We start from the raw sequence: 261,948 nt of genomic DNA on the forward strand, positions 1-261,948 counted from the left end.
CTGCACCTCCTCAAGTGTTTTTGCCTGACTTGAACTCTGAACATGCTTCCTGCACACCTGGATGCAGGATAGAGAAGTAGGTGTAACAACTAGCCTACTGAACAAAGGTAACATTTATGTTTCTTGCACCAAACATTTTTACACCCTGGATACACCCACAACTTGTGTGCAATCCCCCAGAATTATTATTATTATTATTATTATTATTATTATTATTATTATTATTATTATTTATTGTTATTATTATTATTATTATTTATACCCCACCCCTCTGGCTGAGTTTCCCCAGCCACTCTGGGCGGCTCCCAATCAAGTGTTAAAAACAGTACAGCATTAAATATTTAAAACTTCCCTGTACAGGGCTGCCTTAAGATGTCTTCTGAATGTCAGGTAGTTGTTTATCTCTTTGACATCTGATGGGAGGGTGTTCCACAGGGCGGGCGCCACTACCGAGAAGGCCCTCTGTCTGGTTCCCTGTAGCCTCACTTCTCGCAATGAGGGAACCGCCAGAAGGCCCTCGGCGCTGGATCTCAGTGTCCGGGCTGAACGATGGGAGTGGAGACGCTCCTTCAGGACCAAGGCCATTTAGGGCTTTAAAAGTCAGCACCAACACTTTGAATTGTGCTCAGAAACGTACTGGGAGCCAAGGGTGCTCAGGGATGTGGCTCTCAGCCTGGAAAAGGTTGCCCACTCTTTCAGCAGGTTTTCAACTTCCTGGTGTTATAAGTGCTGGGAGCTGTTTGCCTATTTAGATGGATGGGGTCCTTAAAGATGCAGCTGGCCACCAGCATCCCGAAATGATACAATCTCTAGAAAAAGCTTTACCACTTCACTTTTGCTGAATGGGTAGAAAGCAGCCCTTTTTCTCCCTGGCCCTTCCAACATTCATCTGCCCTTGTTCTTCCTGATCACCATTACCATGCAAGTTGTAATATGCAATTGCATCTCATCTGCCTTCTATTTTTCTCTGTCTTGTCTGATCCGCCGCCGATTTATTTCAGTCTGGAATGGCCCCGTAAACTTTTAGGGGGAGAATCGGTTTCATGAGATCCTCTAAAGTGCCACCCAAGCTACTGATGTAATAAATGAGGCTGGCGCGCGCGCACACACACACACACACACACACACACAGTGAGACAAAAGAAACCAAAAGCCTGCACACAGAGAATCTGAGAGGGACTTTTTCACATGTGCAATTAGGTTGTGTTCTCTAAAAACAACCGGCGGCAGAGGACCTTGAAACGGGAAAGGTGACAGCATCTCGTGTCACTTTTCTTAATCAGCCTTTCCTTCTGTGCTGAGGGGCTGCAGCGGGGAGCGTAATGAAAATAGAACACTGCTTCAGTCAATTCATAAAAAGGCTACAGGATGCAGGTGGCTGAACCATCGAGGGCCAAAATGCTGATCCAGGTTTTATGGGCACAAATATCGTCCGGCGCCATTTAGCTTGGATTTCTGCCACTGGAGCTGGACAGCTCTAGCAAACTGACTGCATGAGTACCATCCACCAGGAATGGCTTCTGGAGAAGGGGCCAAAGCTTAGCTGTAGGAGAGCAGGAAAAAGGTTTAACTGGAGCTGGCTTCCAGGGTTAAAAGGATAGCAGATAGCAGTTGCTGGGAAAGACTCCAAGTCCCCAGTGTTGTCATCGGGGTAGGGGAGGCACAAGAAATAACAGGAGCCCTCCCCCAAAGCACAGACACCCCTCCAAACACCCATTGTTTTGGGAAGCTTTTAATGTTTGATGTTCTGGTGTTTTCTTTTATACTTTGTTCGCAGCTGCCTAGACTAGCTCGGATAACCCAGTCATATGTATGGGCTGCAATAATTAAATTGTTATTGTTATCCTCAGGCCCTAACACCAGCCCTCAGCTCCCTCCACAGGGTGGTTGATTGTGCAGGCTGACTGACATTCTATTTTATTTGTTTATCTATTTAGCTCACTGTGGTTTAACTACTTACAGTTACTGAAATGGCGGACAGCTTGCAGGCCCAATCACTCCAGGGCATTGTGGGAAATTACAATACTTGCTGCTATTTTAATTCATTATTTCCCACAATGCCCTGGAGTGAAGCTACATTGTGAGATTTATGGGTAATTAAAATGGTGGGCAGTTTGTAGAGGCCTGGTGCAGATGTGCACCACTGCTGCTGCCCACAATTAGCAGCTGGTACATAAGCCTGCTATGAGTCCCACAGATATGGGGAGGGAGAGTGGCAGAAAACACTTTAACAGAGACCCACCCTCAAACGTGGAGCTGGAGTGGGATTTGCTTGCACAACTTCAGCTTGCACAATGGGACTCTTTCCTCCTCCTCTTGAATTCATCTCCTGGCCCGGTGCAACCTATATGCTCACGGTATTTGTGTATTCCTCTGCTTGTGTGACCTAGTGGTAGTGACAATACTTTCCCACCACCTTTTCTAGTCATGGTTTTTTATGAATCCAGAAATGCAAAGGCCGAAACTGCGTATTAAAAATAAGAGGGAGGGAAGCACAGCAGAACCACACCCCAGTTGCAAAAACTGAATCCTACCAAACATAGAGCCCAAGTAATCACAGCAGATGTCATTGCAGAGATGATGATTCTCATAAAGAAAGCAGCACCTGGCTGAGACTGATGGGAGTTGAAGTCCAACCATGTCCTGAGAGCCACAGGTTCCTATCCCTGCTCTCAACTTAAGAAACCCCTCTTCCCCCACCCCAAAAAAGTATTAAGAAGATGCAAGAGTCAAGATGCTTGTGAGATCAGCCCATGAGTGGAGTAGGTCAGCAGATATAAGTAAAGAAAAATAAACAGCCTTGCTTGAATTGTGTTTTGTGCCGGTCTTTCAACAGCTCCACAAAACAGCTGTTGCAGGTGTACCTTCCAGGCTGTTCAATTCCCTTTCCAGCCTTTGAAAACCTGCTTACAGGCCTGTGCTGTACAAACTGACACACACAGAGAGGGGGAAAGGAGCCCTCAATGAATCCAGAGAACTACTTGTGGCTAAGATGAGAAAGCAAACAAAATCTGGAGGAGGGAAACCTGTTAGCCTCTCTCCAGGTGTCAGGAAGCAAAGGACAAGCAAGGCACATGAGCCTTAGCAAACAGGCAGCTTTCCCGGAGGCTCTTCCCAGGACGGGCTGCTCAAAGCCCAGGGGCCATCAAAGGACAGCAGCAATTCACTGCGGAAACTCACAGGGATCCTTGCTATCATCAGCCAGGCAGCAAGTGCTGGAGAAGAGCGGTGCTCTCAAACTGTCACTTATACTATGGCGTTGCTCATCACCGGCAAAAGGTTGAGGGAGCCACCATCGTAGGCAGGGAGGAGCTGGGACTGGAAAAGAGCTCCGGGAGCAATGCTGGGTGGAGAAATCCTCTTTTCTGGAGACTTGAAATCTCATTTAACCAGTCCTTTAAATGGAGAGCAACACGTTTCCTTCAGAATTACAGGCACGAGCTTGTCTCATCCAACACACATTTGAAAGTGTATGGCTTCCCCCTCAAGAATCCTGGGAATTGTAGTTCACAGAATTCCATACCCAACAACATTTCTCCAATGAAAATAGGGATGTCCTATTCCATTATTATTATTATTATTATTATTATTATTATTATTATGCTGGAAGAGACTCTTGAGATTCCCATGGACTGCAAGAAGATCAAACCTATCCATTCTTAAGGAAATCAGCCCTGAGTGCTCACTGGAAGGACAGATCCTGAAGCTGAGGCTCCAGTACTTTGGCCACCTCATGAGAAGAGAAGACTCCCTGGAAAATACCCTGATGTTGGGAAAGATGGAGGGCACAAGGAGAAAGGGACGACAGAGGATGAGATGGTTGGACAGTGTTCTCGAAGCTACCAGCATGAGTTTGACCAAACTGCAGGAGGCAGTGGAAGACAGGAGGGCCTGGCGTGCTCTGGTCCATGGGGTCGTGAAGAGTCGGACACGACTAAACGACTAAACAACAACAACAACAACAACATTATTATTATTATTATTATTATTATTATTATTATTATTATTCCCCCGCTCATCTGACTGGGTTGCCCCAGCCATTCTGGACAGCTTCCAACATAACAGTCGTACCTTGGTTGATGAACAGCATCCGTTCTGGAAGTCCGTTTGACTTCCAAAAATGTTCGACAACCAAGGCGCAGCTTCCAATTGGCTGCAGGAGCTTCCTGAACTCAATTGCAAGCTGCGTTGGACATTTGGTTTCCAAAGAACGTTCGCAAACCAAAACACTCACTTCCAGGTTTGTGGCGTTCAGGAGCCAAAACGTTCGAGTCACAAGGTGTTCGAGATCAAAAGTACAACTGTATATAAAAACATAATAAAACATTAAACATTCAAAAACTTCCTTATACAGGGCTGCCTTTAGATGTCTTCTAAAGGTTTTATAGCTACTTGCCTCCTTGGCTGAGGGGTCGCATAACTCCATACCCTCTGACATTTTGCTGATGAAAACAGGGATGTCCTAAGGAAAAGTGGGACATTCTGGGATCAAATCAGAAACTGGGGCGGCTTCTGTAAATCTGGGACTGTCCCTGGAAAATAGGGACACTTACAAACTACAATTCCCAGGATTCCTTGGGGCTGTCAGATGTGTGCTAAATGGTGTTTTATATGGTGTGGAAGTGAAGCGTGGCTACCTCAATCTCCCCCAGGACCCCAAGATTTAATGGAGGGTCTCTCCATGATCTCCTCTCCCTTCGCAGTACAGTGGTACCTCGGGTTAAGTACTTAATTCTTTCCGGAGGTTCGTTCTTAACCTGAAACTGTTCTTAACCTGAAGCACCACTTTAGCTAATGGGGCCTCCTGCTGCTGCCGTGCCACCGTCGTGCGATTTCTGTTCTCATCCTGAAGCAAAGTTTTTAACCAGAGGTAATATTTCTGGGTTAGCGGAGTCGGTAGCGTCTGTAACCTGAAGCACATGTAACCTGAGGTAGCACTGTACTAACAGCAGTCCCTCCTTAGGCCGAGGGGCGGGAGACGCCAGGTGGGGCGCAATGAGTGCCCTTTCCCCACAACTGGCATTTTCAAGAGGCTCAGCAGGGCTTGCGCTCAGGCCAGCATTTCAGCAAAACGGAGCCTTCCGGTGCCAGCAGCCTCCGGTGCCATCTGTTCCTCGAATGAAAGGCCATTAAGGAAAGAATCATGAAGCCGCGCACCCGAACGACGGCTGCCGGGCCCGATGATTCATTGCCACTAATGTCGGGGAACTTTTTAAAAAGCGGGACGCAGCCTCTGCAGACAGGGTGTGTGTGTGTGTGCACGTGTGGTAATTTGGGAAATTCATCTAATTATTTTTTTAACGGTTTCCTTAAACAAATCGCTTTTTGAACAACATCCCTCTCCCGCTCTGCTTCCCTCTTCGCTCGCTTCTGAACCGCCCTCTTCCCCTCCTCACCGCTCTGCCCAAAATGGAGGCAAGGAGGCCTCTCCTCCTCCTTCGTCCCTCGTGAACCTTAAATAACCAGGTAGCCAGGCGGCATGGGTCCCCAGGTAGCATTGCGCACACACTTAGGAAGAGCTATTACAATAACGAGGGCGGTAGTTAAGCAGGCGGGCGCGCCAGTCATTTGTTGCGCCTGCACAGAGGAACATGTTTACAAACACAATGGGAAGGAAATGACAGGCTTTGGCGTCAACTGGCATAATGGGCCTCTGCTGTGGGAAGCTGCCGCGTTGGCATTGCCTGCTTCAGGGATTCTGCAGGGGGCCAAGCTAGTGCATTTTCTGTCGCTTGTTATCCCCACCCCCCTCTCCTCTCTCTATTTTTAAGCCTGTGTCATGGGGCAATAGATGGGGCTACCAGAAAAAGAGGCTAGCAAAATGGATGGCAGGCTTGTTTCGTTTTTTGAGTGTGCAAGGACATAGGTCACATTCACACCATCCATTTGAAGAGCTATTATGACCATTTTCGACCGTCGTGAAGGACGCTGGGAACTGTAGTTGTGAAGGGTCACTCTGTGAGGTCAGCACCCTTACAAAAAACTACAGTTCTCCATGACTGCTAAAAAGTGGCACAACAGGGCTTTAAGTGGCTGGTATGGATGAAGTGAGCAGAATCACCAAAACTGCGTCCACTCCACTCACAGAATTGCCCACCCACAACTTTTCCATTGATGTGGCAGTATGAAAGAAGTGAGGGGGTGTATCAGGAGAACATGCCCTTTATCATACAGCCTTCGGCTCTCTTAAAAGCAATTTTGTCTGTAATATAACAAGGGATGGGGGAGAAATCTGGTTGTGGTCACATTTTGATGCAAAGCGACTTAACCTGCGCTTCCTCAAACAATATATGAACCAATCCTTTGAAATTCACCAAATTTTGTGGTGCAATTTCCCAACCATATACTGTATTTTTCTGTGTTTAGACTAGGGGTTGTTTTTTTTCCCTTCCCCCTAAAAAAGGTTTAAAATTGGGGCTCATCTTATACACAGGTAGTGCTGAGGGGTGCTTTCTTAATTTGGGGTCCCCAAAAATAGGGGGCGTCTTATACATGGGAGCATCTTATACACGGGAAAATACGGTAATGAGTATAAAAATGATTAGGGGAAAGTATGCATAAAAAGGCAGGCACTAATGCAAATCATATGCCACAAAATGCATTATATATATTAAGACGAATTGCCAGCAAAAAATAATTAATGTGATAAGCAGGCCCTTCTGGCTTTGTCTTTTGTGTCCATAGAGCTGAAGCCCAAAGATAGCTTCTGCACTATTAGTAGCTATGAGACAAGGAAACATTGGGGCAGAGGGGTGTGCCACTTATTCCATCACAGTTGTGTTGATGGTGAGTAAGGGAGCAGTGTCTGTAAGTTCCCTCTTCTCTCTTGACACAGGGATGTTAAATACATAGTAAGTGCAACCTCATTTGTCAAGAAAGAATGCTAACATATCAGCTCTCAGACTCTTAATTCGTGGTGCACCCCTTGTATTTGTGAACAGACAAGAATGTGGAGAATTAAGAGACCCCACCAACAGAGTACACTATTCCCTTCATAGCATCTGTTGCCCTGCCAATCGTAGAATAAAACGCTCAAAACAAAACTCTGTGAAGCAGCCTTTTTCAATCCAATGCCCCCCATATGCTTTGGACTAGTGGTGACGGGCTAATGGGCAACAGGTCAGTGAAGGCAGATGTAAAAACTATGCAGAAACATACTAAGAATTTAACCCCCCCCCAAAAAAAATAACATGGAGGAAAAAGGTGAGTATATAAGCTAACTGTTGGAAGCTTGGATGCAACCCAGCTTTTTTCATGGGACCTCCAGCTTTCCAGGCAAATCTCTGTTCTTTTATCTCTTTGCTGATTTCTCTCTAGACTTTGAAGTATAGACTGATACATCTTCGATGGCATCCTGTTTATAACTTCCTCCTCACACTTTTTCTGGACCTCGAAGTGAGAGGTCATCTTGGATTTATCTTCTGAGAACAAAGCGGAAAATGTGGCTCCTTTTTTTCTTCGACTAGTTAGCTAGGACTACAAAACTATTTTCTATCAAGAATGTAATTCCTTTAAACAAGCTTTCTTATTTAATACCAAGTCTCAGATCTGAATACCTTCCAACTAAAGGTGTGCTCCAAGAAGAATGCATTTAACTAAAGCTAACTTCTGCTGCTTATGAACTCTCTATGCTAACACTATTTTCTACCAAGAAGCCTTCTTGATCAGAGGAAACAGGAGATGGGGGAATAACTGAAATGATTTCAGAATTGTGAAAGTGTATGGTACCTTCAAAGTCATTTCTCCAGTTCCACACTGTGGCCCGGCCTTCATATAGCTCCACAACAGTCTGGCCTCTCAGTATTCCACAGAGGAAATTCTCCTTCCTCTTAATAAAAACCATAACAGCGCCCTATAAACAGAATAAATACATTTTTAAAAACCCGTGAACCCAAATAAAGGAATGAAAGGTTGCACAGGTTTTTAGGCAAACCAGTTGCAATATTTAGGTTTTCTATGTACTGAATTCTAATTCCCTAGATTTCGTTTTCCCTCAGTTCCTGTTCCCTAGGTGGCTTCACACTTCGTAGGGCAGTCATGTGTGTACCAAATGTCTAGAAGGGCACATGTCTATAAATACACAGTGGGCACATGCCGAGAACCACGCTTGGTACTGGCATCCTGGCACACAGCTGCTGCATGCTTGCCCATCTCCCCTCCTAAAGTTATGGAGCTCATTGTTTTTATGCACCAGGCAACTAAGAGACACATTGGCTACCTAAAACATAAAGGAGCCTCACTGGAACACTAAAGATTAAACCCAACAGGGGGCTTATTCACCTGTTGATATTATCAACAGATGCCTCAGCAGGAGAAAAATAATGGTTTGTGCCATAATGGGCAAAAGCTGAGGGAATCTTTTCCTGTCACCAGCCTTTAGATCAGCCTTCGTCAACCTCCAACACTTTAGACTGGACTGGGATAAGTGGGGCATGATCGACCCACATGGCAGTGCGAGGAGACAGGCAGTCCAGGGAACATCTTTTAATTGGATGACAAAGTGTAGACAGGGGATTTTATTGCAAACCTGCATTTAGCAGGGAAGATGGTGAGTGGCATATCTGAAACTTGAGCTCACACCCTCTCTATAGGTGATCTTAAGATGTTTCCAGATTATTCCCACCCCTTCCTCCCAGTCCTAAACACAGGTTTAGCCTGCAAATTTTGATGTTCTTGTTCCAACCAGGACAGAATTATCAGGGCATGCTGCAGAGTTTGGAGCTAAAGGAACCATTCCATTCCTTATATCCCTGCCTCATCACTGAGGTCTTGAGGTGAATCGCTGTTTGTGGTCCTCCACAGCTCAGATGCACGGCTCCCTTCTACCAGGAGCCATGCACATTCAAGTACTATGGGCCCAATTTTGGGAAGCTCCCTTCCAGTTGAGATCAGACGGGCTCCTTCCCCACTGGAACCTCTGGCACCTGGTAAAGTCGTATTTAAATTTCTGCAGGCATTTCAAGTCAGGTGGGTGGGATACAAATAATAAAATTATTATTGTTCTTTCCAGGTTTATAATTAGCTATTAACTGGCCTTTTCTCTGGTGTATTTGTTGAGCTTGTTGTACACTGCTTAGAGGCGATGGTAATTGAGCAGGATATAAATGGTCAAAATAAATAACTCCTGTATTGAATGGGTACCTCTCTTTTTTTACCATCTCTCCCCCACCCCTTTCTCATTTAGCACTGCATAGCTCAGTCGTACCTGGACTTAGAAATACCCTTAACACTCCAACTGGGAAGCCATGGGAAAGAGCCTCCTTCTAAACTTAGCGGCAGGCAGCTCCTGTGCAAAGAACGATTCCCTTCCTCTCCCCAACCTGCCTCCCACTGGTTAAACAGGCAGAAGGGATCTTAAACAGAGGAGAAGGCAAGTCAGTATGTGTGGCATGAGCCATGCCATGGCACCCAAGCCAAGCCTTAAGTCCAGCCACTTTTCACTCAAACTTTTGAGGAACAATCAGGTGTCTTGGAAGGGGTGTGTGGGCGCATGCGCAGTAGTTTCTGGCTCCACAGCACCACCTAATGGACAGAGTAGACTCAGGACAAGAAAGTTGCCCCAGGAAGGTCGGCCTCGGATGGGAAGAGAGAGAAGAACGAAGGGTTTTCAGGCCAAATTGGGTCACAGCAAACCAATGTGGTGGGAGGGGCAGTTCAAAGGCACGAAGAACCGGCAGCACATTTACATAATCTTTGCTGAGGGCTCCCTTCCCTCCCCTGCTCCCACAAGGTTAAGCCCAGAGGATTGACTTTTTGTCCTCCGGTGCTACTTTGCATAGGGGCATTAATCCCCCAAGCTCAAATCAGACTTCAGTGCGAATAGCTAAGTGGCTGCCCCAAAAAGTTTCTCTTTCAAGTCTTCGCCCTTTCTCAGTTACTGACGTAGAGGGGAAGCCAAACCAGAATGGCGGCAGGATGGTCATCTACGCGGGGCTGCCATCTTTTTCTTGTTTTACACAGCTGGAATGGTGAAGGTTGTGTGGGTGTCAAATAATGTACCATTTGCTTCCACTGTGGATTTTTTTTTTTACCTGTAGGCCCGATCTCAAGGTAGTTCCTGCAAGGGGCACAGGGAAACGCCTTTGCAATGGGAATTCAGCCATTTTGACAGAAGCACCAGCACTAAGACCTTGCACCCACCGTTGAGTTGGGACGGTGCGCCAGAGGCCCTCCTCCACCTCAACATCCCCACCAGAAGCCCAGCTCTTCCACCTCCACAAACCCCAAACACACGTCAAGGCTAATTCAAGAACGAGAAATACGACAACGAAACAGAGTAGGCACACTTCGACTGGCCTCCTTAATATATTCAAGGCTGCAGCTTTATAGCTCTTACAACACTCGCTTTATTTACAAAAGGAAATGTTGGAGGCAGGATTTATAGACGGTCCCCCAAAGTACCTATTTCTCCCATTTATGAGAGGCCAGGTAGAGATGATACGTGTGCAGCAAAAACTGATCACTTGCCCAGCTCCCCAAGGGCTCCGGAGAGAGCAATAGTCAGGCTCACTCTCTGCAAACTCACACTAGCACAGGCAAGAATTTGAATTCCAAACTCTGTTGCTGGGAGACAGCATGGCTGGCCCCAAACGTTTTGCTTCCCAAGGTAGCATATCCACATGACCCTCCTCTGCCCCACAGAGGAGACAGACAAACCCCACTTAATGGCAAACAGTGCTGTGGTGACATCATCTTCAGGAACACCAGGGGTTTGCTCTGGCTGGTGAATGGAGATGACAAGGCTTTCAAGTTTTACTTTTGTTTGTGAAATGTCAGCATGTGACATGATTACTGTCAGCTTAAAACGCTTGGCTATAATGGTATATTATACAATTGGTATAATGCTGGGCACTATTACTCTTTTGTGTCTACGTGTAAATTCAGGAATAGGGAACCAGGTGCTCTCTGTGTGATGATGTAGGACTTCTATCAGCCCCAACGTATTCTCAGGAATGATGGGAGTTGTAGTCCAACTACCTCCGTTGAAACAAGAGCTGCCTGATAGCATGATTCCTGGTCATTTCAATGTGCTTTTTACAGAGTAACCACCCAAGCAGAGTCTGCTATATGGGACAGATCCTCCCCATCTCTCACCCAAAGTTAGTCTCTGCAGCAGCTAGCTCACCTTGCTTCATGGTGGGGTCGCTGCTGGAGGCGAGATGCTAGCTCACTCCCCAAGCAGCAAGGGTCAGCTACCACCCTTGGGGTCCAGGTAAGCCGCCTCTTTTATCCACAGATGCACCCAGCAAAGGATGGTGGGATGCTTCAGAGTACAAGATTGCCTTCTGCTGAAAGGCTTTAAAAAAACAAAAGCCAGCCTTCCAAGGGAAATCTTTGGATACAGGAGCAGGCCAGATCAGAAAACTAAAGGGCCCCTGCTTTTTGTACCGGGACCCTGAATCCTCACAGAGCAGGGGACGCAGATCAGTTCCAACACTTCTTAGAGCATGCTGCCAAAACCAGCTTTCCTAAATCCAGAGTTGATGTAATCCCCAGATCAGAGAGAGTAACACCATAAATGCATCATCCAAGTGCTGTAACAGGGGCTCTATCACACAAGCAGCTGTTCGACAAGCTTTATTGCTCGTTTGCATACGACTTTCCAGCAGTCACTCCATTTCTCCCGAGTTCCCTAATGAGAGACTGCAAATGAGATTCCGGGGATGCGTGTGCGTGCCTTCTCTCTGGGTTGGAAATGGGTCTCAAATACGGAAACTGGGCAGCTCGAAACCTAGTGTCTCCCAGCAACTGAAAAAGCCGCCTCAGGCCCCCATAGTGCAGTGAAAATGTGTATTTTGTGCTCAAAAAGCAAAAAAAGAAAAGCCGAGGCAATAAAACAAATCTGAATTTTTTAAAAACTAGAAAAATCCACACATTTCAATGGGTCTGCACAATTTATTCTGTCCTGCTAAATCATGGAGAAGGGTAATGAATTCTGCAGGGGCCCTACGCCATAACCCTGCCAATTAGGCTGGCTTTAGAGATCCCACCTGGGAACCTCTTATTTGCAGCTACAACAGTTCTAGAACATGGCTGCGGAACCTTTTCTTCTGTCAAGAGCCACATTCCCTTGGGGAAAGGCCCTTTGGGGGGCTGCATGCTAGCAGTGGGCAGGGTCTGGAGCCGCTGCTGTTGGGGGGGGGGGGTTGGGTCAATGACAAAAGTAGGTGGGGCCTGAAACCATTCCCCCACCTCCTTGCCATCTGTCTGAAATGATTTAACAAAATGCATATACTGCTTGATTGTACGAAAACCTCTAAGCAGTTTACCAAAATATAAAATAAAATTATTGGTTAAAAACCAGCCTAAAACAGGCATTTAAAAATATTCTTCCAAACAACCCAAGGTCTAAAACCAACTTGACGAATCCTGCCTTGTTTTGTGAGCCACTAACCAGTGTTTCCAGTTATGCTCAAACCTGGAAACTAAGGTCAAGTGCTGGATCTTGGCTTGCACAAAGGTAGGAGCAAAAGAGTTCCAGATACCGAAATGTAGCTTAGGCACATGTTGGCTTATTAAGCTTGGAACTGATGGTGCAAAGGAGATCACATTGCCTCTGCAGCCCTACCAAGCGAGGAGGAGGATTACAAACCTCCTCCTTTCAACATAATAGATTGATACCCAGAGACACACTCCATGGCCCAAGCCCTAAAACACGCAACCCGAGAAGCCATCACTAATGCCCACCCAAACTTTGCATTGTGGGAGCAAGCTAATTAATCACGCACGTACGTTCCTTTATCTGCAGCAGTAATCCAGCTTCTGTTTGAGCTTCCAACAAGAAAAGATAATCATCGCCTGTGATTTATTGACAGTAACCGTGTGCTTGAAATTGGCAAGGACCAGTCAAGTTTGTCAAGAGCAGCCCTGCATTTCCCCAGCTCTTAGGACGGCTCCCGTGGCAGGTTTGCAGGCCTGCGTTAAAGCTAAAGCACACAGGCTGGCTAAGGAAGCTGGATTCCACTGTGCTGACCCAGGTTCACCTTCTGTTTGAGAAAGAGCTTTATTTTAAAATGGTTATACAATCCGCAATCTGGCATCAAAGTTGGGCGGCGGGTAGAAAGGAATAATTTGAGTTTCAGGGCGAAGGGGAAAGGTGACTGATGTTTCTCGTCCTATCTCTGGCTCATTCTCATGATTATTCATCCAACTTTTCAGCCCTCTCTCGGAAAGTTCTTTGACTTGGGTTTTTGCTTCTTTTATGCTCACGTCCAGTGTGTGTGTAAATGGAATGCTCTGTACATTTAATTGGGGGGTGCTCTTATGAAGCTTTTCATTATGGCAGAATAAGAGATGGCGAAAACTCATCAGGATTTTCTAATTACACAGGGGGAGGGGGAGCTGTGCCCGGCTTTGTCTTCTCAAGATGGTTTGTGTAAACCTCATTACGTGGAGATGTGAAGTGAGCAAAACAAAGGGACAACCCTGAAATAACAAGTAAGGCACTTGGGAAAGGCCTGAATAATAAAAAAACAAAACAAAAAATTAAATTGTTCGTTTTAACCATTTACAGGCTACCTTTTCTGCAATGATTATGGCAAAGAGACAAGTGAGCCAATTCATTTTCTGGAGCAGGACTGTAAATCAGGAGGTAAAACTATGGCTAAAAGCCAGAGGTCCTTTGCAAAAAAAAAAAGATCGCAAAGGTGGACAGGGCTCTGGAACAAACGCTACTGCTGGCAGTAGCAACAAGCTTTTAGCATATTCACATCGTTTTCAAAGTCCAGAGCCAGCACCACCGTCACACGTTCTCTGTTTTCGGCACATCTGTAGCATCATGAACGATGATTTCCACCATCTTTAGCAAACCAAGCACCTTTGGGAGCTGCAGGGCCATTAACACGGCTAATTCTTGGCCGATTCCTGGCTGCATCTCAGGGACCGATCAATTCTAGCATTTCCTTCGGGTCGACAATCTTCTCCCGAGGCTTCCCGGCCAGCTTGCCTCTCGCCACTTCGGCAGCGTCAATCTTCTCCCAATCCGAAAAGGAAACTGGGCGGATCCCTGTTAATCACCGCAGAAAGGGAAAGCACAGATCAGATCAACCTGCTGCTCCCAGATAAATTCACACATGCAAAAACGGCAGAAGCTCACAAGCCTTCCGCATCAATTAATAGGCAGACTCAGGAGTGCCGGTCAAATGAGATTACTTGTATCTTGGAAGGCTCTTATAATAGCACAGCTCTACCTTAGGGGATGAAGCTCTTTTTTGGTTCGCTTTAAAAGCCTGAATTGGTTTAGAGGGAACACGTTAATTGAAAGCATTTAAATATAATGACAGCAAAGGACCCAGTTGGGCTTTAAAACTACATCCCCAAGCCCACTGGGGAAGGATCGCTGCAAAAACAATTCAACGTTTCTCCACAAAAACAAAGCCGTATTCCTGTGGTCTTTTTCCCCCAGGTTCTGCACATCGCTGAGAAGCAGTCAAACCGTCCGGGTTCCTTTTGCGATGGCATTTCTGCCCTCTCAATCTTGCCACGGCTACTGCTTTCCACATCACCACCACCCCATAGCTTTGCACCCTTGGGAGTGCAGGGATCCTTTTTGCATAGGAATAAATTACCTGCATGGATCTCTCTGCCACACAGCAAAGTGAGCATGCACCTTTGTGGGTGGACAGTTACATGGGCATCCCTTATGCTGCATGTTCAAATAGAGCAGGAAGTTTTAAATGGCCCAGGTCACCAAACGAAATAGACACTAGGCCTGGGTGATATATCACATGATAGCGGTTTCATAATTTGTGATCTGGCAATATATCACAATTCATGATATATGTTTGTGTGTGTGTGTGCCCTATGCAAAAAAATATGTGGGGAAAACCGTGAAGTCAGCCAATGCCTCTTTGTAGCTCCATCCTTATTTCAGGCATTGTGATATAAAAGTAAAAGGCAAAAGACTTCTGGACGGTTAAGTTCAGTCATCTCGCTTTCAGGCCGAGGGAGCCGGCACTGGTCCACAGATAGCTTTCCGGGTCATGGGGCCAGCATGACTAAACAGCTTCTGGCACAACGGAACACCGTGATGGAAACCAGAGCGCACGGAAACGCTGTTTACCTTCCCGCCACAGCGGTACCTATTTATCTACTTGCACTGGCATGCTTTTGAACTGCTAGGTTGGCAGAAGCTGGGACAGAGCAACAGGAGCTCACTTCATCGCAGGGATTCGAACCACTGGCCTTCTGATCACTGAGCCCAAGAGGCTCAGTTGTTTAGACCACAGCGCCACCCGCATCCCTATCAGTATATCACAATGTTTAGCGGGCAATATATCACGATGCTGAAAACCAGATATCGCTCAGCCCTACTGCTCACCTCTACAGAGTTTCATCCTTATTTCAGACATTGTGATATATCGATATATCACAATGTTTAGCTGGCAATATATTGTGATGTTGAAAACCAGATACTGCCCAGTCCTAATAGATACATGTTTCTATCACATAACTGTGTGTCCACAAACAATTGCTTTTACATACTAGGTAACTATTTTCCCATGGGCAAAGTGGCCCCAAGAGCTGCCAATGGCTTCCTGCTTGCTGCCTTGGCTTTTATTTGAGTCAGATATGTAAGCAACAGCACAGTGCTCTTACATAGACAAACCTTGTTCGCCCGCCCCCAAAGCTTGCCTGACATGCTGAACACGACACAGCACAAACCTGACGTAATCCTCTATTACGGCAGGCAAAAAAGAATAACACCACCAGACTCTTTGTATGGAAAGGGATGAAAGTCTCTAATCGTAAGAATGAACACCCGGTTCAAGCTCCAGTTCTTTCAACCTCGGCTCCCCTTCAGTGAAGCACTGAACAACAGCTCACCTTAAAGCACTTGAGGCAAGGTTAGGCAAAGACTGCAAAATACACACTTAAAGAAGAGAACAACCACAGTAACACCAAGTTTCTGTCTTTGGTTCCTGGGAGAGGAAGGCTGAATTTCCTGTTCATGATGTTTGGGTCAAAAAAAAAATCTCATTAAAAGTGAGAACAGCAAAATAAAGTTGACGGTAGGTATCCTCAAGGCTCCAGAAAGAGATTAGAAAGAAACACAACAGCAAAGGGCATTATTATTTCTTAAGATCCTTATAATGTACCAAGTACAGATAAAAAACAAGAACATAAAAATCAAGTCCCCTGGCAAAACCTTAAAAATCTAACATATTTCTTTAAAAATTAGAAGATGTATCTTGTCCCTCAACACTTGAACTGTGTATTTAAAGCCTCACATTTCCAAATCTTGTCTCATTGTTCGGTGGACTGTGCGTCTTTCGGCAATATATTGGGTCATTAAGGTAGCTGCATGGACACCATTGCCAATCTGGTGACAAGCTTCTCTAATGAGAATTAAAATACACACCTTGGCCAAGGTCACCTGTCCTATTATAGGATTCCAGTGTGAATCGCAGTAGGATGGACAGAAAGACAGAGCAACACACTTACGTCGGGATTGAAGGATGCTTCTCACTGAGCCAAAGCCTTCCTTGGCATCAGGAAAGTCCAGAGTGCCAGACTGCAGGTCTTCCAGCACAGACTGGGCTGTGTCAAAGCTATCGTTCATCGTGGTGATGATGACGCCGGTGGGGCCCCTCTTCACCCAGCCGCTGCAGTAGAGCCCTGAAAAGGGAAATGAGCAGATGAAGAAACGTGGCCGCAGGTCTTCACCTTGAACACCTCCAAGCAGAAGCTGCAAACTTTCTCCAGGGTCAACTGGAATACCTGCTGCCGACCCCAGGAAAAATTACTGTATTTTAATATTTTGTTGGAAGCCACCCAGAGTGGCTGGGGAAGCCCAGCCATATGGGCGGGGTATAAATACAGTGGTACCTCGGGTTACAGATGCTTCAGGTTACAGACTCCACTAACCCGGAAGTAGCACCTTGGGTTAAGAAATTTACCTCAGAATGAGAACAGAAATCGCATGTTGGTGGCAGCGGGAGGCCCCATTAGCTAAAGTGGTACCTCAGGTTAAGAACAGTTTCAGGTTAAGAACGGACCTCCAGAATGAATTAAGTTCTTAACCTGAGGTACCACTGTAATAAATTTATTATTATTATTGGGAGGGGGAACAAATGCAGCGGCGACACTGCAAAGCCCACGAATGCAGGTGCCACAAAGCTGGCCCAGAAAGGCTCGGTGTCGAAGCCACGAACCTCTCAGTATAAATTACCCTGGAAATCCCAGCCAGACGCTCTCACAAGCACCCCTGTCGGAAACACAGTCTCACCCTCTGCAGTGCCAGTCACCACATGGCTGCACGTCCACTAACCTGGTGCCCCAAGAACTCTGCCCGACTGGTTCGGGATAATGCCTCGCTTGGGGTCAAAGGGCACGGCGGGGTCAATCGGGAGGCTCCTGTACCCAATGCTGCTGAGAATCAACCCGCTCATGACGTCCTCAGTATCTCCAGTGGGGACTGCCTTGGCAGTGTCTCCTGAGCCCTGCAGAGTCAGGGGCAGAAAAAGAGAAGCAGAGGACAGCATTAGAGAGGGATGTCCTGTCCTGCCAGCACACACACAAAAACCAGGCTTATTAGCCAGGTGCATGAGCCAAGAGCCCCCAGCAGAACTGCTAGGTGTGTCCCTGGATAGGCGACTCCGCCACCCCTGTCCTGAGAGCCTCATGCTCCAAGCTTTTACATAGCTGAAATAGATTTTAGAAGCAGCATCCGTTTGGGTCTCAGCCTCCCCAGGATGCTGGTGATCTCCTCGTGAGCACTGGCTGCGTTATGATGGCATCCTCCTTACCCCAGCTACCAAAGAGATTGTGGGAGGGGGAGACACTTTCTGTACCACTCGGAGGAAAATGGATCCTCGGGGAGACATCGTCCCGGCTTGCCGAGAAGCTGCCATTTCAGCTTGCAGACGGCAGGCAGTTTACACCGGTGGCTCTAATTAAGACTGGGAGAATAAAGCTGTCTTCCACTTAATGCCGAAAGGCTCCTGGGGGAAACTCCAAAGCTAAATGGATGCAGCAAGGCGTTCCAAGCGCCAGACAGGATGAGCGAAAGGGGGCAGGAGCAGGGAAGGAAACGAGGCTTGGTGGGGCCACGGGAGAGGAATTTCGGAGCTCGTACTTCCAACCTGGTGGCAGCCAATCGGATGGCTCTGGCCTGCTTCCCGTCGGCGGTGGGCAAGACTTCCAGCGGGCTGCACAAGAACTTCAGGCTCCACTCCTTGGAGGCCGAAAGCCAGCGGCCAGACACCACCTCCCCGGGCTCTTCCAAGGCTGTTTGGGCCATCAGCTCCGTCAGCCGTTTCCTAGGTCTGGGGAGATCTGAAAATTACAAAAGCACTTCAGAAGCACAGGGCGGCCCTGTTGGGATCAGAGGTCCCTGTTGTGCTACTTCAGATGGTGATGGAAGAAGGCCCAGCAGGAGGAAGAGAGACCATCTCGCCCTGCTACACAGTAATCAGAAAAAGTGGAAGACTATCCGCGAGACTCAGCCAGCCACCAGAACATGAGAAATTGGGGTTAAGGCTCCATTAACTGAGGCAGCTGGCACTGAGCTCTGTAATAGAACATGAGGAACAGGACAACCGCTCTCTCTGCCCACAGAGCCACTTGCAATGAGGGGATTCAACCTGCCGTGTGAAGCACAAAGCAGAAGAGTTTTTTCTCACAAGGAGAGAAAACACAACAGCCATCTACATGGATACAACAATGGAGTGTAAGTGGGGGAGGGCTATTACCCCTTTGACGAGGTAGCCACTTTCCTACAAAAGGAAACGCACAAATAAAGCAGGAATGGAACCCTCATGCGATACACTGGGCTCCATCAGCAGTTCTCAGAAGGCGTCCCAAGCATGGCGGCGTCCGTAAAGGTCAAAATAGACATGAAGTGATAGGATCTCCCCCAACAAGGCCCTTTGCTTTGCTTAAAAGCAGCAATGGCAGGGTAGAGGTGAGATTGGATTGGGGCCCAGGAGGAGGAGTCCACTCTTTTCCCTGCCACTAACACGGTGATTTATACTGCCCCACAGCCCAAGCTATTATTAGCCTCCAGGTGTGGGATTTGGGGGGAGGGGATAAGGAAGACCCATGCAGTATTTCAACATAAAGAAAGCGTACATCTAGGGATCTGATCACAGATCTTCTCCCATGTCTAGTCTGCATCCTGGGCTGCCAATTCATCAAAAGCAGAGGTGGAACTACTGGCTCAAGTCTCCAAACTGGTTTAAGCCCTTTGCAGCTTGCTGCATTTCAAGGGGAGGGAAAACTTGGGTTGTGCTTTTACCAAAATTTTTGTCGTCATTATTATTCACTTGGTGAGGTGGCAACAAGCATTCATTCCCCACCCCCACCCCATCTGAAGGGCTTCAGATTTTACTTGCTGAATTCAAAATTCGATCATACAACACTTTAAAAGACAAACGGTTTAGGCCAGCTCAGCTACGAGACAGAATTCCAAGCACAGCATTTATCTGTTTCCCCCCGCCAACAGAATGCTTAACCTTCTACTCTCTTCTACTCAGCCCCCTTGAAACGCACCCTTCATCAACTCCATCGCAGCATACCCCTCTCAGCTCCTCCTCCTTCTCCCCTGATGTTCCTTTGCTGTTGTTGCGATCGGGATGTGCAGGGAAGCAGCCTTAGGACAGAGCTTGCTGCATGCTCCCGAGAGCCAGCCAGCGAGGAGGAGCTTCTGCCTGCCTCTGGCCCTCAGCCATCTCAAGGTTAAAGACAGCTGTTGTTGCAGCTCATTGCCCTTTGGAGCACTGCAGTTTGTCCCGACAGCGCACACTTCATTATTATAAAAGAGGCTCTCCGCAGGAAACAAAAGGCAAAACAGGGGACATGTTTCGCTTGCTAAACCAAACCACTCCTATTTGAGGTACGGCTGCACTGTAAACATTTGCAATGGTTCAACCCTCATAGCAACCCTCACACCTCCACCATGGAATTTGGGTATGGTGAGGAGGACTAGCTCAAATTACCACCCTGTGTTGACTTGGCCTTGGTCATCAGCACCAATTGGTAATTTATGAACTATAAAAAGGCACCAGCTGCCGAACGAAACATAAACATCATCCACATGTCTCTGCCATCTAAATGGAGGACCCCTCTGTCTCTATATGGGGACTTGGTCCCAGAGCATCTGATGTGCCCCTACCCATGTACAGAGTGCTTTCTGCTCATCACTTCCCATGCTCAGCCACACCACAACCAGCTGGGATTAGCAGGAAAGGTTTTCAGATCACGAGCCATAGCAGCAGCAACATTCATTTAGGAAACGAGCTTTGGCTGATTCCTCACCTTTAACAGCCTCTCCAAGGTCTTTGAAGTCTGCAGGATCTAGGAAAGGCCGGGCGCTAGGTAGGTTGATCATCTCCCGCAGTTCCTGAAGGTTGTCAGACAGAGAGCCATTATGCGCCACAACTCCACACCACCGAGTTGCAGAAACAGGTGTGATGCAGGGAAGCAGAATCAAATTGGCTTTCAAAAGTCCTATTATCAATATATATTTATGCTCCACTGCCATAAAGAGCCTATAGACTTAGAAAACTCATGTTTCAAATACCCACAAATTTTCTACCCAGCAGGCTGACCTCACAACCAGGTGTGTCCTGGCAGGAACAGGCAGAGATTTCAGTCATTTTTGCGATTGTGAACTGCGAGCAATCTTCCCGCCTTCAAAACATTGGTGCGGAGTGCAGAAGCTCTTGCTCTGTTCCTTTTCAGACCGTAATGTGGCGAATCCAAGCCTGTCTTGGATACTCTTCATCTCAAACTTTAATCAGTGACTTCAGCAATTTTACACCCAATGGAACATATCAACCACACCAGATGAAGTGATAATTATACTGAGCTGGAAGACACAGAACCTGAAGAGCTTTCAACTGAAAAACAAAAGGTGTGTGTGTGTGTGTGTGTGTGTGTGTGTGTGTGTCTGTTTGTTCATACCTTTATGGTGAAAGCCACCTGGAGGGGTCCCCTCCTACCGATAAGGCACACCCGCTTGACTTTGCTGTGGGCCAAGGCTGTCAGGGCATCCTCCGTGATGTCAGTTTTCTAGACAAAGGGAAGAACAGCACCATCCAGGGTTAAGGCAGGGCCACGAGGACCAAGAGTGAAAGTCATGTAGCCACCAGTTCACATGAACGACCCAATCTCCTTCAACGCAAAGCTCGTCTACGCAAGCAAATCTGCCATTCAAAATTTGAAGAATTGAGCACAGCATAACCTGGGTGGGAGCATAGGAATTTGCATCATTCCAGCTGGTCCACACTGCTAAGTATTGTCTGCACCAGGGTTTCCCAAACTTGGGTCTGCAGTTGTTGTTTTTTGGACTACAGTTCCCATCATCCCTGACCAAGGGGCCTGCTAGCTAGGGATGATGGGAATTGTAGTCAAAAAACAGCTGGAGAAGTTTGAGAAATCCTGGTCAACACTGATGGAAAGCAGCACTCCAAGGCAGAGGCCTCTCTCAGCTCTTAACTGGAGAAGCCAAGGATGGAAACAGGGACTTTCTGCTTCACCTCTGAGCCACACCCCTTCCACACATTTCTTGAGATTATAGATCATCAGCGTGCTGGAAACTCCGCTTGCTGCCTTCTTTATAGGGCACACCTGGTAACTCAGGAATCAAATTCTGACGGTGTGTCAGTTCTGAGCTTAGAACAGCAAACTAGTTCTTTGTCGTTTTGTCACTTATGAATGGCCAAAGGCTTCTGGTTGCAGAGGGACCCAGTCCTCATCTGATGATTATACACAAGAAAGAGCTGTAATTGACATACAATGTGTCAATAAGACACTATGGGTTGCGTCCCAAGGAAGACATCCCATCAGCACAAATGCTTCCACCTGCACAACAGGATCTCCCCTCCCCTGTCTCTAAGAAGGGACAGATGTTTGCAGGTAGAATCAACCAGCATATCCATGGCGACACATCTGGCAACCCAACCAGATGGGTGGGGTATGAATGAATGAATGAATAAATTATTATTATTATTGTTTGGCAGCTCCTTAGGGCAGGGCAATGACATCTGCATAGCTTACAGGGGAGATCTTTCTAGGCATTTTTGCAATGACTCGCCCAACTAGTTGAGCTTCAACGTGAAATCTTCCGGTGGGGAGGCGGGAGAACAGAGAGCTGCACAGCAGCGTGATGAAAGGTCAGCCGCACAAAGCCAGAAGCACAATTTGACATGAGTGTGGAGGGAGAAGCCTCAGCAGGCAGCATCTCTGGAGCTTCCAATTCATGTTAGCTCAAGACCGGTTTTCTCTCCTTTGCTAGCGCAGCAAAGCTGCAAGTCTAAGCCTAGCAGGGCTCGCCGGATTCTCCACCGTCCGTGTGTTCCAGATATAAAAGGGCCGAGAGATGCTCAGATGCCTCTTGCCCAAGGCTGAATAAACTCCAGTTCAATCAGTGCCTCCAGGTGGATTTAGTCCAGATGGAAGGCAAAGGAAAGGCTGGCTGTAGTCACTGGGGAAGCAGTGGATAAAACTCAAGGCGCCAAGTTGGACGTGGGTAGGAGGAGGAGGCGGGAGAGAGTTTCCTGACCAACGTACATGAAAGACATACCCAGGCTGCCACCTTGTGCTCAGCTGAGGTATGGGAGACGGTTCCAGAAGAACGCACTGTGGCAAGAGCTGCTCCCATTTCGAACATCAGCTCAAGAAAGCTCTACTCTTCTGCATGCAAGCACTGTTCCCTCGATGGGCGATTCTGCTTTTATTTTTTTATGGACACCCTTTCCTCCAGTTCCCACAGGATGGAAGACTCTTAGAAGTACATGCAGGCAACCTCTAGGCCATGGAAGGGGAATCTCTGTCATCCCGAGGGCCATGCTGCTTTGTAGGAAACCTTCCCAGGGCTGCAGGGTATGTGGCAAAAGTGATTGTGGCCAGACATGTCCCATCGCATCCTCCCTCCAAGCAACCAAAATATATTCTTACTATAGTTCAAGGGCACATTCCAGCCCAGTAAAATCTCCAGAGAGGTGGGCATGGAGCAGGGCCAGGGAGGAGCATGGCTTGGGGAAAGGGGAGTGTGGGCTGAGGAGTGCCAAGGGCCAGGCAGAAAGGCTTGGAGGGCCACATCCAGCCCTGCAGTTCCGCACCCCTGCACTAGGCTCCATTTATTGCCACCCAGAGAACTTAGGTTGTGGGGGAAATGAACAAATATTAAAATATGAGGGGCTGTGGGATTTTTGCACCATTAACGCAGTCTGTTCGGCCCTCCCAAAGCAGAAGACAGAAAGAAAACACGGGATGAGGAAAAAGGAAACGAAGAGGGCAGAATTCACCTTCTCTAAATCTTGCAAGGAAAGAAACAAAAGAATTTAATGCATTAAAATAGCAAAGAATGCAAGGGTTTTGTTTTGTTTTTAAAGAGATCCGTTTTGCCCGTGACGGTGTGTCAGTCCTACCGTTGGTGGATTTCAGCAGATACACCTTAAGGAAACGCGAGGGTTGATTTGTCTGTGTCTCATTTCTCACCCATCTCATGCACACACGGCTGTGACCCTATCAGAACCCTCAATCACTCTCCACCCTCCACCCCCGGCCATCTCCCTACCCCAAACTCCTTCAGCGGCAGATGCAGGATTACAACCTCCCCACAGAGCTAAGCAGCAGAAGGACAGCTCTTATCTGCAAGGCGGGAATCCAACAAGCTGGCTGCAGCCATGTAGCTGCTTTTAATTAGATTCTGCCCAGCTCCACCTCGATGGCAAGAGCCCTTCATTAATCTAGATGGGATTTTCTGGTATAGTTTTACGCAAAGCCTTCACTGGCTTACACACACCCCTGTGCCTGACTTTTGTTGCTTGTTCTCGACTTACCTGAAGGATTTCGAGTGGGGATAAGATAATCCGGGCAACATCCAGCGCCACGTTTCCATGTCCCAGGACCACAGCCGTCTCACTGCTCAAGTCTGGTTTCAGCTACAAAAAGGAAAGGGGCTTTTCATCACAAGCACTCCAGCCACCCCCCTCAAGTCTTTTTACACAGCACAGATTATCTGCTCTTCAGGATGTGCAGTTATGCTTTGCCTGCCCTTCGCTGTCTCTTGCAGGACTTCCCATGCCTCCCTGCTCGAAATCTCTGGAAGTTTCCCATGCCTTCCTCTCAGGGTCTCTGGCAGAACTTCCACGCCTGTGGATATAGGCCTGTGGACTCCATTTCTCTGTGCTCCGAAGGTGCCACTGTTCTTCTGACCAACTAAAAGCTGTCGCCAACGTCACAACCGATGTGGTTAACTGAAGAAAATCTACCATAGAAGCCACTTAGTCCCATATAACTCAGAGACCAGCCAGTTCGGGGGACCCACTTCAAATCTCCTCAGGTGGGAGCCTTGGGCAAGCCACCATTCCCAAGCCTCCCCACCACATGCAATATTGGGATAACAAAGCTTTTCGTACAGGTTATAAGACAGCCCAATCCTTTTATTTCCTACATTCAAACAGGGGTGGGAGGTGGGGGAAACGGCCCACTGGACATATCCCCCCTTCCCCAAAGCAGAAAAATGCCCCTTCTAGGTTTCCTCATGGCACCTCCAAGAGAGGGTGCCAGCTAATCCCCTCTTATGGACGTGCAAATTGTTCACATTTGTAAGTCTAAGGAGGATTTAATTTGATGTCTGCTAATCTTTTCCAATTGCAGGCCTTTCAGCCAGCCACTAATCTGAAGCTGGATGGCTTCTCTGGAACATGTGGAAAGCCTGAAGAGGCTGCTGGGGGTGGGGGTGGGGACGTTCTCCTTACGTCTCTGTTCTCAGGCAGGCCATTGTACCACCCCACGAAGGCTCTGGCTGTATAAACTCCGGCCAGGTCCTCCCCTGGTATCCCCAGGGTCCGATTATCCTCGGCTCCATAGCTCTGCAGAGGAAAGAGAGGAAATCCACATACATTTTGCAGCACAACTGGGAGGAGTGGCTGGCAACATTCTGCAACACTGCGATGGGTTACCCCCAACTTAAATTACCCTCATGTTATCTGCAGCAGAGAAGAAGGTGGGAAGACCATGATGACCAGAGGACTGTCAAAATCCTGGCAGAGTGGCAATGTTACTTCTCCATTAGTTCTAGTGTACTACAAGGGACTTTTGCCGAGATCTCACACTCACATTCGCCTGATTGTAATGGACGGCTTGAGCATTTTGAACTTCTAAGCCTCCAGCAATTTGTTTTCCGACTTCTGCATGGGACTTCTTTGTACTCTGGGAGCTTTTCCAGTTCCCAACAGTCAGAACTGAAGCAAAGTGGTCCTGTTTGGGTATTTTAAATGGTTCCTGTCACTAGGGGGCAGTGTAATAACAATGACAACAACTACTACTACAGACGTGGGTGGTGCTGTGGGTTAAACCACTGAGCCTAGGGCTTGCCGATCAGAAGGTTGGTGGTTCGAATCCCCAAGACGGGGTGAACTCCCGTTGTTTGGTCTCAGCTCCTGACAACCTAGCAGTTCGAAAGTACGAAGTGCAAGTAGATAAATAGGTAAACCTCTGGCAGGAAGGTAAACGACGTTTCCGTGCGCTGCTCTGGTTTGCCTGAAGCAGTTTAGTCATGCTGGCCACATGACCCAGAAGCTGTATGCTGGCTCCCTCGGCCAGTAAAGCGAGATGAGCACCACAACCCCAGAGTCGTCCGAGACTGGACCTAATGGTCAGGGGTCCCTTTACCTTTACCACTTTCTTATTTAATCCCCTGCCCATCTGGCTGGGTTGCCCCAGCCACTCTGGGCGGCTTCTAACACATATAAAAATGTGTCTTTGTGGTTTCAGTCCCAGGAAAAAAATAACTAGGGACCTAGCAATGGACACTGTGAGAAGTGGGCACACCTGGACTAAGGTAAAACATAGTCCAACAACTCTGACCTAGCCAATATATCTTTGGAAAAACCCATGTCTGATCAGGCCTGCCACTGATTCTCCCGTTTAAAAACCAGAGCCAAGCAAACTTACCAAAACTACCGCATGGTACGCTTTCTGCAGCTCCTCTACGGTTACGTCCTTCCCCACAGTCACATTCCCGTAAAAGGAGCAGCGGTCGGAATGTGCCGTCTGAGTAAAGGTGTTGATCACGTTCTGTTGCAAGAGGTCAAAAGGGAGAGGTCAGAAGAAGTCGTGTTCCCACATACGCAGAGAGAACTCCCACAGCACCCAGGCAGGAGACCAGAGTCAGGCCAGAGAACAATGAAGGTCCTCAATGACCTTGCAGCATTTAAGCCAGCATCTCGCTCTCTGGTTCATGCTGCCTCTTCCAAGACTCTTATCTGACAACCGACGAGAACATCTCATTTTAAAACAACATTGTTATCCATGACCTGGCACAAGGCCAGACAGTTTCACTAAAACGGTACATTTATTTATTTTTCGTCCCCCAGCGTATAGTCATAGGAGAAAGATCGGGGGAGGGGAGGATTTCAAGTGCTGTATTCACAGGGGGGAAAGGGGGCTTTCTCACTTATCCATTTACAAGCAATTTATCAACAAGATGAGACAATGGCAGGCTAGCAACGACCTTGTCCAGACATCAGGGTTTACCTCTCCAAAAATCTAGTTACCCATACTATTGCTTTCCACTGAAAATCCTGCAAAATCAAAAGGTGAAGTGCAAAGAAGAAATCTAAACCCATGGAAATAATGCAAGTGCTGCACATATTACCACTTTTAAAGCACCTGCCCACAGAAGACGGTCCTTGCCTGCAGGTGCACAATCTAATAGACATGGCACAAAAGGTGAAGGGGGAAAAGTGTGGAGGGAAGAGGACAAATTCAGATAGCAATTATTGAAGTTACATAACCTGAGCAGCATCATTTGATCAGGACAGGTGGGCATCCCTGCCTTTTAAGTACAGTGGTGCCTCGCAAGACGAAAAGAATCTGTTCCGCGAGTCTCTTCGTCTTGCGGTTTTTTCGTCTTGCGAAGCAAGCCCATTAGCGGCTTAGTGGATTAGCGCTATTAGCGGCTTAGCGGATCAGCTGATAAGCGCCTTAGCAGATCAGCTGCTAAGTGGCTTAGCGGCTTAGCAGATCAGCTGATAAGCGGCTTAGCGGATCAGCTGATAAGCGGCTTAGCAGCTTAGAAAAAGGGGGGAGGGGGGAAAAACCCGCAGGAACTTGCAAGACATTTTCGTCTTGCGAAGCAAGCCCATAGGAAATTCGTTTTGCGAAGCACCTCCAAAATGGAAAACCCTTTCGTCTAGCGGGTTTTCCATCTTGCGAGGCATTCATCTTGCGGGGCACCACTGTACAAATATATATGCAACCCAGCAGCCCTTAGTTTCTCAACCAATGACAGAATCTACTCTGATTTTCTCTTCAGCTTAGCAATTGGATCCTAGCTATTACTTACCCATTCTGCCCCAAATTCATACCTCTAGGATATTTCTTCCTTTCACTATAATACCTATGTGACTTGTACAGCTCCCTTTACTAGGCAGGTGGAGAGAGGAGCCATTGGTCTAGCCTGCTTCTTCATGCCATAAGGAGGAATATTGCTCCCTCTGACCTAAGATACACACACCCAAAAAACCTGCAGCCAGGGCAAAACGGCTCAGGTGCTCGCAGCTTTTCCAATTCTCCATTTTGCAAAGGTCAAGTGGCTCCTCCCTGTTCAGCATGAGATCCCTCAGCCCTGGATCTCTCCTACTTCTTGTTAACTACTCTGTAGCATCCACATTTGTCTCGACTCTTTTATGGAGAAGCTCACGGCAGCATTTTGGCTTCACTGCAACCTGTGAGGTAAGGGAGGCTGACAGATGGCGACTTGGCCAAGGCTACAAGTTCAATACTCCACTAAGCAAGGATATGAATCTGTGCTTCCCCACAGCCAAACCCCAAATCCTGTCCAGAGTGCCAGGCTGGCTCACAGGCATCTGTGTCATTTCATGGAGAAGAAAAGAAAGAAAAGAGTGATTAAAGCAGGAGTGGGGAACTTATGCCCCTCTAGATCAGTGGCATGGCAACTTGTGGTCCTCCAGGTGTTGCTTAGCAACAATTCCCATCACCCTCAGCTATGCTGGCTGGGGCAAATGGGGGTTGCAGTTGCACAACAACCAGAGGACTATAGGTTAGCCACCCCTGCTCTAGGTGTTGCTGCTGCCACCATCCCAGATCATTGGCCACGCTGACTGGGACTGACAGGAGCTTGAGGTTAACGATATCTAGAAAAGCACAGGTTGGTTTTAAGGAGAGAGATGTTCCCAAGCTACTATTTACCTTTACTTCAGGGTGGTCCGGAGCTACTCCAAAACGAACAAGGCCAAAGGGAACAGGCAACTTCTCATATATATCCACCTGAGCCAGCTTGTGGTGCTAGGGAGGAAATTAAGTTGGATTAACACAGGTAGCTGATAGCGGTGGGGCGGGAGACACAGGAAAAGTTGAAATTAAATTGACTGAAGCTATTATACAGTTGAAATAGGCCATATGCAACAGCTGCTGTTGCAGCAGTTTAATGCAACTCCTATTTTTACTTTTTGAACAGACAGTTTTGAGGTCCACTTACTCACTAATCGCTGTGGACGCCACCCATGGATTACATTACTTCCTTTAAAAAACCCCACATCTTCTGCTGGATGATGGCAGTATCTAGAAGGCTCCATGAAGTTGGTGGGGATCAAAGCATAACCACTTCAAGTCAGCACTGACACCATCTTGGGAGTTCCCAGGACCGATGCAGCCACCTGGTCTGGAGTTCTCACAGAACCCAACATCCATATGTGTTCACTTTCAATTTACTTCAATTACAATTAGCAACTTCAAACATTCCACTTTTCAGAGATTTATCTCGGAACAGGTCTTCTTGCCTAAACCAGGGAAATGTGGGTTCTCTCCTTTACTGCAACGACAAAAAGCTTAAAAGCTTTCCCTTCTGTTTTCAGTTTACTGTGGTTTACTGTAATGCCAGAACCTGGAACTGTGGCTAAACTTAACTACCACTTACAGCAGGGGTGGGGACCCTGTGGCTCTCCAGATGTTCCTGGACAACAACTCCCATCATTCATGTCCATTAGCCCTGCTGATTTGGGCTGATGGAGTTGAAGTCCAAGAACATCAGGAGGGTCCCACAGGTTCCCCACCCACGGCTTTGGGAAACAGGATCATAAACCACAGTTTGAAGTTGGCTTCTTTCCCTCAAGCATAGATAAGATTGACCACTGTTTGTCCAGGTTTAGCTGTAACACACAACCGCGGCTTGTAGGAAACTGAAGAGAAAGCTTCTGATCTTCACCTTGCAACTGTGCTAGAGGAGGAAAGAGCCTGATGCACAATCACGTAACACTAACACTACAGTTCAGTGTTATGTCCAAAACACAGCCACCGTGCTCCAATAATGTAATGCCTTTTCCTTAAAACTTAGTGCTCTTTATTCATTGCTGCATAATGTGTATTTAACAAGCGGCAGGCCGCAGTCCCAAATACTGGGGAGTGAATCCCATCAGACTTAATGGGATTTGTTCTGAGTAAACATGCTCAGGGTTGCTTTGTTAGGAAAGGAACTACAATAGATCTCAGTTAATTACCAGATACTTGTGAACCAGTTGGAACCAGCTCATTCGTGGATGAGCTCCGGAATGTGCTAAACAGTACAATACAGAACAGCTCATCACAACTGCCACCTTCTAACCCAAAGAGCTGCCTGTTATCAGAATACAGATTGGCAAAGGGACGAGACCTCGATTCAGTTATAAATATGTATGCAAGGTTTTGAACTTTGGGGACATTATTGTTTCTCGGAGAGACTTCCCTCACGACCTGGTAAATTATTTGCTTTTGATCATCCTTTGCCTGGGGATTACGGGGCAAATCTAAACACTGCCATTGTTTCAGCAGAAGTGGGAACTCTGGGAAGGGGGATAGAATCTAAAGTAGGCACACACTTTGAAAATTCAGTTATACTATGCATTTAAAGATGCTTCCCACCAGGTAACAAAATGTCTCCCACCAGACAGCTATTATGGAATCCAACAACAAACCCAAAACCCTGGGAATGATGGGGTTGTATTCAAAAGCTGCTTGTGCCCAACTGGAAGTGACTTTGACTCCCTCAATGGGACATTACCTCTCCCCTACCATGTCCTCAGGGTTGGGGGATCTGCCAGAGCAGATTTTAGGAGCATGTGGTGGGAGGACAGAAAGGTGAAGTCCCACTGCGTGGGCTAAAGTCCATTCACACAACACTGGGTTCCACTCTGTAGCTCTGTGAAATGACTGGTGGCTCCTACTAACTAGCAGTACATTGGAGGCAGTATGCTTCTGAATACCAGCTGTTGGTATTCACAGACAAGGAGAGTGCATTTGTGAGCAGGTCCCCTTTCCAGGTTTCCTACAGGAATCTGGCTGGCCACTGCAAGAATTGGATGGTTCTCTGGTCTGATCCATCCGGGTTCCTCTGAGCAGCACTCACAGATCTACCATCCCTATGGTTCTTCAGGAGGAAGCAGTGAGACTTTGATCAACTGAAAACAAGCTTTAAACATGGAGGACAGATTTAATGTTGGCTTGTAGCAAATTCAGCATGGCCCCCGCATTACAGCATATTAGAAAGCCAGTGTGGCGCCGTGGTTGGGGTGCTGGACTAAGACATGAGAGTCAAGGGTTCTAATCCCGACTCATCCACGAAGCTCACATGGTGACCATGCGCCAATCACAGTCTCCAACCTACCCCACAGGGTCATTGTGAAGATAAAACGTGTCAGCAGTGGAAATCGTGGGTAGGACTCAACTAACAAAGCCCCACAAATCAAATGGAAGGGCCTTTGCTAGCACAACGGGCCTTTGCCTTTGTACCTCCCCCACTGGCCTTGGCTCTGGGTGGGTTGGCAGAACCCCTGGAACAGCACAAAGCAGGGAGAAGAGGGTAAAAACTGTCCCACTAGGCAAGCAGAAATGTTTGCGGTGACGGGAGCAATCTGCTTAGCACCACGCAGAATTTCTCCCCGTGAATGCCTCCTAAGGCGAGATAGGAATGCATGCAATAAATGCATGCAAATTCCTTTTGACAATCTAAAGCCACAGTAGTAACTCCACGAGCAGTACCGTTGTAGGGGATTAAGATGAGGTAGAGATATTCCTCCTCCAGGCTCCAGCGGGGTGGGAGAGCAGGAGCTCTGCCCCTGCCCCAACTGTACCTGGCAAAAGCTAGTAGAGCAGGGCAAAGCAATTCAAAGCTGCTCCTCCACCCCCAGAGAGGAGGCTGATATTTGCCCCTGCTCTGCTGCACCAACGTGAAGCTGGCGCAGCAAAAGAAGCATGCATGCACATGCACACACATGCGCAGACACCCCTTGTGGCCAGCAGGGTCTGGGTGCAGTGGAGGACCTGATGTTAGGTTCCTCCCCAGCCAATCTTAGGACTGCCAGGCCAGAGGACTTTTACAAGCCTTGACACAAACGCAGGATACAAAACAAGGCTGGAGAAGCCAGAGCTACTCTTACAGAGACCCACATTTTCAGCTACACTAGCATCACACATCAAGAGCTCGCCCTGAGCAGGAACAGCGATGCCCTTGAACATGCTGGCACCCATTCCAGGATCAGTTTGTTATGCCTTTCAGGATTATCCTTCACAGTCGAATTTTGCGGCTGAGGGCGAGCAACAGGAGCATTGTTTTCCCAATTTCAACCAAGAGGGAGGGAGAGAGAGCTCTTGAAGTTCAAAAGGATAGCAGTGGAGGCGGGGGAGAGAAGAGTGATCCTAATTTAACAGCATCACATCCAGTACTGCAAGAAGCAGAACACTTTATTCCCAATTACAGCCTCTTCCATATTCTGAACCGGCCTTCCAGCGAGAGATTTCCATCCCTCCAAGAGTCTCTGATGTGCTAATTAACCTACCTGACCTGGCTATACACAAGCACAGATAATCCTTTTTTCTTTTTACTATTTGGATCTAATCACCCTTGCAAAAAAAAAAAAAAAAGTTGTGTGAAGCTTGCTTTCTCTTTTCGGGTCCAAAGCGTTGTCCCAATCAAAGGAATCGCCTCCACCATCAAAACTTGCAAAACTTGCAGGGTTCTCTCTGTTATTGTCTGTGGAGCCTCCACGAAAGGAGGCTCACCAAAAACCTGCTATTAACAGCGTCCAGTTAAGAGATGAAGGTTGCAATTCTACACAGGCATAGTAAGTACCAAGGAACTGAGCCTAAATGCACAAGATTGCATTTTTGCTCACACTAACATATGAGGATGGATATTATTTGGGAAGGGCTATTGTAGTTGTTGCTGTTTTTTATCCTATTACAGAGCCACCAAAATACCCAATAATATAGAAACAAGCTAAAATGCCAACTCTCCAAACGTGTTTCAGCTACTCAGGTCTTCTTCAGCAGTTTAAGCACATTAAAAAGAGTCCTAGAAGAGGTGGAAGGGATCACAAGGGTCATCTAGTCCAACCCCCTGCAAGGGAGGAATCTTTCGCCCAACGTGGGGCTTGAACCCATGACCCTGAAATTAAAGAGTCTTTTGCACTACTGGCTGAGCTAAGAAACCTTGTTCTTGCTCATCTGGGCCCTGCTAGGCCTACATATTCATCATGCCCCAAAGTTCTGGTATGTTTCATGCACACAATAGAGCTATGATGGATCAAAAAGGAAGACACTATGCCATGTCTGGGTCTCCTATGTGTAAGTTGCTTGGACCTTTGTGCACATTTTGTTCCTCCTTTAGCCAACAGAGGCCTTGGCATCATGATAAGCAGCCGTGAAGCCAAAACAAAGATGACAAAATAGCACATTTTGGCAAACCGGCACTGGAAGGTGACAAAATGCCCTGTGTGGAGAACTGCTGACACAGCAGGGTCCCAGCTGCTCATTTCTCCACCCTCTCCCAAATTAATTAATTAGTCTGTGTCTACTCTATATACGTAGTCATGTCGGCTGCATGAACAGTAAAATTAATAGAAAGTTCCGGTTCCATTACTGAACGATATTAAATGACGTAAAGGGATTTTTTAAAGATTGTTCTTCTGCGGAGTTTTCTGCTCCCCCCCTTCTTTCTTGCTTCACGATTGCATTCCATAAGGATTTTCATATCACTTAATAGAGTCATACCTCGGAAGTTGAACAGAATCAGTTCCGGAAGTCCGTTCAACTTCTGAAACATTTGACTTCCAAAGCACGGCTTCTGATTGGCTGCAGGAAACTCCTGCAGCCAATCGGAAGCCGCGGAAACCCCGTCGGACATACAGCTTCCAAAAGAACTTTCGAAAACCGGAACACTCACTTCCAGTTTTTGATCGTTCAGGAGCCGCAACATTCAACTCCCAAGAAGTTCAGGAGCCGAGGTACGACTATAATACCATTAAGCTTTGGATATTAATATAATGAAGTGAGCAACTGCAGTCCTTTGCTGCCTCCTTTCCATATGATAAGCCATCCAAGCCCCAAAGAGAGAATTTGGAACACATGTATTAAGTGAATTCTTCACTCTCCAGGGATAATCATTGCCAGCAAATAAGAGTCATAGAATAGTAGAGTTGGAAGGGACCACAAAGGTCATCTAGCCCAACCCCCCTGCGATGCAGGAATATTTTGCCCAATGTGGGACTCGAAACTGTGACCCTAAGTATAAGAGTCTCGTGCTCTACCGACTGAGCTATCTAAGCTCCTGCTTCCAGAAGCCACAGTGGAGATAAGAAGCCCCACTCTTGCCTTTGTAAGTATGTATGCCAATTACCTTCAGAAGGTGTTGTGCCGTGTAGAATCCAGCAGGTCCACTGCCTACAATACATATCCAAGGTTCGGACTTGGCTGTGGAAAGGAGCCTCTTGTTGCCTGAGAACAAAACTGGGGGGAAGACAACAGAGAAGTCACACAAAAAGCAAAAGAACAAAAACCACAGTGGTCCATAGCTGGTAGGTTCAATCCAGCTGCAGAAATGCGCCCCTGGCCTGGAAAATAATAATATACCACTGGGAAAGTGATATATACACATCCCTTCAGTTCCAGCCTCATTGCTGTCAAAAGTGGCTACCAGCAAACAAAGCAGAACCAAACCTAGTGGAAGGGGCAGAAACAGTGGGGCAGGAAGAAGACCCCCTTACAACAAGGGGGCTTATGGCCCACTTTTTCCACGTTCACCTCTAGCCTTGCCTGCTGATCACCACTATTGGTTTATTCAGCTTGCAGAATGAAGCACAGAAGCACAGAGTTGTAAGTGTGCAATATTTTCAATTCCCCAACCATCCCCTCCTCTGGCCATCCTTGCTCAGAGTTAACATATAGAAAAAATGCTATTCTTGTGTCTGTGAATTTTATTCCCCTCATAGGGGGATACTGGTGCCTCCTTTATTGCTAAGCATCCCCAACTCTACCAGTTAATTAAAAAAATAGCAACAATTGTTCCTATAAGCAGTTATCAGCAGAGTTTGGATAAGCACCAGTCACAGCATTGCATGGGTTTGCACTGTGGTATTTTATATTTCCCCCATGACCCAAGTCCTTGACAGCTTGCTTATCCATGACAAATAACTGGGTTCATAATCTCATCCCCTTTGTGCCCCAGCAGCAATGCTGGTTTGAAATATCTCATTCACGACAGCAATACAATCCAGAGGCCAAAGATCATCAGTTACCACACGTGACTTAATCAAAAAGGCGAAGGTCTAGAGATCGTAGCCTTCCCACCCCCCCAGCCTACAAAGACCTTGGCAGTCACTGATAATTTTTACACTGTGAAGTACAAAGATAGCCCTATCCCCCAGCACGTCACTGAGTCTAACATTTTGACAAACTGTCCCTGATATTTTATGGGTTGTTGTTTTTTACCAGTTTGGGTTGCGCAAGCGTTATTTCCTTCAGAACTGCTAGACTTGCTTGGATCCACAGCCTGCCTAAACTTGTATTCCAGTTCCAACTGGGGCCAATATTAGAAGCTTGAAAACAGAGATTGAGAACCAGTGGGCCCTCCAGAAGTTGCGGCCTACAGAGCAGTCAGTGCACAGATCAAAATGGACTTCAATACACCCCTATGGCCTTTCAGAAGAACAAGCATTTGCCCCCTATACCAAGGCTACACTATTGAAAAATGCTACTAATCTACCTCAGAAGACTCTTGTATGACCTACTGAGATAGTGAACGTGAATATCCAGAAAGACATGAATGCCAAATCAAATCTATATAGTGGCTGAAGGAAGCATTGTGGGTGTGGATATCCCTGGGTCTTTGGGGGCACACTATGTGAACGTGCTGTGGATGGTTCAGCCTCCCTGGCTATCACAATGCATTGTAGAGGTTATTTGGGAACTCTTCTGATTTACAGGACAGACACTAAAGCATACAAGCAATTTAGCAGGATACACCCTATGCCAGCGATGGCCAACAGGTCGATCGCAATCGACAGGTCGATCCCCAGCTCCCTTTTGATTGCCAGCTATAAAAATAATTGTGTAGCCCGCCCCACATGCTCATTCTGTCCATGAGATGGGCGGTCATTTAAGATACTAAACTTGCCTGTATGGCTTTGTCTGCCCTTTAGACCTGTGGTTGTTTTTGACTGCTTTATGACACCCCCCCCCCAAAAAAAGTTCAACAACTTTCATCCTCCCCCCAAAAGGCTCAACAACTTTGGTCCCCCCTCCAATGACAATGGGTAGATCACTGCCAGTTGTTTGATACTGGGAGTAGATCGCAGTCTCTAGGGAGTTGGACATGCCTGCCCTGCGCCAATGCATTGCCACTGAGAAGGGCAATACCTTTCCCACCTGCGCCTGTGTCTGCGGTCTAAAGACTACTGTGTAAACTTTACCTTTGGTTAAATACAGTCTCGCAGCCTTTGGAATACTTTGTGTAGGCCTACAACCATCTGGAAGCACGGCGGTCCAACACACAGCCCAAGGGCCACATGCAGCCCTCAAGGCCTTTTTTGGCAGCAGTGTTAGAAACACTGCCCGGACACTGAGGTCCAGCTCCGAGGGCCTTCTGGCGGTTCCCTCACTGCGAGAGGCCAAGTTACAGGGAACCAGGCAGAGGGCCTTCTCGGTAGTGGCGCCCGCCCTGTAGAACGCCCTCCCATCAGATGTCAAAGCGATAAACAACTACCTGGCATTCAGAAGACATCTGAAGGCAGTCCTGTTCAGGGAAGTTTTTAATATGTGACATTTTAGTGTATTTTTCATCTTTGTTGGAAGCCGCCCAGAGTGGCTGGGGAAACCCAGCCAAATGGGCGGGGTACAAATTATTATTATTATTATTATTATTATAAAATCAGATATACAGTGGAACCTCGGTTTTCGAATGTAATCCGTTCCGGAAAACCGTTTGACTTCCGAAACATTCAAAAACGGAAGCAATTATGTCCGGGTTTTCAGCATTCAAAAACTGAAATGTTCAGCTTCCAAGACGCTCGAAAACCAATGTTCCACTGTTTAAGCTAACCACCTTACCTTAAACCTGGGTTAAGGTAAGGTTGCCACAGCAGAATATCTAGGCGCCATGGGGGGGGGGGACAGTGAGGTTTATTATTAATTATTATTATTATTATCATCACCATCATTTATATACAACTGAAGCTCACGTGGCCTACAGCCTCAGGTGCGCCCAATAAGGGCACCATCTCGCCCCTCCTCCTGCTGTTGCTGGGATAGCAGAGTTGGTAGAGCATGAGACTTCATGCTGACCTTCAAAGCCCTAAACAGCCTCGGTCCTGTATACCTGAAGGATCATCTCCACCCCCATCATTCAACCCGGACACTGAGATCCAGCGCCGAGGGCCTTCTGGCGGTTCCCTCATTGCGAGAAGTGAGGTTACAGGGAACCAGACAGAGGGCCTGTTAAGGGAAGTTTTTAATATTTAATGCTGTATTGTTTTTAACACTTGATTGGTAGCCGCCCAGAGTGGCTGGGGAAACTCAGCCAGATGGGCGGGGTATAAATAATGAATTATTATTATTATTAATCTCAGGGTTGTGGATTCAAGCCCCACATCGGACCAAAAGATACCTACATTGCAGAAGGTTGGACTAGATGACTCTCCAAGATTTCTGACCCCCCCCCCCTCCATTCCCTGCGGGCCCCGACCTCCCTCTCCCTGTTTCTCCACCCTGCCAAACAGCCAAGTTCTGGGACAGCTCCCTTGGTAAAAGCCTGAGACTCTTATTATCTCAGGGTTGTCTGCTCAAGTCCCACGCTGGGCAAAAGATTCCTGCACTGCAGGGGGTTGGACTGGATGACCCTCGGGGTCCCTTCCAACTCGACAATTCTACGATTCCGTTCTTCTCCCTTAGTCTTCCAGTAGATCGGGAGCGAGGTATCGCTTTCGTTTCTTGATATGGCGTGTATCCTTTGCCTTTTTATATTGCAAACCGCCCTGTGACCGTCGGGCGGTATAGAATTTTAACTGATATTAAGAGCAACCCAAGCATGCAATCAAATGACGCCCCCCCCAAAAAAAAAAATTCCACCAGCTGCCCCGCTTACCGGCTCCGGAGGGAGGCCGCTCTCCCGCGAGGGCTCCGCTAGGCAGAGAAGAGCGGAGCGCACTCGCCCTCCTCCAGCGAAGGATCCCCCCGGCGCGGCTCATCTTAGCAAGCGGCGCGGTAGCATGGAACCCAGGCGCCTGTCCCGCCGCTTTAGTCTCCTCTCGCCCGGAGAACGCCGCGACCAATTGCAGGGCGCGAGGGGCACGTTCTTAGCATGGGTCCGCCCACGCGCCGCCGGACGGCTTCGTTCTCGTCCCGCCTCTCGGTCAGCCAGAGGGCCAATCGCGCCGAGCGCCGAGCGCAAGTTATTTAGCATAGGACCGGCCCAACCCGGAAATTCAGAGCGCGGCCGCAGGAGGAAGCACGTGACGGAATGCGCCTCTCCAGCCTTGGCCAGGTGGGCTGCGGAACTCTATGGTGCGTCCTGCGCAAAAAAGGGGTATCGATTCTTCCCCCTATGTGCAGGCGGGGGCTGCATGGGAAGCACTGATAAGTCGAGGTAGCTACGATCATGGGCGCAGCCAAGGGGGCGGGGCAGGTGCCCCCCAATAAATCAAAATCGATACAAATCTGAGGTTCTGCCTCTCCGTAACTAAAATCCTGGCTACGCCTATGGCTACGATGATGGGGAATAACCACACTTGCCTAGCCCTGAGTTGTATTTTGTTCAACAGTGAGTTGACAAGTGACTGTCCATGTGCAGCAGCAGCCCTGCCTCGTAACAGGGCTTTAATCCACCCTGGTCCATACTAATTTTTCCTCATCGCAAACTCAGCCTTCCGATTTGCAGACAGCATGCATGAATTCCCTTGCTAGGAACAAAATAGATTTGTTTTCTCGTACACCACTAGATGTGAAACGTAAATGTGGTGCCCTACAATGCAGAAGTGCAAATTACATGTAAAGGTAAAGGGATCCCTGACCATTAGGTCCAGTCGTGGCCGACTCTAGGGTTGTGGCGCTCATCTCGCTTTACTGGCCAAGGGAGGCGGCATACAGCTTCCGGGTCATGTGGCCAGCATGACTAAGCCACTTCTGGCGAACCAGAGCAGCGCACGGAAACGCCATTTACCTTCCCACCGGAGCGGTACCTATTTATCTATTTGCACTTTGACGTGCTTTCGAACTGCTAGGTTGGCAGGAGCAGGGACCGAGCAACGGGAGCTCACCCCGTCGCGGGGATTCGAACCGCCAACCTTCTCATTGGCAAGCCCTAGACTCTGTGGTTTAACCCACAGCGTAGGCAGTCTATATTATTGTTCTTGTGGTGGTTATTATTACTATTATTATCATTATACCCCACCCATCTGACTGGGTTGCCCCAGACACTCTGAGCGGCTTCCAGCATATACAAAAACGTAATAAAACATCAAACTTTAAAAACTTCCCTATACAGGGCTGCCTTCAGATGTCTTATAAAGGTTGTATTGTTACTTATCTCCTTGACATCTGATGGGAGGGGGTTCGACATGGCGGGCGCCACTACCAAGAAGGCCCTCTGGCTAGTTAATGATTAATACAGCCTCTTTCCTCTTCCATTGCTTTCTACCTTAACATTAGCTAGATAAGTGTGTTGCTAAGGGAAGCCGCCAGGCGTAAGAAATGTTTAGATTGGACCTTGGTGTGACACCTGAGGATGCCAAGCCGTAAGAGTTACTTGTCTGGTAATATAAACTAAATAGTGCCTTCTGAACTGGGTGCAAAATGCTGTACGATCACAATCAGTCTCATAAAATTTTTAACATTATATAACCTTTATAGTGTCAAACAGGAAACATTACATTTTTGTTCCACCATTCCGCCTTCAGGATGTATGCATGTTTCTCTCCCATCCCTCATTTTACCTTGATAAGATCCTTGTGAATTATTTAGACTGAAAGATGGTGGTTGGTTCAAGGTTATTCAATGAGTTTCATGGCCAAGTGAGGGATCTGAAGCTGGCTCTCCCCCATCCTTGTCTGACACACTGATTTTTCCATAGACTCACTAGCTCCGCACGTCAAATGATAATGGTAAAACTGAAGGTCGAGATACAGCTGGAATCTTTTCTGGTCAACAACCCTTTATGGATGCTAATCTGAGGCATTGCTGTTCCACAGTCATCTGGAACAGTACTATAGCTTGGTTCAAAACAGAACTTAATATACTCCAGTCACCATCCGCACAGCAACCCTGCCCCCACCCCCAAAAGCAGAGAAGAACAAATGAAGGGGACACTAGCCTGTTGGTAGTTAATGTTGGTAGTTATGCATGTAATTCTACGGCCATCCACCTACAAAAATTAAAAACAAAAATTAATACAACAACAACAAAGACAGGACAAAAGCAGTGGATCTCCTAAGTCCTAATGCTGAGCTATGTGGAAATGTTTGCAAAGGTGTTTCCTTGCTCTTAAGAAACCAGGGGAGCGTTCCTTTTTCATACTGAGCCTCATAAAGTTTCGGAAAGCAGAATACTATTTATTACTTTGAAAGTTTCTTCACAGCTCAGTTCAACAGGGCCAAGCCCTCGCCCCCCAGTTGAACACAATAGGACTTCGTGTACATAGGGTTACGTTTGCACTGTAAATCATGTTGTTTCCAAAGAGGTATCCAGCCTGATTCCGTGCATGTTTAGTTGGAAAGAAGTCCATTTACTTTCTAGTAAGTAACAGCATTCTCTGTGATTCTGCAGTATTCTCTCAATATTCAAGTTGACAAAATCATATACATACCAACACACTAGACTTCTTGTCTATCCTGTTGTACATTTCTTTTTTTTACAAATGAATGTACTCGTATTATTGTCTATTTCTTTACATTTTATCTAATACATTCCTATATCAATATGTGCTATTAGTCTTATTTCTCAACTCAGTCTCACTCCAACGTCAATCAAATGTTAGCATAGATAACGAACCTTTACTGTATTTTTGAACATATCTTTTATATCTATCCCACTTTTCCATAATTTTTTGTTTTGAATTGCCTCTCAGGGTATTTGTTAACTGCACCATTTGTTTTTGTTTTTTCTCTTTGTTCTTTATTTTTTTGTTTGTTGCTAGGTATATAAAATTTGTATATAATTTTTGTATGCATGTTGGAAATTATATTATAGTAAGTCCTGTAATGTAATATGACAACATTTACCGATGTAATATAAGAATGTTAACAAATAAATCAAATGCAAATACCAAAATAAAAAAAATAATAATTCAAGTTGACATAGCTGTTGTCCTGCCCCCAAATCTGGCTTCCTTAGTCACAGCTACCTCTTTTTTTCTTCTTCTTTTTGGTCATCAGTTACATGTTGAAGGATTTTTTGTTCCCAGGACAAACCATGCCTTTAGAAGTCTATTTTTATTAAAGACCTTGAAGCCATAAATAAATACTTCCTAAAAGGTCTGCTAGATAAGCCACTCACAGAAAGAAAAAACAAGGCTAGAGTTATCTGCCAAAATAGACCATATTTTCCCTTTCATCTTCTCTTGAAGTCATTGATCTGCAGAATTGCCAATTATTCAAGATTTCAGCATGAATGATAGGAAATGTGCCCCAGCACAAATGTTGCTAGTTCTGTCTGTTCTCCCTTAATTAAATAGCATAAAAGAGCATAAAAACATGATCTAGGTTTATTTCAAGACAAGCTGTTGCAATCCACTACTTGTTATGCCACAATATGTGGGTTTAGGTAAAAAGATCATAGGTAAAAAGGGATCTAGGTAAAAAGAGCATAAAAACATGATCTAGGTTTATTTCAAGACAAGCTGTTGCAATCCACTAGTTGTTATGCCACAATATGTGGGTTTTTACAACACTGAGTATAATGCAAAAATTTTATTCTTTATAATTTCTAGTGTTCTGATTTCTCACTAAACTGATACAGTGGTACCTTGGGTTACATGCACTTCAGGTTACAGACGCTTCAGGTTACAGACTCCGCTAACCCAGAAATAGTACCTCAGGTTAAGAACGTTGCTTCAGAATGAGAAGAGAAATCGTGCTCCGGCAGCGCGGCAGCAGCAGGAGGCCCCATTAGCTAAAGTGGTGCTTCAGGTTAAGAACAATTTCGGGTTAAGAACGGACCTCCAGAACAAATTAAGTTCTTAACCCGAGGTATCACTGTACACAGTTGTCTAGTATTGAATCCTTCATGGCACTTCCTCAGTAACGTATTGCAATAAAAAGAGTTTCCAGGAAGTTGGGATAAAGGGCAACACAAAATGGCACCGTGTGGTGGCTTTCTGAGGATGAGCAAGATCTACTGCCTCTGAACTTGGAGGGGATGTAATAATACAGAGCCATCGTGAGTAGTAGCCATTGAGAGCTTTTCCCACTGATGTGTAAAAAAACCCAAACCCTTTTTAAAGCCATCCCTGTTTGTGGCTATTGCCAGATATTGTGACAGCATATTCTGCAGTTCGGCCATGCACTGTGTGAAGATGTATGCAGATATGGAAAATGTCCAACACTTTGTCTGTCCTGATCTCCCATCATTCAGCTTTTGTTGGATGACCTCCAAGTTTTGGCACAGTGGTACCTCAGGATAAGAACTTAATTCGTTCTGTAGGTCCGTTCTTAACCTGAAACTGTTCTTAACCTTAAGCACCACTTTAGCTAATGGGGCCTCCCGCTGCTGCCGCACCACCAGAGCACGATTTCTGTTCTCATCCTGAGGTAAAGTTCTTAACCTGAGGTACCATTTCTGGTTTAGCGGAGTCTGTAACCTGAAGCGTATGTAACCTGAAGCGTATGTAACCCGAGGTACCACTGTATTATAATAGAGGGAGCAAAATGTACCCACTTCCTCCACACCATTGTTCTAGAAACTTCTTGTAATGTCCTCCCTTCCTCAGTAGAATCAGAGATGGAAGGGACCATGTGGGTCATCTAGCCCAACCCCCTACAATGCAGGAATTTTTTTTTTGCCCAAGGTGGGGCTTAAACCCACAACCCTGAGATTAAGAGTCTTATGCTCTACCAACTGAACTATCCTAGATTAGATCCTATTTTTGGTAAACTAAAAAGCTGCAAATGTTTGTAACCTTTTGTCCGGGGTGTTGCTCTTGCTCCCCTGATAATTTTGGCTGCTCTTTCTCTGCAGCTTTTCCAGCTCTTAAATCTAAACCATGTCTGTCTAGACCAGCCTCTTGTTTCGTGAAACAGCCAGCTGGAATATTCTGGGGCCTTACAAGCAAAGCACCAAGAGCATAGTCTTCTCCTGTTTGTTCTCCATGTCTGGTAGTCATTTAAACAGCATATGAAGTTGAAGGTTTATTATCCATTTAGAGTCTTTCTATACCAGTCCCCTCCCCACCCCCCACCCTGACTCCAAATCACTTTAGTCATCAGCATGGTTCATAAACATTACATTTATAGGTGCATGATATTGACCCTCCACAATGGCAGTTCTTCTCACATATATCCAAGCAAGCACTGAATAAGATACTTTCTGAATATCCTGCTGGCCTGAGACAATTCTCCTGAAGTGAGAGGGACTAGCTGTTTTTTTAAGTGATGTGTTTCAAAGGCTGAGTCCTGTGATAGTTAATACCATGGCTTATAGCCATTGGTAGACTTAGCCTTCATAAATGTGCCTAATCCAGTTCAAGAAGGCTTCCAAGCCAGCAGCTATCATCACATTTTGTGGTAGTAAATTCCACAAGTTAATGTATGTGCATTGTGTGAAGCATTTTATCCTGTCATCTGTGAGCTTATTGCCAAACAACTTCATTGAATGGCTGCCCCATTCTCATAGCATGAGAGAATAATTATTTTACCCATTTTATCCACTCTGTACCCAATTTTGTAAACTCCTTAATGATAGCAAATTAATTATGAGCAAGCCCTTTGGATCCCCATTCAACCTGCAGATGTTGGCTAAGTATGCAATCTGATGCATACTTACCTGTGGTTAAACTCCACTGGTTTGAATGGGATTATGAGTAGACATGCATAAGATTGCACTGCTAATCTCTGTGTGGTGAGACTATAGAGAGAGGCATTATTTTCAGTAGCAAGCAAATTTTGCTTAAAAACTTCACCTGCATGTTGTCAATATTTTACTGCAATAGCAACCGCTGTGTATATGAACTGTATAGCTAAGCTTTATTCTGAACAAGATCAGAGCTTGTCAAACATGATTGTTTCTGAACTGAGCTGTAATTATGCCAGCAGCATGTGGCATTGGGATTAACCTCTTCACACAATCTGAAATGGTATCGAAATAAATCTCAGTTTAATCCTCCTCTCCCCCCCCCCTTGCCTCTTAATTTTGCTGCCATTGGATTGGGGGGCACTGTGGTCTTTGTAAACCACGGAGGAAATTCATCATGATGATTAATCAAGCCTTTAATGAACAAATAGAGAGGAATGGATGGGAAATTAGACCAGCAAAATCCACCCTTGTCAGCCAGTTCAGGATTATTTCCTACGCAGTGCTTGCTTCTACTCTGAAATGATAAAGCCTTACTTTCAGTTGTTGGCTATTAAGTAAAAGTTGAAGTAAATGTGTTGTTTTGAAAATATTGTGATGAATACTCAGATTTTTTAAAAATCAGGATAACAAAAGGCCAACAAATGACCTTTCAGACATTTGTTGGAATATGACTCCCACCATCCCTGACCATTGAGCTTTGCTGATTAGGGATAATGGGAGCTGGAGTCCCAGCAAAATCTGAAGGGCCACAGGTTCTGCATCCCTGGCTTCCAAGAACATTCAGGTTTATCTTCTACTTCTAGAACTTCTTGTTCTTGTGGCATACTGCTTAATTTGCCATGATTCATTTGCTGGTCAACATTGAAAACATTGCATCCTTATTTTGCATTTTTTCAACAACCCTTTTTGCCAATTAAATTTTAAATTTAAACTCAATGTCATTCTCAATTTCACCTTAAATCATCAAACAGTTTTGGTTTGTGAGGGTGAGGTATGGGGTGAGGTATGGGGAAGTCCGAGAAACGAGGCGTATGAAAATGAGGTTAAGAAATGATATTTTTTTGGGTGTGTTTGTATTTGTTGATGTTTGTGTGTTGCTGCTGTTTAGTGTTAAAAAATGGAAAATTAATAAAAAATTATATATATAAAAAAAAACACATTGAAAACATTGCACATCGATAGTTGCAAAACAGACATCACTCTGAGCTTGCAGACATAAGACAGGTGAACCATTATCAATGATGTCTTGTATTATCTTATATTCCATCCTTTCAGCACTTACCTTTTTACATTCCACTCTTATCCTCCATGGTGTAGGAACTCTGGAAGTGGTGTGATAGTTATAACTATGGTTTGCCATTTCAGATATCACAGAATAATAGAAATGTTGTAGTTAGGATTCCTTAACCATGACTTGGCATCATGTCTTACTTGTGCCTATGTATCAGTCATTAAGAATTTGTATTACAGGCTTGATATGTTGTTGAGGGGTTTATATTCTTGCTATTTGGATGGGGGGGGGTCATTTGTTCATAAATGACAACAATGACTTTCATAATAAAACTTGCAATATAGAAAGAACTTCAAATTTGGTCTATTTTGGTAAGTTCAAGCGATGCATAGTCTACAATGAATATTCCATTCGATACCCACTAAGACCAAAGAATAACAGTTTCGGGAACTAGCTGAATTGAAATGAATATTCAGAGCAAAATGAATTTGTTATCTTGGTCCGGCACAGCTACTGTGTTGCTGATCTCTTGCCTAAGAGAGTGAGAGCAGGTATCAGGCTCCTATTTGCTTCAAAGTGATCTTCTTCTTCTCTTCCTTTGACTTCCTGCCATTAACTATAATTTCACAGAAATTGTTCACCAATCCAACCCAAGGTTGATGCAAGCCAGCTTCCCCTAATAAAGCATGATTTCAAACCACAGTTTTCAGAAGAACATGGTTTGTGATGATATTCATGTAATATTCAACTATAGTTAAGGCAGGGGAAAATTATTCTGAAGAGGGGAGGCTTTGTCTTTTCTGTGATGGCTTTGTTACAAATTTAAGTGCATAGGAGCCAACTCTAGGGGCTGGGGGTCTTTGCACACCCACCCAATAAAATATTTGAGAGTTGATGGGCAATTGACATCCAAATGATGCACGTGCACTATGTCATTTGATCAATTATGCAGGGCAGGCCTTACCTGCCCCCCCCCAATATTTTATTCAAGTTGGCACCCCTGTTTAAGTGGGAATGTGTGTTGAGTACTACAGAATACAGTGGTACCTCGGGTTCATACACTTCAGGTTACATACGCTTCAGGTTACAGACTCCGCTAACCCAGAAATAGTACCTCAGGTTAAGAACTTTGCTTCAGGATGAGAACAGAAATGGTGCTCCGGTGGCGGGGTGGCTAATGGGAGGCCCCATTAGCTAAAGTGGTCTTCAGGTTAAGAACAGTTTCAGGTTAAGAACAGACCTCCGGAATGAATTAAGTACTTAACCCAAGGTACCACTGTACTCACATTCACATCTCATCCTGATTTTCTGCCCCCAAATATCTCCACACTTTTTCTCCCTATCAAAAATACCTTGCCACGTACTGGATGCTTCATGAACCTAGCTGTACCAAGTGATAACAAATGGCACATTGATTACACAGTGCTCAACACCTGCAGCCAGATTCAAGATGACAGGGTTTTTTTGTAAAATAATAATAATCAATGAAATCCATCAAATCATGGATATGTAACAGAGCCTAGTTGGCTGTCTTATTGAAAAAATGTCACTTTAAAGTTAAGTAATACTAAATTTGGAATGTTGGAGCAGCATCAGCGATTTCAATATCCTGACTACATCTGGGTCTCTGCAATAGCTCATACCATGTTCCACCCACCCAGTCATCTTCCCTTCCTGCCTCTGCTACCTGCGACCTTGCTGGTGATGCTCAGTGGCGGAGGAACTCTCTCCAGCACCCGGGGCAGCACAGTCCATACGGACTGCGCATGTGCGGCATCCCATGTTTGCACAGTCCATATGGGATGCCACTCATGTGTGACAGCATCACGTATGGACGGCATGTGTGAGCAGCAGCCCGGATGGACCCCGCGTGAGCAGCGCCCATACGGACTGCATGCACCCTCGGCCACTCTACAGCTGGGGGGAGGCAGGGGCCATCTTGTCACCCCTCCCAGAGTGGCACCTGGGGTGACCTGCCCCCTCCTTCCTACACCCCTGGTGATGCTCCACATTCTTTCAAAAGAAAATAAATTAGGCAAGGCACAGATGTAAAATTGCATTACCAGTTTTATCTCAAGAACGCAAGTTCTCCATCACAGGAAATTTTAGGGGGAGGGGGAGGTAATATAAGAATTCATTTTCTTCCTACCTCCCCCCCGCATTGCATAATAATTTCCACAGCAGCAGTCTTTAATATAGGCTTCCCCCCCAACATCATTCTTGTTAAGAAGTCTACCACCCAAGGTGGTTGTGTTGGGCTTATTGGGCTGTCATCATTTGGAGGTAACTTCCATTTTGCCAGTTCTGGAAATTTGCCTTCAAGGCCCATCAATCATTCCATGGAGAAGTATCACCTTTTCAATTGTCCTAGATTGGAGGCTTGACTTAAAGTAATTTAGCTAAGTTTAACAAAGTCCCTGAGTTATCCTGTCTGCACTGAGACAGGAGTCAACTTGATCTTCCATGTATTACTTTCCCCCTTGCAGACAGAACCTCCACACATTTCATGTCTTTTGTAATGTATGGAAAGCAGTATGAAATTTCCTCCATTGTGGATTCATAAATCAGCATCAGTCTGATCTGAGCCATACACCAAAGTTGTGCGGGGGAATACCACTCAACCATCTTGCTGTATCTGTTTAAGGGGCAGCGGGGGAAATAACGCATGAATCAGCCCTTACAGCAGGAGTGGCAAACCTGTGGCTTTCCATTTGTTGCTGAAACATAACTCTCATCAGCCCCAGCAAACATGGTCAGGGATGATGGAAACTCTAATATAGCAATGTCTTGACTGGAGGGTCTGCAGGTTCACCATCCCTACTCTATAATTCATGGGAAGGATGCATCAAAGTTGTCGGTGTGCAAAATTAAAAGAGAGCGGGGAGGGGAGTCAAAGTATTAAAAATATCTCTTGTATAGGAGCAACTGATCTCCCCTTTGACTCATCACTGAGCAGATGCAGTTTCTTATCCAAAAGGTCATCTACTTGTCCATATGGAAGATATTAAAGACATGCTGGTGTTCCCCTTGATAGCTTGATCCAGTTCCTAATCTGAATTCTAAATTTCTTGATTCTGGGAAAGAGCAGTCTTGCCTTAGGTTTATAATAGCTGTGTGTCCTAGAAGAGTTGTCACTGAATCCCAACAAGTTCAGAAATAGGTGGCGCGTGGACCATCAGTTCTTCATATTTGGCCAGGAACAACTTCAGGCGGGACCAATAAGAATCCTCATTGTATGTCAACTTCTTCTCTTTAAAGTACCGGGAAACAATTGGCTTGATCTAAAAGGGAAAGGCAGCATTAATTAGCATTACTAGTGATTACTAATATTTCCAGCAGTTAGGATAGCCCCTAGACTAAATCCCTCTTGGGCCCTCATTTGCCAGCTGCAGAAGCAAAAGAGGGGTGTGGTTAAACAGCATGCCCTTCAACATTTCTCCGATGAAAATAGGGACATCTTATTCAATAAATTGAGGGACGCGGGTGGCGCTGTGGGTTAAACCACTGAGCCTAGGACTTGCCGATCAGAAGGTCGGTGGTTCGAATCCCCGTGACTGGGTGAGCTCCCATTGCTCCGTCCCTACTCCTGCCAACCTAGCAGTTCGAAAGCACGTCAAAGTGCAGGTAGATAAATAGGTACCGCTCTGGCGGGAAGGTAAACGGCGTTTCCGTGCGCTGCTCTGGTTTGCCAGAAGCACCTTAGTCATGCTGGCCACATGAAGCTGTACGCCGGCTCCCTCATGACTGGACCTAATGGTCAGGGGTCCCTTTACCTTTATTAATTATTATTATTATTATTACTATTACTATTATTTTGTTTATATCTAGCCCATCTGGCTGGGTTGCCCCAGCCACTCTAGGTAGCTTCCAACATATATAAAAAACATCATAAAACATTAAAAAAACTTCCCTATACAGAGCTGCCTTTGGATGGCTTGGGGGTCGCATAAAAACATACCCTCCAATATTTCTCTGATGAAAATAGGAACACTCTAAGGAAAAGTGGGAAATTTCAGCATCAAATCAGAAACTGGGACAGCTTCTGAAAATCCTGGACTGTCCCTGGAAAACAGGGACACTTGGAGTGTCTGGAACAAGTGGCTGGGGGGGGGGGTGTCCTCCACTTCCATTACAAAGCAGCCCCAGCTCCAGCAAAACTCTTTGCTGTTGACCTGAGTTAAAGGCTCAGGCCCCAAGTATCTGAACAACCACATCCTTCCCTACAACCCCTCTCAACTGTTAAGATTGGTGGGAAGGCGGGTGCTTAGTATTTCTGCTGCCCTCAAAACTAATGTGAGGTGGTGGCCTGGAAGCCAGCATTCCTTGTGACAGCCCCTAAATTGTGGGATTCCCATGGCACCAAGGTTTGTCCAGCATCTTCACTGTACAGCTTCCATTGGATGCAGAAGAGACTCCTCTTTACCCTGGTCTTTGATAGCCAAGAATGTAAAAATATACCTGTCTCTGCCTTCCGATTTAAACTGCATGGGTTTCTTATTTAAATTGTGGCTGCATTGTTGTAACCTCCTTATGGTGAGGAGTGGGTAAGGAAACCTATAATGGATAGAATAAATGCAATTTCTTCTATCCCCAGAGATGTTGTGACCTTGACCTCCCATGAATTCACTTCCTTCTTAAAACCACCAGACATGTCCCCTTCTCCTTACTCATTCCACATTCAATAGACACTCCTGCCTTCTAAAGACCCAGCACGTCCATCCGCCACCCAACTTCGCACCTTCAGGCACATGTTATCAGAAAGTGCTGGGAAGAGATGATGCTCCACGTGGCAGCTGATGATCGAGTGCCCAAAGGACCAGTCCAGCAGGGGATTCCGAGGCAGGTTCAGAACGCCGCAGCTCATCATGTGAATCCGTTTGGGCTTTTTGTCAGCTGCGAACATTGGCAGGCCAATATGCTACGAGACAAAACCAGAAAGAGCTAGCTGCTGCTGATCCTTCCTAAGAGCTCAAGAGGAAGCTTAGCTACAGAAGGAAGCATCTGAATAATAGCAATAAATCATGTTTCCAGATACATCGCAGTGAGTCCCACTCTATGGTGGAGAAACAGTGACTCACTCAGAAATGGAACAGACCCAGAATTCTGCATTAAGTAATTCGCAACCTGCATAAAGGCAGGGATGGGGAATCAATTTGATTTAGTTCACATAAACCTAGAATTTGTATGTTCTGAAACAACGTGCAAACTGAAATGCAAGCAAGATTTCCAAATTCACACTTTTCTAAATTCTGCAATACTGTATAGTTTATAGCATCACAAAAAATATAAATAATTCACTTTTCAGGGGAAATGTGGCATAAAAATGCATACATTAGTGAGATTAATAGCAAAAAATTATTATTAACATATAGAGGGGAAATCTTGCAAAAACACGTACATCAAGCAAGATTTCATTCAACAATCTGTATATTAGGAGAAATCCATGCTAACATTCTATTTTTTGTGAGGACTTCTTTTCAACAAAGTAAATAGTAATGTAGGAATGTAGGGAACTGAACTTAAGATGGGGGAAAAGAGAAACTGCAAGAAACCTAAATGGACAGATTCATCCATTTATATACAAAAGATCACATCAAGTATGGATGCTGTCAAATATCTGATGCAGCCTAATTCCATGTTTACTTGCAATATTGCATCATGTGTACTTGGAAGTGAGTTTATTTATGCAGCCTAATTCCATGTTTACTTGCAATATTGCATCATATACCGTATACTTAGAAGTGAGTTTGTTTATAAACTACATTACACTTATTATATTTGAGTGGGACTTATTCTTAATTGAGTGAACAGGATTGCAGCCAAAATGCATACTTTTAGAGAGGCATCTCTATATGTGTGTTTGTGTAGTTAAATATGCAACCAATGTTTCATTGTTCCATTTCCTTTGCAGGTTTTGCAGAATCCCATCTTTTAATCTACTTACAGCTCAGTCCTGTGCATCCCCATTCAGAAGCTGGTTTTGCGGAGTTCAATGGGAGTTCATGTGTGTGTGTGTGTGTGTGTGTGTGTGTGTGTGTTTGTGTGTGTGTGTGATTGCAGCCTAAACACGTCAACAGTGGGAAACACAAGATCTACCCACCCGGGAAGAATGGCAGATGAAGGTGATGGAATACATGGAACTGGCTGAGATGACTGGCAGAATCCGAGACCAAGGAGAAGAGTCGGTGGAAGAAGAGTGGAAGAAATTTAAAGTTTATCTTCAGAAATATTGTAAAATTAAGGAATGTTAGAAAGATGTTGGGAAAAGAAAATTATGTGGTTTTAGCAGAAAAGATATAAAGGATTAAGTAAAAATGAATTGGTGAAAGAGAGAATGTAAAATTATAGTATATTAAGACAAATTATTAAGATAAAAATAAGGTTGGAAGGATTTGCTGAAATAACAAATTGAATTAGAATACAAAAATGGGAGGTGTGAGGAGGTCAAAGAAACAAGTGAATGTAAGCAAGTGATGTAAAGGTTTCACTTGGTTTTTTTATCCTTTTTTCTTTTTTCTGTTTTTTGATGGTGTATTGTTTTTTCTTTTTTATCTTTATTTTGACTGTTATTTAATCTTTAAAACTTTAATAAAAAATTAATTAAAAAAAACAAAACATGTCAACAGTGGGAAAGAATAAAGCATTTGCCAAATATGTTGGATGTTTCGAGTCACACGGCCTATTGCCGCGAGACCATCAATTAGTTAAACAGCAAGAGAGCCCTTGATACAGAGTTGGAGGCATTTACCTGGAAGATATTAACATGGATGTAAGGGTGAGAAAGGAGAGCTCGTGTGACCAGCATGCAACTGAGAGCGGACCACATGGACTGGAAACCTGAGATGTTGATCAGCAGCCAGTAATGGGAGTACAGGCCAACAAACATGCAACAGAGCGTCCGGATGGCAGTCTTCAATTCAACTTCTTTGAGCAAGCCTGTGGAATCAAGAATCTGTGAATGTAGCAGCTCTCAGGGCTCTTTCCCTAAGCTGTTACACCATAGGTGGGAAGGCACATTTCTGAGAAGCAACCTGAAGCTCTGCCTCATGTGGGGAAATCTGCAGCAAGGCTCCATTCCTCATCCTTCTCCTTGATAATATTACAGCAACAGTTATTCTATTTTTGAAGCATTTCTATAGAGCCAAGCAGTGGTGTTAGGAGAGGGGGTGTTCAGCTCTTTTTCCTCATCACATTTCCCTAATGGCCTCCTTCTTGGGAGCTCGGTGGCAGGGGAAAATATAGGTACAGCATCTGTGTGTGTTGGTGGGGGAAGAGAATTTAGAGTGGGGAAATAGTTCAGGTAAGATCAGTGGCTTGCTTAGGCTCCCCTCCCCACAGAAAAACACATCACCAAAAAGTAGCCAATGGAAGATGCAGTTCTGTGCAGAATTAGCTTCTGCTCACTTATGTAGGTGCAAATTTAGAAATACTTACTATAACCAAAAGAGAAATAAAACATACCTCACTTCACACAAGATTATTGTTAAATATTTGACGGAAAACTAGGAAAAGGTGTGGATTTTGTTTAGTGGCATCGAGGTACTCTCCAGTAAAACTAGTTTTGGTAGAATGTGATGAATGGTTTTATTCTGCACTCAAGGTCCGCCTGCCTGATCATAATATTTAAGGTCAGGAGTATTTGAGGTCAGGTGAGACTGGCTTAGCAACCCTGCGGAGGCAGGTTTCTCCCCTCTAATGTGTGGAATGGCCTGTTTGCTTGCTTTAAATAGCTGGAACTATGTTCTACAGGCCTCTTTCTCAGCCTGTGAGCACACTTGATTCAAATTAAGTAGGTGGGACTGGTTAAACAGATTCCTTCCAGTAGCCTGCAATAAACCCAGATGCCAACTTTGCTGCCACATACACCCGGACAACACCATTACTCGCCCCAACAACATCACACATACCAACTCGGGACTATTTAATTGCTCATCGTCTAACATTGTGTATGCCATCAAATGCCAACAGTGTCCTTCAGCTCTCTATATTGGACAAACAGGCCAAACCTTACGCCAAAGAATAAACGGACATAAATCCGACATCAGGAACCACAAGACAGAGAAACCAGAAGGAGAACACTTCAATCTCCCAGGACATTCTATACAAGATCTCAAAGTAGCTGTTCTATTACAAAGGAATTTCAGAAATAGACTGGAAAGAGAAGCTGCTGAATTGCAACTTATCACCAAACTTAAAACCATGGAGAGACCTGGTCTGAACAAAGACATTGGATTCTTATCTCATTATACATGACAAAGCCATTTTTCACCCTCTCACCCCTTGCTTTTTCCTGTAAGACCTATTGCAGTCGTTAAGAGTCGTCAACAGGCTCATCACAGCTATCTGCCAATCACCCATTCCCACCACCCTTCTGAGTAATACCCCTCCCCACCTTCTCACTATATAGAAGGGTCTGGTGACTTCTGTTTCAGTGTATCTGAAGAAGTGTGCATGCACATGAAAGCTCATACCTAGAACTAACTTAGTTGGTCTTTAAGGTGCTACTGGAAGGAATTTTTTAATTTTGTTTTGACTATGGCAGACCAACACGGCTACCTATCTGTAACTGGTTAAACAGATGTTCTTGTCTAATGGAAGTGGATTAGACTAGCATACTACATCTGAACTCCTGGAACATGAGTTGAGAAACCTGTGGGTCATGGACTTTCTAAAGTAAAGCAAAAGTAATTATTGCTTTTAATCTTTAACTGGTATGATGAATACCTCCTACAACTTTGTTTTCTTGATGTAATGCTAATAAATAAATAAACAAATAAACAAATAAATAAATTATACCCCCACCCATCTGGCTGGGTTTCCCCAGCCACTCTGGGCTGCTGCGTTGATACTTGGACCTGAAATGCTTGAGTCTTACATTTTAACGCTTGGGAACCACTTTTGTCCAGCAGATCCAGTGACAGTTCACCACAAGGTGATGGTTCACCACAAGGTGTGGGCCTGTGCATCACAGGCAAGCTGTAATAGTCACTCAAAATTGTTCCCTATATGAGCACCTTGTGGCAAACTGTCACCGGATCTGCTACCAGGATCAGTGAAGCCAAAGATGCTCTGAAATTCACTTAGTCTAAATAAGAAATAATATTTTTACGATATGTATCAATAATGATCCAAGTCTATGCCATCAATCCCCACATTTACAAACCCCAGGTAGGCAAAATTCAAGCTTAGCCATTCCACTTTGGCACTTGCCAAAACAGACTTCGTATCAAATAATTTCTCTCATGATATTGACCTATGAGTATTTTTAGTACTGCTTGTAAAACTGTACGCTTTTAAAACAATATTGCAATATCCTGTGATCCAATGGTTGGTGTTGTTAGATTCCCATAAACAAAAACTGCGAAATGCTTTGTAAGTACTATAAATATTTCAACAAATAATTCCACATTGATAGAAGCATTAAGTGCTTTTTTTGCTTCGATGCCTCATGTACTGGTTATAAAATAAGCACAAACCTGCAGTTAAAATGCAGGAAACCTATGGCTGCCAAAGACCTAAGGTCCAAAACTCATGCGACAGTAAAAAGATGAGTCACACCACACCAAGTGAATTTCAATTGGTGGGTTGCCATACCAAAAAGCTTTGGAACCGCTAGAGTAGCATATATTTAGTCCTTCCCCATCTTCTTACTTTGAGGCAAAGAATAAATGCTACACTGTGAGATACAATGACCAAAAATATCTTGATTTAAATCACCTTCTACACGAAGATACTTAAAATTGTCTAGGATAAATGTTATATTTGAAAAGTAACAGGATTCAGAGGAGAGAAACGTACCAATGGCTACCAATGGGGTGAGGATGGGCACTGCGATGGGTGCAATGAACATGTAAACATAGCGGTTCAGGAAGGGAAGCTTCCATGTGCTAGAGTCTCCCAGGCCGATGACATTTGTGTAAGCGTGGTGGATTTTCACATGGTTGTAGGACCCCTGTTCTGCCGTGAAAGCAGAGCAAACCTGGGACAGAAAGAAATGGTAAATAAAGGAACGCTGCCTGCTCATGTATGTAGTACATCTGCAATCAGGGCTCTCAGAAGTGACAGTATTACAGAATTTTACATAAGGTTGCAAGCCTGGTAAGCTCACTATTGGTCAACAAGACCTACTAGGCGGTACTGTATTGGCCCGAATATAAGCCACACTTTTTTTTTCCAAATTCTGATCGTGTAAAGTTAAAGTGCGGCTTATATTTGGAACCTTACACTGCCAGCAAAACAGAACAGCTCCCACCCCCTGGAAGTGTGGCCGGCTGCCACTCCAAAGCCTTCCCCGAGCTGTCGGAACGAAGGTGGGGAGTCATACCGCTTTGCTGGCAGCCTTCCCCCTGTACCCCTTATCTCTGGAAGCTCAAGGGAGGCTTTGGAGCGGCGGGTGGGCTGTGCGCCTTTGCCCCAGGCTCCCCTCTGGGGAAGGCGAGCTGCACCACTTTGCTGGCGCCCACACTTTGATCCGTCCACTCGAAGGCGGCTTTGGAGCAGCTGTTCACAGGCCTCCCTTGACCCACCAGAGATAAGGGGGGAAGGTTGCCAACAAAGCGTCATGACTCCCCCCTCCCCCGCCCCGAGAGCAGCCCGGGAGCGTGGGAAAATGGTGCACAGCTCACCCACCACGGCTTATATTCAGGGTTCCCCCCTCCAATTTTATAGGTAAAAGGTAAAGGTACCCTGCCCATACAGGCCAGTCTTGACAGACTCTAGGGTTGTGCGCTCATCTCACTCTAGAGGCCGGGAGCCAGCGCTGTCCGCAGACACTTCCGGGTCACGTGGCCAGCGTGACGACGCTGCATCTGGTGAGCCAGCGCAGCACATGGAAACGCCGTTTACCTTCCCGCTATAAAGCGGTACCTATTTATCTACTTGCACTTAAGGGTGCTTTTGAACTGCTAGGTGGGCAGGAGCTGGGACCGAACAACGGGAGCTCACCCCGCCGCGGGGATTTGAACCGCCGACCATGCGATCGGCAAGTCCTAGGCACTGAGGTTTTACCCACAGCACCACCCGCGGCCCATTTCCAATTTTATAGGTGTGGCTTATATTTGGGTGCGGCTTATATTCGGGTCAATACGATAAGTTTTAGAACACTGCTGTTTGGTGGTGAATGCTCAAATTACTTAATTCAGTGTAGCCTCCCTGACTCAAAGGGGACTATGTTAGAATGCGTAGTTTCACAACAGGGTCCATAACACAAGATTTCATCTGTTTGTACCACCCAAGGGTCAAACTACACATTACACAGAAATACATGGAAACGTAGCTTGTAAGCCTGTTTTGAAGAGTAAGGACTACTTGGAGAGGAGGAATGTCATTTGGGAGCACAGAAGGGGTGCCGGGGAAGGAAATTTCATTCTTTCACTTCTCATTACTTTCCTGTTCCAGATTGCTCCTGAAAAACACAATCCTATGCATGTTGTCTCAGAGGCTTAAAATTGCAGCCTAAGTGACTTTCTTCACCTGCAGAGTTACACACATGTGTGCAAATATGCATTAAAGATCATACCCCAGACCCTCTCCTAGACTCTTTTTTTTTTTTTTAAGTCCAGGTTATCCCAATTTCCATTTCATATAAGACTCTGAAATTGTTGCAGGCAATTTGAATAAATTCATTTTGCAAAATAAAAGGGCAAAGTTCGCTGTGAATTTGTTTTATACTCAATCTGAATCAAGCAGTTCGGAATTTCCTCACTTGTAATCTTATTTTGACATCTTTCAATTAGGGCAACTTTTTCTCTAAAGCTTTGCCAGGTTCAACCACACCTTGAGTGGAGCTGAAGTTTCACAGACTCCACAGACTCACCTTTGAGAGCCACTCCTTGAATCTTGCTACCCAGGATTTGTGAGTAAGCATTTAGCAATCCCTTTGCGAGGTGTGCAGTGTTGATGTGGCCTAAAGGTTATAAAAGACTGATGCCTTGCAAGTTGTCTGTGCTGCCGGCGCCCTGCCACTCTCCATTTCCAACACAAGATAGGAAAACGATGGACATAATGATGGAAAGAACTTCTTTCAAGGGAAAGATTTCTATATTCAATGTACCCCTTTTTCAGGGCAACTTTTCAAGAAAAAGGGAGCTTTTTCAGATTTCTCAATTTTTATCTGACCCTACACAAATATTATTTCCTGCTTTCCTGAGGCTAAGACAGCGTGAGAAACAAATATGGGGTTAGATCCATGGAGTAAAATGTGGCACGTGAACCCCTTGACCACATTCTCCACCAATCTACAAGAGAACTCTCAAGTTCGTTCATTGGTGGTTTTATGTGCCAGTTCAAATGGTCCACATTCAGGGCAATGGTAATGCTTCATGTTGGCAGTAATGCAACAAAAGACGATCTTTTACTGGATCTGTCCAGTATTAAAGCAAGTGGTCGTGCAGATAGAGATAGAGCGGCACTGGACCCCGTTAGGTTTATTATCTATTACACGGAGGGAAATGCTGGTGCTGTTTGTAACCCCCTAATCATTTATTTGATGGTGAAATAAGGTAAAGGTAAAGGGACCCCTGACTATTAGGTCCAGTCGTGACCGACTCTGGGGTTGCAGCGCTCATCTCGCTTTATTGGCCGAGGGAGCCGGCGTACAGCTTCCAAGTCATGTGGCCAGCATGACTAAGCCACTTCTGGCGAACCAGAGCAGCGCACGGAAACGCCGTTTACCTTCCCGCCAGAATGCTACCTATTTATCTACTTGCACTTTGACGTGCTTTCGAACTGCTAGGTTGGCAGGAGCAGGGACCGAGCAACGGGAGCTCACCCCGTCGCGGGGATTCAAACCGCCGACCTTCTGATCGGCAAGTCCTAGGCATCAATTACTTTAGATAACTATTGCAATATGTAGTTTACCCCTCATGAAGCAGCAATTCCCAGCATAAACTGCAGTTCCTAGGATCCTTTTTCTTTGGGGGTGCTTTAAATGTAAAGTTTATGTAAACGTAAAATGTGCTTTTAACATAAAAGGAGGGGGCACCTGCAGATGAAGAAATAGCCTCACACTGACACACACAGATGCGCACGTGCGCGCGCGCGCACACACACACACACACACACACACAGTGCTTTCCACTCTCCTCCTCTAAAATAAAAGGGGGGAATGGGTTGATATGAGTCAAACCTCTTTGCATTCTCTCACAGAACAGGAGCTGCTGAAAGTGAAACGCACCTCAAGGAAGAATACGGCCCATATTTTCCCCCAGGACTTGGACTCCGCCAGAGCATTGTGGGTGGCCAGGTGGCTCCCCTTCACAGTGAGGGTTTGATGTACCACACCCAAGATGGCAACGCCCAACAGGAAAGGGAACAGATTGTCAGAACGCAGAAGCAGGAACCCTAGGGAGAGAGAGGACACATTTAGAACCTTCTGCTAGAGGTAATCAAAGGACCTAGAAGGTCCATGGGTCCTAACCAGCTCTATCATGATAGCAACAAGGACCTTAGAATTATTTGGGCTCAGCTCATAGCTAGAAGGGAGGTTGATCATACTATCTGGTAGTCAGACAGAATCAGGACACTTGTGAAGAACAGGATCATACCTGTACTGTACATTTAAAGCACATGACGCCTCTTAACAAACCCCAAGAGTGCTGGGAATGACAGCTCTGTGAGAAGTAACTAACCCTTCTCAGAATTCTTTAGAATAAGACATTTCCTTTAAATGTATGGTGTGAATATGACCCAAACTGGTCTGCTTTTTGGAGTTTAATGAAGCCTGGACACTTTGAATTGATGGCTGCCGAAAAGTGATTTGTTTTGGGGTGGGTCTTTTTTTACCATAGCCGTGTGGTGTTTTTCTGTGTGTTTTTTTTTCTTTTTTGAAGGCCCAAATAGGCATTAAAATGAGAGGCAGAGCTTTTGCAACTCAGTGTCATGTGGATGATGTCATTGTGCCATATTTTGCCCTGCCCCACATCACTGGCAGGGTCAGGATAAGGCACGGCACCAATGATGCTATGCCACATGTTCTAACTCAACATTACAGGAAATGGGAAGAGACCAAAAAACGAAAACAAACCAGCAGCAACAACTTCCATGTCTTTCAAGATGGTCTAGTTCAGGGTTTCCCAGACTTAGGTCTCCAGCTGTTGTTGGACTACAACTCCCATCATCCCTAAGTAGAAGGACCAGTGGTCAGGGATGGTGGGAACTGTAGTCAAAAAGCAGCTGGGGACCCAAGTTTGGGAAACACTGTTCTTGTTGGACCTTCAAATGCACTCAGCTAAGTCAATGCGAAAGAACCACAGATATATTGTTCTGTTCCATTCTGGAATGGTTTAAGGCATATTTATCTGGTTTTGCTGTAACCCACCATGGGACCTCATGTTGAAGGAGGGATAATAAATAAATTTTCATGCCAGCTGGGACAGATATGAGGGAGAACATCCTCCAGACTCTTCAGCTGGCTGAGGAATAATTTGGTCAAATACATCCCAATAATTAAACTCCCAGAGAGAGTGTCTCTCCCCCCTGTAAATAACCTCATACCACCTGGGCACTCCATTACTGACCTTACTGTTAGATAGCACTGATTTTATTATGCAGGATGACTAACCACCAGGGGGTCAGGCTGCGCGGCAAAATAGTGACTGATCTGAAATTCACCAGTTTAGCTGTATAAAAGCACCTGCCAACATCAATACAGATTTCCAAAACCACTGCAGTAATGTTCACTGTGACTTGCTGTGTTCTTGCTAGATACCATTTGCAACATGCCCACTGAGCTAGGTTGGAGAGCTCCTCCACAAATAAGTTTCTATGGGGAATATCTCAGGATGATTTATGATAACATCAGTACAGTGTTGCACTGACTCACTTTTCAATGTGGGAAAGCTCCACCAACCTTTTCTGTTGCATAGTCCAGGGACTATGTGGCCATAAGTGGCAAAATGAAATAGTGGCCCCACCCCCAACCCCATGCTTAGGAGTACAGCGCAAGGACGTTAACGCACTCCATGCTGTGAGGGTCAGAGACAAGTCCCAGGGCATTCTAACCAACCCATCTCTCAGCAGCCAGGCAGATGCCCCAGAGAGGTCTCTGTGCAGGGTAAGACTGGACAATGCCCATGCCTTGGTAGCTCAGCAGTTGGCAACCTATGCTTCCTCTTCTTTGACCACATCACAGGGCTTAAGATCAGTAAACTTTAAGGTGTAATAGCACCCGTCAAGAATCACAGGACTCCCCGGCCTTCCTCCCACCCCACTCCGCAAGTTCAATGAGCACCTGAGGCATTCTCCTTACCTACTGACAGGGAGAGAAGGTTCAAAGCGATGATTGTGCCATCGATGCCATGCCTCTCCCACCAGCTGCTGCTCTTCACCACGTCCTGCACCATCTCAGAGAGCTCCCGCATCATGGATTCCTCAGACCTCCTCCCTCCGGTTGGCTCCAGTTCCTCCTTGGCTGATCTTCTTAATACGCCCATCTTGTTTCCTTTGCCTAGGCCTGAATCGCCTTGGGGGGCCCTTAGGCTTTGTTCTTCTGAAATCTCCTCTTCCGAAGGCCCTTCTCTTCTGGAGCCATTTGGCAGCTGTCGCTTGGCACCTGCGCCCTCTTGGCTTGGGGCGACCCCTTGTCCTAGCCTCCTCTCACCTTCATCCTGGCAACCGTTCCCCTCTTCCGGTGGTACCCGGGGGCTTAAAGGAGACGCTCCCTGCAGAGGTCCTCCACCATTCACATCTGCTGCCTTGGGCTGCTCCTCTTTCCTTCTCTCTGGGCACCATTCCTGGTTGTCCTTCATCAGCATCTCGCCCTGCCGTGGCTCCATTCTTCCCTGCAGAGCACAGGACACTGCAGAGTGAGAGCCAATGTCCTGGTGCTTCCGCAGGATCAAATAACAAGCAAGGCTGTCCCAGCAGGAAGGGCAGAGAGAGAGAGACAGCAGAGAAATGCAGGTGGCCTTCTTGGCAGAAGTGCCACAGTGTGCAGTCAGAAATGCTCACTGGGCTGTAAGCTCATGTTGCTTCGCTCTAGCTTGGAGAAGTTGGCCCCAGTCCCATCCCTAGGCTCTGCCCATTTTATCAGCCTCTGCTCTGGCAGCTTCTGCCACTCCCGTTCTGTTTGTGTCTCCATTCCAATGGGGCCGTGTCCCTTGCCCTTGGCTCTCTCTGTCATTAAGAAAAGCTTGTTCAGGCAGGAACAGTGCTGCTGCGCTCACCACTGCCGAAGGACATGGGAAGGGCAGCGCAGCGGGTATGTTTGAAAAAAGGAGCGCGGAGCTCTGCTGGAGGCAAATAGGAAAAGCGAGAGAAGAGGCAGACTGCAAGAGAGAGACCCAGGTCCATCACATCCCAGTGTTAAAGGGCCATCGCTCATATTAAAGCAGAACACTCTTCAAACATTCCTGGATCTGAAGTTTAAAAAGAATATTCTAAATACTTACAGCTCTCCATCTGTGTGTAGCACAGATGAATGTACAGTTTTGTGAATGTGAGGAAAGGGGGTCACAGTTGGAAGAGTTTATTATGAATGTGGATTACTATTGTATTATTTTTCGGTATTCAGCAGAACCCTCATTACTCCAACCTGATTTGTGTCTTCCTTCATAATAAAAAACCTGTGTTAGTGTAAACAGCTTTTTCATTTATCTTCTTAGCATAAGCCTTTGCCACAATAGCTCAGGGGATTTATTTAAAGGGCTGCCGTACCAGTTCTGAAGAACTAAAAAAAAAAAGCAAAAAAAAAAAATCAACTCCTCGCAAATCATGAGACTTTATAAATGTCAGTTATAAATATTGGGAAATTATTTGTATTGGCCCACAGATATGGCCAATATTAGAGGATACGAGTAGATTTCTTTCCGTGTGTGTGTGTGTGTGTGTGTGTGTGTGTGTAGGCACATTTAAAATAAGCCAATACCTAAACACAAACATACACACACAGAGAAGAAAGCACTATAAAATTCATATCAGTTCCCTGATCTCTGACCAGGACCACTAATATTTTTGCTGTGCTTTGACCTCTTTCTCACAAAAGTTGTTTTTATTTATTATTTAAAAAAAACAGTCGAGTAGCCTAGGGCTACCATACACCCGGTTTTCCCTGGACATTAATGGGACTTAAAAGGCAGAATTTACATCCGGGGAAGATTTGCAAAAGGTGGTGGTTTGTCCTGGGTCTTAGGCAAGTCAATAGAAAAATTCGGGGGGGGGGGGGGTTTGGTGTCTTTGTAAACAGTTTTGGGTGTTTCCTTAAAAAAAGGCTCAACAACCTTCAGGATGTCCTGGTTTTACTTTTGGAAATATGGCAACCCTAGAGTAGCCTAAACCTATAAGAGAGCCAGTGTTGCATAGTGGATTAGGACCTGGAAGACTAGGGTTCAAATCCCCACTCAGCCATAAAGCTCACTGGGTCACCTTGGGCTGGTCACTGCCTCTCAGTTTAACCTACCTCACGGGGTTGTTGTCAGGACTGAATGGGTATAGGGAGAACCACGTATTCCACCTTGAACACCTTGGAGACAAAAGTGTGATGTGAATGTAATAAAGAAATAAATGAGCTGTTTGGAACAGGGAGGGGAATCATGAAATTTGCCAGAATAGATTATGGGGAAAGGGTTACCTTTTTCTTTTTAATGCCCCTGCTTCTGTGCCTTTTAGCTGCAGCCTGGCACCCACAAATTGAGCAGGTGAAAATATGTATTTTGTGTTTTCATATTGTGATTTTATGTTGTGAACCACCCTGAGACCTGCGGGTATAGGGCAGTATACAAATAATAATAATAATAATAATAATAATAATAATAATAATAATAATAATACAGACCCTCCAAGTGGGATTCCAGGGATGTAGCACTTTTATAGAAGTCATTCCGGTTTTTTATTTAATTCCATAACATCCCACTTTTCTTTAGGATGTCCATATTTTCACCGGAGAATTGTTGGAGGGTATGGAGTTATCTGACCCCTGAGCCATCTGAAGGCAGCCCTATATTAGGGAAGTTTTTTAAAAAATGTATAATGCCTTATTATGTTTCTTATATATGTTGGAAGTCGCCCTGAGTGGCAAACCAGTCAGATGGGTGTGGTATAAAGAGTAAAATTAATTATTAATTGTTGTTGTTGTTGAATAGGATGTCCCTATTTTCATCAGAGAACTGTTGGAGGGTATGGTACTAATAGTAGAAAGTGAGGAGAACAGCTTCACCTGTTAAATGTCTGCCTGACGGACTGCTGTTAAAGGCACAGGAGGAGAGCCAGTTTAACAGCTGGAAACTCAAAATGCAGGCTATACCACATAGGCCACAGGGAGAGGAAAGGAAGACAAGATGAGTTGGACGAGAAAAGATTTGGGTGGGAGTGGGAGAGAAAGGAAGGAAGGGGGTCAGAGTAAAAAAGAAGACAGATGTAGGCAGTGGAAACAGCAAAGGCGGCAAAGCAAAGAGAAACACAAGCTGTGTATTTAGGCTGGCAGATATTGTTTCAGTTTCCCAAGATAAGCTGAGCAGGGTGTATGTAGGACGGGCATGTACTTGAGACTATTAAAACTATTTGAGGGGGTAGTAGGGAAGAATGGGAAGGCTAGTTTGGTGTATTAGAATATTGCATGCTCAGATGCTATGAAGATTGTGTGTGTGTGTTTCAGGTCAAGCGAAAGGACAAAAGCTGCCAAACAGGACCAGCTCAATACATTTTGCTGCCTGAGGCAGAAGACAAGATTGCGCCTCCTCCCCATTCCACCTACGTAAACTGACTGGACTGGCAGTGCAATCTTACCTCTGCCCTGGCAATAGGAGTTCCAGGAAAGGTATGTGACACACACACGTGACTTCCAGAAGTCAGGGAATGGCTTGGGAACTTAGGAGACGAAGCCAGGGGAGCTGCTGCTGCTGCTGCTGTATGAGCCAGTTGCCTCACTTTGCCCAATGGTAGGGCCAGTCTCAGTGTCAAATGCCTGATAATGTGTAATCTGCCAGCTTTCAGGCAGAATTCCCAGAAGTAATGTTATTTGATTGATTGATTGATTGAGGTTTTTATTTTATTTTTCTTTCGCAATCAAAGTGGTTAAGAAAAAGATAAATCAATAAAATCAAGGGGGGGATACAATCCTACTTTTAAACACACAAAAATTAAAATATTAAAGCAGGTTAAAATCACCTCAGCTTTCTAAGCATCTGGGTAGGTTTGTCGAAACAATGTTTTTTAGCAGGTGCCTTCTTGATTTCAATAGGCAGGGAGTTCCGCAGTGTAAGTGCTGCCACACTCAACAATCAAGTTCTTACAGATGTGGCATCTGTAGCAGTGTCAGTTCTGCTGATTGAAGTGGTCGAGTGGGCACATATGGGGCATGGCAATGTCATAGGTAGATATTAAATAGTACTAGAGATAAGATATCCCCCCTGCAGCACCCCATAATGTAGCCACCAGGGAACAAAAAGGCACTCACCCAAAGCTCCTCTCTGGACTTGGTTATGAAAGTAGGATTGGAAACATGGTATAATACAGTGCCCCAAATTTCCATTCCCCAGAGAAGATCCAGGAGGATACCATGATCAATGGTATCAAAAGCTGATGAGAGATCAAGAATCAAAAGAAAAGTGGCAATCCCTGTGTCCCACTCTGCGCATCAGGGAGACCAAGGCTGGCTCAGTTCCGTGGCCAGGCCTGAACTCAGATTGGAGTGGTTCTAAATAATCTGTGTCCTCCAAGAACACTGGCTGCTGCCCCACCACAGCCCCCCACCACTTTCACCACAAAAGGGGTATGCACAACTTGTCGATAGTTATTCCAGTCCAAAGGGCCCACAGCCAGTTTACTTAGAAGTGCCTTCACCACTTTCAATGCAGCAGGGACCAGTCCCTCACGCAGTGAAGCGTTAACACAACCCAGTTATCCACCATCAGTTCGCCCTCCCAAATTCTAATGAAGATGTGGTGTTAAAAAAAAACCACAACTTCATTTCACTTTTAAGGAAAAGAATCTCCCCCCTCTCTCTCTCTCTGTGTGTGTGTTTCATATACAGGGCCAGCACCCAGTATAATCAGCAAAATGCCAGGGCCCTGGGGCACCCTACTGCAGCTGATGCGGTTCAGCTGGGCAGTGGCTGCAAACGGTGGAGCTCCAAGTTTGTTTGGTGGGTAGGGGGTGAATACTGTCACCCTCTTAACCAGGGGTCAGCAAACTTTTTCAGCAGGGGGCCGGTCTGCTGTCCCTCAGACCTTGCGGAGGGCCGGACTATATTTTGAAAAAAAGTAATTGTTCATTATTACTTTTTTTCAAAATATAGTCCGGCCCTCCGCAAGGTCTGAGGGACAGCGGACCGGCCCCCTGCTGAAAAAGTTTGCTGACCTATGCCCCACAGATAACCCAAAGATGCATTTTAAATAAAAGCACACATTCTACTCATGTAAAAACAACAGGCAGGCTCCACAAATAACCCAGAGATGCATTTTAAATAAAAGGACATATTCTACTCATGTAAAAACACGCTGATTCCCGGACCGTCCACGGGCCGGATTTAGAAGGCGATTGGGCTGGATCCAGCCCCCGGGCCTTAGTTTGCCTATCCATGCTCTTAACAATAATGGTGGCAGCACCCCTGAGTTAGGGGTACCGTAGGATAGGGCTGGTTTTAACATAGGGATTCTGGTCAGTTCATGTATCCCAACTGGACCCAGAGTTCCACATGGTACCGCCATAACCAGGCCACCTCCCTGTATTCTGCCAGGAATAACCAGGCCACCTCCCTGTATTCTGCCAGGAATTTCCCTCTCAAAGAAAATTCCTAAGAAGGAATTTTCTTCAGTTAGTACAGAAGGGAAAGGAAGGCTTAACCAACACCCTTTCCAAACCTTCTGGCATGCAAATAATTATCAGAGAAAGACAGACAGACAGACAGACAGACACACACACACACACATACACACACACACAAACACACACACACACCCCTCCAGCTGATGTTATTTTCATTTTTAAAAACCTGTAAATTAAATGCGAAGTTAACATCTTACCTGGTTTGGTCTCAGAAACATGCAACTAGGATGGCTCTCTTTGACCCTTGTTGTAACCCACAGCATAAGTTCTGCATGTCAGGTGACACCCACCCACTGAGGAATTAATCATCTCTGGGAATTTGTTACATAACCATGTGATACCCATCCAAACAACTGCAGGCCATTGCTCAAATGGGATGCAATGCTAGCACGTCGCAGGATTTCTGGGGAAACCTGTCTGAACCGGTTCTTTTCTAATGACGAGGAATTCTAATTATTAACGGCTATATATACAGGTTTCTCCTCTTATATTCCATTGGCTCTTCCGTGGTATAAATTAGGACTGTGCATCATCATTACTCTGATCTGATCTGGGGATCACTTGGGATCAGATCTGAACCAGTTTTGGGACAACCCAGATCTGGGCCCCAACTCAACTCTATCCATGCAACCCTAATGTTTAATGAGGATTTTAAATCTTAATTACACACGCTGTCAGGAGAGGGTGCTGCTTTGCCAACACACTGCCTGCCTCTGTCTAGTCTCAGCTGGTACCTTGTACCCGGGAGTTGTATCACACCTCTTCCTATAGGCCCAGCCAGCCTTGCTTCATTTCCATCCTGACAGAGCCCCACAGAGCCTGGGGATCTTAGCTTCATGGGAGACACACTGGGACTGCCCAAGAAGGAGGAAGCCGCAGGGTGAAGGGGTGGAGTGGGGGAACACTGTCCTTGCCGTGGTAATACTGCCGCTGCTCCTTACTCCTCATCTTTGGCTACTTCTGCACCTGAGAAGGCAGTGAATGGGGTTGGTGAGAAGCAGAGCAGAGACCATATCTACTTCAGCCACAAACGGAACTGACTCTGGAAGGAGTTCAACGTCATCCCTTAGAAACCAGCACTGCCAAGTGTGCACATGGAAGGGCAACCACCGTCTCAGACCACAGCACCAAGTCCAGTACAGTGGTATCTCGGGTTAAGTACTTAATTCGTTCCGGAGGTCTGTTCTTAACCTGAAACTGTTGTTAACCTGAAGCACCAGTTTAGCTAATGGGGCCTTCTGCTGCTGCCGCACCGCCGGAGCCCGATTTTTGTTCTTATCCTGAAGCAAAGTTCTTAACCCAAGGTACTATTTCTGGGTTAGCAGAGTCTGTAACCTGAAGCGTATGTAACCTGAGGTACCACTGTATTGAGTATCTGCTCAGGATTGTCCCAGTTCTTCTCGACCCTTCGCTTGTGCAGCCCAGGCAAGGAAAGCATCTGTTCTGTAACACTCTCACAGACACACAAACACGTCCTGACCTCCCTCTGCTCAGTCAGTGGGCATTGCAGGAGGATGAGTGGGGTGGGAAGTCCCATTGCTCTAGCAGGAGTCCTTGTGTGGGCTTCTGTATAGGCAACAATTTGTCAAATCCTGCCCTATACTTAATTCAACAGTATGAATAGTTTTCATCAGTGGTTTTCCCTAAAAAAGAAGTTTAGGGGTACTCTCATCTTCCTACTCATATTGAAATACTGCCCCTCAATGAGGCCAAACTTAGATTCACAAAATGTTTAGGGGTATGTGTATCCCTGCATCCCCCCCAGAAAAAAAGCACTGGTTTTCATGCTTACTCATCCGATGAGACAACAAATGCAGTTAGCAGGCAAATAGCATTTTGGCACCCCCTAGTGACAGAACACACATATTTCAACATACTAGCTGAGAGGAAGCCAGTCTTCTGCTGCAGCCCAGAGAGACTGCATGTTTATTTTTTATTTTTTTGAATAATATTTATTGAATTTTCCAGTAAAACATACCAATACAAAACAATTACAATAAAGACAAACACAAACAAAAAACAACAAGTATAATTCCAAAAATTATTTTCTCAACCTAATTTCCCCGACTTCCTCATACCTCACCGTTTTGTATTCTAATTTCATTATCCCGTCAGCAACTCCATTCCCTTATTTCCCAATTTTTTTTAACAAATTCCATTCCTTTTCATACTCTAATATCTCTGAAAACCATCATATTTTTAAATCCACGTCAATCTAACATTCCTTAATCTTATAGTATTTATTAAGATAGTCCTTAAATTTCTTCCAATCTTCTTCCACTGTCTCTTTCTCCTGGTCTCGGATTCTGCATGTTTAAACAGTCTAATCCATTGAGAATCTAATTACAGAAGTCCAACCTGATAATTTTCTGTGTAAATTCATCCTCATTCAGAAATGAGGCAACTATAAGAGGCAGCTCCTTTTAAACAGTACCTCTGTATCCAGAGATGTCAGGGACTGACCCTGATAAAGCATGTGTTCTACCACTGAGCTCAAGGTTTCTGTGTGGCAAGGTGAAGATAACACCAGGCCTTGTGATGCCCCTCCCCCCCAGAGAAAGAGAATATGAGCTCACCCACACACTCTCAGAGTGGTGCAGCAGGAAGGATTACTCTATTAGAGACATGCAACCATTTCCTCACTTAAGCTCTCCCTCTGGCAAAAGAAAGAATCCCTAGGAGCAGGCAGCACTTCTGGGTTCTACACACAGCATAGGAGAACTGGGAACAGACAGGGCAAGTGGCATACTAGGTTCCCATTAAGGCCCACAATCAGTCATATTGTGTTAAAGCTGGTTTACCCATGATGGTGATAGGAGTAGAAGCAGTACAAATCAGCAGGTAAGAGGTACTCATTTTGCACCTGACTAAAGACCACCTGCAACCAAGTGAAGGTGCCTGGGAGCCACAGTGGTGCCTGAAATCTCCACCATCTGGAAGTGCATCCCTGGGGAACCTTCGATCTTGACTGTTTTCACACACTATCAACACATTCTGTAGAATTCTATCCGTTATCTTTTATCTGCACAATCAGAATGAATTTCAGACACCAATAAGTCATATTGAAAAATACAACTTTTGAGCTTTCTGAGCTCAAAATGGCAACTAGGCATTCCCTTTTGGCAACTGTAACCCTGGTTTAAGGAGCCATTTGGTGCCTAGATTATATAGCAGTTTCTAATAATGTTCCTGGGTATTTTACAAGGGTACTCCCCTACCTAGACTAAAGTTACACACTGTGCTCCTCTGCGTTTTGCTAAAATGTGCCAATTTCTGAGCCAGCTCTACTTGATTGACACCTGCCTTTCCTCTGGCAGAACAAAACTAGGGCTTCACTAGCGCTTTTCCTCAGAACACAGGCAAGGAGGTTTCAGACATGCAAAGAGGCACATGCCCCAAGCAACTGAAGTAACTATGTGCATCTATTCCCTTTTTAAAAATTACATAGTTATTTGCTGAAAAGTCAGAACAGAATCTTACCAATTCACCCAATATGTCCTCTTGCTGTATACAGACAACATAAATAATTCCTACACCAGCAAACAAAACATAACATAACCATCCTTAAAAATATTACCTCTAAATTAGGTGCGAGTCATAGGTCTATGATGTGGCAATAGGATGTGAGGAAGCATACTACTGACCTCAGGTCCTGCAGCATGTGGGCTTCTTGAAGGCCCCTGGTTGGTCACTGTGGCAAATGGATCCTGGACTTTGATTTGATGAAGTAGGGATCTCTTGTGTTCTTATGATCATCTGAGGGCACAAATTTTTTTAATTGATTCATTTATTATACAGTGCTATACAGTGCTATATTATACAGTGCTAGAAAAAGAGATGCTGGAACTCACCATGAGGACCTCCCTTGTTCTCTTAAAATGGCAATGGCACCCACTTGAGAGGTGCCGGAACTGAGTTACAGTGAGTTCTGGGTGAAAAAAGCCCTGATATTATATACACCACACAAATCTACCACACAAACATACCTTCAGGCAATCCAACTCTGGTTTCAGTCCTTCTTTAAGTTTTCCTTCTCAACAAGCTGATAATGGTTGTCATTGGGCACCACCCGATTATACTGATGATAACTCTTTGCAGCCGCTTTGGTCCAGGTCACATTATACAGGGGTCAGCGAACTTTTTCAGCAGGGGGCCGGTCCACTGTCCCTCAGACCTTGTGGGGGGCGGACTATATTTTGGAAGGGGGGGGGGGGAATGAATGAAATCCTATGCTCCACAAATAACCCAGAGATGCATTTTAAATAAAAGGACACATTCTACTCATGTAAAAACACCAGGCAGGCCCCACAAATAACCCAGAGATGCATTTTAAATAAAAGAGAACATTCTACTCGTGTAAAAACACACTGATTCCCGGGCCGTCCGCGGGCCAGATTTAGAAGGCTTTGGGGCCGGATCTGGCCCCCGGCCCTTAGTTTGCCTACCCATGCATTATGAGGTAAATAATGAACACTAAGCAACAGCTCGTCCCGGGCATTTCCTCTGAGTGTTTTCCTCAGAACAACGGTTTGTATAAATTGCAACCACCCCCCCATCAAGAGAGGAATTAACCGCCGTGACATTTTCCCATGTATGAGAGATGGTAATAATAACTACATGCAGCAGTTAATGATCTGTGGTGAACAGCCGCTGTAGAATATTAGGTGCTCTAGGAGTGACAGTGCAAACCACAAGCAAGTAATAGACCGAAAACAGCCCTAAGAAAAACAGGAATTCAACCTGATAGTGTGTCTCATCACTTGAAGGTCAAATTTAGCCAAAGAGGGAGTGGTTGCTCTTGCATATTCAATTAGCCCTGGCCATGTGACTAACCAGCATAAGATCAGAGGATAATTGGATGACATCTATACTAATTCATACCCAGTCCATCTAAGTCAATATTGTCTACACTGACCAGCAGCAGCTCTCCAAGGTTTCAGCCTTATCTGGAGATGCTGAGGATCGGGACCTTTTGCATTCAGATCACATGCTCTGTACTGAGCTACAGACTTTCCTTAATATTAGATGTAGCCAAACATTTGATAAAAGTTAATAGAAAACAACTCAATGGGTGCCACTGAGTTGTCAGGAGAAAGAGACTACATTCAGCAATCAGGGAAAAAGGAAATGTGAATAGATTATATTAACTGCAAAAACTTTACCTAAACATACTTCCTCCCTCTATTCCTACTTCAAATACATGTGGTTGGGCAGAATTGACCATTATATTGGGAAGGAAAGTAATGGTGGAAGAAAAGGACACTTAGTGTGAAGTTTGGGGCTGGGAGGTCTGCCTCTGCTGAGTTCGCCACTGTTCAGAATTGTGAAACCTAAAGGGGAGCCAAAGTCCCATGGGTGAGTTTGATTGGCATTGCTCCCTCCCTGTCCTGGTGTTTACTAAGTCAGCACCAAAATCTGGTTTCCCTCCTGCTCGGCACAGGATTTTCGGAGGGAAAAATGAGATGATCTCAGTGAAAAGTCGTTGCTATCCCTCCCTCCACTGGCTGAACTTTGAATGCAGATCTGTGGATTGTCATATATATATGGTTTTTTTTTAAGTGGCATATTTCAAAAAGTGAAAATCCAGACAGAAAAGTTGTTGGCAAAGTTGTTGAGCTTTTAGTTTTGGCCAAAGTTGTTGAGATATTTTTAAGGAAAACCAGCAAAGAGGACATTTAGCAGATTTCCGCCCGGGCACTGCTTGCAGCTGCAATATTCCAGATAGGTCCTGGAAATTTGAGGTGTATGGCAACCCTAGGTACTGCATACTGTTGCGTACCACCAGAGAAAAATTTTTTTTTGCATCTTATCACCATTTACCTCTATGAATACCTGAACCACCCACATTCCACCACATTGGATGGCGGCTAACAGATTGAGATTGAATCTGACAGAAGTACTGTTTCTGGGGGACAGGAGGCGGGCAGGTGTGGAGGACTCCCTGGTCCTGAATGGGGTACCTGTGCCCCTGAAGGACCAGGTGCGCAGCCTGGGAGTCATTTTGGACTCACAGCTGTCCATGGAGGCACAGGTTAAATCTGTGTCCAGGGCAGCTGTGTACCAGCTCCATCTGGTACGCAGGCTGAGACCCTATCTGCCTGTGGACTGCCTCGCCAGAGTGGTGCATGCTCTGGTTATCTCCCGCTTGGACTACTGCAATGCACTCTACGTGGGGCTACCTTTGAAGGTGACCCGGAAACTACAACTAATCCAGCAGCCAGACTGGTGACAGGGAGCGGCCGCCGAGACCATATAACACCGGTCTTGAAAGACCTACATTGGCTCCCAGTACGTTTCCGAGCACAATTCAAAGTGTTGGTGCTGACCTTTAAAGCCCTAAACGGCCTCGGTCCAGTATACCTGAAGGAGCGTCTCCACCCCCATTGTTCTACCCGGACACTGAGGTCCAGCACCGAGGGCCTTCTGGCGGTTCCCTCACTGCGAGAAGCCAAGTTACAGGGAACCAGGCAGAGGGCCTTCTCGGTAGTGGCGCCCTCCCTGTGGAACGCCCTCCCACCAGATGTCAAAGAGAACAACAACTACCAGACTTTTAGAAGACATCTGAAGGCAGCCCTGTTTAGGGAAGCTTTTAATGTTTGATGTATCATAGTATTTTAATATTCTTTTGGAAGCCGCCCAGAGTGGCTGGGGAGGCCCAGCCAGATGGGCGGGGTATAAATAATAAATTATTATTATTATTTATTATTATTCCCACTCTTTTAAAGATATTAAATACAATTGCAGCACTTTTTGGAACCGACAGCAGAATTTTCTGTTAAAGCTTCAGAAATGATGGATCAGCAATATTCTCCAGGTCCTTGTCTCATGAACATCTGTGTATTTTCTTATACACTCATTTTTACACATGCAACACTGCAAATAGAAGCACACAAGCAGGAAACTGGCACACACAAAAGATATGAACCCTTATTTTTAGAGGCGCATAGAATTTTTAATGCTCCTGTGGCACTTTGGTCCTTGGTTTGATATTTCAGTAAACAGTAAAGACCTACCCAAGTCAGATCTGACTGTGTGTTGTCTCCAGGTGAAGAGCACCATCTACTGATAAGCTGTAGCATCGTCCTTTCTCCAGCTTAACTAGTTACTAGTCTGGTCCCTGCAGTTTAATACTTGGGACAGCAGAGGATTGGTTTGCAAAGGATCCATGCACTTTTGCTCAACAATATTTGGTCCTGTTGTAGCCCTGTCTGAGTCCCATTGCTGAGCAAGCAGGGGCTAGGAGTCTGGAAGGAGCTCTCACCTGAGAGCAGAATCCACATACAAAGTCAAACAGTCCAGAGGTCAGGGAATCCTGATGGAGAGCAGGTAGCAGCAAGCTAGGGCCAGAAACTACAGACATTGTTTCCAGCATCTGACTGCTGCTGAGAGCTCTGTTTAAGAAGGCCACAGCCAGCTGGTTCTCATCAGTGCTTTCTCTCGTAGAGTCACTCCACCTTCTCCTCCTTCAGGATGCTGTTCAACAGCTGAAGCTGACTCCTGGGCCCATGACCAGGTCCAGGCAGAGCACCATACCAAGTGGGGCTAGGATTGCAGCTTTGGTTTACAGCAAACCTTCAAAATATCAAAACGCAAAAGGGGTGGGAGAGAGAAGTCGCTTTGCAAAACATATCAATAAATCAATAAATTCAAAAATCAACAATTTTGCAAATGCAGAACAGAATTTCAATAGAAACACAATAGAAATAATCTAGACTTAAATATATAGGCGGAGAGCAAAAAAAGGCCCAGGCCCTGGTCTTCTTGCTGTATGACCTTCGCAGCCTGGCTTAAATAAAGTTCAGAGGGGGAGCAAGGTCATCAGAAAACATCTGAAGGCAGCCCCAAGTAGGGAAATTTTTAATGTTCCATGTTTTATTGTATTTTTATATTTTGCTGGAAGTTGCCCAGATGGGCTGGGGCAACCCAGTCAGATAGGTGGGGTACAATTATTTAGAGGTTTGGGGTTAAACCCATCTCCCCCACCCAAGAGCTCTGCCAAAATTCAGAGCCACCATAACTGGGTTTCAGGAAATCAAAATAATAAGCGATTCATAGATCTTCCACTTCTCTGGCTTGGCCTAAGTTGAATTTCACCCAAGGAACTTAGTTCAGTCTTATCTATAAAAAGAAATGCATATTAGTTGCTGGCAAAGCTGGATAAACAAACCAGTCAAATGTATCGCCTGCCTATTGTACTGTTTTCGCAAGAATCAGAAAACCAAAGGAAGAGATTAATGAAAGCACAGTTTGCATTGTTCATGACTTTTTCCCATTGAATTCCAACAGTTCTTAAGAAGACAACAATGCAACCAATCATAGATATCATCCAACACGTTCCAAAGATTGCAGTGATAATGACAGCAGGCCCCTGGCACCTTGAAGTCTAACTATGCCACAATAAATCTGTTAAGTCCTTTAAGATACTTCAAAACTCTTTGTTGTTTCATCTGATACATGTTGCCCTAGGAAATCTTTCGACAGCAAAATATGAAAACATGTGTTCTAGTCTGATGAAGCGATGCAACAATTCATTATATAAAGCACTGGTTTTGGCAAGATAAAGCTTGTTGCTCATTATCTGGAGAATCCATGCCTAAAAGATCAATGGTTCAAATTCTGACCCAATATGGCCATTATTCTTACTTGGTGCTGAGAGGATATTTTATCCATGGAGGTAATGGTTGCGTTCTGCTTGGCAGGATGATTCTCCGGGGTGTTTTTTATCATTTTATCTGCTGGGCTGTGCAAAGTTGCAAGTGCTACAGCATATGTCAAACTGACATTTGGGGAGAGATAGGTCGGTCTGCCATTGCTTTGCTGATTCACATCATACTAGGCAGAAGTTCTCAAACTTTCCCATAATAATGGGGAAGCCTGCATTTTAAGGGAGAGACGTGCACCATGAAGCACCACTCCCTCCGAGGCCACTGGGGCTGTGGAAGCTGAAACCAAGGGCATCAGAAGGACAGTAGGAGTAGACTGTGCAACATCTATTTTAGTGAGCCAGTATGGTGTAGTGGTTAGAGTGTTGGACTATGACCTGGGAGAGTAGGGTTCTAATCCCCACTTAACCATGAAGCTCACTGGGTGACCTTGGGCCAGCCACTATGGGACTGAGCATAAGGGATAGCTCAGCTGGTAGAGCATGAGGCTCTTAATCTCAGGGTCGTGGGTTCGAACCTCATGTTGGGCGAAAGATCCCGACATTGCAGGGGGTAGACCAGATAATCCTCGCCATCCCTTCCAACTTTACAGTTCTATGACAGGCAGCAGAGCTGAGAGAGGCCTGCACAGAGTGAGCCATCTCTCAGCCTATATAAATGTAATAAACACGCCAAATCCTTCAGATGGTTAGGACTACAACCAGCCATGGCTAGTCCTTTCGGGCAAATGGGGCACTGATCCACCAACCTCAGCCAACCGCCACTTGTCTGCCTCCTTTCTTGCAACCAGCCCAGTGGGTGTCCCTGGCTGCCAGCTTTCTCCTCCTCAGTTTCACTGTCACCCCTTGGGAAGAAGAAGAAGAAGAGTTTGGATTTGATATCCCGCTTTATCACTACCCGAAGGAGTCTCAAAGCAGCTAACATTCTCCTTTCCCTTCCTCCCCCACAACAAACACTCTGTGAGGTGAGTGAGGCTGAGAGACTTCAAAGTATGACTAGCCCAAGGTCACCCAGCAGTTGCATGTGGAGGAGCGGGGAAGCGAACCCGGTTCACCAGATTATGAGTCCACTGCTCTTAACCACTACACCACCCTGGGAGCAGGATGGAAGCAGAACTAGAATCTATTGGCTATGCCAGCTATTGGCTCTGGCTCCACTTGCTTTACTGTGCATGACTCTGTTCCCTTGTACTTGATCTAGAAACTGCAATTAGAACAGGATGCTGCAGCATGGTTGCTGACAAAAGTGGAAACTGTGCTAACTGGCCATCTGGCACTGTTATCGGTGCCTGAAAGGGTTGCCATATTTTGGAGAGCAAAAACGAGGACGCTATGACAACTCTCATTTTAAATACCCCTACTATGTGTAGTAGGGACGTGGGTGGCGCTGAGCCTCTTGGGCTTGCCGATCAGAAGATTGGCAGGTCGAATCCCCGCAATGTGGTGAACTCCCGTTGCTCGGTCCCAACTCCTGCCAATCCAGCAGTTTGAAAGCATGTCAAAATGCAAGTAGATAAATAGGTACCACTCTGGCAGGAAGGTAAACGGCATTTCCGTGCGCTGCTCTGGTTCGCCAGAAGCGGCTTAGTCATGCTGGCCACATGACCCAGAAAAACTGTCTGTGGACAAACGTTGGCTCCCTCAGCTAGTAAAGCGAGATGAATGCTGCAACCCCAGAGTCGTTCGCAACTGAACTTAACTGTCAGAGGTCCTTTGCCTTTTTTACTATATGTAGACTATAGAAGCTGTGATATATTGCTGGGGGGGGGGGTGAGGAGAAGAGAAGAGAAAAGCAAGTCTTCAACTACCAGTTACGTCTATGTCTCATCCAGAAAGTATAGCCAGAGACATTTTGGCAAATTTAAAAAATCTACCCCGACAGAAATTTTACCCCTGAAATAGAGGACATTTCCTGGGACAAGAGGACACATGGCACATGGCACGAACACATGTTCAGTACTTGTAAGATGTCAGCCATTTGGTGTGGCAGCACCTACACACATTGGAACTCCCTGCCTAGTGACATCAGGCAGGCTCTTCTTGGCACCTGCTTAAACCATTTTTGTTTAGGCAAGCATAGTTGAAATTAAAATGCATTTTAATTATCTGTCAAATACTTTTAAATCCCTGTTGTTAGCAGATTGCCATAGATAACTTCAATGTTTTATTTTAATTTTATTTTATTGTAAAACGCTTAGAAGTTTGGCGCAGAATATAAATTTTGCTAAAACAACCAAATTAATAAACATTGTTTTAGCCTGTGTTATTTTATGGGCTGCTAAACTGACTGTTTTGTGAACAGTCTTACCACCTTGCACTGTTTCAGTTCTGCTTTGCCACTGGTTATTGTACCATTATAATTTAATAGTTTTACCATCTTTGAAAGTTATTTACTTGAAAGGTGGGGTATAAATTCTGAAAATAAAAAAGTCCTTATGTTGAAACTAGCACTACTTTCTTAGATCTCTTCTGAAAACATAAGACAAGAAGCTTTGGCTGTTATATAAGATTACGGAATTATGTATTACGTTTTGATTTTCTTCCAGTTTTTTCCATGTATGCTGATGCTACACTGATAAAGCGAGATGAGCGCCACAACCCCAGAGTCGTCCACGACTGGACTTAACGGTCAGGGGTCCCTTTACCTTTACACTGATATATGATGTAGCATAGATAGATGATGATGATAGATAGATAGATAGATAGATAGATAGATAGATAGATAGATAGATGATAGGTAAATAGATGATAGATAGATGATATAGATAGATGATAGATAGATGATAGGTAAATAGATGATAGATAGATGATATAGATAGATGATAGATAGATGATAGATTGATGATAGATAGATAGATAGATAGATAGATAGATAGATAGATAGATAGAGAGAGAGAGATAGAGATATAGATAATAGATAGATGATAGATGATAGATAGATAGATAGATAGATAGATAGATAGATAGATAGATAGATATAGATGATAGATAGATAGCTAGTTGGATAGATAGAGATAGATGATAGATAGATAGATAGATAGATAGATAGATAGATAGATAGATAGACAGATGATAGCTAGCTAGCTTGCTAGATAGATGATATAGATAGATAGATAGATAGATAGATAGATAGATAGATAGATATAGATAGATGATAGATAGATATAGATAGATAGATAGATAGATAGATAGATGATAGATAGATAGATAGATAGATAGATAGATAGATAGATATAGATAGATGATAGATAGATAGATAGATAGATAGATAGATAGATAGATAGATAGATAGATGATAGATAGATAGATTCAAAATGAGTTTTTTCAACAAAATATTGACGATGGGAGGGCTGGAAAATGTGTCTTACACCAGATCAGACTATCTGCCCACCTCACACAGTACTGTCTATTCTGGCTGGCAGCAGCTGTTCAGTGTGTCCAGTAGAGGAGCTTCCTATTACCTATCTCACCATGTAATTGGAGATGCCACCAGGGGTGGAATGTGGTGCCTTCTGCATGCCAGGCATGTGGAGCTTGAGAACTGAGCTACAGCCCAGGGACATCCTGGGTGGTTGCTCAGCCTTGTGGCCACCACACTAAATGTACAAGGGCATGAGCCACTTCCCTTCCCATCTGTGATGCCTGCAGAACTCTGTGGAACAATAATTTACAAGAGGCATGCATCCTGCATCTTCATGTGATGCATGTTACTGTAAAACAACAGAATGAGCCACAACCAATTTACTGGCTAGCTTATTCACTGCGGGCTGCAGCGTGTGAACCACTGCCTCTGGGTATGCATGCGTTATGTGTCATTTTGTGATTTTAATTCATCACTGCCGCACACGTATGGATCTACTACGGATATCAGAGGCACAAACATTCTTCCCAAAGCTACATGCAAACTGAAGTGGTGGAAAGATTTGCTTTCAGATGACTTGTTTACTGAGCATTCATCCTGATTTATTTGTATGCACTTTCTGTCAATTGATGATGATGATTTATTATTTTTTTATACTGCCCGTCATCCTCACCCATTTTTTAAAAAAACTTGATTTGTTGAGCAAGGGCACCAGAGCGCTTCAATCCACATTAATTGTGCAAACCTACATTTCCCAGTATGCATTTTAATCCCTCCAGCAAAATAGTAACAACCTTGAGATAGCTAGTAAACATGGGAAGTCTATTTACAAGAGACTAGCACAAGGAGAAGGGGATGACAGAGGACGAGATGGTTGGACAGTGTTCTCGAAGCTACCAGCATGAGTTTGACCAAAGTGCGGGAGGCAGTGGAAGACAGAAGTGCCTGGCGTGCTCTGGTCCATGGGGTCACGAAGAGTTGGACACAACTAAATGATTAAACAACAGCAAAAAGCCTCTAGAGGGAGACATAGGCATAGATATAAGCAACAGTTAATGATCTGAAAAAGAGATGCGGTACCTTACCAGGGCTCATTTAGCAAAAAACAAAGCAATATCTTGTGTCTGTTGGTATCCAGCTCTTTCCGCCATCTGGTTCTCGGTAAAATAGATATCAGCATTCTTGTGCTAATCTTGGGGGCGATGCATTCATGATCACTGCATAAGGAGATAGCACAGCCTACACATCACATCGTAGAATATGTGACATCGTATTCAATACATCGCTTGAGTAGATAGACCCCCCCCCCAAATGTACCTAACTAAAATTGCACAATCACCTTGCCAACGAAGGTCTGTACAGTTAAAGCTATGGTTTTCCCAGTAGTGATGTATGGAAGTGAGAGCTGGACCATAAAGAAGGCTGATGGCCGAAGAATGGATGCTTTTGAATTAAGGTGCTGGAGGAGACTCTTGAGAGTCCCATGGACTGCAAGAAGATCCAAACCTATCCATTCTTAAGGAAATCAGCTCTGAGTGCTCACTGGAAGGAGAGATCGTGAAGCTGAGGCTCCAATACTTTGGCCACCTCATGAGAAGAGAAGACTCCCTGGAAAAGACCCTGATGCTGGGAAAGATGGAGGGCACAAGGAGAAGGGGACGACAGAGAACGAGATGGTTGGACAGTGTTCTCGAAGCTACCAGCATGAGTTTGACCAAAGTGTGGGAGGCAGTGGAAGACAGGAGTGCCTGGCATGCTCTGGTCCATGGGGTCACAAGGAGTCGGACACGACTAAACGACTAAACAACAACAACAACAAATTGCACAAGCCTTTATTGATCTAGTATCACACTGCCCAAGCACCACTGTGGGGTAGGGACATTTGGGAGGGTGAATTAGAGAGGTGACTGTTGATAGTTGCGAAACAGAAACTAATAAACTATTACAATGAGAGAGATGAAAGAACAAAGGCTCGGATTAAAAAGGAAGTCAGCAAAGATGCTACTTAGCTAATGCCAAGAAACAATGTTACAGAACATTTCCACAGTTCAAACAGATTAATATTATAAGAAACAGAAAAGACATGGAAACAAAGCAAATATTGGACTTAAGTCATAACCTGAAACTCAAACAGTCCATTGTTAATATATGATTTTGAAGTTAGCCATAAACTACAAACATACCAAAGAAAGCCTCTAGGTGGGAATTCAGACAGAAAGCAGGTTCTTCAAGCTCTTTGGTCGGGAAAACACTTCCTTACCCAATCTCAGCTCCTCCTCATTTTTTTGGAGCAGCTAAGAAAGCTAAGTAAGATTTTTCTAAAGACAGGCCAGCTCCTACAGCAGTGATGGGGAACAGGTGTCCATCAGGGTGTTTTGTACCACAACTTCCATCAGCCCAGTCAGCATAGCCTGTGTTCAGAGATGAGGGGCTCTGTAGCCCACCAACACCTTGGAGAGCCACAGGTTGGTCACCCCTGCATTAAAGAATCCTTAGGAAGCTCGTGGAAATGCATCCCCCCCCCTTACAACTATCACCATATAATTTCACAATCTTTCGTATGCTCTCGTGCCGTCTGTTGCTACTGAGCAAATATTATTTGACATTTGGAGAAAACAATCTGTTTCCATAAAGGCTTTTCTCTCTCAAGCAATTTTATTCATATCTAATGTCTGTACGCTATCTGTCAGGGCCCACAGGAAATGCAGGTGTGGATAATTTCATGCAAAGCAACTCACGGCTTGCTTAGATACCAGAGGACCTTATTTGTCCAGAAGCATACCCATGACAACATTCAGGGTGTGTTCCCATGCCCTGGCAAGACTTCTAGTCAGGGCTCTTGAAGAAATCTCATAGCTTTGGCACACTCAGTGACATGGCATGCCATAATTCAGGTTCTGTGGCCGGCTTTGCTCCTTGCACCCATCCATCTTCAGCGGACAACTCTCCTGCCATGATATCCCTCAGTAACATGTTATCTTTAATGTGGTTTTCATACACAGTGGTCTAACCACAGTAGACGTTTTGCTTGGCCAGTCTTATCTTAATAGAGTGGATGAAGTATTGTGGTCACAAGTATAAGAAATGAAGCATGGATTTTCCAAAGGCATATGATTGGCTAGGATGCTGGACTAGATAAGCCATTGGCCTGATCCAGCAGGGCTCCTCTCATGTGCTTACGTACTACTGGAGAAGAGGTAGGTGTTGCTCAGCCTCCTTCCCTTGATTTCCCTTGGTGTGCCGCTTTATTGCTCAGCGCTCTCTTCCCGTGTTGCCAAGACTTGCCAAGCTACAGCTTTAGGGAACAAATTAATGGCTCTGAGATGAATGAATGTGATAGCATATTTGCACTGGTCCTCTATTAGCTTTCAGGCACGGCCCATGAAACTTGTTCCCGACCCAAGAATGCAGCCCTAACTAGTAGATGCGTGCACTAAGTCCAAGCAGATTCCCCAGGCATTTTCTGTGGCTGCCCCACAGCTGCGCACTCCCTTCCATTGCAGACCCGCAGAGCTGCTAACATCACAGACATGCCAAAATACCAGGGCTGGTTTTAAACAGCTGGCGTTAAAACAGAAAAGGATCCTCAGTAAAATGTTACTGAGCACAATTCCCAGAGTTGAAGGTGAAGAGGGATGGGTGGTTAAACCACTCTTGGAACTGTATCCCTGGGAGGGGAAGAGAAGTCTTCTAACAACTCTCTGCACCCTTCACAATCTACAGATTCCAGATTTCTTTGGGGAAGCCATGACAGTTTAAAGTGGTATCACAGTGCCTTAAATGTATAGTGTGACTGTAGATGAGAAGCTTGGATTCCAAACTCACGTCAACCGAAGAAGCACACCACCGTTGGAAGAAGCAAGATTTCTTGCAACCCTATAATGATCCCTAGCAAAACAAGACCAAAGCAGGTTCAAAAAGGCCTATATGGTATACAACCCAAAATTTCTCATAACATGTTTTTTCCCCTGAAGGGGTATTTTGTGGTAGCGGCCGCCACTGCTCCTGCAAATGCCCTGGAACAATGCAAAGTCTGGAGAATTGTGGAAGAAGCAAAATGGTGGCCAGGCTACCAATGAAGAGGAATGTCTCGGGGAAAAAAGAGGCTGTGCTAATGCCACTGTTCATAAGGAGTCTTGTCCCTGAGACACTATTGGAGAATTTCTCCTCCCCCTAAAGAAATTCCAGAAAATGTCCCTGTCTCCCCCCCCCCCCCAGCAAATGTAGGGGGGAATTTTGAGAGGCCATTTGTATATAGCATTAGATATGAATGTGGAGGTTTGAATGCTGTGAGCTAAAGACATCATGTGCTGAGCAGCATATAAACACAGCTCCTTCCTAGCAAAAATCAAAGTGCCTGACAGGTAAAGGTAATGGTAAAGGCGGTAATGGCAACCGACTCTGGGGTTGCGGCGCTCATCTCGCTTTATTGGCTGAGGGAGCCGACATACAGCTTCCGGGTCATGTGGCCAGCATGACTAAGCCGCTTCTGGTGAACCAGAGCAGCGCACAGAAACACCATTTACCTTCCCGCTGGAGTGGTACCTATTTATCTACTTGCACTTTGATGTGCTTTCAAACTGCTAGGTTGGCAGGAGATGGGGCCGAGCAATGGGAGCTCACCCCGTCGCGGGGATTCGAACCACCAACCTTCTGATCGGCAAGTCCTAGGCTCTGTGGTTTAACCCACAGCTCCACACCAGCTTTAATACAATATACTGATGCCGAACAATATAGCAGTGCCCTTAAGGCTAAAGGAAATAACCCAGCAGAGGAACAATTTGACAATTGCCAGAGGGCATGCATTGGGGGCTTGAGGAACCCTGCATAAAGTTACTGAGCTTCCAAAAACAATTCCTGTTTGCGTTCATCAAGTTGCACAGAATAGCCAAGGGGACGCAATTGGCACAAATCATGCCCTGCTCTTCAGCGGCAGATTTTGTTATGCACAGCCTAGAACTGTGGGTGTCAGCCTAGAACTGTGGGTGTCATCTCCCTCCAAAGCTTCACCGTGACGTTTCCCACAGAAGTTGTTGGCAATTGCATGCACTGTCTGAATCCTTTCTGGCTCCTGGCAAGTTTTATTTGAGGAACCAGTTTGAATCAACACAGCATGCCTTTATGTACTCAGCTGACTTGAATTAAAGCAGGGCTTGACCTGACCTAGTGATATGTGCAAATCCCTCCAGTTCTCCCACGACTTCACTGGAGGGACATGTTTTGCCCCAGTTATTCTCTCACTTAACCCCATTCCTACAGGGTTACGTCAGAAACTCAGGGCCTTGTCTGGCCCAGTTGTGCCTCAGAGGCCTTTGACACCTCCCACTTTCAGGAGCCTCAGCTGTTTGTTTGCAGATATGTACTTCTTCATTTCAATTTTTATTTCTTGTAAGAAAAAGACAAAGGGATAAATTAAAACTACCACTGATATAATCCATCTGGTCAACTAATAGGCACTCTTTTCTTAGCTTCAAGCCTCTCCAGGAGCCATTGTTCTCTGCTCCGACACCAAGCCATATTTTGGGAAGCAAAAGTATGCATGTAACTGGAAAGAGTGTGGAGGTGTGAGGGAGGTTTCAGGAAGCTGGCAGGTGAAGAACCAAGAGAAGATAATTGGGTATCACAGCTAGGTTGCTTCCTTTTCATGCCGCACCCCCTTTCCTAGTCTCAGGGCCTATGCAAAATGTGCTGTAGCATGTACATGAGAGAAAGAACAGCCATACATTGATACTACGCCGGGTGAAAACATGTAGTTAGGAAGTTTTCTCTTGCATAATTCATGCTATCTATTTCACATGTTACCTCTTATAGCACCAAGAGGAACCATTAAAGAAGAATGTGATTGCTTTGTTGGCACCAGCTCAGCCAACATTCTGAACAAAGGGAGTCACCACTGAGGAAACCTGCTGTAACATATTGTTATGCATTTGGAGGGGTCGGTTTGGATGACACCCTGCTTCTCTTCCAAACCCTCAATCCTGTATCTGTGAGGATACTGTTAAACCAGGAACTTCACCAGGAACTTCGATCCTGTATCTGTGAGGATACTGTTAAACCAGGAACTTCACCAAGGCTATGGTCTTTGCTGGCTGGTTAAGCTGGCCTCATCATCTCTTAAAGAATGAACGGCTAGACATTTTCCTCACTCCCCTCACCTGGATGGAAGCCACGTAAGCCTAGGTAGAAAAACAGTAGTCAGAGTTGCATGTGTGAGTTTGACTGTTATTAGAAGCTGGAGACAGAGAGACACTCTGTGCTGGATCTAAATTTGGGACTCCCTCTGAAAATCTACTTATGCCCCTTCACCTTATGCTTCAGTGTGAATGAATCCTAAAGACACCAGTCTCTACTGACCATTGTTCCAGGGAAACCAAACCGTGGGAAAGTACAAGAACCCCTGGAGTCACTCAGAGATTAGAGATGTATCAATATAAAGGGGGCAGCTGGTGAAGGGCCTCAGCAGAGGTTCTTGATGTGCAGGCTGGTTGTTATGTGAACAGGCCCTTGCCATGTTGAACCCAACTGACACTGTTAGGCATGATATAAATCCACTTGACCAGGGGTAGCCAACATACTGCCCTGCATTTTTTAAAAAATACAACTCCTATCATCCCTTAACATTGGCCACACTGGAAGAGGCTGATGAGAACCAAAGTCCAACAACATCATTTGGAGAACCAACAATTCCAAAGTGTGTTTCCAGTTCCCACTGCATATAAAGCAGAGGAGAGGACAGAACTGAGCCGATCTGTGACTGGGATTTTACTCTTAAAATCAAAAGAAAGCCCTCTGTGAAAAACAGTTGCATGCTAGTTTTGTTGTTGTTGTTGTCTAGTCGTTTAGTCGTGTCCGACTCTTCGTGACCCCATGGACCAGAGCACGCCAGGCATTCCTGTCTTTCACTGCCTCCCGCAGTTTGGTCAAACTCATGCTGGTAGCTTTGAGAACACCGTCCAACCATCTTGTCCTCCGTCGTCCCCTTCTCCTTCTGCCCTCCATCTTTCCCAACATCAGGGTCTTTTCCAGGGAGTCTTCTCTTCTCATGAGGTGGCCAAAATATTGGAGCCTCAGCTTCAGGACCTGTCCTTCCAGTGAGCACTCAGGGCTGATTTCCTTAAGAATGGATAGGTTTGATCTTCTTGCAGTCCATGGGACTCTCAAGAGTCTCCTCCAGCACCATAAATCAAAAGCATCAATTCTTCGGCAATCAGCCTTCTTTATAGTCCAGCTCTCATGCAACTTTACCGCAATGTTATTTAAAAACAAGAAGGAGTCATTGCAATTTTAAGTGGAAGAAGAACAGGTGGAGAGGTTAGCATGCCAACCCCTTTACCTTGGCCCTCAAGGTGATTTTTCTGCTCCAACTCTCACACCTATGCTCAGCTGCACCAGTGATTCTTTCCAGTACTTGGTTAGCCAATGTCACAGGAACTATCATATCTGTAATGAACCGGTCACCAGAGAAGAGATGGCACTGCTAGTTCCACATGTCACCTTCCTTCTCTATGGCAAGTTCAGAGATAGGAGGCATGTTGTCACCTCAGGATTGTCAGCAACCCAAAACCCAGAATGGAAACCATGATCCATCTGTGAGAACGAAATGCCATATGGAGCAAGTCCTGGCTGGAGACATTTGAAAGATTAACTCTGACATCATTAGTGGGCAATTAATACAGAAAACATTTTGGACTTTGTGGAATCCTATTTGGCTTGTGAAGCAAAATCAGTTTCATTTTTTCACTTGTTCCTCATCCCGTATCCATGAATAACCCACATACGCCAGTATCATCCTCCCAGAGTTTCTTCGGTCACACACATCCTCTCTTTACTTATGTGAGGCCCACAGTATAATTTGTGTATCTATTCTTGTCTTAATTATATCAAGTCCTTTCTCCCATCTTCGTCCCAAATGTCACCACCTTTGTGGAATAAAATCCTTTTGAGTGTTAATTAAGCTCCCATTGCTCTGATGCAATACATTATTATCTTCTTGGTTTATGGAACAGCCTCAAATATTTTTACCTTAGCCATGCATGCTATTCTGCCAGTAATTATTTCTCTAAAATGCTACTGTAAGTGTATACACAGTATCCAGTTGCTCTCAGCTAATCATTTGTGAATACATTGCATCTTCTACTTGCTTGAAATTCTAAAAGTTTCATAACAGCATAGATTTTATTTCAGTCCACTAGTATGGGGGGAGCAGAAATTATTATCGATTGACACTTCAGGTTAATACCTCGAAGTTCTAGTTCTTCATGATTTACTTGAGCATCACCTTTGCCATGTAGTCTCTTCTACATCACGCTGGCATGAAAATGTTCTCCATCATCATGTGGTACTTCCCATGCCATTTTATCCGTGACCCCTTTTTCCCAGTGTGCCAGGTGTTTTTGGACTCCAACACCCACCGGCCCCAGACAGTATCTCCAGTAACCAGGAATTATGATAACAGCTACCTCTGGAGGGTCACAGATTAGCAACCCTTGTTAAGTATATTAGTTTTGACCTAGGAAACCTCCAGTTCAAATCTCATCCACAAAAGACTAGTAGTTTTCGGCAAATTTGGCCTTCTCTCTGACATGCTATCTTACCCACATATAGCCGGTATCACCTGCCCTGCCCCCAAACAGAGAAGCATTCATAGAATCATAGAATCTTAAGAGTTGGAAGGGACTCCAAGAGTCATCTAGTCCAACCCCCTGCAAAGCAGAAATCTTAGCTAAAGCATCCACGACAGATGGCCATCCAACCTCTGCTTAAAAACCTCCAAGGAAGGAGAGTCCACCACCTCTCGTGGGAGTCTGTTCCACTGCCAAACAGCTCTTACTGTCAGAAAGTCCCCCCCCCCCCGGCTATTTAGTTGGAATCTTCTTTCTTGTAATTGAAGCCATTGCCTCGAGTCCTACCATCCAGAGCAGGAGAAAATAAGCATGCTCCTTCTTCCTTAAGATATTTGAAGATGGCCATCATATCATATCATAAGAATTGCCCTGCTGGGTGGGCAAAAGTCCATTTAGTCCATTTAGTCCACCATCCTGTTTTCACAGTGGCCGACCAGATGCCCAGAGGAAGTCCATGGGCAGGACTTGTGGTATTCAAAGGCATAGTTCCTTCAACAATAGAATTAAAATATAGCCATTTATAGCAATTATCCTCCATGGATTTGTTTCATCCTCCTTTAAAGGCAACCAGGTTGGTGGCCATCATTGCCCCTTGTAGGAATGCATCCCATAGTTTAACTATGTGCTGTGCTTAAGAAGTCCTTTCTTTTGCCTGTCCTGAATCCTCCAACATTCAGCTTCATTGGATGCTGCATACACACCAATCATTTAAAGCACGTAACTCCACCCCAAGAATCTTGGGAACCGTAGTTTGTTAAGGGGCACTGGGAACTGTATCTCTGATGAGGGTAAACTACAGTTCCCAGGATTCTTTGGGTTGAAATAGTGTGCTTTAAATGTTTTTAGCCTGTGGTATCTATGCAGCCATAATGTTATTGGGGGGGTGGGACCTTAACCACTTACTCCATGTACATTATTTAGCAATACTATTGCTTCCAGGGGCAAAGATGGTTCCAAGAATCACATAGTTGGAAGGGACCTGGAGGATCATCTAGTCCAACCCCCTGCAGTGCAGGAATATGCAAGTGGGGATCTCATATGGGGATCGAACCTGCAACCTTGGTGTTATCAGCACCAGGCTGTAAACCAACTGAGCTATCCAGTGCTCATGCCATGCATCATTTTATATACTTCTAACATGCCACTTCTTATTCACCTTTTCACTTAAAAGCCTCACATGCTGCAATCTTTCCTCATAGGAGAGTTACTCCACCCCCTTGATCATTTTGCCTGCCCTTTTCTGAACTTTCCCCAGCTCTACAATATCCTTTTGGAGTTGAGGGAACCAGAAACGTGAATTTAAGATTATTTTTTGCTCCAGTGTGCATCATCTGCAGCTCCCAACAGCACTGCTACAATCCAGAAAATGTTTTGTGACTGACTTCTGCTGATGGTGCAAACTAGTATAGAATACCTTGCCTAAGAGCACTTTGTGAATCCCTGACTAAGAGGAAATCTGAGCTGAAAACTTTTACCTCACCTGTATTTCACCAGCTCTTTTATCTATTAGTGTACGGATATGACTTGCAAATTGATCTAGACGTAACCTGGTATTTCCATGATTTGCATCATCCACAGGTAATCTGCTTGCTTTAAATTCGTAGACTTTGTTGTTTTGCCCATCCAACATAGAAATTCTGGGTTTGGGCCTACTATTATCACAAATACAAATCCAGTGGACCTGTCATAATCCTTACAGTTTGGAGCTAAATTAAGACCTCGAAGATAGACATTAATAGTCTGTTTGCCAACCAAATCAAACTTTACTAGTTTATCCAACTTTTGCAGTTTATCCAACTCAGGTGGCAAATCAATATGTCAGTTCTCCCCAAAGTCCTGCTCCAAAGTTCAGTTCAACCTTGGCCACAAATGTATGCATCAAGTAGCCATCATTGATGTTATCCGAATTTACGTCTTCCAATTCGGCCACATTTTTGTTGAAACAAGGAGTCTTACTGTGTGGTCCAAGGTTGACCATTAGCAGGGTCAGCCCAGAGCATTTTGCTGCCTGATGCGGAGGACAAGATAGGGCACCCTCACTCAATCTCCATTCCACTTACAGTACTATTTTTCTAGAAGAAGAGGTGTTGGAACTCACTATGAATGCCTCCCTTGTTCTCTGTGCCTACCCGAGAGGTGCCAGAACTGAGTTCTGCTGAGTTCCTGCTGAAAAAAGTCTTTTTACAGGGTTATATCCAATGTGGTGCTAAACAACTTGTTGCATCAACACAAGGATTTACATTTGCACACAGGAACTCCCCTTCTCCACTTTCGTCTTCCCACGCGCACCCTGCACTCTCTCCAGAGAATTAGGGGGAGACCCCAGAACAAATTTAGAGGGTATGCAAGAGTGGATGAGAGGGGGGAAAGTTCTGTTGTTCAAGCCTAAAACCTTTGCATTGATGGAGCCAGTAAGTTGGCTAACACCCACAGAATTCAGCTACAGGGTGGTTAGCTGAATCTCACCTTAACCCTGCTGATGGGACAATATCCTCCCACCATCCCTGAGGGCAGGAGACTAGCTTAAGGGGTACAGAGGAGGCTGGCTTAGGGAACTCAGAGAGAATGTGAACAGGGGACTGCTGCCACCTGAAACAGCCGCCTCACTTCGCCTAACAGTTGGGCCGGACCTGAACCTGAGCCACACCCATTGGGTCCAAGCTATCTGAAAGATCGTATTCCCTCATACAAACCTGCCCAGGTTTTGAGATCTTTGGGGGAGGCCCTTCTCTCGGTCCTGCCATCCTCACAGGCACACTTGGTGGGGATGTGGGAGAGGGCTTTCTCAGTGGCTGCTCCCAGGCTCTGGAACTCCATCCCTGGAGAAGCTAGCCTGGCTCCCTCCTTGTCCTTCTGCCAGCAAGTGAAGACGTTTTCATTCCATCAAGCTTTTGGGAACTGACTGCTTTTAATGAAAGCTCTGGTGCTGTTCTTATTTGAAATTATTTGCATGGTTTTAACAGATTGTATATATGTATATAGTCTTCCTTCTAACAATGCTTGATTGTTTTTTAATGATTTTTTTCTATGTTTTTAGCGGTTCTCGTGTTTATAGGTAAGCTGCCTTGAGTCTCGTCAGGGGGAAAGGGTATAAATATATGACGATGGTGATGATGATAATGATGATGATGATGATAAAAATTTCCCCATCTGAGATAATTGATCTGACTACACCTGACGGCATCTTCAGAATCAAGTTCTGGAGAAGCGGAAAAAGGTACTTTTGGACTGCTCCACAGGATTTCAGTTCCCTGAGAACATACCATGAGATGTTTGCAGTGCTTCCGTGGGAAATGTAAGAAATCACATCCTGTGTCATGTACAGGGAACCTGCTCTGCAAAACCATTTGTCCTATTTTCAGGGTTTAGATTCCTCTTGCAATGATGACCAAGTGGTGGTTTTATTTCCTCAGCCTAACCACTCACTTTCCAATCTTGCCCTTGGAGGAACTTCCTGTTTTTGCTCTACCACCTGTCGAGCCAGAAGAGTTGCCATCTTCCAGGTTATTCCCCATGCTAGAGTTGGCACCTTGCTGCTAGTTCCTCTATGGGCTCTTAGGCTCCACATTTTAAATTCGATCACACAACATCCTTCCTGCCAGTGCAATGATTCACGTGTTTTAAGATGCCATTTTAAAGCAATATTCCGACTGACAGTGTCAGAACCAAGTTAATGGCTACAACTGGAATTTTTTCTTTTAACGAACGGTTCCATGTGATGAGGACATACACACTTTGATACAATTTACCAGTTTACCTGTGGGATCACCTTACCCCAACTGCTATGATCTCCAGAATAGGCACTGATCCTGCATTGCAGGGACATGGGTGGTGCTGTGGTCTAAACCACTGAGCCTCTTGGTCTTGCCAATCAGAAGGTTGGTGGTTCAAATCCCCACTATGGGCTGAACTCCCGTTGCTCTGTCTCAGTTCCTGCCAACCCAGCACTCTGAAAGCATGCCGGTGCAAGTAGATAAATAGGTACCGCTGTGGCAATAAGGTAAATGGCATTTCCGTGCACTCTGGTTTCCCTCATGGTGTTCTCTTGCGCCAGAAGCAGTTTAGTCATGCTGGTCACATGACCTGGGAAGCTGTCTGTGGACAAACGTCGGATCCCTTGGCCTAAAAGCGAGATGATCACCACAACCCCATAGTCGCCTTTGACTGGACTTAACCATCCGGGGGCTCCTACTTTTTTTCCTACTGCAGGGGGTTGGACTAGATGACCCTCATGGTCCCTTCCAACCCTACAATTCTATCATTCCCTCAATCTTTTACTTTAGCAGTACATATATACACTTTGAAACACCCTTATTATTGATAACAGGCAGGCACTTTTACTACAATCTTTTAAACGGCTGCTAAAAACATTTCTTTTTTTAGACAAGCCAATCCCTATCCCTATCCCTATCCCTATCCCTATCCCTATCCCTATCCCTATCCCTATCCCTATCCCTATCCCTATCCCTATCCCTATCCCTATCCCTATCCCTATCGTGGTTCGAATCCCTGCAACGGCGTGAGCTCCCGTTGTTCAGTCTGATCCTGCCAACCTAGCAGTTCAAAAGCATGTCAAAGTGCAAGTAGATAAATAGGTACCGCTCTGGCGGGAAGGTAAACGGCGTTTCTGTGCGCTGCTCTGGTTCACTAGAAGCGGCTTAGTCATGCTGGCCACATGACCCAGAAGCTGTATGCCGGCTCCCTCGGCTAATAAAGCGAGATGAGCACCGCAACCCCAGAGTCATCCGCGACTGGACCTAACAGTCAGGGGTCCCTTTACCTTTTTATCCAGATATCTAGAATGAGAATGTTTTAATCTGTTGTGTGTTGCACCTGTCCCCACTAGCAACCCACCAAGGAATGCCTCACCAATGGAAGTAGTGCTTGTGGTGATAGGTGGCACCCAGCAAACAATTGTCACACACTTTTTTTTAAAAAAAAAACACTGCTACCACACTCCCACACAATGCACTTCAGCATGTCCTGCGTAATATGTGATTTTTATGTTGGATTCCCCCCAACTTACTACATTATCTCTGGATCAGGAAAATCCAAATTAAATTGGGGTGGGGGGTAGTAGTACAAACTGAACTTGGAACAGGATGTTGTGCGGATAATGCACAACACACACACACACATGGGACACATCAAACCCACTTTACAGTGCCCTGTGTTCACACCTTGAGTCAATATTGGTGATGAGGAACTGAGGCTGAGAAATAGTGATGTACCTAAAGGTTCCAAATGACTTGAAAAGTAAGGTGGGATTTGAAGTGTCGACAATCTGGTTCAAAGCCTCAGTCACACGTCCCCAGCTCTTGAAGTCACTTAAGCTTCTCTGTCATCTACGAACTTGTAAGGAAACACACACACAAAAAAAACCCCAACGATATCTTTTTATGGTTGTTTATGCTTTGAGGCCTTCTTCATGGGATCTGAGCAGCCGGTTTTCATCTCACCGTATCTGTGGCAGATAGTTGTGTTACTTAGTTGGTGTTCCTTGTCTTTGACTGACTAGGATAAGGAAACCACGCAATCCAATAAATCTGGTTTTGAAGGCACTGGCAGAGGTGGGCATTTCTTACTTTCTTGGCAAGGTGTTTTCTCTTTGAGAATCTCCCTTCCTATCTTTTTCTATCTAGTACCCTAGTACTCTGATCCCTCAGAGCTTGCCAAGAAGATGGAGGCATACACCTTACACCAAAATGAGAGCATTCCTAGGGGTAATTGAAACCAGCTCCTGCTGAGGCCGCAAGCCCAGCGGGGGTGCAAAAATCACCTATCAGGTGTTGAAGTCCTCCCAACAGCGGGAGCACCCCCCTCACCCAGTGCTCAGCACTCCAGCATCTGTTTTGCTGGCAGAAGGAATCCGCTGGGATCTCTAGCAGGAAGAACTGCTGTTCCTGCTGCAGGAGGAGGAGGAGATGGAATGGCCTCCAGGCATAGAGTGGCACAAATGTCCCATTCAGCCCCAAGGAGCCATGGTCCTCCTGTTCAGGCAACCTTGCCTGCTTCTCAGGTTGTTGTTTTTTTCAGGGGAGGGGGGTGCCAATATAGCAACTTGCCAAGGGTGCAAGGGACACTAGGTATGCCTCTGAGAGCATCCACCTTATACCCTCAAGTGCATGTCTCATCTTCAGGCTCCTCCAAGGAAATGTGAAAATTTGTAGGTCACCTGCCACCTCCTATGGTGTTTTGTTCCTTAATTGATTTATTTAAAGCCAGCAGGGTGAAACCAAATGCAGGAAGAACGAACGATGGACTCTCCTGCTTCCATTGCCACTTATATAACCAAATTACAACCTGGTTTAGACAATTCCTGCCTCAACTCTTATGGGTAATTTAGAGCGCCGTCCCACTGCTTGTGATGGAATTCCTAACACAATTATGCAAGTACATTTCCAAGCGATGATTGATGTAAATAACTTTTGGGCTAGCCATTATGGAGTCGTGAGAAGTCCCAAGGAAGGGTGTATACAATTTCCTGGTCTGGTGTGTGGAGAGAAATGAAGGCTGTAGGTCTCAGAGACCCCAGAGCTATGGCCAACAGCAGAGTAATATGTAACTCAAGGGGAACTGGGCCCTGTTAGATGACCATAGGGCCAAACTAGCCGATACATTAGCTTTGTACCTGGGCCCTTAAATGCATCTTTAAGTCAGCTGGCTACACATCATTTAGTTTGGTCCTGCATGGCACATAACCCTGAAGAAAGTATACCAGTGTAAGTCAATGGCTCGCTCACACATCTTGAGTTGAGATTATGTAAAGGATAAACAGTAGGTGCTTAACTTGGTCATCAGGACACATTAATTAGGCTTGGCAAGCAGTAGCTGCTAAATATTTGGCAAAGCTGGAGGATTATTGGCTAAAACCCAGGTTTCTTCCTCCCTGGGCACCATATTTCCCCCTTTATGTTTAAGACTTAAATTTCCAGGTGCCATTTGAAACTGGCAGGAGAAGAAAAGAGACTGGTTCATTTGCAGGCGTGTAGGAGGTTATGGATCCATTAGTGCAATTATGCGTGCTTGAGGCCTGCCGGGTTATGAACTCAGGGTCAAACTAGATCCAACTTGAAGTACCTGATTCAAAACTCTGCTTGTGTTTATTTACAACATTCCTACACCGCCCATTAATAAAAAGTTCTCTGGGTGGTTCAAGAAGAAAAGTTAAAACCTCCATGAAGTGAAAAAGCAGAATGCAAGCATAAAATCTGATCAGAATAAAACCAGCATAAAGGCAGCAACAGAAAATAGTGCAAAGAGCATTAAAAGAAACCCTGAGAAAATAAAAAGGCCTTTTGCCACAGCATGGGTCTCAGGAGGACAATCTCTCTAATGAGAGAATTCTGCAGCCAGAAGTGTTGAAAAGGCCTTCCCCTAGTGAGAGCCAGTGTGGTGTAGTGGCAGTGGCGTAGCGTGGGTTGTCAGCACCCGGGGCAAGGCAAGTAATTTGCGCCCCCTAATCCTGGATTTGCGCCCCCTAACCCTACCCCTACCCCTAACCCCCAGATGTTGCGCTCGGTGCGGCCGGGCCCCCCTGCACCCCCCACGCTACGCCACTGTGTAGTGGTTAAGAGCGGTAGTCTCATAATCTGGCAAACAGGGCTCGCTTCCCCGCTCCTCCACATGCAGCTGCTGGGTGACCTTGGGCCAGTCACACTTCTCTGAAGTCTCTCAGCCTCACTCACCTCACAGAGTGTTTGTTGGGAGGGAGGGAGGGAAAGGAGATTGATAGCCGCTTTGAGACTCCTTAAGGGGAGTGAAAGGTGGGATATCAAGTCCAAACTCTTCCTCCTATTCTTCTTCTTCTGGCCACCAGGTTCAGTTCAAATGATGTCTCCTTGCCCTACTTTGTAGAGGGCAGACCTCTGTTTGAAAGTGTCCTCTAGAGCAGATCTCTTCAACCTTTAGAAACTCAGGACCCACTTTTAACCCAAACACGCATTTACGGACCCATTTCTTATGCTTTTACAATGTTGTACCATATTCCAATTTAAATGTTACAAATTTCTTTCAAAATTGGTATCTATACACTTAAGCTACCATATGCAAATTGGAGTCCTCTTTTGCCCCCTACTTTTTTGGGTGTCACAAATAATAATCTCCTATATCGCACTGATTAAAATGGGGATGCTCATTTGGCCCCGAGTTTTTGCAGGAGCCAGCTGATTCATGCAAGAGCGCGAAACCAAAGAACAGGCATCTTTTGGGCCAGAGATCTAGCACGAGCTGCTAGCATGTGCCAGAGTGCCCAACCAAAAAATGGGACATTACGGGATCCAATCAGAAGCTGGGTTGGCTTCTGTAATTCCAGGATGTCCCTCTCAAATCAGGATGGTTGAGGAGTATGGCAGATCCTCAACTTTGGCAATGCGTGGCTGACCACTCTATGGGACAAATTTATTGAGGACACCCAGAGAAGGGCTTCTTAAATGAGTCTGTTGAAACTGGAAAGTAATTCAGAATTCCCCGTTCTGTGTCTGGGGAAACCAACTGGTCTGAGCTGGTGAGAAAAGGGAGATTAAGCCTTTCCTCCTTGCTTCCTATTAAAAAAAAACCAAATCCTGATATGCTATTTACAACTAGGGCAAACAGCTTCTTTGGGTGGTGCTTTATATTTATAAAATATTCTTTTAGGCAATAATCCTAGGTGCAATTTCCTGAACATTAGTACTACTGAAAACATTATCTATAATTATAATATTAAGATTGCTGTGGTAGTTACATATTCAGCCTCCCAGACATTTGTCAGCTGGGAACTAGGTGCAAGGCTTTCAGTAAGGGAGAAATTAGAAAATTACCTTTTACCAGCTTTGTCTGATTCACAAGCTGGGGCTGTTTGTGGACAGGGATAGACTAATCGCTGTAGTCAATGCCTTGGTAACTTAAAGGCTGGGTTGCTGCAATACACTTTATGTGGGGCTGCCTTTGGACCTGACTCCAACTAGAGCAGAATGCAGTGGCCTGGTTATCCCTCAACTTTCCCAGGAAAACAGGGAATTCCCATTTTTTAACACGAGAGCGTGGCAGTCATTTTGGGATACTCTGCCAATAGAGATTCAGCAGGCACCTTCCGTTTCAACTTTTAAATTCCTGCTGAAGACTTTATATTCCATCAGGCTTATGCAGGGAACTACGGTAATAATGCATATTTCCACAGTATAGGTAACTCACAAATTATGCACATTCAACTTGTGCACATTCAGCTTTACACACTTCGCAAATAAAAAATAAAAAGGGGTGGGGTTCTAAGAAAAATGACTTTGGCAACCCCAATCACCATCGAACCCAATGTATTTTTGACTATATACAATTTTGGCTTTACAGGTGATCCCAGAATGGAACCCTGCATAAGTTGAGATTCATTTGTGATTGGCTGCTTTCTGATTTAAACATTTTCGAATGGTATGCATTGTCCTTTACGTATGGTTCTTGTAAACCATTCTGATTCTTAAAAAAAAAAAATGAATAGCAGTATATAAATATTTTTTATAAATAAATAAATATTGTTGTTATGCACAATGGCAAATGTCATGATACAGACATTTTCATCAGTTCCAATGGCTGGGTGGGGGGAAACCCAGTGGATATAAAGAGGATAGTAAGAGTTGCTGCACTATCAAATGCAATATACAGTACATATAAACAAATCCTGATTATCCTTCTTACTTTTGTGGTTTAGAGTCTGCCCTAAAGAATTCACCCTCATCCCGTTATGTTAAAATGAAACAACTAGTTGTCACCGTTCCTTTGTATTGTGAGTTGTTTTTCCCCGCACTCCACCCACAAGTCGTCACATATGGTCCTGGAACTGCTTATAGAGCAACAACAGAAAGCACTGTTTACTTGCAACGCAAAGCAATGCGCCATCTCTTACTGGGAACAACAGGTCCAGCAAGCCCCAAAGGCCTCTGTGACGCTGTGCCAACAGCCAGAGGGAACCTTGCCCTAATTCAACAGTGTTAACTAGGCGCAGGTGATAGGGGAACCTGCCTCAAGTGCAGCCTGGACAGGAGAGAAAATTGGTCGCTTTAAATCATCTAACATTCCACTGACAGCTGCTAAAGCAATACTTCATTTGGAGTAATCTGACATGTTTTCCAAGCCGGTAGCTGAAAAGTCAAGAAGCACAGGTATCAGCTTGCTCAGGGTGCTGGCAGGAACAGCAAGCCAGACTTAATGAGATCCATCTAATTTGCCAGTAGACTAAGCTTAGCCAAAGAACCCTCATACTGCAGGTGAGGGAAAAGGAAATCAGAGCTATGCAACTTTCCCCAGATTTTACCATTCATTTCCCAAAGGAAGTTAAGGTTGTGGATGAATCCATCAATTTGGGGTTCTCATTTTTCCAGTCTTCAGTTCTCCGCATATCTGCATTAGTTTGTTATACACACGCTCCAGAAAATGCATCAGCCTTTAAGTACAAATTTATCCTAATATGCAATTTTTGGTGTGCAACTCTGCCCAAGTGGTGAAGTGCCCACGTTTGACACTTTGCAGGCTGTGACTGGAAATTGCATTTCCAACATTTCACAAAAACATAGGGATATGATTGTATCACGCCATTTCCCATGCCAAGGATCGGTGCCTGAGCTCCCCACAACTAGCACATATAATAAAAGGCTACCATTCACTTGATACATGGACCCCAGACCCCAATTATTTTTAATGATCACCAAGTTCCCTCAACATTTAAAAAATATATACAGTGGACGCTCAGGTTGCGAACGTGATCCATGCGGGATGCAACCCACAGCGGCACATTGAAGGTGACTCGGAAACTACAACTAATCCAGAATGCGGCAGCTAGACTGGTGACTGGGGGTGGCCGCCAAGACCACATAACACCGGTCTTGAAAGACCTACATTGGCTCTCAGTACGTTTCCGAGCACAATTCAAAGTGCTGGTGTTGAGCTTTAAAGCCCTAAACGCCCTCGGCCCAGTATACCTGAAGGAGCGTCTCCACCCCCATCGTTCTGCCCGGACGCTGAGGTCCAGCGCCGAGGGCCTTCTGGTGGTTCCCTCATTGCGAGAAGCAAAGCTACAGGGAACCAGGCAGAGGGCCTTCTTGGTAGTGGCGCCTGCCCTGTGGAATGCCCTCCCGTCAGATGTCAAAGCAATAAATGACATTCAGAAGACATCTTAAGGCAGCCCTGTTCAGGGAAGTTTTTAATCTGTGATATTTTAGTGTATTTTTGGTTTCTATGGAAGCCGCCCAGAATGGCTGCGGAAACCCAGCCAGATGGGCGGGGTACAAATAATAAATTATTATTATTATTGTGATTAGGCGCTTCTGCGCACGCGCAACCTCCAAAACCCGGAAGTAACCCATTCCAGTATTTCCGGGTTTCGGAGCGTCCGTAACCTGAAAAAACGCAACCTGAAGCGTCTGTAACCCGAGGTATGACTGTACTGCAGTGTGATGTTCTCCGCTGGGTTTTTTTTATCTCGGGTGGTGGTGTCATGCTCCCTCTCCAGCCATTCTCAACAGCAGCAGAACCGTACCCAGTAGGCTACCTGCCACTTCCTCATTCATGACTGCTTTTGCAATGCTCAGTCACCTTTGAGCACTTCTGGGAAGCCTTGCCTGCCCAGTGAATGATCAGCAGCGGCTGGCTAGCCCCAGCAGAGATTGCACATTAAAGCAGCCACTGTTCTGCCATGCCAGAAGTTTCACAAAGCCACTTTTCTGTGCTAAGTGCTTGCTGAGCACCCTACATATGTCAAGTACTTGTTTGATCAAGACTGGAATCAGGAAATTAATTATCCATTGTTTTGCGATTTGAGGACATTGACGCTGCTTATATAATAAAAACAAGAGTTCCCAAATTATTTAAGTGTTAATGAATTTAATTTAATGAAATGATGCTGAATTATTAAATATATGTCTGGCAACACCCTCTTTGTGCACTTCTGCCACACCCACTTTGGCATGCAGTCCCCAGGGAGATGGCCAGGGGACAATGTCGGCCTCAGACCAAAAACGGTTAGCTAGCCCTAATTTGGATGCAACCTTTCATTGAACATTCCTCCTGGTTTGTTGGCACAAAGTTTACAGGGAGATTACATGACATGACCTATTTATCTAGCATTCAGTTGGATTTGTTTATGGGAAGTTTATGTGCAGACCCTTCAAGTGTCCCTATTTTTCAGGGACAGTCCCGGATTTAGAGAAGCCGTCCTGGTTTCTGATTTGATCCCCAAATGTCCCGCTTATCCTTTGGACATCCCTATTTTCATCGGAGAAACGTTGGAAGGTATGGAATTGTGTAACCCCAGAGCCCAGGAGGTAAGTAACTTGCAACCTTTAGAAGGCACCTGAAGGCAGCCCTTATGTTGGAAGCCACCCGGAGTGACTCTGGCAGCTGAGTCAGATGGGTGGGGTACAAATAATAACATTATTGTTGTTGTTGTTGTTGTTGTTGTTGTTGTTGAATAGGATGTCCCTATTTTCATCGGATAAATGTTGGAGTGTGTGCATGTGATGTTGGATCCAGCAATCATTACCCTACATCCACTGTCTACAAGTTGGGTCAGGGCAGCCCACCATGCCACTTCAGTTGAGCTGGCTGTCTAGCAATGACTGACCAGGGGGCAATGACTGACCAGGGGATGTAGCTGTGCTGAGGAGAGCTGTGGATCCACTTGGTGCACCTGAACTAGCCAACGCCACCCTGGGGCTGGCCTTGTGCGGAGATGTGCAGGTCGGGCAGTGCCAGCATCATTAGCAAGGCAGCACCAGCCACTGCACATATGCAAAGCAGACCCAGAACTCCACTCAGCACAGCCACCAAACCGGAGCATCCACTGTGGGGTTAGCCGTGTCATTAAGCCCTCCCAGGGAATCCATTGTTTGCTTTGCCATGCATGCCAGGAGTGGATGCCAGGCCTATTAAATCCCATTAGGAGTAAACATGCATAGGATTGCACTTCATGCTAAAGTCTATGGCGCTGCATTGATTGATTGATTGATTGATTGATTGACTGACTGACTGACTGACTGACAGGCAGACATGGAAGAGGAGCCACAGAAGAAACCTTTCGAATTTAGGAGAGATTGGATTATAGTTTCTCTGTGCCTATAAAATCAACGTGCATGGATTGTTAGTGTGCAGGACAGCAGGCCTTGGACAGCAGGTGACACGTGTGCTTGCACAAAACAGGTTATAAACATACTTAGTGTGGCTGACACTGACACTGGCATCTCTCTTGCACATCCTCAGATGAGAAAGAAGCCAGCCAGCCCAGTTTTATGGCTACAAATAATAACCCCTCACAATGTCCACAGTGCACCGTCACTACCATCCAAAGGGCTGGGCAAGCATTCTGTTGCATTGCTCCTCCTAGGAATTATAATTTGGTTTCACATGCCCTGCACTTACCCAGCAGCAGCACCTATGCTAAAGAGCTGCTTGAAAATTCCCTGCTGCCACCAAACTAAGGATGGAATTATTTGAAAATCTCAATGTCAAGTTTATCCGCAATATTTCCCCCCCTAATTCCTGCCTCACTCGTTCTCAAGGAGAAGTTTACTGGTTCTATTAAAAACACAAACAATTATTGCATAATCTACACACACACACAAATAATATTACTAGGGGCTGCCAACCCGGCTTGCTCTATTCACCAACCCACCAATTCCTTTGCCAACCCTCTTCCCCCACACCCAGCCAGCCCCTTCTCGTTTCCCAACTGGGTAGGCAAATGAGCAGGGTGGGGCTAGATGTGTTTGATTCGCCAAGATGCTATAGACTATATTAACATACCCGCCTACATTTATCTGATGATCCTATTCAACAATAACAGTAATAGTAATAATAATGTGTTTCCAACATATATATAAATATAATAAAACATTAAACATGAAAAAAATTCCCTGTAAAGGACTGCCTTCAGATGGCTTCTAAAGATGCCTGGTCACTGGTTCTGCTAGCTATGGATGATGGGAGTTATAGTCTAGCAGCTGGTGGCCAAGCTTTGAGAAACACTGAATTCGTATATTTTTGCTGCACCACTATATAGCTCTGCCATGGATTTTGTAGACTTCAAGCTTCTTAAAAAAAAAAAAAAATCTCAACAGCAGCAGTAAATGCTCACTTACTTGGACCTAACAAGGCAAGAGGTCTGATGACTTTCCATTCTGGGTATGGGTGGGATACTTATTTGTATTACACTTTCATCATGTTCTGGTCTTTTTCTAAATAGCTCAACTGTAATAAACGGTATTTGCATACACACACACACATACAGTGTCTTACAAACTGGACAGATAAATAAACTGCGTTGTTGTTATTACTTGTATACTCCACTTTCCAATTAATATTTCTCAAGGTAGTTTAGGACGACGATCATCCAATTTTTAAAAAACCTACAGGGTTGGACCAATATACAGTATACAGTTGAATCAATTAAATTCATCACAACAGATTATATGGGTATACATAACTGACACAAGACAAAGGGACAGTTAAATTTCAGGCTGGCAGCTTAAAATAATAGTGCGGCAGTCGGAAACAGAACAGACCAATTTAACATCAACTTAAAACATGGTCACTTCAAATATTTTTTTAAAAAAAGGTAAACAAAGCTCCCCCCCCCCCCCAGTTAGCAACAAGAAGTAAAAAAGCACTAAGAAATAAAGGTCTGGCTTCGGGCCTAGCATATGAACTAGGCACTAAGCAAGAGTACCAGTTTCAAGTACTGAATGGCAGTGGTGCGATTTAGTACTTTGCAGCAGAAGTCCAAGGCCTCACCAAGTGCAGGCAGGGCTTCCCAATGCAGTCAGGCTGGCCGGCTGACACAGTTTGTGTGACTGTGACACATTCGGCTTCTGAAACTTCCATTATAATGAAAACCAGATGCTGAGCCAGTGAAAGGGTAAATCTGTGCATTATTTGGAATTTGCATCTATTTAGCTTAGAGATTGCCTCCATCCATACTTTACACACCACAGGAGGAACAGCAGTGTGGTGTTAACAAGACAGGTATGGTATGTCATCCTATAAGCAGCCTGCAGAAGGGCATTCTCTTCAGAGGACTCCAAGCCTGACTCAGGTCATGAAACATTTAGCTTATGCAGGCATTCAAGTGATGCATCCCTAGGGAATTTTATGGTTTTGAGCATGCAGTTTTAAGCATGTCTGTGTGTATGTATGCGATATTAAATGTGTTTATTTTGTACGTGGAGAACTTTGGGCAATGGGTGCTCTCATTTAAAAAAAAATCACAATGGGCATAATCCATACATAAAACCCTCCCACTGAAACTGATGGGACTGAAAACACCTATTTGAGGCAAATTTTGTACTTCTTTTATAAGACTAATAATCAAATTTATTCCAGTCATTTATAATGTTGATTTAAAAAAAAATACAATCAAATTTCAACATCAAATAAACAGAAAAATACAAAATGTTTTACTTTTCTGGCTTATACACATGCACACAAAGAGAGAAAGAGAAAGAGTGTGAATGAGAGAGATCAATCAGTTGAAACTGAATTTTATGCATCCCATGTTTGCATATTTTTGTATCATCTACACAACATTGCCCTCATCCAAATGTCAGTTGGTATTTTCTTCCCATTCCTCAGACAGGAAAAATATGTCATTTGTTATCCACAATCGCTGCTGCTGTGGATGTTCCTTGGCACTTTTTTGCAGTGGGTGGTTTGTCGTGTGTGGCGACCAGTTATACTGCTTTCAGTGCTCTCTACTGCCACACCCCCGACTTCCTCACCTGAGCACAATGAAACCGTTTTGTTTCTGTGGCCTACACAATAAGAGTGTGCCTATTTCCTCTGGCTACTGAAGGCATGCTCCTGGTGCACATATATATATATTTGTTTTTAATGCACCAGCCTTGCCCAAAACTACACCTGCACAAAACATCAGCATTAAAAATAATATAGAAGCATAGAATTGTAGAGTTGGAAGTGATCCCAATGGCCATGTAGTCCAACCCGCTGCAATGCAGGAATATCAACACGTGGTTCCTCATCCAATTTGAAATCATATTGGACCCTGCTTAGCTTTGCAAATGTGCTAGCCGTTTTGTTGCTGCACCACTAGGAGATAATTTGGACTGTCATCCTCTCTTGGCTGTCACCCAACAAACACAGTTAGAGGCTCTTACTTGTAACAATACAGGCTCAGCAGAAGACACCGTTCTCAGGAGTCACGATTCAGGAGCAGGACAAGAAGTTCAGAACTGGATGGAAGTGATGAAGATGTCCCAGCAAGTTTTCCCACACCTCCTGCCAAAATTTCAAAGATGAGGCATGGTACACTAACTCACAAGGCTCCAACAATTTTGCCTGCCCCACCACCGCTGCTTCCTCCTCTTCCATCAGAGCCTGTCAGCCCAAACCTAAGAGCACTGTGGGGCTCAAGACTTAACCTGAATAACAACTATGGCAAGTGGAAAGGGGGAGAGTCCAGGTGACATGAGCTCATGCCACGGACCCCCCTCCCCTCCGGTTCTACAATATGCATGAGGGAGATTCACTGTGCAGATATGATACACTGATATATGATGTAGCACAGATAGATAGATAGAGAAAAGAGACAGATACTCAATATACCAGTTTAGTGCAAATTGCTTCTCTGCCCCCCAAAAAAGGTCTGTATTAAAATTTTGAGCAAATGTTGATCCATTAGCATATGGTCAGGATTTGGTAGCCTTCCACTCACTCAGATCACATCACATTAAATTCAGACTCCTGTCTCTCATCACAAAAAACCTCCCTCCCTTACCTCCTTGACTTACAGCTGTTCAGAACACTGGCGATTTCACTTTTTGTGTTGGCGAAAGCAGAAACAAAGCAGAAGGAAAAAGACCCCAAAACAACCACTTGGTTTTTGTGTGCTTGGGGAGTGAAATGGCCTGGGAATGAGCTTGATAGCACCTTAAGAGAGACTTTGCAGGGGTGAAATATGGCAGGCGGGGGGGCGGGGAGAGAACAATATTGGGTCAGTTTTAAACTGCTGTGTAGACAGACCAAGCCTGGATAGATCCCACTGGTGTGGACTGCAAGCAACGCATATAGTGTCTAAAAACCCTGGAGTGTGTGTGTGGACACTTGCAAGCCAATAGTTCACACACATGAAACAATTCTGAACCACCTGTTTGCAAGATTACAAGCATCCCTGAAGCTGAAAGAAAGATTGATTCCAACCTGTTTATAAAGCATCCGTCCTGATTTCTTTGTACAAAGGTTGTATAACTTACCATCAATTGATGGCTATGCCACGCTTTCTTGTGCCATTGCAAGCAATCATTATCCCACACATTCCAGCACATTTTCCCACCACTTTCCTTACCGCAAAAAGTCTATTAAAAGAAAAGCTGGATTTGTTGTGCAAGAGAGCCAAATCCACTTTAATTGTGCAATGTGAATTTTCTCGTTTGCTATTGGATCCCATCTACAAACTAGCAACGGTCTGAAAACAGCCAAATCAGTTCATGTGTCCAGTGTCATGTATACACATCTCCATCTTGCATTGTAAATTAAGATGCTAATTATATGAATGCTTATCTTTACTTATTCATAGGACACTTAAACTTATAATTGACATGTTACAAAAATAAAAACAGGCCCTGCCTGTAGGCGTTCAACTGGAAATCAACCTGTGCAGTCAAAGTGCTTTTTTAAACTTCAATTGATTTCAGTGGGAGAGAATTAAGCATGGGCTTAACTTCTGTGGATCATGCACTTAGTAAATATCTCAGAAAAGGCCCTCCTGCAGTGCAGTGAGGCTTAAATTCTGAGTAAACATACATACAGGATGCATATGATGTAACGTTTAGTGTCTCCCAGCTCAATATGTTTTAATAAATGCTGTGTGGTGCCATAGGGATTGATCATCAGCTCTTATTGCCTCGCTTATATTACGGGAGAATCCTGTAAGGAATGAACACTGTCCAGAAGAGGAGATCTATTGCGGATTAAATTACACCAGGGTTTAGCCAGTCATCACCTCCTCTGCCCCTATTTGTCAACTCCTTTCAATGATGCTGGAGAGAAAATCCCTTGTCCCTCTCACCTTTCCTCATTCCTCTGGGCCCTTTTCCCACGCCCAGCAAAACATTCCAAAACATTTCCAGCAACATTCCACCACATCCTTTTTCTTATTAGTGCATATTTAAATTTAATTGTTCACAAGAGTGATTTCCCATGAAAACATGTTTTAGCACACACACACCCCAGTAGCTTTTCTTTTTCGCTTTCTAAAATCACCATTGGTAAAGGTAAAGGGACCTTTGACCATTAGGTCCAGTCGTGATTGACTCTGGGTCTGCGGCACTCATCTCGCTTTATTGGCCGAGGGAGCTGGTGTACAGCTTCCGGGTCATGTGGCCAGCATGACTAAGCCGCTTCTGGTGAACCAGAGCAGCGCACGGAAACGCCGTTTACCTTCCCGCCGGAGCAGTACCTCTTTATCTACTTGCACTTTGACATGCTTTTGAACTGCTAGGTTGGCAGGAGAAGGGACCGAGCAACGGGAGCTTACCCTGTCGCGGGGATTCAAACCACCGACCTTCTGATTGGCAAGTCCTAGGCATCAATTAATGGCATCCGTGGGCATCAGATTCTCCATCTCCTTGGTGCCTAACAAGGCATCCCTCTCTTTTTTTTAACTTGGAGGTTGAGGGAGACGACCATTTGGGCCAAAACGAATTTCAACAGATGTACTGCTAAGTTAATAATGCAAAGGGCTGCCCTGTACGCCTGCTATTGAGCAATAATTTTGCTAGTTCAGTAGGCAAACAGGGTAAAAGGGAAATTAAGAAAGTAATGAAATGTTTTTCTTCTGGCTTTTGTGAATGAGGCACACAATTTCGAAATGATTCTCTAGAAGGAGCCAAATTTAAATATGTCCTTACCTGCTCAAAATGTCCCCAAGTAACTACTCAGAATTGCTTTTCTTAAAAAAAAAATAGAAATGTGTAACTTGCGGTTTCTCTGCATTCTTTCCTTACTTTTCTGTGTTTTGAAGAGGTTGTTTGAGCAATTCCCACTGGCGCAGAACCCACATCGTGAATGCTGTACTTTCTACCACGTCAGAGTAATGGTTCAGGCCTGGTCTACACCTTGTAAAAACTGAGGTGCTGACAGTTGTATACTGATAAAAGTTATTTGGGTGCCAGCAGAAAATGGCTGCCATGGACAGTAAGAGAGACAGAGACAGAGAGACTGACTGACTGACAGACTGACTGACTGACTGACTGGCTGGTACTCCGTGTTGGTGAGTACTGTAACAGAAAAATAGCCCTGACATTATTTTTAAAAACAGCCTGTTCTTGAATCCTGATTCTATCTTCTGAGGTATTAGCCACCCCTCCCAGTTTGGTGTCATCTGCAGTTTTAATGAGTATTCCCTCAATTTCTTCATCCAAATCATTTATAAAAATGTTGGACAGCACCAAGCCCCAAACAGGAACCAGTAGCACCCCACATATAGGGCCTTGGTACGGTTTACCAGGATAATAGAACCATAGAATTGCAGAATTGGAAGGGACCCTGAGGGTCATCCAGTCCAACCCCCTGCAATGCAGGAATCCTACTCACAGTCATGTCTTGGTGGGCTCAAACTACCAGCCTTCTAGTTAACAGCCAGACACACTGACCCATTGCACCACAGGCTCCCTTAATGTGTGTGAAGAACTTTGAACACTCAAAAAATTTAGCTGTTTCTGTTTTAACTATTTGCGTTTTTATCTTGTATTTTAATCTTTTGATGAAGGGTGGTATATAAATCTAAAGAAAGAAAGAAAAGTGTGATATAAATTTCAGTGGTTTGTACTGGTACCAGAGAACACATGAACCCTCCAAGAGCTTATGTCATCAAAGGACCATACAAAGAGAATAAATAAACAAATTATTACTACCACTATCCTTTTGGGTCTTTGGACTGCAATAAAGAATTGACTGATACTACTGCTATGATCATGTACGCTTAGCACTTCAGCACTTTTCATTTTAGAAACGGAATACTATTTTGCAGTGCTTTTTTCGGGGGGGGGAGTTTATGGGTACTCTCATTTTGACTCAAGAAAATCACCATTTTATAGTTCAAATCGGGGAAAATAAATACAGTAAATGGACAAAAGTACAGTACAAAGATTCACAAAATGTTTAGGGGTATGCATACCCCTGTGTACCCCCCAAAACCCTTGAAAGGTAACATGGAAAGCAGTCTGTCTTTTGTCCTCCTCGCCCCCTCCAGTTAAATTCTTTAAAGTGAGATACTGGAGCTGAAGCCATCTATACCTGAGTAACATGTAGTTGTGCACACACATGCACATTCAGAGGGCGTTCACACACCCAAGAATCCTGGGATCTGTAGTTTGCTAAGGGTGCTGGGAAACATAGTTTTGTGTGTGGGTGTGAACTGCAGTTCTCAGAATTCTTTGAGGGCAGTGATTTAAATGTATGGGATCTATGCAGCCTCAAATGTGTGTGGGCTGGTCAGGTATGATATTGTAGTTGGTCATGCTGTTATTTTCTTCGTTGTGGCCAAACCCGGGAATGCAGGTAAGCCCTGGCCCAGCTCAAGCTTCCTACTGACCTCTAGCGGTATAAAGAAGCAAGAACAAATGGAACTGAAGCAAGCCACAACCTTGCTTTTTAAGTGCAGAGATAGGGGACCTGGGGCCTCCCCCTACAGGTCCCATTATTTTGACTATTGGCCATGCTGGTGGAAGCTGATGGGCATTGGACTGCAACAACATCTGGAGAGCCACAGGTCCCCCGCCCTGGTTGAAAGTGTACTTTCCAGTTCTCACTGCATATGGGGGCAGGATAGGATAGGACTGGGCAAGATCTGTGGCTGGGAAGATTTTGCAGAGAACATTTGCGGTGGCACGCACTTTCCCAGCTGGTGCTCAGAGGAAATGCATGCCCAAGTAGCAAAACAAAAAGGGCTGTTTTTGCTGTGTGTGGTTCCTTGTTGCCTGAAATGCACTCTCCAGAAACTTTTTGCTTTAATCAATGGGAGATTATCATATCGACAGAAAAATTCCCTTTTGTTGCAAAGCCAGCTCCTTGCCGTTTGGGCTTCAGCTCAACTTTAAACAATAAAGAGTAAATATTGGCTCTAGTTTCACATAGTTGTTAAAAGGTGGCTGTTTTCAGCAGCCCTCCAGAGGTTGTTTAATTGAGTCCAACAATACCCAGAGAGCTGCAAGTCATCCACCCCGATGTAGAGTTTCTCTACTGCCGCCGCTGCCCCCCCATGAAAAACTGAATTTAGTAATAGGTTTTTATTATTTATTCATTAATAGATTTGTACCCCACTTATCCATGGAGGCCATATATTCAAAATGGCTAACAAGAAAATCCAAAAACCTATCATAAAAACATCCAATATAATTTCAAATAAAGCTTGCTCTTATTTTGATTCCACCTGGCTGAAATTTCAGTTCAGGTCAATCAAATTTTATAACCAGTTCAGCACAAAATAGAAGAAAATAAAATGATGCTTAATTTCTTATAGGTGAGTAATACCCATTTCAGAGTCAGAGCAGAACAAGATGACCTAGTGACAGAAGCCAGTGTGTTTTAACTTTACTTTCTACAATAAATCTGATCTGCTCCAGGGTGAAGTTCCCTTTGCATCAATGGGCAGAGTTCTTATCTAGACACCACACAGAAAAGCAGTAAGTACTTTATTTCACAATTCCTTCCACCCCCCTCCCCTCTCCATTTCAGTGTAGAAGGAAGATGGGAGAGAATTCTCAACTGGTTTGCCCAATCACAGCCAACCTGCATCAAGTGGCAGAGACTATGAGTTCTGCAGGACATGGAAAGGGGTGGGGCTGTGGTTGAGGAGGCAGGGAATCTCATCAGAATTAAAAGTGCTATATAGAAGCACCTGCCAGAGTCATTCTGCTCTCAGTTGCCCAGTGCTGCATCATCAAACAGCTTCCTGGATCGTCTACTCAGCCTGGATTGAAGACAACACCTGTGCTTTCTTCTTATCCCACTTACTATCTGATACGCCTACTGCAAGCAACAGACCTCAGTACATCACTTCTGTGGGATAACCAGCACGCATCAGGGGAATATAAAGAAGAGTGATGATGGAGCAAGGTAAGTGAAGCAGGATAACTTCTTTATCTCCTTTTTTAAAAAAAGTGGAGCTTGGAATATGCAAGATCAAGAGCAGCAAAAAAGAGTTCTGGCATGCTGAAGTTTACCATTAAATAATGTACTGCTTGCGTTTTAAAGGGTTTCCCCTTGTTCTGCCTTCTCTTGCTGATGAGACTGGAAAATATGGGATGTTAAATAGGTTCTGAGCTACTAGTATTTGTTTTAGCTTGTTGATGATATTCCTGTGCCTTCCTCTGCCTCCTCCTGAAAGTTGTTGTTGTTCTCGTTTGAAGTCTCTCTGTGCTTTTTTGTGCCTTACCCATCTCTGAACTCTAGGAGTGAATGAGTAACATAACCAGAATTCTGCCTTGGTCCTCATCACACAGGAAGATCACTGGGCATTAGTGGTGGCTGTGCAGCAAAACAGTCATCCAGTTAATTTGTCACATGTACAAGTTGGGTTTCACCCTGAAATAATGTGCCACAGAAGTCAATAGTTCATCTCTTTAACTGGTTGAAACTTGATCTAAGTGCATGTTGGAGCCATCAAACATTTCCAGGACACAGGCATGGGGTGGTCAGTTAGTTTCTGCTCAAAAAAACATGAACTGAAAATATCAGACAGATATCTGTCTGGGATTGTAGACCAGGTGGAGGTGATGTGATTTGATGTGATTGATAGGTTGTCAGTGGCACATGCACTTATTTCCCACCCTACTCCTCCTCCTTCTATTGCCTCTGGTCAAAGATGTTCAGCAGAGCCAGCTCCAGGTTTGGCCAAGATGCCTTCAGCCAACTTTTCTTCTCTGAGTTGACCCACCTTTAAACATCTCTGCCCTTTTGCTTGTCCTCACCCTCTGGACTCAAGAGAAATGGTTGCTGCTTCATTCCTGCTGCTTAAATATCCAAAGAGGACCAATGATTAGGTAGAGCCAGAGATGAAAGAGTAGCAAGGCCAGGAGGCTCTTAGTGTTGTTGATGGGCTCTCTGCAAGGGTGTAGACCTTGGCAAGTACCTGATGAGGTTGATGATATCCTGAGCCTAAATGCCAGGGAAGAAAACCAGCGAGTGCAACTGTGAGCATCAATGGTTTTACTCTGCTATCTTCAACTCTCTTTGAGGAGGACAGGAGAAGAATCTCTTGACTATCTCCATCCTGAAATATCTATAATTCTTAGTGTGCCTCCTAGGGTGGCAACACGAGAAGAAGCCTTCTCTGCAGCGCCTCCCAGTCTCTGGAATGCTCTTTCCAGGGAAGTTTGTCTGGTAACTTCCTTATACACCTTTAAGCAACAGGCAAAAATGTTCCTTTTTAACCAGGCCTTTGCATCTTTTGATTGACATCCTATGCCCTTTTTAAATGGGGGGGGGGTGTTTTTATATATTTTGTGGTTTTATATTTTGATTTTGTTCTGTGAACCACCCTGAGACGTCTGGGTATAGGGTGGTATACAAATTCAGTAAATAAAATAAAATAAACAACAATATAAGGCCATAATAATCCATAATGTAACTGAGAAAATGGAGTCACTCTTTAAAATAGATAGCAACTTGATTCCATGGCTACAACTTCTGTCTACTCAAAATGCAGAACATAGATTGGAATTTAGATCTTTATTGGATCTTACTGTTGTGCAAGGATATTTGTCCAAAATTTCAGGCAGAGAGGTTTATTGGTACTTTCTCCTTCCTTGTAGTTTATAGAGCTGTCGTATATAATTCCTTCACCATTAATGTTATGTCTGCAATCCAGCAAGTGGATTTTCAGGCTTCATTCCTCTTTGTTTCACCATACATAGGTCTTATTTTATTTTCTGCAAAGCTCTCATTTATTTCAATAGAATGTACAGTATGGGTGCTTCCAAACTACCACTATTTTGGGATGGAATTCAGTCACAGACCAGCAAATTCTGGTTGTGCAATGGTAGTTGAGGTTAGGAATTGTGCATCAAAACGTCTTCCCAAAAAGTTCAGGCTTTTTGCTGTAAGGCAAGTGATGGGGAAATGAACCAGAAAGTGTGGGATAACACCTGTGTCTTCCAACCTCTTTGGAAACAAATCAGGATGACTGCTGAATAAATGGTTTTTGCTTGAAGAGGCCTCAGTGTCATGCAGGCTTGCTTGTAGTCCACACATTTCCCACTGGCTTTTATCCTTCCTTTCTTATTTGTCTTGCAAAACACACAGCTTTGAAGCCATTTAGGTAGATAACTAAGAGTGCAATAAATACCACAGGGAGAGAGAGGGAGACTAAAACTTTTATTAGTTGGTAATACATGGAAGCATAAAAGCAGAATGGTGACCACAACTATTTTTCCCAAGAAAAGAAGAAATGGGGCAGGGGTGTGTGTGTGAAGCATTGTTGCTTGGGAGTGAAAAGTTCAAATGTCACCTTAGACTCTAAGCAGCTTCAGAGCCTCGCAGCAAGATTCATAAAACTTTTAGGGCAACACCTTTCCCATAAGTTGTCTTAAATGCCAGATGTCCTGTTTAATTTCCTTGTGGGTCCCAATTTTGCAGAAAGGAAGTGGGTTATAAGTCTCCTTGATGGCTATGTCTTCCAGTTAATTATTTGGGATCCGAAATAACTAGCTTCAGTAGAAGTAAATGTTTTGAGGACAACAGCCTTGCAGATAAATCTTACGCTGCCTACAGGCAGCACTTTATTCCATTTACTCAGTGTTTATTACCTGTTAATTTCTGCAGTGAGGCTGATACTGACCCAAGCAAGCATGCATAAAATTGCAGCCTTGGCTTCCTCACTGATAAACGCTATCTCCCCATTTCAGGCAGCCAGTCTCAGGGCCCCTCCTGCCTTGTATGTGTTTGCCTTTTTTGCTGGTGTCTTCTGTGACACGCCACTGATGCAATAATTATGCATTAGTGGTGGGTTTACTCTGGACCATCCGCACATCATTCTGCTTTATTAGTTGCTCTGCTATGCTTCCTCTGTGTTACTGAATTATAGCCATCCGGACAGGCACTATTGCACTACGGTGGTATCTTGGTTCTCAAACTTAATCCGTTCCGGAAGTCTGTTCCAAAACCAAAGCATTCCAAAACCAAGGCATGCTTTCCCATAGAAAGTAATGCAAAACAGATTAATCCATTACAGACTTTTAAAAACAACCTCTAAAACAGCAATTTAACATTAATTTTACTCTCTAACGAGTCCATTGATCCACAAAATGAAAGCAATAAACAACGCACTGCAGTCACACAATCAATCAATCAATCAATCAGTAGCTGAACTGAGTTCCACACAGTCACAAAAACAAAACAAAACAATACAAAAAGGTCACAAAAACATAAAATAAATAGCAAAAACAGACAGTCGTCAGCGTAACGCTAAAAACGGAAGTGTGGCACTCAAACCAGAAGCGTTACACTCAAAACGGAGTATGTTCAGCTTCCGGAAAAAGTTCGCAAACCGGAACACTTACCTCTGGGTTTGCACTGTTTGGGTTTGAATACCAAGGCATTTGAGAACAAAGGTACCACTATATAGCACAATAAAAATGGGACAAAATAAATAAATAAGCCAGAATTCTTGTGGTATGAAAAGTTACAGGATTTCAGCAGACACGAAATGAGGCAGTATGTCTGCCCCGAAACATTTGCAGGCACAAATAGTACTGAAAGCAAGATTGCATATACCTACGCCATCTGTCACGGATGCTATAGCTGAAATTCCTGCATTGCAGGGGGTTGGACTAGATGACCCTTGGGATCACTTCCAACAACTGTTGTTGTTGTTGTTGTTGTTGTTATACCCCGCCCACCTTGCTGGGTTTCCCCAGCCACTCTGGGCAGCTTCCAGCACATATAAAAACATAACAAAACATCTGCAATGCTATTATTCTACCCCAATACTATTGCAAACACAAGCACAATGAAAAGGATGTATGGAGAAGCCCTATGATCTTTTTAAAAGATTAGAAAGGACAGGATGGCACAAGATTGCACCTTAAGCTGCATGTCCAGCGACCACACTATGGGCTTGGGAAAGATGTGGGGCCATAACTTCTATCCAACTTTGCATATGGTTTAGCAGTTAAACTTTAACTCATCTGCTAGCGTGGACTAAAGTATATTGTCCATTGATGAGCTATGTTTGGTCTGTGTGTCTGTGTGTTGCCCAAACCCCTATGGCCACGTGAAGGTAGACCTGGGAACAAATGAGGAGAGGAGTGGCTTGATTTACCACAGGCACTTCTGCATGACCGAAAGAACTCTTGCAGAGTCTCCAGCTTGGTGCAAATACTTCCAGTTGCAATGTGTGTAATTAACTTAGAAGCACTCTCTGTTGCTAGATATCAGCAAGGGCTGAGTCACAGGGAGGAGACACCAAAATGACTAGGGTGAGCACATGCAGTGACTCTAGCTGGGATGCCAAGAGTCTATTAGTGGTTCAGGCATTTGTGTTTCCTTGAAAGGCTCTTAGGCACAAATCTGGCATCTCTCCATCCCCATCAGCTCCACATTGTTTGTTCTGTGGCTGGTTCTCCCTTGCATTCCTGTGTGGCCTACAGGGATAGGTAAGGCAGCGTTTATGGATCTGCACTCCCCATAGCAGGCAATCTTAGGTGCTTGAGGCTGCAATCCATGTATACTTATAGTTGGGAATAACTCCCATTCAGCTTAATAAGGATTAATAGGGTGCTGAGCTTCTCTGCTGTCGCGTCTCAATGGCCAAAGCAGGTAGCTTTCCAGAACCCACCCCTGACCTTGAAAGAAGAAGCAGGAGGGATCTATAAGATTGTACCAGTTTCTCTTCCCTTCCTTCACATGTTTTGCTAATTCTCTCGTAAACTGGTCTCCAGCACCCAGTTGACTTCTGTTGGCTTTGGCCCATAATTTTCCGGCTGTAAGTATCTGTGAGAAGGGAGGAGACTGCCAGTATCCATGTTTCAGCCTTGTGACATTTGGCAAGTCAACTCCCAAGTCATCATACCAAGCATACCTGTCATAGGTATCATAGGTGCCAGATTGCCTCTTAATTTCCAAATCTGATCTCCCGGCTGCAGAGACATGCTGGAGACTCAATGAAAATATGGAGCAGGGGGACGCAGTTTTAAATCCTTGCAATTCTATCAGATTATGGGCTCCCCTTACCCACCCAAGACAACTATTACATAGGAACTCTGTGCCCGGGATATGAAATGATGACCAGGTTAAAGGACCAGCTATCAGAGTGCTCTTTTCCAGATTACATGAAGGAGCAGTGGGTGTTTTGAGATGCCAAACGCTGATCCCATTATCTTCATTATTGTGTATTTATATACCGCCTTTCCTTTTAAGAAGAAACACCAAAGCAGTTCACAATCCGCAATCAACTGCAAAATAACAAGAATAAAACCAAATGGTAAAAATGCAGCCATACAGGTCTAGCACAGGTCTTCCAAAGCTATGGAGCGATAAAATCATTTCCTGGGCAATGAAGTACCGTAGATCCCATGTTTATGAAGAAATAAAATGAGGTCTTTTTTATTCTAATGCAATGGTTCGGCTCTCAACACTTCTTCTAAAAGAGACGCATGTTAGAGGTAGTTGCAAAATGTGATCAAAGTGATGAGGTGACAAATATACACATGGCAATAATCTGCAATTGATTTTATCACTTCATTTGAAAATTGGGAACGCTCATATTTATGTAAAAACTCCAAACTGGTACCACCACTTTTTAAACCATTCCCCCACCCGTCTCTACTGCCACAACTTTTATTTAGCATAGCCCACAAAGAAAAGAAAATATTATTTGATGCATAGTTGCAGTTGTAACTGGTGATTCAAGCATGCATTTTTTTCTTTCATGATTCCACAGCTGCCCCCTCGCCCAAATGAAATATTTGTGCAGATCAGGATTCCTCAGTTTCATCACAGAAAAAGGATACATAATCCCAGGTTTCTAGCTCTTAAGACTGCCATGGAAAGCTTAAAAGAGGGTAAATCTCAGAAAACCACAATATGAGTTAGGGATGGGTATTAGTGCCCAGCCTTTTGCCCCTCCCTAGGTCTAGCAGAATAAGCATCAGAAGCAAGGATGTTGCAACACTTTAAGTGGCATACTATGTCCTGTCATAAACCTTTGGGGCAAGGGATATAGTACACAACACCGTCACCTATTACAGTTTTGAAGTGGCACATATAAGATAACCCACAGAATTAAATCTTACATATGCTAAAATTTCACACTCTGAAAAAGATCAACTGTCCTCACCAAAAGCCAGACCAGATTTCCTTTTTTGTTTAAATGCTTAGGGCCAGATTCAATGAAGCTTTTGCGCTAGAAGAAGCCAGTGCAATGAATCCTACTAGGGCAATGCTAGTACATTGTCACATTCCAGCCAAGCAAAGGACAGGGTGTGGGAAGAGTCAACGGGCTGCCTCAAGAAGCCTGGAGGGCTTCACTCAGTCTCCTAGGCCCGAGATTTCCTTTCCTTGCTGCAAAATATGCAAGGCCCCTAGCTGATTTGTGCCATGCAACAAGCATTCACTTTTGCTTAATCACCAGTTTCCTCAGCCCCGCCCCTCAAAACTCCCCCACTCTATACTGAAACCCATCCCAGGTTGAAAACAATGTAGGGTGGAGTGATTTGGTCCAAACCCCAACTTTTCCTTGACTCACATTATTCTGCTTCCTTCCTCTAAAATTTCTCTTGATTTCAAGCCAGGAAGGATAATTGGAGAGCTTCTTTTCACGCCTTCCTACTGAACTGCTAAATGAAGGTGGGATTGGGAGCAAGATCACTACAGACGTGTCCTCCCCCCTGACAAAACAGTCTGGGAGGAATGGCTAAATTGTGGCCCTCCAGTTGTTGGATTCCAGCTCCCAGCAGCCCCAGCCAATATGGCCAGTGGTCAAGTATGAGGGAGGTGTCGCCCGACAGCAACCAGGGCACCACAGAGTTCCTCATCCCTGCATTAAGAGCAACACCTAGAATGTGGGTCTTTTATTGTGAGCATATCGGGTTTGGTGCATATCCCTCACACCCTTAGAGTGAATGGAGATCTCATAAGCCAGTAGTAGCTCATGCCATGGTGACAACACTAGTCCCATGACTGTGGAACCTACTGTTGCTAGATGCAGCAATTAATCGTCAACATACCTCGATTTTCTTGTTTTTGTGAATAAGGAAACCAAATAACACAGGAAATGTAGCGAGGCGTCCAGAAACGTGGGCTGAGTTCCTGAGTTCTACCTCAGTGCTCCCTTGATCCAGTCAGATGGAAACAGGTGGAATGCCAAGGAGGTGACTCCATTTTGTTTGTGGCTTCCATCACACCAGATTAATGAAGGCATAATAACTGTGAGAAAAACGCTCTGCTCCCCGAAGGTCTAGCAGGTGGTGAAGTTGTTTTCTTCTTCTTCTGAGTAGCATGGAATGAAATTTAAAAATACATAGAATCAAATACATCCCCACTCCTGATTTAGTGCTTTTGAAGGTCCACAGCAGGAGCCTGAAGCAAAGTGGAAACCGGTGAAGTTGGAATGATATTGGGAGTTATATGCTCTGTGAAGTGAACCCATGTTAAGGGTCCTCCAGACTGCAAATCCACAACCCCTTCATGCTCAAGTGAAAAGGCTGAAGCTCATCTCAGCTTTATTAGTCGTTTGGAATAAACTGGTTTTCATCCAAGTGCTTCAGCTCCAATGGGCTGTGAAAATACTAGTTTGGATGAGACGCCAGTGTAATGAAGAGCAATGAGGCCTATTTAGCTGAAGAACATAACCATGCTGGATTAGGTGTTTCTTTTTCGCCTGCCCTGTTTTAAACTGCACAGAGCCCCTTGTTTTGACAGAGGGGGGGGGGGCGGTCCTAACAAATCTCATAAGCCTCAACAAACTACAGTTCCCAGGATTCTTTGGGGTCCGATAAATCTTTGATATAAGCTTGGATTTATAAACCATTGGTGCCATAAATAAAAGCTGGGTGCTAAAAGAAATGTGAACCAGCAACTACTCTCCTTGTGAACTGTTATCAGACTGCAAGAGAATTCAGTGTATAGCAGATTTTAAATACATTTTAAAATAAAGTTGAACCAGTAGATGCTAAACCTAGAATAGTGATAAGGGTGTGCTGCCTATGTGGACTGATTTTATGCTTGCCCTGTAGTGGTTAGAACAATTGATGTGCCTCCAGAATCCATTGGGGGGGGGGTTTGTAAATTTATTGTTACTTATGGTTATGTTTGTAGCAGCACATTCCTCTTATAAATATTTGACGTTTTGGTTCTGAATGTCTGGTTTCATTACTGTCCTCTGTACACCATGGTTTTTGCCGCCTCCCTTTATTTGTAGAGCCACTTTGGTGTTGGTGGGAGTGGCGATGGCAAGATGTCTTTCCAAGATCCAGCAGCTTTTCTTCCTCTCTTGAGTATCCCACAAGGTGAGGCAGTCTGAATAGCTGCCAACTTCTGACATCCCTACGATTCTCTCCAAACAGGTTTGCCTAGTTTGGGCATGAGAGGGAAAAAACCTTGAGCTGAGCTGTTCATTTTGTGGCTTCTGTAGTACTATTGACATCGCTTCCTGGCTTCTCTCGATGGCTTCCTCCTGGGCTCTTCTTGCCATGCTGACCTGTCCTTACACCCCAATGGGAACGAATTGCCAAGCTTAATAAATGGAGCTCTTTAATGCAGCGGTAACATATATCCACAAAACCCTACGTTAGGCTTGTAGGTCAGCCATGCATCGTCTCAAAATGGGTGGAACAGAGAGCTATGAATCTCCAGAGTTTGTGGATTTAAAATCTGGCCTGCTGAGTCTCACATTGATTGACTTTGGTTTGTTGACTTGAAAAGTTTTTGAAATCTTGCTGCAGAATCGTTTGATGATCTCAGCCTGGCTTTTCTTTTCTCGTCATAGGAACCTTTTCCACAACCCTCTTCTCCCTCCTATATTACATCATAGAGCCTCTCTTCCATTGGGATTGGTTGCATCATTTTTCTGACTTTCCAGCTGATAATACCCAAAGTCTGCTTTGGATGGATATACACACGGGGGGCAGGGGGGGGATGCTATAAATAAGTCAGAAATTGAATCGTTATAACAAACGAGAAAAAAAGCTATGTAAATTCGCTTCGTTGTTTGTTTGTTTTTGCTCTCTGGTGCCATCTTGCATGTTTATAACGAATTCAAAATCTTGGTTTTTTACTAATGTAGCTGAGTCCTTTGTCTGTGATACTGTTTCTCTTGAGAAGTTTGAGTCAGTTGGATATTGTTCTGAAACCAGGATGCCAACTAAATCACAATCCTGGTGATATCCTTAGTCTTTATCTTCAGGAGTGTCAGAGTGGGCTGGCAGCAAGTTTGCACTTAGAAAACCAGCAGTTCGGGCTGCTTCTATGGCTTAGCATAAGAACCCCAGAATCAGGGAATTGTTGAGAATGAGATAAACCAAGCAGTCCTCTGATCCACACTCCAAGGCAAAAGATGCACCAGACATTTAAGCATCCCTAGGAGATGAGCACAAGATATTCAGATGGCAGTATTCTGCGATCAGTTTACCCACCACACAGAATTGCAGCATCTCCTGGGGGGTGGAATAACCTACAATCATGATTAACACACCGCAAGGTTGCACAACATTTCTGTGGAAGGAAGCAAACCTTTCTGCTGAAACTTCAGGGGATACTCAAGTAGGCAGATTGTAATTGCTCAATTTGGGAAGAACCCAAAAACACCTGCAGTGTTTCAGGACACCAGCGAGCAAGGTTCTGATCTTCCATTTTCCCTAGGTCACTGCACATGCATAAAGAAGTGATCCGTAGTAGGGCATTCATTCAGACGTCTCACTGGGAAAACCTGTAAGTCCAAAGCTTGCATGTTATAGAAAGTATGTGGAAGTTAACTTAACGTGCTAAAAAAAAATCAAAATGGAACTAAATTTCTGATACTCAAACTTTCATAGCTAGTTTCCTTTGCTTCAGTGTGCATGTGCCAAACATATATCTTGAACAATTAGAATACAACCCAAAAACACATTTGGGTACAATACTTGTAAAAGGTTGGTGTGGTGTGATAACACACACAGTTGACTTCTATAGACAGGGAAAGCAAAACTTCAGTTACTGTACTAGCACATAGGAATGTGCTCTCTTAAATATAGGGGAGCAGAAAATATTTACACTACTTTTTGTTACCTCACTCTATATGGATAGAGTTCTTTCTGATATATGGGAGGCCACAAAGAGAAATGACTGGACCTGCTTTTGCAGTAAGAAAGACAAAATTGGTGGGTGCAAGAGAAAATTATTTGATAAGCAGAGTTCTACATTTCCCACCATGTTTTGAATATACTTCTCCTGGGGAAACTAGTCAGCTTTTAAATTTGAAACTAAAATTCTGATTCAGTTCAATTTCTTCCATCTTACTCCAGAGCAAATCACATCTATGCAGTGCAATTTAAAGCATGTGGTGTGTCCCGTCCCCCCAAAGAATCCTGGGAACTGTAGTTTGTTAAGAAAGATGGGAATTGCAGCTCTGTGGGGAGTACAGAACTTCTACCAAGATTCTTTGGAGGAAACCATGTGCTTTAAATGTATGGTTTGCATACGAGACAATTGTACAGGCTAACCTGCTGTATACATTGAGAGAGAGAATATCTTGCCTTTACAATCAGGAAATAGAATTAAACTTTCTTGCCATTGTGCAGCTATGAAAGGAGACTTATCTGGAAAGAGCTTGAAATCAAGAGTACTGTTTTCTCAAACAAGATACCAGGTAGTTTCCCAGAAAAATACTGTGTTTAGAAACCAGCCTGGTATCTTATTTCCTGGTGTCGTCATTTTTAACAGTTTTAACCTCCATAGCCAGCATGCCATACAGTTGCATATTCTGGTGGGAGGGATTTGGATCTGAGTAGACCCATGGGGTAGTCTTGGGTAACCCTCACCCATAATATAAGAACACACAGAGAGGGTGGGGATTGTAAAGTAGATTGGCTGGTGTCATAAGTGTCATAAGAAGCAGTCATAGTTTTAAATCCATGAGACTACTTTACCAAGGCGACAAAAGGCCTATATGGAAATGCTGAAGAAGGAATAGGACGTTTTGCCTGTAGGAAAGGACAGTTGTTTTCTTGTTGTTATGAAAAGAACCAATTAAAGGGCACTCACAGTCTGAAGCAGTTTCTGCCTTGGAGGCAAAATACTTAAGCGTGTTGGAAGGGGTGAAACCTCCACTGGCCTGTGTGCTGGTTTCACAAGATGCCTCTCCAGAATGCATTTGCTACAGCCATAAATAATGGGCATGCAAATCAGCACGTGTGGCGGTGGCCCTGCCTGGCTGACCTAACAGCTGTGCTTCCTTTCAGCAGCAGCAGCCAAGGAGCCTGTTTCGGCATGTGAGTGTCACCAAGCAAAAGCAGAACACCAGCCCAAGATTCCTCTGTTCTTGCATATATTGTCTCCAGCTAGGATCAGGACGATAGCTCTCTGACCTTCTGCCTGTTTTCTTTCAAAAGCTAACCCTGCAAAGCCTTCATCACAAAAGACTTGAGTCACCTATGTCCCGATTCCCCAAAGGCTCTCTCCTTCCAGAAGAGCCCTGCTTTCTGGAATAATCTCTTTAACAAAATGAAAGCTACTTGGCCAACTATTTTATCTAACAAAGCCAGATCTCTGTGGCAGGTTTGACCAGTTGTGCAGGCCCCCCGCCCTATTTTCCAGACCCCAGCCTTAAAAAACAAACAAAAAACATGAGCGTGGGAAGTATCCAAAGGGGCCATCCAGACCAATCCCTCCCCTAAAAAAAATTCCAATTCTCATTAGCCCAGCCAGCATAGCTGGAGGTCAGGAATAATGAGAATTGTAGTTCAGCAACTTCATCAATGGCTGAACAAGTTTAAAGTGAAGGCACTCTGCAGCACCTTGCAGGTGCTGGCCCCTATTGCCCTGGTTTCGCCTTTCCCAACCAGACACCTTCCAGATGCTTTGGACTACAGGACTCATCATTCCTAACCATGGGCCATACAGGCTTCTGGTTAATGGGAGTTGTAGTCTAATAACACTGGGAAGGTACCAGGTGGGGGAAGGCTGTCTAATCTTTTTCTTTTGAGGAAGGAGAACAGGGGCGTTTGCATTGACCAGATAGCAAAGGGGCTACAGCCTTATCTTTTAACCAAAAGAAAAAGGATATACTGTGCTTGAGGACAGCTGGAGACCCTAGGAAAGTAGCATAAAACAATCTTAAAATCAAGTTGTAAAATGGGTGTTTCTCAGCACCAGTGGACTGCACCTGCATATCTTTAAACTTGGAATACATGGTCAATGTGTCCTCTTCACCTCTCCCCGTATCATGTGAAATGGACAATTACCAATGGGCCACCAGTGTTCAAGCAGCTCAATAGCAGAACTGCCGTTCTTGCAGAGCTGCTCAAAATTCTGCAGCAAGGTCTGTCGCCCCCTTAGATGGCAGGCTTTGACTCACAGCAGCAAACACAAACCTACCTCCACAAGTTTCCAAATGCCGCCTGCAATGGGCGCAGCTTCTTTTTGCCTCACACCCCCTCATTATGCTAGCCTGTCAGTTAAGATCTCAGATGCTTCCACAGCTGAAGACACTCCTGCTAAGTAACTGCTTAGTATTGGTTTCACTCCATTTTGCGTGGTATGGGCTGAGAGAGGGAGGGAGGAACAAATGTCAATCATCGTGTCATGAAACAAATCCTGGAATGGAGTAAAGAGGTTGTCAGGGACACAAGGCTTCGGTCTGAGTTTTGCAAAAGGTTAAGGGCTGTCCGCACAGTCTGGGAAATCTAAGAACTGTATACACACACATATATATATGAGTGTGTGTGTGTGTGTAAATTATATTCATCATTGCACCTTCATTTAATATGTTACACTTCCAAACATTAAGGCACTGCCATTTTAAGAGACCTAACAGGATTTGTGTCATTTATATAGTAGAAATTAAATTGATAAAGCTTCGTTTAACTCAGAATGCCCTCTTTTCTTTTGCTGCAGGCAGCAAAATGTCTTAAGACTGTGCTTTTATACGTCCACCATGCAGTGGCGTAGCGTGGGTTGTCAGCACCCGGGGCAAGGCAAGTAATTTGCGCCCCCTAACCCGTGGATTTGCGCCCCCTAACCCTACCCCTAACCCTAACCCCCAGATGTTGCGCCCGGTGCGGCCGGCCCCCCCTGCACCCCCCACGCTACGCCACTGCCACCATGCTCTCCTTTTACTGTATATCTCTTGAGGAATGGCTATTTAGCCCGGTGTCGGACAATATCTGAAGGGCACTGCATCAACTGCCCATGCTGTGCACACTTCCCTGGTAGTCAGTCCTATAGGAGTAGGAATGCATGCAATTGCACTTTATATCTTTGAGATCAGCAGCAAGAAAAAAGCCACACCTGTCAGAAAGGAAGGTAGATTCCAGTACAGTAATTCCTTTATCAGCATTCTCCAAGCAGAGCCAGTAGATCTATTGCACATACAGAGAGTGGGGGGCGGGGGGGGGGAGAGATGCCCTGGAGCATACAAAACGCCTTCATGTTTAATTTGCAAGTTCTGAAAACATCCCAAATGGCTGGCACTCCTATTGCACCTCTTTCGCCACCCCCCCCCCAGTCACACCGAAAGAGCACGCCTAGGCTGCTGGCCGGCCTAGATAAAGAAAGCATGACAGGGCGTGCTTTTGCAGAATTGTTGTCAGATGCTTCTGGTGCTTCTTTTCCAGCAGAGGGTGCAATCGCACTACCAATTCTATAGTCCATTAACGGGGAGTGGTTTAGGAGCAAACAAGGTGAAAGCCAGGACTCTACTACAGAGAGCTATTTCAAGACCGGCTGGCTATACTACTGGTCTGGTGGTGTGAAAAAACAGAGAGACACGCAAGACGACTGCAGTTGTGAGTGTTCACTCACTGTGTTTGTTATATGTTTACATAGAATAGCCACAGACTGTGCAGACTGTATTTCTTTGTCCCATAGCCTACATTTTATTTCCTGGAAAGCCTAGTTCCTATTATCATCTGTTGAAGAGTTCTACTGATGTGGCTTCACAAGTTGTCATGTGGAGTACACTGATCTGTCATGCAGTGCCTTGTACCAATAAGCGTCCCGATTCACCAGCTGTTATGTTCTGGGAACGTGCTCAGCTGCAGTGTCACACCTTCCTTAAGCCAGGTGTGCTTGGCCACCTCACCCCAGATGCTCACCAGTCTGCAAAGGCACAAGGCAAGAACAGCTGGACTGCAACCCAAACATTAGAGAAACAAGTTTAGCATTAGCTGTGAACTGGGCCAATGTCAAAGCTGTCACAAGGCTGTTTGCTGGGCCCCCAGTATTGAGCATACACTTCTGGAAAATGCACCTTAACCTTAATGAAATGACCCACAGTGAGATTATATGGTGAACAAGGATTCAACTTCCTCACCTTCATTGCATAGCAATGAAACTCAATATCAGCTGAACACTGGGACCTACACAACCCTATGGAAGTTCTGGTGATCACTACATTTTTGCTGTCTGCAACAAATCAAATCCACTATCTAGGTGCACCTTAAAAATGATTGTGAGAATCAGCATTTCAGGAAGCTGCAGCTGCTGCAATCTCTTGCTTTCTTCAGCAGTGTTGTGCTCCATCTGTGAATGCATCCCAGAGCACCTATTGCTCCATCTCAGTAGAGCTACTACCTATGAGAAATGGGGCTTCTGGAATGAGTGATGCAATGGTCTCTCTGGCTTGGAAACAGAGCAGGAACTGAGTCAGTGGGCTTCATTTTGGCCAAAAACTGGAATTACTGGGATCTGGCTATACTAAAATACTGCCCTTGTTCTAGTCCCAAATGATGCAATTTGCATTTAAAATATACCTGCAGGAAACGTACCTGGAAGCAACCTCCTCTTCTAAATTACAATCATGAAAGACAAACTACGCCAGGTTCTTTTTATTAAAAATATTGTAATCAGGCAGTGGCAGGGAATAGTATGCACATGGTATAATAAATAAGCGGTAAACAACAGGGTCCTTTTACAGGTTGGATATACATACATACATACATACATACAAGGAATACAAAACATACCAAACATCCACAGAAGATAGGAGATGTACTGTAAATGCACAAACATTTCCAAACTGCAGCCCAATTTTATGCATATTTACTCAGAAATGAGTCCCTGTTGGATTGTAAAATTAACTTCTGCTCATGCAATAGGACTTCACCTTCTCCCTCTCCCAGCCCTCTTCACACCTCAGAATATGTGTTCTGGATGGTGGGGATTCCCTATCCAGAGCAAAATTTGGGTGTTCACAGGAGAGAGAGACGGAAGCAGTGAAGGCCCATTGTGCAAGAGAAAGTTTGCACAACATTGGATTCCACCCACTGATGTTCAGTCAGGCTTACTGCCAAGTACACATAAGATTGCAGCCTGAAAGATATACACTGTAGATATGGTCGGGCACAAGAGAGTCATGTAAAGTGGAGAAAGGGAAACAGTTTCTCTCCATGATCTCAAACCACACAACACTTGCTCCAGAGAAATCCTACTGAATAAAAGTAGGCTTGAGAATTGCAACCAAGTTTAGGTTGTTCGTTTAATGGCTAATATAAACAAAGAGCTTGGCTAAAATTCAGTTTAACACAGTTTAAATTTGCCCAGTATTGGTCCTTTGGATTCAAACCACATGCAAATGTGATCAGATGCTCTTAACTGCTGTCAAATGACAGTGGCACGGGGGGGGGGGGGGGCTGTGGGCAGGATCCTGCATTCCTAGGGGGTTGGAGTAGCTGACCCTCTACAATTCTATGAGTGGAGGGACCCTATGTTTACACATGGCAATAAGCTGTCCAGTGCTGAAAGGTCTGCCCCTATATTTTGTCAGTGGAGTTTTCTTCACCAATCCCACTGGTATGGCTTAGCTTGCTTTACCTTTATTTAAAATGTTGCAACAAAGCCTTTGCAAAACTGATGAAGAAGCATCACCAGGAGAAGTTCTATAACACAGACCAGCCCATCCATTAGCAAAAATATAAACCTTGTGGGAAAAAGAGGCTTGAGACAATGTGTGTATGTGTGTTCGTTCCAGTCACAGTAAGTGAAAGCAGCAGACATAAAGACAAGGCAGGCATAAAAAATAAACTAATTCCACCCATGCCTATTTCCATACATTTGCCTCCCACTCCAAGTCATGCAGTCAGAACTGTGCAAAGTTACTTGGAATAAGAGCAATTTCCCTAGAGTTCTCAGAGCAGGAAATGCAGGTGAGCTCCTGCTCAACTCGCCCCTGAGATTTGCTTTGAAGCATGGTGGCTTCACCATGTGATAGCCAAAGTTACAATACTGGTGGGACTCCACTGACATTGCAAATCTTGGTGGTGGTAATCACAGAGTCGTGAAGGTTTGGTTCAAATGAAGCTCCTTCATCCGTCGCTGTACATATAGGATAGGCCTGGAAAACCTGTGGTGGGGGAAAGTGTTTGACAACAGCTGGAGCGCCACAGGCCCTGTAAGTCCTGTTGGACTTGATGGGGCTTACTTCTGAGTAGACATGTATAAGACTGCATGGTTAGATTAGTGTAGTGCAACTCATGTCTCCAAAATGCTCTTAAGCAAGAGGCTATTGTCTGGCAAAAGTCTGCAGGCAGGAAAGCAGAGAAAGGAAGCTGAGAGGTGGTTAGAATTGGGCCTTTTATTATGGTGTTCATTATTTCCCACTGTTAGGATCACTGGGAGATGTTTTCTGGCAACTTAGAACTGGGGTTTTGTTTTTCTGTTCATTTCTTGTTCCTTAAAAACAGCTATCTGCAACGGAGAAAAGAAATTTTGTTAACGTAAAAGGACATTAAGGTACAATTACTGAGCTTCACAGGGCTACGGAGTCATCACTGATACAAAAGCATGAAGCAACAAAAATATTACTGGTCTCTATGAGAAGCCCACTGTAAATCCAGCATTCCACAAAATGTTCCTCAAAGCTGCCTAGGAGATTGCAGTTCCTGTCCTCTATTCTTTGCAACAAGTAAAGAAGCGTACTTAAGTCTTCAGACCTGCTTTACAAATAACCACTTAAGGCTAGGAACAAGAATGGGATAACAGGCTTGCGGTTTACCAAGAAGTGGCACAGGTTTTTAATGCCAACACTATGATTAATTGAAGGCTCCCATGCTGTCACATAAGAAATATATTATCAGACGGCAGCCACTGATTAAGTAAATGAGAGTCTGTTTACAAAGCCAGATCTATCTTTTCTTCAGACCAACCACCTGAATACTATTTTTGCCTTTTAAGGGATGGTGGGGAAACTCTGGCCTTCCAGATGCTGAGTCCCATGAGCCTCAGCCAACACAATCTAATGTACAAGAATTATGGGAGCTGTAGTCTAGCATCTGAAGGGCTGTGAGTTTCTCATGCCTGCTTTAAAGCTGCCAACAGGCCCGAACTAGCTGTTGGACAGGTACAAATAGTATGGGGCTATGGACCAGTAAGCAACAGCCAGAGGGAAGTCTCTCCACCACCACACAACACGCTCCTTTAGCAGAGGGTCATGCAATGCAACATCTGAAGCAGCAGGAGGTGGCTTTGCCAGTACTGTGCTTGTGAGTTTGCTGATCAGATGGCATGAGCCCAAAAGTCCATAAGAAGACCTGTCCTGTAAGGGTATGGAGTAGCCCAAGGTCTGTCCCTAGAAGCTCAACTTTTGTCTGGTTGTTTGGCCAAGACTGCTTAAAAATGGCTTCCAGTGGCTTTAATGGCAGCACTTTAGTGTTCATTTCACTGGGTAAAAATTATATTGATACCAACACTACCTTAATCTAGGTAGCAAAAAGAATCTGATTTAAGACATTACCTCAAGGCATCTTGTGTACCCAGCTTGCAAATATTGAAACATTTGTATAAATTCATTTTTGTCAGTTAAGTCAAGTTCTTTCCGCTGGCAATTTTCTGCCGTACGCTAAGCAGACATTCTCCTAGCACCCTGATCTATCGGAGAATTCCTGTTATTCAAATACATAATATGAATGTACGTAAGAAGTACCATTCTATGCTATGCGCATCGCATGCTGAAGACCTGTGTGCATTCCATGAGTGTGAAAGGAGGGGCTCAATTGCTTACAGCTCAGTGTCTTCTATGACTACAGGGTTCTCCATAGTCTGTCTCCTCCTCTTGCAAGCATCCAGCATCTTTTTCCGGGGCCCCAGTGGAATGTTGATGCTTTTCAGATCATTGTCCGAACACAGCATAAGAGCTTCTAGGTCAATCTTCTCCTTCTTGAGGATTGAAATAAACTCAGACATATGCAAGGAAGCCAGAAAGGTCTCCAGAGGGCTCGTCTCGGGTTCGATATCATCATCCAGGCCCAGCTCCACCTCATCCCACGGCAGCTCCTCCACATTCCTCTCCTGCAGGCTGTTGGCACTGCCGATGCTGTCATTGAGACTTGGCGAGCGCTGCAGGCGGTTGTGAAGTTTAACACCCATCCTGTCCTCTCCCAGCATGCTGGGGTCATCCTGGCCAATTCCAAACAGTCCGCTACTGACATAGTTCCTCCGGAAAACCATCGTGCCAAGTCCAGGTCGATTGAATAAAGAGTCGTGACCAGAATCAGTGCTGACCTCAGAATGGGCCGAGTCCATGTGCAAACCTGGGTCACTTATGGCACGGGAGACGGTATCTTCGTCCGTCATAAACATGTCCCTAACGTTGCGCCGGGTCCAGTCCTTTGGGCTAACATAGGTGCCTTGTTTCACAAACATGACGTCGTTGCCCAGCTGCAAACCAGACAAGGACCTCACACTTTTCCTCCCATCCTCGTAGATTTTGAAGGTGCCATCCACTTGCTTCTTCTTCTCCAGCTTCTTCTGGATTTTGGTCTTGCCCTTGGCTGTGCCGTGTATGGTGGCCTGAGAATATGGCAAGGAAGTCATCATAGACATGTGCTGGAACCTCCTGCTCAGAGTGCTGCTGGAGTAGCTGGAAAAACTCATAGTGTCCGAGTGGTCAGACATTTCCTTCTTGTACCGCTTCTCCATCCTCTCGTGGTGCTTCTTCTGCATCTTTACACAGTCCTTAATCCGCTTCTCTGCGTCCTTGAAGGCCTTGTCCTTCAGCTTGCTCACCAGCTTGGGGTTGAGGCCACTCTGCTTGGCAGCAATGGAGTCCAAATAACGCACACACTCCATGTGGCCCTTCATGGCTGCCATGTCCAGTGGAGTGTGGTAGTCATTGTCCAAACACCAGATGTTGGCCCCAAAAGACACCAGGAAGGAGAGGCAATTGAGATGACCATTGGCTGCTGACAGATGAAGAGGCGTGTTCCCCCAGATATCACATTTGTCTGGGTCACCCCTATAATTACAGGAAACAAATAAGTTAGTGATCAAGGAAGCCTGTATACCTAATGAGTAGATGTTGCTTAGGACTTGTGAAATGTATCAAATCAGTTTACACATTCTTATTCTGGCGTTTACCTTACCTGTGGCCCTCGTGTTAATCAATCACAGTAATTCTGGAGCATTTTTTGGAGGAGGAAATCCACACAAGCAGAATTATACCCAATAAACTTCCCTTCATCTCCTGTCAACAGATCTCTTTCCACCCTTCTCCACAATGCATTATTGACCTTTTTTAAAGCTTAACTTCAGACCTGCTGTGCTTGTTCAGTCTTCTTCTTTTCCTCAGAGTGAGAGAGGGTATATTTGAAGTTTGGGGATTGGCAAAGGTGGCAAGCAGCACTGACACTGAAGTATGACATTGTGCACTCTCTCGACCTTTTTTGTGTGGGCATGAGGTGAAACGAATCCCTGCTTTTCAAATACGCTAGAGGTATTGCACAAATTAAAGCAGCTCCTCCCTACCCACTCACGCCTGCTCAAATGCCCTTGGTTATCTTCTCCAGAAATCCAGGACAAGTTAGCCAGGAGCACATTTCACAAGGGAGCAAAGGTGAGTCCACCTCCAGAACCACAGTCTTCACTAGCACCGAGCTTATAATCAGGTCAAACCTTTCCCCAGCAAAGTCGGCACAATGGGAGGCTAGTATAACCAGGCATGCTAAAAGCTGCCCTAGTATGCACACCAAGACTCAGTCCTGCAAACAACATTTTATTTTATTTTATGTCCTGCCCTTTCCCTCAAGGAAATCCAGCTGTCATGCATGTCCCCTGCACCGCCAACTTTATCATCAGTAAGACCAAGGAGACCTAGGTTCAAATTCCCACTCACCTTTAACCTACCTAGGTGACTTTGAACCAATCATACTACTTCTTAGGGCTTATGCACACTTTTGCCCCACTCTTTCCAGGCATAGGCCAGCACTTGAAATCTCTGTATCCAAAAAACTGCTCTTTAGTGCTCAATCAGCACAACTGTCAATACTGGGTCTTCATATGGAAAACTCTGGGGCAAAGAAAAACAATGCTTGGATACAGAGCTTTAATGGATAAGCCTTGGTTATGTTGAGTTTAAAAAAATAAAATTAAATTGTTATCAGTTATGATGTTTTATTTATTGTTTATGACTATTTTTGTTACATTGCAGTTAAGTTTCTTTTGTGTTGTAAGCTGCCTTGAACGTGGCTTGAACTGTGGAAAGGTGGCATACAAATTAAATTATATACGCATGCATCCCACCTCACAAGGTTGTTGTGACGCTTAAAATGGAGGGGAAGGTAGTACCCTGCACACTGCCTTTTCCCATTAATATTTTACATTTTTATGGCTGCCCATCAGTACAGTTCTCTAGTCTACTTGCAAAACATGTGTTCTGCCTCGCTCTCTGGGGTAAAGGCAGCATACATATATAATATATAAAGCTGAGTGTTGTTGTTGTTTTGAGTGGTGCTTGTTAACTACATAGGCAAAAGCAAAAGACACGTTTTTAAAAGAGCAGTGTTGCTTAGTGGAGTGCCTTCTCCCTATTTTAATGATATGCTGGAGTGACCGATACAAGATTTCTAAGCCACCCAACTCCAGATAAGCTCTCTGTTGCGTTTCCCACATAGAGCGAAACCTATCTAACCAGCCAGGCCCAGCAAGCAGCGACAGGAGGTGGGAGGATGAAGTTGTCTGGCAGCAGAACGCTGGAACAGGTTTCCTTTTGCTTTGTGGCCCTGGGTAAATGAGTACCATCCAGGAGCTGGCAACAGGTTCGCTGCGACTCCTTCGCCAGCCTGCCCTCATCCCTTCACCTTGATACTGGCCTATCGGTAGTGGGGAACTCAGGGAAAAGATGAATATTTGATGAATTGCAAGAGGGGTGAATTATTGATGGAGATTGCTTAAAGAGACACAGAAACTGTAAATGCTGGAGCCGGCTGGGAGCTCAGGGCGTGTGCGGCATTGTTTATGTTTGTTCTGAATGAAGACATGTGCGTTGGAATTGGGCGTGGAGGCTTGCAAGCAGCCGGAAAAGCGGAATCAGACCCTATTGTTTTCTCCCTGCAAGCGAGAAATGCTGCTTGTTTCCCAATAAAGCAATCTATTTCACACCGATACAAAGCAGTATCGAGTGCAGGTCCAGGGCAGGAAAATGCAGCTATATCAAAGATTCTTGTTGTCAATGCAGGAAATTTCAACATGTCTCATCGGAATGTCCCAGCTTGGCGGGGCTGAGGGAAAAGTGGGTGACGGTTGCTTCCCTCGTAACCTTTGGTTGGAATGCGAATTCACTAAAGCTTAGCGACAGAAACGTTAAGCAAAACTATTTAGATCCACTTCACACCAAGCATTTTTTCACTGCCCTGAGCTGGAACTTGACATAAGAATCCTGCTAGAGTAAGCCAATGGGCCACCCAGCTGCCAATGGCATTCTGTCCCCACAGTGGCCAACCAGACACCAATGGGAAACAAGCAAGGAGGATCGGGGCATGAGGGTACTCTGTCCTCCCATTGCTTCCTGTGACCATGGAGGCAGAGCATAGCCATCATGGCTAGTAGACGTTAATAGCTTTACCTTCCATTAATTTATCCAGTCCTTTCAAGATGGGAGCTGCGAAGTACAATACAACCGTTCCTTGCACCGCATTGTACTGCAGCCCCTCATTATTGAAAATTGCAATACAAATTTAACCGCTAAACCATAGAGTATCCGGGCTGGAAAGAAGCAGCATGCCTCATATTGTCCTCTCTTACATTCACCCACTTGCTTACCCAGCCCAAGGCATGTTAGTGCCTGAAGCAGGAAAAATCCCATTGGAACCTACCTCCCAAATAGTGGCTAGTCTCATGACACAATTGACAGCTTGTTGCTCTTTAAATGGTACTTTAAAATCTAGTGCCCAGTGTGACCTGCCGCCACCTGATAAAAGGTAGGCCTCAGTCTGGATAGCAGCTTCTGCTGCTGCTGGATGATTTCTTGAGGCAGGTTGTAAGGGGTTGGTTGGTTGGTTTGTTCCTTCTTCAATTTGGGCCTTGAAAATCAGTGAAGAGTCTTGTGGAACCTTGAAAGATTAACCATATTTTTATAGCATAAGCTTAAAACTACTGCTGCTGCTGCTGCTACTACTACTACTAAATAGGATGTTTAGTATTTAATTTGCCACAATACTCTCCTTTTTTGGTTGCAACAGACTCACTCTGGAAATTTGTTTCAATGAAAATGACTTCTTGAAGAGCCAATGTTTGAGAAGGGTCTTTACATTAAAATGGTGAGGTGTGGATTAGAACTCGAGGCAGATGGGGGATGCTGGCAGCTCCAGGCAGGGCATTAGGCAGAGTGGGGTGACCGCCTCAGGGAGCAGCCCTCAAATGTTCCTCTTGAACACACATCCCTTCTGCCATTCCCTTCTGTTGCCACACTGCTTGTCCTGCACGCTACTGTGGCCTGGTGCCTCAGATACAGTGGAGAAAGCTGTTGCATCCCCAGTGTTGATATCAGATTCCACTGCCATTCCAACTGATTTCTGCGCTTGGAATGTGGAGGGACGCCATCTTGTCTGCCTCAGGCAGCAAGACGACTTGAAGAAGAAGAAGAGTTTGGATTTGATATCCCACTTTATCACTACCCAAAGGAGTCTCAAAGTGGCTAACATTCTCCTTTCCCTTCCTCCCCCACAACAAACACTCTGTGAGGTGAGTGGGGCTGAGAGACTTCAAAGAAGTGTGACTAGCCCAAGGTCACCCAGCAGCTGCATGTGGAGGAGCGGGGAAGCGAACCCAGTTCACCAGATTACGAGTCTACCGCTCTTAACCACTACACCACACTTGGGCCAGCCCTGGCTCCGGGACTGCTTGATTCCCACACTGGAAGGGCTCTCATACTGCAAACATACTCCATGAGTAGGTCAAGTTTCAGTGCCAAGTGCCAGATTGGTGTGCTTTCCATTCCGCTCCAGCATAGGATTTCTGTAACCTCGCTGCACGGCCGCCTCCTTTGTCTGGTATGATGTGAAGTGCTTCCGCAACACAGCTGAACACCATCTTTATGTGGGACAGGGTGCGTGAGCGGGGCTACAAGGAACGCGAGAGACCAAGTAGCCATGTGATGCAGGGAGAGGAAGAGGCCTGTCCAAAAGCCTCCTTCCCACTTGACTGATACCAGATCATCCATTATGGGAAATTCAGTAATCCCTGCTAACAACACCCAGGCAGGAAAAACATAATTAAGTGCAATGACTGGTGGCAGTTACAAAACCACCAGAAGCAGGAATCAGCAAGAACCAGTAACCAGGGGGAAGTCCCTTTGCTAAGTGGAACATTTCCCATCTGGCATTGGGGGAAGTGCATGGGAAGGGGTAAGGTTGCATCAAGCTCCAATTAATGTGAGCCCAAGCTTAATCACAGTTAATAATAATCTAATTGGCTGTGATGTTTGCTTAATTGTGACATATTGCCGCTTCCAAGCACTTACAGCGCTTCCCTTAAAAAAAAAAAAAAATGCCACCAAAATACCCTATAGATAACTGTTTCTCAAAGAGTGGGCCGGGACCCACCAGTGGGCCTTGGGATGCTTTCAGATGGGCCTCAATGCCACAGTCTGCCCACTGCTCCCTCCTCACTTGCCTTCCCTGCTTCTTGGCCACGCCATACCCTTTTGGTTGGACCAATGGCAGTATCAGCCAACTGCTTAAAAGTTAAAGGGACCACTGATCATTATGTCCAGTTGTGGCCGACTCTGGGGTTACGGTGCTCATCTCGCTTTACTGGCCGAGGGAGCCGGCGTACAGCTTCTGGGTCATGTGGCCAGCGTGACTAAACCGCTTCTGGTGAACCAAAGCAGCGCATGGAAACGCCGTTTACCTTCCCGCCAGAGCGGTACCTATTTATCTACTTGCAGTTTGAGGTGCTTTCGAACTGCTAAGTTGGCAGGAGCAGGGACCGAGCAACGGAAGCTCACCCTGTCACGGGGATTCGAACCGCCGACCTTCTGATCAGCAAGTCCTAGGCTCTGTGGTTTAACCCACAGCGCCACCCACGTCCCTCAGGCAACTGCTTACATGGTGAGAAAACATGGCTGGAGACAGGGTGGGGGGTGGGAAGGAGCGGAGGAAAGAAATGTCCCCCTTTCTCTGAGGAGACAGGACCAGGGAAGGTGATGGAGGAAATTAAAAAGTCAGACAAAAGGTGGTGGTTGTTGCTGCTGCTGCTGTTGCTGCTGCTGCTGTTAGCAGTAGTAATGAACAAACTGGGACTAGTATATCTGGAGGGGACTCGGACTGGGATGTTTTGTTAAGGGGGGTTGTTGTTGTTGGTTTTTTGCAGCTTTATTTACGTTTTTTGTGATTCATGTGGGAATTGTTTGGTTTGGGTTTTGTAATTTTTAATGCTTTATTTATTATTTATAACTACTTTTGATATGTTGTAGGTATGTATTCTTTTCTGTTTTAAGCTGCCTTGAGCATAGTTTGAACTGTGGAAGGGTAGCATACAAATCAAATTATGTATGTATGTATGCACGGCTTTTTTAAAAAAATAGAAGACGTTGTCGGTACTGACCGTGAAGTTGTTACAGCAAGTGCCACACTTTTAACATTTGGGGGGAAAGGAGGTACCCAGAAAAAAGCGCTGTGTGTATTTATGAATAGAAATGAAGAAAGCTGTTTTTAAAGGACCAAGTGAAATGGCAGTTGAGTCCAAGTTCAGTGTGAAAGAAAGGGAAAATAAATCACAGGAGAGGAGCAAAAATACTTTGAGAGGCATGCAGAGTTGGGATGATAAAAATATAAAAGAAAAAAATGAAGTTCTCTAATTAGGAGCCTCTGGATTAGCAAATTCCGCCTAAAATGGGAAGGCTGAGGTACACCATACCTCCAGAGCAAATGTCTGTAGTAAGCAGAGCTATGGAACTCATTGACGCAAGGAAATTGCTGTGGCAAAGAAGTAGGCCATTTCAAAAGATGGATTAGGTGTAACTAGAAGGTGATGTCAGCAACGGCTAGCTGCTTATGCCGAAGTCTGCATCCATCTGCCACCATTTTGTGATGGGTGTGCTTCAGTAATTTTCGCCTGTTCCAAATGGGTCCTAGGGAGCAGATAGTTTGAGAACGCCTGCTTTTGTTAACCCAACAAGTGGCCTACATTGAGCAGCCTCTTTTTATCTTCTGTAAACCTCAGCCCCATCCATTTGTTGCCACATATAGTGATGCAACAGCTATAAATCAGGCCCTCACTATTTGCATACATAATATTTATGAGTAATCACAGGTATTTAGGATTGCCATTTTTTGTCGCCATGGATTCTATGCCTTAAACAGACACGTGATAGGCAGGAATACTAAGGTTGTAGCTTTTCCCAGCCTTGTGATGCTATCATGACAGGGTAAAAAGGCCTTTGTTGAATTTCTGCTCCTTGACACTTGTAAATGTACAGGATCACAGCATCTAAATGTAAAATAAATACAGAGAAGGATGCTACAACTACATTAAAGGGAACCACTAAGTTCTCTTGAAGCGTCTGCAAGATGTACAGATCACTGGGCCACTGTGGATTTTATTTTTAACTGCTCTAGCCAGCACATTCACTCACTTCCAACACATTTTTGGAACTTTATAAACAAAAAAACAAATCTCTGACATTCTGTGCTCATCTGTCTCCTTGCATGTCAGCCTTCTCATGAACTGCCTTCCTGGAACAGGCAGAAATCTGAGAGGGAAGGGGACATAACAGGCTAGTACAGTGGTACCTCAATTTACGAACTTAATCCGTTCCGAAAGTCCATTCTTAAACCAAAGCTGTTCTTAAACTGAGGTGCGCTTTCCCTAATGAGGCCTCCCGCCACCGGCCCTTCCACCATTTGGCCTTCGTTCGTAGACAGAGGTAAAGTTCACTAACCGGAACACTAATTCCGGTTTTGTGGAGTTCATATACTGAATAGTTCGTAAACAGAGCTGTTCTTAAACTAAGGTACCCCTGCATTTGGAAACATGTAATCTTTAAGTGGGGAGTAAGTGTCCATCTCTATCCTCCACTGCAGGGATTTTTTTCAGTGGGCAGAAGTTAGCAAGACTGAGTATAGAGGCTCAAGTGTCTTTACAACATTTGGTAAACTAAATCTCACTCCTTTCTTTAAGTCAACAATCCTCATGATCACTACTCAGTAATTAAAAATATTGCCTTGCAAATTACTGATGTCCTGACTTCAAATAGAATTAACTCAGATTCTGGGCAAGGATCAATTATTGCCATGAGTAACCAGACAGGGAAATGATCTTGGCAGTGGCGTCTGTCTAAATTTTTAAAAGACTTCTGCCTCTTTTGCCCTAGAGGGCTACATAAAAATGTCAAATTAATTTTATAATTGGTGTAGAGGCTCAAGGCGGCTTATATTATTTTCCCTGCAGCCTGTCTAAGGCAGGAAGAGGCACCAACATGTGTGCCTAACTGGAGAAGGGAAGGATGGGAGAGGGTAGCATGCATGCATGGCAAGCATGCAAGATAAAAATGAAGAACCAGGGGAGAGAAGCTATGAGATTGTGCAAAATTTGGGGTGGAGGAAGGGTACAATAGAAGGAAGACAGCAGATTGCAAAACAGCCTTGCTGTGTGTTAAGCCACTAATGTGAAAACATCCTACATCAGGGATGGGGAACCTTTGTACAAGGCTGGCAGGCTGCCCACCTGTCACTCAACTGGTGTCACTATGGCAACAGGCGATGCTGCGCTTTAGAGTCCCAGGTCGTCAAAACTTCCAGAACTGTTTGAAAGCCTTTTGCTGTTTCCCTCCCCTCTTACTTTGGATTTGCACCGGCTGAAGCTTAAGCCCTGCCTAGATCAGGTGGAGTTCAATGCATTTGCACTCCAGAGCCTGCCTCACGGTGTTTGCTTCCTGTGAGGAAGTGTGGGATCAAGCTGAAGCCATGAATTCAAATCCAGAGCAGGAAGTATAGCTAAGATCAGGGTCTCCGCATCCTGCAAATCTGAACTGCACACTGCATTTGGTCTACAACTGAATTATGAAAAGAGAGCATCTCTGGCATTCACCCAGGAATAAAACAAACAGGGGGGAACGACACATTCTTTAATGAGTGTGTTGTTGCCAAAATAACACACTGCCACTTGGACAGAAGGCAACTTCACTGCCACCTCATCTCCTGAAACCCTTCATTGTGAAGCCCAGATAATCATAAGCTGGCCCATCTCCCATCTTGGGCACTGCTGCTGATGAGCTTGTCAAAAACTCTCACTAAAGAGCAATTGTCTCTCTCGGAGGCTGTGGCACCAAATGCCAGCTTGCCTCCCTTTTCCCAGCCATCACATTAATTGTGTTCCTATCCCTCATTAGTGCACAGCCAGGAGGATGAAAGGGGCCTTTTGTCTGACTAATGAACAGGGCAGATCTACCACCAAATCCTCCTGTCTTCCCCACAATCCTGCATTCATCATCTGCTGTACAAAATACAAACATGGTGTTTCTGCAGAGCTGTGCACCCAGACAAATCCTTCGTGTGCAACAGTGGTATTGCCTCATTGTTCCCTACGTTGTGCATTGAGAAGATAAAGTGGTGCACACAGCTGATATAAGATTTGGGAGTGAGGCCTGTGATCATAGCCTCCATATTCACCAGATATCCGTTTTGGAAAAGCTAAGGGAGGCAGTCCAGACAGCAATTTATCCTCCAGTCTAGCACACCAAAGCACATTCAGCCACTGATTACTGGTGCATAAACGTCTGCAGAAATTAGTTGCAATTGTGCAAAAGTATTTGTCCAACAGAAGACCTAAACAACTGGAGCTCATAATCTTCTGCAACAGAGTTAAGTTCCCTGCCGATTTCTGCTTGGCAGCTAGGCAGCTGTGCCAATACAGGCTATGTTACTGTCGTTAATTGGGGGACTGGGGGAGAATACTGTAGTGACATTACAGATGCAGCCAATACTGAGCATCAATAATTTTGCTTCTCTGCGCGCAGCAAGGCCTCCTCCCTCCCTCTTGCAAATTCCGTGCTGTTTTAATTAAGCGCCAGGGTATATTTCTTCCATCTCTGACAAACTGTGGCCAATGATGAAAGCACCTTTTAAAGAGCCAGCCTCATCTGTCTTTTCCTAATAACATTCATCACCAAAAGGGCATGAGCATTCCTCTCTACTATATCCCCTCCACTGACAGCAAGCACATAGTATTTTCAGTTCATTAAACACTAGCTGAGCTGCAGGGAAGATGCTCATCCAGGACCATCTATTCCAGTCCAAATGTACCATCAGGTACCTTTCTGCAGAAATCCACATTTAAGCCCATTTGAGGGGTGGCAAAATTGTATGGAACTGCAGCCAACACTGAAAAATTAGGGGAATGCCGCTTACCCATCAGATAATAATGAGAGCACTCGTATTTAGTGCTCAGAGGAGAAACATATAAAAATGTGTGCATTAGCAATCATGGAAATCAAAAAGCCTCAATGTAAGGCAAGTTAGTGTAATGACTTGTTCTTTGCTTTCTATGCGAAAGCTGAGATTTCAAAAGACCTTTTGAAAGGGACCTGCTTTGGCCCAAAAGGTTATAGGCTCTGGTGCTTCTCCTGCACACTGGAGCTATCTGAGAGCTGCTTGGACACTTCAGCAATTAAGCAGCATATGAATACCTTAAATAAATAAATACTTTGAATTTCTAATAGTCCAGCAGCACCTGCCCAAGCAATTTCGGCAAACCTCATACAGTACTAGCTATGGTCCCTGGTCAACTGATCTATGCTGGAGCTCTGCACTGACTGGCCTCAGGTGAACTTCCATTCCTATCCCTAAATTCATTTGGGGAATGGGAACAACAGCACTCCAATCTTGCAGATTTGTGAACAGCAGTGGCTGAACTGAGGACACCTTAAATTATTTGGTCACCACAGAACTCATAGCCTTCATCCAACAGTTAGAGCTGATTTTGCATAGTGCCCATCTTCAATAGATAACCAAAACACGTATTTTCATCTTGTAAAAGTTCAGCTTTTCTGGGACACAGAGGCTGGCCTGCCTTCAGGCAGCATAATCTAGGAAGAGGATCCAATTATCCTAATACCTCTCTGCCTCTCAGATTCTTCCTCTTGCAGCTTCTATGATTAACACCATCAGTGATTGTGATGGAGAAGATAAGAGCATAGGTCTGATCTGTGTTTTAGCACACTTATTTTGCAGGCCTCCTCCATCCTTCTCAGCACACTGTCTTCAATGGATTTTGGAGGGGGTGCATAGATAATTAATTCCCTCTTCAAACTATAACAAAAGAACCGATACAGCCCCATCAATGCCTCATGAGCCAAAGTTGGCTTGAAAAACAAATCGCTTTGGGGAGAGAGGGGTGTTGAGAGATCTCCTCCATCCAGCTCCCACATCTAATAGGTTTGGTAGGTTTTTGTAGTGCTTCAAAATGCACACAAAACCCAGAGGTAATAGAAATGTGAGTGCATGGAGGAAGCAATGCTAAAAAACCACTTTCATGTCTCTTTAAAACTATTGACACACATAACAGGAGAGAGTGACCAACCCCTGCCTTTGCCAGATAAAACAAGAGAACGGGGCTAGAGTTGCCAGCCAAGCACCAAACATCTTAACCAACATTGAGAGAACACAGTGCTGCGGTCTGTCCATTCATGATAGTTTTAAGGGTGAAATCTGCAAGGGAGGGAGACCAATCCAAGACATTCACAGGCAGTGAAATATACAATTGTTAAAAGATGGGATAAGGTGATGGGGGAGGAGGTTTTCTTGCCCACTGACCCAACACAGCAGCTACACCGAGTCAAAAGCTTCTCTGCTTTCCCAACATGTCCATATGGGAAATTTAGGCTAGCACAGATTTACACATCCCCCCCCAAAGGTGGAAAAACAAGCAGGCTCAACCCACCTGCCTTGCTTTCATTCCCTGCGAGGCTGTGTGGCCTGTCAAGGGAAAGAGCCGTGGACTTTTCGCTGAGCCCTGCATCACAGCAAAGTCAAATCAGGGCAAAAGGCAGGACTTACCCTCTGCTAACTATCAACCTTAATGCATCCAAGTTGCCATGGTAGGCGGCCCATAGGGTTGGGGTCATGCCATCCTCGTCCAGCGAGTTGAGGTCCTTCTTGGTGGCTTCCTTCAGCAGGTCGAGGTAGCCATCCCTGGCTGCCCTGTGGTAGTGGTCATTCATGGTGCAGCTTTACTCCCTGGCCGCTTCATTGGGAAGGGCGAGAGGGGATAGTAAGAGGACGGGCATGGAGTCTGAGGAGAGAGTTCCAGGAAAGCAGCTGGCTGAGAAAAGAGAGGAGGAGGAGGAGGGAGCTTTGTTACTTGGACACCTGAGAATCCCTGACCAGTGAGGGGAGGAACTCCTCATATTGAATGCATGAGATTAGTTTCTGTGGATTCCCCTGGGTCCTAAGGATTATTTGCCTCTCTCTGGTGTGCACTTCACCTTAGCAAACCCCTTGCAGAAGACACTCGTTCTGTCCTCTTCCCTAGCAGCAAAATGGGCTGGTAACACTGTGGAATTCTCTGCTCAGCTGTTGCCTCAATAGCTGAAGTTCTCGCTTTCAAGGGACTTAAAACTTTCTGCCTGCTACCTGCTATTCTGAGACATTTTCTCCCTCCCCTTCAAATCTGAGATAACAGTACTGTTGTGTTTTTTGAAAGGACGTTTCTGGGAGGGATAGTTTCCGCATACAAATATCCACTTTTGAAAAGGCTTCCCTCCACAATTTCCATTCAGCAGAGAACTCTACAACTGTGTGAAGCAGCAAAGCAGCTGACTTTTAACCAGTTAGACCCTTGCGCCATCCATCTCAGTATTGTGGGCACTGACTGGCAGCTCTCCAGGCCTTCAGGCCAGGGGTCTCTCCCAGTCCTACCTGGGAGGGGTGGGCAATAGCCCTGGGACCTTCTGCGTGAAAAACACCACCCGCTGTGCTATGACACTTCCTCCAGTGTTTACCCAAGTGAGAAGGTTCAATTTCAGAATAGCAGTAGTCGTCTTCCAGAAATGTTCTTCAGAATTGCTTTGTGCCTGTTTACTACGCAGTGTATGCCCACATCTAATGCAGGCTGCGCATGTGGTGCCTGTACGATGCATGTGCTTCCAGGCACCTGTTTGTTGCATCAACCATCTCAGTATGCGTGACCTGAATTTCAAAGGGTTGTGAGTGACCACTAGTTCCCTCTTCCCGGCTCTCTTTGGGAATACCTGGTCTTCTGGCGCCATCTGTTGCTCAGAGAATGAAATTCACTTAGAAGCTCTACCAGAAATAAGTGGCACTTTAGTGGCATAAGCTGTCATGCGTCCAGAAATGTTTGTTTCCTTCCAGCCTTATTGAGCATGGAACTGGATGATTCACTCCTGCAGTTTTCTTAGGATAAATGGCTGCAAATGGCATTCTATTGCAATAGCATAAGTGGATGTCATGGATTATTATTTTTTAATGTAAACTGCTTAGAGGTTTTGATGATGAAGTGGTGTATAAATCTGGTTAAGTCAGTGAACAACTCATTGCCAGGGTTCCTTCCCTACAGTGAAATAACAGCAATCTTCTAACTAATCTGAATTGTGCACTGTTGGCTAAAGGACACTGATATTTAAGCACAAACAAAAACACAGACCCACAGGAAACAACAGTGGCATTTCATGCCTAGGATAGTCAGGTGAAAAAGGGCTAAAGGTAAAGGTAAAGGGACCCCGATCATTAGGTCCAGTCATGATCGACTCTGGGGTTGCGGCGCTCATCTCGCTTTATTGGCTGAAGGAGCCGGCGTACAGCTTCCAGGTCATGTGGCCAGCATGACTAAGCCGCTTCTGGCGAACCAGAGCAGCACACGGAAACGCCGTTTGCCTTCCCGCTGGAGCAGTACCTATTTATCTACTTGCACTTTGATGTGCTTTTGAACTGCTAGGTTGGCAGGAACAGGGACCGAGCAACGGGAGCTCACCCCGTCACGGGGATTCGAACCGCTGACCTTCTGATCAGCAAGTCCTAGCCTCTGTGGTTTAACCCACAGCGGGGCTCCTTTGTCTTTAATAGTTGTGTAGAAAAGGGTTTGGTTGTGATTTTGTTTTGTTGTCATTTATACTGAAATCCCCTCCCCTGCATAACTATTACAGGCACAAGAGCTCTGTACTCTTTTTCATCTGGCCCCCAACTCCAAAAATATGCAGGAGATAAGACACCGACAATGCAGTCCTTATATATCACATCTACTCAGAAGACCCAGTAAGTTCAATGGAGCTCGTATAGGATCAATGGAGTGTGTATAGGATTTCAGCCTAAAGAGGTTTTACTTCCAGCTCAAGACTGGCAGGTTGATACTAAGCCAAGGCCAATTGTTGCTGTCATGCTTTTTTAAAAATAATAATAATAATGAAATGAATTGTGACCTGTGCAGTATGGTTTGTGATAAGATCCCACCTTCCCACCATTTTTACTGTCAAGTGACCTTGACCCTCTCTTCCTCATCCTTTCTTCCCTAAAACTAGCTACTGCACAAAATGGATCATGTGAGCCTTACTGAGTTTATGAAGATCACTGGTGGTGTAAATCACAGAGGTGTCCGGACAGATATAAATTCCAGGGCATCTGTGAGCTGGGGGAAGAGGAAGCTTGTGTGAAAGCAGCAGTGAGGAAAGAGAGTCGACTTGCGGGTGGAAAACAGGTAGGTGCATTTGTTCTTTGTTGTGATTACTGTTCTTGTCTCTTTGTGCCTAGTTATAAAATACCAACTTAGCGATATTAGTAGCAAATCTTAACTCCAGCACTGCATGCAATCCCATGCATCTAAAGTAAGTTCAGTTTGTTTTCAACGGGACTTATTCCCAGGCTAATGCTCATACGATTGCAACCTAGGGCTGTAGGTTTCAATACACACCTGGGAATACACTCTCGAGTATATTTTCAATGGAGTTTGTAGGAGCCAATGCCAATGGCTGAGGCCCCTTCGCCCCCCCCCAATAAAATATTTGAAGGGGTCAGCCTCCCCGCCAAAAAGTTGATGGGCATTGCCATTCAAATGGTGTACGTGCACTATGTCTTGTGATTGATATTTTATTCAAATTGGCACCCCCAGTGTGCTCCCCTAGCTGATCTGTTTCTTCACAATGCAGTAGTACAACTAGATAGTTCTTGCTGCTTGCAAATCCCTCAAAATAAGGACCTTAGAAAGTAACAGAATTGGCTTTCACAACATGGGAGCTTGCTATGGAAAGAGCAGTTGAAAGATTGCACCTTGAAGCCCACCTTTGCAGGTCTTACTGTTCTCTTTTTATGTGCATCTTCCCCCTTTTTCTAACAATACCATAATTTACAATGACACTAACGTAGGTGTGTACGTTTTCTCTCTTCCTGCCCCCACCTTCAGGCCAGCAGCAGCATCTCCTCGGTACCCATTAAATCATGACCGAAGTATCAATGTGGCAAGACTGTGAGATCAGACGTGAGGATTCCATTATGGGCTCCGGCCACAAGGACGATAAGGGCAGCTTTGGACCTGACCCGCTATCTCCCACCTCTCCCATTGGCTCCCACAAGTGCCCGTCTCCCTCGCCGCACAGCTCCAAAGAAGTCTGGAAGAAAGGAGGGCGTGTCTTCTCCATTCTACTAGCCATCAATTTGGTGCTTCTGTCCTGCACACTGGTCAGCGGTGGGGCTTTCCAAGAAGTAAAGCTGCATGACTATGATGTCTTTTTCATGCTCATCATTGTGATGCTGATCAACATTGCCTGGATGCTCTTCTACATCTTCAGAACCTCCAGGCTGCAGGGTGCCATTCCTTGCAAGGACAACCATGCAGGGCCCATCTGGCTGAGAGGTGAGCAGGAAGCTATATGTTGTTGGGTGGGAAGGACAAAGCGTAAACATGATGAGCAAGTGGGTCTTATTCCCATAGGAATAGGGCAAATCCATGAAAGGGGTGCTGCTGCATTCATAAGAATATAAAAAGAGACAGCTGGATCAGGCCAGCAGCCCATTGTAGCACATCAGCCAATTCTCACAGTCGCCAAGCACAGTCCTGCCTATATTTAATCAAAAATCTCAACTGTTCTCTAAGTTCTGCGAGACTTGCTGTTCTGTTGAGAGCCGTAAGCGGGAAATACCTTCAGTGTCCAAGAAGAAAGCTAGGTAAAAAGCTATGTCACATTTGGTGTGGCAGCCAGAGGTGATGCCAGGATCTGGAGCATCTAACTCAGGTTCATGAGTTTTCAAAGCAAAGCCGTTGATCCAGTACAATCCCTGACATACACCTCCCCCCCCAACCACTTATCCTCCAGTGCTTTGGAGACCATTAAGGAGGGTGGATTTACAGAAGCAAGCAAGTGACATAATATTACTGGGGAGGCTCAGATGTCTTGTCTGCCTGTCAAACAGAAAATGGCGCAGTGCAGATCTTTTGCCAAAGGGGCCCAGCAGAAATCTGGAGCCAGCTCTGAGTACCCCTGTGTAATCAAGGACTTGGAAGAGTTGGAGCTCCATTTACTGAGACGGATTCTGCACCCTGACATTGAGTTTGGACTTGATTTGCTTGAGGCAACACACACACACACACACACACACACACACACACACACGTATTCCATTTTATAAAAGCAAAAATAACCCAATAAGACTCCTGTTTCAGCAGACTGGTACCTTGTGCATGAAATTCCATTGTTGTTACTTTATGTGGGCTGCTGGCATAAAGGATCCATGGCTGTGGGTAAAAAGACAAAATAGAGGAACTACAGGAGTCTAGGAATCTGATGTGCACAGAATGTGATTGCATTTTTTTTCCAAAACAGGCGGCTTGGTCTTGTTTGCAGTCCTCTCGCTGGTAATGGATGCTTTTAAGACTGGATATTATTCCAGCTACTATAAGTGCCTGTCACCCATCAGAATAATGTTTCCAGTGGTACAGGGTGTGTTTGTGATCACTCAGGTGAGTTGGACTCTTCTTTTGGGTACATAGGAGATGGTCTATGGTGGGGGAAGCCAGCCTGGGACTCTCCAGATGTTGTTGGACCCCAAATCCCATCAGCTCCAGCCAGCATGGCTAAGGCTTAGGGAAGATGGGAGTTCAGATTTTGCTGTGACTGATTCACTGAACCCAGCACATGCAGCAACCTTAGCTGAGATGAGGAAGCAAAAGGAATGGGTGGTGGCAAGTTCTTTAGCCTCGTTAGCTGTGCTTGTGTTTACTGGAGACTGTTTTTAGTTAGGTCCTTGTCTGCTAGAAGGAGAGTGGATAAAATTATGCCACTGTTTCCTTTTTGTGTGGCCTCACAGCTGCCTGGTTAATATACTTGGAGAGCCTCTTGTCTATCTTTTGGATTACTTTTAGACCTGGAAAGGTTAACATTCCTGTAGAAAACATTATAATGGGCGCAGGAGAATCTGTCACTAATTAGATCCAGGACACTTCCAAACTATGGGGTTTTTTTTTGGGGGGGGGGAGATCTGAGTATATTCTGCAACATGTCACAGATTCAGCAATTGTGCATTAGTGGTGGATTTATACTTGGCTGTCCACGCAGCATCTTGCTTCATTAGTTTAACACTCTTCTACAGGAATGATGTATAGAAACAGCTGGGTGGGAAATGAATCCTACAGCCATTTTATATTGGAAGGGCAAGGATATTAGTAAGACTAGCCATGCCTTTAAGGCCCAAAGTGATCCTTGGGAGTTGACGAGTTTGCATCGCTTAGAAGTGGAAGGAATATTTCCTCTATAAGCTGGGTGAAGGGACAGAAGTTACTAAATAGGATAAGAAGAGTAAATGTGACATCAAATTACTTTGCTCTCTTTTTTTGCCTCTTCCATTCATTCCCTGCACTTCATTCCCTACCTACTTTGGAATGTCATTTTAAATATATATACTTCTTCCCTGTTCTAGACTGTCTTTCTCTGGATGTCTGCCCAAGACTGCATCCACAAGCATCTGAATCTTACCAGGTAAATATCCAGGCCACCTAACTGAGTCTGTCCATGCTGCTTTGTCATTTTATTAAGCCTCAGCCTAGGCTGGCTGAACAGAGGGCCGAATCCCAACATGCTAGCCATAACATCATCATCAGTCATGAAAGACAAGGAGGGGATCTGCAACAAAATGCAGGGTCCTGTTCCGTCTTAAAGGGCTCTTTGAAAATGCCAGCCCAAGACATGTTGCTGCTTGAGGTAGAACAGCAAATGATATCATCCTCTCGAGACCAGCCAAGTTATTCTGGGAACTGCGTCAGAAAACCCGACAAGTATCTCTCCCCCTCCCTGGCAGTAAATATACAATCATAATGTTATGTAGTGAAGTTTCACCCTGGGCCAGCAGGGGGATACTGTATATAGTTTTCACTCAGGTCTGTAGATAGTTTTCACTCAGGTCCACGTCAGTTATTTTAGGCAGGAACTCTGGGCTGTTGTTGCTACAATGTTGACAGCCGGCTGCCTATAAAAGCAGGCCGGCTGAGCTGTTTGCAGTCAGTTCTATTCCAGCTTACGAAATAAAGAGCTACTTGGAGAAATCGCTGTGTCGTCTGCTATGTCAACCCACAACATAACACATAATAAGTAAATAACAACTTGCTGCCTTCTCATGAATCCCAGAATTGTTGGCTGAAGTGGCTGTCTTGCTCTACCTAATGGTGGGTGTCCTCTGCAAGTTCCTGCTCCAGAGGATAAGTTACAAGTAGGTAGCCATGCTGGTCTGCTGTAGTCGAAACAAAATAAAATAAAATAAAATAAAATAATTCCTTCCAGTAGCACCTTAGAGACCAACTAAGAAGTGTGCATACACACAAAAGCTCATACCAATAACAAACTCAGTTGGTCTCTAAGGTGCTGCTGGAAGGAATTTTTTTATTTTGTTCCAGAGGATAACTACATGATGGAAGACCTCTTCTCTCTGCCTGTTGCTGTTGTTGGTCTTAGCCCTCCTGGTGGAAATAGCTAACAGCAACAACAGCAGCTTAGAATTTTTATATTGAGCTTTTTCTCAGTGCTCCAAAATCCCACCTCTTGCATTTATTGTCATGGTGTATAATCCTGTAATGAACAGAGTTTAACTCCATGGTTCCACGCTTTCTCTTCCTACAGATGTGGCTTGATGCTCACGTTGACCACCAACCTAGCAGTGTGGATGGCAGCTGTAACAGATGAGTCAGTTCATAAGGCTGAATCAAAGAACCCAATTGCAAATGTTACACACAGAATGGGTAAGTGGCTCAAGCAAGGCGATCCATTTAGAATAACTGAGATTAAAACTCACAAGGCTTGCTCACTCACACATTACACTGAACTCAGGTACAAGCTGTCTCTGCACATGTACAAGTGGTTGCATGAAGCAATGTATACTTGTAGATTTGCACAACTCGTTGTACATGGACTGCATACCTGGTTGAATGTTAATATGTGAATAATTCTACAGATGTACAGCTCAGCTCCTTATGTACACAGATTATACACTTGTCGAATGTTCATGTGTGGACATGCCTACAGTGCAGTGAACAGCCCTACAGAGCAGCAGTTTCATAGTGGATCGTTTTACAATTTTCTTTTACTTTTGCTTATATTAAAGAGCAGTTTACCCAAAAGCAGACTTCAGTGGAAACTTCCATGGAGTAAGGTTGAAATTAGGGTCCCCACTTCTTAACCAGCCCATATCTGCCCTCTCTCCTGAACATTCCAAGGCCAGGAAAAATTAGTTGGGTAGTGGTGGTGTTTCTTTGTTTTGTGAAGTGCTACATAGATTATTCGAATCCCTGCGAGGGGGTGAGCTCCCGTTGCTCGGTCCCTGCTCCTGCCAACCTAGCAGTTCGAAAGCACGTCAAAGTGCAAGTAGATAAATAGGTACCACTCTGGTGGCAAGGTAAACGGCGTTTCCGTGCGCTGTTCTGGTTTGCCAGAAGCAGCTTAGTCATGCTGGCCACATGACCCAGAAGCTGTATGCCGGCTCCCTCGGCCAATAAAGCGAGATGAGTGCCGCAACCCCAGAGTCGGTCACAACGATCTAATGGTCAGGGGTCCCTTTACCTTTACCTTTACATAGATTATTGTCCCCCTTCTGCACCACAACTCACAAACTAAAAGATTCTTCCTGGGAAGACATCAGGAACAGGCCTCGGCCTCACATGCTCCCATCCCTTCCCTGGTCTTCCTACTCCATTCTGGAAAGTATAAGAAGTGAATCACCAACAAAGGAGGCCTGCTGTTATTTGAACAAGAAATCTCCCCAGCCACCAAGAAAATAAACTGTTTCTAAAAGGGTAGTCGGCCATTCAGTCTCTCATTTAGCTCCTGTAAGAAGGGGTTGGGAGGGAGAGCATGGGCTTGTGTGAGTGAACCTAAGGGCCCCTCTCAGTCTCCCTCTCTGAGGATGATAACATCCAAAGAAACCCAAAATAATCACACACACACACACACACACACACACACACACACACACACACCTGCCCCTTCCCCTACCTCTTAGCCTAACTAGTTTCAGAGTTGTTGGGAGAGGGGACATCTGTGTGTATCATTTTGACCACCACAGAGGAAAAGCAAGATATTTTGACCACCACAGAGGAAAAGCAAGAGGTGCACAAAGCACCTGTAGAGTTTTGAGAGGGCTTGAAGAATCATGGAGATGGCTCTGAAGTGGCAGCTCTCATTTCAATCCCATTCCAACAAAATTCATAGATATTGCAATCTTTGGCTCGTTTCTTCTCAGAGTCCTATTTTGTTTAAAGAACAAAAACCTTTCACAGAGCAGTAAGTGGCCCCTAACAAGCTTGTTTTCTCTTTGTTGCAGCTCTGTTAATGATGAGGGCGGCCTCGCAAACAGAAAACTGTGCCTGCAAAAGCCAACTCTGCAAGATCTTCCAGAATGGCTATTACTGGTTGTACCCTTTCAATATTGAGTACAGCCTCTTCGCTTCCGCCATGGTCTACGTCATGTGGAAGAACGTTGGCCGCCTCATTGACCCCCATGACAACCATATCCACCAACTGAAGTTCAAGCTTTTCAGAAGGACTTATTTTTTGGGCACCATCGTGGGGTTCTTGGTCCTTGTGACGGGCATAGCGGTCCTGATTGTGTATGAGATTCAGGTAAATTCAAAGGAAGACTCTAAGAGGACCGACCAGGTGCTCACTATGTATTACGGCTTCAACATCGTTTGCCTGAGCCTGATGTCCGCCATCTGCATCGCAGGCTCCATCGTTTATAGATTTGACAAGAGGGACATGGACCATCACAAGAACCCAACCAGAACTTTAGATGTAGCGTTATTGATGGGTGCAGCCTTGGGGCAATATGCCATTTCCTATTACTCTATTGTGGCCACAGTGGCCAGTTCACCAAGGGACACTATAAATGCCCTCAACTTGAGCTATTCCCTGCTGATGCTTGCTCAACCCACTTTCCAAAACATTTTCATCATTGAAGGCCTGCACCGGCAACCCCCAGAAGAGGAAGACAAAGTTGACCCTCAGCAGAAGGATATCTATGGGCTCACTTTTGTCAATATGAATGCAGTATCGCTCCGAGTCCCTGAGAGTTTGAGTGCTCTGCCGCCCAGCGCACTGCCAGGGTTAGCCATTCAGACTTCTGAAGCGAGGCGGTCCCTTAAGGCCTCCAAGAAAATGAACTGGAGAAGAAGATTCTTAAAGGAGATTTCAGTGTTCCTGCTCTTGGGGAATGCCATTGTAAGTAAATCAGCTAATTAATTTGGAAAATTTCTTATTCCTTAGGGGGGAAATACATAGCAGCAAAGCATGCAAGGAACTCCTGCTCTGAGGCAAGGGGGGAATGTAGATGTACATCTTGAGTATTTCCTTTTATAACCAGTTGCGGTCATGTTAATTACACCAACACATTTTCACGTGTGACAAAAGATGTAGCTGTAGAGTGTGTAGTGGAGTCTCTGATAGAACTAGGTGTTAAAAAGAGACATGGAACTCTAGTAACAGTGTGCTTTCTCTCTCTCTCTCTCTCTCTCTCTCTCTCTCTCTCTCTCTCTCTCTGCTAACAAAACGTACCATATTTTTCCGTGTATAAGACTAGGGTTTTCCCCTAAAAAATAATGTCAAAAATTAGGGGGCGTCTTCTATACGGGGCCATCTTCCCCATTTTCTTAAATCTGAGCCCCCCCAAAATAGGGGTGTCCTATACATGGAGGCATCTTATAGAAGGAAAAATATGGTATATTACACTGTATTTTTTTTTCTATACAGGGCTCACCCACACTTCCTTCTTTGCCATGCTTTCTAGGCTAAAGTCCAGACTTTCCAGATCCAGAATTTCCAAGCTGTTTTACCTCCTTCCACTGCTTTCCCCCGGAAAACCGGCATTTTTCTGCTGAATCCAAGCAAATCTTTGCTCCGATTCAGTGGTAAAACCCGGGTCTCCCCGGGCAAACAGTAGGACCAAAACAAGTGCTCAGATGTGGGCCTGGAAATCCTGGATCTGTGCCTACAGTAGAAAACACAGCACAAAAGGAAGTGTGGACGAACCCACAGAGTGGGAGAAACGCATGGCATGACGGCATCATCTCCTGTGCTGTTATTTTTAAAAACTATTGAGAAGTGAGCTCCAGGTCTCTTGAAAAGCCTAGTTTCCGCCCTTTATAGCTTGCTGATATAAAACTATGTAATACAGAGGGTGGGATGTGGGTGGTGCTGTGGGTTAAACCACAGAGCCTAGGACTTGCCGATCAGAAGGTCGGTGGTTCGAATCCCTGCGACGGGGTGAGCTCCCGATGCTTGGTCCCTGCTCCTGCCAACCTAGTAGTTCAAAAGCACATCAAAGTGCAAGTAGATAAATAGGTACCGCTCCGGTGGGAAGGTAAACGGCGTTTCCGTGTGCTGCTCTGGCAAGATGAGTGCCACAACCCCAGAGTCGGTCACCACTGGACCTAATGGTCAGGGGTCCCTTTACCTTTAATACAGAGGGTGCTTACAGATTTCTAATGTTCTTGTGTGGTTTTTTTTCTTTCTTTCCCCAAACAGCTCTGGGTCATGCCAGCATTTGGAGCCCGGCCACAGTTTGACAACAAAACAGAGCTTGCGTTCTACGGTTATCCCATGTGGGCTGCCATTGTGGACATCTGCCTGCCATTTGGCATCTTCTATAGAATGCATGCAGTGGCCAGCCTACTGGAAGTCTACATCATGTCTTAATCGGAACAATGAAGAGTTTCTTATAAGGACCTACGTTATCATGCCCCTCCCAGGACTGGATGATGCACTTAACTTGGGGGGGGGGGGGAGGTTGAGTTTCACTTTGATGTCAGACCCTGGTGATTAGTGGGCTGGCAATAGCCCACATGTACCCTAGGGATTTTGTTTGTTTCTTTGTTTTCCCATGTGTGTTTTGTCGTTCTATTTAAGTGCCTCCTTTTCTTCATCCTACTAAGGGTTGTTCATCTTTGATTACTTTTCTCCCCCCCCACCACCACAAAATGCTGACACGGACTGTTTGTAGCCTGAGGCTAATTCCTAGTCACTTTAAGGCCTGTTCAGTCAACCAGTCTAGGGAAGGTCAGTTTGAAAGAAGAATCAAGTGAATGTTAAAGCCAGTTAAACACTCCGCAGTCGTTTGGATGCCTTTGTAGGTTCCTGTTGTCCCCCCCTCCACGGAGACTAAATCCAGCGGTTATTAACGGCCTTGGGGAGTATGACCCTGTTGGAACTCACACGATAAGTATAAGGCTGAAGTCCCAGAGGTTTCAGTGAAACTTACTTGCTGTCCTGAATCAGGGCCTGCAGCGTGCCAGAGTGTAGGGTTGTGCTTTCAAAAGGGTATTGAGATATGTTAGTTTTTAAAGGTAGCTTAATAATTTTTTTTAACGAGTCTATTTTTATATGAAAAAATATTTATTGATTTTCATTCTGATAGCACACACACAAACATATATGAGTGAATAAGGGCACTGAGGCAATCACCATTGAACTCAATACAATGGCAGCGCCTAAAGTGCAGGCATGCCTAAAAAGGTCAGAGCCTCTTCCTCAGCTCAGATGTTGTAGGAAGCGGGGTGTACGTTGTTACCCTTGCTTGGCCTCCAAAGTCGACTGAAAATTATTGGGTGAGGTGTCTGCAAATGTGTCCTACATACGGTGGGATTTGATGGCTTTTCCACCATCATCAGCTTCTAGTCCAGCCTTCCAAACCTAGAGGCCTCTGGATTTATTTTATTTTTTACTACTATTCCCATCACCCCTTGCCATTGTCTAGTCTGGATGGGGCTGGTGGGAATTGTAGTCCAAGACATCTGGAGTGCATCGGGTTTTGGAAGGCTGTTTAAATCCAATGCAAAGCTTTGGAAAGCCTAACCTGCTCAAGATGCTCTTCCATATTGGCTAGGGCCATCATATATGTTACAAATCCTTCATAGACACTATACAGGGAATATTCTTTCAATGGAAAGTCTTGAGGCTCATTCAGTTAGAATATCCCTGCTCTTTTTCGGTTGTTATTCAAGCATCCCCGCCCCCATGAATTTTGAATGACTGTCAACATGTAAGCAGCCCAGATAGACACTCGTACACTTGTCGTTAAAATTTAGCCCATCTAAATCTATGCCATGGTTTAGTGACGTTCTTCCACTGGAAGCCACAGCTGCAACATTAAGATGGAGAGTAGAGGTGATGGTTCCGTCAGCTGATTCCATTCCCCCCAAATGTTTGTAGATCCAGATTTACTAGGTACACACCTACATGCACTGCCAGGATTTTAAAAAACCATGAAACTGTATTCACAATGGAAAGAAATGTCTTTTGCTGCTTAAAACATGGAGGGCGGGTGTTGAAAAATCTAAAATGTACAAATAAATGAAAATCATGTTTGATTTGGGTGAGTTTATTCTCTTCTTTTGATATGCCTTAAGGATCAATGCAGAGGGAGAAAGTTAGGTTGGGGTTTGAGCTGATTTACTGTGTCAGAAACCAAAAGTAATTTAGAAGTTTGGAGTCTACATTTCCATGGATACAGTTGGGGGAAAGAAACATTTTTGTGCAGTAGTAAAAATATTTTAGCCAGAATCCTAAGAGTCAGCATAAGTTAATAGAAGGAAGGTTCCCACTGTAGGGATTTACATGCCCTCCAAAACCTCTCTTAGGTTTCAGATATGGGGCTATGTGGGGCTGTGTTCACATTCCCGTTTAATGTGCACTCACTTTGTTTGGAGTGCTGGGATTTTAATCCATGTTCACACTACATTACCCATCATGCATATGGATCCTGTACTTCATTATGAGAGCCCGTTGTTTAATGCATTGTTTCTCAAACCAGTTTCACACTGATTGGAACCATTAAGCCACTCCTAATTTGCCTTTAATCAAGGTGTGAACAGTCTTGCACAGGTTAAAGGCATCCCGTCCTATCAAGGGGAAAGCACACCTAGGGTGTGAACACACCCTAGGATAGGGCATTGAGGCTGCTGAGAAGAAATCACCAAAACAGCTTCGCAGCCCCTCAAAAATCCATGCCCAGGGCCATGGTCCCTTTGCCCTGTCCCATGCTAGGCCCCTGGCCCCTGCAGACATACATAGCCATGGGCAGTGTGAACCATAGTTCATTATCTAAATCTTGGTTATATTGTCAAATATACAATGAAACCCGATTTTGTTTTCTGAAGTTAACCCCTGCTTCCCTCAAGCATCTGTAAAGAGACAACCGAGTTGCATTTGGCTGGCATGCAGGAGAGAGCATCACCTAGATTTTGGAATTTCCTTCTGAGGGAGGCCTGCTTAGCCTCATGCCTAGCGACCCTCCCTCAGCTTGCGAAGATTGGTCTCTTTCACCTCCTGAATTCTACCTGCCCAGTTACTGTTTAATTTTTATTGGCTGTCTTCTTTTGATCTCTGAAGTCTTTTTTTAAATCAAGCATTTTTACAAATATCTATTGTTTACCTCATAGAGTTTCAATGGAAAGATGGGGAGTAAGAGTTTAGAAAAAGAACTAAGCAGGTGGTTTTTAAAGGACAAAGTTAAACACACTGTTTGCTGATGGTCCTTACATGCCATTTTGTTTGCAGGCGGCGCTAGCGCAGTGTTTGCCAACCTGGTGCCTTCCAGATGTTTTTGACCAAAAAAAACCCACTAGTGCCAGCGAGAGCAGTCAATTCTCGTCCAAAACCTCTGGAGAGGGGCATGAGGTTTGCAGAGGCTGCCCTAGTGTGTAGCTGCTGGTAGTGTTCTGTGTACATTTCAGGGCTGTTCTCGGCCTATAAATTTTTCAAGATCCAACATGATTAACAGACAGGCCATTTCCCTTTGCCCTGCCATATATTTTACCTAAGAAGAGCATCTCAAATAGTTCCTTTGTGGCACACTGCTATCCACAGACACACTTGGGTGGTATTATTTCAGAAGCATTCACAACATCTTTTCATTTGGGCTAACGTCGCATTTGGGCTTTGCAAGTTGTGAGATATTTAGTGGTGCCAGCAGCAGTTAATTTAATGCCCACCCATTGGTATGAAGCTGTAACCAAGGTGTATTCATTCCTGCCTCAGTTTATGGGCAAATGAGTGGGGGCCTAGGAGCTGGCAGGGGAGCAGCTCATGTCTACACAAACACAAATACAGTGGTACCTCGGGTTACATACACTTCAGGTTACAGACGCTTCAGGTTACAGACTCTGCTAACCCAGAAATAGTACCTTGGGTTAAGAACTTTACCTCAGGATGAGAACAGAAATCGTGCGGTGGCAGTGGGAGGCCCCATTAGCTAAAGTGGTACCCGAGGTTAAGAACAGTTTCAGGTTAAGAACAGACCTCCAGAACAAATTAAGTTCTTAACACGAGGTACCACTCTACATTTATGCTTACAGAAAGGCCCCACACGACCAGCTCTACCATTAGACAACATGAGGTGGCCCTCAGGTCCCTAATTTTGGATTGCCACAAAAAGCCAACAAATTGTAAGAAGTTTAACTGCATTGTTATATGAATATTGCCAGAGAGAGGTATGTCTGAACTTTTTTTGCCTCAGATGCCAAAATAACTTAGCCAGTCTTGGGTACCTAACTTTTGGGGTCGGTGTGAGGAGTGACATTTGTTGTTCTGCTTCAGGCCAGCTCTGCAGAAAAGTTGCCATGTTGTAAATGCAGCAGGTGTGTTAAGCGGCCTCTTTAGTCGTTGGTGACTGAACCAAGGCCAACACAAAAGCCAAGACTTTTCACTGTCTAATTATTTAACAATGGCTCTAATCTTGCTAATGAGCAATGATAAGAAAGCTCTCATACTTTAGCTGCTCATGATGTGTCAGCGTTGTTAGACAACACAAGAACTGCACAAGCTGTCTTCCCCAAGTTCTTCACTCTGAGAGGGTGCAGCATGTGTGCATTTGCTTTACGTTTCAGTCTCAGAAGAAGATGCAGCAGCCTCAGGGGTCTTGCAGTTACAATTGCCCAGCAAACAGGTGCAAGAAGGCCAGCGTGCTTGGGAAAATGAGAGGCAAATGCTCACCACTGTGCTGTGTGCCACCCTTAGCAATATGACTATGTTTGAGGGGGAGGGTGTCTCAAAGATGTCGCCGATTTCTGCTACCTAACAGTGTCTGCCAGGACTTACCTTTGAACGAGGCTTGAACCAGGCAGCTCCTAGGCTGGAGTCTCTTTGGTCCCCAACGTGGCTTTTGAAACCATTTTTTAAAACAATATTGCTATCAAATAAAGGCAATATTAACAGAATTACAAAGGAGAGCAAAAGCGGTAGTGTCGTAATATAGCAAAATCCAGTCAAACTAAAACTGCTAAAACATGGGTGAGGAATCTCAGACCCAAGGACCATATGTAGCCCTCAAACCCTCCCATTCCCAAGTCACACCCCTCTCTGGTGCTGTCCTGTGTCCTCCTCAAATGCAATAATAATAATACTAATAACAACAAACAACAACAACAACAATAGTATTTGTATCCCGCCCATCTGACCAGGTTGCCCCAGTCACTCTGGGAGGCTTCCAACACATATAAAAACAAAATAAAACATTAAACCCTAAAAAGTTTCCCTATATGGGGCAGTCTTCAGATGTCTTCTAAAGTTTATATAGTTACTCATCTCCTTGTCATCTGATGGAAGGGCATTCCACAGGGAGGGTGCCACTACCCAGAAGGCCCTCTGCCTGCTTCTCTGTAGCTTCCCCCTGCTCATGCTAAAACTTGGTTAAACAAAACGACTTTCACTTGTGCTTAAAGAGAATAAACACAAACATAAATGTATTTAGGGACCTAACTGGATAACCATCACTGACAAAGCTCCACCCCTGGTCACCACTCAAATCACCTCCAAAGCTGGAGACTATTGATTCTAAGAACTGGGGGGAAAGTTTTCTGCAAACAGACAAAAACCCACCGCAGAAAAGGTGATTTCATTGACAAAACATCATTGGGGCATTTATCTGTGGGTGAGAGCAGCTTGAAGCGATGCATACTGGAGTGTCCTATGCGTATTATATTCTGTAATATGATAGCATCTATGCCACCCGCTTGAACAAATCTTGATGCTTTACATAAACTTCCTATGACCTGGTTTTTTATTAACACATTGCTGTGTGCAAGCAGGCAAAGACTCCACCCGCATGTAACCTTCAGCTTCTCCCTTTTCAATCCTGCTCTGGTCCTGGGAGACAGTGGAGCAGCAGACATTGGGGGCAGGAGGTGTGGAAGGCCTTGACTCTACAGCAGCCTGACCTCCCTCTCCCACCTCCTGCACCTGATCTTTACTCCCCTATCCTGCTGCTTCTCCTGCCTCTGACTCCCATCTCCTGGCTGTTACAGATTCCCCCCAGGTCATGGATCCCTTTTTCCAAACCAGCCTCCAATTCCCCTGCTCCCAATGCCCACTTATCAGTATCCAGCCACCCCTCTGCGGTGCCCAGCCATTCCCTGGCCTACAATACTGCTTAAAATGCATACTGCAGATGGAGCTTCAGCCTTCATAACAAGGACGCTCTGCTAGGACATTGGGAGAGCACCTGCCACTGCCTCCTTCCCCTCCTGTCCCAATGCATGTCAAGAAATCAAAACCTGATTGATCCTTGCTCCATCTTTACCAATAGCCATGTCTTATGGTGATGCCTTCCTTAATCTAATTGCAAATCTTCCATTGTTCTGGTCAAGCAACCTTTCCTCAAAGGGATTACAGTGGTACCTCGGGTTAAGTACTTAATTTGTTCCAGAGGTCCATTCTTAACCTGAAACTGTTCTTAACCTGAAGCACCACTTTAGCTAATGGGGCCTCCTGCTGCCGCCGCGCTGCCAGAGCACGAGTTCTGTTCTCATCCTGAAGCAAAGTTCTTAATCCGAGGTACTATTTCTAGGTTAGCAGAGTCTGTAACCTGAAGCGTATGTAACCTGAAGCGTATGTAACCCAAGGTACCACTGTACAGAAAATAAACAAGAGTCCAAGATGACAAAGGGAGAGCTTCTGAACCTCTGAAGAACATGGGCCAGAAATTCAGATCATGTAGCAGTCCGCAGCGATTAAACTTCAGGCGATCCAGTTAGCCTAGAACGGGCCCATTTCTCGCACCCTGGATTCCTCTCAAATTGCAGCCTCAGCGGCATTAGTCATGGAGCTCTGTGGTTTTGCACTCGGCACATCCTGTGCTGCAGACTTAAACTGTTGACGTGAGCTGACCAAGCAGGTGTACATGAGGGTGGCTGGATCCCATTGGTTGGACTCTCCAGCTCTAATGAACCTCTCAGCCTGGTAATTAATATAATGACACGACTATCCCCAAAGTAAACAAGGGGAAAAAATCAATGCAAACTACACTTTTTATTGGCAGCTAGGCTTGCCTGTGACTATTTCTCAGTCCTTCTGAGAGGAAAGGGCTTCGCAGCCCCGGAGAAGGAATGCCTTCTGCTACTACTACTACTACCTGTTTCTAGTTATGTTTCCCTGGAAGATGTAGGATAAGACAGTTTCCCACTATTCCAGTTTTCCTGCTGAAGCTGCCAGTGATCAAGTGCGAGGTAAGAAGTGTGAAGTCACACTCCTTAAACTGCATTTTCTAGATCTTCCCTTCTTTGCTGGGGATTTGATTTAGGGTTGATCAGGGATCCCAGAAACATTGTGGCTCTGGGGGCTTGGTGACAAGAAGATGGATGCATTTTAAACATTCCTTTTGAAATGGAATTGGACGGTTTCCAATGAGGACACATTAAACCGATAAAACCCATCATGGTGTGTTTAAGTCAGAAAATAATGGCAGCATGTTAAATGACCAATTCTGATTTGTTTTTAAGGATTTGGGGTTTAAGAAAAACAGGAAACCGGGGGGGGGGGAGAGAGAGATTTCACAGAGGATAGAATTCATTTACCTTTAATAGTCACAAAGAATAAGAAAAGCTGTGCCTGCAAATCATAATCTAGAAGATTGCCTCTGAGGAAGTATGGTAGTTCTCAGGATCAAAGAGGTTTCCCACATCTGGTATAGACAATGCCGAGGGAGGTGGACAGCTGATCTTAGTGTTAGACAGCTTCATACGAAGCACCCCGAACCTATCCCACTAGCATCTGCAGCTTCCTTTGGAGTAAAGACTTGGTCAAGTCTAGTCCAACAACCACCTCTTGGTCCTGCACTTATGGTGTCAATGACCCAACCTTTGTTAAATCTCTAGGGGGGTTAAAAGCAAACTCTTCCTACCCAGCAGCCAAAGCATCTCCCAGCCATGGATATCAAAGCAACAGTGCATCAGAGACACCACCCCCAGGAAGCTGGAGAAGATGTGACTGCTTCCCCCAACCCAGAGGGCTGGAAGATCAACTATGAGAAGTCGTGGCTACACCGCCATTGCTCTTCCTTGCTCCTCCGCGACAAGCAGGCCCAGAAGGCCGGGCGGCTTTTCTCAGGACTGATGGCCATGAATGTGGTGTTCCTGGGCAGTGCCTTCATCTGCAGCATGATTTTCAACAAGGTGGTCATTACGCTGGAAGATGTCTGGATCTTCCTCTCCATCCTCAAGGTCCTGGCCTTAGGCTGGATGGCAAGCTATTTATTGTTCACCAGGAGGAAGCCACATGCTATCTTGTACCGGGATGCCCATGCAGGGCCCATGTGGGTTAAAGGTAAGCAGTGCTGCCACCATCTACAACGTCCTGACAATGTGTCTAGAGTACTTCACATACCAGGATCCAAGCATAGCCCCTAGGGCACCTACCTGGTTAATAGGCCCAAGTACCTGTTTTCTCAGGTGGGCGGTGTCACATCTTGGGGGAAACCTTAATGGTGGGCTATGGAAGCTCTAGAAGAGATGGTTCACTAATTGTTTTTAGGCAGCCTAAGAAGTACAGATTAAAAAAAAGACACACACTACATACTCTGGGGACATTCGCACACCTTGTTGGTGCATTCCCTTTTGCACTGTGCTTGGTTTTTTTAAAGGTGCTTTTATTTAATACCAGGGGTGGGAGATCTCAGGTTCAAAGCCAAATGTGGCCCTCCCTGTCCTTCTGTCTGGCCCTTGGAACTCTCCCCAGGTCACACACTGCAAGTGTTTTTTTCCTGGCTGCAATGCATCCTCATGTCTACCTCCTAACTAGACAAGCAAGGGAGAGGAATGTGTGTGTAGAAAGCAGCTACCTGTACAAAGGTAAAATCTGCATTCAATGCTCCACCCACTTTTGCCTTGGTCCCCCACCCACCACTGGTTGCCTAGAAGGGAGTGCGCTGCTCAGGCTGAAACAGGACCCCCACCTTGCAGGTTGACTGCTCTTATTAGCTAGCTCTTGACAAAATATGGTTGGTTTGTGTGTTCATACAGGTTCTCTAATCCTGTTTGGCGCTTGCAGTGTCCTCCTGCACATGTTCCGGATTGGGTACAACATTATCCATATTCAGTGTAAATCCCAGGTGGCCCTTTTGTTCCCATCCATAGGAATCCTCTTCATCTGCATTCAGGTATTAGCTCCTGCTTTTGCTACAGCCCAGTCTCTTTGCTAACAAAAGAGCTCACTTTTATCATTGGTATCAAAAGTATATATACACATTATTGTATAAACACAATGATATTATATGCTGCCATTCTAAGAGTTGTGTGTGTGCACACGCGTACACACGCGTGCACACGCACGCACAAACAAACCCACAGAGGGTTGCTTGCCTTCAACTCCTGAGTTTTTCCCCAGACCTTCAGATTTGCAGGAGCGGGGTGGGGGTGGGGGACGAGCTGCCGTTTCTCCCATTTCCAATCTGGTCCTTTCACATTTTATCCACTGCAGCAAACAGGAGACTCCCAAAGTGGGAAGAGGGCAGACAGGCAAAACACAAAGTTGCAAAGTTACAACACACAGGGAGGGAGGGGAAAACCACAAAAGTGCCCTTCAAAACTGCAGTTTTATATTATGTACTAGCAGCCTTGTACCTGGCATTGCTTGGTAATTCTAAGTAACAGACAAAAATTGGAGCAGTTCGAAAATTATCCACATATAGACAAAAACTTGCTCCTAGATCTCAGGACCCATAGTGTAGAATTTGGTTACATCTCAGGAGATGTTCAAATGCTAACAAGGTTACATTCAAGTATCTGTAGCCGAACACAGAACAAATGGCCCACTCCCTTCCAGTGGCATAGCTTGAATTGCCAGTGCCCAGGGCAAGGAAAGTATTGTGCCCCAATTACCTGTACAAAAATACAAGCAACATGCTTAATTTATCTGACAAGATTTACTGTATTTTTCTGTTAAAAATTGGGGCTCATCTTATACATGGGTAGTGCTAAGGGGTGTTTTCTTAATTTGGAGTCCCCCAAAATACATGGGGATGGAAAAATACGGTATATACTGCTTGATTGTAAGAAAGCCTTTAAGTGGTTTTTACATGTTGGCTATCTGTACAAAACTGTTTTCATTCTTGCTGCCACACTAATTTTCCTCTCTGCATTGATTTCAGACTTACTTTATATGGTGCCATGCAAAGGACTGCACCCAGGTTCACCACAACTTCACCAGGTAGGAAAACAGAAGCAGCATGAAACCTTTACAAATCGTAATGGTGAAACGGGAGCAGTGGGGGCTCACTTCAAAACAGAGGCAAAGAACCTGTGGCCTATCAGGTGTTATGGCCCCAACTCTCATCAGCACCAACAGCCAACAAGGCCAATGGTCAGGGATGATGTGAGATGAGAGAACAGCATCTCATAGGGCCACCAATTCCCCACCCTTAACAAAATTAAGTACTTTGTCACACAACACATAGCTAAACTATGGGATTTGCTCCTGTTGGTAGCAATGGCCACCAACTGAGATGGTTTCAAAAGAGGATTAGACCAATTCGTGGACAATAAGTGGCCACTAGCCACAATGGCTGTATTCTACCTCTACCATTAGAGTAGGCCTCTGAATACCAGTTGCTTTGGGGCAACTGGTATTCAATAAGCTTCTGGCTGGCCCTTGTGAGAATAGAGTGCTGAACCAAATAGGTCACTGGCCTGATCCAATAGGCTTTTGCTATGCAGAATCTAGCACTAGTTATATAAGATTGCATCCAGTTGTTGCCCTACTAAGGGTAGACCCACAGCAGTTAACAGGCATAACTAAGGGTTGATCATTTCAATGGGTCTACGTTGAGTAGGGGGACGTGGGTGGCGCTGTGGGTTAAACCACAGAGCCTAGGACTTGCTGATCAGAAGCTTGGCGGTTCGAATCCCCGCAACGGGGTAAGCTCCCGTTGCTCGGTCCCTGCTCCTGCCAACCTAGCAGTTTGAAAGCAAGTCAAAGTGCAAATAGATAAATAGGTACCGCTCCGGTGGGAAGGTAAACGGCGTTTCCGTGCGCTGCTCTGGTTCTCCAGAAGCAGCTTAGTTATGCTGGCCACATAACCCAGAAGCTGTACGCCAGCTCCCTCGGCCAATAAAGCGAGATGAGCGCCGCAACCCCAGAGTCGGTCACGACTGGACCTAATGGTCAGGGGTCCCTTTACCTTTATGTTGAGTAGAACTTAGTTGTCTGCAGCCCAAACTGTATTTACTGAAGTTTTATGATCAGAAGTTGATTCAAGGAAATGGCATTAAGGTGTTTAGGTTGTTTCTCTTGGGATAGCCCTCCTCTCCCTCGCCTACTCATTCTCTCACTCACAAACACCTTTTACATTCAAAGTTTATTCTGCAGCTTTGCAGGCTAGGTAGGAAGCTTTTTCATTAATGAAAGAGGAAGCCCTCAGGGTGCTGATCTCTGCTTCCGATGTCAGACTCCACAACTGGAACAGGATCATGGAGCTGGATTGCGTTAGCCACACAACTAAGGACTTTCACACAGCCATTTGTCCTGCCAATTTTCCCCAGGTAAACTCTGCTCTTTACCACTGAATCAGAGAAAACATCAACTGGTCTTTCCACAGACTGAAGTTTGCTCCGATTCAGCCATAGAGAGCGGGTTTTCCTGGGAAAAGCCAAAATCCATTGGACCTGTGCTATCTGGGCATGGGACAAGCGAGAGTGTGGATGAGCCCTTAACTTTGCTATGTTAACTCAAACACGGCAAGGTCAGTCAAGTTCCCCATTCAGTTACCAACAAGAGAACTGAATACCAGTACTGTGAGAACAGGTAGAATACAGCTTCATTAATAAAAGACCGATGTCAAAAGACTATAAATATGTGTTTCTTTTTTGACAGATGTGGGCTAATGCTGACCTTAGCCATTAACCTCTTGCTGTGGCTCTTAGCAGTGACCGATGACTCAGTTCACAAGGAAATTGAATCAGAACAAAACAATACCATGCAGAGATATGAAGGCAAGGTTCATTATCTATTTTATTTTATTTTAAAGTGGGCAAGAGATCAAAAAACAAGATACATTCTTCATCTTCTTAAAAAGGGTAGAGTAGGAAAATGGGGAACATGCCAGGTGAGCAGAAAGCTTTGCACATTTCCACACAGACAAACTGTGATTGTGAAGACATCACATGCAATAAGATGCAAACCTAGGTTATGAACTCTATTGATAGCTTAGGTGATCGGAAAGCAGGGTGGGTTTTTTGCTCACTGAAATTAAGTGAGCCCTGATGGATCATTTATAGTCCAGCATCCTGTTTTCAACATAGCCAAGCCCAAAAGCAGAACATGAATACAACAATACAAATGGTTTTCTATATGCAAAGCCATTTTGGGGGTGGAGAGGTCCTGCTTCTTGTAGACCAGTGATGGCCAAACTTGGCCCTCCAGCTGTTTTGGGACTACAATTCCCATCATCCCTGACCACTGGTCCTGTTAGCTAGGGATGATGGGAGTTGTAGTTCCAAAACAGCTGGAGGGCCAAGTTTGGCCATGCCTGTTGTAGACCTATATGAGGAATAGAATGTAGGGATGATCGCGGAGTGGGGAGTGGGGTCTGGAAGGAGCACACTCCCCACCCACAGGCAGCCTCAGCCTGCCTGCACACGTGACCTCGGGGTGCAGAGCACATACACCCCTCACAAAGCCACGGCTCTCTGAACATGGTTGCCTCTGTCTAACCTTTTGCGGTCTCAGTAGTCTGCAGTGCCCTGTCTGTAACCTTTGTTTCTGAGACCTTTTGTCTCCTTTGTCATACACTGTGCAAGGGGAAAATGACGGGGTGGAAACAGGTGCCAAAATACCTTTGTACCACCCCACGATCGCAGGACCGGAAGATGTGTAAAGGTCACAGCCCAAAATGTATCTGCCTGGTTTGCATATTTGTCTCAATAAAAGGAGGCTCCACAGGGCTGGCCAGCAGCTTGCATGCAGCTCACCTGTGCGCAGCTCACCTGCATTATCAACTCCTGCCTCATGCCCATCACTTCAGTAGAAACCCAGTCAATCTGATCCCAACTGTATTGCAGAATTTAGAGTTCCAGTCCTGTACCTTGATGAGTAGGAGAGAGGGGAGAATGGTCCAACAATAGTACCGTCATTGGTGGCTCCAGATATGTCCAGTTTACTTGTAATGTGCCAAACTGTAGTCTAATCACTGGATTACTTGGTCTGTGCCTGTCCTGATAACTTAAAATGCCAGTATTAAACAGACAAGAGCAGAAAACACACAGAGCTGCAATCAGGCGTAATTTACAAGGAGCCAAGAACAGAAATAGAGTCATGTGCCTTTCAAAAAGAAATGTGTGCCAATACTGATGGGTTAAGACAGAATTGCCCCATGCAGGTTGAGTATCAGCATTTGATTCCAGCACCTTTTCATGTGCAAACTTCATAGAAGTCTTCTAATAACATCCTGCCATTCTCCCCATCTTATTCCAGGCAATGGGACCAGCTCCTGCAGGTGCTCCAACAAAACAGGCTGCAAGGTCTTCCAGAATGGCTATATTTTGCTGTACCCCTTCAACACGGAATACTGCCTGATCTGCTGCTCCATGCTTTATGTCATGTGGAAGAACGTGGGCCGGCGCATAGCTCAGCACCATAGTACTTGTGCCAGGCCCAGATTCAAACCACATGGGGTCATTTTCGGGCCACTGCTGGGCATCTTCGCAGTGATCGCTGGCATCTGCATTTTCATGATGTATCAGGTCCAAGCCACCAGCTCCTCCCCGAGCCATCAAGCATTCATTCTCTATTATTCCTACTACATTGTTTTGTTGCCTGTGATGACACTAGGAGCCTTAATTGGAACCATCACCCATGGCTTAGAAGAGAGGGAGCTGGACACGCTAAAAAACCCAACACGAAGCCTCGATGTGATATTGCTCATGGGAGCAGCCTTAGGCCAGATTGGCATCTCTTACTTTTCCATTGTGGCCATTGTGGCCACAGACCCAACGGACTTGTTGAACAGCATCATCCTAGCCTATTCGGTGAGCCTCATCATTCAGCACATCACCCAAAACATCTTCATTATTGAGGGGCTCCATAGACAGCCACTGCCGGCAAATGAAGGTCGCAGCCAGGCTGAACATTCCAGGAATGGCTCAACCCAGAGCCCACCCAGTGAACACATGATTGCATCTCCTGGCTGTCGAGAACCTGTCTCATCCGCAGCCAACAAGGAGGCAGATCCAAATGAAGGGGAGAAATGCAAAAATGCTAGCATCCCAAAGGTTTGCAACCAAGAGAGAAGGCAGGACATCCGGAAAGCTTCACAGACCTACATCCAGACCTACAGCCATTTGAACTGGAAGAGGAAAGCTCTGAAAGAGATCTCTAGCTTCTTGATCATGTGCAACATCATAGTAAGTGCTTGACTTCAGTGCATATTGAAAACTGAGGTGCAGATTGTACTGAAGAGCCCCAAAGCCTGCCCAGGAACACGAGCAGCTCCCATCTCTAAACTTGAGGTATGCTGCCACCAGCCCTCACTTTTCCCTCTTACTTTGAGACAAAGACAATTCTCAAAGCTACAAGCAGTTAATATTAGTTAGGGCAGAGTTTGCCAACACACCATCTGTGGGCACCACTGTGCTTGTTAGTAACTCCTAGGGCACCCATGAAATATGTCTTCTAAAATCCACAATGCAGGAGAACATGGCTTGCTCTTCCTTAATATAAGGGTCAGGGCAGGGCTTTTTTTTCAGCTGGAGCTCAGCTCTGGCACCTCTCAGGTGGGCGTCATTGCCATTCGAAGAGAACGAGGGAGACGTTCATTGTGAGCTCTGGCATCTCTTTCTAGGAAAAACATTACTGGGAGGGAGGGGTAAGAAAACAAGAGGATAGATAGACCTTTTTATATGGGATCACACTAGCAGCAGGGGACAACCCTGGCACATGGAACCAAGGTCGCTTTGATTTTCAGGTCACTGGAAAAGGAGGAACAGGAAGTGGGGGCCTAAATCAAAGGCAAAAAATACATTGAGCTATCTCCATATTAACTGTCCCCCTTCCCTGAGCTGCGATTGACAAACATTCTCTGATTTTTGCTCTTTTCACACCCTTTTTCAGTTGTGGATCATGCCATCATTTGGAGCGCATCCGGTGTTTGAGAATGGAATAGAGAAATCATTTTATGGCTACTCTACCTGGTTTGTTATTGTCAATTTCGGGCTTCCCTTGGGTGTGTTCTACAGGATGCATTCCGTTGGCGATCTTCTGGAGGTGTACCGATCTGCTTGAACTCAACTCAAGCCTTCATACATGGACAGCAGAGTGAAAACTTCACTGAAATATTTATGGAAACCAGTAACTGTTTTGAGAATATGACATTAAAAAGTGGAAATTGTGGCTACAGTTTGAACAGTTTACGACACTGGGGTGGGGGAATCAAAGTAAATTTAACCTTCTTGGTACATAGCCTACTATGTCATGGGAGAATGCACATCCCATAACAGATTATTATAGAACTGACACATTCTGTGTACATTATAACCTCTAATTACAATTATGCTAGTAAGGTAAAGGGACCCCTGACCACAAGGTCAAGTCGTGACCGGTGCTCATCTCGGTTTATTGGCCCAGGGAGCCGGCGTACAGCTTCTGGGTCATGTGGCCAGCATGACTAAGCCGCTTCTGGCAAACCAGAGCAGTGCACGTAAACACCATTTACCTTCCCGCCAGAGCGGTACCTATATATCTACTTGCACTTTGACGTGCTTTCGAACTGCTAGGTTGGCAGGAGCAGGGACCGAGCAACAGGAGCTCACTCCGTCGTGGGGATTCGAACCACCAAACTTCTGATTGGCAAGTCCTAGGCTCTGTGGTTTAACCCACAGTGCCACCCGCGTCCCTACAATTATGCTAAACAACCATTAATGAGAAACACAAGACTTGGAAGATGTGGGAACTGAGCTGGGCCCAACAATCCCTTGGGCAAAACCGTCACCTTCCATGAATATGTCAATCCTTTGGGGTGCAAGAACCAGCCTTCAGAGACTGAGAAGCGGGTCGCCAGAGGCATTTTGAAAAAGACACGGTAAGCGAATACTCGTGTTAACACCCATGCACATCTAAAGAGTTAACAAACCGCAATGTCTGAATTTGATGCATGTCTGGCAGTTCCAGAGATGCTTCTGGAGTTTTGTCCTTCGTGTTGCCTCAATAGGCATATAGCGCAAGTAGTAATGCTCAGGAAGACTGAAACATAACTTGGTATCAAGCAGAAAAGGAGCAAGAAAATCTGTAACACCAGTTTTCCAATATTGTCTTCAAAGTAACTACTGTATTTGAGCGAATGATTTGAGTTTTGATCTCTGCTGACACTGGGCTGTTAAACTTTTATTGTCAGGGGTTTACAACAATTTATAGGACTTTAGGGGGTGTGGAAAGGGACAAAGGACCCTCAGGATACTCACATAGCCTCAATAGTTGTCCCATTCCCACTAGAAAGCCTTGTTTAGAGGACGTCCCCAGGACATGATGGAATAAGACAAGGAGTATAAAGTGTTCAGAATGCAATCACACGTTTTTTAAGTTAGCATGGGCCAATAGTCTAATTCTGTTTCCATGATTTGTCTAGTAACACTGAACTGGGAACAGATAGATTTTAAGAGATGTGATGTATAGTTTTGAAGACATTGCATTCGATCTGTTCTGTAGCAATTGTGATGGCACTGTGGCGAACCTTGAAAAGCCACATCATTAAGCAGTTAATATGGCTAGCTAAATGTTCAAAGTTTATTGCATGTGCAATCTGCATTTCACCCGTGTTCAGGACACAGCAAAGCCAGTAGAACACAATGAAAAGCTGCCACTAAATTATAATAGGTCTTGGCTCAGCCTGGTGATCCATTATATAAGGGATTAAAAGCTGCTCCTGGCGTTGCAATCAATTCATCTTTTAGCACTATCTAAATCCTTCTTGTTGCTGAAGGCTAATAGATGGAACTGTAAACATCTCATTTTATTACTCTCTTGCAAAATAAACCACTCTCAAGCAATTTCTTGGTCAAGGTATGGGCTTGATGTCCTTTTTAAAAATAATAATAAAGAGTTATGAGAGGCAAAAACAGTATGCACAGGTCTTAGGTTCCCACGCCTGTCCAACAGTGTGGAGACTATTTCACTTGGACTTATAGGGCAAAAGGTCTTACGCTTTTGGACTTTGCATCTCTGTTAATTTTACCCAGCCTTATGTCAACAGGAACTGTCAGAAGAAATAAAAGCTGGATAAATTAGCACTCTTAAAAGTTAATTATTACCCTAATCCTCATGGGCAAAAGCACAGGATCCCATCAAAGGAGCTTACTGAAGGTTAGTCCTCTTTTTAAATGAAGAATTAGGGAAAGGGTTATAGATCTTGCAACAAAGAACTCTGTATGTGCAAGGGAGGCTGCCTGGACTGGAGTATACACACGGGGAGCTGGGCCTGTCCTACGACAGTTAAGTTCAAACAGATCCATTGCATAAGCTGGTCAGGATTTTAAACATCCCATTCAAATTCCCACATTCCTATCAGAACATGTTCATGTTCAATGCTTTTGGTTTCCCATATTGCTCTGCAGATGGACTTCTTCTGCACACCCTAATTTGACAAACCCATAAGCTCGTTGCAGGCGTGGAGGAATGGATGGGTGAGGACCTCTAAGCTACATTTAAACCCTGTCGAGATGGAGGCCTTGTGGGTGAGTGGCTCCTGCATCCAAGAAAGAGGAGAATTACCTGCTCTAGATGGGGCTTCACTCCCTTCTGAATGAACAAGAATGGAGTCCTGCCATGCTCCTGGATCCCTCTTTGTCACTGAAGGCACAGGTAGCCTCGGTTGCTAGGAGTGCCTTTTACCAGCTTCATCTGGTAAGACCATAGTGGCCACTGGAGTTAGGGACCTCAAGACTGGATGCCTGCAACGTACTGCACGTGGGGGATTCCCAGAAAGCTGCAGCTAGTGCAGAATGCAGCAACCAGGCTGTGAACTGCAACATCTTCCCAACAGCATATAGCACCTCCGCTAAGAGAACTGCACTGACTGCCAAAATGCTATAGGGCTCAGTTCAAGAGTTTGCTTTCAATGTTTAAAGCCCTATGCAACCTGGGGCCAGGTTACCTGAAGGACATCTTGCCACGTATATCCTTGCTCAGCAATTGCATTCCTCTGACGGGGTGTTGTTAAGAGTTCTGAATATCCCAGAAGTACATCTGATCTCAACTTGGGAAGCAGGTCTTTAGTGTTGTGGCTGTAGCTCTAAGTAATCAGCTTCCCACTGAACAGACGTGTGCTTAGCATCTTTACTTTTAGCAGCTACTGAACACTTATCTTTTTAAGACATTTCTTATCTTTTTAAGAAAGTCAAAATGACCCAGCCATTTCATACTGGATTACATTACACAGAATTTTGCAGTCTGACATTTTAAAGATATGCTTTAAAAAACAGTTGTGTATATTTCGTTGCTTATGAATTTTTAAAATATATTTCTGTTGAACGCTGCTTCAGAAACATTTGTTGAGAAGCAGTTTAAAAATCCTTGAATAAATATGGCACCCAGTTGGAGCCTACATTCACCCTATGGCTTTCTGTTAATCGATGCAAGGAACTGTGCAAATGCTCTGAACTTATCTGTGACATCTCTCTCCAGGTGCTGCTTCCAGTTTAGCAGTTGTGTTGAATCGGGAACTCCTGTGCAGCCATGCCTTTAATGGAAAGTTACATGTTGCAAAGGACGCCAGATCATCATAAATCAAACAGTACCGAACAAGCTCATAAACCTTCTGGAGATACAGAAACAGAGGAAAGCCCATTGCGGTGTTTTAAGATAATTTTATCTCTATATGTAAAGCAAATAGTTTACAGTGCAATTCTGATTTTTCATGGAACAAAGAGCAGACCTGCAACACCAACGAATGCAAAAGTCAAGATAAATTCACAAGGAACAAACCACATTGACACAAAATAAAAAGATGGGGTGCTCACAAAAGCGTCTCTGTGTGAAAGGGAATGGGACAGATCAGTGTCTGGTACAGTGTGATACACTCAGCCAGACCCTTGCCAGAGCACTACCAAATCACATTTGAGAAATCAAAGACATTCCAGGGAAAGTATGAACTTCAGTCTGCCAGTGGAGGTGGAAGGTGAGATGAATAGATTAGTTTTGCCAATGAGAAAGGAGTGAGATAAAGGATATTTGTCCTTTAAATTCTTCATCTATTTTCATCTTCTAAATATTTAGAATAAGCTCCAGATAAAACCTAGAATTTGCCAATTCTGTCCAAGATAGCCTCCCCTAACCTATCCTGTTTAGGATAACCTAAAATATACGTTCTGTTCTTGAACAAAATAATCAAACCATATTGGTACTATATTCTGCAGATGTAGCCATACATTTCTATGACATCAGTTTCAAATCTTTAACAACCTGGAAGTTTGAGAAAAGCAATCCATAAGTAAAAAAAACAAACAACCCAGCAAAATGGCCTCCTAATTGCAGAACTTCCAGTTAAGGGTCAGGTGAAAGCTGGCAGAGAGGTGATGACACATCTCTCATTTCCTATAAGTGAGCAAGAACCCATAGTGAACAAAAACTGTGATTCCAAACTGGTGGTGGCCCCTGGACCCTTGGAGAGACTTCTGGGGAGTCTGAAGAACCACTTGAGTCTAAGTGGTGATCAGCCAGAAAAGGACCTGTCATTCCATGACCATATTTGCAAGGGGATGTTGGCTTGCATCGTAAGATACAAAACTAATTAAACTCATGTTAGCTAACCCAGGTCTAAGCATAAATCTCCAATTCGAAAATAGAAAACTCACATTCCTCTGTAAGAACACTTTTCAAATTCATGTTGATTCCTCAGAGACACATTCCAAAGGCATGTGGTCTATCAACCAGCCTTTGCCAGTCCCTCATGAATTCTGCTAGGGAGAAATTCCCATTTCCCCCCGCTAACTTTGAATCTATAAATCTAGCTTAAGCAACCCAGAACAGAAGCCACATGGCGCAGCTTCTTAAATAATTAAACTTCATTCTAGCAGTCTTACTGCCTACAGTTATCATTAAATACAACAAAACGATTCTCTAAATCCCTGAAAAAGAGCATGGGCCCACCCCCTCCCACCCTCTCGCCACATGTCCCACGTCAGAACAGCTTTCCAAGAAAAAATTCCTGCAACAAACACAGTGTGATGCATCTTAGACATACACCCACCATTCAAAGGGAGGAAGGACGAGGGAAGAGGAATGTGGATGCTACATTACAGCACCAGTACAAAGTAGTTAAGCACATTTTCAGTGACAGGAAAGAAACAACCAGACCCAGAAGATTAACACCTGAAGTGACTTAAATAAATAGAACCCCACAGCCACCTAGTAAAAGCTACTACTCCACCCTGGGTAGCTACAATAAAGCAAAACACCAGCAAGGAGGGCAACATAAAACTGGTGGTAGGATACATTCTTTTTGGGGGGGGACCACAGAACTACCTTCTGCGGTAGCACTTCCTTCATTGGTCCAGTTTTATATAACTCTTTACATTCAGCATATTTTAAATTGAAAGGCTGAATCTGACCAGGGAATGAAAAGATCGCTTCTCTAGCTAGTCAGGTTCAGAACCCTATCCAGAAGCAGAAGAACAGCATGGTGATATACGGGTTGGTTTTCAGTGCAACCACCCAAAGCTTTCCTTGCACATTCTTCCATCAAAGTTCCCTGGGAGCTGGGGGTTAGGGAAGATTTTTTAGAGGGGGGTGGGTCTTCAGCTTGAAAGTGGCAGGTCAGTAAATGGAGGTGATTGTCCTTTGGATCACTCAGCAGGCAGTGAAATGAAGGAAGAGCTGTGATGAAGAAGCGCACAGCAAGATCCTTGTTTCCAGTGTTCCCCTCTCAACAGAGGCAAGTTCCTCCCTCTCTTCCCCGTTCCTTAGACTCGCTGAATTTCAAACAGCTTTACATCTGTGTCATACCAGATAGGGGGATCCACATTCCTGAAGAGAAACAGAAGTTTGTTTTATTAGGCAAATCCCGGTGTTTTCCCATCTAGGATAGTTACAACGTTCACAAAACTTTAACAGATTTGCAAACACATGAGGTCAACAGACACAAGTTGCTAAGGGCCGCACTGTTTGTGATGCTCAGTCAACTATTTCTTCCACAGGGCAGGTGCCACTACCGAGAAGGCCCTTTGCCTGGTTCCCTGTAACTTGGCTTCTCGCAGCGAGGGAACCGCCATAAGGCCCTCGGCGCTGGACCTCAGTGGGTGAGGTGGGGGGTGGAGACACTCCTTCAGGTATACTGGACCGAGGCCGTTTGGGGCTTTAAAAGTCAGCACCAACACTTTGAATTGTGCTTGGAAACATACTGGGATCCAAAAAATGAAATGGCAGCATTTCTTAAAGGTTCAGAACCAAAATTTGAATAGATGCCTAGGGCTGAATAGATGCTTATTGTGAAGAGGATTTTTTCCCATCTCCCCAAGGTAACATGACCCATTATGGATTTTCTCTTAAATTTACTTTCCTGTATCTTAACCCCATGCTCTCCATACTATATTTAATGCATTTGATGAATAATTGTTTTCCCTTTTTATTTCCAATATCTAATCATCATTTTGAATTGCTGTTTTGTTTTCAAATTCTAAGCCCAGCTCAATACTAAATATACGTTATTCTCAGATGCCGATAAAACCCTGATTACACTTCAAATCAGTGATCTTACTGAAAATGAAATGTCATTCTCTGTACAGAACCTAACAACATGGCTCATGACAGGCTTGGTATCCATTACATTGTGCAAAATTTAAAATTCACAGCATAACTCCACCTCATGGGTATGAAGGCAGCCTTTAGTACCAACCACGTAACTGAAAACAAGGCAGGCCACTCGTCAGCAACATGCTATCGGTGAAGAAAAATGAATTTGGGTTGTTTTGGGCCGACTTACCTCAAATAAATAACTCCCCACATGTAAGTGCGGAACCACATAGCAGTGCCACAGTTAGCCTGGTATTTGCGGATCAGGATGGGATGAGGAACAGGAAGCAGCCCCACCAATGTGCCATGCTGCAAGAACTTCAGAATCTCAGACTCATCTGTGAGGCCCCTGGAAAAAAGAGAGAACACTTAAATGGATGCTGCAGAAGAATAAACGTGACCCACAGAGTTTCCTTTTATTGCTGTGCACTCAAATTCCACAGACAAGGGCAAGATGAAAGAGCATTAGAAATTCTCTAAAACTGCCAGGAATTCCCTGCAGAACATATTGAAGTGTCCAGTTATTTCCTTCAAAATGACACTAGTGTATTGGTCCAAGCTTGATTTTACAATGCACTAAGGGGCTAAATTACATACAACTTTGGAGCTCTGCATCTGGAGGTCCAAGGAAATGTATTTTTTTGTAAAAGCAGCCACACATTTCCAGTTGAGGTCAGGCACAGGAGGTGAAGGTACAATCCTTCCTACAGCTGTGATCTAGACTGCTCCTTTGGAAGAGATGTTGCCAACAGGAAGCTCTACTTGTGGGCTAAAAAAAATTAAGTGAACAAGTTCCCTCTCCACAAATAACAGCCATTCAGGTATGAGGGTGATATGAATGGGGGCCCACTCCACCCACACCCATTGCAGTTCCAGTCTAAAACTGGACCCCGTGGCTCATTTTACAAATTGGGAGCTGCAAAACAAAGAGCTCTAACGTGACATGCAGTTTTGGTCCAGTGAAGAATGTCAACTTTGCTAATAAATATCTTCAGTCAGGACAAAGAACACCGAAGAATTTTACCCACACATTTACAGCTATCTTTTTTCTGATTGTTAATGAGGTGAAGGAGACTTGCTTATTACAAAAATTGATTAGGACCATAATGCTTATGTTTACTAACTCAACGTTTGTTGATAGGATATTATCTCTTTGAATAAGAAAAATTGCACAGTAACATTACAGATTATACAGCCTGATTCAGGCTGGATCTAGACACACCAAAGAAGCGTTTCAGTTTAAAGTGTTATAAATTTAAACAGGGAAAACTGGTAGAGAAAAACGGGACTGCCATGTTGCCACCTGGTGGCACAATGTTATATTGCATATACAACGCATATAAGTCACTTTTTCTTTACCAATCTAGCTGAGTCCATAGTTTCAACAATGTATGTTATCAGTACGATAATAAGAGTTCAAAACTGCTCCTGTGTAAAGTGTTATCTGAAATCGTTATCATGCTGCAATTTATTGCCTTTCTTAGAGAAACCAGTTAACCATCAGGTCCTGCAGCTGTAGGGAGCCATCCCCATAATGCTCTGCACTTCTTAAACCACCCCCTCAAGCAATTCATTGGGGTATAGAATCAAAAGGCCCTAAGAAAATGCAAGTGTGGGGTCCGTACTCTTTCTCAAACTTTGCACTAAAGAAGATATACAGAGGTGGGGAAATCATGCTCTCTATTCAAGGAGAAGATCAGTTTCAGAGATCTTCAGAGAACATCCTTGAGTTGCTGCTGGCTAATTTTAATGGTGACCATGCTTATGTTATTGTGGGTATAGGATTTCTGATTATCATCTGAACCATAGTGTATGATTACTTTTAGAGTTTGTTGTTGTGCAAGTATTTTTTTAATGGAAAGTTTGTATTTGAACTGTACCTCTCACTGCAATTCGTGTTAAGACCTGCATAAGGTGATGAACAAATGAAATTTATTGTATTACCACAGTTAAAAGAATTTAGCAAGAAGATGTTCCCGCCATGCATCAGGTAAACAACAACAAAAAACTCTTGAGGGGAAGGTTTGCATGTGCAAGCTTGAAATATATCTCTTGGATTGCCTCAAAGCTGGGCTTTGCACAAGTACAGAGCCCCATACATTGAGTCAATAAAGATAGACTTCTTTCTGATGTTTGGGACTGTGTGTACTTTGGGTAATTGTTGCCAAATTTGATATTACCCAAACTCCTATAGAAAAGTGAGCAGAGGACATGTCCTGATCATCACAGTAATGACTTCTTTATAATTCACATCACTTTACAACTCCCTTCTGCCCCTGACCCCAAATATTCAAGGGACCATAGACACTTACTTGTCAATGCAAATCTTCTCTACCTGGGGGACCAAGACCTGTAAAAGCCGCATGATTGTCTGTAGGGGCAGCTTTGACTTCCAAGATACTACCTACAAAGAAAAGGAGAAGAAGATAAAATCAGTGATTTTGAAGAGCATACAGATGAACATATTCATGTAGAATATGTCAAGTACATCAAACTAGGTTGTCCTTAACAGGAACAGTAGGAACATTAGAGTATGAACCTACAAAAGGAACTTCCAAGTCCCCCCCTCTAAGCCACAAGAACATAGGCAGGGGTCCTGTGAATGCTTGTATTAATTATTTTCTATAAGAGAATTAAGTCTTCAAACATAACCACACAAACTCTGAACACTGTAGGTTTCTGAAAAAAGAGTACAGTGGTACCTTGGTTCCCGAACAGCTTAGTTGACAAACAAATTGGCTCCTGAATGCCTCAAACCCAGAAGTAATTTTTCCGGTTTGCGAACATTTTTCGGAAGCTGAACATCCGTTTCTGCTGTCTGCATTGTTTCCGAAGCCGTGCCTTGGTTTTTGAACATTATGGAAGTCGAATGGACTTCCAGAACGGATTGAGTTCAAGAACCAAGGTACCACTGTACTCTGTCCCTACAGAGACAGAGAAAGCCACAGGCCACCCCAGCGATAAATCCTCTTGTCATTTAGAATGAACACACAGCAACCCACCCTTCCACAGACAGAAAGAATCACGTAGACTTAAAAGCTAAGAAAGACTGCTTTAACTATTAATAATTTTGATATTAAAAGCTTTTTATCGCATGTAGTGTGCAAAGTTCATTATAATTCCTGCTTCATTAAGCAATGAGGGGAGCAATGGAGCAGGATCAGAAACTATAGTGATCCCTAATGAGGGATGAAAAGTGTGGCACCTGCTTGCTGTTCTTTGCAGTGCCTCTCTGCTCAGGTCCAGGTGGCAGGAGAATGCTGCTTCATCACTTTGGAACAAGCACACAACCCCCCCCCCCCGATTGCATCACGCTTGCTGTAAAAAGGGCTCAGGGTGGGCATCTGCTCCAATGCACATAGCATTTTACTTAATCACTGCCTGTTTACTTTAACTGACTAGGAGCAGCCCCAGTTCAGCTCCTGCTGAATCAATAGGGAGTGCGAGAAAAAGGAATCATGGAGCACAGGCTGCTCTCACCCATTCAGGAGTTGGATTCCACTGCCCAACTGAGGATGCACTGGACTGACGCCGTCGATCTCGCCGGGGCTGCAATGATTCCTGAGAAAAAGGGACACAACCATATGGCTCACCAACTTATCTGCACCACACTGCTGCCTGACTAATGCAAATATTACTTAGACGCCGGTCAAGTGGGAGGATAAAGCATAAAAAGTAAGTGCAGTACAGTGGTACCTCGGGTTACATACGCTTCAGGTTACATACGCTTCAGGTTACAGACTCCACTAACTCAGAAATAGTACCTCGGGTTAAGAACTTTGCTTCAGGATGAGAACAGAAATCATGCAGCGGCAGCGCAGTGACAGCAGGAGGCCCCATTAGCTAAAGTGGTGTTTCAGGTTAAGAACACTTTCAGGTTAAGAACGGACCTCCAGAACGAATTAAGTTTTTACCCCGAGGTACCACTGTACATGAGAAAGACTGGGGGGCGGGGAGCAAATGCAAATTTCCCCAACATATTCCTTTTCATTAATTCTGGGGTTTTTTTACTGCAGTTTTTCACGTTTGGATGTTAACCATTCCAGATGGGCATAGCAATCTATGTCCCTGATTTGCTGTGCTGAAGAGGGTTTGGAAGAGGTAGAGAGGGCCCTCCACCCAGGCCTGCAAACATCTGCTGGACTCTGCCAGAGGAGGAGCTCAACCAGCAAGACGTGCCCCAGTGTACTCCCCCAAACTGAGTGCAGAATCTATTGCTGGTGGTATTGTTACAAGTGGAAGCCAGCAGAAATTCTAGAAACAGGGCATGGGGCAGGTGGGTAGGGGGAGAGAGCTGAGCTGGCACAGGATCCAGCAGATCCCGAGCCAGCCCTGCTATTGTTATAGAAACGGGCCCAATCCAGGCCTCTTCTCAGCGCCAATCTGTGAGCTGGCACAGAATCCCCACTTTCTGCCTTAGATGGTGTGGGCAGTGGGACTGTGGATGCATTCAGCCCCTACCTCTCTTGACCAGGGGCTTCTATTCTTCACCTCTAAGGTCAAGAAATCTAGCAGCTGTGTCTTAACATACATCATGGATATTCACTGACTATAGGTAAAGGTAAAGGGACGCCTGACCATTAGGTCCAGTTGTGACCGACTCTGGGGTTGCGGTGCTCATATCGCTTTATTGGCCGAGGGAGCCGGCATACAGCTTCCGGGTCATGTGGCCAGCATGACTAAGCTGCTTCTGGCGAACCAGAGCAGCGCACAGAAACGTTGTTTACCTTCCTGCCGGAGCGGTACCTATTTCTCTACTTGCACTTTGGCATGCTTTCAAACTGCTAGGTTGGCAGGAGCAGGGACCGAGCAACGGGAGCTCACCCCGTCGCGGGGATTCAAACCGCCGACCTTTCGATTGGCAAGTCCTAGGCTCTGTGGTTTAACCCACAGTGCCACCTGCATCCCATTCACTGACTATACTGAACCAAATTTGTTACTGGGAGACTATCAGCTCATATCATTTCCTGTGTGGTCGTAGGGCCTTTGTGCTGGAGCACTCTACACTTAAGCCCCAATAAAAGCACCTCTGCAGGACAAAGCTGTAGTGTAGCATCCACTTCCAGGTACGTCTAAGTGGGCAGTAGCAAAAACTCCTCACTGATACCATTCATCTCTGGAAACACTATACAGTACTGAGCTCTAAACCAACAGAAGTGTAATGCTGCTTATCTGGAAGCAAACAAGGTACAAGATGATCTGGGTCTCTATCTTTTTTGCCTCCAGGATTTATTTATTGTCGCCATAAAGTGATAACACAATCCAGCATTATTTACAGGCACATTAACTTTATGGTATGTGGACTCCTGGACACCCCCAATACAGTTTCCACAATTCAATCCATGAAAATACCTGTTTGGGGCCCCTGTTCATGCCCTCCCCCATCCCCAGAGCATGAGAACCGTAACCCTGTCATCAGCAAATGTCCACAAAACTGACATTTTAAGAGATTATTGCAGCATAATTCTATTCAATCTACACAGCAATGTGTCAAACGGAGATACTTGCTAGATTTGTCCTGCTGATAAAAGAATTACTCATTTTCTACACACACACACACGCGCGCGCACTTTACCAAATGTGCTTTAGTGGATTTAATGCCAAGGGCAACAGTGTCCTTGAACTGCATCAAGGATAGCACTAGATCAGTGGATCCCAAACTCCCCATCCCACCCCCCAGACCACTTGAAAATGGCTGAGAGACTTAATGGACCACTTAATGATTTTTCTGCCTGCTGTAGAAATTGTAATGTGTTATGCTGGATCTGTATGGTTTCCTTAATGGTGTTTTCATTGTTTCTTTTATTTCTTATAAGCGGTATTAAAATTTTAATTCTATGGAATTCAAATTATAATGCAATCATAGAATGGTAGAGTTGGAAGCTACCCCCAAGGGTCATCTATTAAAATCCTCTGCAATGCAGGCATCTCAACTAGATCATCCATGTCCAATGGCTATCCAACCTCTGCTTTAAAAACTCCACAAATGAGTGTCCACCGCTTTTTCTTGTACAATAAAATACAATCTTAGAAATAATAGGTGCAACAACAATACCATTAAATATCATTAAGAATGTTTAAGAAGATGGATGTGTAGTCTCTCCTCTTCAACCACAAATCTGTAGACACACCATCTGAATGAAGCTAATGGTTGTAGGACCATACAGTGGTACCTCAGTTTACAGACGCTTCATTTTACAGATGCTTCAGGTTACAGACTCCGTTAACCCAGAAATAGTACCTCGGGTTAAGAACTTTGCTTCAGTATGAGAACAGAAATTGTGCTCTGGTGGCGTGGTGGCAGCAGGAGACCCCATTGGCTAAAGTGGTGCTTCAGGTTAAGAACAGTTTCAGGTTAAGAATGGACCTCCAGAACGAATTAAGTTGTTAACCCGAGGTACCAGTGTAGTTTGAGAACTCCTACCCTAGATACTGTTATTCAGTACCTATATTACAAATACTAGCTATGCAAGTTTAGACAATAATAATCAGAATGTGTCCAAGCACAAGAGCAACATGTAGCCGTACCCCACTCCAAGATTCTGTATCACTGATAACGCCAGGAGGGCTGCCTTGTGCTGCAGACTGCGCAGACTCTGGCTCCAGGGAGCGCATCGTCCCATCTTCAGACACCTGGGCTTTCTCGGTGAGCTTGTCAATACCTGAATTTGGAAGACAGCATTAAGAGGAAACCAAGCAAGGCTCGGAGGAGGTCAACAATATAACTTAGACCAAATGGTGCAACTCTCAGTACTTGCCTCTCTGTTAAGTACATTCTTCTTGTTTATGTTTAAACCGACATATCAAGACGTGTAAATTTGACATTTGTTTTAACACGCAATCATATTTTATAATGTATATTTTTTAAACTGACGGTTTTATTTTGAAAATTTTAAGGCTAACTTCTGATTTTATCAGTTACAGATAGGTAGCCGTGTTGGTCTGCCATGGTCAAAAAAAAATAAAAAATAAAAAAATAAAAAAATTAAAAAAAATTAAAAAAAATTCCTTCCAGTAGCACCTTAAAGACCAACTGAGTTAGTTCTAGGTATGAGCTTTCGTGTGCATGCACACTTCTTTCGTGTGCATGCATGAGCTTTCGGTATGAGCTTTCGTGTGCATGCACACTTGACACTGGCACCAGAGCCTGCAATAAACCCAGATGCCAACTTTGCTGCCACATACACCCGGACAACACCATTACTGGCCCCAACAACATCACACATACCATCTCGGGACTATTTAATTGCTCATCATCTAACATTGTGTATGCCATAAAATGCCAACAGTGTCCTTCAGCTCTCTATATTGGACAAACAGGCCAGACCTTACGCCAAAGAATAAACGGACATAAATCAGACATCAGGAACCACAAGACAGAAAAACCAGTAGGAGAACACTTCAATCTCCCAGGACATTCTATACAAGATCTCAAAGTAGCTATTCTATTACAAAGGAATTTCAGAAATAGACTGGAAAGAGAAGCTGCTGAATTGCAACTTATCACCAAACTTAAAACTATGGAGAGACCTGGTTTGAACAAAGACATTGGATTCTTATCTCATTATACATGACAAAGCCATTTTTCACCTTCTCACCCCTTGCTTTTTCCTGTTAGACCTATTGCAGTCGTTAAGAGTCGTCAACAGGCTCATCGCAGCTATCTGCCAATCACCCATTCCCACCACCCTTCTGAGTAATACCCCTCCCCACCTTCTCACTATATAGAAAGGTCCGGTGACTTCTGTTTCAGTGTATCTGAAGAAGTGTGCATGCACACGAAAGCTCATACCTAGAACTAACTCAGTTGGTCTTTAAGGTGCTACTGGAAGGAATTTTTTTATTTTGTTCTGATTTTATCGGCAACTTTAATGTTATATAAATCTTGTTAGATAATTTCCCACCACTTTTTCAAGAGCAGAAAGCACCTCATTCTAGAAAAAGGAGAACTATCATGGGGGAGGTAGGCAAGTTCCCCGGTAATTGAATTAAGCTTAGGGACTAGGAAACCAAGACATGAACATTTGGTCGTTTGTGGGTAGCTACAAAACAGCCCGGTTCAAATGAGGGTTCTATGGCAATATCCTGGCTGACAAAGCCATTTCATAACATGGAGCTTAAGTTCTTTCCCTAAATAATCTTCACCATCAGGAAAGATATCAAAGATTGATCCAATTCATCATCTTGAACTGAACTTGCACTTTATTTAAGCAACTATACAACAATAAAGGTTAGACTGACCTGGAGTTGCTACCAAGCTGGCCTTTAGCGTCCCGGGCTCAGCAGGTGCAGCCGGTCGAGATCCTTCCATGGACATTCCGTCCTGAGAGTTGGTGCGAGATATAGGTTCGGGAGCTTTCTTTTTGCGCTGCAAAGCTCTCTGGATCGACTGCAAGTCAGTAGGCAGATTGGCCAGCTGATGGAACACATTTCGCTTGCGGATGATGGCATAGACCAAGTTGGAATTGCCTAGGAAATCACAGCAGCAGAAGGGAGAAAAAACATGATTAAGTAATTTTATTTGCAGGGAGTGAGGAGTGAAAAAGACCTACAAATAAGCCTGGGAGGCTGTACGCTACTTACAGTCCTGTATCAAGAAAACCTTTCCTTACCTTCTCCTATCTTACCACTAGGGGAAAAAATTAGTCAACAAAGGAAAAGCACAGTTCTTGAGTTGTTTACAGAGTACCCAATTGGCAATGCTAAGAAATTACTTAAGATCAATAACAGAGCAGAAGGAAGTGAGAGCCTAGTGAGCACAATGCAGGATCTGGACTTGAATTTGCTTTCTTGCTTGGCTACCAACTTACTGAGACTTTGGCCTAGTCACTGCTCATAGCCTTAGTGACCAGTGCATAAAATGGAAGCTATAGTGACATGGATCAAAAGCAGTGTTAGAAACTGGGATAGAAAAGATGGAAGCCAAATGACTTCTGGGACCTGGGTTGTGGATGCCAAAACAGAATGTCTACTTGCCATTGGGGGGGGGAGCGACAACACTTTTTATTATGACTATACTTAGAGTAATACATTATCTTCATTCTTGGCATGTCATTAGACAGGGGTATTGGGCCGGCTTATTGTTTAGCAGCTACTCACCATCAAACTGATATTGAATGATATTATTGAAAACTTCCAGCAAAAAGAAGACAAGGTGGTGGTTCTGGACTGAGGAGAAGAGGAACCAGGTGGTTGAAAAAGCTTCCAACAAGTGCAGCAGTTTGTTAGCAGCTACCATGGAAAGAGACTTCAAGTACGGAGATACTGGAAGAAGGGGAAAAGAAAATTAGGGTGACAGTAATTCCCTTTATGATTGCTTATCTTCAGCATACATGGCACTTTAACACACAGAGAGAGAGAGAGAGAAAGAGAGAAAGGGAAGGAAGGAAGGAAGGAAGGAAGGAAGGAAGGAAGGAGGCAAAGAAAGAAAGAAAGAAAGAAAGAAAGAAAGAAAGAAAGAAAGAAAGAAAGAATCTAAATTTTAACAGTGGGGAAGGTACATGGGGCAGGTAAAGACAGCAAAGGATGGATGTGAACAAATGCTATTATACATCCTAAATTACTGCAGGGGATGAGGATTAAACCAAAGACTTCATAGTAGGGGTGAATTTTGGGAAGGCACCTATTTACTAGTTCACTCAGTCTTTTGTGAACTAGTAATGTAAAACCTTAAATAAAAATAAAGAAGTTTACATCTAATTCTAGGAAAAGGTGAAGCAGGAAACTTTGTTGAAGTTTGCCTCATATCTTGAAAACTAGTTTATGAGGAGATTTCACCCCTCCCATATCCAAGAATCTCCTGATGAGTCTGGTGATTTTCCAGAGAGGAGGGGCGGTGTTCTGCTCTCTACTTATTCTGCTCCAGCACCACATCAAAGAGTCAGTCAGCCAGTATGTCGGAGAGAGAGAGACTGAGTGTTAGAGATCATGTGTATAGATAAGGTTGCTGCTAAGAGCAGCTGCAGGCACTCAGTGCGATTCAGCATTCATTTATGCTTAGACCTCATTTAGCTCTGTATATAGTTGTATAATAGTTGTAGATAGAATAAAGAAGATATTCTACAGAGCTGCTCTCCGAGTCGTTTATACTCTGCTATACTCTGCTATTCTCTGCTGTGCGGCGACTGTCTTCTTGTGGAAGTGAATCCGGTGCTCACAACTCTAAGCTGTGAGTCCACAGCACTTTGACCTGTTCCTGTGCAGAAGGTGGTCTCTCAAAGTGCTACCCAGCTCGCCTAGCCCAGTCCGGGCTGAAGAGGATGAGTCCAGTTGGGAGAACTGGCTCAGGGGCGATGCTGACAGTTTAGGGGTTTTATGTATGTTCCATAAAGGGAAAGGCAAACTGTAGTGCCTCGTTACACAGGGTTCCATAGCTGTTACCTTCAGAATTAGGAGATACATGCACCATATGGGGCCTTGTAAAATAAAGGAAATCTGATCAGACACTACTTTAGCCTTTAAGACACTCTTATTGTGTTTTTAAAATTTGTTAAAATGGTTAATATATTTGGAACAAAATCCTGTAACAGGATACAAGAACTAGTAAAGAAAAATTAAGTCAATTATGAAAAGGCAGCTCCAAAAAATGCTACAGGTTTCCTTTAATATGAAATAAATCTTGATTCTAAGCCACTGCATATTGTTAGTGAAGGAAGCCAATGCCATCTACTGCAGTGGAGACGGTATTACGCCATTTCCTCAGCTCCACATAAAATTCCTTAAATGCTTATTGTACAGATTGACACAAACTAGGATGTGTCTCGAACGAGAGTAAGGAAAATGCACAAAATAACTCAATGAACATTTCCCAACTGTTGCACTCACAATGGTCTTCTCCGACTGAGTTTAAGGAACTAGAATGAAGATTTCCAGAAATAACATCTGCATATATTGGGTGGCATCCAACTAAACAGTTCCACTAGCGCAAGCTCTTTTGGCTGCACAACATAACTTCCCCTCCCTCTTCTCTCACCATGAAGCTGATTTAAGGGGACACAGAAGAGGTAAGGGAAGGTTAGCTCTACCACATGCCAAAACCCAACAATCTGTTTTGCAGGATACCAGCAGCTGTCTGTTCCTTCAGATGTCAAGAGAAACGCTGCTGGACTATTATACTACCAAAGGTTTCTTTTGTGGGGAGGTTGTTGATTTAAACATAAATCTCCATACCTAAGTGTTTCAATACAGTTCACTCTGGCAGCTTACCATTCACAATGATAGTAAGGAGGCAGTCAAAGAGGGGCTGCAGCCTCTGGTGCCCACTGGTGATGATCTTATGAAACACCTGGAACACAGAATGAAAGTGGCAATAAACAGGTACAGAAAGAATTATCATGTTACTCCTGTGCTGGCTGTTGCCACCACTGAAAAGCAAATGTAGCATGTGAAATTCTGTAAGTCAACCATGAAGCAGTTCACAAAATTCCTGCCCATTCATCCTAAAATACAGTATTTCTGATTAGCAAGACACAGGGCTCATATACACTTCCATTCGTCCTGTGTTTTCTAGGCATGATTCTGAGTGGTGGTCTGTTTTCCCTGCCGCTTTCCCCCAGAAAAACAGGCTCTTTAGTGCTAAATTGGAATAGACGACAATCCATGGAAAACCCAATTGCTGTTTGTTCTAATTCAGCATTAAACTGTGGGTTTCCTTGGGAAAACGGAAGTGTGGATGAGCAACGGGCACGGCTGGTAACTGCGACACTCACAATGATCAGGAGATCCGCATGTGTCCCTGTAAATACAGGGATATCCATTGGTACTCGAACGGAGTACGGCTTGTTCAGCCGAACCCCAAAATTTCTCTCTCCACTCAGCAGCAGTAGGATGAAGACACCGATATGCATAAGCCCAACTCGTGCTGTAAAAAGAAGAAGAGTGTTGATGTTCAATCAACTAATGGAGATAGCGCAAATAATTTTGTAGAAGAATCTTCCGCACAGCAATTCCGCTACTGTTCAGCGCAATGGTCCTAAAGAAACTCATGATCAAAACAGACCCATTTCACTGTTAGGATATAGTTCCATTCCACCTTAAAAGGGTCAGGCATGACTGTTGTGTATCACATGCCTGTTTACGTCCAGCACAGTCTGCTGGGAACTTCCGTTGTATGTTGCTTTTGCTATACTGCTGTTTTGCCAGAGACGAAGGGATGCAGACATGTTTTCCTTTGTTCCTGAACTATGCTGAATAAATGCTGTAAATATGCTGGTGCATTTGTCTGTCCGCCTCATCTGCTGTGTGATGTTTTACAAACTCTGCTGACAGAGTGTGCCCAGGTCTCTAAACGTATCTGAGGCTCATGTCACTGTTTGATGCTGTTCCAAGGAACACCGGCTGCCGGCCGGTAGCTGGAGCCAGCTGGGGGCCTGCTTGATGCCTGCCTGATGCCCCTGTCTTCCCAGCAGTATCCCAACACCCAAGCAGTTTAACGGGGAAAGGGCCACAGCTCAGTGGTAGAGCATCTGCGGTGCATGCAGTTTTAATCCCCAGCATCTCCAGGTAGGGCAGGGGGAAACCCTTATCTGAAATCCTGGAAAGCTGCTCCCAGTCACTGCAGGCAGTGCTGAGCTAGATGGACTGCTGATGATTTTACTCAGTATAAGGCATGGGGCAATGTGTGACTGCTGATTTTGTGAATGTACTCCAATGTACATTGACCTGTGAATGTACTCCAAGAAGGGCACTGGAAAAAAAGGAGAGGGAGGCCCAAACCAGATATGACAGGGATGCCACACATATAATAGATAATAGATAATAGATAATAGATAATAGACTATAGAGTTGGAAGGAACCATGAGGATCATCTAGTCCAACTCCCTGCAATGCAGGAATCTTTCACCTAACACGGGACTCAAACCCACAACCCTGAGATTAAGAGTCTGATGCTCTACCAACTGAGCCATTATTCAAATCCAAATCTACATGTTTAAAGCAGGGAGTGGGTGGACACCCTGTTTGCACATAAAAAAACACCAAATGCCTGTGAAGAGCTAAACCCTATCCTGCCTTACCTCACAGTCCTCCACTGCCTGCAGTGGTTCTTTCCCAGCCCAGCTCCAATATGGCACTGAGCAGAGCTGAAGAGAAACATACTTGAAAACAATGTAGTGAGGTTGGATGAGAGATGGCTAAGCTCCATTCATCTGTGAATGCCTTGTCATGTTAAGGAAAACAAAAAGAAGCCCTGAACCCTCCCCCTCCCATGCTTTACACATGAAAATAACAGACATGTCTGCCCATGTCTAAACTGGCGTGGCCCTAGCACAGCTCTCTTGCCTCTGCATCTGGAATCTGCATCTAGGCTGATGACCTAAGAGCCAAGGAAAATTAACGTGGGTATCATTTGATTGAATTATGTTTGGCTTCTGGATGCTGTGAACAGTAGACACCAAACCAGCTTCTCGCATATTCTAATGGTAACACACTGACCTGTGCTTTTCCAGCCATTCTTTTGAATCTTCCAAATTTGAGCTACCAGCTGAGCAGTACAGGAACACTAAGATTAGTGGGGAAGGCTGCTCATGATGGCCTATGGCTATATGACTGTAAACTGATAATTCTGGTTTCTCATGCTGCGTACACACTAGTGGGCAGACAGTGGGTATGGATGTCTTCCTGTAGCTTATATTTTCAAATTGGGTCAAAGCTGACGGGGTGGTGGGGGGCTGTATTGAAATACAGCATTTTCCAGCCTCACATACTCTCTAGGCACAACCACTTCAGTTGAATTGGACCCGACTACAGCTACACCCATGAAGTTATTTCCAGTATCTGTGACTGCACAAGCAATCACAATGAATGCAGAAGCAAGCCTTATCAACCTGAGTTTTGAGAAAAAGACAAGACCAAACTTACACTGATCTGCTCTGGCATCATTCAGGAAGAAGAGAATTGGCACCAGGATATCTAGGACATCGCTACTCTTCAGCACAAAGAAGAGAAATTTCTGAAAGGGAAAGATAAAGACTTGAACTCCTTCACACAGTTTATCTACTCTACAGGTCCAGCCACGGCCCAGTGGCCCAACAGAAAGAAGCTGATGCTTCCTATGAAGATGCGTCAGAGAGGAGGGACAGTATACGAAACAACAAGTTCAGAAGTGCTGGCTAGTTTATCAGTGGTTTTGTGTTTTAGAACTCTGCTTTCTGCTGACTGCATTGCAGCACAAAAAGGTTAAGGAGAGAGTCCTACTAACTCAATGAGTCTCTCTTCTAAAAAGACATGGCAAGATTTGCACTGATAATCCCACATTTATTTTCATGTTAAATGTCTTGATTGAATAATGAAAAGCATGCTCTGCAAATAGTTTATTATGTGAGGAAATCAGCAAACAGCTGGCACTATAATTTCCTATTTTCCCCCTTATATAGGCTGCTTTCTGTTGGAGGCTTCTCAAGTATCAGGTGTGCTGATTCAGCATGCCTGGAACCTGAAGCTCACATAAGGTTTGGGTTGACGCCTATGCTGATCTCTGCAAGTCCAACCACATGCAAGCAGACTAGCAGTATCAGCAAGGGTTATAATGTCCCACACAGTCACCAGTTAATGAAAGAACGATACTAATCAGTATATTTTCCCTTCAATGATTCCCCATTCCAGCATCTTTCAGTGCTAAACCAGCCAAGGGGGAAGGAGGTCAGGAGAAAGAGGAGAACTGCCAACTAGGTAACACACACATCCCTAGTCGCTATCACTAAGATTCCCTTATTGCCTTGCTTGCTTTCAGCAGGCACAGATCTCTCCCCCTCTTGATTCTTTGGCAGACCCAACAGCTGTGCACCTTGTTGAAATCACAGAGTTTCCAGAAGAGAACCAGGAGCTCCTGATGGAACTGAATCTTCTTGGTAGAGTTTGGCAGGTAGGTTTGGACCAGTGGGTTGGAGAGTAGACGGGCCACTCCTTTCAGAATGAATTGAAAATCCTGCCAAAAAAAGATAATGTAAATGGAATAAACAAGTCCTGTCAACAAAGATAATGTAAATGGGCTCAAGGCTAGCCCAGTAAGTAGTCAAAAGAAGAATATGGCACAATACCTCTTCTCTGTGTATCCTGGACAGGTAATTGACAAACAGATTGTCTGGTCCCGGAGGCTGCATTAAAAGGAAGTTGAGATAGCACTTCTCAGCATTTGCATTGGCAATTAAGGGCATATAAAAAGTTATTTACATTCTCTGGCAACTGACATTTTCACCAAATTGTCAGAAAATTCTAATATTTGACAAATTCACTCAGTTAGGGATCAGTAATACACAGAACAGGATTTGGTATAATAAAAGTGCTTCTATTCATAGAATTTAGCAGCAAGCCAAGTGATACACCTTCCATTTTGAGGATGCAACGTACAGCAGTGCTGCTGACCAAAGTCAATACTTAGCATCCAGACTAGCATCTTAACATCTAGACTAGACTAGGCTACTTACTTTGCTTATTATATAAGGAATGCTATTAACTCTAAAAATTGACTTGCACACAAAAATAGGAAGTGGTTCCCAATAGTACTATTGATAGCATGCAAGGTTTTAATTGTCACACAAAGATTTCTGCTTGGAGTGGAAAGCTCTGCAAAGTTAGAAGGCTTGCGGTAATTATCCTATAAAATGAATTACCTCTGCTAGCACCCAACAATTTCAGGGCCGCACAGGGGAGGAACAATGGAGGGTGTGTGATTTGGTTTGAAAAAAAATGGCTGTAAAGGGGAAAATGGAAAGGCATAAGCCCTCTCCCCACCTCCAAAGCTCTTTTTCTTCAACACTAACGACATTGGGGCTTCAGTATTTACATCTCTGGGTAACATGCAGTTTGCCTCACAGAACAGTATGAACTGTAATACTTTTCAGAGCATTCTTAGTACAAAGTATGTAGGGACAGACAGCTGAAAGCATTCTAAGATTTGAAGACTGAGCATCAGTTTGGCTCAAAAGGAGTGTTTCAGTACACAGATGACCTTCCCCTCCAATAAAGACCAGTTAGCTCCTTCACCTGAGCAAGAAAAGGAAGGGCTAGAGTGCTCCTTTCATCTCTGCTCATTTTGAGAGCAAGCATGGGATACCTTCCCAGCATGCGGACAGGAAGAAAAGCAGAGTGAAACCAAAACAATCACGTGAGCTACAACCACAGTGTGTGGAATGCCCTGAAATGAGCTAGTTAGTATGCACATTAATACAGGTCAGGGATTCAGAAGAAGTTATTTCAGTATTAAGGAGAAACAAACGCACCACTAAACGCTTAGGATGATGGGGAGTTCATGTCTCAGATTTACCATGATTACTACAATTGTCTCTTAGCAAAAGACAGCTTGAAAAGAGGTTTTCAAAAACCAGCTGGACTCTAGAAAACAGCACTATACTGAAGTATGCACTATTGAGAGAGGGCAGAGTACTCAAACTTCAGTAGAAGTCAGTCATCCCACTACATTTCACATTGTGGTGAATTTATGATACATACATACTGTATTAGTTTTTGATCTTCCCTTTTTGAATTTATTGGGCTTTTTGATAGGAACAAATCCATTTACCTGTTTGGTCAAAGACACCATCTGATCTTCTCCCAAAACCCAAACTACATGTTGCATGCAAATCCTCTCCCCCATGCTCCTTATCTGCAACAAAACTGTCTCTCCCCACCCAAAAATGACTTTTCCTTCACAGAGGTTCCTGAAGGGGTGTGTGTATGCAACATCTGGCAGTTTCAGGACCTTCAGCCTGACCAAAAGGACTCTTGTGTGAGTCTGGGCAATTTTTGAGACTGGTCTCATGACAGACACATACAGAAAATGCAGAACACAGGAACACCAAAATTCCAGCAGGAGAGTTACTCTTTGAGGTGTATTAATTTTATAAATAAAATAAATGACTGTGTACCCACAAACCTGTGTACCCATCCTCCCCTCAGTACAAGAAACACAGCTAAACTTGGGAGCAACTCACATCAGCATCATCCATGACTGTTCCAGTGGTAGTTCCATCTACTGTGGGGCTGGAGCTGGTGGAAGTGTCATAGTCCAGGGTGACTATCAAGACTTGGGCAGCCTGCTCCACCAGGGGTTCACGATAGTCCGAGAAGAGCAAGTGGTTATATGGGATCCCATAGCCCACTGGATCATAAGCACAGACGATATTCAAGAGGGAAGTGAACAGTGGAAGCGCATGCCTAAAAGAGGATCCAACATGTTCAAGAAGTTGCACTGGGGATGAAAAACTCTTCAAAGCTTTCCAAAAGGCAGCCGTACTTTCTATAAGGTGTGCATTCTGTTAGCATTGATTCACTTCTATGTGAAAGGGTAGAAACCTGTATGCCTCAGGGACAGCATGGATTAGTGAAAAGGGGGGGGGGGAGAGACACTTATTCTGAGGCATCTGATATTTTTAGATTATTCTTCCTAGCCATCTAGATAAATGAAGCATTATTCCATAATTGTTTCAACATAAACTTGAATTGAACCATTATAACCCATACAGCTGTAATAAAAAAAAAATATTTCATCGCTACTTAAGTGCTGCTGTTATACAAATCTTCTACTGTATAAAATAGTTGGTCAAAGTGCTTGTGGCATCACTAGCAATATGCAATTAAAACATACCCTATCCCTTTAACAAAACATTTTCCCAAAGCAATTTACAACAGACAATAAAAAAATAGCACCCACTCATATACCATGCAATTTTATGAGCATAAAGGAGTTTATTTGTTTTCCTGCTTTACAGAGACGTTCCTCCTGCCATGGTAACAGGCAGTGAAATGCTCTTATTGCTCTCTCTTTTTTTAAGGGCAGTGGGGAAAGAAGTGGACATCATCAAAACTACCTCTTTCATAGACAACGAAGGGCTGCCTTTTGTTTTAATTCTCTGAGGCTAAGCACTCTTCCTCTCCAACACTGCTTTGTGTGTATGATTAAGTCTTTTTTTAAGTGGCACAAGGCTTACTTACACACTTGGCACTTGCTCCCTTCCATTACATGGGGACAGAAATAGCACTGTCACTGGAGCTTGCTCCACCACAGTGCTAAGAATAAAAAACCATTTTGAATCATCTGCAAAGGCAAGCATGAAAAAAGCTGCCAGCAACTGATTTTATCACATCAACTGATGTAGCAAAAGGAAAGCAATACCACTCAGCTCAGGAGTGCTGGTTGGATAAATCCAGTCATATTCTAGACCAATGAAGGCGCTTAAGCCTTTTGAAAGGCAGAAGACTGCAAGATATGAACACCAGAGGGCAGGCATTCACCAGGAATCAAGGATTGCAAGCCAGGTATAACCAACAACATACAGTGGTCAGAATATTTGAAGCCACAATTGGAAACCAATATAGAAAGTCCACCCTGTCTACCTTTCTTGTACTTCAGAAATTGGAGTACAGTACAGTGAACTTCAACTTCCAGTATGAGGCGTAGAATATATCACCTATTTGGGCAACACGTGTGAGTTGTAAATAAAGCTAGGCAAGTGTGGACATCCGTAAGGCAGATATAGTGAAACACCCACAAAAGGGGGTGGGGGTGGGGACACATGCAGAAGAGAGATACCATGTCTATAGAACAGGCATCCCCAAACTCAGCCCTCCATATGTTTTTGGGACTACAGCTCCCATCATCCCTAGCTAACAGGACCAATGGTCAAGGATGATGGGAATTGTAGTCCCAAAACATCTGGAGGCCCGAGTTTGGGGATGCCTGCTATAGAACTTCTTAGGCTAACAGATTTGGATTAAACCATATTGCTCCAAAGTATCCACCACATACAGTCAGCTACCTCTTACCTATTCTCCGTGGAGCAGAAAAACTGGACCCAGGGATTTGAGTTGCTATCTGAGGAGGGGGGCAGGTACATGACCTCTGAGAAACAAGTCAGCAGGAGCTTCAGGAGCTCTGTCCTGAAAAACACAACAGCAAGAAATCCCAGTTGCATGAGGCTGTAAGGAATGGAGAGCTAATGGAGGGGTAGTTTCGGATTCTCTGTTACGATGTAAACTGAGCAACCTTTCATCAACCACCAGCTTAATATACATTACTAACTGCATTTTTCTTCATGTTGGCATTTGTAAGTGGTCACTGAGAAGTTTTCTTCAAAGACATGCTTTTTCTAGGAGCGCTTATTCCTTTAGCCATCAGGAGCCACTTATGCACTCTCCCATTCACAGTAAGTAGCTATTAGCAGACAGATCCTGAAGCTGAGACTCCAACACTTTGGCCACCTCATGAGAAGAGAAGACTCCCTGGAAAAGACCCTGATGTTGGGAAAGATGGAGGGCACAAGGAGAAGGGGATGACAGAGGACGAGATGGTTGGACAGTGTTCTTGAAGCTACCAACATGAGTCTGGCCAAACTGCGGGAGGCAGTGGAAGACAGGAGTGCCTGGCGTGCTCTGGTCCATGGGGTCACGAAGAGTCGGACACGATTAAACAGCAACAAACATTGTGGCTTTTGTTTGGCCCTATTCCATGGAGCCCATCTAAGCAAAACAGTGACAGCGGGGGGGGGGGGGGGGGAATGCAATGCAATGCCCGATGTAGCCTTTGCATTAGCACTGTTAGCTTGTGCAGCTTCATATATCGATGATGCCTTGGTTTTCATATTCTATCAGAGACCATCTAGAATGTGGACTTGAGTAGAAAAAAAAACACCTCTCCATATATGAAATTAATTTAGTCCTAGTCTTCAATACCATAAGGTTATTAGCACCTAGTTTTCGCCCATACAAAGAAAGGTCTATTGAGATGCTCACATTTCTGTATAGTGCCAATCATCCTGCCAGCTCTCCTTTTGTCTCTTCTGGAGTATTTTTTGATGTTCTTACCTGTTCAAGTCGTAGTTGTAGCTGGGCTGTGGGGAGTGAGCAAACCCAACACCAGCCTCCCAGATGTATTCACAGCTGTCAATTGCATGGATATCCTCAGCTGTGTCCTGGAAAAGAAGTCAGGAGATGAAAGATAAATACTCATGCAAACCGGAAGTGGGATTTACTTTGTCTTTTTACTAGCAGAGGCTCCTGCTGAATCTTCCAGCTGAATGAATGGCCAGGATAACCAAGATCTGGGTAAATACCTCCTTATGCCAATGATCTCTTGTATATAGATTAAGAGGATCTGAGAGTTTCAAGCAGCAGAGAAGCGATATAGGGCTACTAGGGATAGACCAATCAGTCTATTTCCAGTCCTTGCTGATTTACTATGTGTTGGTTCAGAAGTCTGTTGTCTGCCCTTTTCCAAAGTTGTTTAAAATCCACACAAAAACATTATGAATTCAGATACATAATTAAATACATATTTCTCACAAAATAGGTGTTTAAATACACAGAGCAGGATTCAACTAATGAGTCCCATCAGGAGATGCCTGCACAAGGATTTCCACTTGTGCAATAGGGCTTCTCCTCTTTCTTCCCTCCCATGCCCTTCAAAATTGGCTCGGGGAGGTGGGAGTTGGGAGAACCCCAAAAACAACACATGGAAGGAGAGTGGGGTGTCGTTCTATTTGGAAAGCTGAAATGTTTGCATTGACAGAACAACTGTAATAGCCCAAGGTTGAATTCCTCCCACAGTTTATGCCAATGAGTGAATTTCTAATCGTCTTTAATCCTAAAACACATGTTAACAAATTTTGGTACGTTTTTGAGCCAAGAACCGTATTGCAAAACTTGGAGAAGCACGAAATCCAAAACATAGTCATGTTCCAATCTGCATATTAGCCCAGCAGACGTAAGTGAAGCCACTTAAAAATGCAGAACAAACAAAATTCACTTCCGGCCTTGAATGCCACACATCGCAACACACAGCCATGTTATGTTTTGTTTTTGTAGGAACTGAGGATGTATACATTTATATTAGTTTACAATTTAGAGAGGCAAAGTTATGACAAGATTGTTCCATTAGTGCCATAGGGCTTCCTTTCCCCATGTGCCCCTGGTACCCACAATCACACCCACAAAGGAGATGAGGGGGGCACAGGGGTGTGTGGTGAGAAAAGAGGAAGCCCTGTTGTGCAGGTGGAAGTCCTCGTGCTAATGGAATGACTCCGTTGAATATAACTGAAAATGTGTGGCTATTTTCAATCTTCTGTTTAGATGATCACGTCATGCATCTGGGAAGCTGGCATCTGGTCCAAAAAAGCTTATGGTACAAGAAATGATGCCACAAGACTCTGTTATTTCTAATCTTGCATTCTGGACTATCATCTAGGACAAATCAGGTAGTCTCAGACATGTTTAGTAGCAAACAGATCCCACAATAGTGTAGTTAGCCACAAATAGCTCTTCTTCTATACAGAAAAGGGCACATTCCAATACTAGTTCATCCATATTCTTGCTGCCGCTTTTCAAGGCCAATAAATCATTACTCACATGAAGACCCCCTTCCCACCAGCACACACTGAAAACAGTTATAAATTTAAGAAGCTTTTCCTTTGTATTCAGCTTTATTAAGGTTGACCACTTTGCCCTTCTCTTATTTTTTTTTGGCAGCAACACGCTCTATTCTGTGCCACAAACAAATCACTGGGACCACTTTTATGGAAACAAGCAGCTATTGAATACAGTGGCGTTTTATTTTGCTTTTCAGGAGCAGCTGAGGCAAAAGGGGCCTCAGATTAACGTGCTCAAATTAAGGGCATCTGGCATCATTAAAACAAATCATTCCGGTGCTTTAATTAAGAAAGTTCTGTGTTATCCTTTCCCTGGCACACACGGAGTGGCATTTACAATTCTTGCCCAATGCCTCAGAATTTCCATTATATAATGGTCAACCTCACACATCCCAACACAGAGACAGGACAACAGTTTGAATGGCTGGAGCGGCAACCAACTCTGCCTGCCTAAGGCACAATCATGCAGAGCATCGCCTTCTGTAGAGGAGTACAACTTTTAAGCTCAATCCAACAGCTGCAATCTCCCCATGGAGCCAACATTTCACTGAAGGCAAATAATCAAATAAGTTTTTTGGGGTATTTGCAAGTCACTCAAGGCTTTTAAAAATCTCTCTCAGACGTAAGTTCAATCAGCAGAATTAAAAAAGAAGCATGGCATAAAATGTGTCCAGCGAGCTAAAGGATACTTCTGCCGAGCTAACCTTGCCTCAATTAGAACGCCAATGAAAGAAGCAAGATGGTGCAATGATCACAATGGCTGAGACACAGTAATGGGGACAGTATCAGCAACCCAGTTAAAGGTTCACTCAACAATACCACAACACTCTGCCAGCAATACTCCTTGGACAGTTTGTACCAGGCAACTCCAATTTAGTTTTTCCAAGAACAGCACAAAACTCATGGAAGAGAAAAGCTTCCTAATTTGACAGAACAGGCCAAATAGTCCGACTCTATTTACATCACTTACTCCTCTGCAGCTTGAAAGCATCATGCAGTGGGGAAGAGAGGCAGAAGGATCATGTGGTGCTCCCGAACCCCTACAACCAACTTGGTTTTGAAACCAGTGTAGATTCCTTAACACAATAACTGGTGCTAGCCTTTGCAGGGTGGTGCGTTGCTATAGCTGAGGATGGAGGGCAATTTCATCCCATATGCATTTTAAGCAAATGGCACAAATGTGCGCTGGCAAGAAAATAATTGTATATTTAAATTTGCACTTCTATGAATTTCATGACCTAGTTCTTAGATCGAAAGCATATGAAATGTGTAAAAAGCATATTTTGGGGTAAAAAAAATCCGTTTAGAAATGTACTTATTGTATTTTGGTAGTCTATTTTAAAAAATAAATAATTCACAGATTAATGAGTAAATATAATGGATTTATGAATGTATGAGAGACTGACATATTAAACTGATTCACCCATATCTAGTTACATCAGGTGTTCAGAGGCTAGCCATGTAGAAAATTATTTTCAAGCACACCCCACCAAATAGGAAGGCAGAGGGGGTAGATTCAGCATTAGTCACACTAATTTTCCCATACATGAGTCACTATTCTGCAGTCAACAGCTGTTCAATATTGCTGGAGGCCCTTAGAATGATGCACTATGACAAGAGTAATTTCTACCCAACACGCAGAGGTCTGTGCAAGAACCCTTGCCATCAAAAGAAGCCACAGGCTACACATATTGTACCAAGGCTCTTCCACAGAGTCAAAGTGCACCCGTCCATTTTCATTTTTAAAAAGTCCTTGCTAATAGTATTTAATTATTGTGTATTATGCATGCCTGTTACCAAATAGCCTCAAGATGAATTACTACTTAAACATGTTAAAATATGACAAAGGAAAAGGAAAGAAATGTAAAAACAAGCTTTTGGAGATTATTGCAGTGTGCCATGCCAAGGGATCGGAAACCAAAAGGTAATTTTTAAAAAAAACAGATATCTGAAAGATTCACAATTATGATTTTTATGGGTTCATCAAATTTTGGGTCATCAGTCTAATGTTAAATGCACTATGTTTACCATGCTACTTGCAAATGGAATACGAACTCATGGAGAAGCATACTATGCCCTACACCCAACACTGAGTTAGGCAAACCTGTTGCGTAAGCATGCCTAGGTATGCGGAATTGGGACCTATAGGAGTGGATATTTTCTGTTACCTTCTAAGCAGGGCTTTATTCAAAACTCACAGTGCAATCCTAATCATGACTACTAAGTATTATTGAGCTGCAACCGTAACCTGTCAGGATAGAACAAAATCAAATTATTGAACTCACCACATTGTTTTTTCGGTGGCTCTGGACAGTGAATTCTGGACAAAAGAGCAAATCCGCAATGGCCAGAAGCAGTGACTCAGCGAGAGGCCTAGCATTTTCATCATCTTCGTCTCCCTGCAATCAAAGGATAAATCGCAGCATACTCAATCTGATCTTTACACTGACTGCAAAGCAACATTACTTAATTCACTTAGCTTTCTTTGGAAGCACACAAAACACGTGTGTTGGAATAGGTTCTACCAAGAGGCACTGGTGCAGGATTCAGAAAAAGCCAAAACTATGGAGGAGGAGAAAATGCAACAGAGGCAAACCCTAAAAGAGGCAGTGCTACTAAGGGAGAGGGTGCCAATGTGGTCTAAACCACAGAGCCCCTTGGGCTTGCCGATTAGAAGATCGGTGGTTCGATTCCCGAGATGGGTTGAGCTCCTGTTGCTCTGTTCCAGCTCCTGCCAATCTAGCAGTTTGAAAGCATACCTGTGCAAGTAAATAAATAGATACCGCTGTGGTGGAAAGGTAAACGGCGTTTCCGTGCGCTCTGGATTCTGTCACTGTGTTCTGTTGTGCCAGAAGCGGTTTAATCATACTGGCCACATGACCTAGAAAGCTGTCTGTAGACAAACACTGGCTCCCTCAACCGGAAAGCGAGATAAAGTGCTGCACCCCACAGTCACCTTTGACTGGACTTATCCGTTCAGGGTCCTTTACCTTTACCTACCTTTACTGAGTTATGTGAAGCAACATGCTTATTTTTATTTAGAACCAGGCCTATTTCTATGGGTAAGGGCTGTGAACACAGTCTATTTATAGGATAAATATAAGGAGTTGTTGTTGTTGTTTAGTCGTTTAGTCGTGTCCGACTCTTCGTGACCCCATGGACCAGAGCACGCCAGGCACTTCTGTCTTCCACTGCCTCCCGCAGTTTGGTCAGACTCATGTAGGACACAGCTTTTTCCACGTTCTAGCTGAGGAAGCAAGTCTAAGCACTAACATTTTTTCTTGGGACCACCCAATGGCAGCCTGACCAAGGTAGGAATTGAAACAAAGGGTTTATTTACATATCGTCCACAGCTTTCTCTCAAATTACATTTTACCTATCTGCAGTTTCTGAGCACCTTTGCTCTGCAGACCACATGAAGCGTGTTACTGTGTCCAGAAGTTTTCTTTGGCAAGTGAATAGCTTTGTGCTGCTGCGCTTCCCCTTGTGTTTTTAGTTTTCTAAATAAATTCACATGTACAAGTTTCCATGTAACTAAAACTCAGGATGAAATATAAAGCTGTCTTAGAGGAGTAGAACTGGAAAGTGCACCTTATCAGTTTGTTTTTTTAAAATGATGGGATTACACAAGCACAGCCAAATACTCCTGGATAGGTAAGCAAATGATTGAGTTATTTAACTGGAAATAAAAGTCTGGAGGGGGGGAATGTAACAGGCAAATTAAATTTTTAACAAGAATTATTGTTATTAAAACCACACAATGGTCAGGTGTGGTTAAGAGCAAATGGTAGAATATGGTTGTGGCTACCAGCCATAATAGCTGAAAATGGCGACTCCATGTTTAGAAGCAAGTCACCCCAATGAGGGGATGGCTATCTTCATCATGCCGTACTTGTAAGCTTCCCAGGAGCATCCGGCTAGCCACTTTTGGAAACAAAATGCTGAGCTACAGGGACCTTTAGCTGCATAACAAGCCAATGCTTATGTTTTAGCACAAGCCATGCATATGAAGAAAAAGGAGCATTCATGCAGCCCATGATCTACATCATAATTGCAAAACCTACTGATGCATTATCTATAATTATTATAAATATCTTACCCACATAGAAAATATAGGGCTTTCGCTCAGTGGAACACAATATATCCCAAAGTATCACACAAAAGTACAAAGTTAATGTAGACTATGCATTGCCAAAAAAATGGCTGCAAATGAGCCCAAATGTCCTTGGTCAAATAATTTAACATCAGGGCTACTTTGGCTTCAAATACATTACTGTATTCTAGAATCTAGTCATTGCACGATCAGACCTTAAACAGAAGCATATAGTTCTTATGTTGCTGAATGATCTGTGAGAAATGTGTTATAGAGGCAGGGAGTTATTCAGCAAGAAGATGCTCTGAGTTTTGCTGGGGCAAAGCAAGTCTCTTCCTTCAGCGGCCCAAGTGCTTCCAGGCATCCAAATCAAGCCCTATTCTTCTATCTCAGCGCTGGTGCTTCAGTCACAAGTCTGCAGCTGTTTCCAAGGGAACCATACATCCCCTCTGCAGGCCTGTAGCACTGCCACTCAAAGCTCATCCTGGATCTCATACTCTCCTCCAGCGGAGGGGGAGGGACAGGGGCTTATCTGTGACAGCCAGGCCTGTATCAGCCTGTGCATGACACAGAGCCCTTCACTCATGGCAAGCAGGCTAGACTACAATAATGACCTGCATTGATCCGACGTCGTCTAGTACCATAACGGGGCAACCAATAAAAGCATACCAAGTGCAGAAATAGAAAACAAAAGAGATGGAAACCGGCTGGCTGCCCTTCCATTCAGCTTTGAAATCAGAGAAGGAAAAATAGTCTCTAAGAATCTTAAGGGCAAAAGCATCAAATCGATTAATCACAGACATCTGTTATTGTTAACATGGGATGGATTTAACACAGAGCCGTGGCCTTCAGTGGAACATACAATGCACAGCTCTTGAGGTAAGCACCAATTACAATCTCCAGCTTAAGCTCCACTGAAATGAATAGGCAGAATTATACTATCACAGTTGTGCTCTTATAACTCCTGCTCCTTTTAACGGGTCTAGCCTAGAAGAAACTCCTGAAAAAGAACAGAGTCCATAAATTGACCCCCATAAATTATTTGATGTTATTTAGTCAACAAAAACATTTTCATACATGTTCCCAATATTTCAACTACAGTCAAACCTCAGGTTACAGACGCTTCGGGTTATGTGTTTTCGAGTTGTGCACCGTGCCGAACCCAGAAGTACTGGAACAGGTTACTTCTGGGTTTCGGCAATCATGCTTTGCACATGCACATAAGCACCGAATCGTAACCCGAGCGTGCACAGATGCGACACTGCGGGTTGCGAACACTGCGGGTTGCGAACATGCCTCCTGCATGGATCACATTCGCAACCCAAGCATCCACTGTATTGCATTTGACCAATTTAATAATTTAAAATGTTATTGGAAAGTCAACACATTTAAACAGGTTGGCAGTCTGTAGGAGGATGAACTATAGTAAAGCAAAATGAGGCAAGAAAGCACCACCATGCTGTACATAGGCTGTAATTGGCAGTGGGGATTATTTTTAAGCAAGTCCTTCTGCAGATATGGTGTGGAAACAGATTTCCGTGGCATTCTCAGTTTAACAATTTGCAAAAACAAAAATCCCACCAACAACTCAAAAACACATAAAATGGTTTCATCCTGTGTTGCTTATGGCTACAAAACTGCAGTTAGTAAAACAAAACGAAAATGTTCCAAATTCTACGAGCAAAGCCCAAATGAGAAACCAAATCAATAAAACATGCAAAGTGGCTGAATGCTCAATATTTGGTTGCAGAAATTTCTGTGCTTTGTCAGATTTAAATTCCTTGACAGAAGTGGGAGGTTTAGAGACTAGAATGGCATTATAGAAGTCAAAAGCAAATAATTTTTATTACGCATTCGGGGAAAGTGGGCATAAACAACTCACAAACTGATTGCTTCCAGACAATGTGAAGAAGTCCGCCCCACTTAGTGTTGCACTGGGGTTAGCCCTCTTCAGTACTTCCTGCACATTTTCCAAGTCCCATTTTCTAAGGCCAATGCAGAGAACACATTTCAAGTGTTCAACACAATTTACACCCACCACATCCCTATTCCCACAAACACTTGGTCTGCACACATAGTCTTTGAGGAAGATAAATTAAGAATGCCACCAGCCATCTCTTCAGGAGAAGGAAATGGATTTGGATTCAGTCCTTTCACCTCTCCACCCAAGCCAAACAACTGATTTGTAGGATTTTAATATTATTTTTTTGAAGGTTCAAAGCAAGGTTTTGGCATTGGTATACACAGCCGTATACAGCTTGGGACCAGGATAACTTGAAGTTTCTACATCCCAGCTGATCATATATGTATATATGATCATATGTGTTGTTATTGTAAATAACAACAACAACACCTGAAACTACTGAGAGTATGTCTGAACCCTGAAAACTATTGTGATTGTGATTGTTGGCTCTGAATAAGCATGACTTGGAACAAGAGATCAATAGTACAGTCAGTCCTTGCCATTTTTCACTGGCACTGCAGACCAAAATTACTCCTTAGCAGGCTATTGCAGATGCTGAGTAAGATGCAACATTCAGCAACGAAAAGCACCTTAGGTTGTCCTTCCGAGGACATCAGCAGTCTAGGTTCATTTAATTTTCTTCCCTCCCATCCCATTTATAGATAGAATGAATTTCAAGACAATTCTTCAACACCAGGTATTGTTTTGAGAATGACCAGCTTTCCCTTGAGATGCCCATGGATGAAAGTTAGTTTAAAAGATACAGGCTTGGACAAAACAAGGTGCCTGCTTTACAAGTCTTTCCATTATGAGCCTCCAGTCCTCCATTAAATATGTTTCAGCGCTTCATTTAAGAAGGTAGAAATGGTGCCAGGATCAGAGCAAACCAAGCAACACAGTGCAGGCATGCCTAGGCCTGGGTGAAGTTTTCCTACCTCTAGATAAATATAATTTAGTGGTTAAAATAAATTAATCATTACATTTTGATTAAGAAGTAGCCCTGCCTCCTTCATCTGTTTGAAAGCAGTAGTACAATTCAATAGATACATACCCCTCCTCGACCTGCTCCAGGAACGGTTGACCAGAAAAAGCCTCTCCAGTCGGGATCCTCAAAGATATAGGGTAGGATGCGGGTCAACAGGCGGCTACAGTTCAGGACAATCTGCTTTTCCTTATCAGAGTGACAGCCACTCTCAGCTCCCTGCACCAGCTTTTCCACTGCCTGGAACAAATAAGGTAAAGCAAATGACAAGAACCACTGGCATGCAGACACGAATTATTGCCACAGATAATGCATGTTTTCAAATGGCTTACTGCAGCAGCAGCAGCATTTAATAAATGCATAATTATTTATTATTAGTGCTGGCCTCTGTTTGAACGTAATAGGTAACATCCAATGTTTCCATCCCATTAGCACAACAGATTTCCATTCGTTTAACAGAACTTGCCCTTCCTTCCCCCACCCAAATTTGCTTTTGGAACAGATTTTGAAGAGGGGGGAGCAGGGGAAAGGGAAATACTTTTGTGAGCATTTAAATCTGATCATGCAATGCTGTATGTTTCCCAATACTGAAATCCATCTGAAAAAGACGTTTTTTCTGAGAATGTGACAATTTAGTAAAGGGTGGGGGAGAGAAAGACTTTCAAGACTTAGAAGTGTGTAATCAAAATCTTACTTTCTTCCTTGGTGTTGAAAAATGACTGAAGATGAATATGCTGCTCTATGAGAAGTGCTCTTAACAAGTGCCAAGCATAATGGAAGAGGTGGGAAATATAGATCCAGCTGGTCAATAGATTTGTAAAGTGTGGGGAGAGAGCATGCCAGACTTCCAAGATAAATACCTGAGATCAAGTTAATATCACTGTTTTTCAGGAACAAGGTCACTGACTCCAGTATAACCCTACCAGCAGCAGTCCATGCTAGCTTCTATTTTTGTAGTTATCATCTGATATTCCCAGATACATTTTTAGTGGAGGGAGAAAAGCTTTGGTCTGCAGTATGGTATGCATTAATCTTGAAAGTGAACTCATATTTGAATTGGAAATGCAAAGTACATTTTGAGGATCAATATGCCACTTCCAGCTCTTGGAGAACTATCAGAAATGGTTTAACATGACTGCTTACACAGTTTGAATAGCATGCATCCAGCCCGGTGATTTGCAAGGTATGTAAAGTCATATTAAATAAAGTGCTCTGCAGGTAAATACTGCATAGTGGACTAGCAATAGTCCAATCTACAAGTATTGGTAGATACAAATAGGTTCCTCTTTCCTCCGTTTACCAAAGAGTAAAAGAAGAGGGAAAACCTCATATATTAAAAGTATTTTCAATGTCTGAACGACATTCCAGACTAGAGAAGTTGAAGTTCCTATTGCTGAATATGGGACAACTCTCCTAGGATACATCTTAGTGGTATGCAATTATCATAATATTCTACTGTGCCACATACATGTACAGAAAAAAGACAGACCCGCTTGCTTATTTTCTACACCTGAAAGCAAGAAACTACAAATTTGATGCATATCCCCTGTCCAAGACACCCTTGTGCTGTTAAAGTCTTATCTGTTAGACAGAGAATTACAAATATTCTGCTATAATGAATAAGAAAACCTAAACAAGAAGAGATAAAACCAAAGTCTTTAACAACCGCTTCAACTTATAATGCAAGGGTTTAAACCTGGTATACAATATGGAATAATACAAAGGGTATTTTTATAAATACTGAACTTGCTCTGGGGCTCAATTTTCTGAGGTAGGAAGTGATGTTTGTTTATTTAAGGAATGCATTCCCTGCTTTGCAATATATGTTGTGATGTGGCTTGCAATATAGATGATAGATAGATAGATGATAGATAGATAACCACATCAGAAAATGGAAATATTACAGCAACATTCATAGTGCCTGGGCCTCCTGAAATAAAACTGCTTTAACCTGCAAGATTGTCCTCCTTCAGGAGGCACAAGTAATTTACTAGAAAAGCAAGTTCTAACTTGTTTTCCTTTTCACCAGTTTCTAACTTGTTTTCCTTTTCACCAATATCATTCCCTCATCACTACATCATGTTCAGAACTAGAAAAGCATTTCCAGCAGCATTTTTTTAAGCCTCTGAGCGATCAGGTACAAGGAGTTTTTCATTCATGGTAATGATGATGACCTTTTCTTTTCCAAAGCATTTTAGGGGGAGGCTGGAAGCACAGCCACTGGTCTTCAGCCAGCCTTTCCATTTCTCTGGAGAAAACCTCTGGGACCACCCAATGGCACTCTAAGGAAAGTGAGGGAATAAGGCTAGGTAGCTGAATGCCAAGCACCAAACGTTTAAAAATAGTTCTTAAACCTAATTTTAAAATAAAATAAAAATTGGGAGGGCCAGGGGGTCTTGATCCAAGGACACCATGCTGCCTGCAGACAGCACATAGGGGACTCCAGGCTTAAAAGAACATGAGAGTCCCTATAATGGGATTCAGAGGCATAACTGAGGTCACATCTAGTTTGACCCTTAGGTCTGCTTTCCTGGGGAGGGTTAGAAAGATGGTATTCTGGGCCAGCTTAGCCTAGCAGTTACTTCGGAGCAATCTTTGCAGATTCACCAATTGCTTAATGGCAGTTTGATACCCCGCGGGCGCTGTCTGGCTTTTTTAAAAAAGAAAAGAAAAGAAAGAGAGAAAGATGGTATTCTAAAATTCACCTGGTAAATGTAACTCCTGAGCACACTTAAACTAGCAAAAGTCTGTCTGATCCTTTGATCATATGTACCAAGTATCTACAGTTGAAACACATGTGAGCTTTATAACTGGAATTCAGATCCTTGCACTCTTATTCTTGCCTTGCAGGCTACTGCTGTCCAAGACTGATTGCCATAGTTAATCCTGTTGAAGTTTAACTACAGCTTTCATGTTTGCCTACCCTGCAGGGTATTGGTGGTTTGATACTATTTCCTCTTCCAGATTACTATAAACCTCAACTAACAATGAATCTACTGAAGTATCTTTCTATGCCTTGGTGCTAATTTAAGATTATTTGGAATTATGGAGTCATTTCAAAAACTGTGCATTCCATGTGATCAGTGGTCTCTACTTAAGAGTGATGGACATCTCATTCCGGATTGGTTTACCTTTGGCCAAATGCCCCCCTTTGATTGAGCTATGTTTGTCTAACTGAATTTCACAGTGGGGGCAATACAGGAAGAAGAATGCCTTTTACCTTATAACACAAAGTAGCCAAATTTGAAGGAGATTCTTCCCTCACAGCTCTGATTTCTGCAGCAGGAACAAGAGCAAAAACATCTTGGACTGAAGTAGCTGTATCTGCCCAGAACTGGTCCCAGAACGCATCATCTGTTGCTTCTACAGGCTGAAGAGACACAAATATCAAAGGATTAAATTGATTCAGTATTTTTATGCTGCTTTTTCCAACAGCAAAGTTGAGGTCAAAGCAGCCCACAACAATAAAGATAAACACTTCCATCAGTATAATCATAGCACATCAGTATGCAAAAGCGGACCAATAAAAGACATTCAATACAAACCATGCTTCTTCAAAAATAATTTATCAGAAATGACTGCTAAGCACTAGCCCAGTGCCAGCTGACATAACTCCTATAGAAAGGGGTTTTCTCGCCCAATGCAGCAGTACAACCTGAGAAGGCAGATGGGAGTAGTCAGGTGGTCTTTAATGAAAACATACAAAACCTGGAAATGGGAATGACACTTGGGAAAGCTAAGAGCCACAGAAGACTGTTTGGAATGCAGGGAATAGGTTAAAAACACCACCACACAATTATAACCTACATTGGTTTTTGAGTTACTGGTTGAATACTTGGTGTGATCACTTTGTTTATCAAGCAGACATTTGAATGAAGTCCATGACCAAGGAACATCCAAAGCCATCCAACCAAATCAACCCAATAATACTGACCAGTTGGACAAATGTAAATGCATTATTAATAAAATAATAGAGGATCTTGGAGAGACACAAGTAGGGTGGAAAAACTGAAGAGAAATGATGTAGAGAAGCTGGGAGCAAAAAGGCAAGGACTTATGGCCAATAGGAAGGGGCAAGAAGCTGTGGTGAGATTCGGCAGGTCCCTATGAAGCTACACCAACATCTCTTGTTCGTTTGTTGCAGCTTTCAAGAAAGACACTTTGACAGACACTTACTTTAATAGAAACCAATGCATGTATGGGAACAGAGCTATATACACAGGCAGAGTAACACACAGTGTTCTGGACATGGGTGCACATCTACATGCATATAATTTATGATATAGGCAACCACAAAAGTCATACTGAGCAGACTTGATTATATTGTGCCAACATAAACAGTCACTCTAAGAATACTAAGTGTACCAAGTGAAGAAGGTTTTCTCTCTTAATAAAGGAAATAAATTTCAGTCATTACAGACTCACTGAATACTACTCAGCAGGACAAGTCAAGACATCAGGTAGAATGAATATTCTATCGTGATCTTGTGTGATCTAGTAAAAGCTCCAAAAGCAAACAGCAGTTCTTGCCTAATAGCAAGTTATTCGGGGCATTCGGCAATTTCAAATTGTGTTTGGAAAGGGTGAGGAAAGGAAAGATGACTGCTTGTTTAAACAAAGACAATTTCCTGGCTTCCAATTTCCTGGCTTTACAGCAGATAAAGGCATCCAATGCCTACATTGTTAGAGAACAGTTTAAAAAGCAAGTGAGAGTGAGAAACTTTGTCATGCCTGATTAATAACTGGCTGTGATGAAGGGGCACTACCTGAGCTATTGATGGTAATGTGTCACTAAAACATAAAGACCAGAAAGCTGAAGCAGGTAAGCAAAGCATAAACTGGTAGAGCAGGTTTGTTCTGTAGTGGTTATATATTCCCATGAGATACTAATGTCAACTACCTCCCTGTCACCATCCTTAACATTCATAAAATGAGCCCCTTTGCATTCTCTAAAGTAGGCACTTAATGCAGAAAGTGTTTGCATGTTAACCAATGGGCAACACAGCAAGTCTGCATTCAGCTCCTTCTCAGTGAGGAAAGAGGAAAAGAGTGAACAATCAGAAATAAATTCGGCAGAAAAGCATATTCATGGCACTGAACTACTGAGAATCAGGAATTTTAGTGGATTGTGTGCACAGGTGTAAAATGCATTTACACTGAAATTCAGAATGATATAACCGAGTATTTAGGTAAAGAAGTGGCCCCTGACTTGATCAGAGTAACAATTACCCAGAATAAATAGGATTGGTATAACTGGGGTGCAGTGTATTATGCAACTCAAATACATCCATTACCTTGAAAAATATTCAAGTTACCAAACTCTTTTCAACATGGTCCTGGGACAAACTAATGAGCAAATCACCCACAATGCAGATGGATTAAAAATGTGACATTAAAAAAATGTGATATAAAAATGTGCATTATGCTGGATATGAAAAGGCAAGAAGAATGCAAAACCAACTGGAAGGAATATCAAATATAGTGTATTAGAATAGTAGACACAGCACTCATCAAAGAAGTGTCAGCCTTGCCTCTTCCCTAAGCTCCACCCCCCTCATAGTATCCTCTCCCACACCCTTAGGATGATATCTGTCCCACACCCTACAAAATCCCCTTCCCAACTCCCAGAACAGCCACTTTATACGAAAGGGTAGCCATTTTGTGTATGCACCCCAAGCAGTATTTTCAAGGTAGGTTGTGATCTATCCATGTTGGATGAGGGTGGATATATGAGCACTGGCCCCATGCTATTAGCTGATATACTTTCCAGCCATTGAATTGTGTTAAGATGAACCCCCACCCCTCAAAAAAAAATTGCTCTGCAAGCTTATCTAGCCAGATGGCCATGAGGAAGCCAGAGAAGGAAGTACAGTACTATATGGTCTCAAGGCAATGATTCACCAGGGACTCTGCTGAGAAGGTTGTGCGCTGGAAGAGTGTTTATTTACATGAGGAAGGTGGAGGGTGGGGAGAATTCAGTGCTGTGCACCCATTTATCCCACCACATAATATTAATTTCCTTTTATTTCCCCCACTAAGAACCATGAAAATGTAAGGATCCCTGTAGTATATTAAAAAACCATATTGAATGTTACATTTGTAAATAATGTAAAACAAAAGTATAGAACATAAAATTTTAAAAAACCAGTTTGATTCCAGATCTACCCTCTGTTTCACTGGAATGCAGTGTTTCCGGAAATACTGGATATCGTTCAGTGAATTAGGCAAAATGTCCTGGTCAGATGACTGCCAAGGGAAGGGGCCACTTCAGCGGAAAAGGCAGGTGTTCTACCTTACACTGAACAGTTTCCTGGCTGAAAAAACAGCAAGATTTTGCATTACAGAATCCTTCCCCAGGCATAAATATTTGGACTATTTATTATAGTAAACTGTTTCAATGATACTTCTTCAAATATCATGAGTATGTTTGATCCAATACTCTTTGTACAAAGCATGGGACAAGTTGGGGGCAGGGGAGAACATACTTGAGAACTATGCTTTTAGGTCACCTCCAAAGTAAGCAGAGCCCAACAAAACTACCTTAAGCTGCTACCAGACTGATGTTCAGCTGTGCCATCCTTGATATGCCAAAAAGTTTCTACCACTTCCATTAGAATTAAAATACAAAGGCATTGCAGACGAAGATATCTGAACATAACATAACCACTTGCTGCAGACATGTTGTGATATGTCTGCAAGCCTAAGAGAACCAAGGGTATTATAAGTGAGCTAATGATCAAAAGTAACTATTACCAGTGATGCATTTATGGCAAGGGGGTGGGTGTGAAACGTACCACCATCACCCCCACTACAAATGTAGCCAAGGAGCACAGCTCTTATCATATGCCAGAAAATCAATGGCTACAACCATTTGATCTCAAATCTCCATAAGTGAAATTCTAATAGGAGATATAGGAAACACAATTCTCTTATTACAGTGTAATGCTTTAAATATCTGTTTGTAAGTAAGATCCACTGAGTAAGGCAGGCCCACTGAGTTCAAAGGAACTTACTTCCAAGTAAACAGGTACATGATTGCTGCCTTAGTTGAGTATTTGAGGAAAGGGGTTAGAGCCAGGAAACATAGCTGAGGTTTAAAGTAATTACTATAAAATAAAGCAAGAGATTTAATCCAGCCCCTCCAGGAATAATCCACCCCAAACCTAGAGAAAGTGAATGTGTGTATCAAGTGGTGTGTTGCGCATTTTAGTTCTGTCTTAACAGCTTTGCTTTAACTTGAGAGAAATGAAAGGATCTACTTAAATTCCAGCTGATAATTTCCAGAGAATCAAGAGCTCTGCATAAGATTCCTGAGGAAACAGGATACATCTGCAGAAATAAGAGAATAGTGCTACCCTTTGAAACAGGAAAAGGCAACAACACACTCTTCCAAATCAGCATTAGCTAGATTTTCAAATAATGGTAACTTCATAAAGATAGCGCAATGCAGAATTTTGGACTTATATGGGAAATCTGGGTTCAAATCCTTGCTGAAGTTGGTGGTCTTGATAAAATCACCGTCTCCTAGCCTACTTATAAGTTTGGTGCAATAATAAGATGCTTTGTAACTGCCCAGAGCCCTTTATGAGGGGAAACAACCTAGAGCTGTATAAAAAGGAAAGGAGATCCTATGCTTACACCTGCAAGGTAAGACAGGTATACAAATTAGCCCGCTGAATTGTACTTAATGTTGTCAAGCAAGAAAGCCTAGTTTGACGGTAACTGCCCAAATAACTTTTGCTTCTCGTGTCTAAGGCCAGTTGCCTTGCTGAGTTCAATTGCCTAAAATTAATGCCTCTCTATTTGCTAATCCTACCCATCAGTAAAGGAGACGATAGGAGGAAGAAAGGCATGCGATAAAAAAACAACAACTATCATTTCCTCTGGAGAAAGTATTCCAGTTGCAATATAAAAAGCAATCCATCAACACTGACAGAATGCAATGGCAGGCAGCATATTTTCACCAAAGAGACTATGGAAAAGATAGCACTGCTTATTTGCAATTTGTACAAATTACATTAACATAGTAAAGACACCAGTCCCCAGGTTACAGACACACATATCCTTTCATACTGGTCACTTTTCAGGCTTTTTGAAAATTATCTCATTAGAAAACACAGACTACAGAAACTATCCATGTGCACCAAGTCCAGTTGGTTCAGATCTGCAGCCTGACATTCATAAAAAGAAATTTGAAATAGTAGGATTTATTAGGTTACACAAGGATGTGTTGTGTGTATAAATAGTCTTTATGATCATTTTTTTGTCAGTCTGTACAACAGTATGACATTATGGTATAGTTTTCATTTTGACAAAACAGTCAAAAGCAACAGCATCAAACTTCAATTCACCTATCCCTGACTGATATGAAGGATCTATGTTTTTATTATAATGGTGTAATAAACAGCAGCACCAAAATGTTACATACAGAATGCGGCTGATAAGGCAGTGCTGTATCTTACACAGATATTTTGGTGACTAGCCACAAGAAGGCCTAGTCTTACATACTGCACCTGCAGGTACTGTAGTGCCCTTCTCAAGTATGTAAATATGGGTGTTCCATCTCCTCCACCCACCTTTCCTCATGGCACAGTCTCCCTAGTACTGCTATGGAGGTTTTTAACAAACCAAGCTAGGAACACCAAACGTTCACTTTTATAAAAGGAATGAACTTGTAAAGCCAGCAAACCAAAAAAACTCCTATTTCCTTGCTGTGTACTAGCACTATGCTCAGACTGTGAAACCCAAGGAGACATTATATTTATAGGAGTAAGAATCACTGAATTTAACCGAACTTATTTCTAAGCGGAGATCTCAAAAATTGCAAAGATACTCTCTTTGTACACACACAGCAGTTTCTAATTTTTCCTTTACTCAACTGAAGGACACCGCATTAGCACTAAAAGAAAAAAATACATAATATTATATTAAACCTAAAGTATTGATTTATATTTTCCCATTATTTTTCTTTCAATATATTTGTCTTAACCTCAAGCTGGCTTACAGATTTTACAAATCTAATTATTATTTAGTGATGGGACAAGGAATGTGGGACCAGGCACAAGAAAGCCTAGTCATGCATACTGTACCTGCAGGTACAAATCAAATTATTTGGTGATGGGGCAAGGAATGTGGGACTCTCAGGATCCCTAACGGGTGCCCTTACTAGCATTCTTTTCTCCTTTGTTGGAACCTGTAGAAAAGGAACCAACAGAAAAGAAAACTTTTTCTTCATATCATGAGATCTGAACATATAATGCCTGACTCTGAAGGTCTATTTGTCCCTCCTTTCATCATAAACTCCATACAGCTAAAATGTCACCATGACTCTGCTGCAAGCAGGCCTTCCACTGCCACATTGCAGCAAATCAAAATAAGTCTGGAAAATCCATGTCACTAGAACTTCAAAATATCTCTTACTTTTACATATCTGCAGGTCCAAGTACTAGGATACTTACACTGACAATCCTAAGCAGCATTGTTATATGCCAACTAAGGGAGGTGGGTTTTTTTACAGCCTCCCTGCATTCTCACACTGTACCTGTCTCTAACCATGGTTACTAGTCCTATGCTTTTTTTGCTGGAGATGGCAAAAATCCACCAGCTGTTGCATTTTGGCCACCGTGCAACAAGCAGGGTAAAGAGAAGAATTTTGCTGAATATATTTGTTGAGAATCTTCCTCTAGCTGTAACTTTCACCTTTCAAGTACAAATAAAAGGTCTCAAGGCCCTTCCTGTCCCTTGTCAATAAGCACCACCTCACGTAGCCCAACCTGTCTGATGTTTCTAAAGTTGCGACAGCTGCTGCACTTTCCAGGACTCACTCAACTATTTGCCTGCAGGCTACTAGTTCATTACCTCTTCTCTGCGTAACAACATTTTTTGTACCCATGCACCTGACTTAAAATTTAAGGGCAAGCAAACAAAAGGCATAACCCGATTAGCTGAACACCATATGCTGTGTAACCACTAATTCCCCAAGCTTCGCTGAAAGGGTAAAAGAAAGTTACGCATCAAGGATGTGTGTACCCAAATGATTTGATTCAGTTACCCAATGCTATGAAATAGATGCATATAGGTCAACAAAACAATTCAGCATTTTGCAAACAGGCACAGCCTTGAGCCTTGGTCCTAATCGTGCTCATTTTTGACTCCAATTGTGATTACCACATTCTGTGATTGGGGAAGAGCGTCTACCATCTGGCCTGACCACATCATATTACTAGACTGCACCCTTCCAACTTTCTCCTATGCATCCTACTCTTCTCCTCAGGCCTTCTGCTCCAGTGAGGCCTTCTCCGACTGTTAGGCCCAAATCCTTGAGGCAGCCCACCTCTGTCAGCCTCTATTCCAGAACATATGGAGCTGTGGACACTGCAGGTTTTACTTGGCTGTGAGAGGCCAAGTTTAATCCTGTGGGTTGTGGAGATAACACACGGATAAGAAAGGGGGGCAATACAAATAAAGGCATGGCAGCAAGCAAATGGTTTGCAGCACAGCAATGTCTGTGAAGATAAATTGACTTAAGACCCACTTTGCAGAGGGCTCTCAAACCCAGCACTTTTCAGGTGCCTGTATGCATCTCACAAGGTCCATTCCCACCTAGATCCCCAGGATGGTGGGCTTACCCCATGTCAACACCCCCCAGAGGGAGAAAAGGGGGGTGGATCTTCCAGCGTCAGAAGCTTCCCTGTTGGATTCTGTCAAACCCCAGCCCCACGGCTTCTCCTTGGATCAATGTCCCTGCCCAGGAAGAGGACCCTTTGCCCATCAAAACCCCATTCCCCCCCCCCCAACCAACCACCTCGAAAGGCCTTTCCTTCAAGCCCCCTGCACGCCTCTCCTCCTCGCCTGCCCGAGGAGTGAGCCAGCCTCGCCGCCGATGCCTTTGATTTAAGGGGTGCTTCTCTTCCTCGCAGGCCGGCCCTGCTCAGGTGCGCTCCCACCCCCCACCCCACCCCCCCGCGCCTCACCTGCGTCTTGGTGGTGAGCTGGATCACCGCCTTCCTGAAGTTGAGCTTGGAGTCGGCGTTGCCCATCCTCCTCCCGCGCCCGGATCCGGGTCCGCTACCTGCTCGCTGCCTGTGGCGGGCCAGAGCGAGCCGCCTCCTCCTCCTCCCTCGTCGCTCGTCACCGCTAACAGCCCTCCTCTCCTTCTCCACCTCTTCCTCTCCTCGGCGCTGCGGGCTCCATCCCGGCGGCTTCGCTCACCTGCTTCCCTGGCGGCAGCGGAGGCTGCTACTCTCCCCCTCCCTCCCTCCCTCCCTGTCAAAGGGAACCGCGCAGCAGCTGATGCTGTTGCCGGTCCTGATCCCGCCTCCCCTCGTCAGAGAGAGGCGGCTCCTCCTCGCGCCTCCCTCCGTCCCCGGCAGCAGCCGCCCCTTTCCCTGATCGGGAAAAGCCACGCTTGAGCCCGCCTCCCTCTCTTCCATCAGCATCGCCTCTCTGGTCCTTAGGCACGCACGCATCATGCATCCCTCCATCTTCTCCATAGGCAAAAAGGCCTTTCTGCTCAGTTGTGGTGACGCCGCCTTCGCACGGCTCCACACCAAAAACATAAACCTCTCGGTTTTCCTCCAATTCTGCCTGAAGCGCAGACCTCTCCCGAGCTCCCTCGCCCCGCCTGCTTCTCATTGCTGCCTCCACCATTTCCCGCGCTCCTGCCTCATGCACACCCCAGGGTTATTTCCTCCCCTTATACCGCCTTGCGGCTCAGTTCTATATTTGTTTTCACACTGTGCTGAGGAGGGCTTCCTCCCCTTAAATGTGTATAAGATTGGAGCCCTACAGTACATCTTCTTAATTATTATCCCAAAGTATCTCATAACTGGCTTTTTTATTATCCCAAAGTATCTCATAACTGGCCTCACACAGAAGAGTCCTATATATATGCATTCGCCCTTTCCCCACTTGTTCAACCTATTTATCTTCCACATATTTATGTTCCACTATTAATTTATCTGGTCCATCCTCCACTCCCTTCTAAACTTTAAATGGCAAGATTGGCCTGAGAGATTTTGGTATGCATAAAATTGTACCCACCCATCCTATGTTCTGGCAACATAGACAAAAAGTACACATCCATATTTTTAACAGTGTGCACACAAAGCATACTATGCATGCAAAAAGTCTGAGGTTCAAATTCTGGCATATCCAAATATGGCTGGGAATTTAGGGAAGGCATTTGTCTGAAACTGGAGAGGTGTCCAAACCCTTTGCACACATCAGATACATTTGAGGGCCTTGGGTTATTTTGTGGAACATAAAGGTATGGTCATACATATAAAAATACCTTTTAAACATAGCTGTACAAATATAAGGAACTGTTTAAGAGATGATTAGCACACTGTCCCAAATTTGCTACCCAAGTCAACTGCCACAGTTTCCTTCAGAATACGGCCAGACCTTTAAAATAGTTCCTTCTGCTCTTTTCCTATCTTAAAGTATATATGTGGCTGGTGAGGGAATTTGAATTGTCCTCATTAATGACTTTGTGTATAAACCAAGTGTGGTAGCTACTCTTCTTTTGCCATAGTAAAAATTGACAAGATATATATTTTCACACACATCCTTCTTAATTTCTACTTTATTCAGTTGCCAGCATTCATCTTTCCTTCTCCCTTCTGTATCACCCACCACTTATATGTTATCTATATTGTAGGCTCATAAATGAAGAGTCTTACTAAATCAAACCAGAGGCCCATCTAGCCCAGCATCTTGTTCTCACAGTGGTCAACCAGATACCAATGAGGGCAACAGTACTCTTACCACTTGTAATGCCCGACAACGTATATTCAGAATCACACTGCCTCTGATACTGAAGGCAGTACAGTATGTAGCTATCATGGCTGGTAGCCACTGATCACCTTGTCACCCATGAATCAGTCTAAAATTTGTAAGTCATCTTGTGGTAGATAATTCCATAGTTTAACTAGGCATCTTATGAAGAAGTATTTCATTTTGTCTTTCTGAATCTTCCAAAATTCAGGTTAATTGGATGGGCCCTGGTTCTTGTTTTATGAGCAAGGGAGAAAATTTTATCCACTTTCTACACATAAAATATAATTTTGTAAATATTGATCATTGCATCTACTTATGTGCCTTTTTTCTAAACTAAAAAGCTTAACATATTGATTCCCCCCCATTGGGGAATGACTCCAACCACTCAATCTTTTTGGTTGCCCTTTTTGGAACTTCTTTTGCAGTATATAAAAAAATATCCTTATTGGGGTGTGGCATGGCAATTACAGTATTCAAATTGCAGCCAGATTTGTATAACGGCATATTAGCAATTTCAATTTTAATTCCTTTTCCTAATAATCCCTCACATGAGGTGTTTTTTTTTTGTTTTTTTACAGTTGCCACATGTTAGGTCAACATCTTCATAAAGCTATTTGCAGAATTGGGCCTATAGCTATTGCTTGATGTCTACAGAGGAACCAAGTGACCTTTCTCCTAACGCAGGTGTGTGAGGGCTGATGGAGAAAAGACACTCAGCGCATGCTCAAGGACACTATTTTTTCATTAAAGAAAACTAGATTCTGAACTAAACCCTGGGTAAGGGTGGCGCATCAAATTAAGTTATTTTGCCAGTAGTTGATATGGAATCACCAGCACACCTCTGCCAAATACAGATGCCTACCCCTGTTCCAAGCTTTCCTACCCTGTCCTCCACCAGGAAGACTATTTGCCACCTCCAGTTGCAGGGAACAATCTTGCCTCCCATCTATTTTAATTAATAAGAGATATGGAATCAGATCCCCCCCCCCACCAAGTCGGATTGTTCGTTTATTGCAGCGAGAGCAAGGATTTTCCAAAGGAACAATGGCAAGGAATAATGCCAGCATAAGCTGTCGCGAAAACATTCATCGCTGGCTCTTACCCAACACACACATCCCCAGCGCGCAAAGTAAAAGCTGTGCAGGCTGCCGTAGTAAAAAGGACCTCCCACTTATGTGCAGATTCACAGATTTGGGTTTTGTTTTGCTTTTTGACTGGCACCTTCCACGACTCCGCCCCTAGCTCTCTACATCCTGGAGGAATGCAAGCCTCAAATCCGCCTAGCAGCTAAAATGCATCTGGAATTCCTCTGATGAGAAGGATCGGGCGGGTAAAAAAAAAAAAAAAAGGAAAAGGAGCGAGGTCTGCTCTCCCTCTCCCTCCTCCCCTCCTCCCGCGCCCATGTATTTTGCATGGAATTTTTTTTGCAGCAGTTCCATGCTAGAGGTCTCCACCGAGCTGCACAAATAGGAACTGGCTGCATCGGAAGGTTGCTCTTTCTTTTGTGCATCATCACCCAGCGAAGTCGGCGCAAGTAAGAGAGCCTTTGCAGTCTTCAGGTTCTGGTTCCCGTCCGTAACAAAGACTTAATAATTCCCCCGCCCCCAGCCTGAAAGCAAGATTTTGGCGTGGAGGACAAGAAAAAGGCCGGGGAAATCCGTACGCCACGTCTTCTCTGCTCTCGCTCCCTCGCCAAAGGGCTGATGGAGAGAGAAGGAAGGAAGGTGATGCAGAGATAGAGGGGGAGAGAGAGCGAGCTCGATGCCTGCTACTACTGCAGCAGCAGCAGCAGCACTGATCACAATAGCACATCTGCAAAGCCATTGTCCCAACCTTACGTCTGCGCAGGATCAGACCTACTGGCCGATTCCCAGCCTTAAAGCCTGGCGACTGGATCCTGCCTTCATCAGCTTGGGTCTTTGGGAGAAGATCCCCTCTGCTCCCCCTCCCCCAGCGCCGGTCTTTTCTCACCCTTGATTGTATATCTCTTTCTGCAGTATCCTCTTTGAGAGCTCAGCCTCTCTCTGCTTTACTACTCTGTTTTGGATGTTTCTGGAGTAGGAGAGCTAATGCTGAGCGCCGACAGGATGGAAGAGTTTCAAAGCGAGGAAGAGGAACCCTGGTACGACCAACAGGACTTGGAGCAAGGTAAGGAAACGTATAAAAAAACCAAACACTATAGCACCAAAGCCGATTTTCACACAGGGATAGCAGAACGGGATAGGGACACAGAAACAAATAGGCTGGAAAAAGCTAGTCCAACTTCTGAAACGCCATTCTCTCTCCGCCTTCAATACCTGAAAGACTGCAACATCTCTCAGGGGAGCTAAACCATCGGATTGTAAATTTTATATTTCACCGTACATCAGTGGGGAACTCTAATTAAAAGGCCTCTGTAGACCCAGGGAAAGATGCATACATTTTGCCCCAAGTTATCCTAATCGGGAAAATACGTCATCATGTCATTAGTGTTCGTGGTGTTAGACCTCTGCAAAAATAGTCACGGCACTTGATTTGAGTCCAACTATTTAGCTGTTAGTGCTAGTTTAGATTAGATTAAGTCATGTTGGTTACAGACATTTGTAAATCAGTAAGAACTGACTTGTACAGAAGTGGGAGAGAGATATAGTGAGAATGGAGAAAGTTTCCAGTTGCATACAACCAAAAGTAAATGAACCATTTTTTTTTTTTGAAAGATAGAAATTTGTTTTGTACGTTTCTTTTTAAATGAGCAGCCACAAATTTATGCTGTATGCTTTCAGCATAAGCAATATTTGCTGTACAAGCTGCAATGAGCTGCATTTAAAAAATCAAAATATTATTTGTGTCAAAATCTTACTGACCACTAGGAAATCTCTCCTTTTCTTATATGAGAGCCCCAAAAATGAACCTTCCTATGCTCAGTAAAATAAAGGAATTGAAGATAAACCTACAACTGTAATATTGAATTAAATGCAGACATAACAGTTGGTGAGATAATCTCTTCAACTAATAGCTTCACATCGATGCTCATAGCCTTAGGAGATTTTGTTGGAACGTAAGTTTTCATAACTTCAGTTGCGGAGGAGGAAATGAGAAAAGACTAAACATTCCATTTACAACATTGTACACTTAAACTAATAAAAAATACGCAGCCTAGATATTAGAGGTGCAAAACATTCATGAAACTAGAGATCAGATCAATACCCTTGTATTGTGGAGAGAGAGAGCCATAGCTAAGCATTTTATATCCCAATGAATTAAGCATGTCCTTAACTCTTAGATGTACTTTGGCCAGGTTGTGGCCTTACATTTGGGGGATGTTTCAGCTTGCTCCATTCCATTAAAAGGAAGGCAGGATCCTAAGATGGAATGCAAAAGTGAGGATGCTGTGTAGGGAATCTAGGTTAAAACACAATTGACTTGATCCTGAACAGCATGCAACTTGGCCTCAATTTCTTGAGGCAGCATCAAGAAAGTAAATACGATATATTCCCACCCATCCCCAAAAAGTGAGGTCACTATGAGGGCTTGCTTGGTGACACTGAACCAAAGTGTGACAGTGTTCAAGAACTTATGCTTGCTTATGTGAATGGGAAGGGAGTTTGAATAATATGAAAAGAACTGATGCATCCAGAGGATGAAAACAATTTGGAGAGCTACCACATCCTTGCATACCATTTTAAAAACTTGGAGCCAACCCCTAAGTGCCTAGGATGGGAGCAAGCCAACAGTAACATTAGCATAACATCAGTAAACATAATTTTCCACTGGCCTTGCAGGTGGTGTTCCATGCTGATAAACTGTCACAGTTATTGAGGAACAGGGTCCAGGAAAATAGTAGTTGTAATAAAGAAGCTTAAATCAACTAGGAATATGAACATGGAGAAGATGTTGAGGTCTGCTGTTGCTTAATAACTACAACCACAGTTAATATGTACACTACACAAAGCTGACAAGTACTTACAGTATTGTATTCTGTGCAACTGCATTGAGGCGGAATAGCAGTCTCTGGTTTATTACTGTCTCTTAAGTTTAACACATTATTGCAGGCTTGTCTTTTTTTTAGTTGGGAAATGCGGAAGCTTTTAAAAGGTGCAGAGTGTGTTATGCATTGCTAAGAGGATCAGGATGTGAGCCTTCTGGGGGTCACGGAGGCAAGGTAATATTTGGCAGCAGATTCAGACCGGGTGAGTGACCTTTCCTGCAGGTTAAATGCTGAAACTGCTGAAGGCAAAGTAATGTGGGAATGACATCGGTCTTGATGACTCCGGTTTATAATGTGATTTTGCTCGGTTATCAGTGTTCTTTATGTAGGAAGAATAAAAGCTGCCTCCCAAGAAGTCAGTGCTTTAAGTAGGAATTCAGCAAAAGGTTATTATGATCACTAACCCCTTAGCTACTGGTTCATTATACCCACATTCTAAGCATAATATCTCCATACAGTACTAGGTTCTTTTCTTTTCTCTGAATTTCCAGCTATTTGGATATTCACGTCTCTTCCTCAGTAAGTTTGCTTTCATGAACTATCAGTTTAGTTATGTCTTTCACTGCCTAGAGACTTCACATGAGGCAGTTGTGAAGTACTGTATTAACAAATAATAAGTTCTAGGGTTTTTTCCCTTTTCATTAATTATGTCTCTTATCTAAAAGCCATGTTTGAATGATGCACATTGATCCCTCTTGCTCTCTGCTTGTAATACAGGGCATTTAGTATTCTACATGGCTAAAGTCAACTGGTAGCCTATGTGGAATGATGAAATAGCAGCTTCTATTTGTAATATAGGCTTCTGTTTGTAAGGGAAAACAGCTTTCTTTCCCTTGTGGTGTTGAAAATTAAATGAAGAATATCTTCTGAATTCTGAAGTACACTGCACATGACATTGCTTTTCCCCTGACCATCCTCCTCCTCCTTTCCTTGCCCTTAAACATATACCAGTCAAGAACATTTCTTTCCAAGGCAAGGCTTCATTTAAAACTAAACTGGAATCAGTTTAGAGAGTACATGCAAATTTGAGATCTACACACTCTTTGCAGAGTTCCTGTTCCTGAATATAACAGAAGCCTACACCCTTGACTCTAATAATTTAAGTGGCGTGTTTACTAACTGTTTATGTTATTGTCTGAGAAATACTAGTTCCTTAAGAAAGGGGGATTAGACTAGTTGACTTTCAGGTTTATTTCAGCTCTTTGCTTTTAGAATGCTTTTCATAGAAAAAAAAACTACTGGGTATATGAAGTGATTTTAGATTTAGTAGTATGACTGAGCCTTTTTCAGGTGATATCAGCTTCTGTGTATAGTTTCAGATTTAATTCAGCCATTGAACTTGGAGAATATTGACACTGGGTTTATTTTGTTTCCAGCAGTAAGGTTTTGTAGCTTTTTTATATTTAGACATGCTTTTATTATTGACAAACAGCTGGTGATGGCACTGTAATACTACACTTAAAACAATGCCACTAAATTGTGGCTTATGTTGCTTTAATGGCTGCAAAGAACAGTCTATAGAAAAAAACCGGTTTGGCAGAGCAAGAGTGTAAACATGGATTTTGTTTAATCAGAAACCCTTTCCCATTTGCTGAAGAAATGCGTTGTGTGGCCTTGTTCCTTTAAGGAAGTCCTGCAATTGGAATGCATGAATGAAGGTAGAGCTGTGGAGAGAAGTGGAGACAATGAGCCTTGTTTCTGGCAGCTGGAACATGATGATGTGGCTGTACTGACATAATGCAGTAACTTCCCAAGGAATGTTTGCTATGAGAGCTCAAGGGAGTGAACTAGGAAACCTAAACTATAAAGAATCAGGGGAATATTTCTACTTCTTGACTTATTATTTAGTTCAGAATAAATATACCAGAAGAGAATTGCGGGCAGATGCCAAATAGCCTGCCTAGCTGCTATGGCCCAGCAGGTATGATCTTCATATGTAATATACACAATTATTTCATTTTTCCCCCTTGATGTTTTACATTTCTACTCTCTCTCTTTTTCTCTCTCTCCAAGATGCTCAGGGTGACGTGATTGGTCCCCCATTTTCCCTTATAACAACTCTGAGTTGGATTAGGCTAAGAGATGGTGATTGTCCCAGGCTTATCAACTGAGAGTCATGGTTTAACATGGATTTTAATTACTTGCATGCGTGCGCACATACACACACACGCATATCTGCCATTGTTTGTTTCCATTGTGATCCTTGGTGGTAAACAAGGAGGAGGAATATAGTCAACAGCCATTAAACGGGGGTGGGGGGGTGGGATCTGTACTTACTTTCAGAAATAACAATAGTTTGCTCCAGTAGTGAAATACTTCACATCCGTTCTGCTGTTCTTCTCACCTGTTCCCCACCCCCTTCCTAAGCTGAGAATAAGCCACGTAGTAGCTGGTACATAGAGCATGTAAGAAAGGATTCTTCTTTGCATTATGTGATGTGTAAGTTAGGATGATAGAGGCTGCATTGCAAACCAGCCATCTTCCTAAGTGTTTCTCCTGCCTGGGAAGACAGAACTCGTTACAGGCTTATCCCAGGCCTTTTTATGTGTTGCATTTGGGGACAAATCAACATATGAAGGGATAGGTTGGAGATAGGAGTAGAGCCAGCAAGCATGATCCCGACTTCTGTCTGTTTAAGGGCCCTGTGTGTCCTGTTTGAACATGGATAGGATCTTGTATGCATGACTGGGAAACCTTCATTTTTCCAGGATACTAGATTACATATATAGGAGGTTAAGCACTTTCAGGTATATTTGCATAGATTCCATTCATTTGGGACCCATTAGTTCATGGAAGTCCAGGAAAACACCAGCAGGTGTTTGCTGACCACCTGTACAGCACTGCTGACTTTCAGCTATGCAAAGAGAAGCAGCAACAAATTACTGCTAACCAAACATAAACAGTAGGAACATACCTAATAGCTCCAGCAGGAAACCAGACATGAACTGCTAATGCAAACATACCATATGTGTACACTTAAACCATATAATGTTAATGCCCACTCCAGAGCACAGATCTAAGCATTCTTCTCTCTCAGGATCCGTAGTCTGTTTAGGCAACTTGTCACTTGTTTTGCTCACATGTAACAACACAAAATGATATTACTGTCTTTTCACTGTGGGCTCCGGCATTCATTATGCTTCATCCTTGTACCAAGATGTAACTGCTGCACCTTCCACTAGGTGTCTATAAATCTTTTAATACAGAAGAGTAGCTGTTAACTGCAAAAGTTTTTCAAAGTACTGTATTCATTTAAAGTGCTTCAAAGGGATAATTGTAATGTAATATGTTACTTGTAACTACCCTGGACTATGTTGCAGTGATGAAGAATGTGCAGTTACATCCTGTGTGTTCAGCATTGCTAATACTCCAGTTGTTGTTTTTTAAGAATCTGGACGTTTTCATAGGGTTTCTGGGCAAATGTATTCAACATGTAAAGCAGCAGGTTTGCCACTCATATGAAATGTGAATATATATATATTTTAAAGTGTATTGCTAGATGAGGAGGTTGATAAAAACGACCCGGTTGGCAAGAAAAGATTGTTGGATTATGTAAAAGCATCCTAATCACAACTTTAGGTAATAATAAAATCACTTTAGTGCACTAGCCAAAGGCCATGGCATCATTCTCAAAGGGAACAAAAAGAAAAGGAATAATAACCATAAAAACCATAAAAACATCAGGCACTGCAGATACAATAAACCACGATCACGTCTCCTAAAAATTATTTGTTGCATACGATAGAATAGCAGGGGGTTCTCAGGTAAAATGTGCCAGCTTAAATGTCTGAATCACCTTTGCAATTGACCGCTATTTTATCTAGTTCTTTTCTCCTGATCTTCTTAGCTGCCAACGCATATAGTGCTACTTTATAAGTTATGAAGTCATCAGTATCACTCAGCAGCCATTTCACCCTTTCCACCCTGTTTGAGTGTGTTCCATTCATAAGCAGGAGTTTTATAAATCAGTCTCTTGGTTCTATATATAGTGGGCATTGCAATAAATAGCGGTACAGGTCCTCTACGCAAGGTTGCCCACACAGACAAAGTCTCTCCTTGTACTGTACTTCGCCGTACCGACCATCCACCACCGCCGAGGGCATCGACTGGAATTGTAATTCTGTAAAAGCGATCCTTAGTATGGCAAGTGGGAGCTTTGTCAAATAACTAGCTTGGATGTGCTCCGTTTTGATAAGTGGGAACCATGGTGAACTTTTGGTAGAGGCAATCGTGGTTAAATCCCTTTCTGCATCAGACCTGAAGAGACAATCTCTTAAGTGCCTCTTATCCATTTTCATGATCTCCTGAAGATCTTGTAGTTGATATTGGGTCAAGAGGCATTGGATGCCATCCTTCTAACATTTGGTCTGTTCCCGTTCTGTGTGGGACATAGCGGGGAATCTCTCCTCCAAGAGAGATTGAAGTCTTTTCACATAGTTTAGACACAGATAGTCAATTCTAGCCCATATTGCACAACTTTAGGTACAGTAATTCACAAGAGCATTGCTACCTCATGGCTTGCCCAGAAATTTCTCAGCCAGATTGGACAGTTAGAAATACCGTATTTTTTGCTCTATAAGACTCACTTTTTCCCTCCTAAAAAGTAAGGGGAAATGTGTGTGCGTCTTATGGAGCGAATGCAGGCTGCGCAGCTATCCCAGAAGCCAGAACAGCAAGAGGGATTGCTGCTTTCGCTGCGCAGCAATCCCTCTTCCTATTCTGGGTTCTGGGATTCAGAATATTTTTTTTCTTGTTTTCCTCCTCCAAAAACTAGGTGCGTCTTATGGTCTGGTGCGTCTTATAGAGCAAAAAATATGGTACGTAGTTTAATTAAATTTGCACAAGGCCCTTCTTTTTTTCCCTTTCATAATGCATTTTAGGCAATGAACTTGGCCAGCCTTATTGCTAAAGCTGGGGTGTATGTTTTGTTTGATTAGTGGGGAGGCTTTTGGGGTGGAGTTGATAGGGGCCTAAAACTTTCTGCAGTGTCTCTCTCTGCACCCAGTTAACCACTCTGAAATTCAAGTCTGTACATTGCTGGGAATTCAGAAATACATGGGTTATTTTATTGGCTAGGTTTTGTAAACAAATGTACAATAACTCTCATTTCTGACATGGCCAGAAATACTTATCAGATACACCAGACTGAAGCATTGTGGATAAAGAAGGGAATGAAAAAGGTCACTCCATGGAGTGGCAGAAAGCTTCCCAACTTGTCTCATAAGTCTGGCTGTGCTGCCCTGAAGAAGCGTGATGCAGACTGCCTGGCACTGTGGGCTGTACCGCTGTGATTGGCTGGATGTTGTTTGACCCAAAATCTGCACAGTCAGAAGGATGCTGCTGGCTATCTCTGCAGTATCTGAAGCTCTCATTTATTTATGAGTCTAAACAAACAGGTGTGTTCAGCTAGTGGAAACTTTTTCTCTTAACTGCTGAGCTGCCATACTGCTAGACAAGTGGCCTGTGTAAGATGCAGAGGCAAAGATTATATTTAGTTATTTAATTTAGAGCAGGGAAACCTTTTTCAACCCAAGGGCCAGAGGCCAAAGTAGGTGGTGGAGCAATTAATGTGATTTTTTTCCCCTTTGTACAGTAGGCTACTTTCTTCGCACATGCACATCCCTCTCTATCTTTCATCCAAGCAAGCAACTCGAGTTCAAGGGCATACTCCAGCCAGGAAAAACCACTCGAAGAAGGTGTGGAGGAGAACTGGTGAGGGGTGTGGCCTGAGGAGAGTTCAGAGGGCCAGCTATGGAGGCATAAAATGCCACATTTGGCCGTCGCTTGGTTTTAGAGCCTCTTCCAGCATTAAAAAAAGAAGAAGAAAGAATTGTGGGCACAGGAGTGCTTCATGAATAATTTCCACAGTTAAATTGTATTATAGGAAATACTAATGCAATCAGCCTTAAGTAGGGCTGGACGATATCAGCTTTTTGACAATATACCGAGATGTTGAAAAAACTGCATTGGCCTCTGCCCACGAGGCACCTGGTGAAACTGCCCCAGCTTTCACCTCTCGCCTCGCAACTCATTGTGTCCTCTCATTTTGTAGCAGTATTCACATGGATTAAAAGTTTAATGTGGAAAGGTAGCCCCTTCCATGGACTAGATTCTGGTCACTGGAACATGTCAAGGAGATTCTGAAATTGATTTTCTTAAAGGAAAGACACACACACACACCCCAAATCTCCTGGAGAAAGGGAATTATTTATGCACAGATTGATCTGTAACTTTCCATGAGAACCTCCTATGGAAAATCTTTTTAGCACTTGGTTCCACATGTAGGACAGAGTAGAATTAGAAGGAAATTGCAGTTATAAAGTCAAGCCAATGGGTGATTTGAGGGCAGGGGAGAAGCAAAATGGATCCTCTGAACCTTGGAATGGCCACCTGGCTGCAGATGTTTTTCCCTGTCTAATCTAAAAATAGAAAAATTTGCCTCATGAATCCTAAATGTCATTCCAACCCTAGCGACATAGACTTGTATTAGTCATTTGTGGCACGTCAGCAGCCTGGGAGGAGGGGGGAAAGCAATTTGTTTTGCAACTTAGAAAAACCTTCCTGAATACCTGCCTGAAATTATTTTTTAAATGGGCACAATCCAGCACTCCTGTTGGAATCAATGAGACTGGAAATGAAAGGGTCTTACATTCTGCCAGATCACAACCTCTGCTAAATTGCCAATATCATCTTTCAGTAATGGAGTCTTTTGCTGTTGCTTCTTTTTCATTTAAGCTATCATTTTTTGATAGCTGATAGTTTTAGCCTTTTATCATATGACTGGTCTTCTATACCTATTAATATTTCAATATTTCTCTGTTTTACTCCCTTTAATAGTGAACTCAGGTGCTGAGGGTCAACAGAATTGGAGCCCAAAGGTGGGGCATCTGCATCCTCAGGGAAACCCCAAGATTTGCAAAACTAAGTCTTCCCCCCCCCTTTTTTTTTTAAAGTGGCAGCCTCTCTCTCCCCAAAAACAGTCCAAGGACTTTGTAGCCACAGAACACTGAGAGTCCAGTTGCAAAAGAAAACCTGGGAAGGGCAATTGAGGTATAGAAGTTGGAGGAAAGGCATGGCTAGCTGGCTGTTCCTGTTAGGAGATAATGATATACTGCAACATTTTGGTTGCAGGTCCCACTTGTTCCTTACTTTGTCACCATGCTTGTGTCTTTACTGTGCCACTTACCATACTACATGAAGCATGAAGGGGATTCTTATGTGCGTTTGAAGTAAATGGGTACATGGCTCTGAAGGAAGAAGGTCTGGTTTGGAACGGTGCTCTTGAGAATGAATAGTAATAGCTCTGCACCATTGGCTCCTTCCCAGAGCATTATTACTATTTCTGCTCAGTCACCTACACAGAGTGCAGCAGTGAGTGCAAAGGATTAAGGGGACTAGGTAGCCTGTTTCTGAAGACTCGAACAACACAGATAATGAGCTGGTTATGTTGAGGGCTGAAGAATAGAGCAACCATGAGGTCGATCGGGACCCCCAGCTTCGTATGACGCACAGATGCAGAAAGGAGTTTGGGAGTTTCTGCAGTGCAGCTCCTTCCCACATGACTACGGTGATGTAAGAAGCTCCAGGCCACATGGGAGGTGGGTGTGCTGCATCTCCTCCCCACACCAGCAGGATTCCTCCTGGAATCTAGGACAGAAGCTGGCGTAGGAACAGGCTGCAGCAGGGGCTCCTCTTATGTGGCCAAGTCTTCGGATGCTCTCTTCATGGTGCAGGAAGGAGCAGGCTGAACCACAAGAAGCGGCTCTGTGTTAACAATAACCCAGATTCCCAGTGTTCACAGTAGATGTTTATGCCTCTTGATTGCTCTACCTTAGTGTATCTCTGAAAGGTAGCTGCAAGCACAGACTCTTCCTGATTTAGTAAGAGTATGCAAGGATCACCCAGGTTGTAGACAAGTATGGGGACAGGGAAAAGGTTATTTATTGTTGGCAAAATGCTGGGAAATACAGTGTAATAAAGAAATGTCAACTGAGACATCTTAAATGCCACGTAACACCTAAACGTCGGTAAGCATTTATGGTTACTGTTTTCATACTGATTACAGTGGTACCTCGGGTTACATACGCTTCAGGTTACATACGCTTCAGGTTACAGACTCCTCTAACCCAGAAATAGTACATCGGGTTAAGAACTTTGCTTCAGGATGAGAACAGAAATCGTGTTCTGGCGGCACGGCGGCAGCAGGAGGCCCCATTAGCTAAAGTGGTGCTTCAGGTTAAGAACAGTTTCAGGTTAAGGACGGACCTCCAGAACGAATTAAGTACTTAACCTGAGGTACCACTGTAAATGCTTTATGTTAGGCTACTCCGAAGAAGATCGGGCATCTTAGAATATCCTGGGGCAGTAAAAATGCTCAAGGAACGTGGTCTGGATGGTGCCCTTTGCACCTCTTGCAGAAGAACCCAGGGAACACAGGCCCATAAACTTAAGGAGATTTAAACTGGATTAAAGTATCATGGTGTTGACCTGTGGGAAGCAGAAGTTACAAATCAGATTGAGCCACTCTCCATTTTGATTCTGATGTAGTTGGTCAGAAACCTATTTGAGAGTAGGTTCACATGATTTACATACTGTTGCACTAAGAACATAGGAAGAGTCTGTGAAAATGATTCCTAGGCTTTATGCTTGCCTGCAGCTACAGAGGGCTGAAAAGTGGTGTGGCCCATGATAGAGACAAGCAGGTTCTCCAGACACTAATGAGTGGCTGCCGATTGAACAGCAGGTTCTTTTCCTTCATGCAACTACTTTGCTATCCACATACTTTTAAGTGGCTGCATTGGCGAGAGGAGATTTTTTAAATGATACTTTTCTTTATGGGGAGGCTGATGAGAGGAGAGGAGTGCTTTGTGGTTTAACTAAAGAGAAACTGATATTTGGGGGTAGGGATCTAGTTACGGGCTTAAATACATTAAGGGAGGGTTTATCTATAGATTATCTGAGAAATCAACTGGTTAGCTTTTTGAGAAATAGGTATTGTTGTTGCAGCCCCCCCCCAAAAAAGGGACCTCAGACAAGTGGCCTGGTGTTTGGAGGACCAGGCTCTTGCTTGTCTCTTCGCCTCATTGGCTTGCCTTCTATGAAATGGGTATTGTGTTGCAGTAGGCAAATGGGGTGCTTCAATGAATTGCTTAGTGTTTTCAGCTCTGAGAGAGAGAGAGAAAAAAATAGCCTGTGCATTGTAACTTCTTAGCTTCCACATCCGTAAAATGGGTAATTTTTTAAATAGAAAGACTTCTGCCTCCTTAATTCCTCGATCATACCACGTGTGACTTCATTCAACTCAGTAGCATGGCTCATTTTCTTGAGGCATCTATCTGCTCTTCGTGTATGTTCTTTTCTGCTTACTGTTCATAGCACAGTTGTCATCTGGATTGCCTTTCATTTCTGGGGTCTTGATATCATGTGTGGATAAGCATTGCCCTTGCAATCACATGCAGTAGTATACACCTTAGATTAGTGTAGTGTTTTTATGGGGGGGGGGGCCTGCCAACTGGCCAAGCTCTGCCTCTTATCTTCAACATGCCAGACTCAGTGGTTGTACAGTGGTACCTGGGGTTACATACACTTCAGGTTACACACTCCGCTAACCCAGAAATAGTGCTTCAGGTTAAGAACTTTGATTCAGGATAAGAACAGAAATTGGGCTCCGGCGGCGTGGCAGCAGCAGGAGGCCCCATTAGCTAAAGTGGTGCTTCTGGTTAAGAACAGTTTCAGGTTAAGTACGGACCTCCGGAACGAATTAAGTACTTACCCTGAGGTACCACTGTATTTGTAACGACTTCACTTTGGGAGCCGCCGGCTGCCACTGCATTCTTGATTTCTGAACTGATGCTCTGTTTTCCAAAATGAATCCTAGGGACAATTTAAATGTTCAGCAAAATCAAGCAGTAAAATGTTCCCTTGTTGTACCACACTTGACTCAGGTGTGCAAAGCAAAATGTTTTTTTTTGAATATGTGGAGACTTTTTGTCATGGGATATCATTCGGACTGGCAAAGCCCCTCCTTAGCCAGTTGAAATGACCAACAAGGACAAATTCCACTTCTTAATTCTACTTAAGCTGGCCTTTTTAATGTGTTTTTCTTTTTAAAAAACCAACCAACCACAATACTAACATAGTTTCTTTATTTGCCATTGAGTTGTTCAAAGCTCTTGTCAAATGCTTGAAAAATTGTATTTTAGTATGTATAATATATCTAGTGTTTGTGTATGTTTATATGTAATATAATATTATATCTACACAGAGGTGGATTAAATGGACAGCTGGCGATTAAAGTGTGTTGTGTAGACCTTCATCATTTTACACTGATGGTTATGAATTCCACAATTTGTTCAGTTGTAAAGAAAGGCTAGCAATCTCAACTCTGGTTAAGCTTAGTCTGGAGTTATGAGTGTTACATTTCCATTAAAACTTGCAGCAAAAGCTACAGAGAGGCTTGTGGCACCTTAAAGGCTAGTTGCCTAACCTAGAGTCCTCGTCAAGTTGCCATGCAGCAGAGGAATGATGAATGAAGGTCATGAGGTTCCTAAAAAGCATGCCATAAAAAGCTTCCTGACGCTGTATAAATTTTAAAAAGCTTTAAAATCTCTGGAGGTTGAAACACAAGAAGTTAAAGGCAGGGATAAACCTTGAAAGACCTGCAAACAAAATGTGGCTTTGGAGACCAGCATTACCTGAGACATCAAAAATGCCCAAAGTAAGCCCTCTCAGGACATAGGAGATGGTATCAGATAATGTGTTGTAGCCTCCTTAAGCACACTTAAGAAAGCAATTGAGATCCGAACAGCAAGAGTCTTAGAAACATCTACTGATCCCATAAGTTGTCTAAGACCAAGGAGAGAAGACAGACTCAAAAGGCTAAACAAAGCAACAAATATTAGTCGATAAGGTGAGCAATATTTTCATGGAAGATGCAGACACTGTACTGTCTTCACTTTGGAGGCTTCAAAAATGGAGCTGAAAATAATGATTTTCTTTCTTACCACCTGCATTAAAGAAGCTTTAGCAATGGAACACGCGACTGGGAGAAGAGCAGTCTCTACGGGCCTCTTTTGACATTGTTATGTTTCTGCATTTTCATGACAAAAAAACTATTAAGAAAGAGCAGTGACTGTTAAAGCATGAAGTTGAAAGCATGAAGGGTATTGTATTTCAGTGTTTCAAGGTCTCTCTGTGGAAATGATGCATAAGTCCAAAATTATGAACTCATCAGAGTCCTAATAGTTGAAAGATTACAACAATGAGGGGGACTTGCTCTGTTGTGCTGAAGTGTGTCGTGCTCGGAAGTGTGTGGTGGCAATAAGTCCCAGATTAACAATTTTTACAGGTTTAAAGGACAAAAGGAAGAAGAACTGAGGCAGCCCCCAGATTGTATCATAAAGGTAAAGGGACCCCTGACCATTAGGTCCAGTTGTGACCGACTCTGGGGTTGCGGCACTCATCTCGCTTTATTGGCCGAGGGAGCCGGCGTACAGCTTCCGGGTCATGTGGCCAGCATGACTAAACCACTTCTGGCGAACCAGAGCAGCACACGGAAACGCTGTTTACCTTCCCACTGGAGCAGTACCTACTTGCACTTTGACGTGCTTTTGAACTGCTAGGTTGGCAGGAGCAAGGACCAAGCAATGGGATCTCTCCCCCCCCCCCACATCGCGGGGATTCAAAACGCTGACCTTCTGCTCGGCAAGTCCTAGATTCTGTGGTTTAACCCACAGCGCCACCCACGTCCCAGATTGTATCATACAGGAATCCAAAGGAGCTTGCTTTCTGAAACAGACCCACAGCCCAAACTGAGTTATGAATTGCTGAGACCAAATTGAATCCAAGTTATGTGGATTCCTCCCTCATCCCTAAAGGCAACTGAAAACCTCTGAATATAACCAATTGTGTTTTGAACAAACCACAGTCAGGTGAAAAAAAAATGAGAATTTGAAACAGGTTACTCGAAAAAATAGTGAAACGGAACGACTTCTGAAAGATGGCATTAGAATCAATTATAACATATCAGTAAGATTTGAGCGCTAATAACATGGTATGTTTGAAAAGCTGAATTTCTTCTGGAACAAGAGATATGGACAAGCTTACATCCTTGATGTTAGTTCAAAGGAGAACTGTTTCAAAGTTGTGGCATTTTGGTACATTACCTGAGAGGCTTAAACACTTTATAAAGATGGAGATGCTTGGAATGTCCTGGTGTTCTTGGTTACTCACTTGCATTTCTGGTGGCCTTGGCTAGCAATTCAGTGAGCTTTTCCAGCTGGATGAAAAGGTCTCTGCCTAAGGCGATCATTTTGAATTGATTTTAAACCACTGTTCAGTTGTTTTTTGTACTGTTTTTAAAACGATGTTTAGCTTGTCTTATGGTAAGCATGGAAATCGCCTGGTGACACATGTAAAGGTGATTCATAAATTAATAAATAATAATAATTCTGGATATGTGTCCTTCGCAGAAAGTACAGTGGATGGAATTACAGTCACTAGCTATACTGGTTGGGATATGTAAATCAAAAGATAACTACCTGGCTTTATAAAATAAGCTAGATGCTCACAGTTTAAGGATGAAAATCATCTAAACCATTAAAAGAGACAGATTAGATTTATAAATTATAGGGGATATTCTAAAGATGGACAAACTAAATCTGGGGTCAAAATAGATTATTTTATAGAAAAATTTTGGCCTATGATTGGAGAATGCTTGAGCCAATATTCATATATCTATCTATCTATCTATCTATCTATCTATCTATCTATCTCTCTCTCTCTCTCTCTCTCTCTCTCTCTCTATCTATCAATCTATTCCTGAGATTAGTCCTGAGAGATATAGAAAGATTTATTTGAATTAAACCTTAATTCAATATAGAGTTTGATTAATGGATGAATTAAACAAGGATCTAGTCAGCCCTTTCCTTGGTGGGATAAGGAACAGAAGGGACAACAATAGGATTGGTTAATTCTTTCCTTGTGTTGCACTTTTTGTGAAGGAACAATTAATATATATTTTTTAAGTTGCCCTGGAGCTGATCTGATTGTGACAAATGTGTTGGGTCACCCAGAGCAATCTCTGTCACCATGGCAACATGGTTCCTGAGCTGCTGTTATTTCATTCTACAGTGACTTTCTGGCTTGCTTCCGGCTTTGTGTTTTCTTAACTGCAAGGCTAACTGCCCTTCTTGTTGCTCTCGACATAATTTGTCTTAACTGCTCTGACAAAAGACAGCTGCTAGAACTCCTCTTTCAAGACATCTTGAATAATATTTAACATATTCATTCCAAATCTGTCTGTATGTTTGCATAGAAGTGCTAATACTTCTGATTTTACAGAAAAATTGCAGTGATTTTCCCAAGGTGACCCTGTAGTAAGGTGACCCTCTTTGTAAGTGGACTTAAGATTGCAGCCTCCTAAATCCCACTGGATTTAGTGGGACATACTTCTGGGTAAATATGAGTAGGATTGCACTATTAATTAAGCACCTTCCCTGCTTGGTAGCTGAATTAATGGTCCCCCATAACTTGCATGTGTGGTTCGGATCTACCACATGCATTCAGTATTATGAACCTGGCTGAGATCGGACAAATCACCCTCCTCCTTGTTGAACTTTTGGCTCCTAGTGAAGTTATTTTGTTTCAGCAGGCCTTTTAAGTAACTTTTCCGATTTTGTAGTTAGTTGTTGTTTAGTCGTTTAGTCATGTCCGACTCTTCATGACCCCATGGACCAGAGCATGCCAGGCACTTCTGTCTTCCACTGCCTCCCGCAGTTTGGTCAAACTCATGCTGGTAGCTTCGAAAACACTATCCAACCAACTCGTCCTCTGTCGTCCCCTTCTCCTTGTGCCCTCCATCTTTCCCAGCATCAGGGTCTTTTCCAAGGAGTCTTCTCTTCTCATGAGATGGCCAAAGTATTGGAGTCTCAGCTTCAGGATCTGTCCTTCCAGTGAGCACTCAGGGCTGATTTCCTTAAGAATGGATAGGTTTGATCTTCTTGCAGTCCATGGGACTCTCAAGAGTCTCCTCCAGCACCATAATGTAGTTAGTTAGTTTAATCTTTATTGTAGCATTTTAACATTATGGTACACCAGTTAGAGATTAACGCGTTAAAGCTGTGTATAAATGCTTGAAGTAAAATAGCTGAAAATAAAATACACCATATCAGTTCTGATGGTGCTGTGTGACAGGCCCAGTTTGGACAATTGTATCTAGGCTTAAGCAGAAATAAGCATAAGCCTTGGGGCTGCAAGCTCTGTCCCCTTCTTTCCCTCTGTTTTTCTTGGTGTACAGTGAGTGATGAGCCAGGAAGTCTTTAGTTAACTATAATTTTCCATTTTATCTGAACCAGAAAACTGTTTACTATGTCATGACTTAAAGCCATAGTTTGACGCTGGTTTAAGAATATGGCATTTCCCAAAGCTGGTAGTTTTCCCACTTGGATGAATAGTAAATTATGCTTAATTGAAGGCTCAGCACAGTGCACTGAGAAGGGATAGAACTGTATGCACATGCGTTTTGAAACACAAGAGGAAAACATTGAGAGGAAAAGCAAATATATGCTTTGCTAACTTACCTATGAAGCCTCGGCTCTCTTTTACTACCTTAAAAATAAGAAATGCATTACATTTAACTTAGGCAGCAGTTCACACATAAAACGGCACTGTTTAGAGTACAGATGAATTAAAAATATATAAAATCTTTCCTTTTATTCACTATTACAAGTATACCTTGTGTTAGAAATGAAACGGTTAGCTAATTAAGTAACTGCTTTTTGAAAGTTGGCAAAAATGAAGCAAAAGTTTATTGTGGACATGCTCCAGACATGTGGTTTATATATTTATGTACAGTGGTACCTTGGGTTACATACGCTTCAGATTACAGACGCTTCAGGTTACAGATTCCGCTAACCCAGAAATAGCACCTCAGGTTAAGAACTTTGCTTCAGGATGAGAACAGAAATTGTGTGGTGGCAGCACGGCGGCAGCAGGAGGCCCCTTTAGCTAAAGTGGTGCTTCAGGTTAAGAACAGTTTCAGGTTAAGAATGGACCTCCGGAATGAATTAAGTATATAACAAGAGGTACCACTGTACGTGTTTGCCTGGTACATTTATGAACATTTATTATATATTTAAGACCTTAAAATTCTTATAACAAAAGGTACCCCGACCGTTAAGTCCAGTCGTGGACGACTCTGGGGTTGCGCGCTCATCTCGCTTTGCTGGCCGAGGGAGCCGGCGTACAGCTCATGTGGCCAGCATGACTGAGCTGCTTCTGGCGAACCAGAGCAGCGCACAGAAACGCCATTTACCTTCCTGCCGGAGCGGTACCTATTTATCTACTTGCACTTGACGTGCTTTCAAACTGCTAGGTGGGCAGGAGTTGGGACCGAACAACGGGAGCTCACCCCGTCACGGGGATCCGAACTTCCGACCTTCCAATCGGCAAGCCCTAGGCTCTGTGGTTTAGACCACAGCGCCACCTGCATCTCCTGATGTTACTGGGCTACAACTCCTATCAGCCCTGATCACTGGCCATGCTGGCTGGGGCTGATGGGAGTAAGAGGATTCATACCTTCAAGTAGGACTGCCTGGCACAATAGGGCAGTGGCGTGGAGCCACCCTCCTAACTACTGGCATTGCTGCTGAATGGGGCAGGGCAGCTGCTGGTGGTGTACCCACATTGCCATAACCTCACTACCCTTTGGTCTCCACCCTGTCCAGGACACAGCTCATACACTTTTAATTCCTCACATGCTATTGCTGGTGTCCGCGGGTGCAGAGTTCCTGGTTGTGTAGAAGCAAATGTGATTGTTGAAAGCAGCAGTTCTTTAAGATGTTACTTTAAACTGAAAAACTTCATTGCCTCCCGATGAAGACGTCCTCCATCACAGAAAAGAATAATAATTTTCCTACGCTTTTTTCTCTTCTTATACCTTTTACAGCTCCTGCAAAAAAAGTATTAGTTTTTAAAACCATGATGCTGGATCCCGGGCTTTCCTAACCCACTTAACTCAACCCCAGCAAATTAAATTGGAAGCCATATGGTGGGACAAGGCTGACGTAATCCTTGGATATGCAGGGAGAACTCTGCTCTTAATTACCTGGAGTGAGGCAGCACAAATGTTTCTGAGTCTATCAGCTTCTAAATAATAATTAAAAAAAGATGACGTAGAAGAAGAAGAGTACATCAGTCACAGCCCAAGGAGCTAATGAATATGACATTTCCCTTTTGACACAAGCTGGAACGTATTATTTTCCTCTTCCAGTACTAACCCCTCTTTGTCACGCTTCCAATCTCTTGGGGGCATTTTGAAACCTGGAGGTGGCTCCTATAAAAATCTCTCTACCCGTAAATGCAATCCGCTCTTAATCAGACCCATTCAGGGAGTGCAGCTGCCAGACCAGGTCATTCCGCATCGTTATGATTATTAAAATTAAGAGCTTGTCACTTCTCAGAGTTCACCCTGGGGTATAGTGTTCAGAGCCGGAAATCGGGTTCCCGAGGAATAATCAACATATATAACAAGGAGCTTAGGAATACATCTAAAGCCCTTGGCCAGCCTCTGGGTGTAATTTGGTGCTTCTCTCGTAATTCTTGTCAGGTTTTAAGCAGGGAAGGACAATTAGGAAAAGCTGAATCTGATTACTAATTAACAATTCTGTATTTGCATACTGTTGCAAATGCAACACAGGTCATATGCACCCAGATTTAGTTATTTCCCTCCATTCTAGCATATTCAAATCCCACAATCAATAGGCTCAGTGGGCTTAATTATACAAATAGTATTGCCTTGTGTGCCTTTACAGAGGGTAGCCCTCCATTTGAAGGGCTGTCCAGTCTAAGATTGGTTGAAAGATCAAGGCTCCTGCTGTTCTTTCTTTTCACAACAGACTGTGAAACCACATAGGTCAAACCTATTCCTACTATGATATGATAGTGCATCTTTCTTGTTTTTAAGTTGTATTTTAATCAACTTGTTTTTATTATTGGTTGTTAGCCGCCCTGAGCCCGGTCTTGGCTGGGGAGGGTGAGGTATAAATAAAATTTATTATTATTATTTCTAAATGTGCATCTGTGTCATCAATCAGCATATGCAATATTTGAGCAAATCAGTGTCATCTTCCAACTTTTCCTTAGACTTATGCATTTCCTCTCCTTTTTTGGGGGGGGGGGACGGTATGTAACTGGCCCACCCTCTGTACAACCTTTGCCCAAAGTGAGCTGAGGTGCAGGGTGCAATTCCAAAAAGTGCTAATTTACCAGATAGCCATTTGGATTCCAGACCTGTTAATTCCTATCTGAAGCCTGACATCTGCACGTGCGGGGAATAGGGAGGACAGCAGAGGAAGGTGTGTATTTGTGTGGGTGGGTGTCTGGGCCTCCTGCTTCTGCTATAGCAACCAGTTCAGAACAATAGCTCCCCAGAAGCATTACTCATTAAAGTCCAGGGGAACCAGGAGGAAAGGCAGTGATTCAATTAGCACCTGTGTGGCAGCACTGCCCCCTTTGGCTTCCCAGCAGTGTGGGATAATTAGGACAATTTATCCTACAGCTGCGCTGCCCCAGAGAGACAGCCTCTCCTTAAACGGCCATGTGCAGCTGACTCTTCCTGACACACGAAGGAGTCTATGGCAGCTTGTCCCCCAGGCGGCAGCCACCAACACTCCCAAGTCTTCTCACACGTTCACCGACAAATAGAGGATCAGATCAGACAGACAGTGGCAGAGGCAGCTGTGAAGAGTCTGGTGGGAAAAGATGGCTTTGTGCCTTCAGGCTGAGTGGAACTCTTGTCAGGAGCTGGAGATGGGTGAAATGCAGAGGGTTACTCAGTCCTTGAAAAGGTCTATAAACCCATTCTCCGCTGGTAGTGCATTGTAAGCGACAAGGCTGACCCTACAAGGCACTGGACACTGTGGACTAGACCTGAATGAACTTATTCAACATTGGCTTGGAAAAGCTGAGAGAGAGTAGAATCTTATCAGTCTGCGGAAACATAAGAAAGAGTCCTCCTGGATGAGACCAAAGGCAATTGCTTTAGTTGCTAGTGTGTTTCAAGGCTGAATCAAAGGTGCCTAGGGCACCTAAGGAGAGCCAGTGTGGTGTAGTGGTTAAGAGTGGTAGACTCGTAATCTGGTGAACCAGGTTCGCGTCTCCGCTCCTCCACATGCAGCTGCTGGGTGACCTTGGGCTAGTCACACTTCTCTGAAGTCTCTCAGCCCCACTCACCTCACAGAGTGTTTGTTGTGGGGGAGGAAGGGAAAGGAGAATGTTAGCCGCTTTGAGACTCCTTTGGGTAGTGATAAAGTGGAATATCAAATCCAAACTCCTCCTCCTCCTCTTCTTCTTCTTCTTCTTCTTCTTCTTCTTCTTCTTCTTCTTCTTCGGCAGCCATGCCTTCAAAGGCCACCTCTTCATATGCAGCAGTGTCACTCTGTGCATCAGGCCCTTCTCCAAAGTGCCTTAAATTTAGAGGGGAAACGGCATCCGCTGCAAGAAGCAAGGCTGTATTTCACTTGCCCAAAGGCACTGGAACGCCCTCATTGATCAGCCTCATAGCCTTCTGTGGAGTCTTTGCAACCAGACTAACTTTGGCAAGCATATGTCTGCTGCTTCTGCTGCCGTTGTCATTGATGATGGTGGTAATGATAACAATGATAAATATAGCCATTATTATAGGGTTTTATATGCTGCTCTTCAAGCAGAGGCTCTTGGAGAAACCAACAAATCATAAAATAAAACACTAAAAAGATAATTAGCACCTCAGCAGCAGCAAGGCCCCCCTCCTGTGCCACACTAGGGTGAGATAATCAGGACAATTTGCCCGACAGCTGAGCTGCTGAAAACGATAATTAAGAATCATAAATAAATAAAAGCAGCAGTGCAATAAAGTATCTCCTCCTTAGGAGGGGGGGTGGGGGAGTCCACATAGGAGGGGGACGGTATCCAGTTCTGCAGTGATGCTCAAAAAGTTAGAGTCCCCCATATGTCTAATTTGGGTCAGTGAAAAGTGGACGCCACTCCGCTTCTTGGAAGAGAGAGATTCCAGCTTGACTTTTGCATGAAAAATAGCAGTATCTGCACTACCTTCATGGAACTTAAGAGCAGCCCTGCTGGATCAGATTGAAAGCCCATCTAGATCAGCGTCGTCTTCTCATTTCAGCCCACCAGATGCCTGTGGAAAGCCCAAAATCACAACCTGAGCACCACCATCCTTCCCCTCCTAGTGATCCCCAGCAGTTGATATTCAGAAGCATACTGTCTCAGACAGTTGAGGTAGAACGTAGCAAGGGTCCATTGGGTGGCCATCACTGTCCCTTGGGGGAGCAGATTCCATGGTTGTAACAATGCAATGTATGAAGAAGTGCTTGCTTTTGTCTGTACTGAATCTCCCAGAGATCAGCTTCATTAGATCACCCTGGCTTCTAGTACAGTGGCACCTCGGGTTAAGAACTTAATTTATTCTGGAGGTCTGTTCTTAACCTGAAACTGTTCTTAATCTGAGGTACCACTTTAGCTAATGGGGCCTCCCGCCACCGCCGTGCCACCACCGCACGATTTCTGTTCTCATCCTGAAGCAAAGTTCTTAGCCCGAGGTACAATTTCTGGGTTAGTGGAATCTGTAACCTTGAAGCATCTGTAACCCGAGGTACCACTGTATATTGAGAGGGGGAGAAAAACGTTTTTCTAACCATTTACTTCACACCACACATAGTTTTGTACGCTGCCCTGCTTGGACCAGGTTAGATAATGGTCTGTGAGTTAGACAGGGCAGGTTTCTCAAAACCATCTGCTGCAGGCTTAGGGCCATACACAATAACAAGGTTGGACCCAAGTCAAAAAACAAACCAGGGTGGTGTCCAAAAACAGGAATCAGCAACTGAGGAAATCTTGTACATAGCAGGGCAAAGACATCAGGCTCAGACATAGGCAGTTGAATGACATATATCATTCAAGAAACAGATTCCAACGAAGGTTGATACAACCCAGACCATACCCAGCCTAAGATGCAGTTGTTTGCACTAAGAGCCTACTCACTTGAGAAGGACCATTACTCTCAGGGAGCTCTTCGGTTATGCAGTAAAATTGGGTTCTCAGGCATTCACTCCGCTGTTGACCAGCTACCTCGGATTGGGCCTTCTGATACCAGCACAGTTGAGTGCTGGGGGTTATGTGACAACCCCCTCTGACTTGGCTGGGGGCTCTTCTTCCAGAGGAGGGCCAGAAACTCATCTTGGGGGTCTTTAAGTTAGCCAGACTATAACCTCCTGGACACTGACACTCTGACTCCGTATTATCTCCTTCGTCTCCAAACCATAAGGAATTAGCAAAACATGGCTTTTATGATCCAAAACTACAGAAGGAATCTGTGCAGTTAAAATGCATTATTCATGGCACCTGAACTGCTGTACTTGCTTCTGTTGTTTTATTAATACATTAATTTGAGGTGTTTGAAAGCTCCTTTTTTGTAGATTTATGTGTAGTTGTTGATGTTTTTTTCCCGTTAGCTGCCTTGAGATTTGGGAAGATGGGTTAAAAATATTTTTAAGAGATTGAATCAGCCCTATCACTTGCTCACACATGCCTTGTTCCAAAGAACTTGGTGGAGAGACCCTCACAGCGCATTCTGTTTCGTTTTACTTTTCAGACTTGCACTTAGCAGCTGAACTGGGGAAAACATTGCTGGAGCGCAACAAAGAACTGGAGGATTCTCTGCAACAGATGTACACAACCAATGAGGAGCAAGTGCAAGAGATAGAGGTACCGGTGAAGCACAGGCACACACATAAGCCAAATAACCCGTTTTCCTGCTTCAGGCGGAGCATGGCTGTGAAAAAGTAGACAGCTGCTTGTTTGGTATTTTCACTGCCACAGTGCAAGCCAGGATGAGCTGCAGCCTCAGAGATGTGCTATTAGGGGGAGGGATGAAAAACACATATGGAAGAGGGTAGAACAGAGGTGGATTAAGGCCTACAGCTCAAAAAGACATTGCTGTACATTCCTGGGAAGCCCTCCCACCCCTAACCCATATGTTTACATTCTGGGCAGCAGCTTTAGTCAGGGTCACTTTGAGCTTTGTTGAGTCCCTGGATTAGTTTCCAACAAAGTCCCTGAAATGGGGTTAACGGTGCAGACCTAACCCTGCCTGCTCAGAAGTAAGTCCTATTGAAAAGAATTTAGTGTGGCTTACTCCCAGGTAAGGGGGGTTAGGATTGCAGCCTAAATGGCTTTGTCCCCTTTAGACAAAATGTATCTGTTTTCCATTGACTTTTTCTGTTTTCATTTTTCAAAGTATTAAGATATGCTTAGCAGTAGCTTACCTTGTTGGTTTTTTTAATAGTAAATTTGGGCCCGCCCATGTTGCCCAATTGGGGGCAGCCTTTTAGTCAATAAAGACATTTTAAGTGATTCATCCAGTCTTTTGACTAAATGCTTTAGACCTACTGAATTGTTTCTTCATGGTATGATGTTCCTAATGTTTTTTTTTTTTATGGGCTTTTAAACCTTTTTTCTTTCCAGTATTTGACCAAACAGCTGGAAATGTTACGGCATATGAATGAACAGCATGCCAAGGTTTACGAGCAGCTGGATGTGACAGCGCGTGACTTGGAACTGGCCAATCAGAAGCTTGTGCTGGAGAGTAAGACATCCCAGCAGAAGATACAATGGTAATGCTTCATCTGGTGGGTCCTTTCCTGTCTAAAGGTAGAGGTTGCCTGGCAATTGGGGGGTGGGGGGAAACATTCAAAACTGAGGTGGCATTGTTAATTCAAAAGTGAGGATTATAAGATAGATAGATAGATTCTTTATTGTCATTACACAAGTGCAACATTGCACAAGTGCAACGAAATTGGATGCCATCCCTTAAAAACAACAAAAGCAAAACAACAACAACAACCAAACAAACCACATTCCAGCCACACCCACACCCACACCCATCAAACTCCCAGGTCACACTATCGAGTTACAGCATTTAAGAAGGCCACAGCTCTTGGGTAGAAACTATTTTTCAGTCTGTTTGTCCTTGACTTGATGTTTCTGTATCTCCTGCCAGAAGGCAGTAGTACAAACAGACTGTATCCCGGGTGAGATACATCCTGCAGGATATTGTTTGCTTTCCTAAGACAACGGGAACCATACAGTTCTTCCAAAGATGGGAGGGGATGACCAATAATCCTTTGGGCTGTGGTTATGACCTTCTGGAGCACCTTCCTCTTCCTAGCTGTACAACTGGAGAACCAGGCACAAATACAGTATGTAAGAACGCTCTCTATGGAACCTCGGTAGAAGGACACCAGCAGTCTCTCACTCAGATTGTTCTTCTTTAAAAGTCTGAGGAAATAAATTCTCTGCTGGGCCTTCTTCACCAGAGCAGTGGTATTTGCGCTCCAAGTCATGCCCTGATCGATAGTCACTCCCAAAAACCTGAATTCCGCCACCCTCTCCACCCGTTCCCCGTTGATATACAAGGGCTGAATGTCCGCCTTTTTTTTCCTGTAATCCACCACCAATTCCTTGGTCTTAGCCGTATTAAGAGCCAGATTGTTCTCTCCACACCAAGCACAAAGCCGCTCCACCTCGTCCCGATAGGCGGACTCATCCCCTCCTGAAATGAGCCCCACCACCGTAGTGTCATCAGCAAACTTGATGATTTTGTTGCTGGAATAAATGGCTGTACAATCATACGTATAGAGAGTATAGAGCAGGGGACTCAACACACAACCCTGTGGTGAGCCGGTGTTAAGGCTAAGGGCTGTGGACATATGTGACCCTACTCTGACCCTCTGAGAACGTTCTGACAAAAAGTCCAAAACCCAGAGACAGGTGGAGTTGGAGAATCCAATCGCCTCTAGCTTGGACACCAGTCTATGGGGGAGGATAGTGTTAAAAGCAGAGCTAAAATCCACAAACAACAGCCTCACATAACTCCCCGGCTGCTCCAGATGGGACAGAGCAGCATGGAGAGTGGTAGTGATAGCGTCTTCCGTGGATCTATTTGCCCTGTATGCAAACTGGTAGTTGTCAAAAGTTGATGGAAGACAGGAAATAATGTGACGGCGCACCAGTTTCTCAAAACACTTCATGATGATTGGAGTCAGTGCAACTGGTCTGTAGTCGTTCAGACTACTGATTGTGGATTTTTTAGGCAGAGGAACAATAGTTGACGACTTCAGGCAGGGTGGGACAATAGACTGGTGTAAGGACTTGTTGAAGATCTTAGTAAAGACCCTCGCCAGCTGATCCGCACAGCCCTTCAACACCTTTCCCGTGATGCCATCAGGTCCAGCAGCCTTCCTTGGATTCACCATCCTCAATACCTGTCTCACCTCATGCTCCTCTACAGTGAATGAGGGGCCCCTATGGGGTGGTGGCTGTAATACCGGCGTCTCAGGTGGCTCCTTCTCGAAGCGAGCAAAGAAGAAGTTAAGCTCCTCTGCCAGCAAAGGGTCACCGTCGACAGCACCAAGGTTAGGTTTGTAGTTAGTAATATGCTGAATCCCCTGCCACATCTGTCTTGTGTTGTTACTCCTTAAGTTATCCTCAATCCTCTGCCTATAGACCAGTTTTGCCCGTCGAATACCCCTCTTCAAGTTTGCTCTTGCCACACTGTAAAGCTGCACCTCGCCCGACCTAAAAGCCCTGTTCCTTTCCCGCAACAGGCACTGGACCTCTCTATTCATCCAGGGTTTCTGATTGGGGTAAAACCGGATGGATTTATTTACTGTGACAGTGTCTGTGCAATGATTGATATAGCACAGAACTGCCGCCGTGTGCTCCTCCAGGTCTGAGCGATCGAAAATGTCCCAATTGGTTCTCTCAAAACAGTCCTGCAGCTGATGGATAGCACCTTCAGGCCAGATTTTAACAGTCCTTGATATTGTGGGAGCCCGTTTCCTGAGTGGGATATATGCTGGTACCAGGAACAGAGACATATGGTCGGACTGGCCCAAATGTGGCAGCTGTAAAGCCCTATAGCCGTGATTTACATTCGAATAAACTTTGTCCAGTATCTTGTCCCCTCTTGTGGGACATTTCACATGCTGATAGAGCGTTGGGAGCACTGTTTTAAGTTCAACATGATTGAAGTCTCCCGCAATGATGTGCACAGCTTCAGGATGCTTGTCTTGCTGGCTGCTGATAAGGCTCTGCAGGCATCCCAGAGCCAAGTTGGCATTGGCATCTGGTGGCACGTACACACCAGTTAGCATAACAGCTGTAAACTCCCTAGGGAGATAGGCTGGTCTACATTTAACAGCCACATATTCCAAATCCGGTGAACAGTAACTGCCCACGGTCTTAGAATTATTGGACCAGCATTTGTTCACATATACACACAGCCCCCCTCCTTTGGTTTTTCCGAAGTCCATGCCTCGGTCATGGCGATGTACCACACAGCCTTCCAACTGAATAACCGTGTCTGGTATGGACGGTTGAAGCCATGTCTCAATGACAAATAAAACGCAGCAATCTTTTACAAGACTGTTCTTTGCTGCCAGCAGCCTCAATTCATCCATCTTGTTGGCAAGAGATCTCACATTAGCAAGAAATATGCTAGGGAGTGGTGGTTTAGATGGACTCCTCTTCAATCTTACCAGGACGCCGGCCTGACAACCCCGCCTTTGCCTCCTGTCTCTACGCCGCCTTCGCCTCCTCCCTGGCGGCATAGTAATCCATGGAGAGCCCGGTGGCCTAGCTACTCCCACAGGAGCGTTATCTGGGCGAAAATAATCAGCTCTCACAGCTTGTTCACACTGTAACCCGACCTTCAGAAGTTCCTGCCCTTGAACACAGCCCTTGTGACATTTTGCAGTTTCATGGCCCTGTTCATGCCAGGGAACAACTGAGATGGTGAATCTATTTCCATAATGTCCTCTGGGACATGAATGGAATGCAAGATCTTCTTCCTCTTCATTGGGAGAAGAGTTTTTAATAAGAATTGGGTTTGTCAGCTACCCAGTGATGGCCAGTGGACAGGTAAGTTGATTGATCCTACATGTAAGCAAATATGAGAATTTGCCCTTTGCACTGGGCTCCTCTAAGTTCTCCATATCTTAGAATACGGTGGTTTTTCTGTCTGTTTAATGCTTCCAAGTGGAGGTAGAGAACCCTTTTTCAGCCTGAGGACCACATGCCAGTGGTGGGTGGGGTTATAAAGGTAAAGGTAAATGGAGCAGCAGATGCAAATTTTACCTTTGCACAGTAGCCTAGTACAATATTGACACACCCCTTTATCCTCTATTCAGAAAAGCGAGAGACATTAGAGTTTGAGATACAGCCCAGCCAGGCAAAACCATTTGTAGAGCAAAGAGGTGTGGCTTGGTGACGGTGCTGAAGGCCGCTACTTTGAATAATGCAGAATAGCTTAGCTCAGAAAACATGGTGGCTATAGTCTCACTATAACAGACTTCCAGGGAAGGATTTGCAGGACAGAGAGATCTAGCTTTCGAATGTGTCTCCATGATCTTTCATTGCAGATGTGTGGCTCTGCCAATCATCGGCCAGAGGTGATGGGGCAGGTAAGCACGTAGCTTGGCTAGTTTCCTGCTTACCTACCATTATAGTTAGGATGCCATCCAACTAACCAGTTATTCTTGTGCAATGGTTTTTAGTTGTGCGTTTAACTTTCCTGCCCTCTCCTCTCCCTTTAGGAGACATGTTGGGAGTGCTGAGGGCACAGAAGTTAACATTGCGCAGCTAAAAGTCATTGCACTAGTATAACTCTGTAATTGGATACTGCCCTGTGTCTGTATCTCAGTCTAAAAACAAGCTAGCGTTCTCTTCTCTTTTTCTTTCCCATCAACTCTGGCTTCATGTAACAGCCTAACAGAAACCATTGAGGGGCTACAGAACCAAGTCGATGACCTACAAAAGCAGGTGGAAGAGTTGCAGAGTTTAGATCAGCTGCGCATCCGCCGGGAGAAGAGAGAGAGGCGCCGAACCATCCATACATTCCCTTGCCTCAAGGAGCTATGCTCTAGTCCCAGGTAATCTGCAGCTGGAGGGGCGGTGCTTTGCGGACAGACAAGGGAGAACAGAGTTAGGACAGCCATTCCTTTGCAGGGGAAAGCTGTCTCGGGCAGTATGGAACGTTCCAAGGCTGCAGCAACATTTTTCATTCAGGGACCCATGCGCATTGCTAATGGCAGAAAACAGATGGAGGAAAGTTTAATTTTATAGAATAGACTCGGCTGGCGGGTGGTGGGAGAACAAACATTTACAAAGTGTGTTAAAATAATAATAATAAAATTTGCTTTTTTTTTGCCAGTTAAGCAGTTTCAGATACTCTAAAAAAAATCCTAAAACCAAAGGGCACGCATACCAGTCTCATTTCCATCTCCCTCTATTGCTGTCTGGTACACAGTTTGAGCAAATTCATATGTAGAATAGCATTATGAATTCCAGAGTGGAGAGAGAACAGGTTTTAGAAAAAGAGGGGAATATTCAGTAATGTCAGAATCCCCATTCTTGGAAAAGGAAGGAAGGAAGAAAAAGAAGCAGCGTATTATCAGAACATCTTCTGTGATTATTTTTGTTCTCAGAATGATAACTTTAATAGTGTTATCACAATAGGACAGTTCTTTCTCACCCCTTTTTTGAAGCGAAGGACTGTGTGCCCTTGCTATGCGTATCTAGTATATAGGTAATTTAATTGTATACCAATAGTACCTCACTGTGTAGAACCAGTGAGCTTGCCAGAGACAGAAGTCGTTCTAGGTACGCATGTCACTTAAAAAACAGTGTGCAAGAGACTGTGCACTTGTATCCCCCCCTAAATGGCACACCTGTCAATGAAGATTCATAAATATTTGCCTGAAAACAAGGGGCTCTGCACTTTAGAAGCAGACTGACCTCATTTTCAGATGTTCCTTGCCAGTGCTAAGCTCAGCGAAAACCAGTTCTGCAGTCTACTCATCCCTTTGGCCTGCCAGGAATTTCACTGGCATAGTCTCCATGTGGGTTGCAGGGGCACCGTCTCAGCTTCTCCCATACCTGGCAGCTCTTCCACCTGCAATTCCACCCCTGTACTAGAATAACAAAAGTTCCCAGTGTAGGCTCCTCCCCAAGAGGAGCCTGATAGTCAGAGAGCTCATTTATCACCCACTCCAACTGCAATTCTTCCCTCACCTTCTGAAGACGTTCCTTTGGTGCAGGGATCGGCAACCTAAGGCCCATGGGCTACAAGCAGCCCACGGGGGTTGTTTAACTGGCCCATAAGCTGCCCCCAAACTGAGCTACCTGCTCAGCGAGTCCCCGTGCGCTGCACTAAACCGGCACGGTGCGGGGACTTGCTTTCATGGCACCAGAAATTGTGGGTGGGCCTGATCCAGCCCACAGAGGGATCTCCGCTGGAGTGAACTGGTCCAGGCAAGGTAAACCTTGCCGACCCCTGCTTTGGTGTGTTTGCTTGTTCCAGCAGGAGCCGTCTAAACCAGCAACATGCTTTATTGCAAACACAATCTGCTGAAAACCAGCAAGTGGAATTTCTGCTGCTGTGATGAAAGGAATATGCTATTAGGCCATAAGCTAACCCTAGGCAAAATCTGTTCAGTGCCTTTATGGATGCTTCCCCCACAATACCCCTGTGGTACTTTACCCAGAGTGCTGTAGGACTGTGTGTGTTGCCTTAATAAAACCTGCATTTGGGTTTTTGTAGGTCACATTCACTCTGGGCCACTAAGAAGAATTTTCAGTACCTCTCCCAGCCATTGGTTCCAACCTAGAATGGAATGGGTCATGGGGTGGGGGGAGGAGATGGTATGGCTCCTCCCACCCCACCCCACTTCCATCTGTTTCAGCTAATGAATCTGCTTCAGGCATCTTAATGGGGGGAGAGAATTATATATGCTGACAGAGATAAGCCAGTGTTTTCCATATTATAAAATGATTCAGGGAGATGTTATCCCACTGGGATCATATTTATAACCATCCTCCCTCTCACTCTGGACAGCTAGCTTCAGAACTAGCTAGCTGTTTAGAGACTTGGAGGCAAACTTTCAGAGGTGAGCTGCCTTAACCCATGGTAATCCATGAATTTTTATTTTTTTCTTTCTACAATCTCTGGTCAAATAAGTTTGTTTAGTGCTTTGGGCAGTAACCTGGAAAATCAAAACAGGATCCCAAAACTGTGTCTGGCATAGAATAGAACCATAAGACGGCAGACACCGCATCCAACCCCCTTCGGTGCAAGAATTAGCTAACCCTTTCCTGTAAACGTTGCAATGCTTATAATAAGCAACATAGAGCACAACACGTTTGGTTTTTTTTATTCATCATCAAAATTCGCCTTAAAATCCATTATTCCCTTGAAGCCTATAGACTGTCTGTCTTCTTCCTTAGGAAACTAATCTTAAGTACATGTAGCTTTCATTTGCTCACACTCATCCCTTCTTCCCTTTTCCTCCCTCCCTTCATTGTCTTGCCTGCAGATCTACAGCTGGGGGCCCTTTTTTGCTTATATTACTCTTAAGAACACCATTCATAGAGGTGTCACTATAAGAACAATCATGAGCGTATAGTATGCTTATGAAGTCCTTTGAAAAGAACAGTGCAAAAGAACTTTAGGTCAGTTAAGCAGAACCGTACTTGGTTGGTGACTAGGGTTCAGTATGAAACTCAGGAAAGATAAGCAGAGTCCAGACACCAAGTAGGGGAAGCATATGTTTGCCCGTTCCCCCGTGGAAGAATTACTCCTGGCACATATTAAAATAGCACATCTCAATAAGAGTTCACATATATGTTGCCATTTGGGGTGTGAGACATAGGATCCTGTTGTTGCACTGAGGTAACTTCTCTGTTAACCTTTGCTAGACTTATGGTACCCACCCTAGGAATCTATGATGATTAGTTTGCTAATGGCTGTTGTTTTTTTGAATATCAGATATGAAGATGCATTCCAGATTCATAGCTCTTCAATGGAGTTCAGTCAGATGCCCTTGGAACGAGAGAATGAGCGGCTGCAAGCAATGGTGAATTCCCTCAGGTCCCAAGTCAACCAGGAGAAACAGCGGAAGGAGAGGGTGGAGAGAGAGTACACGTCCGTCATCCAGGAGTACTCAGATCTTGAGCAGAGGGTGTGTGAGATGGAGAACTGCAAGCTGCGCATTAAAGAGCTGGAAGGAGAGTTACTGGAACTCCAGCAGATGAAGCAAGTTAAGAAGTATCTCCTCAGTAGAGAGGACAACCTGTCAGAAGCACTTCTGGAGCCATTGAACAATGCCCCAGAAGCTGACTACATCGACCTAACTGAGGAAGATGGAGGTAGAAACCATGAATCGTCCATGACAGCCTCCCCAAACCACCCTGTACGGAAAAGCTGTAGCGACACGGCCCTGAATGCCATTGTGACCAAGGATGCTGTGAGCCGCCATGAAGGCAACTACACGCTGCATGCCAATAATGTACGCAAGAGGGGGATGTCAATCCTGAGGGAGGTGGATGAGCAGTACCATGCCCTGCTGGAAAAGTATGAGGAGCTCCTCAGCAAGTGCCGGCAGCACAAAGACAGCGTGCGCCATGCCGGTGTCCAAACCTCCCGCCCTATCTCTCGCGACAGCTCCTTTAGAGACTTCCGGGGAGAGGGTTATGAGCTGGACGAGCTCAAGACAATGGAGAAGAGCCTTAGCAAACACGTGGAGGCTGTAGACAAGCGGCTAGAGCAGAGCCAGCCAGAGTACAAAGCCCTGTTCAAAGAGATCTTCTCCCGAATCCAGAAGACAAAAGCAGACATCAACGCCACCAAGGTGAAAAAGAAGACCACAAAGTGAATCCCGCTGCTTTGGCGTCACTGCATTTGCCACAAGCAAATTCAGCATCGAGCTCTTCACTTCGGCACCAGGGAGCATTGTACGGCCTCCTGCCTCCCAAGTCCTAGGAGCTTCTCACGTTGATGTCTTCTTGCACAAAAAGGGAACCTCTTGGAGTGTTTCAGGAGTGGGAAGAGCCCACCTCACATTCTTCGAAGTCAGTGCTCCAAGCTGCCTGGGTCCCTGGATGTGCTGCAAAAAGCTCTATGTCATAGTTGTAGTTGGTACCCAAGATTTTCCAAGGAAACCCTTCGCATCGCTGCAGCAGCCAGAAACCACAAACAGGAAATTAAACGAACTAGCCACAGTCTCACCTTCTCCCGCGACCAGTTGGATTTGCTTTCCTTCAAGCAACACAGCAACAAGCTTGGATTTCTTATAATGCCCTGGAATACCCAGAACGTAATAATTTAAAACATCAGTTTCCAGAGACAGCTTCCATACACACACTTTTTCTTCAGTTTCCTTTCCCCCTTCTTCTTCCCATGAAGAACCCACAGATGCATCGGCAAGACTTTTTACTGGACTTCTCTCTTTCCGGAAGGGGAGCATGTTCTTCCTGTTTAAGCCATCCTCTTATTGGTCAGGTTTTTCAATTTTTACAATGCAAGCTCATTGCAACTGGAAAAACTTGAAAAAAGATTGCTGTTATGTCTTCATCAAGCATACCTAATTGTTCCACTCATATAAGATAGGACAGAGTGAGCTTAGGTTTACACCTCCTCCAGTATTTTTATTTTAGGAAGTTAGTTGTCATCACTTCGCTCATTTAACCTGGGCTTTCCAAGAAGCCGAACAAGAAGTGCTATTACTGGCTTGGAGAGACACCCTCGTCTTCATTTGGGTGTTGCGTTTCCCATGCCTTGCCGTTCAAGTGGTTTTTCCTAATTGTCTTTTGTGGCTGGCTCCTAAGACATGATTTGCATGGGCTTGCAAAAACTGAATAGTGATGACTCATGTTAAGTAGGAGTAAATTCAGCAAAACACCCAAGTTCAGTTGTCATCACTAATAATGTTGTTTATCACACTATTCCACACAGTCACTTGTTAGTTAACGCTTCCGTTGCCAAGCTGCCTTTTCCAAAGGCTCTCTCTACTCCATTTATACATTCAGCCTCGCCTACATATACCACACATTTACACACAAAAGGCCTCTTCAGTCTCAGGAATAGTCAGTATCCATTTCACAGAAATACAGAATTGGGATTCTTTAGTCACATGCTAATAAGTGATGGTTAGGGTCACATGCATATATGAAAATAAGCAGTATTATATTTCACTAAGTTTAGGGTACACATGCCAGAGTTCTCACTTGTGAGGGGACAATAGTAGCAATGATTATTAACTTACCAAGCAGTATTATACTTGAAGAAATTTTGGACCAGTTTCTTGTTTAGTTGTACCTGAATAAGACCCAAAGTCTGTGATGTTTCTTTGAAATCATGCTAGTGTTAAATGAGTCTGCCTTTTCATTATTTCCAGCTTATTCCTTCATGTCCTCTCACTTTTCAGCACTGTTTCTTCTTTGACTGCGATTCTCAAATCGCACACTTTGCAGTATTAACAGGCCCGAGCCAAGTGACTTGAGGACCATGGCTCCTTACAGTTGGCTGCCAACATTTCTGCTTCTTGCCATGCTTTTACATTTCATGTTGGTAGACCTGGTTTTGACCTGAAGCCGATTTTGTGAACTAAGTAAATACAGGGTAAGAAGGCAGATGTGTGGAAAGTCAATGGTTAAGTCAAACAGAGTGAGATTTCTACTCCTCTGCCATCAGATTGTCATCTTGTTATGTGTTTGCTAGATTCTTGCCATGGGGGTCCTTGTGTTCAGCCAATTGAAGTCACTTTTGTAATGTGTGAAAGTATTTTTGAGCAAGCCTGCCCAGGGGCTCTTCTTTCTGGAAAGATTCTTCCTCTACTACTTAATGCCAAAACTTCTTTTGTACCCTTGATGTGGCCCAGCTTTTGAAGTATTAGGAGCCATAGACATGATTGTGGCTGCCACTCTGGTAACCATAATGACAAACCTTCATGCCTTACAGTTGAAAAATCAAGTTGTATGGGGGGTAAAATAACAAAGGAAGTTGGTTTTTTCAAGAGCATTTACCTTGCTCTGTGTGGCTGCCATCATGGCTGCTGATGTTTTGATTAACTTTCCTTTACTATCTTTCTACTAAGGGACTTTTGAACGGATGTTTGTTCTCAAGTCATCTGTTTGTTGCATCAGTATTTGGGGTGGGAGGGGGCCATTGCAATCATTCTTGGTTTTGAACACCGTTAATGTGCAAACCAGCATCCCAGTTTAAGTGTAGTATACTTAAAATTAATATATTTAAAAATGCTTTATTCTCTTCTTAAATAAAAAAAGAAACACCAGTATTCTGAACACGGAAATTTCTTGTGTTTATTTCTTTGCATTCCAGAAATAGGCTTGCTGCTTTGAATTCTCAGCATCATTTAGGTCAAGAAAATGCTTTAGGCATGATAAAAAGTGGAGGGTAACCACCAGAATGGATGTGCTGCTTCTCTTTATTTATTACATAACAGATAGTTCCTGTTTTTGTGGGATGAGGACTCACTCTGTTATTAAAAAGCACCCCTTTACACACGTCAACATTCTGAACGCTCCAGTAGCTTGAAACATTTTCTTCCATGCTTGCAAATGTCAGCTTTGATTTCTTGAACACACTTCAGAGTAATTACTCATGCAAGCAATGAGATATTAACACTTGCCTCAACAAAGGGACAGCTGCATCGCATTGTCAGTCAGTTCAGCAAAATGCTGAGAGCATAATTTCTTTGACCAAAAATAATACTGGCTGTATTGTGTACAAAAAAAATCTAGTGAACTTGTCTTTCCACTAAAAAACAGAATCTGCTTCCTACTTCTATAGCGTATATGCATCTTAAAGCTCCCTGGCATGCTGTTCATCAGCTGGATCCTCGTTGTTGTGGAAACCTTTTATACAGCCTGGGGTGTAAATAGCAGACGGGGCCAGAGGCACAATGGATGGGACTCTTAACTTTGTACAGTAAGCTACATTCCAGACACACAAATCAGAGGATTCTACACACACAAACACCACTTAGGCAGCTGAGGTGTTATCACAGGACAGTTTCCAGCCAGCCAGAAGCACTTGCATGGAGCAAGCAGGTGAGCGGCATCGCTTGGGAGAGAGGATGTGGCTTTGGGAGAGTCAGAGAGCTAGAAAGCTGCATTTCGTCCCCAGGCCTGAGGTTCCTTACAGCTGCTCAACATGAGATGAAAACTTGACACCGGTTGAACTAAAGTGATGGGCAATCCTGCTCTAGGTTAGATTTAATTTGGACTCACTGAGTTAATAAACTGCTTGTTTGTTTCATATTTAGCTTGTTATTAAAGAGCTTGGTTTCTTCCAGATGGCCTCTGCTATGTGTCATCAGTTATATAACCTGCAAGCTCTGGAGACCCCCTTGCCAAGCACCACAGATGTGGCTCTTGCACAAGCCAAAGAGATGGCTACCAAACTGGGGAAGCAACACCAACAGGAAAAGAGAGGCACTCTGGGTACATGGGGAAAGGTTTATTTCTGGCCAAATGCACTTCAGAGCTTGTTTATGCACTTGCTGTGAACAGCTCTATTCAAAGCTTGCCCTCGGAAAGATTATTCCAAAACGTATACTGCCTCGAATAAATCACCAGGAGTTCCTTCCTGTCTTTTTTCTTCCTCCAAGTGGTATGGATTACCAAATCTATGCCAAACAGGCTACGAGAAGGCTAGAAGCCTGTTTTTGGCCCTGATGTATGCTGACCATATCTAGGGTCTACAGCAGTTCAGGGGGCCTAGCCCCCAGTTCAGGGGCCTGCTGTGTCCCCCAAAGACTTAACTAATTTTGAGAGCAGTTGTGGAAAAATAAAATACACAGCGCTCTGGTGGCCAGAGTGAATGCAGTCCTCCTCAGGCCCAAAATATTAGCCAATTTAGAGATTTTGAAATTTCAGTTTCATAATCTGGCAATGCCATACTGCCACCAAATTCCAGGTTGTTCAGGGGGAAATTGTCAGGAACCCTAAGTGGGATTAAACCAGCACCATCATACATTAGTATGAATGCAAATGGTTCAGCCTTCAGCAGATAATCAAGAGCCATGATCACAGTTTTTCAGCCTAAAGGCCTTCAGATTGGGGAAAGGGGCAAGCTTCTAAAAAACACAAGCAAACCTCAATGGGCCACATTTTTGCATCTTTGCTGCCAAGCTCCTTCCACCCCAATTACCATGCTCTCCAGGTTGTGTCCCTAAGCAACTCACCACTATCCTCTGTCTCATTTGCTAGATCAACATTTCAAAGCCACGAGGGAATTTTGAAAAACTTGCGGTCTTTTCTCCAAACTGCAACAGAGATTAAATACTGTCAAATACAAGATACCGTACTTCATTATGTCTGTTGGTTCTGGCAAATGCTGTGAATAAGAGCAGGAGGTTGGACTAGACAACCCTTGTGGTCCCTTCCAACTCTACAAAGAGAACTAATGAATTTATATCTAGTAACTTGGCTCCATTATATGAGATCCTGTCCACTGACCTCCTGGAGCCTAACCATTTACCACAAGGCAAAAGCACCAAATTTCAAAAAATCAAATTTGATTATTTTGTCCCCCTCCAAATTTTCCTTTGACGAAGCATTTCCTCTGACCTATAGCTGAACATGAACATTTGCTCTGTTGTGAACCAGCAGCATTACTTCCGGTGTATAATGAGACTTGTTCCTTGGGTTATCCAAGACTGAAAACTTGACCCCTCAGGCAACTGAAACCATGCATGTAGTTTCCATCGGTTAATGTATTTTACAGCCCAATCTTATGTTTACTCAGAAGTCAATCCCTCCGAGTTCAATTAAGCTTGCTCCTAAATAGGGAGATCTGCTATTCTTTAATTGGAATCTGTTATGTACTGAGTTGAATAGGATCCAAAATGCAGCAGTCTGATTGGTCCTAGAACAATGCAGCAGTATGATAGGTCCACAGGAGCCACCCAATCCAGCTCCAGGTGGAAGTGAATCCACAGCCTGATTGGCCTACAGGAGAATCCCGGAATTAGCCAATCACATGCAGCCCATTGTGTAAATAATGTATATAAAGCAGATATCATGGGGGAACTTCCATTCCTCCTCACCACTATGAGCTGAATAAAGAGCATGAAATCCACTCTCAACTCTGAGTATATTTCACTGGCAACGAAGGTGGGATCCCGCTGAGCTGACCACCACACATAGCACTGCCACCTGCCGCACCGCTGCCTTGCACCGTGTATCCAGGCTTCAGCTCCGGGACCCAATGGCAAAAGACAGCAGCTTCTTGCCGATCAAACCAGCATCAGGAGACTGGGAAGCATACGCCTCCCATTTCACCTTCCTCCTAGAAGCCAAAGGGGCCACCAACGACGCCAAGAATAGGGTGATATTCTTCTGGATTTCAGAATCAAACTCCATTGAACACAGTGGGACTTGACTTTCAAGCAAATACTTGGGCACAATGGCTTGCATGCCTCCAACTTTGAAATTTCACAGGAATGCTTGGAAACATTATAGGGATTCCCTGCAAATAGCTGATGCACTCAAAACGAAAACAGAAGCACATTTTGGCCCAGTACTTTTAATTATGAGGACAATGCTACAATTCTGAGCAGAATCCAGTGATTTACTTAGTTATTTTTAAAATAAAAAGTGCTATTTGCTCCATTTATACCTAATAATAGGAGTTCCTCCAGGCTGCTAACAAAGCAAATATAAAATAGATTAAAATGTAACATTCATATAAAACCAGTGTTTTTTTTCAGGGGGGATGCAGGGATACCCTGCATACCCCTAAACATTTTGTGAATCTTTGTACTTTTGTCCATTTTTGTCCCCAATTTGAAATATAAAATGGTGATTTTCTTGAGTCAAAATGAGAGTACCTCTAAACATTTTTTAAGGGAAAAAGCACTGTATAAAACAATTAAAACTAAAACAGATTCGTTTTAGAAACTGAAATGCAATTTAAATCTAAGAAGCTCAGACTGTGGAAGATAAAAGTGTTCAGAAGTGGACAGCCTATATCAACAGCAGCGCAGGCACAGCGTATCTCCTCCTCCCCAGATTTCGGAATCGCATATGCGCGCTTATGCAAGAGGCAGAGGGGAAAGGTGAGGAGGAGAACCGCGTTTCTCCGGAACGGCAAGTGACCGAGTGCCTTTTGTAGCCGGACTTTTTAGAGCAGCACTCAGCCCAGCACAAGATGGCGGCGTGCGCGCTGCGCTGCCTCTGGCGATGGCCGGCGCTGAAGCTCCTCTCCGCAGAAGCGGCTCGGGACTTCCCGCGCCGAGCCATCGCCTCCGCTCGCCCAGACTCCGGTTCTGAATTCCGGAGCGAATACAGCTTGGACAAACTCTACCCCTCGCAGCAAAAAGGAGCCGACGCAAAAAAGGTTAGGAATCCGGATTAGAGGCGATTGCTGGTCGGAGCACCTAGATCTATTTAAAAAGCAGAGTAGCGCCTTCCGTGGATTTCCGTTTGCATAGTTCTACGCCTCTCCCTCACCGCCGGTCTGCGGGCGGAAGTTGCGTTGCCCCATGTAAATGGATAGGCCTAAGAATAGGAACTGGGGAAACGCAGGTTCGAATCCCAGCTGCGCTTATTAACTTCACTGGGTGGCCTTGGGCTTGTCGTTGTCTCTTACCCCGGCCTACCTCACGGAGATGTTGGGAGGATAAAATAGAGCTGCCTCTTGATATAGACAGATGTAATAAATAAAATAACATATTTTCTCTGAGGGGATAGCCATAGCTGTCAACTTTTCCCTTTTCTTGCGAGGAATCCTATTCGGAATAAGGGAATTTCCCTTAAAAAAAAGGGAAACGTTGACAGCTATGGGGATATGTGAACAAATGCGAGCAGCAAAGATAAACAATTCTTGCTTTTTGTTTATATATTCATATATTCTCTATATCTCAGTTTCCCTCCCTTATGACACCCAAAGCAGTGTATGTTCTGTTCCCAAGCAGCCTCCTATCCAGCCACTGACCAGAACCCAGTCCTGCTTAGTTTGAGTAAGGTGATGGTTCTGCAAGCTGTTATATTGTACTACCCTTTTGCCTCTAACTCTGCCTTTACTTAATCTTAAAGATTATCTAATTCAACTTCCTGCCAATGTAGGAAATTCACTCCTACCATTTGCCTAATAATAACAATAATTATTTATTTATACCCCTCCCATCTGGCTGGGTTTCCCCAGCCACTCTGGGCGCCTCCCAACAGAATAATCATAATCAAGCGATAAAACATCAAACATTAAAAACTTCCCTAAACAGGGCTGCCTTCAGATGTTTTCTAAAAGTCAGATAGTTGTTTATTTCCTTGACATTTGATGGGAGGGTGTTCCACAGGGCAGGTGCTACTACCAAGAAGGCTCTCTGCCTCGTTCCCTGTAGCTTCACTTCTCACAGTGAGGGAACCAGCGATAGGTAGCTATCCAGTATGTTTTATCTGGAGAATGGCAATGAGATGTTGAGACAATTCAAGGGTGGTGATTTCTTTTTCAGACTCAGTTGTACAATGATTCTGCATGTTGAAGTCCTCATGAGTTGCCCCTCCCCTTTTTTCTTGAAGGTTCAGATGTGATAAACTAGTATTGTGAATGACTTGACAATAGTGGATACAACTTACTGCTCCTGGTTGAATAAAGGGTTTTCAGAATCTGATGAACCACACTTAGTTCAAGAAGTCCTCTGATTGTGAGCTTTGCTGAACTGAAAAATGGTCACAAGAGTCTGGTCTAAGACGTTAAAGCTGAGGAAACAAAATAATTTGAGTGCCTAAAAATCTATATTGTACAAAGAAAAGCTAAAAATTGATAGACCCTGCCCATGGCCTTTAATATATATATATATTGCTGTAGTTGCATATTTTTTCATTTTCTGCTTATACACTAATTGTACTATGGAAATTTTTACAGTAGTATTAGTTGCAGTTGCTTAACAATATGTATCTCTGTGTTAACAGGATTTGGCAAACCAGACTGTTCCCGACATACCTGTAGGTGAGTCCAGAACCTTAGACAAGTGACGTCTCTTTCTCTCAAATGATTTCCCCAGGCATTCATTTTATTTGCCTGTAACAGTGTAATCCTATGGAGGCTTGCTTGGAAGTAAGTACTATGGCTATATTTCTGATTTAAACAGGCCTATAGGCTTGTGCTGTAAATCAGTTAAACTTTTATTTAGTGGAGGATTGGGTACTGGCACAGAACTGCAAAGAACAGGTGGGCCAATCATTAACAAAACAATGCCTTATAGTGCTTGTGTTGCTAGTGGAGGCCACATGCCAGTGGTGGGTGAGGCCAGAGGCAAAAGTGAACAGAGCAAGCCATGTGCCTTCTTTGTACAGTAAGTTTCTTTCTACACACAGTCACACATCACCCCCTGTTTTCCATCCAGGCAGGCAAGAGGCATTATCAGAGTTCCAGGACATATTATAGCAAGGCAAAGACACTCAAGGAGAGTGTGAAACATGGTCTGCAGAGGGGATGTAGCTTGGGGAGAGTCCCAAGGACCACATAAAGAGACACATTTGGCCCCTGGGGCTCAGGATCTAGCCCCATGCTAAGCCAAACCTCAGGAGTAATGTGTCTGCAGTATTTTCACGTGCACCAGTACACTTGCTTGTTCATTCTAAGTTCTAGTTCAGCTTAATGTCATACGTAACTCAGGATGCTATCTTAATTTTACATTTGATAAAGCAGTAATTAATTCTATGTGGCTTGTATGCTACCTTAAATATATATATACTTCAAGCATTGTTTTTATTATATATCCTAAAAACAATGCCCATAGTCCCATGTAGTCTTATTGGGAAGTAAATCCCGTTGGTGGAAAATGCTTTCGCTGAGGCTGCCACAGCAATTCATTACCTGCTTATTTCACCAGATGGAGAATAACTACTTAAGGACAATCAGAATGCTCCTACAGGAGCGTTACAGGAGTGTTTATTGGAGTTACCTTCATACTTCACCTCTATTCCAAGTGTGACCTTCCAGATCAGTATATCCTTTCCTATGCAATTTCACCCTTTCTTCTTCTTCTTCCATATACATCAACAAAACCATGACTGTATCTTTTCAATATTTCTCTTTGCAATCTTTTCCAGATCGTTTGTCCATATCGTATTGCCGAAGTAGTGGCCCAGGAGGCCAGAATGTTAATAAAGGTACGAAAAACAACGGAGCAGATTTAAATAGATACTTGCCCTGGGCATGTATACTTGGGAGTGAGCTCCCTTTGGAGGAAACATGAGTAGAATCAAGCTGTGGATTTTTCTGTTAACCAGTGGTGCTATTATATGTGTAAAGTTAACGTTTGTACATCTAAATCTGAGGACTCATTAGCCTTATGAATTTGACAAGTACTGAAAGATCAGTGCTTCTTTTTAACTGTCAGGTGGTAGCTCACGAGTAACCAGGCAGGAGTAACCGACCTGTCTTTGGCAGGTTTTTATTTGTGAAAACTATTTACAGTGCAGGACCAGAAAGTTCATGTCCGTCTCAATCACTTGCAGATTCCGGGAGTGGCCCCTTCCGGTTTCCCCTCCAGCATAAGAACTTAAGACACCCCAAATCTCCGCCTTCCCTCCTTGCGTTTCACACCTCTACGTAAACTGGGCGATGGAAACGGTGTGCCTGTTTCCTGGCTGGCCGGGCTAGGTGAGGCGCTTGGGCTCTCAGTAGCATCTTTGAGCCCTTCCCTCTCTCGGCTTTCCCATTCCGCCTCTGCTCCACTGGAGGTGTGGCTTTCCCCCTCGTTGGACGAGGAGCTGCTTCTCAGGAGCGCGGGCAGCTCCCTGTATTCCCATGCCTCCCTCCCCTGTCCCGATGGCAGCTCCCTGACATTAACATTAACTAGTTTCTCTTTTCTTCATTTTTTTTTTTTTTTAAAGATCAGAGTTAATATTCAGTGCTGTAATAGGAACGCCCTCTCCTGTCCTCTGCAAGTCCCTGTGTCCCCCCCCCCATCTGCTCCAGAGGATCCTCCAACCCTTTGGAGGAGATTTTGGGACATGTGTTTGATAGATAAAACTCCTATGACTTTAAAATGGTTCTTTTGAGTTGTTTACAAGGAAACATTGTTTAAAAGGGGGAAAATGCTCCTGAGGGAGGACTTTGCCGGCCAAAATGCATTAGGCATTAATAAAAAGTATTACTTTTTGGCTTTTTTGAGATTGAGTCTGCTTTTTTGCCGTGTCTCTTGGAATGCCAAGAATTCTTCTGAAAATGCAGGACCCTTCAAAGTTAGATGGTGGGGGTGACATTTTGCATGGCAGCAAAATCACCCGGTGGGGTATGTGTGACATCATTGAATTGAAATCTGAACCTGCACCCTTTGGGTAGGATGTGTAGTTCTCCATGTGCCCCTAGGAATAGTCATGTATTTCTTTGTTTCACTCGCAGTAAATACGAAGGCAGAAGTCCGGTTCCATTTGGCAACAGCAGATTGGATCTCGGAAGATGTGCGACAGAAAATGGCCACAATGGTAATTCTTAGCATTTATCTTTCTTTTCCTAGGTACTTCCCAAGCTATTTAGCCCAGCAGGATAGTTTGATCTTGGTGTATTAGTTTATTGAAGCAGCACACAAGGAAATTAGGGTGTTCTAAGAAGCCATTTAGGCAATATAACTCAATATTGATTACATATAAACCTATGCTAACTGTGGTTAGCATCTCATTCAAGGCACAATGCAATGCTGAAAATTCGTATGGGCTTCTTTTCCATTCCTGGGCTGAGCACACATTGGATACAGCAGCCATTTGGTCTAGGCATAACGCAAGTCTAGGACTGCTTGCCACCTTCAGCTAGTGTCTGGTGACCTGTGCAAATCTAACTTCTGCATTGAGGAAAGTAATTGCTAAGCATAAGCTAAGTTAATGGCTGGAATTTTTTTTCCTAAAGCATTTTAACACTGAAAGTGATCTATTATCCTTACCTCATTTTTCACTCTGCAGTGTGATTGCTCTATACCCAAGAACAGTGCCTGGAGGGTTTGGTTAATTGTCGCAACTCTTTATTTGTTGAAGATGTGTTACCCTATTATGGAAATCAGATCCTTTTTTTCATCAGCACTCTGGTGCTGAGTAATGTAATAGAGGAGCCTTGAAGCAGTGGAGATATTGAGGTCCACGCAACAGAACACCTCACCTAGTGGCATCAGCCAGATCCTAGTGCTTGAAAGTTTGCTTTTCTTGACATTCTGCTGGAAACTTGTTTATATTCTGCAAAAGCTCCCACAGTTACAGTAGTACTGGAGTGCCTGCTCTCAGGTTCTCCTGAGGTATCCACTTTTTACTGGGCAGCCCATATCCAAGGTGGGAATAAGCAGGATTCTAATCCACAGCTTCCTATAAGCAGTTTACTGAGACAAAGATAATTTCCCCAGCACCATTACACAGTAAATCTAAAACTTTCATTGAGGCTGCAGACCCATGTATTCCTGGGAATAAGCCCCCAGTGAACCCGGTGAGATTTAACTTCAAAGTGAACATGCATAGGATTGGGCTGTAAGGGTAACTTTCAGAAGAGATGGTCAAAAGTTGCCTCCTGTGGCAATCATGTCTGCTTCCCTCTTTTTTAAAAAACAAAACCTTATTTTTAGGCTGGTAAACTAATGAAAATGGAACGCTCCATAGTAAAAAATGTTTTCTTTCCCAGCACAAGAATAGGATCAGTAAATCTGGAGAACTGATAGTTACCTCTGAAGTAAGTCGCTACCAGATGAGGAATTTAGCAGCTTGCTTGCAAAAAATCAGAGAGATGATTATAGAAGCCACTGAGATGCCTCGAACTGAATCGAAAGAGACGGTGGAAATGATCAGAAGCAGGTATGAGTCCACTAGTCAGATAACACTTCAATCAGCATGTATCTGTAGCTGACAGCTGTTGCATTAAAAATGGCACCCTACAGTGCTCACTTAGAGCAAGGTGAAATCATCTGTAGCTATCATTAGCCAAGCAGAGCAGCTACTTGCTTCCAACTGTCAAGGGTGCGTCACAAAATCATATTAGGTAGCTTAGGCAAGGATCCAGGAGGCCCTCAGCTGACCCCTGGTTTTAACTTATCATAATAAAGAAGATAGCCTTCATTATCTTTTAGTTCTAGCTGGACAAGCTGAGATAGTTTTTGTTTCTTGACTTAGGGCAGAGCACCATGGGTCATCTCTTGTGTGTATTAGAGTGTAAGTGGACCTCTGGAATCGTAATATATACATCCGAGGTAGCATTGCTGTATTTCACTTATATAGAAAGGGCATCACTTTCAGAATGTTGCACTTGGATAAAACATAGCGGGTACCTCTTCTCTGGGAAAATATCAACTACTTCAGGCTTTTTAGAAGAAATATCCCTTGACTACTTAGGATTTTGCTTTTCTTTGAAATGTTGATTCTGCGTGACAAGAACCTGATCCAAATCATTTATGATAACAAACCGGAATCATTTCACAGACACACTTAAGTATATCATCCTCAACCTCTCTCTTTGATTTTAGGGTGGAGAAAATGAACCGTGAACGCCTCCGACAAAAAAAGATTCGCTCTTCTGTAAAACAAAGCCGGCATGTGGACTTTGACTGAACGCACCAGAGAAAAAGAGCATTCTGGAACACATCCATTGGACTCTTTCTAATATTTGGAAAAGAATAAAAAAAAAACTTGCACCATAAAATCTGTTCCTTGCAGTTTATGAAATGGGGGTGGACGTTTTCACTAAAACTAATGGAGCTTGAAGCTGAAGTCCTATGTCAACTGCCATAACATACATTTACCAAAGTAATTAATCCAACTTTTCTTGACTGTAGCACAGAACTTTCCAAACTGTGTATTTCCAAACTGTGACACGTTAGTGTGTCGGCTGCAGTGTGTAGATGCATCATGCAGTGCTGGAAAGGGGCTAGTTTAACCTCCTGATTCAGTAGTAAAACTGAAATACTGTTGTCACAAAATGATGCATGTCTAAAAAGTGTGTCACCAACATGTCAAGTTCGGAAAGCTCTGCTGTAGCGGTTAGCTTTTAAATGAACAGCTCTTCTAAGCATGAATCTTGTACATTTTTAGACTCATTTTCTGGGCAGCTGTACTGTACCATGTTTGTTTGCTATCCCTGCTTTCTCATGCAATCTGTTCTCACCCATCCTAAACCTGTTCATATTTATGTGCACATAAATATTTGAAATATTTATATCCCATTTTTCTACCTGACAACAGGCATACAAAGCAGCTGAAAATTAGTGATACTTTAAAAAGGGGAGGGGGACAGTAGTGCTTTTATGAACCCTTTGTCGCCAATGATTATGGAGTATATCCAGTTCTCTTGCCTTAGATGCTGCTACCGCTGAGGCTGGATAGCCCAAACATTGGGAGCTACCTCGTTTCCCAGGCAGCTGTATGAATTACAATGCAGCCATTTTGACATTAAATTGGATGTACGTTGTTGGAAGACTTGAGGCAGCAATGGGGCCTCACACAAGTTATGAACTAGCTGCGCCTCTCTGAAGACCCTGTTGTTTCCCTGTTCATGCTGTAGCTTTGTATGCTTCCTGCTACATATGCGAGAGAAGAGAATGCAGGGAAGTTACCGAGCAACAATTGGGTCCTCTTCTACTGTTTCTAGAACAGGGATGGGGAATCTGCAGCCTTCCTGATGTTAGTGAACTCCCATCACTTCCAACCAACAGTTCCAATGGTCAGGGATGATAGGAGTTATGGAAGAAGTGGAAATAAAGGGTAGAGAAAACATGGAATGACATAAAATCAGGAGTGGAAAGAACCTTGTCTCTTCTTGCTCGTACCCCTGATCTGGTATCTTGGGTACCAGAGTTGTTTCTTAGCCACCAAGCTGCAGCTTGCCAACTTAAATGATAGCATTTTTAGAGGTGGTTTATTTTATAATCAAGTTAGGCATTTCCTTGATGTTTTCTCTTGAATTACTTTCTGCAACTGCTTTTTTCTGAGGCAAAATTTATTTCCGTGAAAGACATCTGTTCCATACTTCTTGAAAACCATTGTTATAAATAATAGAGAATCCAGTTCCTTCTTCGTGCATTTTCTGGAAGAATCTCGACAGTACAGTACTGTACTTTGAAAAGGCCACGTGTTCCTCTTTTCTAAAGCCAATTTTTAGTTACTTCTGATTGCCACAAGAGGGCACTATGGATTTAAGGAAAAGGTTGCTTGTCACTTTGTTGCTATAAAATCACAATGCAGCATTTTTACTGTAATTCTATTTTTTTAATTAACAGTTGTCACGAGGAAGAAGCAGGCTACTTATTTAGAACATGAGAGGTAGAGGAACATTATTTTGAACACTGGGTTCACATCACTGGCTGGTTAAAAATAGGCTTTTAAAATTCTGATATGATAAAAATTCTTCTGGAATACACAATCAATATATTAATTGGGAGATGTACTGTATATAATACCTAAGACTCCAGCTGCAGTATACATTTAGAGCAATATCATACCACAGCAAACAGTCATGCCTTTCCCCCAATAATTCTGGGAACTGTAGTTAAGGATGGGACAAAATAAAAAAAAATTCTTCCAGTAGCACCTTAGAGACCAACTAAGCTTGTTATTCGTTGCTAAGCGTTGTAAGGACACCCCAGTTCCCCTTAACACAGCTACAATTCCCAGAGTTCCCCTGGGAAGAAGGACTGATTGTTAAAGCATTCCGAGAATTGTAGATGTTCTGAGAGGGGAACGGGGTCCTCATAACACTCAGCACCCTTAACAAACTACAGCAGGGGTGGTCAACCTAAGGCCCGGGGGCCGGATGCGGCCCAATCGCCTTCTCAATCTGGCCTGTGGTCTGGGAATCGGTGTGTTTTTACATGAGTAGAATGTGTCCTTTTATTTAAAATGCATATCTGGGTTATTTGTGGGGCATAAGAATTTGTTCATTTTTTCCCCTTCAAAATATAGTCTAGCCCACCACATGGTCTGAGGGATGGTGGACCAGCCCCCTGCTGAAAAAGGTTGCTGACCTCTGAACTACAGTCCCCAGGATTCCTTGGGGGAAGCCATGATTGTTTAAAGTGGCATCATAGTGTAACCTAAGGCTACAATCCTGACCCCAGTTTACCTGGGGCTAATCCCTATTGAATTCAGCAGGATTTACTTCTGAGTAAACATGCATAGGATTGCTCTGTTAGAGACCTATAGGTTGGCATCCAACTGAGTCGCACCGAAGACCCACTGAAATCAAACAAATTAGTTGTGAGCAGCCTAAGTCCATTGAGTTGCTTGGGTCTACTCTGTAGTACGTATATTGCCTCACGTAGAAATTTTGGTTCACAAGGATGAACTGCTTTAGAAATTTTGCAGCACCTTGAACTTCTTAGCCAGCATCTATGGGATCAAAGCTTCCAAAACATCTAAGCACCTGACTGAATTTTACCTGTTTCAGATGTCCACACAATCTGTTGGGAACGAGACTGCTTCCAGGCACTCCCTGATCTGCCCTCTCTGCATATAATTTTAGGCAGGCCCAAGGCCTTCTTCCGGTTGTCTTTGGTTATGTTTCTAACACAGACATGTAGCAGTGATAGACTAAACAGGGTTCAACCCAGGGCTGGCCCAAGACATTTTGACACCTGAGGTAGACCCCAAAATGGTGTACCTCTCCCTGCCATGGAAGAAGGGGTGAGGGAAGATCTAATCAGGAACAAGGGGGAAGAAAGATCAACATTGGGATCTGCTGGCCCAGTGGATTCTGCTGCCTGATGCAGTCTCCCCACCTTGCCTTGCAGGTGGGCCAAGCCAACCCTGGTTAAACCACAGTAATGGCTGATCTGTTTATTCCTGTGGCATTAATAATAATAATAATAATAATAATAATAATAATAATAATAATAATTTATTTATACCCCGCCCTCCCCAGGGCGGCTAGCAAGCAATAATAAAAACAAGTTGAATGAATACAACTTAAAAACAAGATTAAAATACAACATTGAAACATTGAAACATTAAAATGCAGCCTCATCACAGGAGGAGAAGGAAAAGAAAAAAGAAAGAGAGGGAGGGAATCAAATTGGCTCCAAGCCAAAGGCCAGGCGGAACAACTCTGTCTTACAGGCCCTGCGGAAAGAAATCAGATCCTGCAGGGCCCTGGTCTCA

At 44.2% G+C, this 261,948-nt stretch overlaps 8 protein-coding genes and 1 long non-coding RNA gene across 21 annotated transcripts; 4 read left to right on the plus strand and 5 right to left on the minus strand.

Moving 5' to 3' along the window:
* Nucleotides 1-12,984: 12,984 nt before the first annotated feature.
* FDXR (ferredoxin reductase) lies at nucleotides 12,985-37,537 on the minus strand. The gene is made up of 12 exons (XM_081850805.1): nucleotides 37,364-37,537; nucleotides 33,623-33,732; nucleotides 28,165-28,260; nucleotides 25,906-26,028; nucleotides 24,708-24,821; nucleotides 23,787-23,888; nucleotides 20,905-21,012; nucleotides 20,257-20,341; nucleotides 18,077-18,276; nucleotides 17,270-17,441; nucleotides 16,444-16,617; nucleotides 12,985-14,005 (listed from the first exon to the last, which is right to left on the minus strand). The coding sequence occupies exons 1-12, from the start codon at nucleotides 37,464-37,466 to the stop codon at nucleotides 13,875-13,877; spliced, it is 1,518 nt and encodes a 505-aa protein (XP_081706931.1). The 5' UTR covers nucleotides 37,467-37,537; the 3' UTR covers nucleotides 12,985-13,874.
* Nucleotides 37,538-47,402: 9,865 nt separating this feature from the next.
* FADS6 (fatty acid desaturase 6) lies at nucleotides 47,403-74,757 on the minus strand. The gene is given in 10 exon segments (XM_081850795.1): nucleotides 47,403-47,793; nucleotides 49,251-49,430; nucleotides 51,261-51,448; nucleotides 54,311-54,491; nucleotides 57,687-57,853; nucleotides 59,760-60,291; nucleotides 68,917-68,967; nucleotides 68,969-69,028; nucleotides 72,286-72,844; nucleotides 74,684-74,757. Coding segments are annotated over 9 exon segments (1,575 nt in total). The 5' UTR covers nucleotides 72,352-72,844; nucleotides 74,684-74,757; the 3' UTR covers nucleotides 47,403-47,643.
* A 12,798-nt stretch (nucleotides 74,758-87,555) lies between these two features.
* LOC309335730 lies at nucleotides 87,556-117,035 on the minus strand. Of its 2 annotated transcripts, none has more exons than XR_014153679.1 (3): nucleotides 114,232-117,035; nucleotides 91,151-91,264; nucleotides 87,556-88,082 (listed from the first exon to the last, which is right to left on the minus strand). It is a non-coding gene; the product is annotated as an uncharacterized lncRNA (long non-coding RNA). The 2 variants fall into 2 exon arrangements; XR_014153680.1 differs by having other exon boundaries at nucleotides 87,556-88,085.
* OTOP2 (otopetrin 2) lies at nucleotides 107,791-151,145 on the plus strand. The gene is made up of 8 exons (XM_081850786.1): nucleotides 107,791-108,011; nucleotides 140,830-141,005; nucleotides 141,708-142,157; nucleotides 143,125-143,261; nucleotides 144,218-144,276; nucleotides 145,411-145,529; nucleotides 147,107-148,002; nucleotides 149,305-151,145. The coding sequence occupies exons 3-8, from the start codon at nucleotides 141,743-141,745 to the stop codon at nucleotides 149,473-149,475; spliced, it is 1,797 nt and encodes a 598-aa protein (XP_081706912.1). The 5' UTR covers nucleotides 107,791-108,011; nucleotides 140,830-141,005; nucleotides 141,708-141,742; the 3' UTR covers nucleotides 149,476-151,145.
* USH1G (USH1 protein network component sans) lies at nucleotides 122,910-155,376 on the minus strand. Of its 7 annotated transcripts, XM_081850826.1 has the most exons (7): nucleotides 155,354-155,376; nucleotides 153,874-153,964; nucleotides 146,906-147,029; nucleotides 142,976-143,036; nucleotides 138,353-138,617; nucleotides 126,085-127,317; nucleotides 122,910-124,772 (listed from the first exon to the last, which is right to left on the minus strand). In XM_081850826.1, the coding sequence occupies exons 5-7, from the start codon at nucleotides 138,514-138,516 to the stop codon at nucleotides 124,769-124,771; spliced, it is 1,401 nt and encodes a 466-aa protein (XP_081706952.1). In that variant the 5' UTR covers nucleotides 138,517-138,617; nucleotides 142,976-143,036; nucleotides 146,906-147,029; nucleotides 153,874-153,964; nucleotides 155,354-155,376; the 3' UTR covers nucleotides 122,910-124,768. The 7 variants fall into 7 exon arrangements, 6 of the variants coding, with proteins under 6 accessions (XP_081706952.1, XP_081706954.1, XP_081706953.1 ...); XM_081850828.1 differs by lacking the exons at nucleotides 142,976-143,036; nucleotides 146,906-147,029; nucleotides 153,874-153,964; nucleotides 155,354-155,376 and adding an exon at nucleotides 139,297-140,017; XM_081850827.1 differs by lacking the exons at nucleotides 142,976-143,036; nucleotides 146,906-147,029; nucleotides 153,874-153,964; nucleotides 155,354-155,376 and adding an exon at nucleotides 139,214-140,017.
* Nucleotides 155,377-155,397: 21 nt separating this feature from the next.
* Nucleotides 155,398-164,430, plus strand: OTOP3 (otopetrin 3). Of its 2 annotated transcripts, none has more exons than XM_081850785.1 (7): nucleotides 155,398-156,278; nucleotides 156,960-157,374; nucleotides 158,070-158,206; nucleotides 159,197-159,255; nucleotides 160,918-161,036; nucleotides 162,517-163,445; nucleotides 164,152-164,430. In XM_081850785.1, the coding sequence occupies exons 2-7, from the start codon at nucleotides 156,978-156,980 to the stop codon at nucleotides 164,320-164,322; spliced, it is 1,812 nt and encodes a 603-aa protein (XP_081706911.1). In that variant the 5' UTR covers nucleotides 155,398-156,278; nucleotides 156,960-156,977; the 3' UTR covers nucleotides 164,323-164,430. The 2 variants fall into 2 exon arrangements, with proteins under 2 accessions (XP_081706911.1, XP_081706910.1); XM_081850784.1 differs by having other exon boundaries at nucleotides 155,399-156,278; nucleotides 156,957-157,374.
* Nucleotides 164,431-167,877: 3,447 nt separating this feature from the next.
* Nucleotides 167,878-210,532, minus strand: HID1 (HID1 domain containing). Of its 2 annotated transcripts, XR_014153588.1 has the most exons (20): nucleotides 210,188-210,532; nucleotides 202,435-202,584; nucleotides 199,284-199,454; nucleotides 194,462-194,575; nucleotides 190,618-190,724; nucleotides 189,580-189,693; nucleotides 187,749-187,971; nucleotides 185,856-185,912; nucleotides 185,603-185,743; nucleotides 184,678-184,768; nucleotides 182,529-182,680; nucleotides 182,026-182,104; nucleotides 179,920-180,084; nucleotides 179,062-179,289; nucleotides 177,349-177,482; nucleotides 174,301-174,381; nucleotides 173,133-173,224; nucleotides 171,011-171,169; nucleotides 168,611-170,055; nucleotides 167,878-168,398 (listed from the first exon to the last, which is right to left on the minus strand). XR_014153588.1 is itself a non-coding variant. In XM_081850722.1 (19 exons), exons 1-19 carry the CDS (start codon nucleotides 210,251-210,253, stop codon nucleotides 169,992-169,994), a joined length of 2,388 nt encoding a protein of 795 aa, XP_081706848.1. In that variant the 5' UTR covers nucleotides 210,254-210,532; the 3' UTR covers nucleotides 167,878-169,991. The 2 variants fall into 2 exon arrangements, 1 of the variants encoding a protein (XP_081706848.1); XM_081850722.1 differs by having other exon boundaries at nucleotides 167,878-170,055.
* A 2,800-nt stretch (nucleotides 210,533-213,332) lies between these two features.
* Nucleotides 213,333-248,165, plus strand: CDR2L (cerebellar degeneration related protein 2 like). 4 transcript variants are annotated; one of them, XM_081850836.1, is made up of 6 exons: nucleotides 213,333-213,528; nucleotides 213,992-214,142; nucleotides 236,612-236,724; nucleotides 237,484-237,632; nucleotides 241,785-241,949; nucleotides 244,844-248,165. In XM_081850836.1, the coding sequence occupies exons 2-6, from the start codon at nucleotides 214,064-214,066 to the stop codon at nucleotides 245,727-245,729; spliced, it is 1,392 nt and encodes a 463-aa protein (XP_081706962.1). In that variant the 5' UTR covers nucleotides 213,333-213,528; nucleotides 213,992-214,063; the 3' UTR covers nucleotides 245,730-248,165. The 4 variants fall into 4 exon arrangements, with proteins under 4 accessions (XP_081706962.1, XP_081706963.1, XP_081706961.1 ...); XM_081850837.1 differs by having other exon boundaries at nucleotides 214,056-214,142; XM_081850835.1 differs by having other exon boundaries at nucleotides 213,333-214,142.
* A 3,829-nt stretch (nucleotides 248,166-251,994) lies between these two features.
* On the plus strand, nucleotides 251,995-258,499 carry MRPL58 (mitochondrial ribosomal protein L58). The gene is made up of 6 exons (XM_081850935.1): nucleotides 251,995-252,217; nucleotides 253,792-253,828; nucleotides 254,935-254,994; nucleotides 256,232-256,314; nucleotides 257,489-257,658; nucleotides 258,324-258,499. The coding sequence occupies exons 1-6, from the start codon at nucleotides 252,029-252,031 to the stop codon at nucleotides 258,406-258,408; spliced, it is 624 nt and encodes a 207-aa protein (XP_081707061.1). The 5' UTR covers nucleotides 251,995-252,028; the 3' UTR covers nucleotides 258,409-258,499.
* The last annotated feature ends 3,449 nt before the right edge of the window (nucleotides 258,500-261,948 follow it).

The sequence above is a fragment of the Podarcis erhardii genome (genome assembly GCF_964252035.2).
Source record: "Podarcis erhardii genome assembly, chromosome: 2".
NCBI lineage: Eukaryota > Metazoa > Chordata > Lepidosauria > Squamata > Lacertidae > Podarcis > Podarcis erhardii.

Bases quoted from the DNA above. Each gene is read 5' to 3' on its own strand.
- FDXR (XM_081850805.1), bottom strand. From the start codon at position 37,466: ATGAGCCGCGCCGGGGGGATCCTTCGCTGGAGGAGGGCGAGTGCGCTC. The intron at 24,822-25,905 runs GTAAGTTTGCTT...TTTCCTCTGCAG, and splicing joins CGTACCATGCGGTAGTTTTG to AGCTATGGAGCCGAGGATAA. The intron at 14,006-16,443 runs GTAAGTGTGTTG...GGTGATTAACAG, and splicing joins AAGCATCCTTCAATCCCGAC to GGATCCGCCCAGTTTCCTTT.
- USH1G (XM_081850826.1), bottom strand. From the start codon at position 138,516: ATGAATGACCACTACCACAGGGCAGCCAGGGATGGCTACCTCGACCTG. The intron at 127,318-138,352 runs GTAAGTCCTGCC...CTGTAATTATAG, and splicing joins AGGTTGATAGTTAGCAGAGG to GGGTGACCCAGACAAATGTG.
- OTOP2 (XM_081850786.1), top strand. From the start codon at position 141,743: ATGACCGAAGTATCAATGTGGCAAGACTGTGAGATCAGACGTGAGGAT. The intron at 142,158-143,124 runs GTGAGCAGGAAG...TTTCCAAAACAG, and splicing joins AGGGCCCATCTGGCTGAGAG to GCGGCTTGGTCTTGTTTGCA. The intron at 144,277-145,410 runs GTAAATATCCAG...CTCTTCCTACAG, and splicing joins AAGCATCTGAATCTTACCAG to ATGTGGCTTGATGCTCACGT.
- OTOP3 (XM_081850785.1), top strand. From the start codon at position 156,978: ATGGATATCAAAGCAACAGTGCATCAGAGACACCACCCCCAGGAAGCT. The intron at 157,375-158,069 runs GTAAGCAGTGCT...GTGTTCATACAG, and splicing joins AGGGCCCATGTGGGTTAAAG to GTTCTCTAATCCTGTTTGGC. The intron at 163,446-164,151 runs GTAAGTGCTTGA...ACCCTTTTTCAG, and splicing joins TGATCATGTGCAACATCATA to TTGTGGATCATGCCATCATT.
- HID1 (XM_081850722.1), bottom strand. From the start codon at position 210,253: ATGGGCAACGCCGACTCCAAGCTCAACTTCAGGAAGGCGGTGATCCAG. The intron at 202,585-210,187 runs GTGAGGCGCGGG...GTGTCTCTTCAG, and splicing joins AGCTCACCACCAAGACGCAG to CCTGTAGAAGCAACAGATGA. The intron at 180,085-182,025 runs GTAAGCTGCCAG...CCCTTCTTCCAG, and splicing joins CCTTACTATCATTGTGAATG to TATCTCCGTACTTGAAGTCT.
- CDR2L (XM_081850835.1), top strand. From the start codon at position 214,064: ATGCTGAGCGCCGACAGGATGGAAGAGTTTCAAAGCGAGGAAGAGGAA. The intron at 236,725-237,483 runs GTACCGGTGAAG...TTTTCTTTCCAG, and splicing joins AGCAAGTGCAAGAGATAGAG to TATTTGACCAAACAGCTGGA. The intron at 237,633-241,784 runs GTAATGCTTCAT...TTCATGTAACAG, and splicing joins TCCCAGCAGAAGATACAATG to CCTAACAGAAACCATTGAGG.
- MRPL58 (XM_081850935.1), top strand. From the start codon at position 252,029: ATGGCGGCGTGCGCGCTGCGCTGCCTCTGGCGATGGCCGGCGCTGAAG. The intron at 253,829-254,934 runs GTGAGTCCAGAA...AATCTTTTCCAG, and splicing joins TGTTCCCGACATACCTGTAG to ATCGTTTGTCCATATCGTAT. The intron at 256,315-257,488 runs GTAATTCTTAGC...TTTCTTTCCCAG, and splicing joins GACAGAAAATGGCCACAATG to CACAAGAATAGGATCAGTAA.